The sequence below is a fragment of the Anabrus simplex genome, chromosome 3 (assembly GCF_040414725.1).
Source record: "Anabrus simplex isolate iqAnaSimp1 chromosome 3, ASM4041472v1, whole genome shotgun sequence".
NCBI classification, from domain to species: domain Eukaryota; kingdom Metazoa; phylum Arthropoda; class Insecta; order Orthoptera; family Tettigoniidae; genus Anabrus; species Anabrus simplex.
Genome location: NC_090267.1, coordinates 89,668,951 through 89,957,308, shown reverse-complemented (window position 1 = coordinate 89,957,308; position 288,358 = coordinate 89,668,951). Strand labels below are relative to the sequence as shown.

Sequence of the window (288,358 nt, the reverse complement as noted above, 5' to 3'; positions counted from 1 at the left end):
AGGTGCGGGGGTGAACAGCTCTCAGGCTACGAAATTAAAGTTAATTTAAAATTTAACAATGTTATATTTTCTTTGCAAAATCAGAAATAACAAGCATGGCAGGTACAGAGTAGCAAGGCAACAAAAGTACAATTACAGTATTTACAGGATTTGGGCTTCGAGCCCCGAACTCACAATTCTTGGGCAACTAGCCCAACTTTACCCCAAAACAAGATTTAACAGAGGGGCAGAAAACCCCATTCATGCCCAGGAGCACTTGCTCTAAATTACACAGAAGAGCCTCCTCAAGGCATACAACACTCAATTTTCAAGAAAGAGCCACTCGCTCTCAAACCCTAAGCTTATCAAAGGCCACACCAAATTCCACTTTCAAGTTGTCCTCCACGGACACGAAAACAGGGGTAAAATACCCAACCTACTGAGGCCTATTAAGAGAGAAAAGGTTAACTACATGGCCTCTAAAATACCAATTTGAGAGGAGACGATCTGCACTCCTAATATATTTAGTTTAAAACCTAATCTGGCTCTAGGCCGCTAATGCAAGGGCTAATCCCATACTAAAGAGGTGACTTTAGAAAGAAACCATTTACATTACGTTAAGGAAGAATTGGTTGTGAAAAATAAGTTCACCTCAAAACAATATGAGTGGGAGCTCGAGAGAGTTAAGCACTCTCTATCCCAATATGTAGCTTAAAAGAGAATAGATACTAAGAGGCTTTACATTTTAGGGAATAGTTACATGGTGGAAAAGCTTCGGACCCGCCCCGAGAGTTAAACTGCTGAGCTAGCAAGAAAAGAAGTTATTAAACGGCCATTACCTTATGGATGAACTGCTGCCCGAAGAAAGAGTCGCTTCCCGCCCCCTGCTACGTACTTTACACACAGAAAGATGTTACTGAAGTGGCCGGAGACCCGAAAATCAGCGGTTTATATACTCTCGCGGAAAGTTCGAGGCGTTTCAGGAATGAGATCACCCGCCCACAAAAACTTTATTGGCTAGGGTTAAGCAAGATATTCAAGTCGGAGAAGATACACCTGATTGGACATAAATTAATTAAAGAAATTCGGGATTGGCTAAATTCAAAACAAGGGGAAAGAAAGGGTTATACAGCCAACTTAAACAATAACAGAAAGAAATTTAACAAGGAACAAACTTTTGAAATAAAAATTTCTCCAAAAAACAGTTCTTTCACTTCGCACTAGGGTGCACCATTGTAGTTCTTCAGTAGTGTCCTCTAGAAGAGAAAGTTCACACTTCTTACTACAGGTAAAACAAAAATACATCGAAAACGACCCAGTTCAGAAACTTCAAAATTTCCAAGTAGTGACATCTTCTGAGAAACTTGAAAATTAATACAGATGATAAAGTTCAGACTTCCTCCAGCAGAGGAGTTTCAACTGGCGCAAAGTTTGAATTAGCGGCGTGGAGGTGTACCGCCCGGTACAATTATTATTATTATTAGTAGTAGTAGTAGTAGTAGTAGTAGTAGTAGTAGTAGTAGTAGTATTTAATCTCACTGCAGATGGTAAAAGAATGACCCATAGCATTAGTTCCCACAGTAAGAATGTTGGACGTCTGAATGATTGTATTGTTTAGAACTTCATATCATTAACCACACGTGTCACTGCGACAAATGAATGACTGAGCGTGGCCATGACGATTGCGCAAGAATCACGCATGTCCGCCTGAAACACGTAACGAATACGCTAGACATTTATTTTCCTTTAGATTTCACAAAAAGGAATGAGGAAAATGAAACAGATCAGTTAGTATTACATGGTACCTATGCAACAGCGCCATGCGTCACATGCGGTGTAGCGTACAGGCTGTGTCAGAATTTGGGGCAATTTCCTCCAGGCCCTTCCTTGTAAATTACAGCAACTAGCCTGTAACAGTATCAGGAAAGCAATGTTATGAATCAACAATTTCATAATAGTTTATTACGGGTAACTGAAGTTGGCAAACGTCGACGATCTGTTGACGGCTGTAAGCAGTATGCCGGCCCCGTTGTAAAGGGCTTACGTGCCTATCTCTTACCCGGAGTTCCCGGGTTCGATTCCCGGCCAGCTCGGGGATTTTTACCTGGATCTGAGGGTTGGTTCGAGGTCCACTCAGCCTACGTGATTACAATTGAAGAACTATCTGAAGGTGAGATAGCGGCCCCAGTCTAGAAAGCCAAGAATAACGGCCAAGAGGATTCGCTCTACCGACCACACGACACCTCTTAATCTGTAAGCCTTCGGGCTATTACGCCACAGGGTTGGATTCTTCTTTTTTTTTTGTATTATAACCATTACATATATTTAATGGCCAGACAGAATTAACAACAAAGAAGACCGGGTGAGTTGGCCGTCCGGTTAGGGTCCCACAAATGTGAACTTACGAGAGATAGTGGGTTCGAATCTCACCGTCGGCAGCCCTGACTGCGAGTTTCTGTGGATTCCCATTTTCACACCAGGCAAACGCTGGCAACTACAACTTTACTATTACAGTTTTGTGAGGGGAACGTAATTGTTATCATTCCCGAAATCATCAAACGTTATAAGTCAGTTCTTGACACAACCAAACCCTAAGGCGCATGATCCCCAAGCGACCGCTGCTCAACCCGAAGGCCTGCTGATTATGAGATCGCGTGGTCAGCACAACGAATGTTCTCGGCCGTTTATCTTTGCCTCCTAGACCAGGGCCGCCATTTCACCGTCAGATAGCTCCTGAATTGTAATCACGTAGTCTGAGTAGACCTCAAACCAACCCTCCGATCCAGGTAAAAATCCGTGAACTGACCCTTAATCGAACCCGGGGGCTCGGGTAAGAGGCAAGCACGCTACACCTACACCACGGCGTCAGCAATTTTTGATACAGTGAAATAAATTTCTAGACGTTAAATACTACTTCTAGTCATTATGTTATACCTCAAACGCTAATAAGCAGGAAACAATGATTTCAATGCTACCAACAAAATATGGCGGATGACGAAAGAATTCTGACTTCACTCATGGAATCAGAAGACCAAAATAAACACCGAAAATTATTTATTTATTTATTTATTTATTTATTTATTTATTTATTTATTTATTTATTTATTTATTTATTTATTTATTTAACAAAACCATACTTGATCAGTGTTATCTTTCTTTCTCTTGAACAAGGTTTTCTCTAAACTGAATTGTTCAGAAATGTAGCTTTTACGGCAGAAATAAATCCCGCACCGTTTGGCAATAATGTACCGTATCTATTGTTATCGGTCTCGCGATTCAGTGAAAATAGAACATTCCTGTTGCTAATCAGGCTGAATGGTCTTCAGTTTAATCTTGCCTTAGCGGAAAATCTAAAATTAACCCATTTTAACAATAAAGCAAAAAGTGGAAGTTACAGAAGGAATCGAGAAGGACAAGTAGGCTTGCGTCATAAGATATTGAGTGGTGATTATTGTTTTAAGAGGAAGCACAACCATGAAACCATCCTCTATATGACACTAATCAGCGACAAAAAAAGTGGAAGGGATCAGACACTTCGGAAAACGAAGGTATCGGCCAAATTAAGACGAGGGCCACGAAGGGCGTGAAAATAAAAGACTCCCTCGGCCTCGCAACCCAATACCGACGGGGTCGGAAAAGAACAAGAGTTGACCAAGGGAGGTCGGATAGGATAAATGAAAGTGACGAGCCTGGCACAAATAAGTGGAAGTAATGCCAGACATGGCTAAGGACCCCGTGGTCGCCAACCCACGCTCCCAAGTTCAGAGCCCCTGAGGCCCTTTTTAGTCGCCTCTAACGACAGGCAGAGGATAGCGTGGGTGTTATTCTACCTCTCCCAACCACATTGATAGTCCTACTCATTGGCTAAATGGTCAGCGTTGAGGCTTTCGGTTCAGAGGGTAGCGTGTTCGATTCCCGGCCTGGTCGGTGATTGTAATCGCTTCTGATGTATTAATAATAATTTAAGTGGCTTAAAATTCCACTAACTACTTTTACGGTTTGCGGAGATGCCGAGGTGCCGGAATTTGGTCCCGCAGGAGTTCTTTTACTTTCCAGTAAATCTACCGACACGAGGCTGACGTATTTGAGCACCTTCAAATACCACCGGACTGAGCCAGGACCGAATATGCCAAGTTGGGGTCAGAAGGCCAGCGCCTCAACCGTCTGAACCACTCAGTCCGGCCGTCTGATTAATTCTTCTGGCTTGGGGACTGGGTTTTTGTATTTGTTCCAACACCTTCCTCTTCATATTCAGACAACGTACTACCCTGCCAACCACCACAGAAACACGCAATAGTGATTGCATCCCTCCGTATAGAGTTGGCGTCAGGAAGGGCCTCCGACCATAAAACAGGGCCAAATCCACGTGTGCTATGTAGTTCGCACCACGATCCCACAGATGTGGCAAAAGCGTTAGAAGAAGAAGAAGAAGAAGAAGAAGATGTAGAACACTGATACTGATGAACCTTCAAAATTTAAATGTTTTACATAAGTCTACATATGAGGAATTAGATGTCACACTTTCGTAGTGGTTCAACGAAATGTGGGGCGGAAAATGTTGTGATCACCGGTAGAATGTGAGAGTCAAGTTATTCCATGAATTTTCATTAAATTGGGTTAACCATATTTTTTTTAAAATTTATGTTTATATTCTTCCCTTTATTTGCCTGAATAATCATGAGATTATCGCATTTATGTATTGTATTTTATAATTCTTTTAAGTTACCCGTGCGACACAAACCCAACAGGACACATTTTATCACGTATTCCGAGCCATGAGGTCCTAAACCAAAAGTGACAATATTTATTCTAAGTGCATACGTCTCCCTTATGACACTCGTTACTTCCGTTCACGTGTTAGGTCCTTGGATTCGCCAACATCGTAAACATTCTGATAATTAACAGTCATGAATGGTTGGTTATCCGGTTAGTAAACGGCTGATCACGTTTCTTACACTAATGATCTGAGAGGTACGCGAGTTGTTTGTAGAACCGTGCATCGCCGCGTAGAATTTTAATCCTGTAGCCTATCTATATTTGGTGGCAAAAATACCTTTCAGAAGCTTCATGTTAAAATATTCCCAAGAAGACCTTCATTCTCTATTACATCAAAGTATTACTTGCCAACTTTAAAATACATTGTGCTAGTTAATTTTAACAGCAATTCTATCAGTGGCGGCTGGTGGTATCTGAAGCTGGGAGTAGCACCAAAATTTTCAGTGTCACATTTTTATATATTACAGAAATAACAGGAAACTATTATCGTTAAGTAATGAGAATTGATAACTTGCCAAGGTGTGGAGTAGTGATCCCACGAGGGATATAGTTGATTCTAACGTTCAAAGATCGCATGGTGACCGCTAGCTTGGGTGGGATATTTCCGGGAATTACCTTCTTTTAATAATCAGAAAAAGTTTGTGGTGAAATAATTGTTTCAACTTGTAAAACTCTTATCATCATATCGATCTCCCTTGTTTCTTGCGGCTTAGAGTTTGTACTTAGAATAGTAATGAATAGGGCCCGGATTTTTAGGTTCTTAAAAACCACGTTTTAGTTTTTTAATAGCTCAAAATAGGGTTTTTTTTAGTCCGTAGCTGGCGGCAGTCGACCGTACACAATGAGAGATGCACTAAGGCCCGGTTTCTTCAACGAATGTTAAGCGTTAACACTGCTGTTAAGGAGACTTAACACACAATTTAACAAAATGGTCGTCTCATCAAGAATTGTTAACTCTAACAATTGTTAAATCTTGTGTTAAATTAACCTAGCAGCACCCCTGTGTTAAACCTCTTAACAGTTGCTAAAATTTCAAAATGGAGACATGTAGAAGACGTAAGTTTGAAGCTTTACTGCTGTATGAGGACTATTTATAAACTGAAGACGGCAAAGGACGACCCATACTAAGAAATAACGACCTTTTAGAGTTGTCAGAAGAAAGATTTCTAATTACCGAAGCCATAATGAACAAGGTACCTACTAGACGATATAGGTTAGAGTTTCCAACAGACTGCAACTTACCAATCTCTCCAGTGCAGCAGTTGCTTATAGACTTTACAAGGATGGGTTAGACCCTGCGTCCAATCGATTTCAACTAGCTTAATGTACCTGCTGGGGGATACTCAACAGTAACTCGTGTAGAAGGGTTTGGGTCAATACCGTACAGATTCGTTTTCCAAATAAATGAGGACAAATGTCATGAGGCAGGATCCGCTTCGGACCACGTGGAGGGGATAGAACTAAAATACGAACACATTTAACTTGTACTTGTTAGGTCCGTAACCTAATAATTTCCGAAAAAATTACGAATTCCCGATTGTAAAGCACTGCGTATATACTTGAAAAGTTGCACACTAGTCAAGTGTAGCAGTGGCCGAGTGGTCATCGTACTTGTCTACGAACCACGACGATGAGAGTTCGACTCCCGCGTTAGATCACTTTTTTTAAAATACAAATATAATTAATTATTTCAGGGAATGTGAAGGTAAAAATGCGAATAAAAGTAATGATCAAATTGCAGTGGAACTTTATTTCCTACCTCTAATTAATATAGTCCGCCTCTGTGGTGTAGTGGTTAGCGTGATTAGCTGCCACCCCCCGGAGGTCCGGGTTCGATTCCTGGCTCTGCCACGAAATTTGAAAAGTGGTATGAGGGCTGGAACGGGGTCCACTCAGCCTCGGGAGGTCAACTGAGCAGAGGAGGGTTCGATTCCCACCTCAGCCATCCTCGAAGTGGTTTTCCGTGGGTTCCCACTTCTCATCCAGGCAAATGCCGGGATGGTACCTAACTTAAGGCAACGGCCGTTTCCTTCCCTGTCCCATCCAATCTTCTTTCCATTCCTCCACAAGGCCCCTGTTCACCATAGCAGGTGAGGCCGCCTGGGGGGTACTGATCATTCTCCCCAATTGTATTCCCCGACCCAAAGTCTGAAGCTCCAGGACACTGCCCTTGGGGCGGTAGAGGTGGGATCCCTCGCTGAGTCCGAGGGAAAAACCGACCCTGGAGGATAAACAGATTAAGAAGAGATCCAGCAGTAACTGTGAGAACGCTTAGACCTATATTAATTTCAGGTAGAAAACAAAGTGTACCGGTACTGCAATTTGCGTAATATTTTTGTTCCAATTTTTAAATAACGTTCCCTGAAACGAGACTCGAACTCACGTTTACGACGCTCGCAGACAAGTATGATGGCCACTATGCCACAACTCCTAAATATATACGCCTTGCATTGGAATCGGGGTTTCATCAATTTTTCAGAAGTTATTAGGTTGCGGACCTGACATGTATAAGCAAAATTTGTTCGCCTTTAGTGTTATATCACCTCCACTTCGTCCGAAGCGGAGGTTTGTAATGACATCTGACCTCGAGACACTTTCCATGTAGGCCTAATTGTAGGGGCAAAAGATCTTCATAGGTCGACATCCCGAACAAATAGTATGTATTTCAAAAGAAAAAAGGCCTAATTGTAGGCGACTATGTTCACGAGGGCAAGAAAAGAATGTGTAGAATTCTACAAAGAATTCTTGCTGCCATTGCAGCATTAACAAGGCACAACATTATTTTCCCCGCAATAAAAGAATGCCCGAAAATCATTCAAAACATATCAATTATCACATTTTCCCGGCGATGTAGGAACCTTAGATTGCACTCCTACAAGAATAGGCTATATAGAATGTTGTGATATAACAGTCCGTTATTTCATATTTTAAGCACACTCGCATAATTTTAAATTAAAACTATAACATTTGTCTCGCATTCATCATAATAACGCTGATGTTGCCTCTTACTTGACATGTTTACTTCTTAGCGGTCTCCGCTAACCATAACCTATAATAATGTCAACCATGTGTCTGTGTGACAAAATACTATTTCAACACGCCACTAGGAGCGCTATATGTAAAGAAACAAAAGACGCTCACTGCCAAACGCGTTCAGAAATCTTACGGAAATGTGTTAATTTGTCTTTAACAATTGTTTCGTAACAAATGTTGGAAATATGTTCGTGAAACAGGGTACTTTTAAACGAAGTGTTAAATTAATGACAATTGTTAGTTAACATTTGTTAAGCAAAATTCAACGTAGAGTTGAAGAAACCGGGCCTGAAGCTGGCAAGTTAGGCGGGTGGTTGTCCGCGATTTCCCGTTTTGACACCTGGCAAATGCGCACTTTCCTATCCCATCGTCGGGTACAACGTAAAGCGAAATTTGCAAATTTAGAAAATGGGAATGAAATTACCTTTGCGAGAGGAGAGGAAGTAGGAATGAAGTAATCTCCGCAGAGTGGCGCAATCTAACGGGGACATTTGGAACTGTTTCTCGGCAGGGGACTTGCTTGTCTCGTGCAACTCCCTGAGACCGATACTGGCGAGCATACTACCTAATGCTTAGACCTGGGATTTTAAGGCAAATGCCTATTTTGTCCCTTACGAAATAACATGATTTTTTTTAAAATATGTTGACATTTCATGATAAACCCCTTACATTAATAGAGTTTTATAGTGCCCTAAAATGCCTATTTGGACCTTTAGAGCCTATTTTACTATTTTAGTGCCTAAAAATGCCTATTTTCTACATTTAAGATAAAATTCAACTTCTGTAATTTTTACAATGACACAATGGACATCCCTGGAACGAGCAGAAGAACAGAGGGAGGGTTTTTCACAGAAATGTGCTCTTCCCAGACAACTGTCACCAAAGGAATGCTGAGTGAAGGGTGGAGGTGGAGGATTAGCTCAGAAAAACAATGAGCAGGTAGTAAAGGACGTTCTGTGTCAAGTGACGGGGTGAGGGGGAGGATTATCTAGGAAGAACAAGGAGCAGGTAGTAAGAAGGGACATACTGTGTCAAGTCGCCAGTGAAAGAACATCTGTTTAAGTGAATATAGTTCATCATGCCTAAAATGAAATCATCTAAGAGTGCGCTTATACAACAATGGCTTGTACAATTTCCAGGGATGACTTTTGATGGCAAGATTATTTTCTGCCAGTACTGCAATAAACAGGTATGTGCATATATCTTAAATTTAATATTAATCTAAAACTAAGGTTTTGATATTGGCTCCTCTAATTAATTGTAGAGACCTAGTCCAGGTGACCTGGGTTCGATTTCCAGTACCGGCAGTAATTTAGAAATCTAAGAGGTCTGGAACGGTGTTGATCCAGCATCGTGAGGACAGTTGAGAAGCTACGCTGGGCAGGGGTCACGGAGGCAAGGTAATACGGCTGAGGGATGTATCATGATGACCACACGCCACCCAATATCTGCAGGCCATGAGCTGGGGAGCAACCGTTATTGAAAGCCAAGGCCCTTCGGGTACTTTAGTGTTCTTGTTCTTAATTAACTTTAGAGTAATAATGGCTTAATTTAAATAGTTCAAAATTACAAATTTTATTCAATAGCTCACCTTTTCTATTTCTCATCTTAGCCTCTAATTGACATCACTTTATTGTGTTTTAGATTTCACATGAGAAAAAATGCCACATTCAGCACCATGCAGATACTGCCAGTCACAAAGCGAAAGCAGCCATGAAAAGTAACATTAGACAGACTCTGCTCACAAAAACTAAATCTCCTACAACCCATACTGGTTTCTATGCTGATGTGTGTAGAGCCCTAGTTGCAGCAAATATCCCCTGGAATGCTGTGCATAATCCGGTTTTCAGAGATTTTTTTACAGAAATACACCAAGCAGCACGTCCCATCAGCATCTACATTAAAGAAAAACTACTTAGATATTTGTTACAATGAGGTAATTTTGTCAATCAGGGAGGATATTGGGGAATCTTGCATATGGTTATGTGTGGACGAAACCACCGACTTACATTGGTAACCTTATAGTAGGAAAACTGGAACCCAATCAGGCATCTACTGCTCACCTTCTTTGCTCTAAACAGCTTGAGAAAGTCAATAGTCAAAGCATTGCATACTTCATCAATAAGGGGTTGCAATTGTTGTATCCTGGGAGTGTTGATGATTCTAAAGTCCTTCTTCTTGTCTCCGATGCTGCTTCCTACATGATTGCCACTGCACCTCTCCTCAAAACTTTCTATCCTTCTTTAATTCATGTTACTTGCATGGCCCATGCCTTGCATAGACTCGCAGAAACAGTTAGGGCCGAGATTCCTGCAGTAAATACTCACATTTCAACAATGAAGAAAGTGTTCTGTAAGGCTCCATCAAGAATAGCCATCTTTCGAGAACAACTCCCCTCTATTCCCCTTCCACCACAGCCAATCATCACCCGTTGGGGTTCCTGGGTGGAAGCAGTCCTGTATTGTGCAGAACATCTTGAGGAAATCATGACTGTGATAGACAATTTGCCTTTAACGGACAACTCTGCATGTGTGTCATCTGTCAAAGAGCTGTTAAATTATTGTTCCAGTGTTCAGAGAGACCTTGCGTATATTCAGGCAAATTTTTCATTTCTTCCAGTCACCATTACAAAAATGGAGGAAAAAGGAAACAGTCTCAAACAGCAATTTTCTGTAATTGAGGAAGCTGAGAATAACATACAAAGTGCTAGGGGCAAGGTAGAGGATAAAATAAGAGACAAGTGGTCTAGTATACTGCAGAAAAACCCAGGTTATTCAGTGCTGAAAAGGGTACATCAGGTAATGGATGGGGAAAAGGTAGACTTATCAAGTGAAATTGAATTGAAAAATGTAGGTAAATTTTCCTATGCCCCTCTAACATCTGTGAGTGTGGAGCGCTCTTTTTCTGCTTTCAAAATGATTTTAACAGACAAAAGACACAGCCTGACTGTGGAAAATTTGGAGATTATTGTTATGTACTGTAAGCAAACTACGAATGAAAGTACTGTAGGAATATTCCTCACAAATAATAAACACATACTCCATTCACGTTTACACCGTTATTGGATGCCTACAGTGCTGTAATTGTGTACAGTGATTTTAGTATTAAGGTTTTAGATCAGTACTGATAATGATATATCATATAATCCATAACTTTTTTGACACATGACTTTTTAAATATTGTTTTTGATAAATGTCTTTTTTATTCTGTCTTAATTTTGCAGTTATTTCGGTTAAGAATAGGGATACCACGTTTGTTAAAGTAAAAAAGTATCACGTTACAGTTAATGTGTATATTGTAATATTTTAAAGTCTATTTCCTGCCTATCCACACATTTTTTAAACATATTTTAAGTGCCTACTTTCTCTTTTAAAAAGCCTATTTACTTGTTTTAAAAGCCTATTTTAGGCGCCTAGAACTAATTTTTTTAGAGCCTAAAATCCCAGGTCTACTGATGCTATACAGGCTAGGCTCATCCCTGCAGAGGTACATTGCGCCGCGCTGTCCGCTAGAGAGTTGCTGTAATAAAGCAAACCCCCTGAGTTTGATTCGAAGCCAACAGCATTTATTGGTCCGTTAGGAAGCATTAGTACAGCGAACGACCCAGGATGGTTGATTTTAACATGTTTTCGAATATATGTTAGGTTTATTAAACTAAAACATGAGAAGAAAACACGACAAATGAAGTGAAAAATTATTGGAAGTTGTGCAACGCTGCAACAATACCACGCACCGTCCCTGAATTCAATGCTACCTGACTATATTTAAATAAGCCGATGAATAAAGTAATTCCCTTTCTAATAATTTAGAAAAGGAAATTAAAATGTCCGCCTCTGTGGTGTAGTGGTTAGCGTGATTAGCTGCCACCCCCGGAGGTCCGGGTTCGATTCCCGGCTCTGCCACGAAAATTTGAAAAGTGGTACGAGGGCTGGAACGGGGTCCACTCAGCCTCGGGAGGTCAACTGAGTAGAGGTGGGTTCGATTCCCACCTCAGCCATCCTCGAAGTGGTTTTCCATGGTTTCCCACTTCTCCTCCAGGCGAATGCCGGGATGGTACCTAAGGCCACGGCCGCTTCCTTCCCTCTTCCTTGTCTATCCCTTCCAATCTTCCCATCCCTCCACAAGGCCCCTGTTCAGCATAGCAGGTGAGGCCGCCTGGGCGAGGTACTGGTCATTCTCCCCAGTTATATCCCCCGACCAAGAGTCTGAAGCTCCAGGACACTGCCCTTGAGGTGGTAGAGGTGGGATCCCTCGCTGAGGGAAAAGCCGAACCTGGAGGGTAAACAGATGATGATATATGATGATGAAATTAAAATTCTCATACATTTTTTATATCAACTTGTGTTGTTCAGTTAGTGTTCGCTACGCAACGACCTCGTGTTTTTACCATTCATTGTACTAAATTTACTGAAAAATGTTTCCCCATAATTACAACTTTATTTTTTTCAAATACCGTTAATCGCAACAACTACGTCTTGTCCTACTTCATCCTCATTTATCTCTCACATGATGAATACACAGACACAATTCTCGTCTTAATTCTGCAACTACTAAATCTATGCAAATCATTCGTTCATCGTCCAGTTCAGTGAGTGAGTTATCAGTAATTTTATCTTTGGGCAACGGGTTCAATCCCTGACTTGGTCGTACGACTTTCATCGTAAATGATTAATTCCCTTGCCTCATGGACTGGGTGCATGTACTGTCCCCAATATTCCTGCAAATCACTCACCATACAACAGAACGCTAGCCTCCTACACATAACAGACGCTGCCCGCCCCCATCGGAGTGACTATCTTACAAAGACTGCACTCGGCTATAACAGCCACACGAAATTTAAATTAAAATTATTTTATTTACGGGCCAAACAGAAACAATGTTTCTTGCTATGCTTTCCTAAGGAGTGGTTGTGGTGGTTATGATTGTTTTAAGAGTAAGTACAATTAGGGAACCATCCGCTATTAACACTAATCAGAGGGAAAGGATGGAAGGGTCATACACTTCGAAAAATGAAGGTATCGGCCAAAGATCGACAAGGGCCACGAAGTGCGTGAAAACGAAATAATCCCTAGGCCTCGAATGCTGGCACAAGTAAGCGGAAGCAATGCCAGGACTCAGCTAAGGGCTACGTGGTGACCAACCCACGCTCCAAAGTTCAGAGACCCTGGGGCTCCTTTTAGTCGCCTCTTACGACAGGCAGGGAATACCATGGGTGTTATTCTACCGCCCCCACCCACAGGGGGTATCATCACTGGACAAGCTGATTCTGATGGTTCCGTCAGCTTTCGCTTCGAACGCTAGCGCTATACCGCTTTCGAGGAGTCATCTGGTGACGAATGAACGTACTATTTCCACTTCTATTTTAACGTCTAAATTCAAAGCTCGTTGTTTAAGAAGCCTTTCTCGTGGACAGTCGAGGTTTTCTTCTGACGACGCAAAGCACAGTTCTCTGCGAAAAGTAAAGAATTTCACCTTATTTTCTTGACACGGCATAAGCCCAAAAGCCTATTCATGTCTATAAGTACAGGTCGTTAAAGCATCAATGGCAACATTAATCGGTACAAGTCGTGAAGATGTAAGCTTTCGCGGCCCATCGTCAACAGTCCACAACATACCTTTTTCTGTGATTTACTCATTTTTACACCATGCACATGCAAGACTGTACCTTAAATACTGCCACGACCCTATTTTCTTAACCCAGTGTTGCCGAAAACATTTAAACTATTTTGAACAGGTAACAAAAATGAATTCTATGACAGGCCTTGTTTCTTAATTCTTGAATGATCCTCGCATATAAAGCCTGCTCTCTTGTGCTGGAACAGACAGGGAATCCTCATTAACACAGTTTCCCAATGCTCAGAATCCCAAGTCCTAGAGGATGTTGCCAAGGACGAACTGATCACAGCATGATATCACCATCACGGGACTCTGAGAGGAGAGCATCTTCCTCTTCGCATGGTAGTAATTTCTTGTTTCCTTTAATTGTGAAATGATGCTGCAATAGGCTTCTCTTCTCTGGAAATGTGCGCATCACGATCATCAGCTGTCTACGCTCTTCGTCATATAAAAGTAAATAAAGAAATACACACATCTATATGTATTTGAATTTTGAATTTGAATTTGAATTTATTGATCATTATTTACATGCCACTGAGGCTGAAAAGCCCCTTTATGTAGCGTCTTCTTATAATACAATACAGATTTATGATCACAGTAACTAGATTTTTATAATATTAAAGTATTAAACTAAACATGAAACATAAAAAAATGAAGAAAAAAAGATACCAAATCCAGTAAGGTTAAGACATACAATATATGATAAGTAAGAACTTAAGTCATTAAGTCCTTCTGTTATTTTGGACTACATGGATTTAAAGAATATAAAGCTAAGGCAGAGAAACAATTTTCTTCGAAATATACATATTTTTGATTGTTCGACACAAGAATGCCTGTACTCAGCCTCTTGCGTACTCCTCCAGAAAGATAGATGTTAAGAACTGCTTTAGTTGGGTACAGTTAGTGTTATTTGCGAAACGGTGAAGATTAAAGACGTTAAAGATACGTGATGCAGTGCAAACAAAGGATTTGTTAAATCTAGTGGTACGATGACGGGGAATTTGAAGGGTGGTTTTTGTAAACCTATTACCTCTGTTATGTACCGACTCCATAGGTTTAAATGCATTATAAAGGTAGGATGGTGTCTTCAGTTTGAGAATTTTCTGCGTGGCAACAGCTACTGAGATTTCTCGACGTTCATGGAGTTTCAACCATTGTAGCTGTATGTAATAGGGTGTTATGTGTTCATCACGCCTGGCATTTGTAACGTAACGAACACATGCGTTTTGTACCCTCTGTAGTTTTATGTTCAAAGTTTCAGATAAGTCGTTGTATACGACTGCACCATAGTCAATTATTGGAAATATAAGACTTTGAACAAGTAGTTTTCGCATGAAAGGTGGTGTACATGACACGTTACGTTTCAAAATATGCATGGATGACACAACTTTTCGGATTACATTTAACGTATGATCAGACCAGGATAAGGTTCTGTCGAAAATTAGACCTAGACTGTTAACGGTGTAGAGAGAGAGAAAGAGAAAGAGAGAGGGGTAGAGAGAGAGAAAGAGAAAGAGAGAGGGAGAGAGAGAGAGAGAGAGAGAGAGAGCTTTCTCGGTTTCATTTCTTTATTTTTTATTATTTTATTTACGTCGCACCGACAAAGATAGGTCTTATGGCGACGATGGGATAGGAATGGCCAAACAATGGGAAGGAAGCTTCCGTGGCCTTTATGAAGGTACAGTCTGGAGTAAAAATGGACGAAAGCTCACAGCTGCGCGCCCCTAACCTCACGGCCAACTCGCCCGGTTTTCTCGGCTTCTTCTTCTTCTTCTTCTTCTTCTTCTTCTTCTTCTTCTTCTTCTTCTTCTTCCGTTAACCCTTCAGGGTCGGTTTCTCCCTCGGAATTAGCGAGGGATCCCACTTCTACCGCCTCAAGGGCAGTGTCCTGGAGCTTCAGATTCTGGGTCGGGGATACAACTGGGAAGGATGACCAGTACCTCGCCCAGGCGGACTCACCTGCTATGCTCAACAGGGGCTTTGTGGGGGGATGGTTAGATTCGAAGGTATAGACAAGGAAGAGGGAAGGAAGCGGGCGTGGTCTTAAGTTAGGTACCATCCCGGCATTTGCCTTGAGGAAAAGTGGGAAACCACGGAAAACCACTTCTAGGATGGCTGAGGTGTGAATCGAACCCACCTCTACTCAGTTGACCTCTCGAGGCTGAGTGTACCCCGTTGCAGCCCTCGTACCACTTTTCAAATTTCGTGGCAGAGCCGGGAATCGAACCGGGGGTGGCAGCTAATCACGCTAACCACTAGACTACACCACAGATTTCTCGGTTTCAGTAGAAATGAATTTATAGTAAAATTCGTGTGTTTTTTTACCTTGTAGACCGTAATCCAGAAAGGCTTTGATCAAAGGTATGGATACGCAATGGTCTAGTTCAACTGGAGCATTCCGGGTTCGAATTCTGGCGATTTTCAATTGGACCAGCGTGTGTTGACAGAAAAGGTGGTGGTGGTTATTGTTTTAAGAGGAAGTACAACCTGATAATGAATGTTATAGAGGGGAAAACGGAATAGTTCCAAACCTTCGAAAAATGGAGGTAACAGCAAAAGAAAGGGAAGGACTACGAAAAGGGTGTCACGATGAAAGACTCCCCAGACCTCATAAACCTAATCTCGTCGGTTTCGGAAGAGAACAAGAGTTGAATAAAGAAGATCGGACTAAAACATTTTAAAGTTAGAAGACCGGTGCAAGTAAGTGGAAGGAATACCGGACTCTGCTAGGAGCCCCATGGTCTCCAACCAACGTTCGTGAGTTCAGAGTCACTGGGATCTCTTTTAGTGCCGGGCAGTGTCCAAGGACATGTTCGGCTCGCCAGGTGCAGGTTCTTTGATTTGACGTCTGGAAGCGACCTGCGCATCGTGATGAGAATGAAATGATGACGATGCGAAATTAACCAATGATGGTTAAAATTCCCAACCCTGCCGGGAATCGAACCCTGTGACCAGAGGCCAGCACGCTAACCATTTAGCCATGGAGCCGGACTTGTTTAGAGATACGTGCAGTTACTGTTTTCGTCCAATCAGAAGGTACTTTACTAACATTCCATCCTAATCTTAACATTCTATAAAGCCATTTCATCCCCGTCTTCCCACTTTAATTCAACATTTCAGGTCATATTTCATTTGTTTCTGCTGCTTTATGGAAATGGAGTTTATTTATCATCGATTCCACTTCCTCAAGCGTAGTTTCACGAACGTCACTGCCCTCCTCCCCATGATCTTCGTTGTTCGTGACGTGAACAGAAAGATTTCCTTTAAAGTTGAGAAGATTTTCAAAATTAGTCCTTCCACCTGTCCAGCGATTCCCTGGGATCTACTATGAGTTCACCTGATTTAGCCAAAACACTATTCATTTCATTTTTCCCTCTCTTTCTGTACCACGCGGCTAACTTTATAAAAATTAAGAACACAATTATAAACATACAAAGGGAAAGATAAACAAAATACAGAATACAAGGACAACGAAAGGTAATGAAATGGCGTATGGCTTGTAGTGCCGGGAGTGTCCGAGGACATGTTCGGCTCACCAGGTGTAGGTCTTTTGATTTGAATCCCGTAGGCGACCTGCGCGTCGTAATGAAATGATGATGAAGACGACACATACACCCAGTCCTCCTGCCAGCGAAATTAACCAATGATGGTTAAAATTCTCGACCCTACCGAGAATCGAACGCGGGACCCCTGTGGCCAAAGGCCAGCACGCTTACCATTTAGCCGTGGAGCCGGACACAACGAAAGATGATACGAACAGACGGACAATCGAACGTGGAAGTTGCTGGACGACCCTGCGGGGAACGTGAATTGGTGACACACTATTGAACACAGACAATCATTATTTCGTACAGTTTATTAAGAATAACTTCATAACACTTAGTATAACTATTATCATAAGTTAACTCCGCTTATTAATAAATTTAACTATTAAAAATGGATATAAAAACGTAAAATAGAAACCTCAAACTAATTACGAAGAGATAACTAAAGATCTCTGAAACTTATGATCATACTTAATTACACTGTGATTAATTTTAAAGAAAAGAATAAATTCCAGAGACCTGAAACTACCAAGACTGTAATAGGGCATGTCGCAAATAAACAACTGATAATCTTCATTCTAAAGAAATTTATGAAAGACACATTTGACGCCGACACTCACATTATAATTTAAAGAAATTACAAATTTTTCTTCCTTTTAAAAACCTCTTAGTCTAAAGAGGCAACCTTAACAAACTAACAGCTGTGCTCGCAGGCACGTGGGGGTGATAGCGCCTTTTAATGTCCCGTAATCTTGAAAACAACATATTACAAGGATAGGAAAATAATGGCGTATAGATAAGAACCAACAGGAATTGACGACAAGGTTGAAAATACTTCACAAAACAATGAGCATCTCAAGGTGAGGGGAAATTTAAAAGCGTTACCACGAAGTGCACAATACCTGCTGTAAGGTGGCACCATTTCCTTGATATCACCTAAGTTGGAACATAAGGTTCCTTATTACATCAGCCTAGCCCCATACTACCGGATACAGGCAAACAAGACAATTCAGAGATATACAAAAACAGTTTGCCTACTCCAACCAAATTGTTATCATAGCGCTTTTATTTTGCGAGACCGCGCCGTACAATTCCTGCGAGTGAAATACCCGTTATTCCATCATCCCGCAACTTCAGCCCCAACTCCCCAATGGAGCAAGAGCTCGGACGGTAACTCGTCCGTCCTGACTGGAAACGCAGATTAGAATAGGAGAACGTTTTTTTAAATAGTATCGAGCAGATTGGAGCCCCAGGGCGAAAAATATCCACCTACTCATCGGTGTCCGGGAAGTTTCTGATGAACAGAAAACGCGCTTAATACTAGTACACCGGGCGAGTTGGGCGTGCGGTTAGGAGCGCGCAGCTGTGAGCTCGCATCCGGCAGATAGTGGGTTCGAATCCCACTGTCGGCAGCCCTGAAGATGGTTTTCCGTGGTTTCCCATTTTCACACCAGGCAAATGCTGAGGCTGTACCTTAATTAAGACCACGACCGCTTCCTTCCCATTCCTAGGCCTTTCCTGTCCCATCGTCGCCGTAAGACCTATCTGTGTCGGTGCGACGTAAAGCAAATAGCAAAAAAGAAATACTAGTACACTACACTGGTGGGAGAGAAATCACTCTGTCATACTGGTTGTAAGTCAAAATTGACGCCCCCTCATCGCTGGGCTATTGGTGACTAGTAAGTGGGTTGAGCTTGATCAGAAATTGAATTTGGAAGTGCCAATGATGGTAATTTAATTTAGGCCGAAAAGTTAATTTGGTTGGTATAGGAGCTAAGGGAGCCTCCGTGGCTCAGGCGGCAGCGTGCCGGCCTCTCACCGCTGGATACCAGTGTTCAAATCCCGGTCACTCCATGTGATATTTGTGCTGGACAAAGCGGAGGCGGGACAGGTTTTTCGCCGGGTACTCCGGTTATCCCTGTCATCTTTCATTCCAGCAACACTCTCCAGTATCATTTCAACTGTCAGTCATTAATCATTGCCCCAGGGCAGTGCGACAGACTTCGTCAGCCGGCACAATTCCTACCCTCTTCGCAAGATGGGGGCTTCATTCAATACATCCCTGACCCAGTCGTAGACTGGAAAACAGGTTGTAGGTTTTCTTTTCTCATCGCTGGGTTATTGGCAACTAGTAAGTGGGTTAAGCTTGCTCAGAAATTGAATTGGAAGTGCAAATGATGGTTATTTAATTTAGGTCGAGAAGTTAATTTGGTTGGTATAGGAGCTAAGAGCCACAGTACTTGAAGCGTGGGTTGAACTTCTTCGCCCTGAGAACCCGTTTTAGCAGGGCGATGCCCTCATCTGAGGAGAACGGTAACTTTTGCATCTATGCCCATCCCCGCCCCCAGTTACACGCGCCACCCTTCCAGAACAACGGAACCAATCCACCAATCACATGCAGAATTTCAACAGAGGGCAGATCTCTCATCGTCTTACATGAGGGTGGAAAATTCCTAGACTCTCCGAACACAAAGAATGCACCTTCTAGCTGGCTCCGGAAAGTTAGAATTCCTCGACTGTCGCAAAAAAGTACTAAGAAATAAAGCACTTTGCTCCCTATAGGGGGCTCAAACAGTTCACTTCACAATATTTCTACGCAGGTCTTGAAACAAAGATCCCCTCACCCCCCTCCCCACTTTTTTTTGCACACGGAAGCATAAATTATAATTAATTGTTGCACTTTGTACGATTGGTACATATTCTACGAGTCTTTACTACTATTCAGAAAGTTTTCCCTGTCGCTTGGTCTAGCCTTTCCAGGTTATAATCGAATTATTCCCATGATTGATTGATTGATTGATTGATTGATTGATTGATTGATTGATTGATTGATTGATTGATTGATTGATTGATTGATTGATTGATTGATTGATTGATTGATTGATTGATTGATTGATTGATTGATTGATTGAAGAGGTTTGCTTTTTTTCCACAGCTATTCCAAACCTATATGCAACATAAAGTGGTGCGATATATCCGGCAGCATTTCCACACATCACACATCATTATGGAGATAGGCGTCTTAACATCATTCTCAACCTGGAGTCTGAATCATCCTGTACCGAGCTCGATAGCTGCAGTCGCTTAAGTGCGGCAAGTATCCAGTATTCGGGAGATCGTGGGTTCGAACCCCACTGTCGGCATCCCTGAAGATGGTTTTCCGTGGTTTGCCATTTTCACACCAGACAAATGCTGGGGCTGTACCTTACTTAAGGCCACGGGCGCTTCCTACCCACTCCTAGCCCCTTCCTACCTCATCGTCGCCATAAGACCTATCTGTGTCAGTGCGACGTAAAGCAAATAACAAAAAAAAAAAAATCATCATGTAAATTAGTTTTATCAACATTTCAGACATTTTCGGGGGTAATTCCCTCAATATCCCCCGAATGATTATCCAAATATTCACTAATATTACTATCAAGACTAGCACATGAACGAGAGATACATTGAGCCATTCTAGAACTCAAACAGAGTTTTGTGCCTCTTTAAGAAGATACAAGCACAATGGATGCAGAAACTTTCTCACGGAACTCGAGTGTGTATCGTAGAGAGAGGATAGGAATGGTAGGAGGGGGAGTATTCATTCTGGTGAAAAAAGAATTTGCAAGCTACGAAAAGCTTAAAGATGGCAAATATGAAATTCTACGCGTAAAGCTCATATCTAAAGATAACAGGCAACTTGATGTCTTTAGAGTGTGCAGACCGAGAAAGGGTAGCAGTGATGCTGATTCAGAATTATTTGATAAGATAATCAGATATCTTGAGAAAGATATGGAAAGGAATGTGATTGTAGCGGGTGTTCGCAATTTACCAAATGTCAATTGGGAAAGTAATGTGAACGATAACTAGCATGACCAACAAATGGCAAATAAGTTAATATTGGAAGGACAGCTGATTGAGAAAGTGATGGAATCAACTAGAGGGAAGAATATCCTGGACGTGGTGCTGGTAAAACCAGATGAGCTCTATAGAGAAACCGACGTAATAGATGGTATTAGTAATTACGAAGCTGTTTTATCGTAGTTAAAAATAAATGTGATCGAAAGGAAGGTCTTAAAATTAGAACTAGTACGCAGTACCGTATGGCTGATTAAACAGGAACAGTTTTGTTTAAAATAACTACGATCGGTGGAAAACGGCAAATAAAAATTTAACGGACTCTGGGATGGGTTTAAAGCAATTGTTGAGGAGTGGGAAAACGGGTTTGTACATTTAAGTTGTAAAGAATGGTAAATACCCACTATATTATAACAGAGAAGTAAAGAGACTAAGAATGAAGTGCATGTTGGAAAGAAATAGAGTTAAAATAGAGTTAAAATGGCTGTGGAAGTACGCAGAAATTGAAGGAAATTACTAGGAGATTGAATCTAGCAAAGAACTCAGCTGAAAATAACATGATGGGAAGCATAATTGGCAGTCATACAAATTTTAGTGAAAAATGGAAGTGTATACAATGGTACTTCAAGGCAGAAACAGGTTCCAAGTAGGACATTCCAGGAATCATTCGTGAACAAGAGGAATGTGTATGCGAGGATCTTCAAAAGGCAGAAGTATTCGGTCAGCAGTATGTAAAGATTGTTGGTTACAAGGATAATAGAGGAGGTGATTAATACTAAAGAAGTATTCAGTTTCACCTATGTTAACAACGATATTTGCAATAACGTACAAAAGTTAAAAACTAGAAAAGCAGCTGGAATTGATAAGGTTTCGGCGAGATATACTGAAGATAATGGGTTGGGAAATAGTACCATATCTGAAGTACATATTTGATTATTTTTTGCATGAAGGAGCTATACCAATTGAATGGAGAGTTGCTATACAGGAAAGGAAAGGGTGATAAACATAAAGCTGAAAATTACAGGCTAATCAATTAAGTGGTACCATTTTGATAGCTTTCCAAAGAGACCATAGTATGAGGCGTTGAAGTGTCCACAAGACCCTAAGCTGTCAGTCGAATTGTGTATTAAAGAGATGACGAAACATTTGAAGGCTCAAGCAGAGAGGAGATTACGGCGTCTCCGTAACAAGAGGTACCATCGACCACTTCGTGTAGGTGAACTTTTTCTTGTGAAGCGATCAACCGTATCTGATCCGCCTAACAAATTTTACCACAAATTTGCTGTGAACTGTACATACGACCATACCGGGTGGTACAAAATCTGGACAACAATGCGAATATGGTGCAAAGCATGGATGGGACAACTGACACTATTTACATTGCGGCGAATTTGAAGCTGAACCACACTTCCGGGGGTAATTCAGGTAATGAGGATTCTGCAGATTGACGTCCGACTCGTTGGCTGAACGGTCAGCGTACTGGCCTTCGGTTCAGAGGGTCCTGGGTTCGATTCCCGGTCGGGTCGGGGATTTTAACCTTAATTCCAATGGCACGGGGGCTAGGTGTAGGTGTTGTCTTCATCATCATTTCATCCTCATCACGACGCGCAGGTCACCTACGGGTGTCAAATAGAAAGACCTGCATCTGGCGAGCCGAACCCGTCCTGGGATATCCCGGCACTAAAAGCCATACGACATTTCATTTTTTTTGCAGATTGACTTGAATCAACGGACGAAGAGGAAGCAGAAGAAGATGAGTAGAAGATCGTCACGATGCGTTAGATGATGAACCAGAACCAAACTAAGAAGAAGAAGAAGTAAACAATTTGGGTCAGCTGTTTTCACCAGAGGCGATGGAGTATGAAGGATGTCCAGAATGTCAGTATAGGGAGAGTTGGAGAGACGCGCTGCAACAGTTGATATATTATTTGGAGAGAGAAAATCATGAACTACGCTGAGAACCAGGAGTTTGTAGAAGTCAGAGAGAAAGTCCTCACCAGGTGGGAATAAGACGACGAAATGTGTCCAGTGCCTGTACACATTTCTATCCGGAGAAGGAGGGAATATGTACTCGACAGGGACATGAACCAAGGCCTGGTGATCAAGGGGAGTGTCTGGTAGTGAGCTCACGAGACCTAGAAGCTTGGAACGCCACGGGTGTGGCCGAGCTAGGGAATCCCGGAGCTGAAAATAAGGGAGAAGTCATCCCTACCTCATGTTTTCCGAGTGGGAGATGTACACTTTTTAGCGTCGAAATATGGGAGCCACCTTTAAATCAGCCTGACCAACTTCATCCTCTATAATGTGGTGGTGATGGTGGTGATTATAGTTTTAAGAGGGAGTACAACTAGGCAACCATCCTCCATCCTCTATAATGAAAGAATTATCGAAATTTATAATACTGCACTGCACTATGATTCAAAAGAGCTGTTCGTGATTTCAGAATTTATTTAGATTGTCTGACGTCATTTTTTGTAATAATCCTTTGTTAAAGGAAGGAATATATGATTACGTAACGCCGGAAAGTTACAGGGGCCATGTGTTATATGTCTTCACAATCTCTAGGCAAGGGGAATCCTGTGAGTGAGGGGAAAGTTGAAAAAATATATATTTATTTATTACAGGAGATTCCACGATCAGATTTCGCATGGGTATATCTCATCTCTATTATAAGATTACTGGTCACCTGGTTGTCGCGCTATTGTGCCTCAAATACACCAAGAACAGGGTGTACAGAAATGTTGAGAGATGGAAACTTCTCGGTTAATATAAGGCTTTAGAAGCGTCACCCGAGGGCAGTCGGTGTTTTCTTCTCGCGAGGGACAGATGTCAGATCGAGCTCCGAGTTCTTTTTTCTTGTGTACTTTTAAAACAGAGAATAGGTAAAACAGCTTAATTCTAGTGGAATATGATGTGAACTAAGAAGCGGAATACAATTATGTGCGCAGTTATATTCGGACGAGTTTCGAACAATAAATTTAACCCATCGCCCGAGACAAAGAAGGGAGGTATGTGATAGTATGAGTATTACTACGAGCAATGATACAGAGTTTAACTCAGAGACGAGGAATCAATAAGCTATACGATACGTGTAGAAATACCCTGTATTACTTTTCTTTGATTCCGAGACAATAGAATCAAGGATTTGGTCGATTCGTGCGCGGTGACGCAGACGAACCGAGTGGGTACTAACTGCGTATGTATCTGTGCCTGGATACTGAAGATTTCCAGTGCCAAGGATGATGGAAATTAGCAGTCGCAGCCAGCAAATGAAATGGACAGTCATCAGCGCGGACATGAACCAGCACTAAACCCACAGAATGGACGTCCCGTAGCTGACCAAGGTATTATCTAGGGATGATAAGGCTGAGTAACACCATTCTATTACGCATGATGTAAGGGGTACGGAGAATTTCTTTTGTAATGCTGTAGCTATTAATTTATAGGGATTTTAGTTTATTAAATTGTAAATGTGCAAAGGCATGGCACAGAGTTATTTTAGTAACAAGTCTGAGTGACTTAACTTGTAGATATGGGTAAATTTGTTTGTGGGGAGGTTTGATTTTCTTTCCATTTTGGGGGTTACGTTTCTGTGTTGTTGATTTGAATATAATGGTTAGTTTTAGTAGTTTGGGGATGGATTGTGCAAGAGGGGCTGGTATTCAACCGGCGGAACCATCATGCATGCCGGGTAATATTAGTGTACATTAAGCTGTATGAAAGAAGAACTGTAGCTGTGAAATCGCCCAGAGAGCCCAACCATGACCTCCAATGAAATATTTATCTAGGGCCAATATTCATTTTTCTATCGCGTTCGTTTTTAACATGTGTTTCTGTTGTCATGACGTAAGGGTAAAATGACGAAATAGTAACCATGTAAGTTACGCAGGACCATCAGGTAGAGATTACGCTCATTTTAAAAGATCCGTGATAATAATAATAATAATAATAATAATAATAATAATAATAATAATAATAATAATAGAAACCAGTGTTTAGGCCTTCACATTTCTGTGTTTGGTGGATTACTATCGGACCAGCTGTGTGAAAGATTGTGTGCGTAGATAAGTATATCGTTTGCCGACAAATGCGTCAGGTGACGAAGTTAGGATGGATTTGAAGTCAAGACTCACGGTGTGAAATATTTGAGGTCAGATAGTGTTTGCACACGTGTGGAGGTATATGAATTGAGAAATGAATTATGAATCACCTCCCTGTAATGAGGGAGTTATTTTATGTTGCGATTTGATGTGAAAGTGATATTTTAAAAGGTCGAATTTGTTCTCCCTTGACACGCCCCCACCCAGCCGAGAGGGTGGCAGACCGGGGAACCCGTATTTACGAGCGAGCCTCCTTCTACTCTTTTTTGCCTTTGAACACGCGCCGTGAAATTGTAATCCATCGTGTATTTGACCCTGCGGGGAGTCCTGTTGAGTTACTTCCTCGGCTGATTTAGGTGGACTACTGAAATCAGTGACCCGGTTTTCTTTTTCTTTATTGTGATCTTGCATATAAAATCATTAGGAGTTTCATGATCCCTGGAGACGTCGTGGACCCAGGTTTGACTTTGGGCGTGTAAACAGCAGTCTCACAATGTTGGGATATATGACTAGTGTTTCACCTGTATTGTGTATATAAATTTTGTATTTCTCGTGAATGTTTATGTGTTTATTGTGTTGTGATGTCATTCAGCGTCAACAATGATGTCCCCCATTGTTGCGGCAAGTTTGTGTATACGAGTGGGGTTCGATCCGAACCCAAGAACTCTGAAACTTGTGTTGTTTGTATTATGTTATTATTTGTATTTCCAATGGGAAAACAATTTGTGTTAGATTAGGTGTCACTCAGATTTGTTTACATATTGGTATTATGATTTTGTTTGCCCAGTAAAATTGGGAATAGCTTCCGTGATTAATGCTCAATATTCCGTTCACGCGAAGTCATGATATACAGTAGAGTCTCGATTATCCGACCTAAACGGGACCTGGAGTATGTCGGATCAGCGAAAATGTCGGATAATTCATAATGACTTTGAAAATTAACTAAAACAAACAGGAAGGCCATACTGTATTACTAAAACAATAACATGTTTTACAACACTCTATTTATTGAATTATCAGTTCAATTGTACAGTGCATGCAGTATTGAACGAAAACGTTCCAAGTATCTTACGAAAAGAAACTTGCCAACAATCAAGGATGAAAGGAGTTTCCGCCGATATTTCCTCTTCAGTGTTTCCAGCACACCTTGGTCCACTGGCTGGCATAATGACGTCACGTTAGGAGGGAGGAACATGAATTTGATATCACCACTTCTAAGTTGCTGTTCATTTGGGTGTGATGGAGCGTTGTCTAGTTGAAGAAGAGGTTTTCTAGGGAGAGTGTTTGAAGCTAGAAATTTTTCTACATCTGGAACAAACTGTGTAACAAAACAGTCTTTAAAGATGTCAGCAGACATCCAGGCAGCCTTCTGATTCGTGTAATGGACTGGAAGAGCATTAACAGAAATATTTTTAAATGCCCTAGGCTTCTTTGCTTCACCAATCATAAGCAATTTTCCTTTTAAGTATCCAGTAACATTACTACAGGCAAGAACAGTAAATCTTCCCTTACTACGCTTGTAGCCAGGTGCAGACGTCTCGGCTTGGGCTGCGAGAGTTTTTGATGGCAGCATCTTGAAATTTCGCCCAGTCTCATCACAATTAAAAATCTGATAACCGGTTAATCCTTCAGCAAGTATTATTACTTGATATTCCTTTTTAAATTTTACAACCTCATCGGATTTAGCTGACAGTTTTTCTCCACAGATATTAAGCTGCCTAATGCCGTACCGTTTTTTCCACCGATGAAGCCACCCAGCAGTGGGAGTAAATTTAGGGTCCCCTTCATTAAACTCCTTCTGGAAACTCACCGCCTTTTCTTGCAGAATGGGGCCAGATATTGGCAGGTCCTTTAGTCTCGACCAAAAGTTCAAAATTAAGTCTACCAGTGTCGGATAACACGGAATGTCGGATAAGCGAAGGTCGGTTGAGCGAGACTCTACTGTAGTTCCGTAATGAATTGTAGTATTCGGTCTTATCCCCCAAATATAATATTGATCAACAATCCGAAGCGATGTGAAAATCGATTCATGCACTCACCTTGTATACTTGCATCATTCTTGATCATCATCAGGATTAAATAAAACCCTTTGATTTGTTTAAAATTTTAAAATATTGTTCTCATTCCATCGTAATTATTACACCCGTATTCTCCTACCATTTATGCCGGTAAGTTATTTATATATATTTGATGCCCACCTGATTTCAACCCAGTTAACGACCCTGTAGATGTGTCGTCGGAGACCGTATGGAAAGGGGGGCGGGTGCACCACCAAATGTTCCAATTAAGTCTACCAATGTCGGATAACACGGAATATCGAATAAGCGAAGGTCGGTTGAGCGAGACTCTAATGTACCTGAAACAGATACCTTAGGCTGTCAATTGATGTATAATACAGCTATCATACCTTAGAATTCTTCAGGTTATTGTCGAACAAATGCAGCGTGGACCTGATCACAATTCACTACCGAACAAAATGGATGCAACTGAAGAAGAATTTAGTTGGCTAGTGCGTTCCCAGTAGAAACTAACTTCGCGATACATGCTGCCGTCTGTGATGTTCCATGGAACTACAGTACAAAATTGCAGTAACCATTTGCAATAGGTAAGTCTACAAGAGCCTGTATAAAATGTATCACGAAATAGCCCATATAATGAATATACCTTCCTTTACCCTATTCCATATTCCTCTACCACTTGACGAATGGAAACTTCTTTGTCTTTGATTTCATTCATTGCAGCTTCTAACTGATCACCTGTCCAATTTTGCTAATTTCGTAATACAATCTTCCTTTTAATGTATCCATCCTATAATAGAAAAACAGAAGCTGTAATGAATTGTTAAAAAAGCATTGTCATATTTTTACCTCATAATCTTCTCATGACCGAGCTCAACATCTGCAGTGCTTAAGTGCGGCCAGTGTCCAGTATTGGGGAGATAGTGGGTTCGACCCCCACTGTCGGCAGCACTGAAGATAGTTTTCGGTGGTTTTCCATTTTCACAAAAGACACATGCTGGGGCTGTACCTTAATTAAGGCCACGGCCGCTTCCTTCCCACTCCTAGCACCTGTTTGTCCCATCGTCTCCATAAGACCTAACTGTGTCGGTGCGACGTTAGGCATCTTCCCATGATATATGAATTTATTTGAACTTTAATGAAGACCTACGATAGCAGTGCGGTTACCACTCAGATATGGTCGTGAAAACCATAGGATTCAAAATACCTACTTACTGTTCATTACAGTCAGGGCTAGGAAAGTTTACAAAAGAAAAATAAAGAGGAGTTGACAATAAGCTAAATAAACATTCAGAGACATAATTGTAGACCAACAGATCTGGTGAACCTATTTCCTAAGAAACTCGAAAGTTGGACTTTTGATTGTAAACTGAACTTACCATTCGCTGTAAAACATTTGACCTTGGTCATATTGTTCTGGTTCTGAATTTTAATGTAGGATTTTTAGTGTACTGCAATCTGAATATCATCATAATTCACTTGTATCAGTGTCCTTATAATGACAAGTCTTGAATGAGCGCACCAAACACGCACAAGGAGCTTCGTTGTGTTCTGTCGTCATTTTGTATAATATATACCGTAACCGTATCGGTAATGCGGATATTTATTTGGAAATTAATGAAAGGGGGAAAGGTCCATTTCCCCCCCGCCCCTGATTACAATTCACGGCTCCATGGCTAAATGGTCAGCGTCCTGGCCTTTGGTCACCGGGATTCCGGGTTCTATTCCCGGCAGGGTCGGAAATCTTAACCATCATTGGTTAATTTCACCGGCAAAGGGGCTGGGTGTTTGTGTCGTCTTCATCATCATTTCATCCTCATGACGACGCGCAGGTCACCTACGGCCGTCAAATCAAAATACCTGCATCTGGTGAGTCGAACGTATCCTCGGACACTTCCGGCTCACGACTCCATGGCTAAATGGTTAGCGTGTTGGCCTTTGGTCACAGGCATCCCGGGTTCGATTCTCGGCAGGGTCGGAAATTTTAACCACCATTGGTTAATTTCACTGGCGCAGGAGTTGGGTGTATGTGTCGTCTTCGTCATCATTTCATCCTCATCACGACGCGCAAGTTGTATATGGATGTCAAATCAAAAGACCTGCACCTCTCGAGTCGAACATGTCCTCCGACACTCCCGGCACTAAAAGCCATACGACATTTCATTACGGTGGAAATGATACAGACAATGCACATGTGTACAAAAGAGCGGAAATTTAAAGAATTTTTTAAGAAGCGGGTAGAAAGTCGAGGGTGCCAACCTTCAACTTTAAACAAAGCAGAAGGCAACTGGGAAGGTAGTTAGCTGAAATGACGCCACTGTCACATTTTCACACCACCAGTCACATTCTCGCCCATTTTTGCGGGAACTGAGTCGGCACTGAAAAAGAATGACCTCCTTCTTAACAAAATATCCATAAAAATGATTTTTTCAGGATATACAACCAAGACAGTACCTGCGTAAAGAAATATGCACCTCCATTTCTTAATTATTTGGTCAGTGGCTGTCTATTTTACGTGAATCGTGCTAATAGGAACATATTTTTGAATCGCCCACTTCATGAAATCTACGCAAATGGCAGCCTACAGCAAGAGGAAAATTCCTCTCAGTTATAACCACTGCGGCGAAGGGGTGAAAGTACCTCATGTGCGTTACTGTAAGCACATAGATGTTAATATAAGGAAATGGTTCCATCTGGGTAATTATATTCACGGTATTCTAAATAAAGGGTACAGATCTCTTCAAGTGGTTATGAAGGTATTTAGGGGTTATGATAAGAATGTAAGGGAGAGGGTGTACGTCATTGTTAAGACGCAAGGGTTACATTAAATGGGGCCACCACCAGAAATACTTGATTCAAAAACTGGAAAGGATCCATTGTAAAGCAGCACAATTTGTCCTGGATAATTTGCGACAAAGGAGTGCTACAGTGTTACTTTGGGCTGAGAAGACTTGGGAGTAAGGAGAAGAGCTGCTGGACAAAGTGAAATATTCCGAGCTGTCAGTGAAGAGATAGCGTGGAATGATTTATTAGAAGACGAATAAGCTAAGTTGAGCTCTTGGAGGTAGGAAAGACCACGGCATGAAGATAAAGGTGTAATTCAACAAGACAAACTGGGATAAATACTCGTTTATAGAAAGAGGTATTAGGGATTTTAGTGATTAGAATAATTTTCCAAAGGATATGTTCGATAAATTTCCAACTTATTTGAACTCACTGAAATATACAATTGATAGGGGAACCTACTGCCTAGACGACAGCCCTAACCCAGAACGTTGGTGATAGATGACTGAGTAAGACCACGCTGGAGGGAAATATTGGGTAGTATGAAGATGGTGGACAGATAGAAAATGATATCCGATGAGTTCATATTCTTATACACAGTCGATACCACTGATCTGATGTACTACTAGAGCAACTCTTCATTCATTTGGCACAACTTAGTCGTGCAAACAGTAAATAAATAAGTATTTTAGATATGGTACTATACCATATTGCTTTTCCTTTATCCCCAGAAATATTCTCAATTACAATTGCTTTTCTAGTTTTCAACTTTAGTATATTATTGCAGTAACGTGCACTGAACCACATCTACCCCAGCGCTCCTGGGGTAAAGAACTTTATTAACATTTTCTAATTATTCCTTAGAAAGATTTTTATAATGTTTAAAAAATTGCACACATTTAAGCCAAGCTAAGTACAGCTGTCTCGACAATCCGCTCGCACTACCGCAGTTCAGCTTCTCCAACGAGCCGGGTTTCCTTGCCGGCGCGATAGAGAGCTACCCCCAGCGAAATTTTTAGGTCGCTTGGGTGACGCATGCACTTGAAGCTTCCTCGAGGCGGAGCTGTGCCCCCTCCCCCGACAGCAATTTACGGCGACAGGCCAGCTAGCTTAGGTAAGGGATGTTAGTTTTAATACTTGACACTCGAAATCTTCAGCGCCACACACTAGAGATTGCAAGAAAAACATCACATCTTAACAGTATAGCCACTTGCACATCGTCTTGCTAATAAAGATAGAGCCCGTAAAATCAATTGTAATATAGAAGAATATATTTTAGTCTTGGGTTTCGGCGTGTATACAGTTTTTTCGAGCAATTCATTGATGGCAGGTGTAGAGTTTGTGTTCCGATAGCCGTAGAAAAATATTTAGCTTGCCCAGCATGAACACAGAGTTACGTGTAACCGCGAATGGTTGTCTGAGATGGTGGTATATAGTGATTTTTTGTAGTGTTCCTCTTGGATTCTAGGTGAAGGTGTCGCGAGTTCTATGACATTCGTCATGAATATAACGTGTGTTCTACGTCGTGACTAATAATTTCCCTCGTTTGTCGTTGATGCACGTACACTCAGTATGCGAGTGAAACTATAAAACTTCAACGATGGTAAAATACCAGTTAAATTTTGCTTATTAGTTTAGATTAGGCTTTTATAAGTAAAAAACAAATAGTTAGTCAGAGTGTATTTTTGTGAAAACCATGACTGTACTATCACGAAGCGTCACCGGATGAAACTGTAAGTACATTGTTTAAAATCTGCTATAGATTAAGTTATGATGGTGTCGTCACTGTTGTAAAGTATGTGCGAGCGTGTAGTTGAACATATTCTTGAAAGATCGTTCTCGGGTAGACCTTTCCACGAAAAATACAGCCTTATAAAATGGTAATGTTGACTTTAAAGAGTGAAGTGGGGCTCCAATTGTTTATATTTAAAACACTTGTTTGCAGTTGGGATAATGAATATGTTCACTGCACGCCACTGTATTATTGTAATGCCTTCGTTATAATAGCTAAATTCCATTACTTCGTTTAATAGCTGTCACTGTGCGATGCAGGTCATGGCGTGGGAGATGAAGAAGAAGAAGAAGAAGAAGAAGAAGAAGAAGAAGAAGAAGAAGAAGAAGAAGGAAATGTTTGATCCTCGTTTCAGAGGTTGCTCGGTCGATTCTCAGCCGAAAGAAGGATTCTTTTCTCTTCAATTCTTTGCATTTGCGAAATCCCTTTGAATCCGGAACTGAGTACTTATTTGTGCTTATCCTTCGTCTATCAAAGCGGTCTTGTGAATTTGTCTTATTTGGACAGTTATATGTATACCTCCGATTTTTAGGTGGTAATAGGTCAGAATGCAAAGTAATTTGGTTTGTAGGAGGTGTCATGCAACCCGTTCTACCATAATGTAGGAAGAGTAGAATAAATTCAAGGAGTTCTATAGGCTATACCCCTAATATCTATGCAAATCTCATAGCATAACCGTTGTACAGTGTAGGGTATACTTGTTACTGGCTTAAGTAAGTTTGCATTCTAACCTATCAGTACCTAATAATCCGGACTCTAGTTATATGTTAATAAAGAAAGCAACGGACTTTAATTTTCACTTCGACTGGTCTTGAGTCTGAAGATAACGAGAAATTTAAGAAAAACAGGAAAGCTCCACGTATTTATGTAATCAATACAGAATTATTAACGTATGAAGAACCCGTTCATACAGATAGATTTAAAAATGTCAACAATAACTTCTTATTCTTAATCTGTTTACCCTCCAGGGTCGGTTTCCCCCTCGGACTCAGCGAGGGATCCCACATCTACCGCCTCAAGGGCAGTGTCCTGGAGTTTCAGACTTTGGGTCGGTGGATACAACTGGGGAGAATGACCAGTACCTCGCCCAGGCGTCCTCACCTGCTATGCTGAACAGGGGTATTGTGGGGGGATGGGAAGATTGGATGCGACAGGCAAGGAGGAGGGAAGGAAGCGGCCGTGGCCTTAAGTTAAGTACCATCCCAGCATTTTCCTGGAGGAGAAGTGGGAAACCACGGAAAACCACTTCCAGGATGGCTGAGGCGGGAATCGAACCCACCTCTACTCAGTTGAGCTCCCGAGGCTGAGTGGACCCCGTTTCAGCCCTCGTACCACTTTTCAAATTTCGTGGCAGAGCCGGGAATCGAACCCGGACCTCCGGGGGTGGCAGCTAATCACGCTAACCACTACACCACGGAGGCGGACGTCAACAAAAACTGCTGTAGGAAAAGTTGAAACCGCAGGTCATGTAAAAGTACACGTGTCATATCACTGTTTCTGGAGTCCGCCTCCGTAGCGTAACGGTCAGTGTTATTAGCTGCCGTCCTCGGGGACCCGGGTTCGATCCCTGGTACTGCCAGAATTTTAAGTATGGCAGGAGGGCTGGTATATGGTTGAAATGGTACATGCAGCTCACCTCCAATCGGGGTGTGCCTGAAAAGAGCAGCTGCACTACCTCAGGATGAGGACACGAGTTTACTTTCTTTTACTGTTTTTAGGAGGGTGATAGAAACAATTGCAATAATTATAGGGGGATCAGGATTTTGTATAGCGGTTTCATAATATTCTCGAATATAATCAATGGAAGGCTAAACCACACAGCTGATCCAATTCTTCTCGAACAGCAACATGATTTTTCGGTGAAGAAGATCGACTATAAACAACACGTTAGCCATTTACATATCAGATGTAAGGCTTTTCAGGCGTTTGCTCTATTAACCAGCGTTTCGTCTTAGGTCTGACACTAGACTCGTCAGACTGTGCCTCATATATAGGCTTCTGATAAGCTCACCTGCATACACCCAGTGTCAGTGGGTAGGGTCTGACACATCCCACTCTGACGAGTCTAGTGTCAGACCTAAGACGAAACGCTGGTTAATAGAGCAAACGCCTGAAAATCCTTACATCTGATATGTTTTTGTCGTGCTCTATTGGTGAAAAATATCTAATTCCCTCCATGGGAATTTAGATTGTTCCATTAGCCATTTAGTCAGGATTTCATATTTCAGAAATCATGATCAATTAATTATTAGAAGAGTTTAACCCATCAGATATTAATAGACCACTCTAATTTATAAAATCGTCTAGAATGTCCATTATTCTCGAGACAAGGATAGTACCCGCCAGTTAATTCAAAAGCACTTGATCTCGCGTTGAAACTACTAAATTGGCAACACTGCACTGTACTTATCTTTCGCACAAATCTTGTGGACTTCGAGGCTGGGAATATAACGCTTGTTATTCCGCTTCCTTAGCGCGCCAGTGAAAGTAAGTTTGAATGAAGAGAGAGTGATATTCATGAAGAGTGTGAATAAAGGAATGCGTAAAAAAATTCGCAGATTAAATGAATGCGACGGTTACAAAAGAAAGTCAGTACATACAAGAGGAAATAAACGGAAAAGATAATGTTTGGTAACAGAATAACTTTGTGCTAGCAACTGAGGCTCAGCATCGTAATTTCATGAATGACATCGTCTGTTCTGAAACTGTTACATCACCACGAGAATCATATCTTATCGCAGTCCTCAATGTCAGAATATGTTTGTAACACAAAGGCAAAAAGCAAAGTCATCCCCAAACAGGCCAAGAGGTCACTAAGTTAGCAGGGGTGGAAGGTAAAGGCTCCCACAATACGTAACGTCGGCACTTCGTGAAGTAGACTGGCCTTTGCCCCCAGGAATTAATCTGGTACTCATTTTTGGTGTAGACTGAATGAATCTCAGGGCCATATGCACCTCCGAAAGTGGAAATCTTGTTCTTAAATATTTTAACTTCTCGACAGGGAATTTAACCCACGTCCTTCCGGGTGAACCAACCACACTTTTACCACCTCGAGCAAGCAGCCCCTATGTTTTTTAAACAATTGGCTTTACGTCGCATAGACACAGATACTGTAGGTCATATGGCGACGATGGATTGCAAGCAAGCAGTGGCTATCAATCAGTCACTACTGATCTGCATTTAGGGCAATTGCCCAAGTGGCAGATTCCCTGTGTGTTGAATTCCTAGCCTTTTCTTGAATTATTGCACAGAAATTGGAAATTTATTGAACATCGCCCTTGGTAAGTTATTCCAATCCCTACCTCCCTTTCCTATAAACGAATGTTTCTTCCAAATTGTCCTCTTGGATTTCCGCTTTATATTCTTATTGTGATCTTTCCTACTTCTAAAGACACCACTCAAAATTACTAATCTACTGTCATTCCACGCCTTGTCTCCACTGACAGCTCGGAACATACCTCTTAGTCGAGAAGCTCGTTTCCTTTCTCCCAAGTTTTCCCAGCCCAAACTTTGTAACATTTTCGTAACGCTACTCTTTTGTCGGAAATTACCCAAAACAAATCGAGGTGATTTCCTTTGGATTTTTCAGTTCTTGAATCAAATAATCCTGCTGAGGGTCACATACACTGGAACCATACTCTAGTTGGGATCTTAGCAGAGGCGCATATGCCATCTCCTTTACATCCTTACCACAACCCCTAAACACCCTCATAACCATGTGCAGAGATCTGTACCCTTTATTTACAATCCCATTGATGGATTACCCCAAAGAAGATCTTTCCTTATATTAATACCTAGATACTTACAATGATCCCCAAAAGGAACTTTCACCCCATCAACGCAGTAATTAAAACTGAGAGGACTTTTCCTATTTGTGAAATTCACAACCTGACTTTTAACCCCGTTTATCAACATACTATTGCCTGTTGTCCATCTCACAACATTATCGAGGTCATGTTGCAGTTGCTCACAACCTTGTACCTTATTTATTACTCTATACAGAATAACATCATCCATAAAGAGCCTTACCTCTGATTCCACTTGTTTACTTATATCATTTATATATACAGGCTGTTAGGGGTATACGTGCAGATATTTCTTGCAGCAATAGAGAACGATGTGACGAAGCACTATATATCAAACTTTAAGTAATCCTCGGAAGTTATTTTCGAGAGCAAAGGGATACGATGTTTTTAGAATAGGTAATACGTCTTGTTCTTGTGAATGAATAGCTTTCCTTTGATAACAGGCAAGTTACGCGCCATCCGTGCCAAGCTGGTTTCTGTTTATGTTTAAGAGCAAATGTACTACTGTAACAGTCATCATATGCCTATCGGCACCTTCTGTCCAGTAATAAGCCTTCTATTACAAATACCCGGCGGCAATTCCACAGTAGCTCTTTTACCTTCGAACAATGTTAACGCATGGATGCAACTACGGTTTTTGAAATTTGTTTCATTAATAACAATTTCACTGAATACTTATAGCCTTTTCTTTCAGTGTCCACCGTCCTTTCATTGACCTGAAAATTTTATGAATAAGCACAGACAACTCGCATTGTCTATTGTCAGAAATTCATCGTAAACTGTCGCAATAACAGCACAGAAATGTTGTGCCCATTTTTCATTTACTCATTAACTATTTCCTTTCATTTTGTCAGCTTGGATCACTGAGTATTGCCATTGACGTCTTATAATTCACACACAACTACACAACACTTGATTCGCATGTATGTGCTGGTACGGATCTTCGACGTCACTGTAAGGATTATGTCTAATTTTCACACAGGGTACCCTAGACCGGTATTCGAGTACAGCAAGTGGCCTGGCACGTGAGTCAACCTCCCCTAATTGCCAAGCCTTTAGAGCAAGTGCACCACAACATGTATTGTCCTGCGATATGAAACAGGTTCAACAATCCCTATGCTCCGCTACTGTACCTCCGTTACACGAGGACAGAATGACATAACCGCGTATCCTGCTACGGCCGTTCAAAACATATTAGGTCCTGAAATATTTGGCTTAGTTATTGGAAAACTAATAGGACAATGTAAAAAGTACATAGCATATATTGTGAGATGTATTTTTCTTTGCCGACTAGCAAAATATCTGCACGTATACCCCTAACATCCCGTACATAAGAAAACATAAAGGTCCAATGGGATAGGTAAGGACTATGAATTGGAAGGAAGCGGCAGTGGCCCTAATTAAGGTACAGCCAGAGCATTTGCCTTGTATGAAAAAGGGAAACCACGGAAAACAATCTTCAGGGCTGCCGACAGTGGGGTTCGAACCCACTATCTCCCGGATGCAATCCGGGCGCTCCTAACCACACGGCTAACTCGCTCGATCGCCCCTTTGTTTAACGGCTGACTGCTAATACAGTATTTCGCTCTGATTTCTTATTACTGTGGGGTAGGATCATTTCAAGTACCGTACTTAGAATATGTTTTATTTAAAGAGAGTAGTATAATAAATGAAATTGAATTAAGGAGCAGCAAGGCTAAAGCATGGTGTCCGCATTTCTGATCAACGGTAAGAAAGAAACCAGTTCCCGAATAAAACTATCTTAACACTACACCGCTATGTTTTCAGACCGACTTTACTGTACGGGAGTGAAATCTGGGTGGACTCAGTATATTTTATTCATAAGTTGGAAGCAACGGACCTGAAATTAGCGAAAATGATTTTGGATCCAACCAGATGGGAACAATGGCAGGAAAGTACCAGAAATGAGGAGATAATGGCGAAGTTAGAAATGAACTGTATGGGTGAAACTGAACCTGCTTCGGTGGTGGGATCAAGTGAGGGGAATGGAAGAGGGTAGGTTGCCTGTGAAAATAAAGGGCTCATCCAAGGAGAGTAAGAAAAGTAGAGAGAGAACAACGTGAAAACGATTAGACTGAGTATATTTACTGATAAAAGTTTTGAACTAAACGAGGTGATTCAATTTTAAGAGGAAGTACAACTATGCAATCATCCTCTATTAACCCTAATCAGAGGGAAAACAGGGAAAGGATCCGACACTTCGAAAAATTAAGGCAGATAGTGGCATCTTTTCAAGTACCGTATTTAGAATATTTTTTCTTCAAAGATAGTAGTATACTAAATGGGTTCAAATCCCACTGCCTGCAGCCCTGAAGATGGTTTTCTGTGGTTTCTCATTTTCACACCAGGCAAATGCTGGGGCTTTACCTTAATTAAGGCCTTGAGTGCTCTAATACCGTCGGAGTCGGAAAAGAACAAGAGTTGACCAAGGGAGGTTGGATGAAAGTGAGGAGCTTTGCACAACTAAGTGGAAGCAATGCCAGGACTCAGCTGATGGCCCTGTGGTTGCCGACCCACGCTCCCAAGTTGAGAGCCCCCTGGGACCCCTTTTAGTCGCCTCTTACAACAACAGGAGATACCGCCCCCACCCACAGGGGGATAACTAAACGAGCTCAAAGTGCTAGGTCGAAATAGGGGATTGTGGAGATGCGTCGTGAATTCACAGAGGCTTGCCTACTGAATGCTGAAAGGGATAACGAAAATCAAACCCCACGGCACAACAGCACCGAAGGGTCATGGCCTACCAAGCGACCGCTGCTCAGTGCGGAGGCCTGCAGATTATGAGGTGTCGTGTGGTCAGTACAAATCCTCTCGGCCTTTATTCTTGGCTTCCTAGACCGGGGCCGCCGTCTCACTGTCAGATAACTCCTCAATTGTAATCACGTAGGCTGAGTGGACCTCGAACCATCCCTCAGATCCAGGTAAAAATACCTGACCTGGCCGGGAATCGGACTCGGGGCCTTCGGGTAAGAGGCAGGCATGCTACCGGGAGGTCGGCTGAAAAGCGTAACAGTCTGTAATAAAAACGCGCGCGTGTGTGTGTTTGTTCTTGTTACTATATCATAATTTAGATATAAAATATCCTAAAAGACTTTAACACGGCGAATATTGTAATTAAATACAGTCCAGGAGAGTGAATAACGCTCCTTGTCTGAATGGTCGGATTAGAGATCTTCAAAGATTTTTAATAGTGTAGCTCAGACGGTAGAGCTCAAGTTGGCGGGTCGGATACCGCCTCAGTCTGATTATATTTGAAGGTGATCAAATACGTCAGCCTTTGCCTGTAGATTTACACCTGCGGGATAAAATTCTTCCACTTTGGGCTTTCCTTTAGTTAGTGGGACATAAAACCAATAAGTAAGCATAGAGTTATACTGTACCGTACCCAGGGGAAAATACCCTCTAGGACGATGCCTCCATTCATGTATGAACATCCGACTAACTCAGGGTTGGGCAGAGTGTGGGTTGGTTGTCGATTGGGTCAGGATAAAAGTCGAAGTTCTACACTATAATAGCAATCAATGACAGGAAATGGAGGTATAACACGAATGAGAAGCAATCATAGGGGGTAAGATGGATTTATTAACAAATATCCCCGATCAAATCACTCGAAAATAAATTGAATCAAGAAAAATAAAAAATAAATTTGTAAAAGAAAAATAAACTCAAAGTGTAAAATAATTCGAAATTAGAAACGTTAATTGAATAATTGTACAAATTTGACATTAAAAAGAACAAGTTCAACAAGAATATTAATATAAATCAAGATTGAGTATCTTCTCATAGTCCAATGTTTATGTTGTATGGCAACAAGTGTACGCAAACACTGCCACATGGTATTTCGATATGGAGTTTCACACTATCGCATCCCAACGATACGGTTTCAAAATTAAGTTACTCCCGAGAGTCATCAAACTATTTCCGTAAAATCAAAGTTACATTATAAGAAAATTTACGACGGAAAGAAAAATTAATTAAGACGCACCGGACGCTATGTAAGTAATGCAAAATACTAGGGGCAAATCCTACACTATATTTACAATAATTCAAATAATCAAACTAAACATATATATACATCGGATACCGAGTAAAGTCTTAAATGCTACACTGCTTCTAATGTGAATCCCGGTTCACTACAAAAGATCTAGACAGAACTAGATAAACCAACGATACATCAGCACTCGGGCTGTTCCCTTTAAAAACAACGAGACAAGGTATGCAATCACAAAATAATAAGGTAAAACCATCCTGTAAGAGAAAAACATATAAATAATCCTTGATGTCATGAAGAAAGCAATGGGCAACATTGCCTCCTTCTGCTGCGTTTGAGCGCTCAACAGCGCGGTCATCCGTCATGTACTTCCGGGTAGATTACGAGCTGTAAAGAAATATTGAACTCCACTACGCTAAAGATTGAATTTTGTCTCCCGAGGCCGCCACAAGGAAATACTGTCTCTTTCACACATGCCGATAACACAGGCCAGGAATCAGTTTGCCATGAGATAACGCCCATCATCAACTACACGGAAACTCCCGTATATTAATCGCTTCTTAGCATGCTTGGGCCATTTAACAACATCAGACTCAATATTCTGGAATTAACACTGTCCATTCTGATCACAATATACTCAGAAGACGCTAGGCAGGCGCACACATCTGCACAATTTCTCTCTATCTTGTCAGGCATACAATCGTCCTGCACCAATACATTATAATTAAGCATGCAATTATTATCTCATCATTCCTCATGAATCCTACTGGCCTTTCCACATAACGAGACGCTGTTCGAGTCCTTGGCAGACCATCAGGCAAACAGAATCCAACTTAACTTCAAAGATCTTAATTTTACAACGACGTTCTGCAGCTCCTTCTAGCAGCTTCTGTAAAACCATGCATCATGCAAAATAGCTATACCTGTCTCTCTGAATAACCGAAATAAAATGAATTGATACGTGTTTGACGTAATATAAAAATGAACCTGTCGATCTAGCCCTTCTAGCATATATTTAAGGAAAACTCGGAATATCCTACTCTAAGTACTATATTTACAACAATAACTGATCCTATCAATCCCTCATTTTCCCAAACATCTAATCATAAAGCAAAATAAAAATAAAATAAACATGCATTAATCTCGTATCCGAATCTACCATAGTAACCAAATTAAACAAATACATGCCGTCAGGCTTACTTTAAATGAAAATAAAAATTCTATCTACACTGCCCTAGTACCTTAACATAACTTACATATCATGCCATATATAATACGTGCGTCTTACTTTAGGTGACTCTCGGGGAACCAGGATAGCAGCTTACATCCCCACTAATTTTGGGATCTACACCATGTTGATCACAGCATTAACATGTGGGAATGCACTTCCTTCCTCTGCAAGCGTATCCATCATCTTGCTGGAAAACAATTCACTGGAACACAGAAGACTATAGTTGATAATCTCTTCGCTGCTTAATGCTGCGAGCCGAAATACCCTTTCTTTTACCAGATCAGCTAACACACTGATTCACATATATTTAACACACTTCACTTAAAGGGTAAAATTACAGTTTTAAAAGCAGCCCACGGTTCGGTACGGAAGTTCCACGCGAATACGCGCCCGTCGCGAAATAGTGAAACACTAGCACGTTTCCACAACACTTGTTACTCAGCGGTCACTACACCGTCTTTATCGATTAAAAGTAAACTCTGTCAAAGCACAGTAAATATTACGACTGCACAATTTGAAGTATCAATGAGAACCAATTACTATTTCTGGAATAACGCCACGTTAATTACAATCACCAGTCACAGAGTTGGTACATCCGCACTGTTCAAACTTTTCCTACAGAGTGCCGAGTTAGTACATCCGTACTGCTCAAATTTCAACTACAGAGTGACGCTCTCCAGAGCTTGGGTTACTGAGGAGGCTTTGGTGACGCTAATAATGTTGGGGTTCCCGGGTATCTGAACCAACCACCAATCAGAGAGTTCGTCATTTATGATGATACAATACTTATTGTGATATATTTATAAAACACAGCTCAAACACTAGCAAATCTCTTCCACCAATTTCTATAATACATTTCCAACTATATCTAACTTCAGAAACTGTGGAAAACCGATTGTCTACAGAAACTGACTTTATCCACAGAGCATGTTGGTCATCCTGGAATTAATATATGACGCGGTGTAGCCTCCAGGTTTGCCAAATCCTTAAGTTCCCATTGGCTGAAATATCTTGCTTGGTCAGCATGTAATACACGTGTCGATCCTTGCCAGCGCGTGGGTACGCTTACTTTCTCACGGTCATACGGAAATATGAAGCAATATCCAGCGACTTACAGTCTTGCTCAACATCCGGTATTAACTATCTTGGGATACGATATTTTAACATATTGGACTGTAACTTTTTATAAATAAATTTCACATATTTGGTCAAATAATATTCCAATTATTATCATGGGCCGGTCGGATACGGCTCAATACTCTTTAATTCTCACAGACAAATCACCCTATCTATTTGGCACCAGGTCGTAATTCAAAAATCAACGCAAATGACAATACCTTCTCTTCTTCTCTTTATATGTTTACCCTCCAGGGTCGGGTTTTCCCTCGGACTAAGCGAGGGATTCCACCTCTACCGCCTCAAGGGCAGTGTCCTGGAGCTTCAGATTCTGGGTCGGGGGATACAACTGGGGAAATGACCAGTTCCTCGCCTAGGTGGCCTCACCTGCTATGCTGAACTGGGGCCTTGCGCGGGGATGGGAAGATTGGAAGGGATAGACAAGGAAGAGGGAAGGAAGCGGCCGTGGCCTTAAGTTAGGTACCATCCCGGCATTTGCCTGGAGGAGAAGTGGGAATCCACGGAAAACCACTTCCAGGGTGGCTGAGGTGGGAATCGAACCCACCTCTACTCAGTTGACCTCCCGAGGCTGAGTGGACCCCGTTCCAGCCCTTATACCACTTTTCATATTTCATGGCAGAGCCACAGAGGCGGACACAATTCCTTCTCGATGTTGCAATTTCCTTCTTGTGTAGTGTACATGCACTGCGATTAGATTAAAAAGGTAACCACTATTTTAAACACTGCACTGACAGTGAAATGAAGGAAAAATCGATTCAAGCTGGCGTCGCTAGAATGATATCGCAACGTCAGAACAAGGAAGAATGTAGTTAAGAGAGTGTCCGGGGATAATCTAAATGGCATGGTTTCGTCGATCGCTGATGAGATCCTTAACATGGATGGAATATTAGCGTCGTAACTCGTGTGGCTCTAGGGTACTAACTAGAGAAAGGTGATGTCCAGTTACTGAACAGCGCACATTTCACTTGGAGGACATACCGGAAAAATGAACGTGAATCAATGCACAGGAAACTATACGAAATGTGGCCGGGCAAAGTAAAAAAGGTGTTGGGTCAGAATGATCAACTTACTGTTATTGGCTTTAAATCCCAGTAACTACTTTTACGATTTTCGGAGACGCCGAGGTGCCAGAATTTCTTCCCGCAAGAGTGCCTTTAGGAGTAAATCTACAAGAGGCTGACGTATATGTGCACCTTCAAATACCACCGGACTGATCCAGGATAGAACTTGCCAAGCTGGGGTCAGAGAGCCAGCGCCTCAACCGCCTGGGCCACTCAGCGCAGCAATGATCAACTTTAACGTCCAGTAACATTCAGTTTGATCCTTGAACTGCAGTGTTGAAGTGACAACTGCGTTAATATGAAACAGAGGGAAAGTTTCATAGAAAAGATCGCTGCATAAAGATAAGAACTTTTCTCTAAATAAAGTTTTCATTATAGTGTATGTTCAAGTTTTATAGTTTCGTATGAGATTTCATATGAAAGGTCGCTGCATAGATATAATGTAGAGTTTTCCCCCAGATCAAGTTTTCATTAGCTAAATGCTCAAATTTTAAAGTTTTCATAAAAAGTTCTTTCGTAGGGACAGAACAGACATGAATACGCTTTATGTTTTTAACAATTTGTTTTGCGTCGCCGCCGGCTTCTCCCCGCTGGGTTCCGTGGTTCAAATCAAGGTCACTCCATGTGAGAATTGCGCTGGACAAAGCGGAGACGGACAGTTTTTTCTCCGGGTACTCCGGTTTTCCCTGTCATATTTCATTCCAGCAACACTCTCCAATATCATTTCATTTCATCTGTCATTCATTAATCATTGACCCAGAGGAGTGCGACAGGGTTCGGCAGCCGGCACAATTCCTATCCTCGCCGCTAGATGGGGGCTTCATTCATTCCATTCCTGACCCGGTCGAATGACTGGAAACAGGCTGTGGATTTTTTTCTTTATGTCGCACCGACACAGATAGGTCTTACGGCGACGATGGGATAGGAAGGGTTTAGGAATGGGAAGGAAGCGGCCCCGGCCTTAATTAAGGTACAGTTCCCCCACTTGCCTAAGGTGAAAATGGGAAATCACGGAAAACTATCTTTGGGGATGCCGACAGCGGGGTTCGAACCCAAACTCACAGCTGCGCGACCCTAACGGCATGGCCAACTCGCTCAGTTAAATATGTCTTATGCCTGGGAGTCATCTGAAATTAGCTATACAAGAGGTGTGACGCGATGTTACCAAGCAACCGTGCAGGCTGTGATGTGAAGTATTGATAGATGGCCATGACTGAGACTCATATGGAAGGCTCTTTTATCAAAGAAGCATTACCTCATTATACACTAGAGAACTGATTTTATTTCATTCGTGATCGTTTCATGGATCCTAAGTAAGAGTTCCCCTCTCGATGCACTGAATTCTAAACTTGTCGACTCGAAACTCCTTCCAGACGTCTCTCGAAAATGGTTCGTTAGATAGAAATAAATTAATCGTTATCAATGTCCGACTCGTTGGCTGAACGGTCACCGTACTGGCCTTCGGTTCAGAGGGTCCCGGGTTCGATTCCCGGCCGGGTCGGGGATTTTAACCTTAATTGGTTAATTCCAATGGCACGGGGGCTGGGTGTATGTGTCGTCTTCATCATTTCATCCTCATCACGACGCGTAGGTCGCCTACGGCCGTCAAATAGAAAGACCTGCACCTGGCGAGCCGAACCCGTCCTGGGATATACCGGCACTAAAAGCCATACGACATTTCATTTCATTTTCATCGTTATCATTTCTTGAAAGTCATATTTATGACCATTTGATGTTTCCTAAAGGAAATTAAATGGCGTATGGTTTTTAGTGCCAGAAGTGTCCGAGGACATGTTCGGATCGCCAGATGCAGGTATTTCGATCTGACTCCCGTAGGCGACCTGCATATCGTGATGACGATGAAATAACGATGGAGACGACACGTACACCCAGCCCCAAGCCCTGCGAAATTAACGAATGATAGTTAAAATTCCCGACTCTGCCGGGAATCGAACCCGGGAACCCAGTGATCAAAGACCAAAACGCTGACCAATTAGCCATGGAGCCATTCTATTTTTTTCAAAATGCTCAGAATACTGTGTTTAATCCAATTCCGTGGAAAACAAAGCTGGGTACTTCCGACATTTCGTACTATTTCTTATGAACAGTGAAGTCATTATTCTCAAGCTATTTAACATGATAATGAAAGATGTTACTGTATGTCTTTCAGCGTTCAGTCTCCAAGACTGTGTGAATTTACTAATCGCCGTCACAATCCTCTATCTGTAGATATATCTGTGGCCTCGTTTAGTATTATACCTCTCAAATCGTTAGAAATTGAGCCTAACCATCGTTATCTTAGTCTCCTTCTACTTCTAATACCCTCCATAACAGAGTCCATTATTCTCCTAAGTAACCTATCCTCCTCTTTTCGTCTCACATGACCCCACCACCGAAGGCGGTTTATGAGTACAGCTTCATCCATAGAGTTCATTTCTAACTTATCATTTATCTCCTCATTCCGTGTACCCTCCTGCCATCGTTTTCCTCTGTTGTTACCAGCAAACATTCTCGCTACTTTCATGTCTGTTACTTCTAACTAAGGAATAAGATATCCTGAGTCCACCCAGTTTTCACTCCCGTAAAGCAAAGTTGGTCTGGAAACAGAACGATGTAAAGATAGTTTCGTCCGGGAGCTGTTCTTTCTTACAGAATATTGTTGATCGCAACTGCGAGCTCCCTGCATTATCTTTACTTTACTTGATTCAATCTCACTTACTATACTACCATACTGCGAGAACACACATTTATTTATTTATTTAATTAATTAATTAATTATTAGATAAAACCTATGGAGGGCCATTTTACACTAATAATAATAATAACTTTAAATACGTATAAAAGACTAGCGAATGTACCCGTGCTTCGCTACGGTATTCTACATTGTATTCGAATATCGAAGTAAATAGTGTGCATGCAGTAAATAAGATTGTTTTAAAATTGCATGTCTCTTAGCGTTATCCGAGAAAGAGCATGGGGAGGTCCCCGTACGTTGTTTCCAATGTAAAGTGTTTGTTATGGATTTGTGATATAACGGCAGGCTCACTGCCTACTGCCATTCACAATCGAGTTGGGACGTTTACGTTATAATTGCAGGCCCCATTGCCTACTATGCGGACAGAATCGATTTGGGGAGTTTTCGTTAAAATGGCAGCCCCCCTTTCCTACTTCCAGACAGATTAGAGTTTTTATTATAATGGCATGCAATTACCCTACTACCACTCGAAATTAAGTTGTGCAGTTATCATTATAATGTCAGGCCCATTTTCCTACTTTCAGCCAGCTTACTGCCAGTCACACCAAGTTGGTGAGTTTCCATCAAAATAGCAGGCCACTATGCCTAATGCCAGTCACATTTTAGATGAGGACATTTCTTTATAATGGCGGGCACCCTTGCCTACTGCCAAACACAATCGGGTAGGGGAGTTTTAAACAAAACTGCATGCTCACTTGCCTTCTGCAAGTCAAATCGAGAAGTGAACTATTCATTACAATTGTAGACCTTCCTTACTAATGACAGTTACACAGGAGTTGGAGAAGGAACCCTTTCATACTGCCAGTCAAAGTCGGTGTGGGGAGTACTGATTACAATAGCAGACCCACCCTTTCTCGATCGCTACAAATCGACATCAGTGAATATATATAGATCGACATACGAAACTATATGCGTGTTTACAATACTGAAGACCTTCATTTACAGATTAACTGCTACTAAACGTACGTCATATCGACAAAGGATTATACCATAAGACACGCCGGATTTAGTGGCCTAAATGGCTGGTCCTATGATATGTAATCTATTCTTGGGTCAGATTGAGTTAGAAACGTGGAACAGGGTAACGTTCTTGTAAGATTATCTCACATTACATTACTTTTCGGATAATTATGTGACAGCTATATACATAGCATTTGGCTCATATATGGCTACTGGGTGGGCCAATTTTCGTGAAGAGTTTGATGATTCTGTATTTCATATAAGTAATCGAAGGTGTAAATTATGCATGTGAAAATTCCAAATTGACTTAACATCCATTAATAGAGAAAAATCAAACGTAAAATTGATACAGATACGGCAAAGAGTAATAAGACCAAGGTTGTAGATCATTCCAAATTGAACGGAGATTGTGCAATCTGTTATGCGATAGGAATTTCAGAAGGTCTGCACCATTATTAAAATTGCCTGCATATTTCGATATTCTTCGGGGATAAAAAGTGAAGAATTTAATGATCTTGGATGTTTTCCGTTCGTTACAGGCTAAAACGTATAATTTTGTCAAATTTCAATTATCTTCTTTTTCTTCTGGCAGATTATGCCGCAATCTGGATTTTCGGCGAGGCGGGTAAAAATTAGGACTTTCAGAAACTAAACCAAAAATTATGCAGATGGTCATTATTACCCCTTAAACGGAAAGCTGTACGAAAATTTCGCCAAAATAGTCAGTGTAGAGGCACACAGTCGTTACGATTTGATTTATATAGATAAGGAATCTGCTCCATGTAAAACACCTTTTTGGTTATGGCCGCTGGACTTAACCTGCAAAACTGACCATTCATGATATCTCCCTTATTAATCCTCCTGACGAAAAAATGCACATGAAAAAAAGGTTTAGAGGTGGAATTCCATCACGTTTGGTCGATTTCCAGTCAGGTTGGTCTTGTTCTCTATATATTGTGCAAGAGTAAAATCACCATTTCGGTTCCCTATAAACCGCCAGTCCATTCCGGAATATGAAATGTTATTTACGTTTAAAACCTACCTTTGGACAGGTGGATGCTAAATATGAATTTTGGTTCGAATGTCTTCAGTAGTTTTCAAGTTGTAAGGAATACGCTTTACACGCACCCGCTCGTGAGTTAAGTCCGATGGGACTTGTACAAAAAAACGGTCCGTTAATGATATCTCCCTTATTAATCCTCGTATCGAAATGATGCACATGAGAAAAAAGGTTTAGAAATTAATTTCTACCAAGGCAGGTAGATTTAAATTAACGTTGGTTGTGTATATTTTGTGGAAGTGCAAAATCACTGTTTCGGTTTCGTATAAACCCCCAGTCAGTTCAGGGATTTAGAAACAATATTTGCCCTAAAATCTATCAAGGACAGGTGTATTCTAAATATGAGTATTGGTGGAAATACATCCAGTAGTTTGTAGCACTCGCGTACATACAGCGTAATTAAGGAAGAAAATAATACAGTTAAGATAGTTGAAAGTAATAGAAAATGGATTATAACTGAGGACAGCCGGAAAACGACAAATATGTAAATGCCAAGTTAATGTATTGGAAAAACAAATGCCCCTCCATAAATTATGCTAGTGTGAGTTATGGATATAATAAAACGGTAACAGAGGAGCAATTTAGGTCCATTGATTCCTAGGTAAACAAATAATAAGAAGATGACTAATGGTGTTATTATTTAATCTATTCGAAGGCGGTTATAACATCCAACGATATTCCGCCAATATCCCGCAGATAGGCCGATTGACGCCTTTCTTGCATTCTACCCAAGGAACAACCAAGAATTTAAAAGCATAATGAGGAAAATGGCAATACGTTACTTCCCTGCTGGCATGCAGTCAGAGACGTTGCCATGGTAACCTGTAGGTTCGTTGTCGGTCTGTCGGTCACTCAATGCAGAGCATGGTACCAGCAGAAAATTGTAAATTTCTCCGTCATGTAAAGAGTAAGGTAAATTATAAACATAACGAAAGTTGTTTATAATGAAGAGACGTTTCACGTACGGTAAACGAAGTTTACAGAAAATCAATAGTATAAGAGAAAATGGAGGAAAACCATTCTGGTTTTCCAATAAACACCCCGTCTATTCAAAGATTTTAAAATGATATGCATATCGAAACCTTCACCGGGAGGAGTATACTCTAAATGTGAAGTTTAGTTGAGATCTATCCAGCCGTTTCGACGTGATAGTGGAAAAACCATTCTGGTTTTCCTATAAACCCCCCCGTGTATTAAAGATTTTAAAATGATATGCATATCGAAACCTTCCCCGGGATGAGTATACTCTAAATATGAAATTTGGTTGAGATCCATCCAGCCGTTTCGACGTGATGGTGGAAAAACCATTCTGGTTTTCCTATAAACCCCCCGTGTATTCAAGGATTTTAAAATGATATGCATATCGAAACCTTCCCCGGGATGAGTATACTCTAAATATGAAGTTTGGTTGAGATATATCCAGCCGTTTCGACGTGATGGTGGAAAAACCATTCTAGTTTTCCTATAAACGCCCCGTGTATTCAAAGATTTTAAAATAATATGCATATCGAAACCTTCCCCGGGAGGAGTATACCCTAAATATGAAATTTGGTTGAGATCTATCCAGCCGTTTCGACGTGATGGTGGATAAACTATTCTGGTTTTCCTATAAACCCCCGTGTATTCAAAGATTATAAAATGATATGCATATCGAAACCTTCCCCGGGATGAGTATACTCTAAATATGAAATTTGGTTGAGATCTATCCAGCCGTTTCGACGTGATGGTGGAAAAACCATTCTGGTTTTCTTATAAACCCCCCGTGTACTCAAAGGTTTTAAAATGATATGCATATCGAAACCTTCCCCGGGATGAGTATACTCTAAATATGAAATTTGGTTGAGATCTATCCAGCCGTTTCGACGTGATGGTGGAAAAACCATTCTGGTTTTCCTATAAACCCCCCGTGTATTCAAAGATTTTAAAATGATATGCATATCGAAACCTTCCCCGGGAGGAGTATACTCTAAATATGAAGATTGGTTGAGATATATCCAGCCGTTTCGACGTGATGGTGGAAAAACCATTCTGGTTTTCCTATAAACACCCCGTGTATTCAAATTTTTTAAAATAATATGCATATCGAAACCTTCCCCGGGATGAGTATACTCTAAATATGAAATTTGGTTGAGATCCATCCAGCCGTTTCGACGTGATGGTGGAAAAACCATTCTGGTTTTCCTATAAACCCCCGTGTATTCAAGGATTTTAAAATGATATGCATATCGAAATCTTCCCCGGGAGGAGTATGCTCTAAATATTAAGTTTGGTTGAGATCTATCCAGCTGTTTCGACGTGATGGTAGAAAAACCATACTGGTTTTCTTATAAACCTCCGTGTAATCAAAGATTTTAAAATGATATGCATATCGAAACCTTCCCCGGGATGAGTATACTCTAAATAAAATTTTGTTGAGATCCATCCAGCCGTTTCGACGTGATGGTGGAAAAACCATTCTGGTTTTCCTATAAACCCCCCGTGTATTCAAAGATTTTAAAATGATATGCATATCAAAACCTTCCCCGGGAGGAGTATACTCTACATATGAAGTTTGGTTGAGATCTATCCAGCCGTTTCGACGTGATGGTGGATAAACTATTCTGGTTTTCCTATAAACCCCCGTGTATTCAAAGATTTTAAAATGATATGCATATCGAAACCTTCCCCGGGAGGAGTATACTCTAAATATGAAGTTTGGTTGAGATCTATCCAGCTGTTTCGACGTGATGGTGGAAAAACCATTCTGGTTTTCTTATCAACCCCCGTGTAATCAAAGATTTTAAAATGATATGCATATCGAAACCTTCCCCGGGATGAGTATACTCTAAATATGAAATTTTGTTGAGATCTATCCAGCCGTTTCGACGTGATGGTGGAAAAACCATTCTGGTTTTCCTATAAACCCCCGTGTATTCAATGATTTTAAAATGATATGCGTATCGAAACCTTCCCCGGGAGGAGTATACTCTAAATATGAAGTTTGGTTGAGATCTACCCAGCCGCTTCGACGTGATGGTGGAAAAACCATTCTGGTTTTCCTATAAACCCCCCGTGTATTCAAAGATTTTAAAATAATATGCATATCGAAACCTTCCCCGGGATGAGTATACTCTAAATATGGAGTTTGGTTGAGATCTATCCAGTCGTTTCGACGTGATGGTGGAAAAACCGTTCTGATTTTCCTATAAACCCCCGTGTATTCAATGATTTTAAAATGATATGCATATCGAAACCTTCCCCGGGATGAGTATACTCTAAATATGAAATTTGGTTGAGATCTATCCAGCCGTTTCGACGTGATGGTGGAAAAACCATTCTGGTTTTCCTATAACCCCCCCCCCCCCCCCCGTGTATTCAAAGATTTTAAAATGATATGCATATCTAATCCTTCCCCGGGAGGAGTATACTCTAAGTATGAAGTTTGGTTGAGATCTATCCAGCCGTTTCGACGTGATGGTGGAAAAACCATTCTGGTTTTCCTATAAACCCCCCGTGTATTCAAATATTTTAAAATGATATGCATATCGAAACCTTCCCCGAGAGGAGTATACTCTAAATATGAAATTTGCTTGAGATCTATCCAGCCGTTTCGACGTGATAGTAGAAAAACCATTCTGGTTTTCTTATAAACCCCCCGTGTATTCAAAGATTTTAAAATGATATGCGTATCTAAACCTTCCCCGGGATGAGTATACTCTAAATATGAAGTTTGGTTGAGATCTATCCAGCCGTTTCGACGTGATGGTGGAACAGACAAACAGACAAACAGAAACGAACAGCTTTATTTATAAGATTATTTTTATACCACTCCCCTCGCCCCCTGCCAAAAGGGTGCTAGGGGTGTCTTACCCTCACGCGGTTTGTCTCCTGATACTAATTGATAAGTGTACCACGTTTGGTGAAATTGCTCCAGTGGTTTAGGAGGAGATGTGTCATATACACACCCACACCCACACACCCACGCACTCACATACATCAATTTTTATATATAGTAAGAAGAAGAAGATAATATTTTTATATGTAGTTTTTCGATTAATTTTATATCTCACCCCCTTCGCTCCCCACTTGGATTTGCAAAAAATCCGGAGTAATACTATTCATCTCAGAGACCCTGAAATCTATGGATTCGAAACTGTTTTTAATTATTTCTATATCTTACCCCCCCCCCCACCCTTTGCTCCCAACCTAAAAGGGGGCTGGATTTTAAAAAAATTCTAGAGTATCACTTTTCAACTCAGCGACCCCGAAAACTATGAATTCGACACTATTCTCGATTATTATTGTAACTACCACCCCCCTGACCCTCTCCCTTAAGGGCGCTAGGGATGGCTTACCCCCCACAGTGATCGTCTCCCGATAGTAAGTGATTCGTGTACCAAGTTTGGTTGAAATTGCTCCAGTGGTTTAGTTGGAGATGTGTCATTTACACACACACTTCCATTTCTATATATAGTAAGATTTTTACACTCGTTCTTCACCCCCTTTCCATCCCCGCCCAAAGGAGTCCTATGAGTGCCTTACACAACAGTATATTTTTTCCCAGATATTAAGTCTTATTTGTACCTATTTTGGTTGACAGCTATGCCCAAACGTACATGCATAATCTCACTGCTCTAGAATCCTGGAGCTGACGTTGCCATGGTTACGGCAGTTCATTTCTTTATCCGATTCCTAGAGCAGGGGTAGTGTGGTGCCAATATCTCCGTAACGGTTGGTTTTAGGGCCTTAAAACATGGTTTTCGGGCCCGTAGGGCTTACCGAGTTTTGTTCTTTGCGTCAAGAGGATTAAATTGAGCTTTGTCTCGTCCTTATACGACAAATTCGATATTTTGCCTATAATAGTATAAGAGAAAATGGAGGAAAACCGTTTTTCCTATAAAACCCCCGTCTTTTCAAAGATTTTAAAATGATATGCATATCGAAACCTTCCCCGGGGTCAGTATACTCTAAATATGAAGTTTGGTTGAGATCTATCCAGCCGTTTCGACGTGATGGTGGAACAGACAAACAGACAGACAAACAGACAAACAGAAACAATTTTATTTATATAGATAACAAAGGTATAAACAACAATATTAAGTAACAACAATAAATTAACAATTTTAACAGTAACAATGTAACAACAATGACAACGGTAACTGGCAATTGTCGGTTTCTGAAATTAGGAAGAAGAAAGGTCGAGGGTTGGAGGGACGGAAGAAAATGAAAACTTGGGGAGGACTTAGAGGAATCTTCTAATTTTTTGTTTGAAGGATGCGAAAGGTGTGAATATGTCAATATCGGGTAGTGAGTTACCAAGAGTAGGGAGACAGTGGAAGATAGAACGTTGTTGTAAAGTTAGGCGCGGATGGGACACATGATGAGTGCGCCGGTTGCGTGTAGGGCGGGGAGGAACGTGTATGGGGAAGTACGCTGGAAGAGAATTACATTTGGTGTAGCCGTTGATTATTTTGTGAAGGTAACATAGATCAGAGAACTGTAAACGGCTTCTCAGGTCAAGTATACCCAGATAGTTCATAATGTCATATTTAATTTTGTTCTTAAAAACAGGATTGCGAGTCTTAACAATGAAAGTGAAAAAGTTAAAAATACTATTTAGTTGAGATATGTTTGTGATAGCAGATGAGGACCAAATAGGGGAACAAAAGTCAATAATGGGGAGAACATACGAGGCAAAGTGTAATTTTAAGGCGTTAATATCATTAATTTCAGTAAACCTGTAAAGAATGCCTAGCGTACGCATAGCACGGGATTTTATAGAGTGAATGTGAGCAGAGAAGGTTAGTTTACAACACCTAGGTCTCTTACCTGAGAAGCCGATTGCAATGTATTTCCCTGGATGGTATATGCAGTGTTCATTCTTTGCTTTAGCAATGAAAAGGAGATTGGATTGCACTTCTTAACATTGGGAGAAAGATTCCATTTCTTAAACCAGTCACCACACGAATTGAGAACAGTCTGTAATTCATCACAGTCATCAGGCGTAGACACTTCTCTTAGGATTTTCAGGTCGTCAGCGTACAAGAGGAGGGAACACCGACTATTTTGGGTGTAATGAATTATGTCATCGATATAGAGAACAATGAGTAGGGGTCCCAGAATACTGCCCTGAGATACACCTGATAACACAGGTAACCATGATGAGGCAGATTCAGGGAGTACCACTCTTTGTTTTCTGCCGGAGAGGAAACTTGTTATCAATGACAAGATGGGGCCGTGGATATTAAAACTGGTGGCGAGCTTATGAAGAAGAAGTGCATGATCCACTGAGTCGAATGCCTTGGCCAGATCTATATAGATTACACCTAATTGAGATTTATTTTCCATTGCTGTATTGATATGGTGATTGAGAACAGTGAGGTTAGTGAGGCATGATTTTCCGGGAGTGAATCCGGGTTGTTCTTCAGAGAGGTACGGCTGTGTGAAAAAGAGGAGTCGGCGGTGGATTATTCTCTCAAGGACAGAGGATGCTATTGGAACGATAGATATTGGGCGGAATGATGAGATATCATGTTTGTTGCCAGATTTGAAAATAGATGTGATATCAGCTTGTTTCCAGCTGTCGGGGAATGTACCAGTAGCCATACACAGGTTTAAAATTGTAGATAACTGTGCACAGAGAGATGCAGAAGTATTTTCGAGGAATATAGGGCTAATATCATTGGGGCCGGTGGAGCGATTTGTTGGGAGACTACTGAGAATATTTTGAACTTCGTTAGGGGTCGTTGATATTTGCGACAGAGAGTAACTGCAAACACTATTGATCTGTGGTAGTTCCGTGAGAGGTGCAGGAGGGGTAAAGGTGGAGTGAAAGTACTCATTGAATTTTTTAGACCTTAATTCAGTTGGGACATCATCACTATGTATTTCAAGATTCAGTGGTATCCGGGGTGACTTTCTACGGGATGAAATGAGGGCCCAGAATTTTTTAGGGTTGTTTTTAAGGTTTCCTGTTATAGAAGTGATGTGCCGGTTGTAGTCATTTTTAAGATGCGATTTTGAAATTTTCCTGAGGTGTTTAAAAGTATTATACGTGTGTGAATTGGGGATGGACTTCCAGAGTGACCACGCACGGGTTTTGTTCTTTAGCCCTAGACCGGGCGCGCTGGTTGTTTTTGCGCTATTTTACGCCGTAATTCCTAGAAGTGTCTGTCTTTCATCACCTCGCGTCTAATACCTTTGCTCTCACTCTTGCCCTTCTGTTCAGTCGAGTTTTGACAACAGTGGAAGTGATACGTGTGTAATTATTTCGAGCGAACTCTTGGAACCCGAAGCTGGTTGACAAAGTCAACCGCGCGCCTGGTCATGTAAGTAAAATTTATTTCTTTAAAATATTGTCTTTCCTCTGTACTTTTCGGGTAATTAGGCAAAGTAAGGCGTAATTACACGTAGTATATTTCTACTTAGGTCTTGTTTTGTCAATGATGAAGACATATCTGACATTTTGAGCCAGTTGTCCGATGAAATAGAGGACTCTGCCTCGGATTTTTCGGATGGAGAGGAGGAAATTATAAACGTATCGGATCAGGAACATAACGGTGATACGGAGCAGGAGGCTGATTCGGAACGTGAGATCTATGAAGACGGTAACTAAAGAGAATTTATCTTCGGGAGAGATGGAGGAACAATGTGGTCCACGACGGACTTTTCAAAACTTACTTCGAGGGTAAAAGCAAGGAATAATGCCTGGACCGGAAAGGGAGGCGAGGAAGGTAACAACAGAAATTGACTGTTTCATGCAGTTGATAAACGCTGAGATGGTCGATGAACTATTATACTGGACTAATTTGTACATTTCTAGGAAGCGGGAGGAAGTGAAATAGAGCCGTGAGCGCAATTCTAAATTTGCGAATCGCAGTGAAATTATGGCATTGCTCAGGGATAAGGTGTGAAAGATTTTTTGGACATGGCAACACAGGTTATTTACCATCCGTCATTTTTTGCTATTATATCTGTTCATTTCATTGTATAATTGTGCAAATATTAAACTACTAGCAAGATACCCGTGCTTCGCTACGGTATTATTCTGAAATTTATAATTGAATGCTTATTGTTTTAGATATATAATCCGCCTAAATTCGCGGTCTGACTCGTTTTCTGCGAGAACCCACCAAAATTCCCGATCTGACTCGTTTTCTATTAGATTACGGCATGTTTCCTCCCATTTTTCAATCTTCTTTTCCAGCAATCGATTTCGTACTTCCCGGGCTAGGCTCAGGTATTCCTCCCGGTCAGTTGGGTCCGTAAATCTTTGCCATCTTTTCCTATAATCATTTTTAATATGGATAAAATCCTTCAGGAGATCCGGCGTGGTGTCATATTGGGTGCCGAGAAGGCACTGAACCCGCGGCCGGACTGCATTCTTAGTCATTACCCGTCCAGGAGCCGTTTCCAGCGCGGTCCGCACATTTGACGACGGTCCGGAACATTATTATTATTATTATTATTATTATTATTATTATTATTATTATTATTATTATTATTATGTGTTGCTGGAATGGATGATGACAGGAAAACCGGAGTATCCGGAGAAAAACCTGTCCCGCCTCCGTTTTGTCCAGCACGAATGTCACATGGAGTGAACGGGATTTGAACCACGGAACCCAGCTGTGAGAGGCCGGCGCGCTGCCGAGGATCCTTATAAGTACATTAAGAACAGTAAAATAAATTGGTCTCACCTCCTTCTACACCCCACCGCCGTTAAGTTTATTTACCGGCACCCCCCCCCCCCCGCAATAAATTAAAAGAAGGCTTGTTTCTTATGTTTAAAGAAGATTTCAAACACCAATGTTCACGTCTATTACCTTCAGTTTTGAGATATAAGTATCCCCATAAAAATAATTTACTTTTTTCACTTCATTTCACACTACTCCCCCCCCCCCCCTAAGTGAATTTTCCCGCAAAAAATACTTGTTTCTTTAATAGTAAAGGATCTTCTAAATACCAATTTTCACGACTCTAACTTCTTCAGTTTTTGATTTATGTGTCCTCATGAAAGGAATTCAACTCCTTTACACTCCCGCCCTCCAAGATGGTTTCCCCCCAAAACGCGTTTTTCTTTGTTTTTAAAGGAGATCCAAACACGAATTTTCACGTCTGTAACAACTTTAGTTTTTATTAGATGTATGTATTCTCATTCAATTAATTCAATTAATTTTTTGAATTCTTTCACCCCCCCCCCCCTTCATTGGATTTTCCGAGAATACGTGTTTCTTTATTTTTAAAGCAGATTGCAAATATCAAATTTCACGTCTGTAACATCTTCATTTTTGAGATATCAGTAGCCTAATTAAAAGAATTCAACACCATTTTCAGTCACTTTTACCCCCCCCCCCCCCCTCCACCCAAGTGGTATTTCCGAAAGCTAAAAATACACGTTTCTTTATGTTTAATAGAGATAAAAAACCATTTTTCACTTCTGTAACATGTTAAGTTTTTGAGATAAACTGTAAAAATTCTCATTTTAAAATTTCACCCCTTTTGAGTTCCCCTTAAGTGGAGTTTCCAAACACAAATCACCTATGTTTCTTTAGATTTACAGGAGATTACAAACACCCACTTTTTACGTCTGTAACATTTAACGTTTCCAAGATATTCTGTAGATATAGTCTTTCAAAAATTCACCCAATTTGTCACTCCTGTTTAACCGCCATTAATTGGATTTTCCAAAACTAAAAAATACGTGTTTCTTTATTTTTAAAGGAGATCCCATATACAAATTTTCAGTTCTGTAATATCTTTCGTTTCTGAGATATATGTATCCTCATTAAAGGCATTCAACCCATTTTTCACCCTTTTACACTCCTCCTATTGGGATTTACAGGAAACAAAAAATACGTTTTCCTTTATTTTTAGAGGACATTCTAACTACCAATTTTTACATCTGTAAATTTTAAAGTTTTAAGATGTATACACACTCATTTTAAAAAATTTACCCACCCCCTTTTTACCCCCCAATATTTGGATTTTCCAAAAACGAAAAAATACGTGTGTTTATTTATTTTTAAAGGAGATTCTAAATACCAATTTTCACATATATAACCTTTAAACATTTTGAGATAGATACACTCATTTTAAAATATTACTCCCTTTTCACCCCCCCCTAAATTGGATTTTCCAGAAACAAAAAAAATACGTGTTTCTTTATTTTTAACGGAGATCCCAAACACCAATTTTCAGGTCTGTAATATCTTCAGTTTCTGATATATAAGTAGCCTCATTAAAGGCATTCAACCACTTTTTAGCCCCTTTTCACTCCTCCTATTACGATTTTCCGAAAACAAAAAAATACGTGTTCCTTTATTTTTAATGAAGGTTCTAAATACCAATTTTTACATCTGCAAACTTTAAAGGTTTGGAGATATAGATTCACTCATTTTAAAAATTCACCCCCTTTTCACCCTCCCATTAATTGGATTTTCCAAAAACAAAAAATACGTGTTTCTTTATTTTTAAAAGAGGTCAAAAGTACCAATTTTCAGGTCTGTAATATCTTCAGTTTCTGAGATATAGGTACCGGTATCCTGATTAAAGGCATTCAACCCATTTTTCCCCATTTTCACCCTTTTTCACCCCTCCTATTGGGATTTTCTGAAAACAAAAAAATACGTGTTTCCTTATTTTTAAAGAAGATTCTAAATACCAATTTTTACATCTGTAAACTTTTAAAGTTTTGAGATATAGAGCAACTCATTTTAAAATTTCACCCCCGTTTTCACCCCCTTATCGAAGGAATATCCAAAAATCCTCTCTTAGCGAGCACCTACGTCATAATATGAATATATCCCCAAAATTTCTTCTCTTTATGTCCAGTAGTTTAAGCTCGGCGATGATGAATCAGTCAGTCAGTCAGGACAAGCTACTTTATATATATATATAGATTACAATTAATTTAATTATGTATCTACTGCTTAGCTCGTTTTAAATAGGCGCAGTATTTTTTTTTTTTGCTAGTTGTTTTACGTCGCATCGACACAGATAGGTCTTACGGCGACGATGGGACAGGAAAGGGCTAGGAGTGGGAAGGAAGCGGCCGTGGCCTTAATTAAGGTACAGCCCCAGCATTTGCCTGGTGTGAAAATGGGAAACCACGGAAAACCATTTTCAGGGCTGCCGACAGTGGGGTTCGAACCTACTATCTCCCGAATACTGGATACTGGCCGCACTTAAGCGACTGCAGCTATCGAGCTCGGTAGGCGCAGTATTTATGTCCCTATCAGAATTAGTTCACGTGTACATAATTATCCATTTTGAGTACATTCATATTAGTTACTAATGCAAGTTTTTGATTTTATTTGGAGAACAACATTGAGACAAAAGATAAAACGCCGTTAAATGAAATGTTTATGCGATTGGAAGCCTGTAAACGACTGAAAACGTAACTGGTTGACAAAATCAACCGCGCGCCCGGTAGTGTGACAGAAATTGGCCGCGCCCGGTCTAGGGTTAGTAGCAATTTAGTTTCGGCACTCAGCCAGGGGGGGATATTTGTGTGTTCTGGGTTTGGAGAAAGGTACATGTTGTTTAATGGTAGTAAATATTAAATCCTCAAACAGGGAAACCGCACTGTTGACGTCACGCTCAGCTGATAACCAGCACCAAGGGAGGGATGACAAGTCCTGGTTGACGACTAGCCAGTCCACTTTACTCCACAGAGGAAATGTTTGCCTCGCAGCCGGTGGGAAGTCTTTATGTTGATAAGCAGGTAGGCTGAGGGTAGCTTCGATTGAGTCATGGTCAGCGCTAAGAATGTTTCTGCCAACATATACACTAACACTAGTTACTGTAGAGAAGAGGTGGTCCAATGTTGCCAGATTTCTGGTGGGTTTTAAGCAGAACTGATATAGATGAAGACCGTTTATGAAATTAGACAAAATAAATGAATCCACAGGGTCGGTTACTGTTCCAGTGGTTGTAGATTGCCAGGATATGTGCGAATTGAAATCACCGATTAGCACAATGTCGTTGGATTTATTCACAGCCAAAACCGTTGAATTAAAGCAATTTTCTAACACTGTGATATCACCGGAGGGTAGGCGGTAGAAGCAGCCAACTAACAAGTTTTTAGTTCTGGAGATCGTAATTTCAACCCAGGTTATCTCACATTCAATTTCTAGGTCGGGCCTGTGACGGGCTTTAAGTTTATTACTTACTGCAATCATTACACCACCCCCATGCTTACCGGTACCTCTGTTTTTACGGAACACTGAAAAGTTAGACGAGAATGGAAGTTCACTGTCCGAGACAAAATCAGGTAACCAAGTTTCCGTGAAACATAAGATATCAAACTCGCTAAATTCAGGTTCACTGAGTACACAGTTAGTTAGTTTGTTTTTCAGGCTCTGGGTATTCTGATAATATACATTAAGCGGTCCTGGATTTAAATGAATGTCGCCGGAAAGAAGTAGTAAGATTACGAACACAGCTCGTGAGGAAGCATGGCAACCTTTCGTCCGTTCACTGGAAGAGACAGGGACATGGCGAAGCACAGGGAGATCAGAGACGGACAAAGTAGTGATGGGAAAAATAGTTCTTTCTTGCGATCAGTTCAATGTGAATTAGTTCACTGCCAGGAACAGTTCGAAAAACTAGTTCGTTTAGTTCACTAGTTCACCTCCATTTCCTCCAACTTCGCGCATGCGCATGTATATATAGACATGATAATTATAAGCTTTTGGGCTTTTGCCGTCTCATGTATATTCTTTGTTCGACTGTGCATCTTTATATATACAGCAGTTAAAATTTAACACGAAATCACTGATTAGGTCTAAATACATAATTGTTATTTCACAATATACATCGATGGCTTTCAATGCACATAATAAGATGAACATGTCCATCACGATTTTTCCAACAACCATGGCGGCATATTCTTATTTCTCTATTTCCTAGCTTTCTCGCCAGATAGTTGCACAACAGGGTTGCCAACTAATGTTAGACAAACTTCAGCAAATTCTAAATTAAAAGTCGGTAAGTCGAATTAACCTCCATAATCCAGTTACAGTTTATTTGTATGATATGTAATCATTTAAAAATATATATTCACGTGCCTAGCAGAAAACAATCTTACTTTTACAGCTCCCTCAAATCAGGCGACGAAGGTTGCACAAGATCTGCACCGGGCCGTGTATACGCTGATATGTACCAATTTTACTACCGTAACTTACAAGAATAGACAGACAGACAGATATGACTCATAAATAAACAATACAATCAAAGTAATTTGTACATAACTTACGCAGTCTCATTAGTCGTCTTCGGGCAGTGGCTCGATTCCCTCCATATCCCTGTAAGAGTCGTCGCATTCACTTGATGATTCAGTTACATTTACCGGTCATCACAGAGTCCGTAATCCCGTCTAACTCCCATAGCTTTCCTTTCCCTTCACCACATGATTGAAATACTCCTGCGGTGCCTTTTTCAGCTGCTACATAAGCAAGTCCCTTAACCTAAAAGTTGTGTGTGTTTTCCTACCTAACTTTAACAAGGCCCCAAACTGGTTCTATGGGATGCAACTCGCAGTGATAAGGCTGCAATCTTATGACATAATGTCTAGTCTTCTCTGCTAAGTCATCTATAACACATTTATCATCGTTTTTCAGTAATTTGGCTATTTGAAGAAGTACAACTTTGACTGCCCCAGGCGCTATTCGTAATAAAAGAAAAATGACTATGCTCAGTTAGAGTTGGGTGCAATAATTGCCATACGAAACGATTTCTCATAACAAAATATGATAATTAAGTTTACAACAAAAATATACGTTAATATTCTTCATTGCATTTAAGTTAAAAGATGCCGGCAGTCAATCAGAATGCGACTTTACCACTTGTATTTTTCATAGTGTTAACTAACCTACTTCACTCACCAAATTTATCAAACCATAAATCATAATTCGTCAGAATTGTCTCTAATAAATGTTCCTAAAATCTCCAGAAAAGTCGTTTGTCTCTAACTTCGAAATCCTGTCGCTAAATGACTTCAAAGAGACTTGTCGCTGTTGCTGGAGTTGGCAACACTGATGTACAGGTCGACTATTCTTGCGCTTGTGCAGTTGTCAATTTTATAATAGTTCATTTCATAAACAAGTTCCTACAGTTCATTTAGTTCAACTAGTTGGTGTATTTCCGAGTTTGTGCGAGTATATGTTTCAAGTGATATTATAACTTGGAGAAGAAGCCAAGTGTGGAACCATTTCAGTGAAGTGGAAGGGGGTAAAAGAGCGAAGTGTGTGTATTGTTCACAAATTATAAGTATTGTCTATGGTTCTTTAGGTAATTTACAGAGACACATAAAAGTAAAGCACCCGACCGTTTGTACCTCAAGATATGAACCATATCCACAACAACAAGTTAGTTCTGAAGCATCAGATGTATTTACAGACAATATCACCGAAATGCGACCTCCTGATAAGCCTTCCTCAAGCGGAAATGCTACTCGGTCAAGTATGGGTGACTATATTAGAGTAAATAAATCGGTTACTGTACATAAATCAAAAGTAATTGACGAACAATTAATGAAGCTGGTAGTTAAACGCTACCATCCTTTCAGTATGGTGGAGGAGCCCGAATTTAAAGATTTGTAAATTTACGGTGCCCAGGATATAATCTCCCAACTAGAAAAACTATTTCCTCCAGTTTATTACCACAATAGTACCGCAACACTGTTGAAAAGGTGCAGAAACTCCTAGAAGATGTACAAGCTGTTTGTCTTACAACCGATTCTTGAACATCCATAAATAATCAAAGTTTCTTGGCCGTCACAGCCCATTATATCAATGCTGATTGCCAGCTGAGTACCGTTTTATTAGGATGTGTTGAATTTCGGGACGGACACACTGCTGAAAATTTGTCAGGGCGCTTGAAAGAGACAGTGCGTGAGTGGGGGTTAGAGAATAAAGTTGTTGCTGTCGTCAGTGACAACGCCAGTAACATTGTTGCTGCAATAAGATTATGTAACTGGCGGCACTTGTCATGTTTCGCGCACTCAGTAAACCTTGTGGTGCAGACAGGACTGCGCAGCGGTGAAATAAATATTGTCATACAAAAAGTAAAGGCAATAGTAGAATATTTCAAAAGGAGCTCGCATGCCCTCGCTAAAATGCAGTCTGTTCAAAAACAAATGGGACTACCCGAACTAAAATTGAAGCAAGACGTAGTGACGAGGTGGAAGTCTACGCATGATATGTTGAAGCGGATTGTTCAAGCAAAAAATGCTGTAGTTTCCACATTAGCTATTTTACAAAACAGTGTGGAAGTGTTGACCCAACATGAGTGGAATATGCAACTGAAGTACTTCAGGTATTTGAAGAAATAACAGTTGAGGTAAGCTCGGAAAAGTCTGTATCCAGAGCTAAGGTGATACTGTTTGTTCGGGCAATGAACCGAAGACTTATTGCGTACGAACAGGATAAGAGATTTCCTGTTGAAGTAGTTTCTTTGGTAAAGATTTTAAAAGAACAATTGTTGAAGCGTTTCAAAGACGTTGAAGACAACGAATTGACTGCACATTCGACATTACTGGATCAAAAATTCAAAAAGTATGGCTTCAGCAATGTGTCTAAATTCACCGCAGCTAACGATTCGTTGAAGAAGAAAGTTAGTGCAGTAAATCTGCGGCTGGATCAAGAGCCAGCCATTACGTTATCTGTGGCAGGACCTGCATCTTCTAGCCTCACGTCGTCAACTTTGGGAAGATTTTGACCGCGAGGTAAAAGAAGTGATCGCCCCTCAAAACCCGACTTCACCAGGAATTGTTGAATTAAATAAATACTTGCAGGAACCTCTACTGGACAGAAGGGAAGATCCGTTGAAGTGGTGGAAGGAAAGGAGAGCCGTCTATCCCCGCTTGTACGAGCTTGTAAAAAGAAGACTGTGCGTAGTAGCAACATCTGTCCCCTGTGAAAGGATCTTCTCCAAAATAGGGCAGATTATTACAGAGAAAAGAAATAGACTTACTACAGCAAAGGCATCCCAAATTGTATTTTTGCACCATAATTGGTAACTTTTAGAATGCAGTCAATATTCTCCAAATTAATGGTTCCGGTAATTTCAATTCTTTTTATGAGTATTTTTAAATAATTGAAGTTTCTAATCGCTTAACTTTAAATAAATGTGTATATTGTATATTTCTTTATCAATTTTTCTTAAGTTTATTCATATTTTGCAAATTTGGGCTATACATGTTTGATTTATTTTTAAACTATAATTTTTGTTATATAAAATATAACAAAAAGTGTCTTATAATATTGTGTTCTACATACCGAAGTAAGCATGCTGTTTTGTCTTATAGAAACATACCAACGTATTAATGGTACTATACGTATGTGTTTTAATATTTCTTTGCCATGTTTATCATAAATTTAGTCATATTTTTAATACTTAGGCTTAATTTTGTAAATATTTTCTGTACGGTATGTAATTTTTTAAAACTCTTACAAAGTGAGCTTAATATACTTTTCCAAGTATTTAAAAAACATACTGTTTTATTTTATGGAAACCTATCCGCATGTTAATTGTACTGCATTATTTTATTTTATGAGCCAAAGTAAATAATTTAGGAAACAGGTTGGACGACCTAAACTGCAAACAAAATAGTTCTTTACGAATTCTCATTACAGTTCGTTTACTCTACAGAAGCATCCACATATATTTCTTGAAAGACCTGAACTGCAAACAAGTTCTTTACGAACTGTATCTTTACAGTTCGATTACGTCTCAACTCACGGAATAAACGACCTAAACTGCAGACAAAATAGTTCTTTACGAACTGTATCTTTACAGTTCGATTACGTCTCAACTCACGGAATGAACGACCTAAACTGAGGACAAAATAGTTCTATCTCAACTCACGGAATGAACGACCTAAACTGCAGACAAAATAGTTCTTTACGAACTGTTTCTTTACAGTTCGTATAGGTCTCAACTCATGGAATGTACCGACTGCAGAGCATCCACATGTATTGCAGGTCTTTAGAAAATATATGAGTTTCTGTGTATGTAGCAAACATAATTTGTGGATTCTGGCTTAATTCCTCTTGTCAGGCTGTAGTTGTAGACGCCATATACAAAATAAGATGTAATACAGAATTGTACCATCTGTTATTCTCTTGTTTTTAGGAACGAATTATGTCACGGCCGACTTGATGCGTCGCTCTAGCTAGCTCCTTGAGCAAAGCGAGGGATCCGGTCGACCGTGATTATGTAGACCAAGTCCCGACATCAGCCGCTATTAGGCGCTGCAGTCGCAAAGTGGAATCTCGTTCGGTTATTATTTACAACGACATTTTAAATGTCGTTGATTATTTACGTTCGAGAGAACGAGCAGTCGGCAGGAACTTTAGTTCATTTCGAACTGCTGCCAAATATAATTGTGACCTAGTTCAATAGTTCACTTTAGCGACTAGTTCGATTTGAACTACTCGTTCACGAACTACCCATCTCTAGGACAAAGCAGAGAAAATATAATGCCGTTCAGCGAAGCACCATTGCAGTACTGAATCACACGACACTTCACTTGCTTCAGGGATGGTTGTAGATATGAAAGCACAGTACGACACACTTCTATACACAAGAAAGACTAAGAAAAGAAAGTAATATGTCGGAGGTACAAAAACACGCCCGTTCCCAGTTACCGCTATCTTTCTAATCCTAATACTTGAAATAATCTACCTATTCCAGCTTTGTATCCCCAATCGGATATCCAGTTCTCTTGAATTTCTTACCTACTTACCTCTTAATACGGCGCACACCTTCTCCCTCGGTATCCTGTCATATGTTACCTCTAGATCTACGAAACATAGACCTAACTGTCTATTCCTCTCATAGCATTTTTCAATTACCTGGCGCATATTGAAAATTTGAACCTGACAGCTCTTTCTGGTCTGAAACCACACTGGTTTTCATCCAAGTTCCTCTCAACCACTGACCGCAGCCTTCCCTTCCAAAACCCAGTGAACAACTAGCCTGGTATTCTGTTCAATGAGGTAACTCGATAGTTGTTTCTTTTCATCCTGTTTCCTTGCTTATAGGTGAAATTACTGCTGTTGTCCAATCTGAAGGTACCTTACCAACACTACATACTAATCTTATTACTCTATGAAGCCATTTCATCCCTGCCTTCCCAGTATATTTCACCATTTCGTGTCTAATTCCATCTATTCCTGCTGCTTTATGACCATGGAGTTTATTTACCATCACACTTCTTCATACTTAATTTCACGAACATAATTTTCCTCCTTCCCTTGAGCTCGGTTGTTCGTGACATCACCAGGAAGATTCCCATTTACGCTGAGAGGATTTTCAAAATAATCCTTCCACCTGTCCAGTGATTCCCTGGGATCTTTTATGAGTTCATTTGCTTTTTCCCTCTCTCTATAAGATTATTACTGTTCAGAAATGTTTCCATGCAGCCTGATCTAGCCTTTCCAGGTTATTACCGAAATCTTCCCTCGACTTCCTCTTGGATTCAATAACTATTTGTTTCTCTCCGTTTCTTTCATCTAAGTACAATTCCCTGTCATTGTTTGGAGCCATCACTGATAAGCCTTCTTTTTATGTTTGTATACATTAAATAATAAAAATGAAAATTGTAGTAACAATCATTGTAATCCCAGCCACAACGCATGAACCCACTACTTTTAGTGGGAATGAACCAGGATCAAGGGAAAATGAGCACAAAGTACACAGTCAACCTTTTAAATTAATATGGGATGATGGGAATCAAACCTCCCCTTATCGATAAGTGATTTTTGATAAAATTAAGAAATACTTTTTTTTTTTCATTTGCAAAACTTTATTGAAAAACGACAACTTTAGGGTAACAGGGAAGGTACTAAATTATCAAAAATAAATTGGCACATAAAATGATTCATTGAAGTAACTAGTTTGTCTGAGGATAGCTTTTGCATCCAAGCACACTGGACGAGGTAGTTCTGAAACCAAAATATTTAGTTTACAGCTGATAATATAGCTTGTTCAATAATGCAAAGTTTAAACATTTACAAACTCAAAAAATAATATTCAACAATATGAAGTTTAATATTCAGGTAATTTACAACATTACTTATATACTAAAAATTAACACACAATTTACCCTGAGAAAGAACTGAGAGGCGTTAAAACTTACCATATAACTAAATGGTCCATTTCAGAGACACTCTCTGGGTTGCTTCTTCTACTACTTCAGACTCATCACAAAGTATTGTAGTTCTTAAGTACCTCTCCACTCTTTGCCAAAAAAAAATTCCAACTGTTAGTTTTAATCAATGTCCGTAATCTTGGCTTTCTTTACTGCAATTACATTCACAAACCTATCTGTATACATATGTTTAATTGTTTCAGAAAAGGTTTCCCTACATAAATCAATGTTATGATACATTTCACCCATATCCAAAACATTCCCCATATCATACATAGCCTACTTAAACAGAATCGATCTCTAATACATAGAGAAATTTTAAATGCCACTGATTTGTGGGTTTTATAGTTGTCTGCACACACTATTTGTAATCATAAACTACACCTAAATGTTCCACAGTTCCAAATTTTGAAAAGAGATGTTTTCATATACCTGTAGTATGAAAAAGTTTTCATTTAATGGCCTTCTCAGTTTTCAAAACGCTGCTCCTGGGGGCAGAAAGGAATGCTCAACTATCGGAAACACCACCGCAACTTCAGTCAACGTTGGTGGGGCCTGCGTTTTGAGCCGAATATTTGTTTTGCTTAGGGCATGCATCACAACATAGACTAACATATTCTCACGGAATATTTTCAAGGGCTGAATAACTTATATCTCATGCGTTAAGTCGTTCATTCTGTAGCCAAGAGTAGACTGTTTTGTTATTCTTGTTTCGTGGGGAAGAAGGAAAACCCTTGCAAACAGTGAAATTGTATTGATGGACCATCTGGTGTAGTTCACCGATGTATCTGCAGACTTTGAGAGTACAAATTATTTCTGTCGGTGAAAACTGATAATTGGAGTCCGTCGTAAGCATAGTTCTCTTTCAATGTAATATAAAATGGTCAAGACCATTTATTTCCAACATAAAATCGACAACAATAACACTCATCAGATTTCTCTGTTTCAGCTGTGTCTGTTTTGCCACACTTGTTAAGAAAATAGACAATAGCCTGTCTGCGAATAAGACAAATATTCAGAAGCTGGAATGTTGCGTAAGGTGGTGGTGGTGGTGATTATTGTTTTAAGGAGAATGACCAGTACCTCGCCCAGGCGGCCTCGCCTACTATGCTGAACAGGGGCCTTGCGGGGGGATGGGAAAATTGGAAGGGATAGACAAGGAAGAGGGAAGGAAGCGGCCGTGGCCTTAAGTTAGGTACCATCCTGGCATTTGCCTGGAGGAGAAGTGGGAAACCACGGAAAACCACTTCCAGGATGGCCTCCCGAGGCTCAGTGGACCCCGTTGCAGCCCTCGTACTACTTTCAAAATTTCTTGGCAGAGCCAGGAATCGAACCCGGGCCTCCGGGGGTCGCAGCTAATCACACTAACCACTACACCACAGAGCGGACTGAAGCCAAACTGATAATTTAAACTCGTTTCTCTGCAGGATATAGGCAGTTTTGGCACTATCCGAGCTCATCTTCAGTTGCAGCGATACCAATTTACTTGAAATCCACAAGCAACAAATATTTTTCATTTTTTGGATAAGAATTGATGGTAGAATGAGTTCTTGGTTCAGAGTACTTACAGGGGTTAGACAAGGCTGTAATCTTTCACCTTTGCTGTTCATAGTTTACATGGATCATCTGCTGAAAGGTATAAAATGGCAGGGAGGGATTCAGTTAGGTGGAAATGTAGTAAGCAGTCTGGCCTATGCTGACGACTTGGTCTTAATGGCAGATTGTGCCGAAAGCCTGAAGTCTAATATCTTGGAACTTGAAAATAGGTGCTATGAGTATGATATGAACATTAGCCTCTCGAAGACTAAATTGATGTCAGTAGGTAAGAAATTCAACAGAATTGAATGTCATATTGGTGATACAAAGCTAGAACAGGTCGATAATTTCAAGTATTTAGGTTGTGTGTTCACCCAGGATGGTAATATAGTAAGTGAGATTGAATCAAGGTGTCGTAAAGCTAATGCAGTGAGCTCGCAGTTACGATCAACAGTATTCTGTAAGAAGGAAGTCAGCTCCCAGACGAAACTATCTTTACATCGGTCTGTTTTCAGACCAACTTTGCTTTACGGGAGCGAAAGCTGGGTGGACTCAGGATATCTTATTCATAAGTTAGAAGTAACAGACATGAAAGTAGCAAGAATGATTGTTGGTACAAACAGGTGGGGATAATGGCAGGAGGGTACTCGGAATGAGGAGATAAAGGCTAATTTAGGAATGAACTCGATGGATGAAACTGTACGCATAAACCGGCTTCAGTGGTGGTGTCATGTGAGGCGAATGGAGGATGATAGGTTACCTAGGAGAATAATAGACTCTGCTATGGAGGGTAAGAGAAGTAGAGGTAGACCAAGAAGTAGATGGTTAGACTCGGTTTTCTAACGATTTAAAGATATATAAGAGGTATAGAACTAAATGAGGCCACAACACTAGTTGCAAATCGAGGATTGTGGCGACGTTTAGTAAATTCAGAGAGGCTTGCAGACTGAACGCTGAAAGGCATAACAGTCTATAATGATAATGTATGTATGTATGTTTTGGATAAGGACAACTTTGATTCTCGCCGCCACCTATAAAATATTTATAAAAAAAGTATTGAAATGGGCAAGCACATGCACACGCGCTCTCTTCCGCTGTAAGGAATATTGGCGATCAGTTTTTCGATTTTCCGTTGAGTTTACACTCGTAATAAATGTTCGCACTAACAACGCATATAATGTAATTCACAATCAATCTATCAATCAGTTATCATTGATCTGCATTGTAGTGCTCTCGACCAGGTGGCAGATTCCCTATCATTTGTTTACCTAGTCTTTTCCTCAACGATTTCAAACTACTATGGAAATTTATCGAATATTTTCTTTGATACCTTATCCTATTTCATAATTTCCCTCGCTATAAATGAATATTTGCCCCCATTTTATCCTCTTAATTTTACTAGTGGCTGTAGGCTACGTCGCACCGACACAGATAGGTCTTGTGGCGACGATGGGAGAGGAGAGGCCTGAGAGTTGGAAGGAAGCCGCCGTGGCCTTAATTAAAGTACAGTCTAAGCATTAGCCTGGTGTGAAAGTGGGAAACCACGTAAAACCATCTTGAGGGCTGCCGACAGTGGGATTCGAACCCACCATCTCCCGGATGCATTTATCCTCTTAAATTCCAGTTTTATCTTCATAATGTGATCTTTGCTACCTGTAATAAGGGCTGCCTGGCCGAAGCAGTAAAGCCGTGCTCGGTTCACCCGGAAGGACGTGACTTCGATTCCCCGGCAGGAAGTCGAAACATTTAAAAAACGAGATTCCCATTTCCGAAGGTGTACATGAGTCACTCAGCCTACACCAAAGTGAGTACCAGGTTAATTCCTGGGAGTAAAGACGATCTAACTACCCTAATCTTCCAAGTGAAGAGGTTACGGATAGTGGAAGCCTTTACCTTCCACACCTCCCGTGTCTTTTTTGGCCTGTACGGAGATGATTGCTTTTTAACTTTAAAAGCTCCACTCAAGCTCATTCGTCCACTAATATCATTCCACGCCATCTCTCCACCGACAGCTCGGAGCATACAGCTTAGTCAAGCATCTAGTCTCCTTACTCCCAAGTCTTCCCCGCCCAGCATTTTCGTAACACTACTATTTTGTCGGAATTCACCCAGAACAAATAATCGTGCTGCTTTCCTTCAGATTTCACGTATCAAGTAATTCTGGTGAGCACCCCATGCACTGAGACTATACTCTAATAATTGAGGAGTGTCTGTTCATTTCTTTTTTTGCTATTTGTTTTACGTCGCTCCGACACAGATAGGTCTTATGGCGACGATGGGATAGGAAAGGAGTAGGAGTGGGAAGGAAGCGGTCGTGGCCTTAATTAAGGTACAGCCCCAGCATTTGCCTGGTGTGAAAGTAGGAAACCACGGAAAACCACCTTTAGGGCTGCCGACAGTGGGGTTCGAACCCACTATCTCCCGGATGCAAGCTCACAACTGCGCACCCCTAACCGCACGACCAACGCACCCGGTGAGTGTCTGTTCAAAAGGTGCTATTTCCACCTTAAGAAAGTCGTGGAAAACGTGCATAAAACGTAAATAAAAGGCACGTGGAACGTACGGATGATCTGCTTTGATACAACTGTTCTTAAGGAATTACATCTTTCTGGTCTGGATTGTTCATGTCAATCGATGATATTCAACTACTATGTAGAGTTGGAGACGAAATATTGATTTATTTCTTGAAGTTGAAATAGTACCTTTTGAAAAGACGCTCCTCAATTGTGTTCTTACCAGATTTTTTTTTTTTTTTTTTTTGCACAAATTGTTTTACGTCGCACTGACACAGACAGGTCTTATGGCGACGATGAGATAGGAAAGGAGTGGGAGTGGGAAGGAAGCGGTCGTGGCCTTAATTAAGGTACAGTCCCAGCATTTGCCCGTTGTGAAAATGGGAAACCACGGAAAACCATCTTCAGAACGACCGACAGTGGGGTCCGAACCCACTATCTCCAGAATACTGGATACTGGCCGCACGTAAGCGACTGCAGCTATCGAGCTCGGTGTTCTTACCAGAGACTTTCTGCTCTCTCCTTTACATCCTTCCTACAACCCCTAAATGCATCATAACTAATGAAGAGGTCTGTAACCATTATTCAACCTTGTTAATGTGATTGCCCCAATGAAGGTATTTCCTTATATTAACACCCAGGAACTTGCAGTGTTCACCATAAGGTGCATTCACCGCATCAACACCGTAATTAAAACTGAGGGAACTTTTCCTCTTCGTAAGAACTTACTGTAGAACCTGACTTTTCAGACCCGGTCATAAGCATAGCATTCTGATAGTGACAAGAATAAACGGAAATATGGAAGTTACATGTTTTGAACCACAACCTTTTGTTTTCAGTGTATCGACTTGAGGATTCGAAGGTAGGTTGTAAGGAAAAGAATAAACCAAGCCTGGAAGCAATTGAAACGCAGTTTCGAAAGAGGATAACAAGTTCGGTATATAGAATAAAAAAAGAGCTGTTTTATGAGTGTTAAAAGAGAAAAAAATGAAATGGCGTATGGCTTTTAGTGCCGGGAGTGTCCGAGGACAAGTTCGGCTCGTCAGATGCAGGTCTTTTTTATTTGACTCCCGTAGGCGACCCGCGCGTCGTGATGAGGATGAAAATGATGATGAAGACAACACATACACCCAGCCCCCGTGCCAGCAAAATTAACCAATTAGGGTTAAAATGTCCGACCCTGCCGGGAATCGAACCCGGGACCCCTGTTGCCAAAGGCCAGAACGCTAACCATTTAGCCATGGAGCCGGAATATAAAAGAGGAATTTAGTACAATAGGAGATAAGAATACATTAAGAGACAACTCCAAACTATGACGAAAAATTTCTTCAGACAAGCAACTCAATGTTGGAAACATCCTAGGGATACGAACTACGAATTTTAGATAAATAAAAAATAATGAAGTATGAGAAAACATTCTTTATTTATTCATAAAAATTACAATCCTTCACTTCATCATCATCATCTGTTTACCCTCCAAGTTCGGTTTTTCCCTCGGACTCAGCGAGGGATCCCACCTCTACCGCCTCAAGGGCAGTGTCCTGGAGCTTCAGACTCTTGGTCGGGGGATACAACTGGGGAGAATGACCAGTACCTCGCCCAGGCGGCCTCACCTGCTATGCTGAACAGGGGCCTTGTGGAGGGATGGGAAGATTGGAAGGGATAGACAAGGAAGAGGGAAGGAAGCGGCCGTGGCCTCAAGTTAGGTACCATCCTGGCATTCGCCTGGAGGAGAAGTGGGAAACCACGGAAAACCACTTCCAGGATGGCTGAGGTGGGAATCGAACCCACCTCTACTCAGTTGACCTCCCGAGGTTGAGTGGACCCCGTGCCAGCCCTCGTACCACTTTTCAAATTTCGTGGCAGAGCCGGAAATCGAACCCGGGCCTCCGGGCGTGGCAGCTAATCACGCTAACCATTACACCACAGAGGCGGACATCCTTCACTTAATCATCAATATCTGGTCGATTAGATTAGCAGTTTGCCTTTTCTACCACTACGAGCGCTAACGTGAGACAATGCAGAGTTTCACTTAAGCCCAGGGTATTGAACCACATTACAGAGAAAATTATGTAAAATAAGTTAATTTGGCTAGGATTTGAATAAAAAAGAAAACGAGTAAAGAAACAAGCGAGCTGGAGCTGCATTTAGGCGGAAGTTATTATAGAAATGTGCTTTTCAGTTTGGTAGAGCTATCCAAGACTCACAGTTTGAAACCTTTCCGGGCCATTTAGCCCTTCAACTTTCGGCACAATTGAGAAAATTGTTTAATGTTACGTTTTTCGTAGTACTTTGTCTGTTAAGAAATGTTTTCAACATTGCAATGCTGAGGCAGGAAGGGTGCGGGCGGCCTGAAGACTAACTGATGATATGGGTTTTGATAGTAATACTATTCCCTATGTTTCCTCTGCCACTGCGATAAATGGTTTGAATGTTTGTCTTGCAGGGGCGGTTGGTGAGTATTTCGCTCTGCTTGACGGACTGATATAATATGATAGAAAGTTCTGACTCATCGAAGAATTCAGCAGGAAACTACCTCACTTCTCATTTCTCTAGTATGCATCCTGAGTGAAACCTGTTGGGGTCCAACCAACTTTCTACCTGAGGAGTTCCTATACACATATACTGTTCATATGGAACATATTTTCCAAATCATTAAATTATCCACCACAAATTAAAACAAATATAATACAATGACGAAGGAAAATACATTTATGAAAAATTTCATATAAATATTTAAACAATCTGGCAGTTAAATAGATTTGAAAAACAAATATTTCAGAAAACAGGTGACAAATGCCCCAATGTGTTAAAGAACTTCTACAGCTCTCCTGCAAGTGTTGTCGGTCGAAACTTATAAAATACTACAGATATCAAAGATAAAATTTGACTATAAAATGTTAATGTATAACAAAATAAAATTTGAAAGTTTCATATTTTGACCCTCAAACTTTTGTTTTCAGTTTACTAACTTGAGGATACGAGATGTAGATGAAGGAAAAAAGAATAAATCTAGACTAAAAGCAATTGAATTATGATTTTGGAAGAGTATAACAAGTTGGGAACCGCCCCTATGGTGTAGTGGTTAGTGCGATTAGCTGCCATCCCCGAAGGCCCGGATTCGATTCCCGGCTCTACCACGAAATTTGAAAAGTGATACGAGGACTGGATCGGGGTCCACTCAGCCTCGGAAGGTCATCTGAGCAGAGGGTGTTCATTTCCCACCTCAGCCATCCTTGAAGTATTTTTCTGTGGTTTTCCATTTCTCCTCCAGCCAAATGCCGTGCTGGTACCTAACTTAATTGCACGGCCACTTCCTTCCCTCTTCCTTGTCTATCCCTTCCAATCTTCCAATCCACCCTCACCCCACCACAAGGCCCCTGTTCGGCATAGCAGGTGAGGCTGCCTGGGTGAAGTACTAGTCCTCCTCTCCAGTTGTACAACTCGACCCTAATGCCTATTGCTCACGGTAAAATATTTCGTAAAATTTGTTGTACAATTAATTTTATAAAATTTTGGTAAAAACAAGTTGTGTTGCTCACGGTAAAATTATTTTTAAAAATCCGTCGAAGCACCAGGATGGCCGTCTATGAACTCACTTCTGAACTAAGATTTGTATGTGCTGCCGTCTATCGATAAACTTTTAAACCAAGAATCAGCTGTTCAACTTACAGTGTGTTAAAGAGTATGGCTCCAACAAACAAAGCAAAACTTGCTGCTTTAGCTGCACTTATATGTTGCACAGTGGTAAAAAGGAAGAAAAGAAATGCCAAGAAATGCTGGACTCGGGATTGGATCAAAAGAAGAGAAGAAGGTAGAGGATTGCTGTCCTTGGTGGAAAATTAGTTGACGTTAGAAGACCAGCATTCATATAGGGATTCGGCGATTGTGTTTTCTGCCTCTCTTCTTGCATTTCTGTTGTGGTAAAGTGGTGTTTTAACTTTGTACAAACAAGGATATTTCTGGTATTCGTCAATAAAACACTAACAGCTTCGTTTGTCCACCCGGATCCTGCCATTTTAGAAAGAAGTGTTTGTTTTCAATCGAGCCTCACAATCTTCTCACGATGTAGCGCCAACATCATCGTGATGTCAGGTTCGCTGATTGGTTCGTTTCGTAAAATTAATTTTACGGAATAGAACATGTCCTATTTTATGAAAAGTTTTATCAAATGTTTTATAAAACTTGAATTTGACCGTGAGCAGCAGAAATTTTATAAAATTAAATTACTGTACAATAAATTTGACAGAAAATTTTACCGTGAGCAACAGGCATAAGTCTCACGCTCCAGACTCTGCCCTTGAGGCGGTAGAGGTGGGATCCAACGCTGACTCCGGGGGAAAAACCGACCCTGGAAGCTAAACGTACAATGGAATAAAATGAGATAAGTACGGTATATAGAATAATTAAGAAGATATAATGTGAGTTATAATGGGGAAATTTAGTACAAGTAATATGGGATAAAAATGTATTAAGACACAATTCCAAAGAATGAAGTTTGAGGACAAAATGCCGAAGCAGGAAGTGAGGGGGGCGACCTGAAGATTAAACTGAAGAAATGAGAAGTGACTCAAAAAAGAAAGCAGTACGAAGAAAGCGTTAGCACACAACAGGAAGATGTGACTGCTGTGACAAGCGCTGTCTTTAGTAACTGACAATGATGAGTAGACTATGAATCACAGATCGCATTCAGAACATTGCTATAAAACTACTTATGGTGTTTTATTGTCATTTACCTATGATGAAAAAATGTCCACCACAGGAAGAAGCTACTTCCTGAAAGGATTATATGAAGTTTGCTGGCTAGTTCACTTGACGAATTACTAACATTTCAATTCCATACAGATGCATTATACTAAACACTGAGTTCGAACCCCAGTGTCAATATCCGTGAAGAGGTTTTCCGTGGTTTCCCATTTTCACACCAGGCAAATGCTGGGGCTGTACCTTTATTAAGGCCACGGCCGCTTCCTTCTCATTCGTAGGCCTTTCGTACCCCATCGTCGCCATAAAACATATCCGTGTCGGTGCGAAGTAAAACCAATTATTGTAAAATAATAATAATGCTCGTGGTTTTTACGTCCCACTGAATACTTTTACGGTTTTCGAAGACGCCGAAGTGCCGGAATTATGTCCGTACGAGTTATTTTACGTTCAGTAATTCTACCAACAAGAGCTGACGTATTTGAGCACCTTTAAAAACCTCCGCAGTGGGCCAGGATTGAACCTGCCAAGTTGGGGTCAAAAAGCGAGCGTCTCAACCGTCTGAACCACTCAGCCCGGCCTTGAAATATCATTGTAATCTGATCAGCATGTATCTTGGCAGTCTGCCCAGTAGTTTCTTGAATTTATTTTGGTACAATATCTTTCTTTCTTTCTTTCTTTCTTTCTTTCTTTCTTTCTTTCTTTCTTTCTTTCTTTCTTTCTTTCTGCCGGGCTGACTGGCTCAGACGGTTGAGGCGCTGGCCTTCTGACCTCAACTTGGCAGGTTCGATCGTGGCTAAGTCCGGTGGTATTTGAATGTGCTCAAATACGTCAGCCTCGTGTCGGTAGATTTACTGGCACGTAAACGAACCCTTGCGGGACTAAACTCCAACACCTCGGCGTGTCCGAAAACCGTAGAAGTAGTTAGTGGGACATTAGCAAATAACACATTTATTGTTATCTTTCTTTCTTAATCTGTTTACCCTCCAGTGTTGACCTTTCCCACGGACTCAGCGAGGAATCCTACCTCTACCATCTCAGCCTTTGGGACTTGGGGCTACAACTGGTAAGGAGGACCAGTACCTCGCCCAGATGGCCTCACCTGCCATGCTGAACAGGAGCCTTGGGGTGGGGGGGGGGGGGAAGATTGGAAAGTATAAATAAGGAAGAGGAAAGGAAGCTGCCGTGGCCTCAAGTTAGATACCACCCCGGCATTTGCCTGGAAGAGAAGTGGGAGACCACGGAAAACCACTTTGGGGATGGCTGAAGCTGGAATCAAGCCCCCTCTACTCACTTGACCGCCTGAGGCTGAGTGGACCCAGTGCCAGCCCTCGTCCCACTTTTCAAATTTCGTGGCAGAGCCGAGAATCGAACCCGGGCGTCCGGGGGTGGCAGGTAAAAACACTAACGACTACACCACAGAGGCGGACTTGGTACGATATCACTATTAAAAATGTTGTCCGGTTCCTTGTCTGAATGCTCAGCGTACTTGCCTTCAATTCAGAAGGCCCGGGTTTGATTCCCGACCAGGCCGAAGATTTAAAGTCTGTATTGCCAAGGGGAAAAGTTCTCAACATGTTAGCCGACCAATTCCTTTCTGCTAAGAAATAGCTGTCAATGAGTTCGGTTTTAAAATTAGAAAGAGTTTCTGCGACGAATTCCAAGCTAATAGCTGTTTAATGCACTTTTATGTCTTCAGTCATAAAACGTTTACAACTGTGTTTCTTTCACACCAACTATGTTTAGTTAAAAATAACGACCAACTTCTTATCGAAGTACGAGTAGTTTGGTCAAGGAAACAAGCCATACGTTACGTTCTCCGTCATTAGTAGCAGGCCCATTACAGAGAAATTGAGGGGAGTTTTCACAAAACTTAATATCTACAAAATTATCAATTTTGAGATAATGATGTATCTTTATGTTTTAGCACCAGCTGAATTCATTGGCGTGGTCGAAATTTACATCTGGTGACGTAAAACGTGGATGAAGTTACGGAGTTTTCACAAAACTTAACATCTACTGGCAGCGGGTTTTGACAAAAGTGAATATCTACACTGCGCTTACTGATACTTGATATCTAAGTTAAAACACAAGGCGTATTTCATGTAAGTCGCCAGCATTCCCCCACTGGATGGATTTTTATGAAATGTTAAATTGATGAAAGGCAATAACATGTAATATGTCAGAACTATGTTTTTCTTTGTTTCAACCATTATTAGTATCGTATTTTGCGAAATCATTTCGTTATTCAGAAGAAAAATCATGGCAAGTGCCTAATTCTTGGTAGAGACTGGCAAATATTTGATTTTAAACCTAAATCTCAGGAAATTTTGAAGAAACAGCTTCCATTCAAAATGACTGGCGTCCGTGTGTTGCAATACACTGCAAGAAGAGACAGGTATCCGTGAAAACAACATACGCAGGGTCCAGAATTGATGTCGAAGTTCTTAAGCCGAGAATATATCATGCAAAGGCCATTGATACAGCTGTGAAACTTCCATTCATAAATCACGTTAGTGAAAAAAAAAAAAGAAAAAGAAAGAAAAAGGAGTGCTGACATAAAGAAGTTACTGAAGTACTTCGATGTGTCTTCACAAAAAGCGTTAATATTTTATGAAGACGTGTGTCGGGATTATCAGAAGAATAGAATAACAGCCACGGTATCCCCTGCCTGTTGTAAGAGGAGACTAAGAGGGGCCCCGAGGGCTCTGAACTTTGGAGCGTAGGTTGGAGACCAAGGGGGCCCTTAGCTGAGTCCTGGCATTGCTTCCACTTACTTGTGCCAGGCTCCTCACTTTCATCTATCCTATCCGACCTCCCTTGGTCAACTCTTGTTCTTTTCCGACCCCGACGGTATTACCTATGGAGGCCTAGGGAGTCTTTCATTTTCACGCCCTTCGTGGCCCTTGTCTTCGTTTGACCGATACCTTCATTTTTCGAAGTGTCGGATCCCTTCCATTTCTTCTCTCTGATTAGTATTATATAGAGGATGGTTGCCTACAGTAGTCGTACTTCCTCTTAAAACAGTAACCACCACCACCACCACTATCTGTCAGAAGAATGGCGAGGATAAAGCACCGTCTGTGTATTTTGATGAAGAAACTTCATAGTAGTTGATAATATTGTGCTTACCAGTGAAGTGCCTTGTTATTTGTAGGACTTTATTATTGACAATATTTTTGGACAATCAACCAATAACACATTTGAACAAAGGCCTATAAACTCCTGAGATTTATTATTCTTCCTTTCACTGCACTATACGCTTTAAAGCCTAAGGATAGTGCGGTTTTTTTCTTTAATATATTGATTAAGAAGTTTAGAACCTGATAATAGAACTGCGTAAATGTTGACTTTTGTAAACATTTTCTACTTTCAGGGTTTATTTCCAGACAGTATTTAGTTATAAAAATATGTACAATATCCACTCTCTATTTCATTTATATCCTTTTCTTTAAACTGATATTAGTTACAAAAATACTGTTTCATTCGTGAGTTAATTACAAAAAACATCTTTCCTCAACATTTATATTTTTTTAGATGTCAAATGTTGTACCCCCACCCTCCTCGATTAAATAGATTCGGAAAGGCAACAAATTCCCCCTCTGTTCTCCTGTTTTCTAAGTTTATGAGAGTGAAAGCCGGGTGTACTTAAGCAGGATATCTTATTTTAGGTTGATGCATAATTCCGTAGCGTTTTAGCTGTGATAGGACGTATTATTATTATTATTATTATTATTATTATTATTATTATTATTATTAGGTGCCTTTGCTGGCGGGACCTAGTGTTTACAGTCCACTATGTCTTCTGGTATGGGCTAGAGCAATTTTGTTACTTTCATTGATCTGTCTCAGCTTTATCCTTGGCTTTGACAAAATGAAAGTGACTGAGGTATGAGTGATGCTAGTAATGCCATTTCTTCTGCAGCCAGTCCCTGCTATGAATGGTGTGAAAATATTGCTCATAGGGTCAGTTGGTGCATGCATTTCAGTGGGCTTGGCAGACTGATATGTAATAGCAACTTCTGGCTCAGTGGGGAAAGCAACGGGAAACTACCTCACTTCTCATTTCCCTAGTACGCCTCTTCAGTGATGCCTAGGCCATCTGTGACAGCTGATGGCGGAACTGTTGAGGATCCAACCAGCCTTCGGGCTGAGGACTAAACATACACATACATTATTATTATTATTATTATTATTATTATTATTATTATTATTATTATTATTATTTCGAATGGGCCACCTGAGGACTACGATGTTCAACTTTTCCGCTTAGCGGTGGACTTGATGTCTGCCCAGTACTCGCGCATTCCCTGCCTATGTTTCTCCCTTCTTCCCTTTTTCCAGAGGACACCTGTTTTCTTACAAGATAGTCTGCCCTGGAACCTCTTTTGTTTGATCATTCTTCTGAAAGGTGCCCGGTTTCTGATGTCGTTTTCAGTTACTCCCATTTCCTGTATGTCTTTCTTCACTTCTGTTAGTTATGGTGACCATATCTTCCTGTTCTTCCAGTAGTTGAGAAGCCGGTAAATCATCCTAGTTGGCTTCATCCTCCTGACAGGTCCGTAGATAGACCGACGCCTCTTCCTGGCTACGTCTGTGATGTCTTCAGTATAACTGTATAGCTCCTGGTTTGGACGCCTTCTGTACTCGCCATCTACTTTGGTCGATCCTAATATTCTTCTAAAGATCTTCCTCTCCTGGACCTCCACTTTGTCCATCAATCCTTTCCTACTCAGCATCAATCATTCTGTGGCGCATAGGGCTTTTGGGTATATAACTGTCTGGAAGTGCTACAATTTGGTGTTACGAGAAAGACATTTCTTATTATAAATGTTCTTGGTCAGTCGATATGCTAACTCTAGTTTGTGAATCCGGGTTGTTAGTGCTACCACTTCTGACATATTGGGTTTTACCCATTCTCCTCCTCCTTCTTTTCTTCTTTATCTGTTTGCTCTCCAGGGGTCTATTCCACAAAAGTATGGTCTTGTACATTACAAGTTACTAGTGTGGGTTCTTGTAATGTATGGAGTTGTACATTTCTGTTCCACAAAAGATTGATAGTTTCTTGTATATTACTAGGGAATTGTTACAAGTTTTACAAGTGACAACATATCAATAAACATACTACATCATAGCATGAATCAGCTGGTTATCATCATATTCCATTCGTTGAATTAGGTTATGCTTGCCTCATTAATCTTAATATCGTATTTTAAGTTATGTAGCAATGATTCAAAGAATTTCTCAATGCTACAATGTTATTTTTCAATATATTTCTTTGATGATAGGAAATTACTCCGTTATTATCACCCATTCTGTTCTTCCGCGATCCTCGCATATGTTCCACGATAGTCTGACATACCCACCTTGGTCTGTCATTTGGAATCGAATGACGCTAATAACGACATTCGGCCGCCAAACTTAATTCTTACAAAATTGCACACTCTGCATGAATTGTTAAAATGGTGTCAAGGAAAGGAAGTTATTAATTTTGAAGGAAATAGAAAGAAGGAAACATATTCATTTCGGTGCATTCAGCGAGAGTCTGAAAAAACAAGACAAAATAAAGGGTTGGATGGAAATATTTGATTTGGAAAAGCTCATGGAGCTTTTGAGGGGAAAAGTTGGATTAATGATTGGAATTACTTGGAATTAATGATTCCAGGAATGTCGTCCTTGGAACATGTTTGTTCAGTATTTTCAGCTCAACGAACAATTTGAGGAAGTTTTATATCATTTAGGCTATTGCAGCTACCACAGAATGTATTGATCTACAGACCGAAGATTTTGCCATCCCATGCATATGTGCAATACCATGGTACTGACCACAATTTCCTAGCCAAAGCAGTGTTGTTAGTAGGCCTAACTGTTGTTTAGCAGAGAGAGATTTATTTCTGTTCGTAGGATGTTTCAACCTATGATAAATATCCATCAAAAGTTCTTCCATTTGTATTGTGCTTAACCTAAAACTCTCATTGTATTCAAATAGTGTTAAATTGGAAGTTTATTCTTTCCCTAATCAAACGGTAGTTTTCATTTTCATTACCATCACTATCACTTCTGCTAGACCACATATTTATCAAAATGTATCTGAAATAAGTATATTTAAATAGCACTAGTACATTTATATGTTATTGTCCTTTCACTGGTAGAGAATAGTTCCCAATTCACTAGTAAATTACAAGTACTAGTACTTTTGTGGAACATACCTATAAAAATTCACTGGTAATTTGTAAGTATGGAGTAGTAAAGTACAACTGTAGAAAATTCTTTTGTGGAACAGAAACTCCGGTATTTGTACTAGTTACTAGAGAATTTACTTGTAATGTACAAGACCATACTTTTGTGGAATAGGCCCCAGGTCGGTTTTTCCCCCGGACTCAGCGAGGGATCTCACCTCTACCACCGCAAGGGCTCCTGAAGCTTCAGACTCTGGGTCGGGGCATACAACTGGGGAGGATGACCAGTACCTCGCCCAGGCGGCCTCACCTGCTATGCTGAACAGGGGCCTTGTGCGGGGATGGGAAGACTGGAAGGGTTAGACAAGGAAAAGGGAAGGAAGCGGCCGTGGCCTTAAGTTAGGTACCATTTTACGTTTCTGACCCACAATAATCATACGATAATCACTTTTGCGTACAATTTCTGGGACATTCTTTATGACATTCCTTGATTGGGGAGATGGGCCGTGTTGTGTTCCAGCAACTCCATATTTCAGAAGAAGCGTTTTCGCTAGTTCCCTACGAAACGAAATTGCTATCCATTTGATCCACTCCGCCCATATAACCTTTGTACTGATGAAAACCGAATGGTTGAGGAATGGCAATTCTTTTCTTCTGTGCTGAAGAGTATCTTTTCGTGGGTCGAATAGGATGAACTCCGTACTCGACTGACAGGAGCGTAACAACGTTGTTATCATGCCACCTAATTGCATTGATACCGTGTTTCTTCTTTATCATGGTGGTACATGCTCCTCTAGGCTCCTTGCCCATAACAGCATTTCCCTTTAGTGGACAGTGTCGTGTACCGTCCTTTCTAACAGTTCCTGTTGCCTTTACACCGTTTGTGTGAAGTAATGATAGCAAATGAAGAGAAGTAAAGAAAATGTCACAGTAGACCGAAAATGAAGAATCGGGATACATAGTTTGCACTTTTGAGACCAGATCCATAACAACTGATTCACGTGTCTTTTACCCTGGTATACAGTAACTCTGTTTGCAAGCAGTAACCTAGTTTTGTGGCAATAATCCATGCTTTGAATCCAAAGCGTATAGGTTTCCCGTGGAGGTGGTGCTTGCACCCGTGTCTCCCGAAGTATGGAATCATTCCTTCATCAACACTCAGATTCTTCTCAAAAGGAGCACACAACAAAAATAAGTCATTCAAAGCCTTTACAAGAGGATTGCCTTTAGCATTCTGTCGTTGGGGACCAAATTATCGTTATCGACAACGTGAAAAAAACGCAAAATCTTCTCAACCCTATTGCGTCGTATGGCATTCGCGACCATAACATTATGACAATCGTCACTTAGTTCCCAAAACATGCGTCTCCGGGGAAAAGGTACATATCCACTCAAAATCAGCACTCCGAGAAAGCAATACATATCATCAGAAGACAGATGAGGGGCTAAAATTATTGTTCTGGGAAGCAGCATATTCTACAGCATGCCTAACTATTCTTTCAACAATTTCTTGGTTTGAAAAAGACCTGAAAGAATTCAAGAGGCGAGCTACGCTCATTGAGTTAGAGACCAGTTCGAGGATGTGGTTCGCACCATGCTATCTGAGTGGCTTCCAAGCTCCCAGGTTCCCATTCGAAATATTCTCAGTTCCTTTTGCTCATATTTCTACCACCACGAGAAATGCTGGGTTCTACTTGCATAGAACCCACAACTCCAACAGAGGATGGCCCAGAAGAAGGTTGTATTTCTTCCCCGCTTTCAATTTCGCATACGTCCGACTCGTTGGCTGAATAGTCAGCGTATTGGCCTTCGGTTCAGAGGGTCCCGGGTTCGATTCCCGGCCGGGTTGGGATTTTAACCTTCATTGGATAATTCCAGTGGTCCGGGGGCTGGGTGTTTGTGTTGTCCCCAACATCTCTGCAACTCACACACCACACATAACACAATCCTCCACCACAATAACACGCAGTTACCTAAACAGGGTAGATGCCGCCCACCCTCATCGGAGGGTCTGCCTTACAAGGGCTCCACTCGGCTAGAAATAGCCACACGAAATTATATTCTTTCGCATGTATTTTGAAACACTTCACCGAGATTTACACACTCCTTATTGATAAACAATTCAGCTGGAGCCTCGAGTTGGCAACGGCTGAGACGGTCCGGATCATTACGGCCTTCGTCCCAAATCACCATCAGTTTCATTACCTTCATCAGCGGGAGGTTGTATAGCCACATCAATAGTTGAAACCTCTTGACTGGAAGATAACTTTTCAAGCTATTCTAAAATCTCCAAACTCGTAAGATTGTTTGGGAAACTAGCCCTGAAACATGAGAAGAATAACTCTTAAGTTTCAGTACCGAGACGGTAATAGATTCCCGTGATACTTCCCTCTCCCCCAAATGTAAAAATGTTGCAATAATAAAGGAAAGAAACTAAGCTATTGAAACCGTACAGTGTCCTGTACAGCTCATTGGAATTATAGGTGCCTTTCTACTTCATTAAAATCACTCCTAAAGGTCGCGTCATTGGTAGCAGTATGGGCGATGGGGATCGAGCGGCGTCCGGCCACTATGGAACCCGCGAAAGAGCGCCTGGAAAACAAAGGGAAGACAGAGCAGTAGCCAAGCCCCCGCGGAAATACCCTCTCAACTTGCAGAGAGAGCTAAAAGATGACGCGATGCTGGAGTAGTCAGATATACGCCCCGAGGTGTGGCTTAGCTTCCCAGAGTTCCAAACTAACATAAGGAACTTCCGGTTTTTTATGCACGTGTTACGGGTGCCAACGTCGGATTTTGGCGCGTAAAAATGGGATGATATTTTGATCCAGACATAGGAAAATTATGTGAGACACACCAATGAATAGAGCTGAATTTTTGCGTTTCCCAGACTAAAAATATGTAATAATTTATTCAGGGGAAGAAATGAGGTCACCAGCTGTCCAGATGTAACATATTGCTAACACATGTGAATACAACAGCGTCACCCAAGCTAAGAGTCGCGCTCAAAGATGGCTCCACCCCCCAAGGGACGCTAATGAATTAATCAAAGGCGGGAAGCAAATTGCATAAAAACTGCCGATCGTAGGTCCAGCACGCCTTGCTCAAATGAAAGAGGAGATAGAGGGCCACACGATGCACTATTTAAATGTCTTCAATTCTTGGTATGAAAGGAGCTCTTGTTCTTAATGAACCGTGAACGTTTACGCCCCCAGGCTTCCGGTGGGGTAAATAATATAGGCCGGGCTGGCCATCGCAGAGGACAGTTCTTTGAGGGCCGTTGAGAAGGGACACTGTGTCCCGCGGTGCTCCAGTTTACAGTCCGAACCCATTGACCGCTTACTAAGAGGGTTATTGTGCCCGTCGTGTCGTGAAGTACAAAGCCTCTGTGAAGTGTAACGGGAGGCCAAACGAGCCTAGGTGAATTGTCTCTGTGCCGCGTGTCAAACTAGTTAATCCGCGAGCATAATTTACAAACGTGTAGCGGAAGACGGCTGGGACAGTGCCGGCCTTAATGAGTCAGTGAAATTCATAATTTGGTATCACCCAAAGTGTTACTCTGAATCAGGGTGCTCGAGTCTCGTGAGCCACCCGATCCCTGCTATGAACGCGCCCGCCGTGATTTGAAAGACTGGCTTATTCGTGGTGTAAACTCTGGAAATAGAGGCCGTATGACGAGTGGTGAAGTGTTACCCATTTTGGATTACTGTAAGATTTCAGCTGTGAACGAGTTCCCCAGGATGTCGGACTTGTATGGACCAGGGATGAAGGAATGCACGCCCGCCACCAACCGCGGGGTCATGCAGCACTAAACTCCACCATGGGTCTCCCGTGGAAGGAAAAACAACGGCCACCAAACAGATGAGTGATGTCCAAATCTAATTTCTTATGCATGATAATGTAACCGGGGATAGGATTAGCTTTCTTTTGTAAATATCAAAATGTTGTAAGATAATGCATGTCCAAATATGGAAATTTTATTGATCTTTATAATGTTGAAGTAAATTCAAGGGAGCTAAATTCCCGGACGACTCATTTTTTTCTTAATGATTAGCTTATCGTGAGGGTTATATTTTTAGTAATATGTAGAATGTCCTAGCAAATATGGGAACAAGGTTAGGAGAATATTTGAGTTCCCCTTAGGGGTGGCTGGAACAATAATGCTGGCGAGCAGGGAGAACCATGTCAAAATGTTGTTAGTTACTGTCCCACGTGGCTGTCGTATATGCCGGGGAAACTCATGGGTCAGTCAGGCAATGCATGACTAGCTTACACATATAATCAGTGCATGTACAGCAAGAGAGAAGAAATCCCGACCGAGAGAGGTATATGGTGTGAGGGACCATGTGCAAGTCTCCCGTGATTTTTGATTAATCGGCCAGAATGGTGTGGAGTGTTTTTTTTATCTAGAGCCGGGGTGAGACACAGAGGCAGGAGTCTCTAATCTTTGGTCAGAAGATTTAAACATATGTATATTTCCTGTGCGAGGAACGAGGAGTATCGAAAAAGTGGACTGAGGAGTCATGAGAGCCCTATGCCCAAGGAAAGAAGATACGCGATATGGGACGTAGTGAGAGGGCCGAATGCCCGAGGAATTTACGATGAGATGAGTTAGAAGTGATCGTGCCCACAGTCAGCGTTCAGCGGTAATAATGAGAAGGGAGAGAATAAAAGAGTATTTCATGGGAATTCTACGATAATATGAATAAACAAATGAAGTGGGCCATGGATATATGTCCCCGAGATGAGAAGGGTGGACGTGTGAGGGAGAGAAGAATCTGGCGTGGCCAAGGAATGAGAAATGGTCGTGCGAAGTGAATGGCCGCCCTTCTTTTTTTTGTGTGTGAGTGTCTGGCCCTAGCCCTCCTGACAGAGGGATCCCGCTGTACTATTGTATTAAGACTTGGGGCTCTGGGTCTTCACCGTGCTCTTCTGTTTGGTTTAAATGGCTTAGCGAAGAATACTTATATAATGATATTATCACGCTGATTTTGAAGGTATTTAATAAATGAGTAGGGATCTCCCCCAGATATCCGGTGATATGAGACTGTAGCTAGTCTAGGGATTTTCAGAAATCCACAGTACCTCTCGGTCGGGAGTCGGCCAGTTCGACCCTGGATTATGATGGCGCCCTTGAGCGAGCTGCCCCAAGCTTGCGCCTTGGGCCGGAGACAGTGATAACCATGCTGTTTCTTTCTAGGAATGGCTCTCCTTTATGCATGAAGTGTATATATATCTGTGTATGTTTCGTAATTATGTGCATATATTTTTGAGTTCAAACAGAACCTTTGTGCAGCGTTGCGTGGTCTTTGTGATAGATGGGGGAGTCCGGGGTTTAGCTAAATGGTATGTGTGTTTGTTTGTGTATCATGCAAATGTTTCTTTTAATGTGGTAATTATGTAGCGTAGGCCCCGGTTATTTTCGTGGTAAGAACAGGAAGTAATATGTGAGTAGGGACATCAGATCATCTCACGGTGTGATCGACAGAATAATATAAAAAAATGTCATGAACGGTATGAACTAATGAGGAAAGATGAACGATAGCAATCGCAAAACCTCAATTACACCGTTATGCAGACAACGCCCCTGGGCGATTCATATTTTAAAGTGATAATTATTTTCTTTTCCTCCCATATGTGGAGAGTTCATTGTATAGAGCTGTGTCAATTTCTTTAATATGTCATATTTGAATAAATTAGTATTCGTAACCCCTAGTTTATGATTCTTGTCATTTGTAGCAGTGCTAAGCAGTATCCAGTAGGCATTTGAACCCAGAGATCCTACTTTCATATTATATACATAAGGCTCCATCTTAAGTATTTGTTTCTTTTTTTTTCTTTCTTTCGAACGTACCACTCCCCAAGTGCTCAGGCTGCCGGGCCAGCACAGAAAGTAGGAAGGGGAGCGGTTCGAAGCTCGTTAAGCAATTCGACCCGCTCTTCAATCCAATCTCATCCGTAGGTGTTTACCCCGTTACGTGGAGGCATTCTTATGCGTGGGTCATCCATTCGAGGCCCGGAAGGGTGTACTATATCTTATCATTGAGCAATAATGCAATTATGATCATATTTGATGAAATGCATGAAACAACCCATATCATATATCTCGCTTTATTACATGAGCATATAGTAAAATTAAAATACTTGTGACATGTAGTCGTAAACTATATTCTTTACTCTAAGTAACAGCATAAGAACCAGGCTAAAAAAGTGTCAACATGCATTTTCTGCCACACTGCATCAATGCTATGCTGTAATCTGTTTGTAGTTACAAGGCAAACAATACAGCTACAAATCAACAATCACACATTCACAATAATAGTCAACATGCTCAGAAATACATAATCATGATTTTAAGTCGAAAAAAATGCATGGGGATAAATGATGACAAATTACTATTGTGGCTCGTTTTCGACCCTGTGGGCATATATGGAGGAGTATGAGGGAGGAGTTGGAGAGCTTGAGAGAGTTACAGTAATTAGGATTCTCTCAGAGGACAGGAAGGAAAGAGGCCTCCCTCAAGCAATGTACGGGATACAATAGGTGTAAAAGAGGGATGGGAAGGAAAGGGGGGGGGGAATTGTAGAAGACAGGTAGTCTAATGTTTTAAGGGGGAAGGAGATTGCAGGCCAAGGGCTCCATTCAGGATCAGAATTCTGGACAGGTGTCTGTGAGAAATCGGTACGAGTCACTGCAGGTAGAACAACCGAGGGAAGATGAGGAACAGGGAACAGTTACTGAGAAGTGTGGAAGTAGGAGAAAGGGGAGAGGTAGGAAAAGGAAATGTGGAGTAGTGGTTAGGAAAAGACAGGTGGAACAGGGTCATGCGATGGAGAAAAGGGAGGAGGAAGCAGCATTTGCAGCTATCAGGAAAGATAGGGCTGACCAGGAGGTAAAGGGATCAAATGAGGTGGGTAGGGTTGAGGCTCTGGTCAATGGGGGATACCATCGTTAGACATGTCGGGAAAGTATGTGGAGGAAAGGGTACCAGAGTAGAATGTTATCCAGGAATTCGGTTAAGGCAGATGTTGAGGAAAGTAGAAGAGAAGGAGGAGGGAAAGGAGAGGGTGGTAGTGTTCCACGTTGGTACTAAACAACGTAAGACAAGCAGGTATAAGTACCAACATAGTTGGGGATCTGTGGGATCTGGTAAATGCAGTACGGGTGTAGTTTAAGGAAGCGGAGATAGTTATCAGTGAAATACTGTATAAGAGGGATACTGACTGGAAGGTGATTGGGGATTTAAATGAGACTATGGACTGGGTATGTGGAAAACTGGGAGTGAGAATTCCAGATCCTAATGGGTGGGTTGGAGATAGGAATCTGCGCTCAGATGGCCTTCACTTAAACCGCAGTGGTACACATAAGTTAGGAAATGTGTCTATTTATTTATTTATTTATTTATTTATTTATTCATTTATTTATTTATTTAGTTAGTTAGTTAGTTAGTTAAGGTATTGTAAATATGACATGTCTCTAAGTTTTTGTTTAAATTTGGTTATTATTCTAGGAAATTAGTGTTATTTATTTAAGGTGTATTTGTTGTGTGTGCTGTTTCATTGAATCATCTATAATTAGGCAAATAACCTGTTGATGATAAATCTATCTATCTATCTATCTATCTATCTATCTGTCTATCTATCTATCTATCTATTTATCTATCTATCTATCTATCTATCTATCTATCTATCTATCTATCTATCTATCTATCTATCAAGGCAGCTAATAAACCAGTGAACGATGGGTACGACCACTGGTAATGCTGTAAAATCAAAAATAATAATAATACATGACATCTGTATAGACTTGGTTTTGACCTCATGAGGATTAAATGAATGGGGAGAACGTCATAAATACCCAGTCCCCGAGTCAGGGAAGTTAAGAATACGACAAGGTTGATTATGAGAATTGAACCGGGGTCATTGGACCAAAGGCAAGCTTTTTATCAATTTAGCCACAAAAAAACAAAAGCCCGAGTTTAACTTGCTAAACCTTAGGCTACAATCTCCATTGATCCTATGTTAATTATTATTGACAGTAGCAGAGGCCAGCGTTGTGCTTGTGAAACAGCTTTCACAACACAGCAGGCCGCTGCCGCTCAAAACGCACAAGGCTTGACGTTCAGTAAACCAACTACCGAAAAGGGATAAAGTAAGTCTAGTGGCAGTCCACGTCTTGATGCCAGCATATGATACTGCTCACAAGCTAATACCGTCGGGGTCGGAAAATAACAAGAGTTGACGGAGGGAAGTCAGACAGGATAGCTGAAAGTTAGGAACCTGCAACAAGTAAGTGAAAGCAATGCCAAGACTCATCCAAGGGCCCTGTTGTCGACAACCCACGTTCCCATGTTAAGAGCCCCTCGGGCCCCTTTTGGTCACCTGTTATAACAGGCAAGGGCTACCGTGGAAGTTTTTCTACCGCCTCCACTCTCAGGAGGATAGGAAAGTAGTGCTAATAATTATAATAATTTTATTATAACGAACTACATTTACCGCTATCAGAGACGACGAGGTGCCATCATTTTGTGCCACAGGATTTCCTTTACATTCCGGTGAATCTACCGTCACGAGGCTGACGTATTTGAGCGCTTTTAAAAAGCTCGGGACTGTTCCGGGATCGAACCTACCAACTTGCGCTCAGAAAGCCAGCGCTCTGCCGTTTGAGCTAGTTGTTTTGACATGCGCGAGGATGATTGCTGGTACAAAAATGGGAACAATGGTAGGTAAATACTCGGAATCAGTAGATAAAGGCGAAATTAGAAATGATAAACCGGCATTAGTGATAGGATCATGTGATGCGAATGGAGGAGGATGGGTTACCTTGGAGAATAATGGACGGTAAGAAAAGCAGTGAGAGACAAGGTGACGATGGTTAACCACATACCACATCTCCTGCCATTCTTACATTTTTGGCAGTACCGTGACGGCAGCTAATAGTACAGTACTAACCGATACGCTACTGAGGTGGACTGCAGTGTTGATAAACTCCGTACAATACAAACCACAGTCGCTTATCTTCAAACACGAAACGCTTGGTCCTGGTGATGCGAGTGAAATGACGTGTCGGTGGTGATGTGATGGCATACGCCGACTTCCGCTGATTAATGTTATCATACTTCCGGACTGCAAGTCACTTTTCGCCCATCTCATGATAAAAGAATCTGTCGTGGGCATCCATGGCATCTTCACCTTGTGCCCCGAAAGGATTCGCAACTTTAGCTACAGAAGCGGTACCCCTCTGCTTCGCTAATACATAGAAATTGACAGGATATTCAAGCTAAAAGTTCAAGGATGAATGCACGTTAACGACCGTCTAGATGTAACGTTTTATCGTTAGCCTTGCCAGATGGGTCATGCAAAATGTTATCTGTGGACGACAAATATGATGTTTTGTTCGTGGAGCACGCGATAGCCTAATGGTGATAAATCTATCTTTTACCGCAAGTGAAATCTAAAATTATGGTGACAGGGATAAAAGAAGATAGGTTTTATGGCGACGATGGGATAGGAAAGGCCTAGGAGTTGGAAGGGAGCGACCGTGGTCTTAATTAAGGTACAGCCCCAGCATTTGCCTGGTGTGAAAAAGGGAAACCACGAAAAACTATCTTCAGCGCTGCCGACAGTTGGATTCGAACCCACCATCTTCCGGATGCAAGCTCATAGCCACGCGCCCCTAACCGTACGCCCAACTCGCCCGGTATGTTAATAAGTATGGTCCGACGTTGATGGCCGACGTGACACACCATTTACTTCGGCAAAGTTTATTCATCGAAGAGATGTTAAGTTTCTTATTTATTTATTTATTTATTTATTTATTTATTTATTTATTTATTTATTTATTTATTTATTTATTTATGTATTTATTTATTTATTATCATTATTAACATTATTAGTCTATTATTATCAAATCCACTTACCCTCCAGGTTTCTTTCCCGGACTCAGCTAAAGATCCTACTTCTACCACCTGAAGGGCAGGGTAGTGCAGCGTAAGACATCGGGTCGGCGGGGAAACAACTAGGCAGGAGGACTAGTACTTCGCCCAGGCGGCCTCACGTGCTATCCTGAACAGGGGCCTTGTGGGGGATGGGAAGACTGGGAAGGATAGGCAAGGAAGAGGGAAGGAAGTGGCCGAGGCCTTAAGTTAGGTACGATCCCGGCATCTGCCTGGAGGAGAAACGAGAAACCACGGAAATCTACTTCGAGGATGGCTAAGGTTATTCTCCCGAGGCTGAGTGCACCCAGTTCCAGTTCTCGTACCACTTTTCAAATTTCGTGGCAGAGTCGGGAATTGAACCCTGACATCTGGGCTTGGCAGCTGATCACACTAAACACTACACCGCAGAGGCGAACCGAAGAGATTAGAGCAGATGTAGGATGCAGTATTTATGTAGAAATTAAACTATTAGCACAGGATAGGATGGCATAGAACGCTGCATCAAACCAGTCTATGTAATGATGATTCAAACAACAACAACAACAAAGTTTTCCTTGTGGTCAGCAATTATGATTTATGTTAAAAAGATCATAAAGCAGTTATTTAAATGTTTTAAAGTATCGGTATCCAACTTCTAATGCAGGGCCTCTCAAACGCCCAAAATCTCACGCGTGCAAATCGAGGCGCAAGATCTCCGTGCATCGGTCCCGCTCGGTTCGCCACGGACCAACGCTTCGTCTGTGGGCTACTCGGCTAAGCTCGGCTCAACTCGGCTCGGATGTGGAGCGCTACAGAGCAAGTGAGGAAGAGGGAGACAGGCGGAGCGAGCGAGACAGGCGTGGGGAAAGAGAGAGACAGCGCTATTGCTCCAAATCGAGGAGTGGGGGTCTGCACTCTGGTCAACAAAGCGAAGTCGTCTTTTGCACCATGCACAGTGCAGGCACCTGGTGCATGCACTCTGAGAGGCCCTGCTCTAATGTATACTAAACACAAAGATACCCATAAATGAAAAGCCACAGCCTCTTTCCAGTCATTTGACCGGGTCAGGAATAGAATGAATGAAGCCCCCATCAAACGGCGATGATAGGAAATTTGTCGGCTGCCGAAGCCTGTCGCAGTTCTCTGGGGCAATGATTAATGAAGTGAAATGAAATGATACTGGGGAGTGCTGCTGGAATGAAAGATGACAGGGAAAACTGGAGTACCCGGAGAAAAACTTGTCCTTCCTCCGCTTTGTCCAGGACAAATCTCACATGGAGTGACCGGGATTAGAACCACGGAATCCAGCGGTGAGAGGCCGGCGCGCTGCCGCCTGACCTACGGAGGCTTCTAACCCATAAATATGCAAGTTAGTTGATAAAATGAATTTTTAAAATCTCTAATCTCATGATAAAATTATAATTTACCGGGCGAGTTGGCCGTGCGCGTAGAGGCGTGCGGCTGTGAGCTTGCATCCGGGAGATAGTAGGTTCGAATCCCACTATCGGCAGCCCTGAAGATGGTTTTCCGTGGTTTCCCATTTTCACACCAGGCAAATGCTGGGGCTGTACCTTAATTAAGGGCACGGCCGCTTCCTTCCAACTCCTAGGCCTTTCCTATCCCATCGTCGCCGTAAGACCTATCTGTGTCGGTGCGACGTAAAGCCCCCTAACAAAACAAAATTATAATTTAAAGTTCATGAAATGATTTGTTTAAACTCTTTCTTTCTTTCTTTTTTAATCTGCTTACCCTTCAGGGTTGGCTTTCCCCTCGGACTCAGCGAGAGATCCCAACTCTATCGCCTCAAGGGCAGTGTCCTGGAGCTTCAGAGTCTGGGTCTGGGATACAACTGGGGAGAATGACCAGTACCTCGCCCAGGCGGCCTCACCTGCTATGCTGAACAGGGGCCTTGCGGGGGGTATGGGAAGATTGGAAGGGATAGACAAGGAAGAGGGAAGGAAGCGGGCGTGGCCTTAAGTTAGGTACCATCCCGGCGTTTGCCTGGAGAAGAAGTGTGAAACTACGGAAAACCACTTCCAGGATGGCTGAGGTGGGAATCGAACCCACCTCTACTCAGTTGACCTCCCGAGGCTGAGTGGACCCCGTTCCAGCTCTCGTACCAGTTTTCAAATTTCGTGGCAGAGCCGGGAATCGAACCCGGACTTCCGCGGGTGGCAGCTAATCACACTAACCACTACACCACAGAAGCAGACTTTTAAAAACTCAAGAAATGAAATTCATGGGAACTTACAGCGCCCATTATACATTTTCAGTAAAACAATCCATTTTTAATCATTCGCTATGTTTGTCAAGTCCCGGTCTAGAAAGCCAAGAATAACGGCCGAGAGGATTCGTTGTGCTGACCACACGACACCTCGTAATCTACAGGCCTTCGGGCTGAGCAGCGGTCGCTTGGTAGGCCAAGGCCCTTCAAGGGCTGTAGTGCCATGGGGTTTGGTTTGGTTATGTTTGTAAAGTGAACTAGCTTATATACTGGTATAACATACTTTGTATAACCGAGTATGTAGTTGGCTGTATGATCAACGAGGCCTAAAGCCACTAAATATAAAATTAAACCCGAAGAATGGCCCTCGCAGGTGCGAGAATAAACTTATTGAAAAAGAAGTAACTCATCTGTATACTGATGATATATTCTTTCAACATCAATTAATTCATATTTTTAACAAAATTCGAATTATGAGAAGGCTGTTTTACATAGACTACGAACCAAATAGGGGTGAAATTTCATTTTAAAAATTCCACGTACCTTGGCCGGGATTCAAAACACGATCGCCTTTTTAAGAAGCCAGTAACGATGTCACTCGGCTATCACATTCCATCACAAAACTAGAGTATTGCCGGGCTGAGTGGTTCAGACGGTCGAGGCGCTGGCCTTCTGACCCCAACTTGGCAGGTTCGGTCCTAGCTCAGTCCGGTTGTATTTGAAGGTGCTCAAATACGTCAACCTCATGTGGGTAGATTTACTGGCACGTAAAAGAACTCCTGCGGAACAAAATTACGGCACCGCGGCGTCTCCGAAAACGGTTTTCAGAGACGCCGAGGTGCCGCAATTTTGCCCCGCAGAAGTTATTTAACGTGACAGTAAATCTACCGACACGAGGCTAAAGTATTTCAGCACCTTCAAATATCACCGGACGGAGCTAGGATCGAACCTGATAATTTGGGGTAGACGGCCAGCGCTCTACCGTCTGAGCTGCTAAGTCCGGTTGTCCTTACGTTATGGCACGTTAATATTCCTTCTGTAATTAATTGTAACTATTCGAAACTAGGACGACCCTCATCTGGCCCATTTGTTCCTCAAGCGTAGACAGTAATAGATACCCTCTTGTCTCAAGAAGGAAACTTCGCTGCAGGACGTTTGGACCACGATATTTGACACCAGTGTATTTGCAGCCAGCGGTGGCCAGTCGAAATAGACCAGAGGGCTGCACGGCAGCTGCTTACAATACTACACTACTTCCGAGGTACACAAATCGCTAGAACGGATGCCACAAAGAAACCTCAGCCGATATGTTGAACTACAGCACGGTTCTCTGTTGCAAGTGACTAATCTCATGTTTTACGGTTCTCTGTTCTCCAGACTTAAATCCTCACGGTCTTTTCAGGGTTACGTAGACTGATAGGATCCACTCGTGCAGCACTCACTCGCACGTATGAATGATAATAATAATAATAATAATAATAATAATAATAATAATAATAATAATAATAATAATAATAATATCTGGTAGATAGCGGGTTCGAATCCCACTGTCGGCAGTCCCGAAGATGGTTTCCCGTGGTTTCCTATTTTCACACCAGGCAAATGCTGGGGCTGTACCTTAATTAAGGCCACGGCCGCTTCCTTCTTATTCATAGGCCTTTCCTATCCCATTGTCGCCATAAGGCCTATCTATGTCGGTGCGACGTAAAGGAACTAGCAAAATAATAATAATAATAATAATAATAATAATAATAATAATAATAATAATAATAATAATAATAATAATAATAATAATTGTACCGGGCGGTACACCTCTACGACGCAAGTTCAAATCTTGCGCCAATTGGAACTCCTCTACTGGAGAAACCCGGAACTTAACAAATGAACTAACTCTACTGGTTATCAGAAGATGTCACTGTGTGTTTTTAATTTACTTTTGTCTTTCATTGATCAAGAAGTGTGGACATTCTCTAACAGATGCCTCGACCAAAAACTATGATAATGCGCTCTGGTGTGAAGGAATGAACCTTCTTGGAGAAATTTTGTATTCATAAGTTTTCTCTTTACTAAATTTTGTTCTGTCATTTGTGGGTTGGCAATATTAATCCTTTCTTTCCGCCTGTTTTGAAAGTAGCCAATCAGGAATTTCTGTAATTAATTTTCGGTCAATCGGGGCTTTCTTCTCCAATTCTGTATGTAACTGTGTACTGTAGCCAATAAAAGTTTGAGGATGGGTCGTTATCATTCTTGAAAGGTCTCGAATTTTCCACGAGGGTATAAAAACTGCTGATTTTCTTGTCTTGGGGCCACTAGTATAACATCTAATTGAGTGTGTGAATATGTAGCAGGGGGCGGGAAGCGCCTCGTTCTTCAGACAGCAGTTCTTCTACAAGGTAATGGCCTCTTAACATCTTTATTTCTTGCTAGCTCAGCAGTTTAACTCCCGGGGAAGGTTCGAAACCTTTAATGTGTAAACTATTAAACATGTAAACCCTTTTCCAGGTAAACTTCAGTTTTCTTGAACTTTAATTCGGGGATAGAGAATGCTTTACCCTCTCGAGCTCCCCTTCATTTGAAAGTGAAGTGACTATGTTTTCGTAACCGTTTCTTCTCTTCCTCAATGTATTTAAGTTTTCTCATACGAGTCACCTTCCTAGCTTGGGATTAGCCCCTGTGTATCGGCCTAGAGTCACTTAGGTTTTAAAATGTAGATTCAGGAGTGCAAATTCACGCCTCCATCCTTTTGTTTTGGGCCATTTAAATTAACCTGGTTTTGCACACTAAGGCCCAGTAGATTGGGTACGAGATACCCCTGTTTCTTTATTATGCCTTGATGGCAGTTTGTGTAAAGGTTTGGTATTGCCTTTATAGGCTTGAAAGATCGAGAGCGGGTCAGCTCTTTATGGAGTTGTGGTAAAAGTGCCTTAGAGAGGCTTGAAATGTAAGGTTGGAAGCTAATGCTCCATGTAATTAAGGGTTTTCTGCCCTTTGGTGTTTGTGATTGTGAGCTGAGAGCTCAAGAATTGATGAATTTTCGGCCCGTAGCCCAGAATTTGTAAAGACCTCTTAACTGGTGCCTTCTTGTAAAGCGACATTGTACCTGATTTTCTTTGTTATTTCCCTCTAGTGGAAACTGTTTAAATTCTTCTCTTGGTTGTGTACCTGATTTAACTTCTTGTTATTTGTTGTACGCTCAAAATTCTATGTCACCATTGTTAAGTTTTGAAAATATAACCTTGTTGAAATTTTAATTCATCTTTCGAACTTGTAGTTAGACCCATTCCAGCCCGCACCTTCTTTCACCTCTGACTTCTACGGATAACTCCGTAACAATAATAATAATAATAATAATAATAATTGTACCGGAATATACACCCGCCTCGTTTATTCAAATGAAGCGCCTTGAAGAATGCCATCTTAAAGATAAAACGTGCAACAACTAATGCAAGAAGTTTGGACATTTCCCTACAGATGTCTCTATTTCAATGTTATGCCCTATGGTGTGAAGCTTGAGTGTTAAAATTGTAAAGTAATTTATTGTAAGGTTTACGAAACTGAGTTGATTATTCTTTGTTTTTTGTGTGTTAAAGTTGACAACACTTCTATCTCTTGCCATCAACTTAAGATGTTGGTCAATAAAATTTTTTGTATATTAACTTTTCAGCCAATGAACTGTGTCTTGTATTTATTTAATTACCCAATCAAAATTGGGGGTGTTTCGGGCCTTAGCCCAGAGTTTTCTGGAACTTTCCCCTCGGGTATAAAAGCTGGAGCATTTTAGGACCAGATTGTCTTATTGATCGTTCCAGTCTACAGAGAGTGTGTTACTAAAGGAGGTGAGGGTGCCTCGTCCATCGTCTAAAATTCCATCAGCTCAAGGTAATGGCAGTACTGATTTAACCCAGGAGATTGATTGATTGATTAATTGATTGATTGATTGATTGATTGATTGATTGATTGATTGATTCATTCATTCATTCATCAGTGGCTTATGCTGGGATCAAGACGTGGGCTACCAGTAGACTTAGGTTACCCCTTTTCGATGGTAGGTTTAGTGAACGCCAAGCCTTCAGCGTTTTGAGCTGCAGCCAATAGCCAACGGAGAAGCCTGTTGTGTTATGAAATCTGCTTCACAAGCTACTGCCCTGGCCTCTGCTGCTGCCAATGCTCAACCCCTGATCAGTAGAGATGGTAGCCGAAGGTTTAGCAAATTAAAGTCCGGCTTTGTGGTTAAATGGCTAGAATGCTTGCCTTTGGTCCGATGGCCCCGGATCAATTTTCAAAATCAACCTCCTCACACTGTTCATTCCCCTGGCTTGCTGACTGGATGCCTATGACGTCTTCGCCATTCATTTTATCCTCATTAGAACACCACCAACCCTACACAGATGCCATGCACCATTATTATTATTATTATTATTATTATTATTATTATTATTATTATTATTATTATTATTATTATTCTTTTCCTGCCGCTTGTTCCCACACCTGTGGGGTCGCGGGTGCGAACTGCGTCACACATGTGGATTTGGCCCTGTTTTTACGGCCGGATGCCCTTCCTGACGCCAACCCTCTATGGAGGGATGTAAGCACTATTGCGTGTTTCTGTGGTGGTTGGTAGTGTAGTGTGTTGTCTGAATATGATGAGGAGAGTGTTGGGACGGACATATACACCCAGTCCCCGAGCCAGAAGAATTAATCAGAAGCGATTAAAATCCCCGACCCGGCCGGGAATCGAACCCGGGACCCTCTGAACCGAAGGCCAGTACGCTGACCATTCAGCCAACGAGTCGGACATTATTATTATTATTATTATTATTAAATACAAATGCTGAATATTACAGCGGTCGTACCCATCGTTCACTGGTTTATTAGCTTCCTCGGGAGATCAGTGGTGGTGTTTGACCCATGATCACGGGTTCGATTCCAACCAACAAAAGAGAACCTGAAAGATTGCCTATAAAAATAAAACTATATTGCTCCTAAAACAGCAGCCCTACAGTGTCTTCCTAGAAGGATGTAGAAGGAAACGGGAGTGAAATACCAGCACTCAGTTATCTACATGATTTAAGTCAAGTATGAGATGAGGAAGTATATACGATGAGTATGGTTGATAGTAGTGGCGATCTGACGGACCGAAGCTAAGCACACCTATCCTCCCCGGTCACCGCTCCTATCCGACATACAGCAGCAAGCAGCTATGGGTGAGTAGAGGGGAGAGGGACGAGAGTCTGGGCTGCGATATCAGTCTCCGATGCTTAGCTCTCAGAAATACGTGCGACGTTTTTTCTCACTGCTTTCAAGTTTTGAAAATGGAACAATGTATCAGATGCTTGCATTATAATGTGCTTTAGATTTCCATTGTTCTCAATTGAGGTTTGGGCTTCACCGATAGCCTTGGTAGCCCTCAGTATACGCCACTGGTATCGAACTCTATATATTCGACGAACTCGAACCCAATTGAATCTGTCTCTACATGGTAATATTGCACAATACTAAAGTGGCATACAGCATAATCTATGTAGACGTATGGGGTACCGACGACCTACTGCTTCTCACTAATTCTGGCGTTGTTGGAGAATCCCTGAAGGGCCGATGACCTACGTGTTACGCCCCTTCAATCATCATCATCATCATCAGCAGCAGCAGCAGCAGCAGCAGCAGCAGCAGCAGCAACCAAGCTAGTACGCTGAGCAGCCAATACGTCAGTACATTCACGATAGCACAGGCACAGAGAGTTAATAATAATAATAATAATAATAATAATAATAATAATAATAATAATAATAATTGTACTGGGGTTACACTTTCTCCGTCCAGTTAAACTGCGCGCCTTCCAGAAGGCCATCTATGTAATTTATTTATTTATTTATTTATTTATTTATTTATTTATTTATTTATTTATTTATTTATTTATTTATTTATTTATTTATTTGATACAGCCTATGGAGGGCCATTTTACTCTAATAATAACTTGAACTAATGTTATGCAAGATACTTAGGTTTGCAGCTGTTAGATATCTCTATCATCGGCCTAAGTTTCCCATCTGGCGGGATTAAGGACAATTAATTCTTAAGGGAAAGTGTATTTACACAGTTGGTGAACATTAGTTTTTGAAGATTTTTTTTTTCTAGTGTCAAGGTTGTCAACACTTCTGCCTCCTCCAACTCCTGTATCTGTCAACCAATCAGAAATTTTGTGAATATTTTCTCTAGCCAATTAAATTTGCGGGTGTGTACAGGGGCATCCAGCCTATCTGTAAAGAGTTCTAGAAACTTCCCCTTGAAATACTATAAAAGCTGGACACTTTGTGGCTGTATCGTCATTGTCATCGCCACAGTTTTTTTTTCTTTTTTTTTTTTTTTCTTTTCTTTACGTCGCACCGACACAGATAGGTCTTATGGCGATCGCTCCAGTTCATTGTGTGCGGCGTGTACTAAGAAAGCAGGGGCCACAGGTCGGCGTTAGGAAGGCCCAGCAACTCAAGGTAGGGCCTAATGGCATAATTTTCTGGACATGTTATAGCTCCAGGCAGATAGCTCGAAAGGAAGATTTCAAACTCCTTTTATTCATGTAAAGTTCTAATTTCATGGTTTAAATGTAGATTTTCGGCAAGTCTGAGGGCTCTGTTCAATCCCAACTGGGAAAAATGTAAACTAAGTGAATAAAGAATGATTAGCCTCTGTTGATTCCCATTCAACTTGGTGTGGGGTGACTAAAGTTTCTAATCATCTAAAATTCTTAACACTCTTTTGGAATTTAATGTTCCTCATTTAGTCGCCCCACTGTAGTATAGGCTTAGTCTCTGTATCTTTGGGCCATAAGCCCACTTAGGGTTTTAAAATATTCCGGAAGGAGTTCAAGTGTTTCGCCTCCTAGCGTTTTGTTCAAGTCCGATCATGTGAAACCTTTTCTTTTTACATTAAGGCCATTTATAATGGGCACTCAGTTCCCCTGTTTATTTTGTGATCGTTTATAGACCAGTGTGTAACAAACTGTTGAGCGATAAATAAGCCCACATCAGGGCAAAGATATGAAAATACTCTAGTTAAGAACAACCTACAGGTTGTAACTGCGCTATTAAAAGCTTATCCTCTGAAAGGCCGGACTGTATTAACTTTTGGAGCTTAGACTCCTAGGCTATGTAAGTTAGTGGAGCAAACATGCTATAATGCCCATCTCCTTGTACATTGTCATGTTGATAATTCTCTCCAGATATGTACCTGATGTTTTGGACTTAGAGTCATTGTTGTTGGAGCTATAATTATAATTTCGTCTGGCTATTTCTAGCCTAGTGCAGCCCTTTTAAGGCAGACCCTCCGATGAGGGTGGGCGGCATCTGCCATGTGTAGGGAACTGCGTGTTATTGTGGTGGAGGATAGTGTTATGTGTGGTGTGTGAGTTGCAGGGATGTTGGGGACAGCACAAACACCCAGGCCCCGGGCCATTGGAATTAATCAATGAAGAGAAAAATCCCCGACCCGGCCGGGAAACGAACCCGGGATCCTCTGAACCGGAGGCCAGTACGCTGACTATTCAGCCAACGAGTCGGACGTTGTTGGAGCTGACGAGTTCATTATAAACTTGTTATGGTTTATTCAGATCTTCTGTCTATCAAATTTTAAGAAAGAACGTAAAAAAGGAAAGAAACACAGTTTCGAATTTTGTTGTGTTAAGTTCAACTCTTGTTAATTCCTTGTCCGCCCATTAACCCCAGCACCTTCTTACACCCACAATAATTCCCGTATCAATAATAATAATAATAATAATAATATTAATAATAATAATAATAATAATAATAATAATAATAATAATAATGGTGTGGGTTACTGTAGTCATGTCCTAGTTCGTGAACCATGAGCAACGGCTCAGAGACCTATTAAGTTGTCCTGAGAGTCGGTATACCAGTTGCTATGGAATGGGAGTGGGCATCTCGGACATATTCTGAACCATGGCCCTCCTTGTGCTCAGGCGGCTAGGACTATACAATCCACCGGTGGTCCATAAACCCGTTAGAGGAGAGATCCTCACTTGGACTATGTGTAAGTAGGGTAGCATCTTGCTTCATGAATTTACCGAGCTCAGAACATTTTAAGCAAGCCTCGGACCTATGGGAGTAACGGAGTATCACTCCCATTTGACAGGCGAGGGACTCCTTGGAAACAACCTGGCGAACGAAATGGAATTTGATGGCGAGCTATCATGGGGCTTATGGGAGGAAGAAAGTAGAACTGGCTGAGTCAGCAAAGAGGATACATCTGGATGTGCTGGAGTAAGTGATATTCGGGTAAGGGGAGATAACGAGGAAGAGACAGGAGATTATAAAGTGTACTTGAAGGGTGTTAAAAAGGGAAGGGCAGAGTGTGGGGTAGGACTGTTCATCAGGAATACCATTGCACGCAACATAGTTTCTGTTAGGCACGTAAATGAGCAAGTGATGTGGGTAGATTTGGCAGTTGAAGGGATTAGGACGAGAATTGTCTCAGTGTATTCACCATGTGAGGGAGCAGATGAGGATGAAGTTGACAAGTTTTATGAAGCATTGAGTGACATCGTGGTCAGGGTCAACAGCAAGGATATGATAGTGCTAATGGGCGATTTCAATGCGAGAGTTGGAAATAGAACTGAAGGATACGAAAGGGGGATTGGTAAATATGGGTAAGATATGGAAGCTAATGGGAATGGGAAGCGTTTGCCGGAATTCTGTGCTAGTATGGGTTTAGCAGTTACGAATACATTCTTCAAGCATAAGGCTACTCACCGCTAAACATGGGAGACTTGGGGTACCAGATTCATTTTAGACTATATCTTAACAGACTTCAAATTCAGGAAGTCTGTTAGGAATGTACGGGGTTTTCGGGGATTTTTCGATGATACAGATCACTATCTGATCTGTAGTGAACTAAGTATCTCTAGGCCTAGGGTAGAGAAAGTGAAATCTGTCTGCAAACGAATAAGGGTAGAAAATCTCCAGGACGAGGAAATTAAACAGAAGTACATGGATATGATTAGTGAGAAGTTTCGAACAGTGGACATTAAGCAGGTTCAGGATATAGAAAGTGAATGGGCGACATACAGGGATGTTGTAGTAGAAACAGCAAGGGAATGCCTAGGAATGACTGTGTGTAAAGACGGGAAAAAGCTAATATCTTGGTGGAATGATGAAGTGAGAGCAGCTTGTAAACCTAAAAGGAAGGCTTATCAGAAATGGCTCCAAACAAGGGCCGATGCAGACAGGGAATGGTACGTAGATGAAGAAACAGAGCGAAACGAATAGTTGTTGAATCCAAAAAGAAGTCGGGAAGATTCTGGTAATAACCTGGAAAGGCTAGGTCAAGCAGCAGAGAAACATTTCTGGACAGTAATAAAGAATCTTAGGAAGGGAGGGATAAAGGCAATGAACAGTGCTTTGAGTCATTCAGGTGAACTCATAATAGATCCTAGGGAATCACAGGACAGGTGGGGGGAATATTTTGAAAGTCTTCTCAACGCAAAAGGAAATCTTTCTGGTGGTCTCACGAACAACCAAGCTCAAGCGGAGGAAGAAAATGATGTTGGTAAAATTACGTTTGAGGACGTGGAAAGGATTGTAAATGAATTCCATTGTCATAAAGCAGCAGGAATAGATGAAATTCACCTGAAATGGTGAAGTATAGTAGGAAGGCAGGGATAAAATGGCTTCATAGAGTAGTAAGATTAGCATGGACTGTTGGTAAGGTACCTTCAGATTGGGCAAAAGCAGTAATTGCACCTATCTATAAGCAAGGGAACAGGAAGGATTGCAACAACTATCGAGGTATCTCACTGATTAGTATACCAGGCAAAGTATTCACTGGCATCTTGGAAGGGAGGGTGCGATCAGTCGTTGAGAGGAAGTTGGATGTAAAGCAGTGTGATTTCAGAACCCAGAGGGGCTGTCAAAATCGGATTTTCAGTAAGAGCCAGGTAATTGAAAAAATGTTACGAGAGGAATAGACAGTTGTGTTTATGTTTCATAGATCTAGAGAAAGCATATGGCAGGGTTCCGAGGGAAAATATGTTCACCATACTGGTTGACTATGGAATTAAGGACAGGTTATTAAAATCAATAAAAGGCATTTATGTTGACAATTGAGGTGCAGTGGGGATTAATGGTAGAATAAGCTCTTGGTTCAGGGTACTTATAGGGGTTAGAGAAGGTTATAATCTTTCACCTTTGCTGTTCGTACTTTACATGGATCATCTGCTGAACGGTATAAAGTGGCAGGGAGAGATTCAGTGAGGTGGAAATGTAGTAGGCAGTCTGGCTTATGCTGTCGACTTGGTCTTAATTGCAGATTGTGCCGAAAGCCTGCAGTCTAATACAGGTCCTCTCAAACGCCCAAAATCTTATGCGTGCAAATCGAGGCGCAAGAGCTCCGTGCACTGTGTATCGGTCCGACTCGGCTCAACTCGGCTTGGCTCGGATGGTGTAGTGTGCTCAGGGGAACGAAGCGTTCGGTGACAGACGGCTTGTTTATCAGTGAAATAGATAAGCGCAAGACAACAAATTAATGGAGCAACCTGTTTTGAAGAAAGCAAAGACTTCTGAAAATCCATTTCAATCGAACTGGGAATTTTCGTATTTTTCTCAGTCGTGACGATAAAGCCAAATGCTTAATCTGTGGACAATAATTATGTGATATCAAAAAGATCTATTTTCCAATACAAAGGCTTTGCTCAAATTCTACGAGAATTTGTCGAAGAAAGATTTTCCTAAGCTGCATCGAGAAGCAGCTAAGATTATTTCCATGTTTGATTCCACATGCATATGTGAAAGATATTTTTTCTTGTTTTGACTTGTACGAAAACTAGATTGCGTGCGAGTAGAACTATTTCTGATTGTAATTTAAAGAAAGCTCTCAGAATTGCTGTGAGCCGGTCCCTTGTTCCAGGCATATTGCAAAGGTAAAGGCAAAGAAGAGCTAGAGAAGATAAATTGCCTGCTCAAACCAAATTGAAAGAAGTGTGCTTTAACACCGGTAACGTTGTCCCATACAACAGTGTCACCGCTCACCGCACATAAACATTTGACAGTGAGGTGAGAATCAGCGGGGAAGGTGGAGAAGGCGAAGACAGGCCGAACGGGTGAGACAGGTGTAGGGGAAGTGGAGTAGGGGTTTGCAGTCTTGTCAACCTAGTGAAGTCGTTTCCTGCACCTTGCGCCGTGCAGTGCACGGGCGCATGCACTCTGAGAGGCCCTGATCTAATATCTTGGAACTTGAAAATAGGTGCAATGATTATGGTATGAAAATTAGCCTCTCCAATACTAAATAGATGTCAGTAGGTAAGAAATCCAAAAGAACTGAATGTCAGATTGGTGATACAAAGCTGGAACAGGTAGAAAATTTTAAGTATTTAGGTTGTGTGTTTTCCCAGGATGGTAATATAGTAAGTGAGATTGAATCAATGTGTAGTGAAGCTAATGCAGTGAGCTCGCAGTTGCAATCAACAGTGTTCTGTAAGAAGGAAGTCAGCTCCCGGACGAAACTATCTTTACATCGGTCTGTTTTCAGACTAAATTTGCTTTACGGGAGCGAAAGGTGGGTGGACTCAGGATATCTTATTCATAAGTTAGAAGTAACAGACATGAAAGTAGCAAGAATGATTGCTGGTACAAACAGGTGGGGATAATGGCAGTAGGGTACTCGGAACGAGGAGATAAAGTCTAAGTTCGGAATGAACTCGATGGATGATGCTGTACGCATAAACCGGCTTCGGTGGTGGGGTCATGTGAGACGAAAGGTGGAGGATAGGTTACCTAGGAGAATAATGGACTCTGTTATGGAGGGTAAAAGGAGTCGAGGGAGACCAAGACGACGATGGTTAGACTCACTTTCTAACGATTTAAAGGTAAGAGGTATAGAACTAAATGAGGCCACAGCACTAGTTGCAAACAGAGGATTGTGGTGACGTTTAGTAAATTCACAGAGGCTTGCAGACTGAACGCTGAAAGGTATATGGTCTATAATGATAATGTATTATGCCCTATAATCCTCAAGACTGGCCCCTAAGTACGGGCGACATTATTATATACCCTACAGGGCACATTAATACTGCAGGATGATACCTACCTGCTCTTCTGTTCTTGCATACGGGCACCAGCTCAGCTACCGTCGGCAGAAATGGTCGATAATTTGGGTTCTTATGACGAGAGGATCATGGGGAACTCATATACTACATTAAACTACGAAATGAGGAACACTTTCGCTGTGATCAGAATTTTGAGCATAAGTTTGTATTCACAACACAAGTTAATTACAAGGATTGCACCTGTAGTGCCAAAATAGGTGCGCCAAAGGCTCACCTCTCCAAATTAAAAAGAAAACAAAGCAAATACAATCTGGATGATGACGTTATGCTGAAATTTGTCGATCTGTGAACCAAGAAAAAAAAACCGGATGTGTTCTCCCACATGGAAACTACATCCCTATGTCTGCGACATGAAATGATATAATGGTAGAATTAAGGATACCTGCAGAGATTACCGCTATGATGAAAGTTTCCTCCCATACCGGGATATTTATATACACAAAAATTAGCAGCACAATAGGTAAATGAAAATAAACTAAGATAACCTACTCTAGCGCCCTCAATTACATATTTACACGGACGTGAACCCACGTCCACCAGGCAGAAACATGTGCCAACAGGGCAATCATACCAGTAGCATAGTGCCAAGATCACCTTAGTAGAATACACAACCCTAAGAACGCGAATCCAACAAGAAAGGAAATACAAGGTAAAATGGATAAAAATAAATGACGCACAGGTTTGCAAAAAACTCCCTGCCAAAGGAGAATGACCGACCTCCAGAGCAATTTAAAAATGGCCGAGCTCACCCCAATACTGAGCAGGCGAACATTGACCTGAAGTCGGGTCTGGAGCCCCCTTCCACAACAAAAAAAACTTGTAAACAAACTCCCGCTAGACGTCTTACCCTACATTCTTTCACAAAGGGACTTTCAAGCTTCTACACATAGCAGCCAATGGCATAAAATAAGTGAGGAAAAACGCATCTCACATCACGCTCCTGACTTCAATTAACCACCCACCCGGGTCGCAGTTGAATCACATAAAGTGTTCTACTATTCAATCATATCAAACCATCACCGCCAATATGCGGCACGACAACATTAACCTTGGGAGTCAGAGGTTCAAACCCAACGTTTGGCAGAGTAGCACAGAGTCGAATAGCGTTAAAACCTGCGCCTCCGCTATAGTTTACGCCCATCTAAGGCGCGTAAATAGGGCCCCTTAACTAAATAAATACCATCAGCCTGCATACCTTACATTACGCAGGTATATCTGCCCTTCCCCTGGAATATAGTGGGAATTATACATAGTGCCTAATCCTACAAGTAAAATGCATTTCGCGACCGACCCAAAGGAAAATATCCGGTCTATCATACACAAACAAATATGTATCACTAGGCACACTACCACTTGCCTCGATAACACATATTACCTCATTGTCCGCTTTACATAAAGATGCAAGACACAAATCTAACTACTCTTACCCTTAGATATATCAAACAATCTTAATATGCAGCCTGATGGGCCACCATCAAATCCTATATGAATATTTACATGTTTAATTCTACTATCTCTGCGTGATACCTTAACTCTACCATATGTCTAATAATTCATTGGTCCACTTATCTTAATTAATCTCCTCGTCTCTCCCTCCGGGTAAGGCTAGCATGATTTAGCCCATCATGATAGATGTCTCAGCCAGGTTCGATTCTTGGAGTCCAGTCTTCCATCCCCGCTGGTTCATGGTGCCGCCTTCTTCTTGAGGGATGCCTCGTTCAAGGTAGCGTCTTCGAAGCCACGTTCTGAAGTTCTAGCCGCTCACTCTCCTCGGAATACCTCGACTTCTTACTGCAACGAAATATTCACTTTAAACACAACGCCACATTCTGGACATTTAGTTAGGTTGAGCTAGCACACAGCGCTAACGCTTTGCAATACACACTCCTCGTCCTCCATTCTCGTATAACTGCATACTCGCTAACTTGTGCATTGTGTCACAAACTATTTTCTGCTCTAGAGACTATCCACTCGGTTACTGTGTTTTTATGCCCGCTTAACTTGGATTCAACAGTCTATCAGAGGATGAATATATCCCTCCTTAGCCTATTATTCACACTTCCTCGGCACCTCGGGAGCTTCGCCCCTACCGCTATTTATCCGAGTCTACAAGTACGGCTTTCTATTGTTACTGATACCATTAAGCACACGCGATCTCATTGATAGTTATCTGAACATCGCGCCACTTACAAATCCACCACCTGTAACTCTGTAAGTCACCTATCCACTGGATCAAATTTGTCACACTGTAATAACTACACACTGTCTTTGTTCTGAACAAAAGGTTTCTGGCGCAATCTAGGCAGACGTGCGACGCGTGCCGGCAGCAATATGATAGTCAACTGGATGATCTCCCCCCATATCACTTAGCTTTTATACGGGGCAGCACCCCAAAGGACGCCAGGGGAAGTCCCGAGAAACAACTTGAGTCTGGAATGTGGCCACTACAGAGCTTCCCACGGTGGTTCTACTTGGAACATATTTATCGATCTAGTCATGTTAATAAACCTAGAGGTATCTATAGCTTAGTAAAATTCTGGCCATCATTTCCATCTTTTTATTTTCCTGAAAAGCCTTCAATTACGGGAATTATGACCCAATTTCCGTAATGTGGTGGGCCTGTCTGCTCCCGCTAAAAATCTCTGTTAAGATGGCAGGTCTCTCCCCCAGACAACATCCCATCTCTCTTTCTCTCTTCCTCACATATTCTTTCTTCGTCACACATGACCACGCCTTGCCTCGGGAAATCACCTCCTCGATTCCCGCGCTCTGTATAGCATCACGCCCTCACAAGCGGCGCTCTACTGCAAAATTATTACTGCGTTAAATATCCATACTTGCAGTCAAATACAATGGTACAGTATGTATGTACGTAAAAAATTGAGTCAAAGGAGATACAAACTTCAAATGAACAATTTTAAATATATTATATAGATAGTCCTAATCCTGTTTTCTTGTCTCTGATGTGGTCTAACGGGTTATAAATAGCGAAATAGATTTTCCTACTTCTAGTCGAAACGTGTAGCTTCTTTCGGTCCTGCCCCCTATGGGCGGGGATGGTGGAATTCACCTACGATATCCCTGCCTGTCGTAAGAGGCGACTTGGGAGAGTGAGGTGGACACTAAGGGGCCCTTAACTGAGTCCTGGCATTTCTTCCACTTACTTGTGCCAAGCTCTTCATTTTTATCTATCCTATCCGACTTCACTTGGTCAACTACGTTCTTTTCCGACCCCGTCGGTATTAAGTGTGGAGGCCTTGGGAGTCTTTAATTTTCACGCCCTTCATGTCCATTGTTTTTCTTTGGGCCATACATTCATTTTTTGTAGTGTCGGACCCCTTCAATCTTTCCTCTCTGATTTGTGGAAGGTGATGGTTGCCTAATTGTACTTCATCTTAAAACAATATTCACCACCACCACCTTCTTTCTTTCCAAACAGCAGTAATTACCGGCTTCGCGTCACGAGGATTATATATTTGTATTCCGTTTTTGTTTCTAATCTCACCCAAAGTGGGTTTGCCGAAGTGACGTAGATAATAATAGATTTGTGTTACAAAATAGTACTAGAGTTCGTACTGGTACTAATAAAAAAGGTAGCGATTGCAAAAATAATGGCGTGTGGCCTCTGGAGAGATTTATTGCAGGTCTTTCGAGTTGACTCCTCTAGGCAACCTGCGCGTCTGTGTGGATGGGGCCGTACCTGCGATGAATTCTGATGGCAAACACGGCACACACACCCAGCCCACTAGCCTCGAAATTAACCAATGAAGGTTACAACCCCCGACCCAGACGGAAATCACTAACCATTTAGCCGGACTAAAAGTAATTTCTGCAGCTCTTTGCAGGGAATCGAATCCGGGTCATTAAGGACTGCACCAAGCAAGTGGCTGTGTGGTTTGGGTCACGTAGGTATCAGCTTGCATTTGGGAGATACTGGGTCGAACCCTACTGTCGGCAGACTTGAAGATAGTTTTTCGTGGTTTCCCACTTTCACACCGGACAAATGCTGGGCTGTATCTTAATTAAGGCCATGAACGCTTCTTTTCCGCTCCTATCCCAGGCTTTTCTATTTGTTTTTTGTTTTTTACTATTTGCTTTACGTCGCACCGACACAAATAGGTCTTATGGCGACGATGGGATAGGAAAGGCCTAGGAATGGGAAGGAAGCGGCCGTGGCCATAATTAAGGTACAGCCGCAGCATTTGCCTGGTCTGAAAATGGGAAACCACGGAAAACCACCTTCAGGGCTGCCGACAATGGGGTTCGAACCGACAATCTCCCGGATGCAAGCTTACAGCCGCACGGTCAACTCGCCCGGTAGGGGTTTCTTTACAAATACACTAATTGCTCCACATTTTCTACCTGTACAATTTACTCGTCATGAAGGTATATTATACCTTTTCTTCCTGGCCGTTTCCAGTTACATGAAGTCGGAACGTGTGGATCTGACCCAGTTTTACGGCTGGATGTCCTTCTTGACTCCAGCCCTATGTTGAGTGATGTATTCACTTTTTGTATGTTTCCGTGGTGTTTGATAGCATGGTGTTTTGAGGAAAGATGAAGAGAAGTGTATTGAGACGAACTCAAACCCAGTTAATATCCCCCGCCCGGCCGAGAATCGAACTCAGGGCTCCAAACACTACTACGCTACCATTCAGCCAGTGATCCGACATGACGTACCTTTGAGGAAGTCTTTATAGAGATGAAAGCATGGCATTGATACGCTACGGCTGCATGCGTGGAACTGATTACGCCAATATCACAGTGCTACGTGAGCAGGAGTAAGTGCAGTTTTGGGATGTGTAACTTGTTTATGGCAATGAAGCGGAGAGGTATGTCACAACAAGGAACCACGTGTACACCCCTTGTCGGCTTGTGGGTTTCCCCCTCCCCTCTCCTGCGACCTCCAGAGCCTGCTGAAGTAGAAGTGCTAACGCCAGCTCGAAGCGGACACTTCTCATCGCATGCCTGTGAGGACTATCTGTTCGTAGAGCTGTTTGTCTACGTAGTAGGAGAACACGTGTTCGGCTGGAGACTTACTTTCGGTTTCATCTTCAAGGTAGGAATTTATCGTTAAATAGTGGAAGAAGATTGTGTTAAATATTGATGTTGAAAATGCACACTGTATATTTGTAAAGATCCTATCGTTATAAACATCTGATAAGTACAGCGGTGTGATTCGTATTCAGTGAACACAATTAGGAAGGGAAATCACATTGCATAAATCTGCCGTTTATGAAAAGTATTTGGAAAGATTAGGTGCTGTTTCATTTAAGAGCTTGATTATAATCTCTTCATCAGTCCCCTGTAAACATAGTGTGTGAAAGATGGCTGATAATGTTTGTATTAGGGTGATTACAAGTAATTACCCTCAGTTTGAAATTAAGAAAAGGGTCATGCTACGACAAAGTGGTTAATTGTGTTGGGCAGGTGTCTGGTCGCCCGCTTCCTTTACTAGCAGTTATGAGATCGAATTCTAGGAGGGATTGTCGCCATTTAAGACTGTTCAAAGTGAGAGACCTCTTTCACTGGATTTATTTATCATATTTCTTTTTCATTACAATATTCTAGCACCCTGGTGTCTCATTGCACTCATTGCCGTAAACAATTATTATTATTATTATTATTATTATTATTATTATTATTATTATTATTAGTGGCGATGCACCATCCTAGCATACTTAGCTTGCATGTGTGTTGTTGTGGTTTCATAATAAGATATATGTGGGAGGTTAGAGATTGAATCCATGATATACTGTGCCCCTATAACGCCGATAAACAGGTCAAACCAGCGTAGTGTATGTCCGCTTAATAAATATTAATGAACGTAGCTTAATTGCTTATGGGTTTGCTAATTTCTGTGTGTATCTTCATGCACCATGCGCGTGACGAGGTGACGTAACTCTATAATAGTAAATATTAATTCCTGCGCCATTCATCGTATTAGGAGCCCCCCCCCCCCCAACCACTCCAGTTTTCTCCTCTGTGTATTTATGATCGATGTGATGAATACCTTTAGAATTTTTTGGAATGTCTAAAGAATATTCTTCGATATTCTTACTGAATAGTTACCTTGTATTCTCACGTTTGTTTTGGAATTATGGATATTTCTTTCCAAGATGTATCTGGTGTTAGGTTTCCTCGTGGTTTAACCTGCGTGCTTCTGTAAGCGTGGGGCCTTTCGCTGAATCTTGGCATTGATTTTACTTACTTGTGTCAGGATCCTAACTATCTATCCTGTCCGACCTCGCTTGGTCAACTCTTGCTCTTTTCCGACCCCGAAGGTATTAGGTGTCGAGGCTAGGGGGTCTTTCATTTATATGCCCTTCGTGGTCCTTGTCTTTCTTTCGCCGATATCTTCATTTTTCGAAGTGTCGGACCCCTTCATTTTTCTCCTCCGATTAGCGATAATAGAGGATGGTTACCTAGTTGTACTTCCTCTTAAAACAAGAATAACCACCACCACTGCTTCTGTAAGATCTTTGCAAAAAAAAAGCTCATCGAAGCTAGGAATTTCTTCAGTATAAATCAGATTCATTCCTCTCTAAATTAAATCAGTGTTTGTAGCTGGTCGGGTGAAGATTTCCCCATACCTGTGAAATAATGTCCCTTGGAGCATAAAACCCTAACAGATTGTTCCAACTTGCTTAGAATGTTGTTTTCCTATAAATTGGTGTCAAATATTTTGGAAACATATTCCTAACAACATAGCATTAAAAGAATTGTGTATGAAAATGATCCTCAAAATATTTGGTTTCGTAGTTATGTCTTATGAGACTAAATTACTGACAAAGAAGGTGATAGTATAAGTGATACTATTGAATTAGTTATTACAAAAATTGCTTAAAGTGGTGTCCGCCTGCACCGATGCATTCCTTTAGCCTATATTTAAGCTTTGGCGTACCCTGTATAAAACACCTGTAATGACTGTGTCGTATTTGTTCAGACCCGTCTGGGATACCCTCTCAGAACGTCGTCATTCGGTACAAGAGTAGCTTTCTTTTGTACAATATGATGGATCTTCATCGTTCCTCAAACTCACAGTCCCGTACCTGTCTCGGACCTTCGACATTTAAAAAGACGCTTCTCTAAAATTTCCTCGTCTCTCCCAAACATAAGTGAATTCGTGATAATGGTCTTGAGCAAGTCTGCGGAACCTTTCAGCGTAAAGCTAACATGCTCTTGATGCATTCCCATCTGAGAGATCATAAATGAACTCACCGAATGCCGTTTTGTTACTGTAAACAAACACGCGAACAAAAGATAATTAACCAGAGGAAAACGCATATCGTGGCCTGGTAAAAGAAACAGTTACTACAGAACCAAAGCACTTTAATATGATTGCTCATCCTGGATCAATACAACACAGTAATTAAGCATTTTCAGTACCATCTTCATATGGTAAGGTAAGGGTGTATTCTACACGAAGGCAGGTCCAAACCTCCACAGAGGTGTGCTTGAGCCGGTGTTTACGTACGGTAGTGTGGCCAGTTTCTTTCCGCTCCTCCATTCCCTTACCCTCTACCAACAGTGTGTGACAACCGATCCAAATCTTGACCACGCCCAATGTTGCTTAACTTCGGAGATCTCACGGGATCCGGTGTTTCAACACGGCTACGGCCGTTGGCATCTTCATATCAAAGACTTTTAATATTTTGTTGTTAGGAATATCTTCGTCTACCGCTTTTTGCCACACCTCTACGGTCACGGGTGCGAATGCCCTTCCTGACGCCAACCCTATGTGGAGGGATGTAATCATTATTGCGTTTTTCTGTGGTGGTTGGTAGTGTAGTGTGTTGTCTGAATATGAAGAGGGGAGTGCTGAGACAAACACAAACACCCAGTCCCCGAGCCGGAAGAATTAATCAGGCGTAATTAAAATCCCCGATCCGGCCGGTATTCGAACCCACGACTCTCTGAACGGAAGGCCTCAACGCTGACCATTCACCCAATGAGCCGGACTTTGTGATTAGGAATATTTCCCCGAAATATTTGAACATTCTGTGTATGAAATTACGCGCTTCCAAAAATTTAGGGACAGTTATATTCGGTAAATTCACAGATTTTTTTTTTCGAACGCCCCTTCATCCGTATGACAGCTGTATGTTGGAGTGGTAGTGTACCTGCGCCTGAACCGGAGACCCCAGTTTCGATGCTCCGGCAGTACTGGTATTGTAATTCTGGAGGGGGGGGGGGGTACGGGGGAGACTGGAGATCACTGATAACTGAGCATAACATACAGTCTATTATCATGTTACTCTGCTACACTAGAAGGGGAGGTCGAGTCACTGACAACGCACCAAACATTACAGTGGCTTTTCGTGCTAATTGCAAGAACTATGACACCCAACGTGAGCGCACAGTACGCGTACGAATTCCTCTTCCGGGGAACGTAAGATAACTCTGTGATCTTCCTCCATTCACCCAGCAACCTGTTCGAGGAGTTTGGGAGTGATGGCTACAGTATGATTGACTACCCGGATTTTGGCATCATCCAACATACTTTCACGACCATCACGGAAGGTCAGTTGTGGACAGTTTTCCATGACAATGGTCCCCAATTATCCTCCTATGAATGCTCATACTCGTGTTGCTTTCCGCGATTAAAGACTGAGCCTCAGCACATTGTTCACTACATAAAGAATTTAGTATTTTAAGGGGACGTCGAGATAATAATCCTAACTCCAATCATTGACGAAATATGATCGTGCCTTCTCCTTCGAAGAATTATAATATCGGCAAAGGAAGGAAAGGATCCTAAAAGCTACAAAAGTAAAATCGGAGTATACATACATCTTTCTGTTATGCCTTTCAGAGTTCAGTCTACAAGTCTCAGTGACAATTAACTAGACATCTCCACAATCCTCTGTTTCTAACTAGCATTGTGGCCTCGTCTAGTTCCATACATCTTACTATTAAATAATTAGAAATTGCTATTTGTTTTACGTCGCACCGACACAGGTGGGTCTTATGGCGACGATGGGAGAGGAAAGGCCTAGGAACGGGAAGGAAGCGGTCGTGGTCTTAATTAAGGTACAGCTCCATCATTTGCCTAGTGTGAAAATGGGAAACCACGGAAAACCATCTTCAGGGCTGCCAACAGTGGGCTTCGAACCCACTATCTCCCGGATGCGAGCTCACAGCTGCACGCTCCTAACCGCACGGCCTACTCGCCCGGTAATTAGAAATTGTATCTAACCATCGCCCCCCTTGGTTTCCCTCACTCTACTTCTCTTACCCTCCATGACCGATTCCCCTATGGGTGGGGTCGGTAGAATAACACGCACGGTACCCTCCTTGCTGTCGTAAGAGGCGACTAAAAGAGACCCAAGGGGCTCTGAAATTGCGAGTGCGGGTTGGCAACCGCGAGGCCCTTAGCTGAGTCCTGGCATTGTTCCCACGTACTTGTGCCAGGCTCTTCACTTTCATCTATCCTATCCAACCTCCCTTGGTCAACTCATGTTCCTTTCGAACCCCGACGGTTTTAGAGCATTCGACGTCTAGGTTGTCTCTTTCATTTTCACGCTTTCCCTTCCATTTATTCACTCTGATTATTGTTAGTAGAGGATGGTCGCCTAATTGTACTTCCTCTTAAAACAATAATCCCACCATCACCATCACTTGTGCAGGCTTCTAACCGCGGCTCCTTGGTGGAAGCCAATGACGGTACCATTCTGCTAAGTCGCCCCTCTGCCATGAAAGGGAAGACTCTATAGACCTCGAGACAGAAGAGATATGATCAAAGAAAGAGGGACTGGAACAGTGTCGCCAATCTGTACACGTAGGGATGTTTGGCTTATTTCGATATAAAATAGGAACGGATTTCTAAATATACTGAAAAGCGTAGGGGTTTTTCAGTCAAAATACTGAGGCAAGAAAGGATTTTAAATACTTTTCACTGTAGAAAACAACATTTGTACTGTGTTTGTTTGGGTGAGTTGGTGAGCATGATCTCATCATTTGCAGAGATGTGTACTAGGTGAATCCCCCTCGATTTCTCCCGCCCTCAGTAATTTACATCATATAATCTCAGTTGGCTGTAGGATATTTTTGTTTATTATGTAGTGTGATAAGCAGTTAATATGGCATAGTTTTCAGTTGGCATTTGAGTTTTTAAAATAAAGTACCTACTGGTACGGTAGCGATAATTCGTTTGTCTACGTTAATGCCGTAAAGTAAAATAGAATTACGGGAAGAAGATCACGAAAGAACTGAGAAGCAAAACAGAAAGTAAAAACTTAGGAAAGTGGGGGAAAGCGTAGAAGAAGAAAAACCTTGCATACATCGTCGTTGTGCTCGCGAAACCACTATGTGAAATATTTCAGCTTAGAACTTTGGTTGCTAAGTTTTTGTCATCTAAGGTTCAATACTGTGCGAATATTGTCAAGGAATTCTCGTTCTTTATAATGTACAGTATGTACTGCGGGTCAGTATTTCTCCAAAAATATTATCAGATAGCGGTTTTCGCAGGTACAACGACGATATATCATTGTCTATTAGCTGTGTTTGTTCTGTAATACTTATCGGCATATATTTTGTTTATTTACATACAATTTATTTTCTTTGGACTAGGGACTCTGGGAGTGAATATAGGGATATTTTGAGGGATATGTACGGACATTGTAGAAATGAGTTGGCAACACTGGATAGGAAAGAGATTGGCATAAATAATGTGTAAGTAATGCAAAACTCAAATGAAGTCCCCTTGGTCATCCTCTCAGGTTGAGAGCACTTGTAGTTCGTAATGCGTTGGGTACGCACCTTTTCATATCTAACAATAACAAATACCTTCAGGTAGTTATGAGATGTCACTGTTCACATCGCGGAATCTTTGAAATAGAACCTGGACACTAAACAAGGCCTCCCTTGTACACGCATGCACAGAAATGGTGTCCCGATATAAACAAAGCCTGGCCTCCCCCACCTCCCCGCTTAACGCATTGCTGCAGGTAGACAGCTCGCTAAACGACTGTTGTGATTGAAATAGGCACAGTGGTAGATGTTTGATGACCGAGCTCGATAGCTGCAGTCGCTTAAGTGCGGCCAGTATCCAATATTCGGGAGATAGTAGGTTCGAACCCCACTGTCGGCAGCCCTGAAAATGGTTTTCCGTGGTTTCCCCATTTTCACACCAGGCAAATGCTGGGGCTGTACCTTAATTAAGGCCACGGCCGCTTCCTTCCTACTCCTAGCCCTTTCCTGTCCCATCGTCGCCATAAGACCTATCTGTGTCGGTGCGACGTAGAGCAACTAGCAAAAAATAGACCTGTCTGAGTCGGAGCGACGTAAAGCAACTTGTAAAAAAATCGCAGGAAAGAATTCGGATTTATTTACAGGAAGAGTGAAATGTGGAATCAAAACAAAGTTAAGCATCGTATTATATGAATTTAGCGTTGTTATAAACAAGGACAAGGAACTTATGATACGTTATTAAGGTCTGCTTTAATAATGACTTACCTCATTGTCATTCACAAGGTGTCAGTTACGTTTGAATTATACTTCTAGCATTATTTCACGATACTTATTTCATTCGGCTCACTGCCAATATCCATTTTTGTCTTCTTTCTTTTTCGTACTGAATACAAAAAAGCTTTACACTTAGGATCGCTATAACGTTCAGAATTATAACAGTTCACGACACAACAGTGTCGTGTAGCACAACGAAGACGTTCCATATTGCCTCCATGTGTAACTTACGTGTTACAATATACTATTATACAGAAAAATAACAAATCATTCCGTGAATCTACACCGCAGTCAATTGCAGTTACAGTGACCGTCATACGGACAAGCAGAGTTCCTTTATATTTAACATCAAAAGATAATAACAAACATATATAGTTTAATTTTGCTTACTCCAGAATGAATAGTTACACATATAGATACAAAAATAAATATGCACATCATAATGCACAAAAAATGTGAAACTTATGAATGTAATTACAATAATAAAAATTGCCTTTTCATAAATATTCGGACAAAATGCAAGTACAACAAAAATATGTAGGATGGAATCCATGTAGGAATATTAATACTTCCTGATTCTTCCCTTCCTGCGAATCACTTCAGTCAGGCGTCTCGGCATGCTCTCCACGATTGTTATTGTGGTGGAATGGGACAATTTTTCCCACTCCTCTTGCAGCCGTCTCTTCACATCAGCTTTAAAATGTATAGAAAGTTTCCGGATGTTGTTTACCAGTATATCCCATAAATTCTCTATGGGGCTAATGTCAGGACTTTTTGGGTGATGATTCACAACTTTAGGACAGTTGTACAACAAGTATAGCCGTACATTATAGACCGTATGTTTCGGGTCGTTGTCCTAATAAAATTTAAAACTCTCACATTTTCTGCACTTTTCTTCAGATTGTTTTTTAAGATCTGAATATAATGGCAGTGGTCCATGTTTCCATCTATAAGAACCAGCTCACCTACTCCTTGAGCCGACATACAGCCCCAAACCCTAACATGTCCCATCCATGCTCTACCGTTGCCTTCATATTTCTTTCTTTAAACTCTTTATTGGACTGTATCCAAACTATGATGCCCCCATCTGAGCCAGAAACTTTGAATTTCGATTCATCGCAGAAAATTACAGTCTTTCACCTGTCTTTGCTAAGATGCTCATTAGCAAGTCATTGTCACTTGATCCTACTTATTTTATTGATATAGGGTTTCCTTCTTGCAGTTCGCCCGTGATAAAAAAGCTCCAAATAACACACTGCGGATTGTGCACTGATCTTTCCAAACTCGCTCTCCCCTGCAGCAGTGATAGTGTTTCTAGTTAGACGTGATTTCTTTTCGCTTTTCTTACAACTGACCTCTCTTCTCTCCTTGTAAAGGCTCTCGGGCGACCTGTCTGTGGCAAATTTTCAATTCTCTCTTGAAATTTGTATCGGTAGGTAATATCGTTAACAGTATTTTTCTTTATGTTCAGAAAATCTGCGATTTGTCGACATGTTTTCCCTTTTTAAGGATGGAATATTACTAATTGTCTTTGATGAAATGTACTGTTCTTTCCTTTGAGTCCCATTTCACTCATGAATCGTTGCGTACGCTTTGTGCATGAGGAAGGCACTGACTGGGACCTGCCTGCACAGCTCATAACAAGTGCAAAGCATGCCTTGAGTAGCTAAACATCTCCTGTCCGAAAAATACTGACATGCAAATTTTCGTATCTCAAATAAGTAAAAGGTATTATTACTCTGTAAACTAATCTACAAATCGCAATTGGATTACTACAGCACCAACCTGGGAAGTGCATTAAATTAAGAGTTTAGTAATTTCGAATTTATTAACCTGTTCTTTCTTTAATAACAGGGGTATTGCATATATAGATTACTCTGTCCGAGTATTCGGGAGATAGTAGGTTCGAACCCCACTGTCGGCAGCCCTGAAAATGGTTTTCCGAGGTTTCCCATTTTCAAAACCAGGCAAATGCTGGGGCTGTACCTTAATTAAGGCCACGGCCGCTTCCTTCCCACTCCCAGCCCTTCCCTGTCCCATCGTCGCCATAAGACCTATCTGTGTCGGCGCGACGTAAAGCAACTAGCAACTATTCTGTCCGAGAAATTCTGACTGTCACTATAGTTAAATCAGCATGGGCTGCTTGCTACCTTACTGTTTCGCCACCTTTTTCACTAGTTGTCACTTGCACGCTCCCCATAGAGACGCACATCAAGGGCTTTCATGGCTATGTTTTGCTTTCTTGCTTATATTAGGCAGCGCGAGGAAGGATGTAAGACAGGAAAGGAACCGGACCGCACGATAACTTCTGCTGAGGACACCTGTGCAGTGATCTTCAAGAATCCTAACAAGGTCTGAGTTCACTCATGAAAATTAAAGAGATGGAAAGGGAGTCGACAGAGTGGCACCAGGGAGTAGTTTCCTCCCTGCCATTTGCATGCGAGCCAACGCCTTAAAACATTGGCCAGTAGCAGCAATAGCCAAAAATACAAGAAACAGCTAAGTTCCAGTCTCGGGCATTTATACAGTTAGTTTAGGTTTTCCAGCACATATAATAATAATAATAATAATAATAATAATAATAATAATAATAATAATAATAATAATAATAAAAATAATGTTATTCATTTTACGCCCCACTATGTACTTTTACAGTTTTCGAAGACACCGAGGTATTTTCCTGCAGGAGTTCAATCAATCAATCAATCAATCAATCAATCAATCAATCAATCAATCAATCAATCAATCTATCAGTCAATCAGTCAATCAATCAGTACTGATCTCCATTTAGGGCAGTTACTAGGGTGGCAGCAGTTATTTTACGTACCAGGAAATCTACTAACAGGAGGGTGACATCCCTGTAGTTGAGCACCTTTAAATACCACCGAACTGTGCGAGGATCGAACCCGCAACGTATATTATAAACGCCAGCCCCGTGGCGTTGGAGAGGGTGTATCGTGCTAACATCTTACGCGGTGGCTCCGGATTCGATTCCCGGCAAGAACAGGGATTTGCATTCTAGAGTGGGGACTGGAGCCTGGTGAGACCAAATGAGGAACTCTGATACAAGGGGCAGCCGATTCGATCAAGAAAACCAAACCAAATCATACCCCGTGGCACTACAGCCCTTGAAGGGCCTTGGCCTATCAAGCGACCGCTGCTCACCCCAAAGGCCTGGCAAACAATACAGCTGAGGATGTCACCATCTGGTTGGGTGGCAGCCGTCCTGGCAGGCCAAGTCCCTATTAGGCTTTTACGCCACGATTTCCTAGCGAAGCGCTAATAGCCGGATTAAGCCGAGGCGGTGCTGTAACATAATGCTGCTTTCCTTTCCTCCAAATTCCAACAAAAGGCGGTACCATAATCTACCTGAAATTCGAATGATTTATGCATGCAATTTAAATAACTTGTGCACATGCCAACAATACATTTTAATGGCGTATGCCCTCCATAGAGGCTTGGTGCAGGTATTTCTGGTTGACGCTGAACAGGTGACCTGCGCGTCTATGAAGATGGAGTCCTACCTAAGATGAATTCCAATTTTGAAGATGGTATAAAAATTAACCAACGAAAGTTAAAATCCCCCACCCGTCCGGGAATCAAATCTGGGACCCTTCGTCCAAAGGCCAGGATGATAACCGTTCATCCATAGAGCCGAATAATAATAATAATAATAATAATAATAATAATAATAATAATAATAATAATAATAATAATAATAATGCGTAGTCGCTTTTTAAATTCAGTAGCATTGGGCGTGGTCAGTATTTGGATGGGTGACCGTCCGGGTACACTACACATCGGTGACTGAAATACTACTGTGTTAGTCACGGTAGACGCGCGCGCGTTCCCCACATAGAGCTCCGTTAGCCTTATTTTTCATTGAAATTTAAATGTTTTATAATAAAAACTCACTTCCAAGTTCTCCTATAATAAGGTGCCAACAAAATGAAACAGCCTCTAATGATTCTCTTTCCTCTCTACAAGGATATTTAGACCCCTTCCAAGATTTAAACTTGCTTTCCTTCAATTAAACGAAATTATTCTTTCTTAACCCGTTTACCCTCCAGGGTTGGTTTTTCCCTCGGTTTCAGCGAGAGATCCCACCTCTACCGTCTCAAGAGCAGTGTCCTGGAGAGTGAGACATTGGGTCGGGGGATACAACTGGGGAGAATGACCAGTACCTCGCCCAGGCTGCCTCATCTGCTATGCTGAACAGGGGCCTTGTGGGGGGATGGGAAGATTGGATGGGATAGGCAAGGAAGAGGGAAGGAAGCGGCCATGGCCTTAAGTTAAATACCATCCCGGCATTTGCCTAGAGGAGAAGTGGGAAACCACAGAAAACCACTTCGAGGATGGCTGAAGTGGGAATCCTCTACTCATTTGACCTCACGAGGCTGAGTGGACCACGTTCCAGTCCTCGTATCACGTTTCAAATTTCGTGGCAGAGCAGGGAATCGAACCCGGGTCTCGGGGGGGGGGGGGGGTGGCAGGTAAACACATTAACCACTACACCAGAGAAGCGGTCAGGAAATTATTAAACTTCCTTGATAAAGTATCTGTCCTCATCTGTGGTGTAGTGGTTAGTGTTATTAACTGCCACCCCCCCGAAGGCCCGGCTCTGCCACGAAATTTGAAAAGCGGTACGAGAACTGGAAGCCTCCGTGGCTCAGGCTGCAGCGCGGCGGCCTCTCACCACTGGGTTCCGTGGTTCAAATCCCGGTCACTTCATGTGAGATTTGTGGTGGACAAAGCGGAGGCGGACAGCTTTTTCTCCGGGTATTCCGGTTTTCCCTGTCATATTTCATTCCAGCAACACTCTCCAATATCATTCCATTTCATCTGTCATTCATTAATCATTGCCCTAGAGGAGTGCGACAGGCTTCGGCAGCCGGCACAATTCGTATCCTCGCCGTTAGACGGGGCTTCATTCATTCCATTCCTGACCCTGTCGAATGACTGGAAACAGGCCGTGGATTTTCTTTTACGAGGACAGGAACGAGGTACACTCAGCCTCGGGAGGTCAACTGAGTAGTGGGGGATTCGATTCCCACCTCAGGCATCCTCGAAGTGGTTTTCCGCGGCTTCCCGCTTCTTCTCCAAGCAAATGCCGAGTTAGTACCGGAGTTAAAGCCACGGCCGCTTCCTTCCCTCTTCCTTGTCTATCCCTTAAAATCTCCTTATATCCCCACAAGACCCATGTTCAGCATAACAGGTGAGGCCGCCTCGGTGAGGCACTGGGTCTCCTCCCCATTTGTATCCCAGACATAACGTCTCACGCCCCAAGACACTGCCCTAGAGGCGGTAAAGGTGGGATCCCTCGCTGAATCCGAGAGAAAAACCAGGATTAAGAAAGAAAGAAGAAAGTTCAGACCATTGGGGAGATGGGTGGGAGAAGAGGAAATGTAAATGGAATATAAAATCAAAAGCTACAGTACATCAGTATTCATGTCTACGTAGTAGTAATGTGGGCCGTGAAAATAACAATTTAAACATTTGTATGATGTACCTTGTTCCTCAAAAGCCAGCCTCACTGTCTAGTGGTACCATGTCTATCTCTCACCCGAAGGCTTCGGGTTCGATTCCCGACTAGGCCACGGATTTTTATCTGGACAGACCCAAGGTCCACTCAGCAAACGTGATTACAATTGAGGAGCTATCTGACGGTGAAACGGTGACGGTCTAGAAAACCAAGAATAACGGCCAAGAGGATACGTCACACTGACCATGCATCACCTTGTAATCTGCAGACCATCAGGCTGGGCAGCGGTCATTTGGTAGGCCAGGGCCCACCAGTGCTGCAGTGCCATGAGTTTTGTTTGGTTGGTTTGTCTCTCGAAAACCCCTTTTTATAAGGCCGTGAGTGGAATTTGGAAAGTCCTGCTTGCAGTTTCTGAGTATTATTTTCTGTTCGTTCACTGTCGTGACAAGGTTACGGATAGTGGAAGCCTTTACCTTCTACACCTCCCAGTGACTTCATGGCCTGTACGGATATTACTTTGTTTTACTTTTATTTATAGTGATTTAGTATCGTCCGTCTCTGTGGTGTAGTGGTTAGTGTGATTAGCTGTCACTCCCGGGAGGCCCGGGTTCGATTCCCGGCTCCACCACAAAATTTTGAAAGTGGTACAAGGGCTGAAAGGGGGCCCATTCTGCCTCGGGAGGTCAAGTGAGTAGAGGAGAGTTCGATTCCCACCTCAACCATCCTCGAAGTGGTTTTCCATGGTTCCCCACTTCTCTTCAAAGCAAATACCGGGATGGTACCTTGCTTAAGGCCACGGCCACTTCCTTCCCTCTTCCTTGTCTATCCCTTCCAATCTTCCCATTTATCCACAAGGCCCCTGTTCACCATAGCAGGTGAGACTGCCTGGGCGAGGAACTCCTCCTCCTTCCCAGTTGTATCAGCCCCCGACCCAAAGTCTCACGCTCCAGGACACTGCCCTTGAGACGGTAGAGGTGGGATTCCTGGCTGAGTGCAAGGGAAAACCAAACCTGCAGGGTAAATGGATTAAGAAAGAAAGAAAGGAGTGATTTAGTGTCGTTTCTGATTTACTATGACTTCTGACGCAACAGAAATAGCTTTGTTGTTCTCAGAAGAAATATTTGCCTCGAGGACCCTGTCATAACTATTTACGTTGTTTTTATCTTTGCTAATAACACCAAGTGACGTCACCTTGATGCTCCCTGAGACTGACCCGGTATAGATATGGTTCAGACTGTTGCTATCCAGAGTGAGGACATAAAAATTGTGATTCATATTGAGAGATATCGCAAGTTTTGTAAACCACGTCCATCAGGGTAGGGAGAGAACAAGACCTGGTCGATGGAGATTGATAAGAGGAGCATGGCTCAAGTAATTAAATACCATTCAGACTCAGTTTTGGTCCTGTGGTTGCCACTGAACGTTTCACTACTTGTGCGTTGGACAGTCGAGCGAGGAGTTTTAATTAATATCCATACCACGGCGTTGGACAATTGAACTGAGACTAGACAGATTGAAGCGTACGGGACTGAAAAATATTGGCTTGTAAATATCTCAAGAAATTTAAATTGATGCGAGGTACCCAAGGGGATGCTCACTTCCGTCAACTGTAAGGGTCCACACACCGGGCGAGTTGGCCGTGTGGTTAGGGCCGCGCAGCTGTGAGCTTGCATGCGGGAGATAGTTGGTTCGGACCCCACTGTCGGCAGCTCTGAAGATGGTTTCCGTGGTTTCCCATTTTCACACCAGGCAAATGCTGGGGCTGTTCCATAATTAAGGCCGCGGCCGTTTCCTTACCACTCCTAGACCTTTCCTATCCATCGACGCTATAAGACCTCTCTGTGTCGGTGCGACGTAAAGCAAATTAAAAAAGGGTCCACACCACCTCCTTTCCTGGTTGTCCGTTTGTCAAGGAGGAAATCAGGCAAAACCAAGTAAAAACAACACGAAAATCTCGCCAAATATCCAGTTTACTGGACTTCGGCCACCCACGAAACCTTCAGAAACAAATACGATGGCACTGGCCTTGCAATAGTGCAGGGGCCTCAACGAAGGAAAGTGCGTTATCTAGATTTTCTTAATTAAATTGACCTTTGTTGGAACAACATTTGGTCATCCTACATGTATAAGGAACACTCACAGCTCACATAAAAAAATAGTCAGTGCAAAGTACATATACGAATGAAAACCAAATCGTCCACAGTCTTCAAGTAGAGAACACTACACTGAATCTCTCTTCCGGGAGAAGAGGGGGAGAACAAACAAAACACAAAACACTGGCAGCTATGCGAAGAGCACAAAGTCAAATTCTTATTTCCGCGGTTCTCAAAAAGGCCATCACAGCACTGAGAACTGAATTGTTTTCACCGTGCAACACCAATGCAGTGCTGGTCGGGAACGGCACTTGTAGATCAGATAGTTCAGATAAAAAGTGGCTTCGAGAAGCATCTTAAAGGCCACACTTTAACAAAATGTGGTTGAGATCTCCATCCTCCGCATACTGACATCAACAGCGCGGTGAAGCCAAACTCCTATGCGATGGAGATGTGAAGGAAATGATCCATGATTGAGCCACATACGGGTTACCGAAATCGTTAGACCTCGTGACCGATAAAACTTACAATATCTAGAAATTAAATAGACCTCTGTATCTCAGGTAAATATTGAATTGCGGTGGAATTTATAAGAATGAATAAATACAGAGTCAAATACGTCAGATATCATAATACTTAGAATTCATCAGGAGTTTCTTGTTCAAAGTGGCAATGGCCTGTTTTAATTTTCCATCTGCAACACGCCTATAACTTTACCTACTTAATCCGTCAGAAAGCGCGTTCGGCATTATAATACTGTATACGACCTGATTGCAGCATACCAGCATGGTATAAAAGTTCAAACAAAGCTTTAATTTCCTATTCACCAGCTTCTAAGTCTCTCTCTCTCTCTCTCTCTTCTCTCTCTACCGTAACTGAACTGTACTATACTACCAAACTAACGTCTAAACTGTACGTGTTTTTACATCCTTTGCTCCACCATGCTATACACAGAACTTAGCGACTCTAAGGCCGACTCGATTCACTCCTTTTAATAATTTCATACCTAAATCAGTAATAGGATATATTCATAGTCAAGCAACATTGGCCTAAAATCGACATCATGTGTCATCTCGTAATCTGAAGGCTTTCTTGCCAGGAACTCTCAACTTGGGAGCGTGGGTTGGCGACCAGTTGGCCCTTAGCTGAGTCCTGGCGTTGCTTCCACTTACTTGCGCCAGGCTCCTCACTTTTTTCTATCTTACCTGACCTTCCTTCATCAACTCTTGTTCTTTTTCTACCCCGACGCTATGGATTGTGAGGCCTAGGGAGTCTTTCATTTTCACACCCTTCGTGGCCCTTGTCTTCCTTTGACCGATAGCTTCAGTTTTTGAAGTACGGTGTAGGACACCTTCCATTCTTTCTCTCTGATTAGTGTTATATAGAGGATGGTTGCCCAGTTGTACTTCATCTTAAAACAATAATCATCACCACCACCTGAGCAGTGGTCGCTCGGCAGGACAAGGCTTGTCAGAGCTGTAGTGCCATGAGGGATTGCATCGCACCGAGACAGGTTTTATGGCGACAGAGGGATAGGAAAGGGCTAGGAATGGGAAGGAAACGTCCGTGGCCTTAATTTATGTAACTTACATTTGCCTTGTGTGAAAATGGGAAACAATGGAAAGCCATCTTCAGGGCTGCCGACAGTGGGGTTCGAACCCCCTATCTCCCGAACTCAAGCTCACAGCTATGTGACTCAAACTACAGTACGTAGCCAACTCGTTGTGTTACAGTAATATAATCCAGGTCAGTTATGACATTGCTTACACTTGTGTCAGGCTCTACACTTTCATCTATTCTATCCGACCTTCCTTGGTCATTTCTTGTTCTTGTCCCACCCCGATGGTATTAGACGTGGAGGCCTAGGGAGTCTTTCATTTTCACGCCTTTCGTAGCCCATGTCTTTCTTTAGCTGGTGCGTTCATTTTTCCCCCCTCTGATTAGTGAGCGAGAATGGTTGCCCAGGTGTACTTCCTCTTAAAATAATAATCACCACCACCACCATCCCATTTTCATAATAGGCAAATTGTACCTTAATTAAGGCTATGGTAGCTTCCTTCCTAGTCCTAGCCCTTTCCTATTCCATCGTTGCCGTAAGACCTGCCCGTGTTGGTGCGACGTAAAACAAATAGTTTAAAAAATCTTAGCAAGAACATGGTTATGAGAAATTTCAATAACCAAAATGATCTCGTACTATTCACCAGTGGATAGAGCGGAGAAAACCAGTTAGGGCCGTGCCGAAAATACCCAAAACTCAAAAACTGATAATGTTATTTTACATTTAAACCCATGATATGATATGCACACTGATTAGATGTATCTGAACTCAATCCCTGATCCGATAATCATAAGTAGAGTCCTGCGTGGATATACAAAATATTATCCGCATCAGCTCCGCATCCGCGGTTATTGTAAATATTGAACTATAATTTCACCGAGGGTGTTGAATCGGTTAGATCCCTTAACATAATGCAATAGGCCTGACACCTGGCACCAGACCTCTACAGTTACAGGTTTATTAGGAATTTCCTTTCGCGACTACCAACATATTGAGCTGTTCTTGTTCCTTCCACTAATTGTGGACAGGAGCCAATAGGATTAGATCGGATTTACGGCTTTATATTCTTAAGGCTCTATATACAGAGTGAAGAGAAATTCGCGCACTCGGGCGTCGCAGCGCGACTCCTCACATGCCAGGCAATACAAAAAATGTCTCACAAAAGTTTGTCCTGCGAGTATATCCGGGAGAAAAAGGACGTTGAAGAGTGGCAATCTGGCACTACTGTAACCACATGTAGGGTAACTCAGTACATACTACTCGTGCTGTTCTGGTGCAGTGGATAGAGTTTTGGGTTCGCATGCACGAGGTCGAGGGGGTCGATCCTGGTTTGAGGCGTAAGTTTTTCAGTTTCGTAAATGTAGTCCAGGTGGTATGGTATCTGGCATCTTAATCGTCTACAACGATTGCAGCACGTCCTCTAGAAACCATTTGCACTTACATACTACGATCCTAGAATTGCACGAACATTCGTTTTCATTGGTCAGCTTTGAAAGACGCCCTTTCCACGTCGTGGGCGTGAATTTATTCGCACCACTTCATCTACTAGATGCGTTACAACGTGTTCAGCGTTACTCTATTTTGTAAATGTAGGATACATGTGACCTAAGAAACGGTGTCTTACTGTATTACAATATGTAATGTTCGATGGAAATTAGCAAGTAGAAAAGTGCACCTCAGCCCATGATTGAACCCTCGACCTCGTGCATGCGAACCCAAAACTCTATCCTCTGGGCCAACTGTACAGCACGACTAGTATGTGCTGACAGAGGTAGTTACCCTACATGTGGTTACAGTGTTGCCAGATTGCCACTCTTCAACGTTCTTTTTCTCCCGGATATATTCTCAGGACGAACTTTTGTGAGAGACATTTTTTTATTGCTGGCATGTGAGGAGTCGCGCTGCGATGCCCGAGTGCGCGAATTTAGCTTCATCCTGTATACCACCATCCTCTCATGTCAGTGTCAAGGGTCGCCTAAGCACAGGCTAAAATAAGAGGATACTTGAGTGAAAATAAACTTTATTATTTAGAAATTTTGCCTTTGCTGGCAGGACCTAGTATTTACAGTGTACTATGTCTTCTGGTATGAGCTAGAGTAATTTTGGGCCGATGACCTTCGATGTTAGGCCCCTTTAAACAACAAGCATCATCATAGAGTAATTTTGTTACATTCATTGATCTGTCTCTGTCGGATACTTGGCTTTGGCAATATGAAAGTGACTGAGGTATGAGCGATGTTACTAATGCCATTCCTTCTGCAACCAGTCCCTGCTATGAATTGTGTGAAAATGTTGCTCATAGGGTCGGTTGGTGCATGCATTTCAGTGGGCTTGGCAAACTGATATGTAATAGCAACATCTAGCTCGGTGAGGAAAGCAACGGGAAACTACCTGAATCCTCATTTCCCTAGTACGCCTCTTCAGTAATGCCTAGGCCATCTATGACAGCTGATGGCGGAGCTGTTGAGGATCCAACCAGCCTTAGGGCTGAAGACTGAACATACATACATACACACATACATTTAGAAATTGTCAGCAAAATTATCCGCACTGACATACAGTTTGTATCCGCATCTGTGCAGGGCTCTAATCATAAGTGACCTGTTACTCCCTGCCCAGCAACCAACGAATATCGAAGGAGACAGTAAAATACTGGGGATGAACCTTCATTAAGGCCACGGTCGCTTCCTTCCCAAACCCAGCTCTTTCCATCCTTGCGTTGCCAAAATCCTTCAGTGAGTTAGTACGACGTTAAATTACAACAACAACAACAACAACAACAACAGAGCTAAAATATGAGCTAACTGTCAAAATATGCATTTATAGGCACTTAATGACATAATTTGACAAAAATCGGATGTTCAATTTTACCCTGTATATTTAGCAGTTGTCCGCCTCTGTGGTGTAGTGGTTAGCGTGATTAGCTGCCACCCCCGGAGGCCCGGGTTCGATTCCCGGCTCTGCCACGAAATTTGAAAAGTGGTACGAGGGCTGGAACGGGGTCCACTCAGCCTCGGGAGGTCAACTGAGTAGAGATGGGTTCGATTCCCTCCTCAGCCATCCTGGAAGTGGTTTTTCCGTGGTTTCCCACTTCTCCTCCAGGCGAATGCCGGGATGGTACCTAACTTAAGGCCACGGCCGCTTCCTTCCCTCTTCCTTGCCTATCCCTTCCAATCTTCCCATCCCTCCACAAGGCCCCTGTTCAGCATAGCAGGTGAGGTCGCCTGGGCGAGGTACTGATCATACTCCCCAGTTGTATCCCCGACCAAGAGTCTGAAGCTCCAGGACACTGCCCTTAAGGCTATAGAGGTGGGATCCCTCGCTAAGTCCGAGGGAAAAACCGAACCTGGAGGGTAAACAGATGATGATGATGATATTTAGCAGTTACAAGGAACGAGTAGGCAGCTTTGTTGTTACTCAGCACCATCCATACCTCAGCAGCTTTCATAGTCCCAGCCGTAACTGTTTATATTTCAGCTTAGAACCCTGTCATCTAAGGTTCAGTATTGCATGATCTATATCAATGAATTTTCGTTCCAAGTGACAATTATGCTGCGGGTCAGCATTTCTCCCGAAAACATTGTCGCATAGCGGTATTTCGAGGCGCAACAACGATACTGTTCTGACCTATGCCAAGACAGATGTAAAATACACCAACAAATAATGTATGTATGTATGTATGTATGTATGTATGTATGTATGTATGTATGTATGTATGTATGCACACACACACACACACACACACACACACACACACACACACACACACACACACACCTGCAACACGTAACTTAATCTTATGATCATTTGCCACTGGATCAAGGATGTGCTTTTTTTTTTTACCAAACCCCATGGCGCAACAGCCCCAAAGGGCTTTGGCCTACCAAGTAAGCGCTGCTCGGCCCGAAAACATGCAGATTATAGGGTGTTGTATGGTCGAAACGACGAATCCTCTCGGCCGTTATTCTTGGCTTTCTAGATAGGGGCCGCTATCTAACCGTCAGATAGCTCCTCAATTGACTTGGCCGAGAATCGAAACCGGGCCCTCTGGGTAAGAGGCACACACGCTACCCCTACACCGCGGGGCCAGCCACTTAAGGACGTGTTTCAATATAAAAATCACCGTCTCGGTGACAAGCCAGTGGTGATGTTACTCAGTTATCATGCCCTACTCCGAAGGACTTCTCTCGTTCTGTGGACGCGGTGTACTTTGCCTCAAAAATGAAGCAACAGACCCTTACAGTCTTACTAATAAACGGTGTATAACTGTTATACAATAGTTGATGTTACTTCTGGATTGGAAAGATCAGCCGGTGTTAACACCTCACCGTTGCCCAACACCTAAATATCTAGGTGTAACATTGGATCGTGCTCTCACCTACAAACAACACTGCATGAACATCAAGCAGAAAGTGTCGGCTAGAAACAACATTCTTCGCAAGTTGTCTGGAACCAATTGGGGTACACATCCAAAGACGTTGAGAACTACAGCCCTGGCTCTGCGTTACTCCGCAGCAGAGTACGCTTGTCCTGTTTGGTACAGATCAAGTCATGCTAAACCAGTTGACATTTCTCTAAATGAAACATGTCGACTCATTACTGGCTGCTTGAGACCAACTCCACGAGATAGAATCTACTGTTTGGCTGGAATCGCCCCACCAGATATAAGAAGAGAAGTTGCATCCATGAATGAGAGAACTAAAGCACTTGCCTCATGTGCACACCCATTGAATGGATATGAACCTGCCCACCGAAGATTGAGGTCTAGGAGGAGTTTCCTGAATACAACCGAAGATTTAAACGAATCTGCTCAATCCACAAGGTTGAGATTATGGAGAACTAGAAATCCTCAACTTGCTGATTGGATGCTACCAATTGAACATCTCCCCCCAGGACACGAGGAACATTGGTCTACGTGGAAATCGTTGAACAGGCTTCGCACTGGGGTTGGTAGATCAAGAACCAATATGGTAAAGTGGGGCTTTCCTGGCACATCCAGGCAATGCGAATGTGGTGAAGACCAAACCACAGCCCATTTCATGAACTGTAGTAAGTGTCCTTTAAGTTGCACAATATAGGACTTGATGGCTGCAACACCTAATGCCCGTGATTTGGCGAAATTCTGGGCAGACACTATATGATATGTATGTCATTAAGTACAATTATGCTATGTAAAATGTATGCTTCTGATACGAATAAATAAATAAAATACTGTTATACAAGGTTTATACACCGGTTATGTACAATTTGTTACTAATCAACCGTGTATACGCCTCCTGTGTGTCGCACATTATAACTATGAAGAGTACTACTAATAAACTGTGTATACCAATCCTATACACCTCTTCAGCACAAAACGTTACTAATAAACTGCAATTAGGCTCTATCGTGTATGAGATTGTTATAAGCAGTAATGGCAATTGTTATACACCGGTTATGCGGTCGCGGGACGTAGTATAAGAAGTGTATAAGACAATCCATTGCATTTAACAGTATTTCCTCGCACTCATATGAATACCATTGGTGGTGTAATATGATGAATTGTATTAATTACGAGTTCAGTGATTGAAGTGGATTGAAATAATGAACAACTATGACGATTTAGTGCACGATATTTTAGATATCGAGGCGATCGCCTCTTTAGGTTATGCACAACAGGCAAGGAAAATGAAGATTTTTAAAGAACGTGGTGATCCCTTTTTATTAAATGACCAGGACTTCAAACAGAAGTACAGGTTCAGCAAGAATTATGTACGTCGAATAGTAGATATTGTGCGAAACTACATCGTACAGGACCCAAAGAGCGGATCCATATCTTGTGAACTGCAGGTTCTAACAGCTCTTCGGACGTGGGCACGAAATGAGGTATGTGCGGTAATGTAAAGTATGATGTTATTATTGTAAAACCTAATTTAAGGTCAAAATAGTAATTGCCCATTCTGTGCAATAGGCTCAAGGTGATTCTGCGGACATTAATGGGGTCAGTCAACAGGTACTGGTGTTCCTTCCCAGATATCTCCGACCCAAAGCCTCACGCTCCAGGACACTGCCGTTAAGGCGGCAGAGGTGTGATCCTTGGTGTCCGAACATTCCGTACCACTTGATGTTTGAGGACATTTCACACCACATAGGCGATTATCTACCTGTGGCCGGTTTTCCCGAAATACCCAAATATTTACACCTGGACAATCCGTACCACTCAGTGATGAATCACACACTCTAAATAAATTCTCCAATTACGACCAGCTCCTTTGGATCAAATTGCAATGCAGTAAGATAAATTTAATTAATTCTTTCATCTAGAGGATCAAGTTGTCATGCTGATTTAAAGATGGCTCCCATATTGCTATGCGAAAAAGTGTACTTCTTCCACTCGGCAACAACATGAGGTGGGGGTGATTTCTCCTAATATTCAGCTTGGTGATTCCTTGGCTCGACCACACCCGTGGCGTCACAAGCTTCGAGTTACCGCGAGCTCGCTGCTATATAAATAAATGCTTGCCACACTTGATCATTATAAAGAGAGATTTTGAAATATAAATAGGATCTTTTTATTTCTTACCAGGATGTTGAGAGTTATTTATTTTAAGTTCGTGTTCCTAAATAACAGTACCACTGTGACTTAGATTATTAAACTTGACCATTAGTCCCCGGTTCATGTCCCTGGGGTACAGTATCTTTACTCCTATTTTAAACGCATCTTATGCAAAAGAAGAAAGCTGTAACAGAGCCCATATGAGGTCGGTAGATGCAGAATGGGTTTCGGCCCTTGGGTTTTGTCCCTTAAGAGGCCACGGCTGGTCCGTGGTCCAACAGCTCTGTACTCTGACCGACCAACTGAGCAGAGGAGGGGTGGCCACGCCTCTACCGTTGCTCAACGCTTCTGCATTCGGGAGACGGAACAGGGCTGGACCTCACGGCTTGCCCCAATCGTCGGCTGTCCTGAGAATGGTTTTCCGTGGTTTTCCATTCTCCTGCACTAAGGCGAATGCCGGGACAGTTCGTAGTGTAGACCACGGCCGCCCACCCCCTCACCTTCTCCGCACATCTCCTTCACCGTAACAAATCTCCCGGCCTGAGAGACGGCGTCACCGTCCAGAGGCCCGCCTCCCCCTTCAGGGGAGGAATGAAAACGTTTAGTAGTAGTAGTAGTAGTAGTAGTAGCAGCAGCAGCCCATATACGTAAACAGTTGAAAACTAGAAAAGCGGCTGGATGTGACAAGATTTCTGGGGATATACTAAAAACAATGGGTTGGGATATAGTACCATATCAGACGTACTTATTTGATTATTGTTTGCTAGAAGGAGCTATACCAAATGAATGGAGAGTTGCTATAGTAGCCCCTGTGTATAAAGGAAAGGGTGAAGGACATAAAGCTGAAAATTACAGGCCAGTCATTTTGACATGCATTGCATGTAAAATTTGGGAAAGCATTCTTTGTGATCATATTAGACATGTTTGTGAAATGAATAACTGGTTTGGCAGAAGGCAGTTCGGTTTTAGGAAAGGTTATTCCACAGAAGGTCAACTTGTAGGATTCCAGCAAGATATAGCAGATATCTTGGATTCAGGAGGTCAAATGGACTGTATCGCGATTGACCTGTCTACAGCATTTGATAGGATGGATCATGGGAGACTACTGGTAAAAATGAGTGCAGTTGGACTAGACAAAAGAGTGACTGAATGGGTGGCTATATTTACAGAAAGTAGATCTCAGAGAATTAGAGTAGGCGAAGCTTTATCTGACCCTGTAATAATAAAGAGGGGAATTCCTCCGGGCAGTATTATTGGACTTTTATGTTTTCTTATATATGTAAATGATATGAGTAAAGAAGTGGAATCAGAGGTGAGGCTGTTTGCAGATGATGTTATTCTGTATAGAGTAATAAATAAGTTACAAGATTGTGAGCTACTGCAACGTGACCTCGAAAATGTTGTGAGATGGACAGCAGGCAATGGTATGTTAATAAACGTGGTTAAAAGTCAGGTTGTGAGTTTCACAAATAGGAAAAGTCCTCTCACTTTTAATTACTGCCTTGATGAGGTGAAAGTTCCTGTTGGGGATCATTGTAAGTATCTGGGTGTTAATATAAGGAAAGATCTTCATTGGGGTAATCACATAAATGGGACTGTAAATGAAAGGTACAGATCTCTGCACATTGTAATGAGGTTGTTTAGGGGTTGTAGTAAGGATGTAAAGGAGAGGGCATGTAATTCTCTGGTAAGACCCCAACTAGAGTATGGCTTCAGTATATGGGACCCTCACCAGGATTACCTGATCCAAGAACTGGAAAAATCCAAAGGAAAGCAGCTCGATTTGTTCTGGGTGATTTCCGACAAAAGAGTAGCGTTATAAAAATGTTGCAAAGTTTGAGGTGGGAAGAATTGGGAGAAATAAGACGAGCTGCCCGACTAAGTGGTATGTTCCGAGCTGTCAGCGCAGAGATGGCGTGGAATTACATTAGTAGACGAATAATTTTGAGTGGCGTCTTTAAAAGTAGGAAAGATCACAATATGAAGATAAAGTTGGAATTCAAGAGGACAAATTGGGGCAAATATTCATTTATAGGAAGGGGAGTTAGGGATTGGAATAACTTACCAAGGGAGATGTTCAGTAAATTTCCACTTTCTTCGCAATCATTTAAGAAAAGTCTAGGGAAACAACAGATAGGGAATCTGCCACCTGGGCGACAGCCCTAAATGCAGATCAGTATTGATTGCTTGATTGATTGATTGATTGATTGATTGATTGATTGATTGATTGATTGATTGATTGATTGATTGATTGATTGACACCAGAAATACTGTTGAGGGGTGTTTTGGTGTATGGTAACAAAGATTTCGGTGTTTATTAAGAAGATTTAACACTAGTTTGGAGAACACAAAAACTTAACTTGTTGCCCTAGTCGTCTTACATAACATAGCCGTCGATATGGGTGAAGATAATATATTGGATCAATCTTTGCCTCCCAAAGTAGAAAAAGAAGAAGAAGAAATCGTAATTGTAGTCCAGCCTCCCAATTTGCTTGATCGAGTTGCCAGAATTGCTTTCATCAATAATTACTTTTGAGGTGACGGAAAATGAAGAGCAGATATTATATGACTACAGATTTACAAATTCACCTTAATTTATATTTATTAATTTACATACAATAAATGGTGCCGATGAAACAACTATAACAAATATAATAATAATAATGAATGTAGAATCACATGCTTCGCTGCTTTGTAAGAAGGAAGTTTTTTTTTTTAATTTAAATTTCCCATTTAGGGGCCCTTTTCCTTTTTTGTAACTGTCTCCATTATTCGCAATTCTCTCAACAATCCCGCGGAAATTTGCTATTCACATCACGTTGATTGTCACCTGTTTCACACCCGACGTCACGAATATTTGTCGATTGCCAGCTGTTCATCACCACGTGTTGCCACAGCCTTTCCAATATGCAAAGTTTAATCGTCTTACGACACGGCTTTTCGAAAGGTTTTTCTCCCAGATAAGCACAAAGAGCGATCATGAAGGCAGTGTACGTGGCGAAATACGTCAGTGAAATACAGGAAGAGATTCCTACGGCTTGCAACGAGTGTATACGTGTGGTATAGTAATACAATGCTTATACAAATTTCAATAGTATGAAAAATCTGCTTCGCTTATACAGGGTTTATTCAGTGTATAGCTATTCTTTATTTCTTTCTTCGTTTTTCTTTCTTTCTTTCTTTCTTTCTTTCTTTCTTTCTTTCTTTCTTTCTTTCTTTCTTTCTTTCTTAATGTGTTTACCCTCCAGAGTTGGCTTTTCCCTCGGACTCAGCGAGGGATCCCACCTCTACCGCCTCAAGGGCAGTGTCCTGGAGCTTCAGACTCCGGGTTGGGGCTACATCTGGGGAGGATGACCAGTACCTCGCCCAGGTGGCCTCAGTTGCTATGCTGAACAGGGGCCTTGCGGGGCATGGGAAGATTGGAAGGGATAGACAAGGAAGAGGGAAGGAAGCGGCCGTGGCCTTTACATTTGCCTGGAGGAGAAGTGGGAAACCACGGAAAACCACTTCCAGGATGGCTGAGGTCGGAATCGAACTCACCTCTACTCAGTTGACCTCCCGAGGCTGAGTGGACACCGTTCCAGCCGTCGTACCACTGTTCAAATTTCGTGGCAGAGCCGGGAATCGAACCCGGTCCTCCGGGGTTGGCAGCTAATCTCACTAACCACTAGAACACAGAGGCGGACCAGTGTATAGCTATACAAGTGTTAAACAGTTGTATAGCGACTTTTTATTAGTAAGGCTGTTAGTCTACTGAAGCCGCAGTTTCTGGCGAGTAACTCGCAGAGTGACATCCATTTTTTGCGGTTCACCGCGATAAGATAACGAAAAAGCGAGAACATGGAAAGTCATTCCCGAAGTATCCATTACTGAGATAACTGTTGTCAACTTGGCTGTGATGGATGAATCATTAGCCAATCTTGTCGATTAGTGTCTCCGTTGGTTTCGCTTCGCTACGCATACAAATCCCTCAGGCAGGTGAAATTCCCTCACCCGGTCAGAAAAGTACATCAATAATCATGCACATTACAAAAAAAAAAAAAAAAAAAAAAAAAAAAAACCGGACTTATTAAAAAGAGAAAGGTGAAGCAGATGCATCGCATTCTTCCAATTAAGGCTCTGTCAAACAAGAAGCGGACTGTCCGCGCAGACGAAATGACCGCAGCCGCCGCGGACTGGGGTAGTCCAACAGAATACGGACAAGTCAGGGCGACCCAGTATGAAACCAGTCGCATCAAGTACGTATGGACTCATTTTTTCTGAACTGGTGTTATCATTTTGTTGTTTTAATCAAATGTTCAGCATCCCATGTCGGTAGGGGACGCAGACGAATAATACACCCACTGTATCCCCTGCCTGTCGTAAAAGGCGACTAAAAGAGGCGTCCAAAGAATGATATTAGAACCATGAGTCTACTTGTGATCTTTGTAATCGACGTGCCGTATGTCGTACAGGTGTTCATGACCACGCATTACATCAGTTAATTCCTCCGTACCTTATGAACTGTGAAAATTTACAACTGCCCGCCAGTCCTGTAATCGCTTGACCTTGGGAGCTAAAATTCCTTTGTCATTCCATTTTCGTACGTAGTGGACGGGCCCCCGCGGCCAAGACCAAATGGTCCGAGAATGAAGTGAGAGTTGATCAATCTAATTACCAGCACAGTTAGGGGTGTACAGTTCTAGAGCCGTGCTGTAGGCACTCGATGTGATGGCCTAGGTGGGATATGGCATTCTTCCTGACAACTAACACTGTAGTTATATTACACTCCATGTAAGGGAATATGTTAATTATTTTCTGTAAATACGGTGCACATTCCTCCGTGGTTGCTTTTAATTATTGCTACACTAGTCGTAAGCACTTTTAATTGTCATTTTTTTTTTGTTTCTTGCTTTAAATTTAAAATTGAACTGCGTATATTATTTCACGCTAGTACCTTTGCACTTTTGTTTTTGTTTTTCAATCCATTTACCGCCCGGGGTTGGCCTTTTCCTCGGACTCAGCGAAGGTTCACGGTTCTAGGACATTTCGTACCACCGGACATTTCTGATTACCTGGGAAGTGTCAGCTAATGACTAAAATATTTAGGAGAGTACATTCCGTACCACTTGAAAGAGCGGGAAGTATTGCGAAGTAAAAACGATGTCCTAATTCATGTATTAATGTATTGTGTATCTATTGTCCGCTACCCGACGCAGAAGCTTCCATACATTGTGACTACTACTGATGTTGTTAACCTACCGTCGGTCGCAACTGATCTGACTAATTAAAGGTAATCGCCCACTGTAGGGAACCGCGCCGCGCCGCGCGGAACAAGCTTGTGGAACATTCCACGGGCCATTTTCCGAGACTTCGCCCATACAGCACACCTCACCGCGCCGCCTCTCTCCAGTTGGGGAAGTGCAGCTCACACAGAAATATGAGTTCCAGTTCCGAGGAGGACATATTATTTGCGGTTGCGATATTTGCAAATGAGGAAGAAGAAAAACGCGAAAGAAAAGTTTGGTTCCACAACATTTATGAGAAAAGGGAAACGTACGGAGAGTTTCACCATTTATTTCCTGATCTAATAAAGGACCGAAGTAAATTTTCCCACTGCTTTCGTATGTCCCAAGAAAAATTCTATGAACTATTGAACCTAGTTAAGCCGCGTGTTCCGAGTTCGACAGCTGCAGTCGCTTAAGTGCGGCCAGTATCTAGTGTTCGGGAGATAGTAGGTTCGAACCCCACTGTCGGCAGCCCTGAAAATGGTTTTCCGTGGTTTCCCATTTTCACACCAGGCAAATGCTGGGGCTGTACCTTAATTAAGGCCACGACCGCTTCCTTCCCACTCCTAGCCCTTTCCTGTCCCATCGTCGCCATAAGACCTATCTGTGTCGGTGCGACGTGAAGCAACTAGCAAATAAAAAAGCCGTGTGTAGAGCGAGAAAATAATATCACCTTTCGCCGAGAAAAGCGTACAGTGCACAATACCACTAACCGCGTGAAGGTACGAGCGTGCTGGCACTAGTCGAGGACTCACGAAGACTGTCGAAACGCCACGAAACCACATTCTTTCCGTTATTCCTTCCTTCTACCCTCGCCCATACAAGCGCGCCGAAAGGAAAAAGTTCCGTTCCAGAAACCTGGGGGCTTCTGGTGCGGAAATTCCACAAGCTTGTTCCGCGCGGCGCGGCGCGGCTCCCTGCAGTGGGCGTTAAGCCATTTCATTTCACAAGAAGCAGACCACGGAAATTTCTTCTCGGCTGCGCTGCGCGGCGCGGCGCGGTGTAGTGGGCGATTACCTCATATTCGTCGTTCATGGGGACGTATTAATAGCTACTTTCACCTTGCAGTAGTTTCCTGTTTCCGCGTAACCTTCAAGCCCATATCGGCCAGTTCATCAGAATCTTTTATTTTACTAACCCGATAATGAAATAACGCAGTAGTTCATACATATTCACACTAATAGTAATATTTTTTTCTTTCTTTCTTTCTTTCTTTCTTTCTTTCTTTCTTTCTTTCTTAATCTGCTTACCCTGCAGGTTCGGTTTTTCCCTCGGACTCAGCGAGGGATCACACCTCTGCCGCCTCAAGGGCAGTGTCCTGGAGCTTCAGACTCTTGGTCGGGGATACAACTGGGGAGGTTGACCAGTACCTCGCCCAGGCGGCCTCACTGCTATGCTGAACAGGGGCCCTGTGGAGAGAGGGGATGAGAAGATTGGAAAGGATAGGTACGGAAGAGGGAAGGAAGCGGCCGTGGCCTTAAGTTAAGTGTTAAGTGCCATCCCGACATTTTCCTGGAGGAGAAGTGGGAAACAACGGAAAACCACTTTTAGGATAGCAGAGGTGGGGATCCCACTCCCTCACCACCCCTGCCCTATGCTTCCAGTGATAAAATCGGCTATTTGTATTGTACTTTTTCTCTGAAACCACTGAAGGTAGACACTTCAAATTTTTGCAGCTTATAGTTGAATATCTTGGTCTTCTACTGAAACAAGCATAATTTTTATAAGGACCTACTTAAGGAAGTTATTTTTATTTTGAAACTAGATATTTTTGGTATTTTTAGAATATATTTTTGCTAATAAAATTTGTAATACACAGGCAAATAAAAAACTGTTATTTCAGCAGTAGAAGGAGGTATTTATAAGTATGTCCTACAAATTCGAAGTTCATATAATCAAAACTGGCTGAGAAAATGCACCTTAAGTATTAAAAAAGTAAACTTACGGAAAACGTGCTTCAGAGTTAACACATCAATGCATGCCAGGTCCGTAGCTTGGATTATCTGGATCTTCTTCAAATTCCTCTTGTAGTCTCTTCTTGGCACCTCTCCTGTCCTTTCTGGCTTGAAGGGCTACTTTTAATGGCATTTTCATCAGACCTTAGTCTTAGCAGGTCTCTATGCAACATTGCATCAACAGTATGACACCCAACATTTAACCCTAACACTTGCAGAACTTCGCACTTTGTGATGTTTCCCTGGTTAAAACATGAAACAGCATCATATACACCAAAATGAAGTGTGCTGATACCCACAAACACTGTTTTGGGTAGGCGGTCCCAGATGACACTATTGACACATTCGTTTGGGTTTTGTGTCCTATCGTGCAGGTATTTTCTCAGGAGATTATTGTCAGAAAGATCCTTGAAAATTGGTTTGATTTCATCCATAATGGCTGGTGGCAAACTATGAGGATGGTTATATTTCTCCCCTGTTACTCACCTCCTGTTATATTTGCACCAGCTGTCTGTCCCTGAAGGACACAAGCCATGTACAGGATTTTCATTATTGGAATAAATGTGGAAATATGATGCCCTGACAGCTTTCCTCATTGCTTCCACATTATCAGTATTCTGTCTGATGGCCAGACCATACTAATTCTGGAGAGTATCAATGACTGAATCAGTCAATCTGTTCTTACCCTCTAATGTCTGCCATCACTAAGTTTCTTTCCCTTCATGCTTGATTTTAGTCGTCTCAATCTTGTCCCCATACGTTTCTGAACATGACCAACACATTCCAATTTGGTTATATTTACATCATTTCCATAGGGTTTAGATTCCTGAACCACTTTGAAAACCCTAGAGTCACCATCCCCTAAGTAACATAAATATCTACCATTGTACCACTGAATAGAACGTTGGTCAAGTGACTTGCAAGAGACCGTCATGTCTACTCACAGCAGAAATCTAGCGTGCATCATCATATAAATTATTTTAAAAAGTACACTTGTAGTTATCATATCATCATAATTCATACACCATTTTAAAGAGGACATTTGACATATTAAGAAACTAGCAAATGTACCCGTGCTTCGCTACGGTATTCTGCATTGTATACGAATATTGAAGTAAATACTGTACATGCAGTAAATAAGATTGTTTTAAAATTGCATGTGCCTTAGCGTTATCCGGGAAACAGCATGGAGAGGTCCCCATACGTTGTTTCCAATGTAAAGTGTTTGTTACGGATTTGTGATGATAACGGCAGGCTCACTTGCCTACTGCCATTCAAAATTTTACATTACAATTGCAGGCCCCATTGCTTACTGCGCGGTTACAATCGATTTGGGGAGTTTTCGTTACAATGGCAGACCCCCTTTCTTACATCCAGACATATTACAGTTGAGGAGTTTTTATTATAATGGCAGGGAACTTCCCTACAATCAGTCAAAATTGAGTTGCGCAGTTATTATAATGACAGGCCCATTTTCCCACTGCCAGCCAGCTTACTGCCAGTCATACCAAGCTGGTGAATTTCCATCAAAATATCAGGCCACTATGCCTAATGCCAGTCACATTTTAGATGGGTACATTTGTTTATAATTGCGGGCACGCTTGCCTACAGCCAAACACAATCGGGTAAGGGAAGTTTTGAACAAAACTGCATGCTCCCCTGCCTTCTGCAAGTCAAATCGAGAAGTGATTTATTCATTACAATGGCAGGCCTTCATTATTTATGCCAGTTACACAGGAATTGGAGAAGGACCCCATTCCTACTGCCAGTCAAAGTCGGTGTGGGGAGTACTGGTTACAATAGCAGACACACCCTTTCTCGATCGCTATATAATCGACATCAGTGAATATATATACATCGACATACTAAAGTATGTGCTTGTTTACAGTATTGAAGACCTTCATTTACAGATTAACTGCTGCTAAACGGTACATCATATCGAGAAAGGATTGTACCATAAGACGCCGGATTTAGCGGCCTAAATTGCTGGTCTTGTGATATCTCATCTATTCATGGGTCAGATTGAATTAGAAACGTTGAATAGGGTAAAATTTGTGTCAGATTATCTCACATTGCATTTCTTCTATGATCATTAAGAGCATCTAGTATTCGGGAGATAGTAGGTTCGAACCCCACTATCGGCAGCCCTGAAGATGGTTTTCCGTGGTTTCCCATTTTCATACCAGGCAAATGCTGGGGCTGTACCTCAATTAAGGTCACGGCCGCTTCCTTCCCACTCCTAGCCCTTTCCTGTCCCATAGTCGCCATAAGATCTATCTGGGTCGGCGCGACGTAAAGCAACTAGCAAAGGATAATTAAGTGACAGCATTTGGCTCACATATGGCTACTGGGTGGGCCAATTTCCATATAGAGTTTGATGATTCTATCTTTCCTATAAGTGATGGAAAGTATGAATTATCTATGTGAAAAGTCCAAATTTACTTAACATCGAGAAATAGAGAAAAATCAAACGTAAACGGGATACAGATACGACAAAAAGTCACAAGACCAAGCTTGTAGATCACTCCAAATTGAACGGGGATTGTGCCGTCTGTTATGTGATAAGGCTTCCCGAAGGTCTGGACCATCATTAAAATTGCCTCCATATTTCGATATTCTTCGGGGATAAAAAGGGGAAAATTTAAATATCTTGGAAGTTTTCCATCCGTTAGAGTCTAAAACGTATAATTTTGCCAAATTTCAATATCCTTCTTCGACTGGCAGATTATGCCGCAATCTGAATTTTCGGTGAGGAGGGTAAAAATTAGGACTTTCAAGAAACTAAACCAAAAAATATGCAGATGGTCATTATTACCCTTAAACGTGTAGCTGTACGAAAACTTCGCCAAAATAGTCAATGTACAAGCACACAGTCCTTACGATTTTATTTACATAGATAGATAAGGAATCTGCTCCACGTGCAACACTTTTGGGCTATATCCGCTGGACTTAACCTGAAGAACGGACCGTTTATGATATCTCCCTTATTTATCCTCCTGTCGAAAAAGTGCACATGAAAAAAAAGTTTTAGAAAAGGATTTCCATCAAGTTTGGTCGATTTCCAGTCAGGTTGGTCTTGTACTGTATAAATTGTGTAAGAGTAAAATCACCATTTCGGTTCCCTATAAACCGTCAGTCCATTCCTGGAACATGAAATGTTATTGACCGTTAACACCTACCATTGGACAGGTGGATGCTAAATATAAAGTTTGACTCAAATATCTTCATTAGTTTTCAAGTTGTAAGAAATACGCTTTACACGCACCCGCTCTTGAGTTAAGTCCGGTGGGACTTGTACCAGAAAACGGTCCGTTAATGATATCTCCCTTATTAATCCTCGTATTGAAATTATGCACATGAAATTAATTTCCATTAAGGCAAGCAAATTTACATTAACTTTGGTTGTGTATATTTTGTGGGAATGCAAAATCACGGTTTTGGTTACGTATAAACCCCCACTCAGTTCAGGGATTTAGAAACAATCATCATCTGTTTACCCTCCAGGTTCGGTTTTTTCCTCGGACTCAGCGAGGGATCCCACCTCTATCGCCTCAGGGGCAGTGTCCTGAAGCTTCAGACTCTTGGTCGGGAGATACAACTGGGAAGAATGACCAGTACCTCGCCCAGGCTGCCTCACCTGCTATGCTGAACAGGGGCCTTGTGGGGGGATGGGAAGATTGGATGGGATAGGCAAGGAAGAGGGAAGGAAGCGGCCATGGCCTTAAGTTAGGTACCATCCCGGCACTTGCCTGGAGGAGAAGTGGGAAACCACGGAAAACCACTTCCAGGATGGCTGTGGTGGGAATCGAACCCACATCTACTCAGTTGACCTCCCGAGGCTGAGTGGACCCCGTTCAAGCCCGCGTACCACTTTTCAAATTTCGTGGCAGAGCCGGGAATCGAACCTGGACGTTCGGGGGTGGCAGCTAATCACGCTAACCACTCCACCACAGAGGCGGACTTTAGAAACAATATTTGCCCTAAATCCTACCCAAGGACAGCTGGATTCTAAATATCAAGTTTGGTGGAAATATATCCAGTAGTTTCCAAGTTATAGACAGACAAACATACAAACAGACAAACAAACAAACAAACAAACAAACAAACAAACAAACAAACATACACCAAAACTCAATATATGCAGATGGTCACTATTACACCTGAAACGGATAACTGTACGGAAATTTCGCCAAAATAATTTATGTACAGACACACTCTAGAAGTGCAGACCTTTATTTCGAGAGTTACTGCTTTGAAACTGTACGACATATCTACAAACGGACTTCACCATCAAACGCCTCTTTCAGTGCTCTACATGGTTGGTCCTATGACATCTTCTCGTATCTCCTATATTTATGAGGTAGATTGAGTTAGAGTCATTGAATAGGGTGAAGTTTTGTACAGTTTTCACATACTACTTTATGATACCCTAGTAACAGCTAGAATAGCTGCCTCTGTGGATCAGTGGTAGAGTGTCGGCCTCCGGATCCCAAGATAGCGGGTTCAAACCCGGCAGAGGTAGTCGGATTATTGAAGGGCGGACAAAAGGCCATTCGACACTCCATGTCGTACGATGTCGGCATGTAAAAGATCTCTGGTGACACATTTGGCGTTTACCCGACAAAATTCATTAAATCTTAGCCATAGACGCCAAAGAGAGTTTCGGTTTACTCGGTCTGCCATCTAGTGGGCGTAGAGTAAAACGGAACGTCGAAATTGACGAGCAGACAGCCAAATGGCGTCAAATTGAAATGTCTGCACACGGTAGCTGAGGCCATACGATTATTATTATTATTATTATTATTATTATTATTATTATTATTATTATTATTATTATTATTATTATTATTATTATTTAACAGCTAGAATCATAAAATTTGGCTATCACATGGCCACTGGTCATGTCAATGTGCGTGCCGAATGTCATGATTCTACCTTTCCTATAAGTGTGCCAAATGATATCAAATGATATATACGTGTAAAAGTACAAAATCAATTTGAAATCGAGAAATACAGCTCTATTTAACGTATTATGGATAGAAATACGACGAAAAGTCATAGGACTAAAGTTGCAGATCTCTCCAATGAAACGCCATTTGCGTTCTGACTTGTGATACGACTTAACGATCAGCCACCAATTACCCCGAAACGAAGGTCTGCAACGTCGTTAAAATTGCATCTATATTTCGGAATTTTCCTGGGCCAAAAGTTATACATTTGCATAGCTTAGAATATTTCCTCAAAGAAAAGAGTGACCAGCTCTCGGGATTAGCACTCGCACAAGAAAATAATACAGTTTAGTAAGTTGAAGTTAATAGAAAATGGATTATAACTGAGGACAGCCGGATGACGACAAATATGTAAATACCAAGTGAATGTATTGGAAAAACAAATGCCCCTCAATAAATTACGCCGGTGTGGGTTATGGATATAAGAAAGCGGTAATAGGAGAGAAATTTAGGCGCAGGGATTCTTAGGTAATCAGATAAGAATATGAATATTTGTGTTATTACTTATGCTATTCGAGGACGGTTATAACCTCCAATGATATTCCGCAATATCCCGCAGAATGGCCGATTGACGACTCTCATATTTTCTACCCAAGGACAAAGACAAAGTCACCTCCGTACAGGCCATGAAGGCCCTTGGAGGAGTGGAAGGTAAAGGCTTCCACCATTGTTAACCGCGGCACGTGATGGGGTAGAGTGGTTAGCTCTACGCCCGGCCGCCTTTGCCCCCAGGAATTAACCTGGTACTCATTTTTGGTGTAGGCTGAGTGAACCTCAGGGCCATATGCACCTCCGGAATTCCACCCAAGGAACAACCACGAATTTGAAGGAATGGTGAGGAAAATGGCAATACGTTACTTCCCTGCCGGCAAGCAGTCAGAGACGTTGCCATGGTAACCTATATATTCGTTGTCGGTCTGTCAGTCAATGCAGAGCATGGTATCGGCAGAAAATAGTAAATTTCTCCGTCATTTGAAGAGTAAGGTAAATTATGAACATAACAAAAGTTGTTTATAATGAAGAGACGTTTCACATACGGTCCACAGAGTTTACAGAAAATCAATAGTATAAGAAAAAATGGAGGAAAACCACTAAAACCCCCGTCTATTCAAAGATTTTAAGGGTAAGGTAAGGGTTATTCTGCCCAAAGGCAGGTCCGAACCTCCGCAGAGGTGTTCCTGAGCCGGAGTTTACGTGTGGTAGGGTGGCCAGTTCCTTTCCGCTCCCCCATTCCCTTATCCCCACCAACAGCGCGTGGCAACCCATCCAACTCCTGACCACGCCCAATGTTGCTTAACTTCGGAGTTCTCACGGGATCCGGTGTTTCAACACGGCTACAGCCGTTGGCTAAAGATTTTAAAATAATATGCATATCGGAACCTTCCCCGGGATGAGTATACTCTAATGGCGGATAGTGTATAGTCACGAAATACGAGGCTCGTGGTTTGTGCGGCATTAGGAGGTGAATTTTAGCAGTTTGTCAGTCGCAAGTGTGATACATTACTCTAACTTGTACAGTTATTCACGTCAGAGTGTTCGTGAAGTGTTCAGTGAAACCTGAAGCGAAATATCTACAAAAACAACCATGCCACCCAAAGTTAAAGAGGTGCCAATGGAAGCCATTGTGAAGCAAGCAGTGCAGGAAGCGCTGAGCAGTAAGGAGACTCTCAACACGCTTGCCAACCTCATCCAAGATCAGGTGACGAAGACAGTTGTAGAGCAACTGAAAGAAACCATAAATTTCAATACGAGCGTGATCGAGGAACTAAAGCGTACGCTGGAAGAAAGAGACGCGACCATAAGGGAATTAAAAAGGGAGCTGCAAATTAAAACAGACAGTTTAGAGCAGTACCAAAGAAGACAGTGCTTGCGTGTGTTTGGTGTGGAAGAAACTGCAGGAGAAAACACGGACAATATTGTCATTGATATTGCTCGTGAAATTGGGGTGGAACTCTCAGTGGACGAAATAGACAGATCGCACAGGGTTGGGAAAAGTCAAACTGGCCGTCCAAGACCCATAATTGTGAAGTTTGTTTCGTACCGGAAAAGAAATGCGATGTTTATAAACAAAAAGAAACTCAAGGGTACAAATAAAGCAATTAGAGAGGACCTAACCCCAGAGAGACTGCGGCTTCTACAGGACGCTATAAGTAAGTTCAGTGTGCGGAACGTGTGGTCGAAGGATGGCATAATCTATGTTAAGCAGGGAACTCGTAAAATACCTGTGTCAAACCGCGAAGATCTCGATTGTATTCGCTAACCATGAGCCGACATTCTGTAAACTAAATACCGCTGTATAGAATTTTAATCATAATTTCAACTCTAGCTATAGCCTACATTTTTATCATTAATTTCAATTTTTAGTTTCTTAATTTTATCTAGTGTAGTTTTTCCTTTTATAACCACAGTTAAATTTTAAGTTGGCAGCAACAAGTAACCAGGAAACAAATGCCTCTAGTTTCAGCCTCTCCAACCCACAGTCCCAAGCAGGTCACTACCTGTATCTCCCAGCCCCCACCCTAAGTACCGCTAATCACCTTCAAGACATTCTTTCGCCTTACCCTACCTCCTTACAAATAGCTCATGTAAACACTCAGAGCATTCTCCCGCATTTCTCGGAATTCTCTGAAATATTCTCAACCTGCAACTTGCATGCCATACTATTCTCCGAGTCGTGGTTGCGTCAGTCTATCCCTTCATCTCTTGTTAGTATGAATGGTTATTCATTAGTTAGGAATGACAGGGGCGGTAAGCTCGGTGGAGGAGTCGGTATGTACATACGGGATGATGTGAAGTATAAGGTGATATTAAAATCCCCCAGTGAGTTCTCCAGTAGCCCCGAATTCTTGTTCGTTGAGCTCATAGTTCGCGGTACGAAGTGCTTGCTTGGTGTGGTGTATCGTCCACCGAAGACTGGTAACATCACAAATCTGGAGGAAGCCCTACATGATCTAACACCCAGGTATGAGCATTTGATTTTAATGGGAGATTTTAATACAGATTTGACAAACAAATCTACTGAAACAAAACGATTGACTGAGATGTTTTCATCCATTAATTTGACAATACTACCCCTAAACCCTACACACCATGTTTCCAACTCACGCACGCTCCTCGATCTGATAATTACTAATAATACCAACCGAATCCTAACTCATGGACAAATGCCCGTTCCCGGTCTCTCCCGACATGACATGGTTTACGCTGCATATTCCTTGAAGTGCCCTAAATTCAAGCCGAAATTAATTACATATAGAAATTTTAAACACTTTAATGAAGATGCATTTTTTGAAGATGCTCTTAACACACCATGGCACAACATTCAATTCATAAATGACATTGAGAGAAAAGTAAATCATTTTAACGAACTACTTCTGACTCTATATGACAGACATGCACCACTACGCACTGTTAGGGTAAAGAGACCTTCAAACCCATGGTTGTCCCAAGAAATACGCGACCAGATGAAAATAAGAGACGCAGCCTATAATCATTACGTGAAATATCCTACATCTGACAATTTCGGAAAGTATAAAAAACTCCGAAACAGAACAACACAGTTAATTAGAAATGCTAAAATACGTCACTCTTATGATATTTTGAACACTCAAAATTCTAGTCAGATTTGGAAATCTCTTCGCGAAATGGGATTATGCAAAAACAAGACAAATGACAACTGTAATGTACCACTAGCTGACTTAAACTCATATTTTAGCTCACGATCCTCTCAGATTTACGAACAGACCAAAGCAGCAGTAATTAACAGAATATCCTCAAAAACAAGACATAATGGCGAATAGTTCTACTTTTCTCATGTGACCCCCAGTGACGTTAGGGAAGTCTTCAGTGAAATAAAGTCAGGGTCCACTGGCCATGATGGAATCAACCTGTCTCTTTTAAAAAGAATCATAGACATCATACTTCCAGCGGTCACGCATATCATTAATAACTCACTCATGACTGGAGTATTTCCTTCGAATTGGAAACATGCAATCATCCGACCTTTCCCTAAAAACAACAATCCCAACAGTCCCGAAGATTATCGTCCTGTAAGTATCCTTCCTATATTAGGAAAATTGTTTGAGAAAATAGTACATAAACAAATGACTGAATATCTTATACAGTACAACTTACTTGACAATTATCAATCGGGATTCAGACAAAACCACAGTACTGCCACTGCATTAGTTAAAGTGACAAATGACATGCAACTAGCGATAGATAAAGGACAAATGACTATACTTGTTCTCTTGGACTTAAGCAAAGCCTTCGATTGTGTAGATAGAGACATATTACTCGCTAAACTTAAGGCGCTGAAATTTTCTTACAGCACTTTAACCTGGGTACACTCCTATCTTAGTGATCGTCAGCAGCGCGTATCAGTGGGAAACGATACATCTTCGTGGCAAACCACTAAGATGGGCGTGGCTCAGGGAGGAGTATTGTCACCACTTTTGTTCTCATTGTACATGAACGACTTATCTGAGACGCTGACCAATTGTAAATATCACCTGTATGCAGATGATATTCAGTTATATATTCAAACAAAGCCTAATGACTTAAAAACAATTCAATCACTAAGTTAAACGAAGACCTAGCAAATGTTAATGACTGGACTAGCAGACATGGCCTGAATGTGAACCCATCAAAATCACAGGCCATCATAATTGGCACGTATAAATCTCATGCTAAAATACAAAACACGTATATACCCAGTGTTATGCTCAGTGGAATACCAGTAACACTTAGCGATCATGTAAAGAACCTTGGAGTAGTATTCGATAAATATTTAAGTTGGTCGGAACACGTCACAAAAATTTGTCAAAGAGTATTCTACTCATTACATTCTGCAAAAAGGATAAGGGACTTCCTTCCAAGAAACACAAGAAAATTATTAGTACAGAGTCTAATATTTCCAATATTTGACTACGGAGATGTAGTTTATAATAGTATGAGCAAAACACTTTCATGTCGACTACAGCGAGCCTACAATGCTTGTGCTCGATTCGTATTAAATATCCCAATACAAACTCATATTAGCCCTTTCCTCTCTCAGCTGTCTTGGCTAAGATTGACTGAACGACGTAAATACCACGCTGTTTCCCTTCTCCACAGTATTCTGCAAACGAGCAAACCAGACTATCTTAGAACAGACTTTAAATACCTCTCCCCTTCCGATAGAGCTCCCTCAAGGTCATCCACACGTTCCCTCTTGTCCATTCCCATTCACCACAGTAACTCGTACAACAACTCATTCATACCTGCTACCATACGTTCCTGGAACTCAATCCCAGTTGAAATTAGAGGCATAGGCAATCCGAGGCTATTTAAAAGGAAATGTTTAATGTGGTACTCAAATATGTAAAAAGTAGATTTCACCAACGTAAAAATTTAATAATTAGCTCTTAATTATCAATAAGTAAATTACTTTTAGTGATTTTTAGAAATATATGTAAAAATGATTTTATAAAGCTATTGTATAATATGGTTTGGCATAATAGCAGGCTTCATAGCCTGAGCCCCGCCATATAAGAAAGGCAATAAACTAAACTAAACTAAACTAAACTAAATATGAAGTTTGGTTGAGATCTATCCAGCCGTTTCGACGTGATGGTGGAACAGACAAATAGACAGACAGGCAAGAAAAGTAAAAACCACCCATTCGGTTTTGAGTTGACCTAAAACGGATAAATATCTGAAAAATTGGCAAAACAAAAGAAATTACAGAAGCGGACCCCCTACAACTTTATTTGTATAGATAACAACAATATAAAATTGACAAATTTTTGTCAAAATACTCATTTCGTATCCCCTCAACATCCGAGGCTTAGTGGACCCCGTGCCAGTCCTAGTACTACGTTTCGAATTTCGTGGCAGAGCCGCGAATCGAATCCCGGCCTCTGGCGTTGGCATTTAATCACGCTAACCGTACTCCATAGAGGAATATTATCGTTATTTATTTATTTATTTATTCACTTATTTTAAAGTGTATTTCATTGGAAGTCGCCAAGTGATAATTGCATTCAATTATAGTGTTCGGCTCCATGGCTAAATGGTTAGTGTGCTGGTCTTTGGTCACAGGGCTGGCAGGTTCGATTCCCGGCAGGGTCGGGAATTTTAACCATAATTGGTTAATTCCGCTGGCACCGGAGCTGGGTTGTATGTGTCGTCTTCATCATCATTTCATCCTCATTACGATGCACGGATCGCCTACAGGCGTCAAATCAAAACACGTGCATCTGGCGAGCCGAACATGTCCTCGGACACTCCCGGCGCTAAAAGCCATACTTCATTTTATTTTTTCATAAAATTATGATACGAAAATTAATACTTTTATTAATATATTTTGTTAAATGTTACAATTAACGCCCAAGCATGAGGGAAAGCACTTAAGTGGATTACAATATACGTCCAACAGTAGAGTATATTTATTTAAATTTTATATTGATATTACATACGTAATCTGATTTAGCTGCGTTCAGTGGAGTTTTCTCTATAAATGGTCGACAAAAAGTAATCATTAATATGTTACAAACGTGATTGTCCCATCAACGGTAAGTACGCTGTAGTAAATACACCATATAAACCAAGAAGCAATTATCTGAATAGTTTTTTTCAATGTGTTCGCACTAACACGACGGATATTTCACTCATAATGACAGACAGGGACAAGCCACATGATGACAGTCAGTGGTGAGTTTTAAAAGGTGGTAGTAATTTTCTCTTTATCTGTCTCATGCGTTGTCATCATTTCCTTCCGGTCTAAACCTAGTGTTGTGTCATTGTTTACCTCGTGTATTATCTCTGATGACCTTGGCGGTGTCTGTACATCATGTTCTGGTGCGGATACGCTTACTTTTGTTTCTGAGACTCATAAAACTGCGGGTGAGTTAAAACTTTGCACACAGAATAGCGAACGTATCGCAATAACAAGACCTGGTGTTTACAATGCACTCTGTCTTCTGGTATGGTCTAGAGCAATTTTGTCATTTTCATTGATCTGTCTAAGGTAAGCCTTATCCTTGACTTTGCCAATATGAAAGTGACTGAAGTATGAGCATTGCTAGTAACGCCATTCCTTATGCAGGCAGTCCCTGGTATGAATTGTGTGAAAATGTTGTTCGTAGGGTTGGTTGGTGCATGTTTTTCAGTGGGCTTGGCAAACTGATATGTAATAGCAACTTCAATCAATCAATCAATCAATCAATCAATCAATCAATCAATCAATCAATCAATCAATCAATCAATCAATCAATCAATCAATCAATCAATCAAATTTGATCTGAATTTAGGGTAGTCGCCCAGATGGCAGAATCCATATCTGTTGTTTTCCTAGCCTTTTCTTAAATGGTTGCAAAGAATTTGGAAATTTATTGAACATCTCCCTTGGTAAATTATTCCAGTCCCTAACTCTCCTGCCTATAAACGAATATTTGCCCCAATTTATTCTCTTGAATTCCAACTTTATCTTCATACTGTGATCTTTCCTGCTTTTAAAAACACCACTCAAACTTATTTGTCTACTAATGCCACTGGCAACTCGGAACATACACTCGTTAGTCGAGCAGCTCGTCTTTCTTCTCCCAAGTCTTCCCAGCCCATACTTTGCAAAATTTTCGTAACGCTACTCTTTTGTCGGAAATCGTCCCGAACAAAACGAGCTGTTTTTCTTTGGATCTTTCCTGTTCTCGAATCAAGTAATCCTGGCGAGGATTCCATACGCTGGAACCATATTCTAGTTGGAATCTTATCAGAGATTTATATACCCTCTGTATGATATCCTTACTATCCCTAAATATCCTCACAATCATGTGCACAGATCTGTACCGTTTATTAACAGTCCCATTTATGTGACGACCAAAATGGAGATCTTTCCTTATGTTGACGTCTAGGTACTTACATTGATCGCCAAAAGGAACTTTCACCCCATCATAGCAGTAATTGAAACTGAGAGGAATTTTCGTATTAGTGAAACACAATTTGGCTCAGTGAGGAAAGCAACAGGAAACACCTCACGCCTTGTTTCCCTAACACGCCTCTTCAGTGATGCCTAGGCCATCTATGACAGGTAATGGCGGAACTGTTGAGGATCCAACCAGCCTTTGGGCTGAGGACTGAACAAATAAATATATATATAACGCAATCGTTTTCTTTTTCCGGTCAGTTTTCCTGCATCGTCCTGAGTATACAATATATCACTGCGTCATTTCTCATCTCTCACATAGGGTAACGAGACCTGATGTAGAATTCTTTATTGTTCGGAATTTTTCTTGGCCTTTTTCTCAGTGTACTGGGGCCGATACTTCATTTGGATTTGGCTCAGTTTTACAGACGATCGCCTTCCTTACGCCATGTTGTGTGTGTCCTCCGCGCTCAAGCACCGCGCCTACAAGTTCCGCAACCCGCCGCATCAACGATGTTTCCAGAGCTTACGAGATGACTGCACCGCGCCTGGCATGCTCGTCTATGACGTCAGCCAGCGCTATATAACGAACGACGTTCCTCGCCTTACAGAGGACTACCCCAGTGTCCAACGACCAGACCACACCGCAAGTCAAACACGGAGGCATTCCTCTTAAAAATGTGTCTTGAACAGGTGGACTGATTGCTGGTCGTGAGGTCTCACCTCCGGATATTGCCTCATCTTCCCTGATTCCCGTAGCCACGTCGAGCCCAGAGTCAAGCATTCTGCTACACTCTCAAGTCCTCACCAGTGCTCCGACGATTATCTTAGCATTCTGCGAATTAAAATATTGATGCAAGTTTCTTGCAAGTCTAAGTCCAATACTAGCATTATACTAACGCGACTCTCTCTACAAGTTACACTTGTTATCATGGGCACCCCCCTGGAATTCTAAAGATGTTGATGTTCAATTGTTTAATATCATACTAGATTATTTCATAAACTGAAATTACTGACAGTCAGCTAGCATATGTTATAACTGGAAGTTTCTGTAAACAATTTAATGTTGCTGACGTTATATTGGGTTTTATATTCAAGAAAATTGTTAATGTGCCCCCCCCCTGGAAAATATCCTGCGGGCGCCCATGCTTGTTATCCCGCAGCAGATGGTTTTCGACTATCCAAGGACATTTCCCAGTGGAATAGACTATCTTCTCAAGATAGGTGTGAATGTGTATATGTGACTCTCTCTTTGTAAATATATATTTGTGCCACAGACTTTCAGTCTATCATTTAATAACAGCATTAACTGCGTGCAATCAATCAAGCTTCAAGACAAGTTTCATTATATTTCTTGTAAATACTGTATAAAACTATTGAAGCAATAAACTTTATGTTGTGTTACTGTATACCAAGTTCCTTGTATACAACACGCCAACCCTATATGAATTCGTTATTGCCTGTTTCTGTTGTGTTTGTTACTGCGGTGTTTGTTGTATGTAGATGAAGAGAAACGTATTAAGACAAACATAAACACCTAGTCTCTGAGACACAAGAATTAACCATACGCAGTCGAACTCCTTGGCCCGAGCAAGAATCGAATAGGGACCTCTAATTTGAAGGCCAGGACGCTTCTGCATTGTTTGTAAATCTCAGGTCCGAACTCCATTACTCACAGCAGCATTCCTATTTGCTCAACTGCAACCCTCTTTCTCCTCTTTCCCGACATGTATGTATACCTGATTCCAGGAAAATACATATTTCTAGTATAACTCGTAAAGTTCCAGTGCACACTTCTAAACAGAAAGCAAACAAAATCTACCTTCTTGTTGTTTGAGTCATCATTTCATAGACTGGTTTGATGCAGCTCTACATGCCACCCTATCCTGTGCTAACCTTTTCATTTCTACGTAACTATTGCATCCTACATCTGCTCTAATCTGCTTGCCATATTCATACCTTGGTCTACCCTTACCGTTCTTACCGCATATACTTCCTTCAAAAACCAACTGAACAAGTCCTGAGTGTCTTAAGATGTGTCGTATCATTCTATCCCGTCTTGTCGTCAAATTTAGCCAAATCGATCTCCTCCCACCAATTCGATTCAGTATCTCTTCATTCGTGATTCGATCTATCCATCTTGCCTTCAACATTCTTCTGTAACACCACATTTCAAAACCTTCTATTCTCTTCCATTCTGAGCTAGTTATCGTCCATGTTTCACCCCCAAACTGCCACGCTCCAGATGAAAGTCTTCAGAGACATCTTTCTAATTCCTATATCAATATTTCAAGTGAGCAAATATCTATTCTTAAGAAAGCTCTTCCTTGCTTGTGCTAGTCTGTATTTTATGCCCTCCTTACTTCTGCCATCGTTAGTTATTTTACTATCCAAGTAACAATATTCATCTACTTCCTTTAATACTTCATTTCCTAATCTAATATTTCCTGCATCACCTGTCTTCGATCGACTGCACTCCATTACTTTTGTTTTGGACTTATTTATTTTCATCTTGTACTCTTTACCCAAGACTTTATCCATACCATTCAGCAACTTCTTGAGATCTTCTGCAGTCTCAGATAAAATAACAATATCATCGGCGAATCTCAAGGTTTTGATTTCCTCTCCTTGGATTGCGATTCACTTTCAAAATTCCCCTTTGATTTCCTTTACTGCCTGTTCTATGTAAACATTGAAAAGGGGGGGGGGGAAACAAACTGCAGCCTTGCCTCACTCCTTTCTGGATTGCTGCTTCTTTTTCAAAGCCCTCGATTCTTATCTCTGCCGACTGATTTTATACAGATTGTAGATAATTCTTCGTTCTCGGTATCTGATCCCAGTCACCTTCAGAATCTTAAATAGTTTGGTCCATTCAACATTATCGAATGCCTTTTCTGAACCTATGAACGCCATGTACATGGGCTTGTCCTTCTTAATTCGATCCTCTAAGATCAGACGTATCGTCAAGATTGCTTCACGTATTCCTACATTTCTTCTGAAACCAAATTGATTCCCTCCCAACTCAGCTTCAACTTGTCTTTCCATTCTTTCGTAAATAATAGTGTTAAAATTTTGCAGGCATGATATACTAAACTAATGGTGCAGTAGTTTTCACACCTGTCAGAACCGGCTTTCTTGGTAATAGGTATAACAACATTCTTCCGAAAATCGGATGGCACTTCTCCTGTCTCATACATCTTACACACTAAATGGAATAACCTTGCTATGCTGGTTTCTCCTAAGACAGTCCGTAATTCAGAGGGAATGCCATTAATCCCAGGTACCTTGTTCCTATTTAGGTCTCTCACAGCTCTGTCAAATTCTGACCTCAAAATTGGGTCCCCCATTTCATCAGCATCAACAGCCTCTTCTTGTTCCAGAACCAAATCATCTACATCTTTACCTTGATACAACTGTTGGATATGTTCCTGCCATCTTTCTGTTTTGTCTTCTTTCCGTAGAAGTGGCTCTCCATCTGAGATCTTAATATTCATACACCTAGATTTCCCTTCTCCAAAGGTTGGCTTAATTTTCCTGTCTGCAGCATCTACCTTTCCTAGGACAATACAACCTTCGACATCCTTGCACTTCTTGCCATTCTTCCTTAGCTACTGTATCTTGAACTTTATATCCACTTCATTCTTTAATCACCTGTATTCTTTTCTGCCCTCTTCATTTCTAGCATTCTTGTATTTTCGTCGTTGATCAATCAAGTCTAGTATACCCTGAGTTATCCACTGATTCTTAGTTGATCTTTTCTTCCTTCCTAACATTTCTTCAGCAGCCCTACCGACTTCATTTTTCATGACAATCCACACTTCCTCTATTATGTTTCCTTCAGCCTTTTCATTTAGTCCTTGTACAACATGTTCCTCGAAACCATCCCTCACACTCTTTTCTTTCAACTTGTCTAGATCCCATCTCCCTGCATTTCTTCCTTTCTTCAATTTCTTTAACTTCAGATGACAATTCATGACCAACAAGTTGTGGTCAGAGCCCACGTATGCTCCTGGGAATGTTTTGCAATCCAACACCTGGTTCTGCCTAATCATAATGAAGTCTATTTGATACCTTCGAGTGTCTCCAGGTCTCATCCACGTATACAGCTGTCGTTTGTGGTGTTTGAACCAAGTATTGGCAAGGACTAATTTATGATCTGTGCAGAATTCAACCAGCCGACTTCCTCTTTCGTTCCTTTGCCCCAATCCGAATTCTCCTACTGTATTACCTTCTCTTCCTTGGCCTACCACTGCATTCCAGTCTCCCATCAAAATTAGATTATTTTCACCTTTTACATATTGTATTAAATCTTCTATCTCTTCATACATTCTTTCGATTTCCTCATCATCCGCTGAACTAGTAGGCGTATAGACCCATACTATTGTGGTGGGCCTTCTTCTTCTTTATCTGCTTACCCTCCAGGGTCGGTTTTTCCCTCGGACTCAGCGAGGGATCCCACCTCTACCCCCTCAAGAGCAGTGTCCTGGAGCATAAGATATTTTTGTCGAGAATACGACTGGGATAACCTCCGTGGCTCAGGCGGCAGCGTGCCGGCCTCTCACCGCTGGTTCCATGGGTTCAAATCCCGCTCACTCCATGTGAGATTTGTGCTGGACAAAGCCATGCGAGGCAGGTTTTTCTCCAGGTACCCCGGTTATTCCCTGTCTTCTTTCTTTCCAGCAACAAACTCCAAAATAATTTCATTCCATTTGTCATTCATTATTAATTGCCACAGAGGAGTTCGACAGGCTTCGGCAGCCGGCACAATTCCTGTCCTCGCCGTTAGGTAGGGGCTTCATTCATTCCATTCCTGACTCTGTCGAATGACTGGAAACAGGCTGTGGATTTTCATTTCATCCAACTGGGAAGGGGACCAGTACCCAGCCCAGGCAGCCTTACCAGCTATGCTGAGCAGGGGCCTTGTTGGTGAGGGGAAGATTGGAACGGATTGGAAGGAATAGTTAAGGAAGAAGTAAGGAAGTGGCCGTGGCCTTAAGTTACGTACCATCCCAGCATTTACCTGGAGAAGAAGTGGGAAACCACGGAAAAATAATTCGAGGATGACTAAGCTAGGATTCGGAACCCCCTCTATTCATTTGACCTTCCGAGGCTGAGTGGACTCCGTTCCAGTCCTCGTACAACTTTTCAGATTTCGTGGCAGAGCCGGGAATCAAATCCGGGCCTGCGTGGGTGGCAGCTAATCACACTAACCACTACATCACTCAGGCGGACATTGTTAAAATTTGCAGTACTTTTATTATAACAACACGCAATAAACAACATGATTGTGGAATGATCCTTTCATCTTGGTACTAAGATTGCATGTAGTCGCTCCTGTCTGTGCAAGATTGGCTCGTTCTACGTTGGTGACATGTCGGGCTCGTTCTGCGTTGCTGACTTGTTGGTAGTAAGCAGAGAGATTTCGACCTTAAGGATTAGCAGTGTTAAATGGGTTGCGTTCTTCATGCATTTTAAGGGGCTGGTGGAGAAGAGACTGTGTGAAGAAACCAGCTCTTGTACCCGTCGTCACGAGTTAGTGTTGGTACAAATACAGGAAAGGTATCTTCTTTCCTATCATACCTCACATGAACTACTGGACTTTATTTAATTTGTGAACACCAGACAGTCTTTCATTTTTCTACCTTTCTCGGCTTTCCTCTTCCACTAACCGATATCCTGATCCTTGAAGGGACCGTGACTCCTGCACTTATTGAAATTGTTAGGAGGGTTTTAATTCAATTGTCAGTGTTGGAACAAAAATGTGTTTCGTCATACTGTCCATTAACTTCTTTGTTGTCTTGTTAACACACTCCAGAGCCGCAATGTTTAAGGGTCTTACGTCACTGTTATAAGCAGCAGCAATTTACGTCGTACTACATGTCTCAAGGTGCGCCGAAGAAACCACGGCATGTCTACGATACCGTAGGTGTGTAATGTCCTTGGTATATAACTCTTCCTAAGCATGCATGTCATTATACGGTCTCCTATTAACGGAACCTACTGGTATACCTCCGATAATAAAATTGTCAGATTAGAAAGCTGAAGTTCTCCTCTGTGGTGTAGTGCTTAGTGTGATTACCTGCCACCGTCGAAAGTCCGGGTTCGATTTCCGGCTCTGCCACGAAATTTAAGTGGTACGAGGGCTGGAACGGAGTTCAATAATAATGTTATTTGCTTTACGTCCCACTAACTACTTTTACGGTCTTCGGAGACGCCGAGGTGCCGGAATTTAGTCCCGCAGGAGTTCTTTTACGTGCCAGTAAATCTACCGACACGAGGCTGTCGTATTTGAGCACCTTCAAATACCACCGGACTGAGCCAGGATCGAACCTGCCAAGTTGGGGTTAGAAGGCCAGCGCCTCAACCGTCTGAGCCACTCAGCCCGGCGAACGGAGTTCACTCAGCCTCGGGAGGTCAACTGAGTAGATGGGGTTTCGGTTCCCATCAGAGCAATCCTCGAAGTGGTTTTCCGTGGCTTCTCACTTCTCTTCCATCCAAATACCGGGATGGCACCTAACTTATAGCCACGGCTGCTTCCTTTCCTCTCCCTTGTCTATCCCTTCCAATCTTCCCATCCCCCCACAAGGCCCCTGTTCAGCATAGCAGGTGAGGCCACCTGGGCGAGGAACTGCTCCTCCTTCCCAGTTGCATCTCCCGACGCAAAGTCTCACTCTCTAAGACACTGCCCTTGAGGCGGTGGAGGACGTGGGATCCCTCACTGAGTCCGAGGGAAGAACCAGCTCAGGAGGGTAAACGGATTAAGAAAATTAAACGAGATGACACAATTTTTAATTTAAAAAAATACTTACCTAGATATGTAGGCCTACAAAAATGGTAGAATAATCACATTATATGTAAAAATATGTAATATTTCTAAGATTATGTAAAAATATGTCAAATGAAACACAGGTATGACCATACCTGTTCCATCCCATGCCCGAGTTAACTCGGATTTCGAGCAATGCGCTCTTGTCTACTACTAGAATGTTTTCATTCCTCCCCTGAAGGGGGAAGCTGGCCTTTGCCTGGAGAAGTGGAAAACTACGGAAAATCACTTCGAGGATGGCTGAGGAGGGAATCGAACACTCCTCTACTCAGATGATCACCCGAGGCTGAGTAGACCCCGTGCCAGCCCTCGTACCACTTCTCAAATTTCGTGGCAGAGCCAAGAATCGAACCCTGGCCTCCAAAGGTGGCAGCTAATCACAGTACACCGCAGAGGCGGATAATTACTTTCTTTTAATTTCACTTTGTTTCTTTACGCTTCTTCTATACACACACACACCAATCTGATGGCTGTGTAAGATATAATTCTCAATCAATAGCCACCGGAAACACATCCTTAAAGAAACAAGCCTGAACGATAATTGCAGAAGGCATGTGGCATTCAAATTGAACAATTGGTTAAGTAATTGGGCGTAACTGCGTGACTGAACAGTAGTTGTAACGGCCTCGGGACAACAACGACTAACCAAGCATGCAGAAAATTGGCCTACGCCCAACCTTGACCTAGCGAGCAACTTCTACAAATTACGTTCTTTATACATTTTGTGTGAGTATGAAAGAAAAACCACCTCCAATATCGCAAATTCAGATTATTGTAGTGGTGTTTCAATGCGTGATAAATAGAAAGGTAAACTACAGACAATCTTGTAAGTCCATTCCATCAATTCGAACACCAGATAACTCGAATTATTCTTCATATCCTTCCTCAGTATCAATGGTTAATCTCCACAATATTTCCTCGCGAGTTCTAAAAACAAGCATGTTTGGAATTTGACATGATTGTTGATATCATGATCGGGACCTCCACTTTTACATGGAATTCCAACCACAAACATGTGATTTTTCATTTCGAAAATTCCACGTCCCGGGTTGAGCAGGTATGAACTTTCCGTACGTGCGATGGCAGCTGCCTGCACTGGCGGCCAGACGGAATCGTGAGTCAAAGCTTTACCTAATCACAGCGAGTTTCACTCATCGGTTGGCGGGCAGGCACGTCCAGCTTATCTGCCTCCCGTTGACTCATCACTCCCCTCTCCGCGGCATAGCAACAATGACAGCATTTTGCTCACTTTATCCGTGCATGACATGAGATAACAATTAAAATTTAGAAAATAAGAATTTAAAAAATACGCATTAAAACTTAGTAATTAAGAATTAAGAAAATAAGCTCATACCTTACGCCATGAGATGTTGAAAATGTCCTCCTCATGCATCCACATATTTCTGGTATCGTCTCAGAAAACTCCGATTTCCACGCATACGATCGTCTTCCGTAATTGTGGCTATTTCCCTCCGGATGTGTCCAATTTTAACATGTTCGGAGCCAGCCATGCTGAACACTTCGAAACCCCGGCTACTTGTCCAAGTGTTACAAATCGCCTAAAGACTTCCTGCAAGAATCTGTTTTCACATAATTATCGTACATAATTACACTTTCCTCTACCGTGTACATATGTGGAGGCATTATGAGATTTATACCCCGAAGTAACACTTCACAACTCGAGAACAGTTGGAGCGACAGATCAACACTTAACACACGGACCTGAACTGTGAAGTGCGGGCATTCCCGTGCTATCGCTGCGCTGTGTAAGTCAAGTGATGATTCAACGGGAGGCAGATCAGCTGGGCGCACCTGCCGGCCAACCGATGAGAGAAACACACTGTACAACTTCTATGCTAGAGTCACTGGCTAATAATACTAGGACGAATCGAAATAACAATAATAATCGTAGAGGCAAATCGAAGTACAGGCACCGTTCTCAGTACTTATGACGATCCTTTGACATAGTCACTGGTACAGGCATTTGTTTGGAGATGCCGCTATTGAAGAATTCGGTCGGTTGATCACGGCGCCACTTTGCGTCGTCGGAAATGAACTTCTGGCCTGCCAGGAACCTCTTTAGTGGACTCACGCGGGCAACGTCCGGCGTGAGTGAGGTGTGAGGCCGCCCCGAACGCTCATTATCATTGATTCTCGGTCATGTAGGGCCAGGATTTTTATGTAGTATGAAAGTGCGACATATGTACATAAAAATGTAGTAAATATCAATAAAATGAATAATTAAGTATGTAATATTCATAAAATGTCCGCCTCTGTGGTGTAGTGGTTAGCTTGATTAGCTGCCATCCCAGACGCCCGGGTTTGATTCCCGGCTCTGTAACGAAATTTGAAAAGTGGTACGAGGGCTGTAACGACGAGGTCTACTCAGCCTAAGGAAGTCAACTGAGTAGAGGTGGGTTCAGTTCCCTCCTCAGCCATCCTGGAAGTGGTTTTCCGTGGTTTTCCGTGGTTTTCCACTTCTCCTCAAGCCAAATGCTGGGATCGTACCTAACTTAAGGTCACGGCCGTTTCCTTCCCTCTTCCTTCCAATCTTCCCATCCCCCCACAAGGCTCCTGATCAGCATAGCAGGTGAGGCCGCCTGGGCGAGTTACTGCTCCTCCTTCCCAGTTGTATCTCCCGACCCAAATTCTCACGCTCCAAGACACTGCCCTTTAGTCGGTGGAGGAGGTGCGATCCCTCGCTGAGTCCGAGGGAAGGACCAGCTCTGGAGGGTAAAGGGATTAAGAAAATTAAACGAGATGACACAATTTTTAATTTTTTAAAGTACTTACCTAGATATGTAGGCCTACAAAAATGGTAGAATAATCACATTATATGTAAAGATATGTAATATTTCTAAGATTATGTAAAAATATGTCAAATGAAACACAGGTATGACCATACCTGTTCCATCCCATGCCCGAGTTAACTCGGATTTCAACATGTCTCCTGCTGTCCCAAACACGAGTTAAGTCGAATTTCGAGCAATGCGCTCTTCTCTACTACTACTAGAATGTTTTCATTCCTCCCCTGAAGGGGGAGGCGGGCCTCTCAGACGGTGACGCCATCTCTCAGGCCGGGAGATTTGCTACGGTGAAGGAGATGCACGGAGAAAGTGAGGGGGTTCCGGCCGTGGCTTATACTAGGAACTGTCCCGGCATTCGCCTTAGTGCAGGAGAATGGAAAATCACGGAAAACCATTCTCAGGACAGCCGAGAGTGAGGACCAGCCGCGGGGTCCAGCCCTGTCTCCCCTCCCGAATGTTGGGGCGTAGAGCCGTGGCCACGGCTCTTCCAAACTCGGAATACGATCTATGCCAGTTTTTACTACGGCTAGGGAACACTCCAGTCTCCACTTCGTACCCTAGCCGTGACAACAAAGCACAATCAGGCCAAGACACCAAACTGGAAGTCGGCCTCCCACCACTATGCCCAACTGCATCCTACCTGGCGTAGATCTTGCCTACACAGACGATGTTCTGTTCCGATACCTGAAAAATGAAGGAATCCCGATTATAAACCTCCGGAGAATACATCAGAACTACATGCCTACTGACCGGGTACTCCTCCAACTTTCTTCAGAACGAGCTGTCCAGACTGCAATAAGATATGGAATCTTCATCAACGCTAAGCCGCACTACGCCGAGCCCTGCCCACCCCAACTGGAAAACGAGTTCGGACCGGACCCGGGAACCAAGCCACCTTGCCGGCCACCTCCAGTAAGGACACCCCCATACATCCCACCACCCCAGCCATCAACCCATCACCTCACTACCCTAGTCACTACCATCACCACCACCATGGCTACTACTCCTGCCCGCAGCTCTCCCTACACCCCTACAACCACTACCACCATGACCCACTCCTCCCCTATTATGATGTCCCCAGTTTCCCTACCCAACCCAACCCGACCAGCGACAGAAGAAGCAGCCCACAATACCACCATGGACACAGAAAGGCCACCGTCACCGCCACCAGCTCCCGAGTCCGAGTCCGAGCCCAATAGAACAACCCTGCATCCACCAGCTCCAGAACTTCGTACCAGCTGTGTCATTAGAGGAGTGAATCCAGCCATCCCACCGGAACTAATAAACCAAGAACTTCAACGAGCAGGACTACAACCGAAGAAAGTAAGCAGACTCTACAACGCAACAGGACCCACCTACATGATAAGAGTTCAACTCCAGCTCCCCGAAGAAACCCACCGCCTGACCGAAAACGGAATCCAGCTCTTCGGGAAGCACCATCGGGTGGAAGCATCACGTTCCCCTCCGCAAAAACCCACCCACCCCAATCGCAACCCTTCCCAGAACCATACCCGTCTCGCTCCCCCTACCAACTCACACAACAACTCCCAGCTCCTTCTACTACTCCTAACCTCACTAGCAAACATCACCTCCTTCTACCATCAAATCATCCCACTATTCCACCCAAACAATCGCAACCTCATTAGAATTTAAGTCTATCTCTGTAACCAGCCAATGTATGTAAACCGTAAAATAATTCCAATTAATGTATGTAACCACAAAGATATCAATAAAAAGCAAAAGAACGGATACTGCACCTTAGCCAAGAGGCCAATCCCTCACTCCAACAAATCCAAAGCTCCTTCCTTTTAACATCAAACCTCTCCAAATCCCCGAACCCCGCCAAATCTCCTGGCCAGAGAGAAGGCGTAACCTTCTAGGTGGCCCGCCCCTTCCCGGGAAGGGGAATGAAAACTTCCCCCTTGGTCCTTGGCCGTGGCCACCCCTCCCCTACTCGTTTGGCCGGTAAGAGTGCAAAGCTGTCTGACCACTGCCCAGCCGTGGCCATTTATGAGCCGAGGCCCATTCTGCATCTACCGACCCCGCTCTTCTCTACTTCCGAGTTCAGTCTTACTTTGTCTTCCTTCCTTTATCTACGAGTAAGTGCACTGTACAGTCATTGTAACTGTAACATACTAATTAAGAATGTTTTGTTGTTCATTAAAAACAACTTCACTTCTACCAATGTACAGTATCTAATAACTTTTCTGAATGTTGCGTCGGTATTTTTTTCCAAACTGGGATGACGTTTACATAGAAGTTAGTGGTAGCTGGTACCCGCAAATTCTAAATTATCTCGCAAACTGCTCGTTTGCGGACCCATGTTTACTAAGATATTTTTGCTTCTAGTATCTTGTACTTACAGATGTTTCAATTTGCGCTATCAGTTATGATACACCCTGTATTCATTGTCTTCCATATTTCACGGATATGTATCTGTCTCACACGCACTCGTTTCACTATATATTCCCATACCTCAGGAAAGGTCATTAGGTGCCTGTACGATTTTTTCTTTTACTTTGGTTTTCTGGGAATTTATATTCAGTTTTTAGCATTACAGTAGTGTTTCATTGAAGATGATCGACTTCGTTTCGTCAGATTTTGGAGTTACACTAGAATTCAGTGGCGTGCGGTGAACATATTCATTACCCCACCTGCAAAAATAGTTTTTAAAAAATATAAACAATCCTAGCCCCACTTCACTCTCTAAAGTCAACATTACCATTTTATAAGGCTGCATTTTTCGTGGAAAGGTCTACCTGAGAAAGATCTTTCAAGAATATTTTTAACCACACGCTCGCACATACTTCCAAATTGATATCCACGGCAGTGACGACACCATCATAACTTAATCTATAGCAGATTTTAAACAATGTACTTGCTTACAGTTTCATCCGGTGACGCTTCGTGATAGTATAGTCATGGTTTTCACAAAAATACACTGGGACTAACTATTTGCTTTTTACTTAAAAAGCCTATCTAAATTAATCAGCAAAATTTAACTGGCATTTTACCGTGTTGAAGTTTTTTTTATGCCTTTGCTGGCAGGACCTAGTGTTTGCAGTGCACTATGTCTTCTGGTATAGGCTAGAGCAATTTTGTTACTTTCATTGATCTGTCTCTGTCTCATCCTTGGCTTTGACCATATCAAAGTGACTGAGGTATGAGCGATGCTAGTAATGCCATTCCTTACGCAGCCAGTCCCTGCCATGAATGGTGTGAAAATGTTGCTCATAGGGTCAGACGGTGCATGCATTTCAGTGGGCTTGGCAGACTGATATGTAAGAGCAACTCTGGCTCAGTGAGGAAAGCAACGGGAAACTACCTCACTCCTCATTTCCCTAGTATGCCTCTTCAGTGATGCCTAGGCCATCTATGACAGCTGATGGCAGAGCTGTTGAGGATCCAACCAGCCTTAGGGCTGAGGACTCAACATACATACGAAGTTTTCTTATAGTTTCACTCGCATACTGAGTGTACATGCATCAACCACAAACGAACCGAAACACTTGCAGGAACAGTGCAGCAAGCAAGAATTCAAGAATGGCGCGTTAGGAGTCAACATACGAGGATCAGTCAATGGATGACCCCAAAAGAGGAACTCCCTCTTGGCCATGTCACAGATTGGGTGAATTGGAGAGCACTGAACAGACTGCGCTCTGGTGTTACGCGGTGCAGGGTAAACCAGAAGAAATGGGGTTTCGAAGTGGACAGTACCTTGTGTGTATGTGGAGAAGAGCAGACCACAGCCCATTTGCTGCAATGCAGTTCATGCCCATTCAGCTGCACAACAGAAGACCTGGTTAAAGCGAAGCCAAATGCACTTGATGTTGCAAGGTTTTGGGTTCACATAGTTTAATGTGGCTCTTCGCCATTGGAGTATTTATATTATGTTTTATGTTTTTCCTTATCTGTAATTTTAAACTTATGTATGTTTGTGACACGATATAAATAAATAAACCACAAACGAGGGAAATTATTTGTCATGATATATAACACACGCTATATTAATGAAGAATGCCACAGTTCTCGTGAAACCTTCACCTACAATCCAAGAGGAACACTACAAAAATTCACTATATACGACAATCACAGACAACCATTCGCGCTTACACGTAACTGGGTTCATGCTGGGCGAGCTAAATATTTTTTCTACGGCTATCGGATCACAACACTGTACACGTGCCATCAATGAATTGCTCGAAAAAACTATATACATGCCGAAACCAATATATTTTCTTCTATATTACAATTGATTTCATATACGGACTCTATTCTTATTAGCAATAATGGCTATACTGTTAAGATGTTGATGTTTTTCTTTCAGTCTCTAGTGTGTGGCGCTGAAGACTTCGAGTGTCAAGTATTAAAACTAACATCCCTTACCTAAGCTAGCTCGCCTGTCACCGTAAATTCCTGTCGGGGGAGGGGGCACAGCTCCGCCTCGAGGAAGCTTCAAGTGCATGCGTCACCCAAGAGACCTTAAATTTCGCTGGGGTTAGCTCTATCGCGCCGGCAAGGAAACCCTGCTCGCTGGAGAAGTTGAACTGCGGTAGTGCGAGCGGATTGTTGAGACAGCTGTACTTGGCTTGGCTTAGATGTTCGCAATTTTTTAAACATTATAAAAAACGTTCTAAGGAATAATTAGAAAATGTTAATACAAAATTCTTTACCCCAGCAGCGCTGGAGTAGGTGGGATTCAGTGCACGCCACTGCTAGAATCTCACTCTCAATTAATTCAATTTTTTTTTTTTTGTTTGCTAGTTGCTTTACACAGATATGTCTTATGGCGACGATAGGACAGGGAAGGGCTAGGGGTGGGAAGGAAGCGGCCGTGGCCTTCATTAAGGTACAGCCCCAGCATTTGCCTGGTGTGGAAATGGGAAACCACGGAAAACCATTTTCAGGGCTGCCGACAGTGGGGTTCGAACCTACTATCTCCCGAATACTGGATACTGGCTGCACTTAAGCGACTACGCTATCGAGCTCGGTATATTCAATTAAATAATGAGCAGTTTAGGTCCAAGGACAAAGCCTTGTTGTATATCTTTTTTCAACCTTCGTTGGAGTTGATAGGAATGCAGGACATCTCTCACTAATGCTAATTTCTGTTTTGTTGACACCTGTTAAACAAATGTGGTATAATTTTCCTAGTGATGAAGAAGTTATATCATAGCATGGCGTGGAGAGCTACATCAAACTATATAGTCCATGATCTTCGATGCGGTTAGAGATTTCCTCGAGCTCTTCTAACACACGTGGACTAGTTGATAAACAGAGATCACTTGCTGCTCTTGAATGAATTACTCATCCTGCTGTAGTATTTACGCTGTGCTATCTTTACTATACAGACGAGACAATGCAGCTACGAGGAAATTAAATACAATTCTAAGAAATATGCCGCGAGTTCTTTGAAGACCTCAACAAGGAAGTGTTTATTTTACCATGTCAGCTGTTAGTCTTCAGATAAACATGCCAGTACGTGGGAAGTAATTTAGACACTTCCGAAAAAGCATACCGCAAATTATGACGTGTCTTAATAGACTATGCAATGTATGGAGTTCGCCGGAAGTGAGTAGATAGGCCTATTCAGCGTTTTTGTCTGCCTCTGACGAAAAAAACTACATTTCAGAGCATTCTGGCTGTACCAGCACGTGATATGTACTCACGATTTTTTAGATTTATGGTGGTGGGTGATTTACATCTTTACTCTTGTTTTATTTTATCTTCTCTACTCACGAAAAGCGCGTTTGCTGGCGAGACCAAGTGTGTAGAGTGCACTATGCCTTTCTAGTATTTTTGAAAAATCCTACTGCTCAGCCTGAAGGTCTGCCAGATTACGAGGTGTAATCGGCACGACGAATCGTCTCGGCCGTTATCTCACCGTCAGATAGCTCCTCAATTGTAATCACGCAGGCTGAGTGGACCTCGATCCAGCCCTCAGATCGAGGTATAACTCCTTGACCTGTTCGGGAATCGAAACCGGGGCCTCCGGTATAGGCTAGATCAATTTTTCTATTTCCATGTTTCTTATCCTTGGCTTTGACAATATAAAAGTGACTGAGGCATGAACGATGCTAGTAATACCATATTTAAGCAGTGCTGCTTTTCAGTGGGCGTGGGTTGGTGACCACATGGCCCGTAGCTAGTCGTGGAACTGTTTCCACTTACTTGTGCCAGGCTCCTCACTTTCTTCTATCCTATCTGACCTTCCTTGGTCAACTCTTGTTCTTTTCCAACCCCGAAGGGTAGGTGTCGAGGTCTGGAAAGCCCTTCATTTTCACGCCCTTCGCGCGAACACTGAGTGACCTACTATGCAGCTGCATCGGCAGGTTTGGCGGCAGCAGCTCACAGCCACCTGCCACACTTTGCCATCCCTCTTTAGGCCTCTTTCAGACGGCGCGTTTTCGACCCGCTTCCGCGCTTAGCCGCGGATCCACCTAAACTAAGAACCGATTGTTTTAGTAGAATCTTTCAGATGACGCCAAGGCGGAGGGAGAGTAACCGCGCGCGGAAGAAATGTTTGAGCGAGCGATCCGTAGTGAGATGCGGTCCCGCACCCGCATCGTCAGTATTGTTGGGAGATCAGAAGAATGCACATGCCCGATGAGGCACGGGGCGAAGGGGATTTCACCAGCAGAGCCAGTGACGCAATGGTTACCATAGCAACTCCGCTACTACCCAGGCGACTTTATATTATCTTCTACTGGCAGCTCTTCGCCCTTGACAGCTGTAATCCACCAAACTGTAAAGTGTGAGTCAATGCTTTCGTGTAGCAGATAAGAGCAGATAAGAGCCGATCTGTCTGGGAAGAACAGGAAGTTCGTGCTTGCAGGCCACATTCCTCATTCTTGCATTCTTCTCATCTCTACACAGTAGATCTGCACCCACTCATCGGAAGCGTTACTAAATTTGGAAATTTGGCATATTTATTTACGTACTTATTTTCAGTTTGTCAATTTATTCGTGTGCTTTTGTCCGTGTGATTTACTGCGGTTGTTATGGAGTTCTAAATAAACATTGAGAACTTGGACAACTTCAGTGTCGAAAAGACGAGTGGTGTGGAATCAATCTTTGGAAGAATACAAATCCAGTACAAACACAACAGAGTCATGGCGACGGATTTGTCTCGAATTCTCCAGTGATTTACAGAATATGTTTGTGTAAGTTATGCAGAAGTTCATCAAAGAAGGATATTGGTATCCGAAAGTAGTTTAAAAACTTACCATTGTCCATTCTCAAGTCATGAAACAGTGTGGCAAATGTTTCGACCTGACTTCTCTGCCCATCACTGGGTGCACATTCTGTATCCGCTAAAAATTGCGGGGAGTTTGCGCGGCTCTAATTCACCCGTTGTGTGTGAAAGTCAGCGGAAGCGGGTGCACAAGCGCATACACGCGGGCGCGGTTTATTCCCGCGCCTTCTGAAAGAGGCCTTAAGCATGTCTCATCGTCCAGTGGTGTGTTTGTTTACTGGAGACAAAACTTGTAGCTGTGTAGTGAGAGAAATCACTTGTTCTTTTACTAGTTATAACCAAAAACGCGTATATTCTTGTGACTTTTGTAAAATTACAGTGGAGCTTGAGAGATCTACTTCAGAACAACTTATTGCGCCTACTGTATGACTGTTTTGTAAAAATTAGCTTGGAACGCTCGATGATATTTCGGTCTAAATTACCAGATATTCGAGCTCCATACAGGAAAGCAATTCATAATCTGGTAAAAAACGCAGAGAAAACTGGGCATTGTTATGGCAAGAAACCGCAACTTCACTGAATTCTTACAGAGAAGTTAGACGCTGAACGTTTACATCGAAAATCTATCCGGCATATGGCTAATCGTACGGCGTAAGCTCATCGTCTGTGCATGGTGGTGGTGATTATTGCTTCAACTGGGCAACCACCATCTCTTAAAACTATTCAGAGAAAAATTATCGGATATCGAGGATATCGGCAAAAGAAAGGGGTGGCCATGAAGGACGTTAAAATGAATGTTACCACAGGCCGTGTAAACATCTATGGTTCGAAAAATTATAACTGATCAGGGCAGGTCGGATAGGAAAAATGGAAGTGAGGAGCCTAGCACAATTATCTATATGTAATGCTAGACTCAGCTAGAGACCCCAGGGGATACCGTAGATGTATTATATCGCCTCCACCTACGGGATACTATTGGCTGTTGGAACCGCCACAAAATTGTTTAAAGACTGCAACCGGAGGTGTCAAGAACGCTGTTAGACGAGGGACAGCACATCCAATGGGACGGACACGAACTCCGCAATTCAGAAAAGGTAAAGGAAGTGTCCACTAATCCCGCTACACGAATTCCGCAACTTGCCCTCCAGGTAGAAAAACAGGGGCGTTCAGCTAGCTTATACCTGGTAGCAGAGAAGGTTTTTTGTTTGTTTTGCTAGTGGCTTTACGTCACACCGACACAGATGGGTCTTATGTTGACGATACGATAGGAAAGACCTAGAAGTTGGAAGGAAGCGGTAGTGGCCTTAATTAAGGTACAGCCCCAGCATTTACCTGATATAAAAATGGGAAACCACGGAAAACAATCTCAGGGCTACCGACAGTGGGATTCGAACCCACTATCTCCCGGATGCACGCTCATAGCCGCGCGCCCCTAACCGCACGGCCAACTCGCCCGGCAGGCAGAGAAGAGCATAGCAGTGGTGAACCTAGCGCCGAGAAAGTAAGGTACTGAAAAGTGCTGCTAGACGTTAATAATCATTTCGTGTGGCTATTTCTAGCCGAGTGCAGCCCTTGTAAGGCAGACCCTCCGATGAGGGTGGGCGGCATCTGCCATTTGTAGGACACTGCGTGTTATTGTGGTGGAGGATAGTGTTATGTGTGGTGTGTGAGTTGCAGGGATGTTGGGGACAGCACGAACACCCAGCCCCGAGCCATTGGAATTAATCAATGGAGGTTAAAATCCCCGACCCGGCCGGGAATCGAACCCGGAACCCTCTGAACTGAAGGCCAGTACGCTGACCATTCAGCCAACGAGTCGGACTGCTAGACGTTCAGGATAGTGATAATGAAGGTGGAGAACAGTGTAAAAATAATGTATGGTGAAAGGGATCAGACACTCCAACTTTTAAAAAACTTTACATTCAGATTGTATAGGAAGGTGAAATCTGCTGGTGAGAAAGGGCTGGAAATATTCGAAGGAGAACTGTAATGCCAAAATTTTACTATTAGGGAGTTATCGTGTTCTGTCATTTTTTTTTAACAATTTGTTTTACGTCGCATCGACACAGTTAGGTTTTATGGCGACGATGGGATAGGAAAGGGTTGGGAGAGGAAAGGAAGCGGCCGTGGCCTTAATTAAGGTACAGCCCCAGCATTTGCCTGGTGTGAAAATGGAAAACCACGGAAAACCATCTTCAGGGCTGCCGACATGGGGTTCGAACCCACTATCTCCCGGATGCAAGCTCACAGCTGTGCGCCCCTAACCGCACTCCCAATTCGCCCGGTCGTGTTTCGTCTAGGCGCGTGGGAAATCACACGCATGATCCATCTTCAGAAGAGTACAAACAGAGTACATTCAGCTAAATAGTGTCGGCTCTGGTTCCGTACCAAAAACTGACAAGAAAACTAAAGAATGACATACAGAAGAAAATTGTGCAATAGCAAAATGGTAAAATGTGTTTCGCACAAAGTATAAATGTTATTCATCATCATCATCATCATCTGTTTACCCTCCAGGTTCGGTTTTTCCCTCGGACTTAGCGAGGGATCCCACCTCTACCGCCTCAAGGGCAGTGTCCTGGAGCTTCAGACTCTTGGTCGGGGGATACAACTGGGGAGTATGACCAGTACCTCGCCCAGGCGGCCTCACCTGCTATGCTGAACAGGGGCCTTGTGGAGGGATGGGAAGATTGGAAGGGATAGGCAAGGAAGAGGGAAGGAAGCGGCCGTGGCCTTAAGTTAGGTACCATCCCGGCATTCGCCTGGAGGAGAAGTGGGAAACCACGGAAAACCACTTCCAGGATGGCTGAGGTGGGAATCGAACCCACCTCTACTCAGTTGACCTCCCGAGGCTGAGTGGACCCCGTTCCAGCCCTCGTACCACTTTTCAAATTTCGTGGCAGAGCCGGGAATCGAACCCGGGCCTCCGGGGGTGGCAGCTAATCACGCTAACCACTACACCACAGAGGCGGACTATAAATGTTATTGCTAGCCTAAAAATATCTTCTGAATAGCAGTACGTGCAATTGAGTTTCGTTACTATAAAATTTCTTGCCTTTAAACACTTTTTTTTTTTTTTTTTTTTTTTTTTTTCGTGATCCTGGCTTAAAAATATCTTCTGAATAGCAGTACTTGCAATTGAGTTTCGTTACTATAAAATTTCTTGCCTTTAAACACTTTTTTTTTTTCGTGATCCTGGCTTAAAAATATCTTCTGAACAGCAGTACGTGCAATTGAAGCTCGTTATTATTTGGCTTATTGATGTGTTGTGGGAAGTGGCCAAAAGGAAATCACAGGTCTGCTGCTAGTTGCGGAGTTCGTGTTCTGGCGGTAAGGGCAGTTTTGGGCAAGTTGTGGAGTTCGGATGTTGACCAGGTAAAAGTTGCGTAGTTCGTGAGAGCCGTTCCAATCTTCTTTCGTAACAAGGAAGTGCCGTATACCAACGACCACAGAAATACAACATTTTTCCTTTCCCATCGACCCGCTCACAGCTGGCAAACCGTGGCAAGTAGCTGGGCTATAATGGCTTCGACGGCTAGTTGGCGGGCCCCGTATACAACTCGCAGAGGATGTTTATATTCGCCTGATATCCTCTTAACATTATTTCACAAACACAGTATTGAGGTGGAAATTGGAAGCCTTTAGTATATGAATTCAATATGGCGAAGTTACACTACAGAGTCATTTATATGCAAAACTGTTTACGAGTTGAATGACTCAGATCGTAGACCGCTGGCTTTCTGAGGCCAAGTTAGCGGGTTGATCTCGACTCACGTCAGTCCGGTGGGATTTGAAGGTGCTGAAATAGGCCAGCTTCATGTCGATACGTTTACCGGCACGAAAATAATTCTTGCGGAACAAAATTCTGTCATCGTGGTCACTCTGAAAACTGTTAAAGTAGTTAGTGGGACGGAAGACCAATAAAAAAGAAAAAGAAACTGTTTAGAAGCAAGTAGATGAGAAGAGAGCAATTCGGTGAAATTTTACTTGAAGAAGAGTGTGCGATGGGATGAATCGTGAGACGTTCAGGATTAACTCAGTATTGAATCAGACATTTTGAAAATGGGTTGTCATAAAATGCAGGATTTTAAGTGAAAACTGACCTGAACTAAGGATTAAAGAGAATGCGCTTAAAGAAGCGAGTAGAATGTATGAAGTCCTATTGAGTGCTGTATCTACTCTCAATACATGTTTTAACTTAAAGTACAAGCAATATACTTAATGTATTCTGCATAATTATGACTGTTTGCACATCATCATTCGAATTATTAAGTTACATCAAAGATAAAAGGCCTAGAAGTTTTACTAAATGTTGGCAATAACTTTAACAAACTTTCTAGACAATAGAATCAAAATGTTTCATGCTATTTACTCAGTTTATAAGCTCATCGGACAAAATGTATTTACCCCTGGATAAATCATTACAAGGATCATTTAATATCGTGCGACTTCGCCTCTAGACTTGATAATCGCCTGGATTCGGTTAGAAAGTGAGTCCACAAGATTGTGCAGGTATGTAGCATCTATGTTAATCCACTCGCCGAGGATTTGATCGCGCAATTTCACCGAATTGCGGGCATGCTGATGTCAGTGTTTTACCCGCTGTTCCAACATGTCTCACAGATTTTCAATGGGGTTCAAGTTAGGTGATTTTGCAGGCCAATCGGAATGTAATAGGGTGGGAAAATGTTCATAAAACCAGACACATATGCGTCCACCCCGATAAACTTTACTGTTGTCATCTTGAAAAATGGGGGTATCAATAGCATACTCATCATGCAGACGTTTACTGAAAGTCAACACCACCGAGCTCGATAGCTGCAGTCGCTTAAGTGCGGCCAGTATCCAGTATTCGGGAGATAGTAGGTTCGAACCCCACTGTCGACAGCCCTGAAAATGGTTTTCCGTGGTTTCCCATTTTCACACCAGGCAAATGGTGGGGCTGTACCTTAATTAAGGCCACGGCCGCTTCCCTCCCACTCCTAGCCCTTTCCTGTCCCATCGTCGCCATAAGACCTATCTGTGTCGGTGCGACGTAAAGCAGCTAGCAAAAAAAATAAAAGTCAACACCTGATCACTCAGAATGTTTAAATAAACATGCTGGTTCATGTTAATCATCACTTCAGTGAGCGATTCCAATCTATCATACGAAAAACATCACCAAACATCACAAACCCACCTGCGGCTTGATCCTGACCTTGCACACATCCAAGATGAAAATGCTTCATTTGGCCTTCGGCGCTCTCGATGACGTACGTCGTTGGAATACAGGCAAAAACGTGATTCGTCAGACCACATTACGTTCCGCCGGTCAACTACTGTGCACGTTCGATGATTTCTAGCCCATTGAAGACGCGCAGATTGATGTGCCTGTGTGAGCAATGGCCTCTTGGGAGGTGACCGACTCCAAAAATAATGGTTATTACATCCAGTTCCCGTCGCAGTGTTCTCTCGCTAACAGATTGGGATGGACCTTTATTCACTGACAGCACCAATTCCTGTCGTGTTTGGAAGCGACTTTGATTCACAAGCCGTGAAACGCGTCACCGGTCTCTCTCAGTCAGGATATTTTTCCGATCTCAATTCTGACGTCGTATTTCGTGGCCACATGTAGTACACCACTGCTTGTAGATACACTGCACAGTCCGCTGCGAAACATCAACAAATCCACCAACTTCCTTACTTTACTCGTTTTCATTCCCCACCCTGAAGGGGTGGGGCGGGCCCCCTAGAGGGTGACGCCCTCGCTCTGGCCAAGAGTTGCGGGTGGGTTGGGGAGGTTTGATGAATGAGGGAGGTGGGTAGGATGATGTGAGAAATAGAGGAGATGGGAGGGGGTTGGGCCTCTTTACTGAGCTTTATTGAATGTGCATTTCCAAAAGTTACAGAGAAGAATTTATAAACATAAACAATATTCTCATTATTAGATAATTTTAAAGAGTATAAGGGGTGTTTTTTAATTATTTTTTAATTATTTTCTATTTTTTAATTTTTATTTTCTTTTGTTTCCTTTTTTCATCCTACGCCTGATGCTATACAAAATATTGTGCTATAAATACATCTAAGAATAAGGACGTTTGCAATACAAGAATTCGGTGGTTCGAATAGCATTCCGTTCTGAAGTGATTCTGGATCTTGTGCATTACAATGCGTCATTAAGATGTGATGCTATTGTCCATTTCTTGATGCTGAGAGGAGGTTGAGGGAATTTATACGAGAGTTTCTAAGGGTGTGAAATTAAAATGAGTATTTAAGCCTGAATGGGTAGTGAGAAAATGGAGATTGAGGGTCTGATTAGCTGCAGCCTGAAGGTGTGTGAGAACCAGGTGTTTATTGTATGGATGGATATTTAGCAAGGAGATTGTAATAAATCTGACAAGATCTTCAGTTGTAGGGTGGGGAAAAAGTGAACGGGTGGGCGTGGTTTCCACCAACTTAACGCACCGTATGGCCATAGGCACAGCTAAATACGATTGCCCCTTTTTGCCACTCATCACATCCTTACATCTACCCATGTTGACGAACAATGTCCGCTTGAAACATCAATGTCTCACTGACCGCTACTGCCTTATGCTCGCGTAGAGGCAATGCGCGTGCGGTTGAGCACTGGGCTCGTTCACTGTACCATCTGTACTGACTTAACGATCCATCTGTGTATGAGCACTAGGATAACTAATTTATTTTGTACGATTAGCTTATGATTCTATAGTTTTCCACTCAATAATAACATATTAAAACTCACTGTTATCATCAGCGACTTACTGTAGGATTTTATTGAGATTCTAAAACTTATTTATATTCATCGCAATAGTTTTTCAATTAGCAATGATGGTGTTCTGCTGTAGAAGTAAATCTGAAGAAACTCTCGTCCTTTCCAACACCTTGTACTGAACTGTCATACTCAACCTTAATTGTTGGAGATAGCGATACCTTCATTTCTTTAGGAGCTACCTTTCCGAGGGATTGAATACTCTTTTACAGCGCTTAGGTCGCCTCTTCTTGTAATCTGTATAGTAGATAGAAGTAGAAAAAACTGAAGTAAATAATTTCAGCGGGAACAAGAAATGCATTGTACTATTAAGGACTAAAAATCCCATCCACACGATGGAATCATGATCGCAAGGTAGCTGCTAATGCTATGTCTTGTCAAATCCTTGTAATCAATGCCAGCAAGCAAACTACAATTGTGTGATGAAATGAAATGGCGTATGGCTTTTAGTGCCGGAATATCCCAGGACGGGTTCGGCTCGCCAGGTGCAGGTCTTTCTACTTGACACCCGTAGGCGACCTGCGCGTCGTGATGAGGATGAAATGATGAAGACAACACATACACCCAGTCCTCGTGCCGTAGGAATTAACCAATTAAGGTTAAAATCCCCGACCCGGCCGGGAATCGAACCCGGGACCGTCTGAACCGAAGGCCATTACACTGACCGTTCAGTCAACGAGTTGGACACTGTGTGATTATGGTCCTGTCCATCACTTCATAAAGAAAATATATGGTGCTCCTTAAAACATTAAGGACCGGGCGAGTTGGCCGTGCGGTCAGGGGCACGCGGCAGTGAGCTTGCATCCGGGAGATAGTGGGTTTGAATCCCACTGTCGGCAGCCCTGAAGATGGTTTTCCGTGGTTTCCCATTTTCATACCAGGCAAATGCTGGGGCTGTATCTTATTTCAGGCCACGGCCGCTTCCTTCCAACTCCTAGGCCTTTCTTATCCCATCGTTGCCATAAGACCTATCTGTGTCGGTGCGACGTAAAGCAACTAGCAAGAAGTAGAAAACATTAAGGAAAAGTATTTAGATTTATTCGCTGAGCAGAGGCCATACTTAAGTTGCGCCTTTCGTCCAATGCCTTCGTGACACAAATGGAAACTGACATTTCCAGTTTACATATCGTAACCACCAAATCAGTAATATTTCAGGAGAGAGGATAATTACTTTTGAGGTTAGTAATAATAATAATAATAATAATAATAATAATAATAATAATAATAATACTAATAATCGTATGGCCTCACCTACCGCGTGCAGACATTTCAAGTTGACGCCATCTGGCTGTCTGCTCGTCAATTTCGACGTTCCGTTTTACTCTAGGCCCACTAGATGGCAGACAGAGTAAACCAGATCTCTCTTGGGCGTCTATGGCTGAAATTTAATTAATTTTGTCGCGTAAACACCAAATGTGTCACCAGAGATCTTTTACATGCCGACATCGTACGACATGGAGTATCGAATGGACTTTTTTCTGCCCTTCAAAAATCCCACTACCTCTGCCGGGTTTGAATCCGCTATCTTGGGATCCGGAGGCCGACACTCTACCACGGATCCACAGAGGCAGCTACTTTTGAGGTTTATTTCATGGTATACACTGCTTGAACTAATTGTATGTGTAAGTGTACACATGAGTTCATCTATTAAAAATAGATTTTAGTTTCATTTCAGTTCTTCACACTCACCGAACATATGTTCTGGTGGCCTGTACAATCTTTAATTATAGTTTACTTTAAAATAGTTGCAACAAAATGAGCATAACATTTTGGATTCTGGGTGTTCTCATTTCAATACCGTGTGCACAGGTTTTTCATATTTATTTCAGCTTTCAAAAAGACAAAGACAAAGTCACATCCATACAGGCCATGAAGGCCCTTGGAGGAGTGGAAGGTAAAGGCTTCCACCATTGTTAACCTCGGCACGTGATGGAGTAGAGTGGTTAGCTCTACGCCCGGCCGCCTTTGCCCCCAGGAATTAACCTGGTACTCATTTTTGGTGTAGGCTGAGTGAACCTCAGGGCCATATGCACCTCCGGAAGTGGAAATCTCGTTTCTTAAATTTTACGACTTCCTGACGGGGATTCGAACACACGTCTTTCCGGGCGAACCGAGCACGCCTTTACCGCCTCGGCCAGGCAGCCCCTATTTCAGCTTTCAAGAAACGGAAAGATTCAATTTACTGAGCAACTTGTTTACGAGAAGGCATAGTTCTGCTGTAGATGTAGGCTGTAGTTAACATTTTTCATAATAAAATTATATATTGCTTCTTCCACCTTTAGGTGACTTTTCAGTTTTCAACTAACAAGGAGAGATCAGACCCTGAGGCCAACCGATATCAACAAGCTTCAGTGTACCTGTGGGGGAACACTCGACAGTCAACCGAGCTCGACAGCTGCAGTCGCTTAATTGCGGCCAGTATTCGGGAGATAGTGGGTTCGAACTCCACTGTCGTCAGCCCTGAAGATTGTTTTTCGTGGTTTCCCATTTCCACGCCAGGCAAATGGTGGGGCTGTACATAATTAAGGCCAGGACCGCTTCCTTCGCACTCCTAGCTTCTTCCTGTCCCATCGTCGCCATAAGACCTGTCTGTGTCGGTGCGACGTAAAGCAACTTGCAAAAAAAAAAAAAAAAAAAAAATATATATATATATATATACATATACTGACAGAGCAAATGCAACACCAAGGAAGAGTGGTTCGAAAGGGATGAAAGTTGGGGAAAAAACAGAGTCGGCACGGAAGAATAATTGATGTTTATTTCAAACCGATATGCAGGTTACACAATGCGCACGGCATCGACTCAGTAGGATGTAGGACCACCGCGAGCGGCGATGCACGCAGAAACACGTCGAGGTACAGAGTCAATAAGAGTGCGGATGGTGTCCTGAGGGATGGTTCTCCATTCTCTGTCAACCATTTGCCACAGTTGGTCGTCCGTACGAGGCTGGGGCAGAGTTTGCAAACGGCGTCCAATGAGATCCCACACGTGTTCGATTGGTGAGAGATCCGGAGAGTACGCTGGCCACGGAAGCATCTGTACACCTCGTAGAACCTGTTGGGAGATGCGAGCAGTGTGTGGGCGGGCATTATCCTGCTGAAACAGAGCATTGGGCAGCCCCTGAAGGTACGGGAGTGCCACCGGCCGCAGCACATGCTGCACGTAGCGGTGGGCATTTAACGTGCCTTGAATACGCACTAGAGGTGACGTGGAATCATACGCAATAGCGCCCCAAACCATGATGCCGCGTTGTCTAGCGGTAGAGCGCTCCACAGTTACTGCCGGATTTGACCTTTCTCCACGCCGACGCCACACTCGTCTGCGGTGACTATCACTGACAGAACAGAAGCGTGACTCATCGGAGAACACGACGTTCCGCCATTCCCTCATCCAAGTCGCTCTAGCCCGGCACCATGCCAGGCGTGCACGTCTATGCTGTGGAGTCAATGGTAGTCTTCTGAGCGGACGCCGGGAGTGCAGGCCTCCTTCTACCAATCGACGGGAAATTGTTCTGGTCGATATTGGAACAGCCAGGGTGTCTTGCACATGCTGAAGAATGGCGGTTGACGTGGCGTGCGGGGCTGCCACCGCTTGGCGTGCTGACGTCACTCGGGCTGCGCCTGGACCCCTCGCACGTGCCACATGTCCCTGCGCCAACCATCTTCGCCACAGGCGCTGCACCGTGGACACATCCCTATGGGTATCGGCTGCGATATGACGAAGCGACCAACCTGCCCTTCTCAGTCCGATCACCATACCCCTCGTAAAGTCGTCTGTCTGCTGGAAATGCCTCCGTTGACGGCGGCCTGGCATTCTTAGCTATACACGTGTCCTGTGGCACACGACAACACGTTCTACAGTGACTGTCGGCTGAGAAATCACGGTACGAAGTGGGCCATTCGCCAACGCCGTGTCCCATTTATCGTTCGCTACGTGCGCAGCACAACGGCGCATTTCACATCATGAGCATACCTCATGCCTTTGCTGGCGAGATGTAGTGTTTACAGTGCACTATGTCTTCTGGTATGGGCTATATCAAATTTGTTACTTTCATTGACCTGTCACAGTCTCATCCTTGGCTTTGACAATATGAAAGTGACTGAGGTATGAGTGATGCTAGTAATACCATTCCTTATGCAGCCAGTCCCTGTTATGAATGGTGTGAAAATATCGCTCATAGGGTCAGTTGGTGCATACTTTCAGTGGGCTTGGCAGACTGATATGTAAGAGCAACTGCTGGCTCGGTGAGGAAAGCAACGGGAAACTACCTCACTCCTCGTTTCCCTAGTACGCCTCTTCAGTGACGCCTAGGCTATTTATGTACAGCTGTTGGCGAAGCTGCAGAGGATCAAACCAGCCTTCGGGCTGATTACCCAACATACATACGAGCATACCTCAGTGACGTCAGTCTACCCTGCAATTGGCATAAAGTTCTGACCACTCCTTCTTGGTGTTGCATTTGTTCTGTCAGTCAGTGTATATTGACAGTAAAACGTGTATAATGTTTTTCGAAAAAATGAGGTCAAATATCATCCCCTTCGGACAAAGTGGAGATGAATGAACAGTAAAAGGCGAGGTTTTTTACTTAAACATGTCAGGTCCGCAACCTAATAATTTCCGAAAAAAATTATCTGAGAACCTCTAAGATGTGAGTGGGAAGCGATCGGCCGTAGCCTTAATTAAGGTACAGTTTCATCATTTTCCTAGTGTCGAAATGGGAAACCACGGAAAACCACCTTCAGGGCTGTGAACAGTGCGGTTTGAACCCACTATCTCCCGAATGCAAGCTCACATCTGCACGACCCTAACTACACGGCCACTTGCTCGGCCCTAAATACTCTCACAGTTACTGTGGATCTCTCTATCTATTTATATATATTGAAACCGTTCACGACATCGTCAGGAGCATGCCGTAATATCCTGTGAATATAATCTGCCTTTTTTCGCTCCATTCTATGATAAATAGTGTCATAACTAGCATGTTTTACTCAGTATGGGACACGAGTGGATCTTTGTTGGCTAGCGAGACTAGGGTCTGATTACGCGCGCTTAGAGAACAGGGCTTGCGACAGCCAGTACTTGAAAAACGCGCTCTTTCTGTGTGGGAGAGGAAAGAAGAGGCAAGCGGCACGTGATCCGAGATTCCGCTGAAAGGGAGGTGCTTACCAAGTTGTGTCAACCAGTGAAACAATAAATCTCCGTGAGTTTCCCTGCAAATCCATTGATGCCAACCATTAGCCTTCAGTTGTTAATATTAATAATAATAATAATAATAATAATAATAATAATAATAATAATTATTATTATTATTATAATTACAATAATAAAAATAAAAGAGACGACCGATATTTACGAATAAGGACTCATGTGAACCAGGAAAGTTTATGCTGATGTATGATATCGAGATTTGTACTACATAATTATTGTATCATCAACTACGCATTGTATAAGAGTGCAGCAAATTGCAAACAGATGTCAAGGGTCTGGCCACGCGACATAATGCCAGGATTCCCCACGGCATATCGTCTCTTACAGAAAAATATCTGATGATGCTTTGAAGTTTGTGATTAAACCTACGATGCTATCTGAATGAAATTTGATTATTGGAAAGAAGAATATTTGAGCTATCATTTGATACCTCAACCAACGTTGAGTATCACGTATTAGCGGACCAATGTTTAAGAAATGGGCGTGGCCTGCCCCCTTCTACCAGCGCCAGGTCACTTCTTGTATAAAAGAAATCGCTTTTGAAGCCAGTTATCCAGTCTTACCCAGTGTTTATCCAATCTTCATGCAGTCTTATCCAGTTTCTACTCAGTGTTTATCCGTTTCTTGGCGCAGTCTTTGTTAAGTGTTATGCGCAGTCTGTATTCAGTGCAGTCTTAATGCAGTGTATACGTCATACTGTGTGGTGTGCAGATATTTGTACACAGTGATCTATGAGACACGGTGTTAATATTATCGACTCGCGTGAATTAGTCAGTTGCTACGGAGTTATGAATTATTCACTCATTGTGAAGTTTAATGGCATGCATAAAGCCACACAAGCCTAGTGAAACAGGTGTTACTTGCCTACATTGAGCCGCGTGGCAAGTCGGCGACGTTTATTCAGGCATGGGTAGATGAAGGTGTACATGACGTATTTAGGGCATGGTCAGACAGAGAAAGTGAAGTGCCGTAGAGATACGTATAACGTCACGACAATAAGGTCGGGAAGTAAACTTGATAAAAGAAATAGCGGCTTATGTATGATAATAATAATAATAATAATAATAATAATAAAACGGGCAGCGTCTGCTGAATACCTTAAAACACAGTGAGCAACATGACTTGCGTGTAGTATGTGCCGTGAATTAGGCAAATATAAGATCATTAACACGCAGAGTGTTATACTAGCTAAACTTTGAGTATCCAGAGACAGTGCAGGAGAACGTGTGATGCTTCGGTATCTAGCTGAGTGTTAACAATTGCATATGCTAATGAGAGGAAAGTGGTAACGAGCTACAGGACAATATCGATACAGGGCTAGTACACTCGAGCCTATGAGTGGTTCTAGTCGCATCGAGTTATAGCATGTGACATATAATTAACATAGCTGTAACAAAGTCATTTCCTCATTTGCATATGTGAACGAGCGAGATCGTCAGGTCCAGGAAGAATCTACAAGCTGTTTGCCTGTTTCCATCCCAGCGCGTCAGGGAACTTCTAGACCATCCGACGCCTGGTGAAGAACCGGACAGCATGAAAGTGTTCCAGAAGCAGACGAACCCAGGATCCCACTCTATTGAAGACATCGTGATGGCAAATTAAATTACTATGGATGTACCTGGCTGAGGACGACTGGTCACAATACTGAAGCGATAACTACACTTCAAAATTTTACTCGAAATTTATATTACCCCTTAAATGTAAATAGATAAATTTATGCATGTAAATCAGTTACAGTATAAGTAGCTGTCACAAGCCATTTCAAAGGGATTTTAGTTTCCTAGTTTATTATTGTATAGGGAATTTTTCTTTTCTGGTTAGAAAACCAGTAATTTTATTTGACCCTGGGAAAATTAATGCATGACGTAGTTATAAGATCCTAGAATTTATTAAGTGTGAAATATCGTAATGAAAGAGGTTATTTTATTCATCAGAATGTTCTCAGCTACCAACAATTTACATATTGTTATGAATCGTCAGAATGTTCTTAAATTCTCTTTATACTTCGCACGTAATATAGCAGATTCCCCCAAATTATAGTTTAAGGCTACTGATCAAGATGTTGGAGACATGACAACGGGGTGCGAACCGTGAGATATTTAGATCGCGAGTGTTCCGGTTAATTTTGAATTTCCCGAAGGATAGGTTCTTCTATATAAATGTGCGTGTGTTTGAGATATCGGAATGGGAGCAGTAGTCGGCCTGCGTTTCAAAGTCTGGTAGGCTGAATCGTAAATAGTAATGTGAATCTCCAGAGTGAATTTATGTTGTGCGAAGTGTCATTCCGCACCAATGATAATGGTAATGAGGCTGAATAAAAGCCAGATTATGATATTGAGGCTGATAAAAGCAGGATGAATAAAGGAAGAGAGATATCCTTCCGTGAGAATAATAATAATAATAATAATAATAATAATAATAATAATAATAATAATAATAATAATAGCAGTATGGAAACTGCCGTTGTATTCAGGGAATGACAGTGAAAGTGCCCACCATCTGGTTTTATGGCCTAATGTCTGAGAAAGGGGCGACTGGTAGAAGTTTGCCTTACTGCTATGTTGAACATTTGCGGGCTGTTCTTTCTGACTGATCACGATATAACATTCACATGCAAAATCATAAATTACCGCCGTCGTGATAGAATCGATATTTCAAGAGATGAATGAATTCCTACCAAATTTTCTCTTTATTTCATTAAATCGGTGCAGGGATTTTCAGGACATGCACCCCGAATGTTTGAGGAGCGTGGGTTCGATCCCACTCGACAGTGACGACCACAGTCATTGTTACTGACCATGGAGGGATCATACCTTCCATACGCCTTTGTATATATAAAATGTAGTATTCCCTGTGTTTCTCTTTCAGATGAGTGTTCTTGTCCATGTACAATGTGTTCTGGTATTGTTTGTCGAATGTGTTGTCCCACAGGAAACAACGTTGTTTGGATTTTGTCTTGTCAAATAGTGTTTATTAATATCCTGGTGAAACAAGTGTGTGCGACAGTTTGATGATTTGTAAATAATATTCAAATAGGGTTTAATAGGCTGATGTTGTGATATGACTTTGAAGTGTTTCGGAAGTGTGCTTATTATAGCTTAGTTTAACGCCTCAATCACAATGATATCATGACACCATGAATTACAAATTTGCAAATATTAATTCATGATACAAAATAATGTACAGTTGCGAAATGTGCCTTTTATTATGTGTATTTGTTCATTAATTAATGGGTAGTTATATGATGAGTGTCAGCGAGTGTTAATTAACTATAAGAGGGTCGCCTCTTCAGTGTTGTAAGGTTATAAGATACAAAATGCGATTCAGAAAGGCCTGATAACATTGAATTACCGACCTTAAATCCAACACATATTTTTTCAGTGTAAATCTCTATGGCACATATTTTCATATAGGCCTAACATTTTATTCGTGTTTTCTCAGTTTCATTAAAGATTGTATTTGGAAGTATGGAACACCATTCTTCTAATTTAGTAGTGAAATTGTATTCCTTCTATATTTAGACTTCCCTACTTTGTCTGTCTGTTAGGTCAACAGCCCAGAGGCTGGTTGGATCCTCAAATAGCACCACCAAAGGTTATGCGGTTATAAGGAAACCCCAAAAAACAATGGCAGCACCAAAATGAGGCGTACTAGGCAAGATGAGGAGTGAGGTAGTTTGCCATTGCTTTCCTCACTGGGTCAGAAAGTACTATTGCAGCACAACTGACCCTGTGAGCAGCACCTTTCATAACACTCAGATGTACTAGTCGTGCTCTGAAAGTCATTACTCAGCACTACCCATACCCCAGCAGCTTCCATATTGTCACAGCCATGAATGTTGACTGGGACTTCGGTGGAAGCTACACTTTACTCTGGCCTGTGCCAAGAGATGGATGCAAAAGTACTGTACCCATCAAGAAACGACAGCAGGCAGTTTCCTACTTTATACATATTTAATTTAGTGCCCACTTATACGGACAGACCATCGACCCGTTTGCTCTCGAGCTCAGTCGCGGATACTAAGTAGGGATGATGGGACTTCGATGGCGGGGTTGTTTCCGAAGATCTCATCTAATACATTCCATTCAGCCACCGTTCTTATGAATTTGAATTATTAGCTACACACTAGAGCCCTGGACAGGTGCAATATATATATTAATTTAAGATGGAAAGTAAAGTTCACTGCAGTGTGCATTTCTTTCTTTCTTTCTTTCTTTCTTTCTTTCTTTCTTTCTTTCTTAATCTGTTTACCCTAGAGGGTTGGTTTTTCCCTCCTACTCAGCGAGAGATCGCACCTCTACCGCCTCAAGGGCAGTGTCCTGGAGGGTGAGACTTTGGGTCGGGGGAATACAGCTGGGAGGAGGATCGGTACCTCGCCCAGGCTGCCTCACCAGCTATGCAGAACAGGGGCCTTGTACCGGGGTGGGGAGATCGGAAGGGAGAGGAAGGAAACGGCCGTGGCCGTAATTTAGGTAGTGTACCATTACACTATTCCAGGAATTAAAGTTCAATCAAGTCGGAGCAAACGCAATTACCCGTAGCGAAATTAAGTAGAACGAATAACTTCATAGTATGTCACAGAAGTTCAGATTGACGCAGTATCGAAATATATAATCGTGATGGCAGTGTAAAAAAGACAAAAAACAGGGGATTTGGATTGTTGAGAAGACCCAACACTGTGAAAAGAAAATGACACAAAATAGCTGACACGTGTATAGCTAAGAATGCCAGGCCGCCGTCAACGGAGGCATTTTCAGCAGACAGACGGCTTTACGAGGGGTATGGTAATCGGGCTGAGAAGGGCAGGTTGGTCGCTTCGTCAAATCGCAGCCGATACCCATAGGGATGTGTCCACGGTGCAGCGCCTGTGGCGAAGATGGTTGGCGCAGGGACATGTGGCACGTGCGAGGGGTCCAGGCGCAGCCCGAGTGACGTCAGCACGCGAGGATCGGCGCATCCGCCGCCAAGCGGTGGCAGCCCCGCACGCCACGTCAACCGCCATTCTTCAGCATGTGCAAGACACCCTGGCTGTTCCAATATCGACCAGAACAATTTCCCGTCGATTGTTTGAAGGAGGCCTGCACTCCCGGCGTCCGCTCAGAAGACTACCATTGACTCCACAGCATAGACGTGCACGCCTGGCATGGTGCCGGGCTAGAGCGACTTGGATGAGGGAATGGTGGAACGTCGTGTTCTCCGATGAGTCACGCTTCTGTTCTGTCAGTGATAGTCACCGCAGACGAGTGTGGCGTCGGCGTGGAGAAAGGTCAAATCCGGCAGTAACTGTGGAGCGCCCTACCGCTAGACAACGCGGCATCATGGTTTGGGGCGCTATTGCGTATGATTCCACGTCACCTCTAGTGCGTATTCAAGGCACGTTAAATGCCCACCGCTACGTGCAGCATGTGCTGCGGCCGGTTGCACTCCCGTACCTTCAGGGGCTGCCCAATGCTCTGTTTCAGCAGGATAATGCCCGCCCACACACTGCTCGCATCTCCCAACAGGCTCTACGAGGTGTACAGATGCTTCCGTGGCCAGCGTACTCTCCGGATCTCTCACCAATCGAACACGTGTGGGATCTCATTGGACGCCGTTTGCAAACTCTGCCCCAGCCTCGTACGGACGACCAACTGTGGCAAATGGTTGACAGAGAATGGAGAACCATCCCTCAGGACACCATCCGCACTCTTATTGACTCTGTACCTCGACGTGTTTCTGCGTGCATCGCCGCTCGCGGTGGTCCTACATCCTACTGAGTCGATGCCGTGCGCATTGTGTAACCTGCATATCGGTTTGAAATGAACATCAATTATTCTTCCGTGCCGACTCTGTTTTTTCCCCAACTTTCATCGCTTTCGAACCACTCCTCCTTGGTGTTGCACTGTCACTGTCAGTCAGTGTAGATTTTGGGGAGTATTACGGACATTTTGGAGGTCTGATAATAAAAGTTAGAGACCAAACCAAGAAGTTATAAAAGAAAGATAATTTTAAATTAGAAGTCTTTGATAATATTATCATGTATCAGCTGATCTCATATATGTCTTCTGTTTCCATAAACGAGCATCTCAGGGTGATAGCTCTTTAAGAAGATGGGCGACAGGCTACCTGGGTTTACCTGAGCTGAACAATTGAACTGACATCGCAGATGACAACCACATAGCCAACCATGAACCACGAGGGTCCGCCTCTGTGGTGTAGTGGTTAGCGTGATTAGCTGCCACACCCGGAGGCCCAGGTTCGATTCCCGGCTCTGCCACAACATTTGAAAAGTGGTACGAGGGCTGGAACTGGGTCCACTCAGCCTCGGGAGGTCAACTGAGTAGAGATGGGTTCGATTCCCACCTCAGCCATCCTAGAAGTGGTTTTCCGTGGTTTCCCCACATCTCCTCCAGGTAAATGCTGGGATGGTGCCTAACTTAAGGCCACGGCCGCTTCCTTCCCTCTTCTTGTCTATCCCTTCCAAACTTCCCATCCCCCCACAAGGCCCCTGTTCAGCATAGCAGGTGAGGCCGCCTGGGCGAGGTACTGGGCATCCTCCTCAGTTGTATCCCCGATCCATAGTCTGAAGCTCCAGGACACTGCCCTTGATGCGGTAGGGGTGGGATCCCTCGCTGAGTCCGAGGGTAAACCGACCCTGGAGGGTAAACAGAAGAAGAAGGAGGAGAAGAAGAAGAAGTTCCCTCAATTAATAACTTATTTTGTACAAAAAAGAAATGTAGCTACGACAAGACTCGAACTCACGACGTCGAAGCTCATATACAAGTACAGTGACCACCCGGCCACCGCTCTGCTTGATTGTGTTGTAACTTTCCAATTATATATGGCTTGCCTTTGCTGGCAGGACCTAGTGTTTACAGTGCACTATGTCTTCTGGTATAGGCTAGAGCAATTTTGTTACTTTCATAGATCTGTCTCTGTCTTATCCTTGGCTTTGACAATATGAAAGTGACTGAGGTATGAGCGATGCTAGTAATGCCAATCCTTATGCAGCCAGTCCCCGCTATGAATGGTGTGAAAATGTTGCTCATAGGGTCGGCTGGTGCTTGCATTTCAGTGGGCTTGGCAGACTGATATGTAATAGCATCTTCTGGCGCAGTGAGGAAAGCAACGGGAAACTACCTCACTCCTCATTTCCCTAGTACGCCTAGGCCATCTATGACAGCCGATGGCAGAGCTGTTGAGGATCCAACCAGCCTTAGGACTGAAGACTGAACGTACGAACATACTGTACATGTGTTGCATTGGAATCAGGGATTCATCATTTTTTCAGAAATGATTAGGTTGTGGACCTGACATGTTTTAGTAAAATTTGTTCGCCTTTTAATGTTCTATCACTTCCACTTGGTCCGAAGCGGATCCGGCGTCATGACATTTGTCCTCAATTTTTTCGAAATCGAAAGCGTATTGACCTAAACCTGTATACACAAGTTACTGTTGAGTGTCGTCGTCGAAGTCCTGCCCCGCCCCTCCCCCTCCAATCGACGGGCACATTGAAGCTTGTTGAAATCGGTTGGTCGCAGGGTCTTGCCTCTCCTTGTAAGATTATATCGTCCCTGTATTGGTTCGAGATCATATTTTGAATTGCAAGGGAAGCTTTCTTACGTTCCTGAACCTTTACACCCTCTTTCTCAGCATGGTAAATTATGTTCCAATTAATCCTTGAAGATAAATACCTTAAGGTTCTTAATTTTCAGTTAATTAGCGTAAGAGTTTTATTACATAAGCATCTAAATTAAAAATTACATAACATTTATGACGACATCCATATTTACCACTCGGAACTCAGGGTAGGGATGTTTTTCCCGTGAACAGATAACGTGCGGTTCACCGCAGTCATGGGCGCTTCTTTTTGAACTGTTTATTTGTGTTTATACGCCTCGCTTTCTTTTGTTGGACGAATCATTACCGGTAATAGATTTACTGGAAGACACATCAACACTCTATTCACTGGAAGACATCTGTGTTGAAACCACAACACAAAATAACCATGAACTGAGCATCGGAACATAACCTGAAAAATTACAGTCATTCTCATTCGGAAGTTTTGGGTTACCACGACATCCATAGCTACGTTATCTACCGCCAGAAGGATGTAATGTGTTCTTAGTTTAAAATGGTTGTTAGCCAGTGGTTTCTCAAAGTAAGTAGGAAATAGAACCAAACAGAAACAGAAAATAACTGCTGTGCAGACTTCATCCATTAAAGATTTTAAAGTGAACGACTTGCTCTCTTTTCAAAACCTATTCAACTAGTGATCAAGCCCTCTTGACTTAGGATATCTTTAGTCAATTAAAATCCAAAATGCTCCATTTTGCGAATATCTCCAAGATATGGATCTTATTCTGAAATGTATTTCTGGTACTAATTAAGGGCAAGATTACTGCAGACAACAGAAATAAATGGTACACGAACATTTTTCAAGTTCTTTATGAATTCCACCAATGACAAGTACCAAGACTAACGAAACATTATCTTCGACGTACGCGTTACTACTTTACGTGTTTTACTTCAGCAGTGACCTACGACTCCCACAGGTACCATCACACACGCCACTCCACCGGACCATGAGGCATTACTTTACGGAATTATTGGCCTTCACCCCTTTTAGAAGATTAGTCACCATATAATAATACGGTCCGGATTTGATAGTAGTATTAGGATGAACACCTAAACAAGGAACATTGATTCATACCATTAGAATTTCGAGAATATATATCGGAAGACTTAAGCAATACTTCGCTATTCCCTTCATAGATTGAACGACCTAAGTCAATGACTGATTTTAACAAACCATGTCTTTTAGCAACAGAACTGTAAAGAACTTTTGTAAGGAATAATGTTATCAATTCATTATATTAATAATTCATCTGATGTTTTAATATCTGAACTATAGTCACTGAACACTATATAATTCTCCATAGGAGCTTTTATCTTAATCAAGTTGTTTATAATGTTATTGCCCCAAAAGGGTCAAAACATGTGTGCAATGTTAATGTGACTTTTATCAGTCTCATAGATTGAAATGTATATACCGTAGTATTGAATCGGTGGATAAACAAAGTTTTTCTCAGTTGTGAACTACTGTCAATACGGACTAATAAGATGATTTTCATCTCATGCAATACGCTTTACTAGGGTAAATCTTGGTTGAATTCTATGTCCTACGCTGGCACTTTAGGACAAATATTTAATATATGGGGATAGATTATAGAAAATGGTGTGTAAATGTTCAATGTGAAGGGTTTCTTTCATCATATTACTACATCAATAAGCAGAATATCGTCTACTTTACTGGCTGACACGCTGTGGTTGCAAAACTAGAGACAGGATTCTGTACGTGTGGTGGGAACAGTTCCTATGCCTCTACATATACTCGTGCTACATGATATTGCAATGTGACGAGCCGACAGGGTGACAAACACGTAAGTTTCGCAGTTTATGCTCTCTGTTACTTAAACTCTAACAGTCACACTACTTTCACAGTTTACATTCTCTATTACTTATGCACTAACAAAGACACACCAGTATCACAATAATAAACTACACAGTTTCATAATATACATGCCGTGCATTTGTCTGTCGCAACAAGTCACTATACTTGTGCGTGGGTAGCACACTCCATTATTCTTCAGTGCCACTCGCCGGTCTTCGTCAGATTCCTGCGATAGACTCTAAATAGTCTATAGTAGGGCCCACGAGAGTTAGAAGTCTTGACGTTTAGCGCCACCGGCGAGAAAAAGGTGACTAACGCTGCCCGAAAATGTTCTGTTGCTATGGCAACAATAACAGAGATGCCACATTTAAGAACACTATCGCCACGTGGGTTGGCGTTCTCTCAATCGCTTTTCGGAGTAGTACTGTGTTAGCTGCGTTAGTTGTTGCTGCTTTATGTAATCATTGACATGTTTGTTTCCTTAATATTATTTTCGTTGTTATTTTTTTTAAAGTTAATCAGTGGCTAGTTGTACAGTTCTATTCTCTATTTTATATGTACATTTGTTGAGGTTATTGTCAGGTTAGTGAATATGAAATCTCGTATTCATCGGCAATGGCGTGTTCTGTCATAAATGCCGGAATTATTAACACGAGCTCAGGAACGTGTCAAAGTTTATTGAGTTGCATTAAGCCAACATAGTTGATTAAATATTCAGCCTGTATGAAAGAGCGATATGCCGCAGATTGGGGTAACTATGACAACGCTGCGTACTTCGTAATTACTGCTTTCGCCGCTCAAATGTCAGACTTCAACTCTCGTGGGCCCAGCTGTAGATTCAAGACTTGACTTGGCGACAGAATTCACTCTAGGACGGAACTGAACCCACGATGGAATTCCCCGCGCTGACCTCGTGTCCGATTTACAGTATATACAGTAGGCTGGCCAGAAACTGGAGATTATTCCAGAAAGGGCCTACGTTCAAAAGAGCCGCGGTCCGAACCCACTAGCGGTCCTTAACTATTTTCAGTGCTTAACACTACGCTTTACAATACTATAGGTTGAGCTTACTACTAGCTTAACACTACAAGTGATAATAAAGTAAAGTTAAAACATAACTACCCAACAATAACAACAAGAAGAAAAGACGGCTATGGGGATGTCGTCTGCTAATACTTTCTACCTAACATTTTCGTAATACTTATTCTATTCTTATACTTTTCGTGCTACTTCCCCGTGGATGTGAATCAAGTGATTCTAGTGAGGGTCCCATACACTGGATGGAGCCATACTCTAACAGTAACTTATATGCCGTCTCCTTTACATCCTGAATACAGTGCCTAAATACCCACATAACTATATGATTTAGATAAAATTACTACATCATCAACAAATCTGAGAGTGTAATTTTTTCTCCCGGAACAGCGACTCCTCCTCAACATTCCTCCACAATACCACAACTGAATATACAAACGCGATGATCAATTTCCGGCCGGATTGGGAATTTTAACCATTTCTGGTGAACTCCTGCTCGGGGACTTGCCGTTTGTGTTTGTCCCTGTACAAACCTCTTCCTCTACCGTACACACAACATACCACACCATCAACCACCAACCACCACAGAAGCACGCAATAGTGAACACATCCCTCCACATAGATTGGATGTCAGGAAGGGCACCCGGCCGTAAAACAGGGTTAAGGTCGCTTTCTCGGCACAGAACTCGCACCCACCAGAGAGTAGGGAAAGCTGTGGAAGAAGAAGAAGAAGTGAAACACTCGATGATCATTTTGAAGGTGTCCGATAATCAGAGTTGAATCCAACCCTCCATACCTAGCATATCGGTACACCGAGTTAATCTAGTCGGTTGCTTCCAGATAATGAACCAAATAATCTGGGTTAAGAACTTTACTATAACAAGAAGAATAGTTTAAGGAATGAATTTATTAGTGAAAGTAATGTCACATTTTGCTCTTCTATGTAGGCGATACAATAGACTGTCGATTATCCGAATACCGATCAACCGAAACATCGGTTAATCGAAAGCGTTGCAGTCTGCATATTCAAATTTGCGCGCCGTGTAGAAGTTCTGGTAGTTGTTGTGCCGTTCGCAATGGCGACTTAACGTAAATTATGCGTTGTTTTTGGTTCCGATAAAATTAAAATAATAGATCAGGTGAATAATGGTGGTAGTGTTGATCAAGCTTAACTCAGGAATATGGAGTTGGATATGCGACAATATCGGACGTCAAAAAGAACTGTGATGTCACACAAAATCTGTGAGTGTACTTGACAGTGAAGATGTAAGCTTGTCATCCAGTGAGAAAGCTTTCCACTGCCTTGAGACGGCTATCAAGTGATTCGAACAAGAAGAAGAATGCGATGTCTTTAAAACGTTTGCGAGATCTAGCGGTAAAAAAAGTCTCAGGTGTAAAGCAAAATAAAATCTTGGACATCTGCTCCTAAACTGTAGGTCTAAGCTAGTAGTAAGGTTATTTGGTTTTGTGTATAACATTTTTCTTTTTCGTAAATGATCGGTTTATTATCGGAAAAATAATTTATTCGAGCACCCCAGTCCCCAATTGTATTAGATAATTAATGCTCTGCTGTAATTACATCTAGGACCTGCCTACGCGAGGTAGGAGAGATGTGCTATGCTCATCTGAAAGAACGTGGATTCGATTCCCCGTCAGGAATCCAAATTTAGAAAGGTGATTTTAACTTTTAGAGAGGCATATGGCCTTGAGGTTCACTCCAAACGAAACTCCATGACGCAACAACCCCGAAGGGCCTTGGCCTACCAAGAGACCGCCTATACAGAACCAGGTTCATTCAGGGTGAAAATACACTCAACATTCTATTCCACTAGCAGAAGCCTTTGCCCACCACTGCTACAAGAGCGTTCATGTCCTGTCTGATGATTGCTTGTTGTTTTTTTTTTATTTTTTTTTTTTATCTGTTACTTCCGTATTAACCTAGGAAAACGTGCATGTATCTATTAGATACGTCTACATTCCAAATGACGTTTTTGCGCGAGAGACTGCTGAAGATTGAACACTTATTGGAGACTTCCCCGGAATAAGGATGTGGTAGACACTACTTGAACCAATTCCATATTGGGGGTTCACACCTAAGTGAACCAAGTCCGTTTGGGATAGTTTAGAGAAACTGAGTCCTAAAGTTTCTGGCTCATAATTAATTCCTAGAAATTTAAATTCATTTTAGAAAATGCTTTACCGAGCTCGATAGCTGCAGTCGCTTAAGTGCGGCCAGTATCCAGTATTCGGGAGATAGTAGGTTCGAACCCCACTGTCGGCAGCCCTGAAAATGGTTTTCCGTGGTTTCCCATTTTCACACCAGGAAAATGCTGCGGCTGTACCTTAATTAAGGCCACGGCCGCTTCCTTCCCACTCCTAGGCCTTTCCTGTCCCATCGTCGCCATAAGACATATCAGTGTCGGTGCGACGTAAAGCAAGTAGCAAAAAAATGCTTAATCTAGATAGGGTATTTTCTAACTTAAATTTTGGCATACATATGAAAAGACAAGTTATTAATCCTCGTGAACAATTTTATTTTATTAAAAAGCAAATGGACTAGGTTCACTCTGACTGTGAATTTTAATTTGTTGGATGAAACAAAAATTACAGATTAAGCTGTGTATTAACATGTTCAATGCTGCCTCTGTGGATCCGTGGTAGAGTGTCGGCCTCCGAATCCCAAGATAGCGGGTTCAAACCCGGCAGAGGTAGTCGGATTTTTGAAGGGCGGAAAAAAGTCCATTCGACACTCCATGTCGTACGATGTCGGCATGTAAAAGATCTCTGGTGATACATTTGGTGTTTCATCATCATCATCATCTGTTTACCCTCCAGGTTCGGCTTTTCCCTCGGACTCGGCGAGGGATCCCACCTCTACCGCCTCAAGGGCAGTGTCCCGGAGCTTCAGACTCTTGGTCGGGGGATACAACTGGGGAGAATGACCAGTACCTCGCCCAGGCGGCCTCACCTGCTAAGCTGAACAGGGGCCTTGTGGAGGGATGGGAATATTGGAAGGGATAGGCAAGGAGGAGGGAAGGAAGCGGCCGTGGCCTTAACTTAGGTACCATCTCGGCATTCGCCTGGAGGAGAAGTGGGAAACCACGGAAAACCACTTCCAGGATGGCTGAGGTGGGAATCGAACCCACCTCTACTCAGTTGACCTCACGAGGCTGAGTGAACCCCGTTCCAGCCCTCGTACCACTTTTCAAATTTCGTGGCAGAGCCGGGACCTCCGGGGGTGGCAGCTAATCACGCTAACCACTACACCACAGAGGCGGACTACATTTGGTGTTTACCCGACAAAATTAATTAAATCTCAGCCATAGACGCCCAAGAGAGATCCGGTTTACTCTGTCTGCCATCTAGCGGACCTAGAGTAAAACGGAACGTCGAAATTGACGAGTAGACAGCCAGATGGCGTCAAATCGAAATGTCTGCACACGGTAGCTGAGGCCATACGATTATTATTATTATTTAACATGTTCAATTTACTTTGTAATAGACATGACAGTCAGACCATTATTTGTGGTTGTAATATAATTGAATACAAACATAGAGATACTCGTATTTGACATTTTTTCCACATAACCACGTCAGCACTATTCAACTCAATCAGTGTACACAAATTCGTCATTGTGATCTGCGTTGTTTACGATATGAGTTGACCTAGTTGACCTAGAAGTGGCGATGAATTAGAGGTAGTGGGGTAAGAGGTCCATCATGTTGTTCTTCTTAGCTGCGGAGTCCTTCGTTGAGTACCATTTAGCGGCTCTTGAATGACAGGTGACAATGATAATAATAATAACAACCGTCCTGCACTTTTGTTTTACGCAAGAATTACCTCCAAGAAAGACATATGTTCATTCAGAGTTTCCTCGAAAGATATTTTCAAAGGGGGAAACTTTCACCACTCTTAACCACCTTATTTGTAGTTAATTTAAGGCCTGGCCATCAGCAGTCTTTTTTATATCGGTGATTGCTTTCTCCAAAGCTGTTGTGGATAAGAATCCCTCTCTCTCCATCTTGATCACTTAACAACGTGATCTTCCAGTTTGATGATTTGATAATTAGCACCCAGTCTTCTGGGATAAATGTGTCAGATGGTGAATTATGAAGATAATCTTCACCGTTAGATATGTTGTTGACCAAATAAAACACAAACAGTCACAAATAACAATGATGGTCTGTAGATTAATGGGTTTGGTTGACTATGGCAATGACAAATTCTTAGTAACCTTCACCTTGCATGGGAAGTGCTGCCCTCTGTGAAGTAACAAATGAGTTACGGACTTAGTTTGCTATTATCAGTGAATAAATCGAAGTCTTGTGAGTCCTGGATTGCATTCATTCCCAAAATAACCACTGGTGGACTCGGTCCACTTTGGTTGTGAACCCCCCCACCATATGCATGTGTACAAAAGAGTTCGTCTATTAAAAACAGTTCAGTGTTTTATTGAACATTATAATTTAATAACTTAAGGTTTTAAAAATAATGCATGAATTGAAAATGAAATGGTGTATGGCTTTTAGTGCGGGAGATCCCAGGACGGGTTCGGCTCGCCAGGTACAGGTCTTTTGATTTGACTCCCGTAAGCGGCCTGCGCGTCTTGATGAGGATGAAATGATGATGAAGACAACACATACACCCAGCCCCCGCGCCAGGGAAATTAACCAATGATGGTTAAAATTTCCAACCCTGCCGGGAATCGAACCCGGGACCCCTGTAACCAAAGGCCAGCACGCTAACTATTTTGCCATGGAGCGACATGAATTAGAAGTGATACAATGGAAAATAGTCCGAAAGTATGTCTTACGTGTCTTTATTCAAGACAAAAACAAAGACACCTCCGTACAGGCCATGAAGACCCGTGGAGGAGTGGAAGGTAAAGGCTTCCACCATTGCTAACCGCGGCACGTGATGGGGTAGAGTAGTTAGCTCTACGCCCGGCCGCCTTTACCCCCAGGAATTAACCTGGTACTCATTTTTGGTGTAGGCTGAGCGAACCTCAGGGCCATATGCACCTCCGGAAGTGGAAATCTCGTTTCTTAAATCTTACGACTTCCTGACGGGGATTCGAACCCACGTCCTTCCGGGCGAACCGAGCGCGCCTTCACCGCCTCGGCCAGGCAGCCCCTTACGTGTCTTTATAATACAAGAGAAATTCTGTACATGCACTTGGAACAGTAAGTAAGTAAACTCGTGTCCTCATCCTGAGGTTGTGCAGCTCTTTTCCGGCACACCCCCATTGGAGGTGAGCTGCATGTACCATATCAACCACATACCAGCCCTCCTGCCAGTTTTAAATTCCTGGCAGTACCGGGAAGCGAACCCGGGCCCCCGAGGACAGCAGCTAATAACACTAACCGTTACGCTACGGAGGCGGACACTTGCAACAGTAATGATAAGCAAATAATATTAGGGTAATAATAAAAATAACACTTTATTTTTTCTATTTGCTTTACGTCACACCGACACAGATAGGTCTTATGGCGACGATATGATCGGAAAGGCCTAGGAGTGTGAAGGAAGTGGCCATGGCCTTAATTAAGGTACATTTGCCTGGTGTGAAAATGGGAAACCACGGGAAACCATCTCAGGGCTGCCGACAGTGGGGTTCGAACACACTATCACCCTGAAGCAAACAAAAAAAAATAGCACTAAAAATATAAAATTCAAGAAAATAGTTCAAAATATAGATGTGATTTTGCCTATGGCCTTTATTTCCCTCTTTCCACTGAAATCTCACTTTTCAAAAATTTGTTGGTCACATCCTTACTCGGGGGGTGGGGTGGGGGTGGGGGAGGTCTTCAATTATTCGCTCCTTCTTTTCGAGTACCGTATGGATGTGTGGAAACCGCCGGTTTACGTGTGAGATTTTAGCGTTTGTAAAAGTTTAAGTAACTACATAATTGATGGCCAGTTTACATAATTGATGGCCAGTTTTTCTCTATGCTTTCATTTACCACTTCAGTCATGTTCAGAATTGTTCTTACGAGTACCACACACACACCAGATTATACAATTTTACCATATTTGTCAGGACCAGGGAGTTGATTAACAAATTGTACATTATATCAGGGTAGAGGTGGGTTCGATTCCCTCCTCAGCCATACTGGAAGTGGTTTTCCGTGGTTTCCCACTTCTCCTCGAGGCGAATGCCGGGATGGTACGTAACTTAAGGCCACGGCCGCTTCCTTCCCTCCTCCTTCCCTATCCCTTCCAATCTTCCCATCCCTCCACAAGGCCCCTGTTCAGCATAGCAGGTGAGGGCCGCCTGGGCGAGGTATTGGCCATACTCCCCAGTTGTATCCCCCGACCAAAAAGTCTGAAGCTCCAGGACACTGCCCTTGAGGCGGTAGAGGTGGGATCCCTCGCTAAGTCCGAGGGAAAAACCGAACCTGGAGGGTAAACAGATGATGATGATGATGATGATGATGATATTATATCAGGTCTCTGACCTCTCGATTCTCAATCCTGAACTCCTCAAATACATCCCTAACATTCACGAAATGTAATGGGTATATGGTGCAATGAAATAATGAATATTAGCATCCGTTTTTCCTCCTGGTCTACATGTACCTGGAATGCATTAGTCATGTCTTTACGAACTATATTTCACGGATATGGTCGTCAACCACAAACGGGAATTCCTGCTGTGTTAAATAATACTCGTTCCTCACGATTCACGCGAGTAAAATTGAAAGTAGCGTTACGTTTCTCACAATGAAGTTAGATTTGATACTTCAACACACGTCCTTCTCGCCATAAATTAATTTGTTCAGTTTACTCTTTTCCCACTTATCGACTGCGATCACTGGTTGCAACCTTCAGCTGGTAATTAACGTCATAGACAGTGTAGTTTACGCGAATAATAATAATAATAATAATAATAATAATAATAATAATAATAATAATAATAATAATAATAATAATAATAATACCGATTGAGTTAGCCGTGCGATTAGCGTCGTGTGTAGCTGGGAGCTTGCATTCGGAAGATGGTGGGTTCGAATCACACCGTCGGCAGCTGGAGCTGTACCTTAATTAAAGCCGTGACCACTACCTTCCTAATCCTGGCCCTGTCCCATTACTGCATCGCCAAAAACCTTCGATGTGTTAGAGCGACGTTAAACCACCAGGAAAAAATAAAAATACAAAATACAGTCCTATGTGTCAATTCTGATTAGCAGGTGGTAGTGAAATATTGTTAAGTTTTCCTTTCCATGAAATCTATTTTTCTCAGTCTCATTGTGGTAATCACTACTTCAGCTATTGTACAACGTAATAATGTTCCGGTATTCCCCTGACAGCTCGGTTACTCCTTAACGTTCAAGGTAAACGTCAACTACTGTATTTCACCATGCCGACAAAACACTTGTGTTTAAAACCAAATTTCTCTTTCTCTCCCACCATTAGACATATAAAAAATTCCTTCTCTCCATTTTTATATTTCGCTCCCAACTATTTATTGCCTACCTTGTATTAAGTAAAGTTTATCACAAGCAACTGCCCCCCTCTGCCCAGTTCAAATAGCTTAAAAAAGTACATTGATATGAATGCATACTGAAGTGTGCACAGAATGGGCCACATTTCGACATCATTATAGAGGCGGTGATTACAATTACACTATCCCATTGAGCTCATTGTTATTATAATTCGCATTTTAGGCAAATGTCTCTTTAGTTCCTTTAAGGGGAAATGGGTAGCCTCCGTGGCTCAGACGGCAGCGCGTCGGCCCTTTAGCGCTGGATACCGTGGTTCAAACCCCGGTCACTCCATGTGAGATTTGCGCTGGATAAAGCGGTGGCGGGACAGGCTTTTCTCCGGGTACTCCGGTTTTCCCTGTCATCTTTCATTCCAGCAACACTCTCCATTCTCATTTCATAGCATCTATCATTCATTAACAAAACACTTTGGGAGTAGCGACCCCATCGTACTAATACCCTATATCTGCTTCATTCATTCCATCCCTGACCCGGTCAATGACTGGAAAACAGGTTGTAGGTTTTCACTTTCAAAGGGAAATGGAAAATATCATAGGTTCACGATCCATATAAAAGAAGGTGTAAGAAGCATTGTATACTGACTACAGTGATCAAAAATTGGGGGGTTAAAGGCCTATTTTTACATTATTGCCTAAAGATGCCTAAAAGTGACCATTTTAAAACTTATCTCTAGCTCAGAAGAGTTAAACTGCCACTCTTTTTTAATATAAGCTGAGTAAACCTCAGCCCCATATGCCTCTCGGAAGTAGAATTCGCGTTTCTGAGGGGGGCTACCAAATTTCCGGTGTCTACAAAAATAGAAATGCAGCTGGAGTGACGTAAATCGGTATTACTGTATTATTATTATTATTATTATTATTATTATTATTATTAAGCTGGCTTAGTTGGTGAAATGGAGGCGAATGGAGGAGCATAGGTTACCTAACAGAACAATGGACTCGGATATGGAGGGTAGGGATGGGACAAACGGTTACTTTCCTGTATCAGTTCCACTGTATCCGTTACAGTGTAGTATTAGGTTGCAGTATTAGGATATAAATGTAACCTAATACAAGGTACAGGGCAGCTTTTGGGATGAATAGTCGTTAACCCCCTGCTGCCTCTTGCAGCTCCTAACCAGTACGTAAATAGCGGTACTCTATCTCCCTCTCGCTTTCTCCACTACCTCCATCCCTTTCACTTGGTCGTCACTTACTATTCCAAGAAATGTTTGCAGTGACCCATTTACATTCCTAGAAATACTACTACGTAGTCAAAACAGGAATCAGTTAAATGACTTTTTAACATCATACACATTATTACATTTATACAGCGTAGTGATAGACAAGCAAAGAATACCCGAGCAATTGATATTAATTCATGATTATTATTTCATTTATAAAACTATACAAAATAAAACCCAACATGAGCTGCAATACTTTAGGAGAAGATTAGTCTATACTCTACGCAATAGGTAGGAATTCATGTTTAAAAACAAAATCCTGCCCAAGTTCTTTGAGCTTAAGCGTGTTCGGCGATCGTTTATCACTTGCCCTGCTTTAGAGAATAATCTTTCGCAGGGCACAGAGGTAGCAAGAATGTTGAAGTTCAGTCTGACCAAGTTCGATAAAGTTGGATAGATGTAACAGTTCTCCTTCCACCATTGTAGTGGGTCCCGACTTCGGTGCAGCAATTCGTCATCCAAGTAACGGTTAATTTCAATGGCAGCAGCTGACAATGGTGTACCTAATAAAGAAAAGAACGATTATAACACTATGTCTCATAGGTGTTCATTGTTATTATTATTATTATTATTATTATTATTATTATTATTATTATTTATCACCATCATATCAACCTACCTGTGGGTTTTCTCGAAGATGTCACCTTATCAAAATCAGTCCAAATAGAGAATTCACTCCTGTTGTCATCTCTTTCCAGAACTTGTTCACCATCATCTGCGTTAGCTATAGCCTGCTCTTGTTTGTTTAATTTTGATAGCAGTTCGATTGTACGCTTCTTTGCTAGTTCTCCTGCAGTCTTGTCTGTGAATGCCAGTAACTTGAACCTTGGATCCAGAAACGTACATAAGGCAATCGCTTCGTTGTACTCTAGATTTTTGAATCTTGTAGTGAGTCCCTCATATAATTTGTTTACAACGCCGATTACTGTTTCACTGAAGGGCTCAATTAACAGTTTTCGGCAAACATTTGTGAGGCCATTTGTCAAAATAAGTACTTGGCTGCCTGTGACATACTTATGGCCACTCATTATGAGTGTAACCTCTTCAAATGGCTTGAGAACAGTACAAAGTTCCTTACAAAATGTCCATTCCTCTTGCGAAAGGACCGGGATACCTCTATTTATGAGAGCTACTGAAGTTTTTATTGCGTCCTCTAGTTCACAAAACCTTTGTAACATATGGTAGGTGGAATTCCACCTCGTGGGGACTTCCTGAATGAGTTTCTTGGGATGAAAAGAACCCATGTTCTTTTGCGCTGTCAGTAGCTTCTCCATGCTCGTCGTGCTTCTTTTAAAATACGTCACTACATGTTTTACTTTCTCCAGTAATAACTGTATCTGTTTCAATGCATCCTGGACGATTAAATTTAAAGTGTGCGCATAACAGGGAAAGTGCTTTCATTGAAGTTCATTTACAACAGCATTTTTCATATTAGATGCGTTGTCCGTTACAACGGCTACAATTTTTTCGGACAAATGAAATTTGTCTGAAATACACCTAATTTCAGCAGCTAAATTAACACTTGTGTGGCTATGAGGCAAAATTGAACATTCCAGCAAAACTGACTCTAGTTCGAAATTTTCATTTATGAAGTGTGCAGTGACAGCTAGGTAGCTCTCTGAATTCCTAGACGTCCAGGAGTCTGTAGTTAAACAGACGCTGGAAGCCGACATTAAATGTTCACGAACAACTGTCATACACTGTTCATATGCTGCTGGAACAAGTGATGATGAAATAGTCTTCCTATCAGGCAAAACGTAGGCAGGGTTTAATCCAGTACAAAAAGCTGCAAAACCTTCATCTTCCACTATAGAAAAAGGCTGAAAATCCACGGTAAACAACCGTAATAGTAGCTTGTCCAGCTTCTTTTTCTGAACATCACTCATTTTCCTTTGCACTGGCAAAAATGATGACAGCGACTGTTGCTTCACTGCCCCACGGGCTGCAGGTGATGATGAAGATTCAGGAGGAGGGATAGGTACACGAGGTGGCACTTGCGATGGCTGTCCAGGACCTGATATTTGAGTACTATGAACATTATCAGACCCACATGCACTGGTAGAGTTTTGAGAGTTTAACACGGAAATATTTATTGTTGGGTGCCTTCTTTCAATATGTTTCTTCAAGTTAGAAACCGTTCCCCTGTAACTAAATTTTTGCCCACATAAATCACATCGGGCAGATTTATTTACATCGTCTGTGACAGTGAAATAAGACCACAGAGGACTCGTCTTCTGTCGTTTACTCATCTCGTACAGCACAATGTAAAACACGAAATATTAACTGGAAAGACCACGCGGAACTGTTTCGAGAAACTACACAACTGTATGTATTCCCTCTTGTAAACCTAATACAACGCTCTTGAGACAACTAATGAATATCTGTAATTCTGTAACCGGCTGACAAGTAACAGTGTAGGAATGTCAGTACTGCCTCTAAGCGGTTACAAATGTATCGCTCACGCATGCGCAGGAGTGCGCGCTTAAGTCTAGCTGCCATGCTTGCTTGCAGTCTAACATCCGTTAACCAATCAGGAGCTCCCTTGGTTTCGCTGAGACAGTTACTTTTGTATTAGGGTCTCGGATGGAACATAATATATATGGAACAGCTTACTGCGATGGAACAGAATACAGTATCATAATACGATATGTAACTCCCATCTCTAATGGAGGGCAAGAGAAGTACAGTAGAGTGAGAGCAAGCAGAAGATATGTAGACTCATTAGTAATAGTTTAATGAGTAGACGGTCACAGAGCTAGTTGCAAATAGAAGATTGTGGGGGTGCTTAGTTAATTCCCAGATGCTGGCTCACTCAACGCTGGCAGGCATAACAGTCCACACTGCCGTTCTAAGCGAATCCTTCTTCTTCTTCTTCTTCTTCTTCTTCTTCTTCTTCTTCTTCTTCTTCTTCTTCTTCTTCTTCTTCTTAAGAAACGCGTAACATTCCAGAAATTCACGCCAAGTGGAATAACATTGGACGGACAGGTACAGGCAGGTCGAAGTGTACAGGTTTTTTTTTACCAAAGGTTTGTCAAGATTGGACAGAACGCTACCTAGAGCCGTGTCCGACTCCATAGCTAAATGGTTAGCGTGCTGGCCTTTGGTCGAAAGAGTCCCGGGTTCGATTCCCGAACGGACATGGGATTTTAACTTCCTTTGTTAATTCCGATGTCTTGGGGGCTGGGGGGTGTGTGGTCGTCTTCGTCATTAGAAATCATCATAGGTAGGGCCCCATCCTCACAGTCGCGCAGGTCGCCTATGTGGCGTCAACTCGAAAGACTTACACCAGGCCTCTTTGAAGGCCACACGCCATTTATTATTATTTGACGTAATTTTTATCACTTCATTACGAGTTAAAGGTAACATGGATAATGCATATATTTACTAATTTGGGTCAGTATATATTTTCCTGCTGCCACCCCCGGAGGCCCGGGTTTCGATTCCCGGCTCTGCCACGAAATTTGAAAAGTGGTACGAGGGATGGAATGGGGTCCGCTCATCCTCCGGAGGTGAACCGAGTAGAGGGGGGTTCGATTCCTACCTCAGCCATCCTCGAAGTGGTTTTCCGTGGTTTCCTCACTTCTCTCCCAGGCAAATGCCGGGGTAGTACCTAACTTAAGACTACGGCCGCTTCCTTCCCTCTTCCTTGTCTATCCCTACCAATCTTCTATCCCCTCACAAGGCCCCTGTTCAGTATAGCAGGTGAGGCCGTCTGGGCGAGGTACTGGTCCTCCTCTCCAGTTGTATTTTCCTTCATATTTTTGGGCAGTTTTCTCGGGTCATTTATTGAGGATTATTTTATATGATTTTATAGGTCATTTGTCGGTATTTATTAGGTCATCAAAATCCGGACCCTGGTGATGAGACATAATGGACAGTCCCGTAGGCTCATTTATTCAATGAAGTTCAGCGAGTTCTTTCACTCATTGATTAGACTAGACCTACTTGAGCAGGAAGCTTTGAACGAGTTTGGAGTTCGAAGTGTTGACCGAGACCCAGCTTTTATAAATGAGTTTGAACAAGGGATGACTCTAACGCTCCCTGCTTTATTTAAGGTGGATGACTTGAAGTCCTGTGAAAAATGTATGGGAATTTATAATACCTCTCGAAAATGCAAACATAACTAGGTTTGAGAGCGCAGGTGTTCGTGCAGCCCACCGAAGGTCAAAGCTGGAGTACAAACAAAACCAAACACAATAATGCACGACAAGCAACGTGCAGTTTTATATAACGTAGAATTCTTGCAAGGAGCTCATAGATTTGCGAGGAATACGACCTCTAGATACGTTCTTTCTAATTCGAAGAAGTCAAGGTACATTAATCGGCCTTCTAGCCACACTTACCTTACTCTGAATGTTATCGCCACTTAATGTTATTTCAGAACTACTGCATGTTTCTTACTCGTAAAGTATAAATTAATACTCCACTTTGGCTTTTTGTCTACATTTACGTGTCTTATTTCAAATATTATATTTTTTCAAACGTGGATATCTTTTATAATCGGTCTCTGATAACCAGCCACTTCGGAAATTAGAGCAATGCGCAATTGTAAGATTAGCCAAAATCTGATGACTGCATTCAAAATTGTGATGATGAAAGATTGTAAGAATAGCTACTTCTAAGTCTCATGAATGCGCGAGAAAGGCGAATAAAAGAACGACTGGGCTACTGAGGGCAGACAGTATCAGCGATCTGATAATAAAATTAACTATAACATCAAAGGAAGAGCATAAAGTGCAGAAAATCCAAATAAAAACCCCTTTCTCTTCTTCATTGTCCTTAAAATAAAAAGTACATTCCAATGATTCGTAAATAGGACTCGGATGTTTAAGACCTAAAAATCGTCCAAACATGTAAGCAAATATGACCTTAAAAATGACCAAATAAGATCCAAGATTGACTATAAATGGCCTTTTCTAAGTTAAAATCACAATAGCGAAATTAAATATGATAAATTCTGGCCTAAACATTTATTATCATTTTCATATCAGGTTTCCAAATACATGTGTGCCAGGTATTCAGCCCGAAGGCTGGTTTGATCATCCACAGTTCCGCCAACAGCTATCATAGATAGCCTAGGCGTCACTGGAGAGGCGTACTAGGGAAATGAGGAGTGAGGTAGTTCCCCGTCGCTTTCATCACTGAGCCAGAAGTTGCTATTACATATCAGTTTGCTAAGCCCACTGAAATAAACCGATCCTGTGAGCTATATTTTCACACCATTCATAACAGTGACTGACTTCATAAGGAATGATATTACTTGCATCGCTCATACCTCGGTCACTTTCATATTGTCAAAGCCAAGGACGAGACTGAGACAGGTCAGTGAATGTACCTAACATATTTATTCTAACCCATACCAGAAGACGTACTGCACCGTGAACGCTACATCTCACCAGGAAGGGCATTCCAAATATACTGTATACATTTAAATACACTGACTGACAGTGACAATGCAACACCAAGGAGGAGTGGTTCGAAAGGGATGAAAGTTGGGGAAAAAACAGAGACGGCACGGATGAATAATTGATGTTTATTTCAAACCGATATGCAGGTTACACAATGCGCACGGCATCGACTCAGTAGGATGTAGGACCACCGCGAGCGGCGATGCACGCAGAAACACGTCGAGGTACAGAGTCAATAAGAGTGCGGATGGTGTCCTGAGGGATGGTTCTCCATTCTCTGTCAACCATTTGCCACAGTTGGTCGTCCGTACGAGGTTGGGGCAGAGTTTGCAAACGGCGTCCAATGAGATCCCACACGTGTTCGATTGGTGAGAGATCCGGAGAGTACGCTGGCCACGGAAGCATCTGTACACCTCGTAGAGCCTGTTGGGAGATGCGAGCAGTGTGTGGGCGGGCATTATCCTGCTGAAACAGAGCATTGGGCAGCCCCTGAAGGTACGGGAGTGCCACCGGCCGCAGCACATGCTGCACGTAGCGGTGGGCATTTAACGTGCCTTGAATACGCACTAGAGGTGACGTGGAATCATACGCAATAGCGCCCCAAACCATGATGCCGCGTTGTCTAGCGGTAGGGTGCTCCACAGTTACTGCCGGAGTTGACCTTTCTCCACGCCGACGCCACACTCGTCTGCGGTGACTATCACTGACAGAACAGAAGCGTGACTCATCGGAGAACACAACGTTCCGCCATTCCCTCATCCAAGTCGCTCTAGCCCGGCACCATGCCAGGCGTGCACGTCTATGCTGTGGAGTCAATGGTAGTCTTCTGAGCGGACGCCGGGAGTGCAGGCCTCCTTCAACCAATCGACGGGAAATTGTTCTGGTCGATATTGGAACAGCCAGGGTGTCTTGCACATGCTGAAGAATGGCGGTTGACGTGGCGTGCGGGGCTGCCACCGCTTGGCGGCGGATGCGCCGATCCTCGCGTGCTGACGTCACTCGGGCTGCGCCTGGACCCCTCGCACGTGCCACATGACCCTGCGCCAACCATCTTCGCCACAGGCGCTGCACCGTGGACACATCCCTATGGGTATCGGCTGCGATTTGACGAAGCGACCAACCTGCCCTTCTCAGCCCGATCACCATACCCCTCGTAAAGTCGTCTGTCTGCTGGAAATGCCTCCCTTGACGGCGGCCTGGCATTCTTAGCTATACACGTGTCCTGTGGCACACGACAACACGTTCTACAATGACTGTCGGCTGAGAAATCACGGTACGAAGTGGGCCATTCGCCAACGCCGTGTCCCATTCATCGTTCGCTACGTGCGCAGCACAGCGGCGCATTTCACATCATGAGCATACCTCAGTGACGTCAGTCTACCCTGCAATTGGCATAAAGTTCTGACCACTCCTTCTTGGTGTTGCATTTGCTCTGTCAGTCAGTGTATATCCCATTTCGTTGGGTCAGTTATTAAAGAGATTATTATGTGACACTGTGTACGGTAGGGTTACTTTTAAAGTAAGTACAGTAAGAAAACTATGTAACATGTTTAAAAGTCGGAATATACAGAGTGTAACAATAAGACACGGCAAACTTTCAAGACACTTCCCTTACATGTAGACAAGGGTCCGGAAACGCTTTATTTCCACGTTTTATTTTCATAGGAAATAAAACGTTTCTAGGTCCATGTCCATATAATGTTTCTTCTTCTTCTACGTGTGAGGAATTTGCCCTGAAAGTTACAGCCAGTATTTACATACAACAGTGCAAATTTGGTATTGAGGAACAACAGAATTGAGGAAAACTATACATCAATGATAAAGATATGAACAAAAATGTTGAAATTTAAACTGAACACGAAACATTACATTTCTAAGCGATTTACCAACCATTCAATACACAGTGATAAAAGTCCAAATGCATTTAAGCTTATCTTCTTTATTCTCCTCCACGAGTATCATTGAACTACAAGTGTGTTACGTTAATCATCGCCTCATGAATAAAGGAATAACTTTTTCGGGCGTGACATATAGAATAATTTTAAATTACATTCTTTTAGATGAAAGCAAACGACTCAGTTTCCTCCTTTTCTAGTTCCTACTGCAAAAACACAGCTAGAACTGTCATCAAACCGTCCAAAAATGGCTAAAATATGACGAAAATGCTCAGAACATTACCTAATATCAAAATAAGGACGAAATATGCACTTTTATGACAAGTAGAATCTACTTATTTGTGATAAACGCCGTTGCATACAAAAATAATCGCAGGAAATAAAATCATACTTTTCATAAACATGTGCTCTTCAGAGTGTCTTGTCCTAAATTTTTAAAAAGTGGGAGAGCATTTCCATTACAAGATATTAGAATCGTTCCGTATTGACAGTTTTCACTTTTTAAAGGTGACAGTTTTTATTTTTTCACTTTTGTAAAGAGGAGCTGCAAGAATTCGAAAAGAAGGAAAAGGAGATTCTGATGAAAATTCTGGGACTGCAGAAGACAACTGATGGGTCTTGGAAGAAAAGGAGAATTGAGGACCTCTACAAGTTCACTTAAAAGATCACGGACACAATGCAGAAACGAAGGCTGAAATTTTAAGGACACTTAGTAAGAATGGCTGACAAACGACTGACCAAAAAGACCTTTAGATACATCATGGGGTTAAAGGCCACTTCTAAGTGGATAGAAGAGGTCAGGAGGGATGCGGAAAAGTTGTGATTACACCGCAATAGAAGATAGTTCAGATTCGACAGTCTAAAATCATTTGAAGGGAAAACTCTAAACCGGGCGAGTTGGCCGTGCGCGTAGAGGCGCGCGGCTGTGAGCTTGCATCCGGGAGATAGTAGGTTCGAATCCCACTATCGGCAGCCCTGAAGATGGTTTTCCGTGGTTTCCCATTTTCACACCAGGCAAATGCTGGGGCCGTACCTTAATTAAGGCCACGGCCGCTTCCTTCCAACTCCTAGGCCTTTCCTATCCCATCGTCGCCATAAGACCTATCTGTGTCGGTGCGACGTAAAGCCCCTAGCAAAAAAAATCTCTAAAAAGACCCAAACGGATCATTTCCGAAGAGGTGAGAAAGATAAAAAGCGAAAGAATGAAGAGGTTTTGGGAAGAGAAGAGAAGGAAGGCCAAAAAGCCTCATACGGTCCATAGTTGGCCGAATTCGCAAAAAAGAAAAACATCTGCGCCCTACTTGTAAAAATATTAAGCAAGACCGGGAATCAAAACTGACACCGCCGTCCATAGGAGCCATAGCTCAAGGGACATTTAAAATAATGTCAGCTTACTTCGAGCGTACCTCAGACTCGCTAATTGATGTCCGAAATAGGAAACAGCATGGTGGGCGGACGGCTATTACTGTACCATGTGCCAGGAGCTGCTATGCTCTTGTGACGGTCAGAGTTAGCTCGGCCCACTGATTAAGTTTCCGCTCAGAAGACACGTGACCTGACACGACCTTGTTAGTCTACAGTGGGCCGCGTGCCCCCTGCGGGTGTCCAGTCTGCGATTATCATGTGCAGCGACGTACTTTCTTCACATTAGCAAGAAAGGTAGGAAACTATAAACACTTCCTGGCGCAATAACAGCGCATTTTTTGTATCATTATAAAAAAAATCATTGTAAACAGTGCTGATGGCGTGATATACTTCTTCAAAATAAAATGTCTACAGGGTCTCTCTTATAAATCCAGATCGAACGCACAGTGTTGTACTCCGCGCTACGGCAACTGCAGTACGGGAGGCGCGCGCATAGTTCTTGACCTTGCAAGCTGCCTGCATGTGTTCGACCTGGCAAGCATGAGTCGCCAGTCTGAATCTCAGCTGTTAACATGGTGGGACAGTTATCGTTGCAACACCTTATTTTCGTATGTAAAAGTTCTGGTTTCATCTTAATAAACAGACATAATCCTCAGTATTCGTGTGCAGAAAATCCTAATGGTGTCCCTCATTATGATAGGAAGATTGGTGTTTGGTGTGCTGTTAGTGCAAGACGAAAATTAGGCCTATTTTTGTCGAGACGACAATAAATGCAGAGAAGTACCAGTATGGCATTTTGACGTCGTTCTTATATAATTTCAAGGAAGAAGAAAAATCGCGTGGGAGGTTTCAACAAGATTCAGCCCCCTGCTTATACAGCAGAAGATTCCCTTCTTATATTCTCAGCAGTGTTTGCAGACAGAGTGATCAGTGCTGGTCTATTTTCCCCTCGTTCTTCATATCTAATAGTGTGTGATTTTTACTTGTGGGGTAAACTGGAAAAATGCTTTTGCTGGCGGGACCTAGTGTTTACAGTGCACTATGTCTTCTGGTATGGGCTAGAGGAATCTTGTTACTTTCATTGATCTGTCTCAGCTTTATCCTTAGCTTTGACAAAAATGAAAGTGACTGAGGTATGAGTGATGCTAGTAATTCCATTCCTTCTGCAGCCAATCCCTGTTATGAATGGTGTGAAAATATTGCTCATAGGGTCGGTTGGTGCATGCATTTCAGTGGGCTTGGCAGACTGATATGTAATAGCAACTTCTGGCTTGGTGAAGAAAGCAACGGGAAACTATCTCACTCCTCATTTCCCTAGTACGCCTCTTCAGTGATGCCTAGGCCATCTATGACAGCTGATGGCGGAGCTGTTGAGGATCCAACCAGCCTTCGGGCTGAGGACTAAACATACATACAAACTGGAAAAAAGGAGTATCGAACAAATCCTCACACATTGCAAGAACTGAAAGAAAACACTAGCCGGGCTCAGTGGCTCAGACGGATGAGACGTTGTCTTTCTGACCCCAACGTGGCAGGTTCGATCCTGGCTCAGTCCGGTGATATTTAAAGGTGCTCAAATACGTCAGCCTCGTGTCGGTAGATTTACTGGCACGTAAAATAACTCCTGCGCGACAAAATTCCGGCACCTCAGCCTCGACGAAAACCGTTATAGTTAGTCGGACGTAAAAGCATAATGATAATAATAATAATAATAATAATAATAATAATAATAATAATAATAATAATAATAATAATAATAATCATAATTCCCTGTCATTTGCTGTAAAATTTTAACGAGAAGAAATGTTATCCGTTCAAACACAAACTCGTGCGAAGGTTAAGCAGTCATTATTATTATTATTATTATTATTATTATTATTATTATTATTATTATTATTATTATTATTGTGATTATTATTATGATTATTATTATTATTATTAAAAAGTCCTGCTCAGTTTAGGGTTAGTAGGAGGCCAACTGCCAACAAAATATCAGTTCTACTGTATCTTGAGTGGCACATTTTCTGGATAACTGCCTTACTGTGAATTTGATACTCTTCCAGCGCCTATGTTCTGAAGCTCTCTCACTTTATCTTTTCGTGAGTGTATGTCTGTCTGTCTTTCTATCTGTCTACCTGTCTGTCTGTCTGTCTGTCTCTCTGAGTCGAAAGACTTAAATAAATAATATAAAAGACGAGAAGACCTTTATGGCATGCCTTCGTCAGTGAACTTTGAGTGTATAAATAAGTACCGCTAAAACGCCTGTGTCCGCGGCCAAATATAACAGTCAGTTTATTTGTGACTGCTTAACCTTCGTACGAGTTAGTGTTTGAACGAACAACATTTCTTCTCGTTAAAATTGTACAGCAAATGACAGCTGTTACGAGTCCAATGTTGTTGAAGTTCTGTAACAGCGGGCCAGCTGCTTGATGAAAGACCTAAGAAGTTTACAGAGAATGCTCCAAATTTACAGAATGTTTCACGAGTATTTACCGTCCAGCTAATTTCTGGTGACATTAAAAAGTACATATTTTTCGTTTTTGGTCTTTTCGTTAAAATATTATTTATTTCGATTGCAATGCGGTCGTGAAAATTCAATAATCATTGACTTGGCCCACAACGGGCGACTTGCACGCACTTGCACGTGATGGCAGTAGTGCCAGATCTGTAGCTTAGATGCTTTTCAACAGAACAAACATGGCCTAGGCTACCATAGCTCAGTGGTAGAGCAACCGATGAGAAATCGGGAGGTTGTGGTTTCGGATCCCACCGGTGTCCGGTTGGCCATTTTTGTTCTGTACTTAACACCTCCTCGATATGTACTATATGTACTGAACACGACGTAATAGGTTGATGAAAGTTTATTTCGATTAAAATAAAAAGAGTCCGCCTCTGTGGTGAAGTGGTTAGAGTGATTAGCTGCCACCCCTGGAGGCCCGGATTCGATTCTCGGCCCTGTCACGAAATTTGAAACGTGGTACGAGGACTGGAACCGGGTCCACTCAGCTTCAGGAGGTTAACTGAATAGAGGTGGGTTCGATTCCCACCTCAGCCATCCTCGAGGTGGTTTTCTGTGGCTTCCCACTTCTCCTCCAGGCAAATGGCGGAATGGTACCTAACGTAAAGCCACGGCCGCTTTCTTCCCTCTTCCTTGTCTATCCCTTCCAATCTTCCCATCCCCTTCCAAGGCCCCTGATCAACATAGCAGGCGAGGCCGCTTGGGTGAGGTACTGATCCTTCTTCCCCGTAGGGGTGGGATCCCTCGCTGAGTCCGAGGGAAAAGCCAACCCAAGGGCAGTGTTTTGGAGCGTGTGACTTTGGGTCGGGGGATACAAATAGGTAGTTGTTGCGTAACCCAAGAATGGCTTTACCTGTTGGAAGGGGTGGGGAGGGGATTGAATCAGCTCATAAGAGAATAGCGATACTCGTCTTATAAGATTTGTGATATGTGAAGCCATACATTTTCAGTCTCGACTCAGTCAATTTATAGCATAACTGTTAGCTTCTTCAGTCTGCCGAAACTAATTTTGAATAAATGCATTTATAAACCACCTGAAAAAGAAAACATTAAAGCTCAAAAAGAAACACCTTAATTCAACTAGAATGACACGTTTCCTTCTTGAAAGAACATCATCAGATTCTATTAAATCACACTCAAATATATTTAGAAATGTATAAATATTTATGTTTATTTCTATTTAAATATCGTACTTTTTTAAAAAATTGAATTTTTGGAACTTATCTTAACGAGGCTCCCTATGTCTTCTATGCTAGAGTGAAGAACAGACAAATACAGTAGAGTTAATACACGACACTGAGTGAGATATCGAGGGACAGCTATTGGAGCTCACTCTAGCGGATAGACCTGAAAAGTAATGATTCTCTCATAAGAGTACATGTATTTTTGTGTAAAGTTATTGGTGTTATTTATGCGTTTTCAGTGAGTTGACGTAATTAAATAGTAGCGTGTGTCATTCCTTGATATCTCCTCTCAACATGAGGGGAAAGGTATGTGCTGTGTTTGGCTGCAGTAATTACGAAGTAGAGAAAAATGCGCGGTCGTTCTTCAGGTTCCCTCGTGACAAGAACATGTAAGTAATATTGTGTTTGCATATATATTCTTCCAGTGACAGATATTTTTATAGTACTTCATAATCTTCTGACCTGCTCGACCCATGTTTTAACTGGCATAAAATGTAATACGCATATTTTATTGTATAGTGCAGCAGTTAACCTTCAATACCGATGTGTTGTTGTAGGTGTGATCTGTGGGTTTTGAAATGTCACAGAAGCGATTTGGATAAGGTGTACAAGAAAGAAGGGACGTTACGCTTATATAAGAATTATAAGATCTGTTCAGATCATTTCCAGGTCAGCGACTTTGGAAATCCTCGACAATAAGCCAAGGGTATGTTAAATTTTTCCTCTAATTGTACGTAAATATTCCTTAAAGCATCACTATCGACAACATTTTCATACTTTTCTTTCTTTTATCCCTCTTCTCAGATTAAAGCCGGGATTTTATAGATTTTCTTTCTGTTAGTAGGCTTCATAATAAGAGGAAAATTGTCCAGATTTTAATTGTTAATTCATTGCATCATGTGTGCAATGATTGTGCTGATATTTTTATTGACAAGTGTCTTAATGTGATGATAAAATGTTTTTTTAAATGAGAAAAAAGACAAATCCAACCGTAAAAGTTCAGGCAGGAATGCTAAAGCTAAAAAAGTAATGCATAAATGACAGATCAAGCCATTTCACAGCAGCCCATTTCATATCTTGTTTATGTGTCTAATTTCAGTCTTTGAATAATAACCTTTTAAGTAATTCTTCATTCATTTATCCAGAATTGCTTTAGGAACTTCGAAGTTAATATCTCAATAACACTTTCTTTCTAGATGTAATTTATTTATCCATTTCCGTATATACATTTCCATTGATATTTGAATTTAGCGCGATTTGTTCAGGTCAAGTCACTAGGAGCGCCACCGTCGAATTGTCTCCCATTTTAGCAAGGCGAAATCCGCAAGTGTCGCGTATTGTCTCTACTGTATTTGGAACAGATCACTTACTAGACATTTATTTGTTCATTGCAACCAAATGAATAACGCTGGAGCTGTCAGAATGTCGTTAACATTTGAGGAATGTGGATTTCCGGCGTGAAACATGTCCGTGCCTGTGGTTTCAAAATCCAAATGAAAGCAATCATTTGAGCAAGGAAGATATGAAGAAACTGTGACGCCATCTATTATCAACTCGAAACACCCTGTATGGACAAAAGCAGACATTAAATGCGAGAGGGTAACCAGCTGCTAACTAGTGCTTGAGATCAGTTGGAACACGTTGGATGTGTCGGCAAGAAGTTCTTCTAGAAACCATTTGACCATGGCGGGTAACTGATTTACAAATTTAGTGTGTGTATTATGATACCTTAAAGGCGTATTGAATTGTTAGCAGAGGTATAAAAATACAAGATTAAGTACCTACGTAACCTTGGGCGAACGTGGAATATTAATTCGTGTAGGTATGAAGCCTGGTTGCTCCATGATAAGGTATATTAGCAGTAAAACTTCGTATACTCGGGTGCACACGAAGTGTTATCGAATACCTTGGCCATACGGTTATTAAGGACAGTTTTATATTTAAACAAAGTTCTGTTATATTTAACAAAACGCAGTCCATTGTACATTTCCTGCTAAATACAAAGGAAGGGTTTAACTCCTTCCCGATTCAATTTTTGGTAACAATTGTTTATTTCTCCACCTTGCATTTTCTATTCAGCCGATTTACTATAATGATCTGGACGTCTGTTTTAGGATGCTTACGAAGTTCTGTAGGTTACGTATATTACTTCGAGACAACATCAGAACATACAGGCATGGAAATAATTATTCATACACTGCAGTGTAGAGAAGTAAACTTTACTTTTGTCGCTATGAAAACAAAAATAATCATTGGATTTGAAACATTGTTCATCCACAACTATAGCTCTACTGGTAGAAAAACAAGCATTAAAAAAACATGATATAGAAACAAACTGCCAAGTGCTCTTTTGCACTGGCTTTTAGTGCCGGGAATGTCCGAGGACATGTTCGGCTCACGAGGTGCAGGTCTTTTGATTTGACTCCCGTAGGCGACCTGCACGTCGTGATAAGGATGAAATGATGATCAGGACGAAACATACACCCAGCCACCGTGCCAGCGAAATTAACGAATGGTGGTTAAAATTCCCGACCTTGCCGGGAATCGAACCCGGGACCCCTCTGACCAAAGGCCAGCACGCTAACCATTTAGCCTTGTTGCCGGACTCTTTTGCACTGCAAAATAAGCATTAATACACTGACTGAAAATAGAACGTACAACAAACCACAACTGGTTTAATATTTCGTATGCATATCGCTCCTACGTATCACCCCTTTCAATCTCTTTGGCATGGAATGGACCAATATTCTTGTAGTCTCTCACGTAATACTTTGCCACTCTCCTAACGGACATTCTTTCAAAGCTATGTACTATGTACTATGGAGTTGGATGAGCGGTTGTTTGGTTGCAACTAGTTTGTTGTTTGGTTACAACTACTGTAGTCTGGTGTATGAATACTTTGTTCCCGGTTGAATGCCGTACGAAATGCAAAATGATATTTCCATACAACATTTCTGTGGCACATGAAATGATGTACAACCAATGACTTTGTTATATCGTGCTACATCATGGTGCCTATCAGCTTGGATGTAGGATTAAAAACACGCACTCGGTCCTATAACGTGTAATACATGAATACTTTTTTTTCGTGACTATAACGCATTGAAGTTGCTGTTGTTGGTTGTTGAAGACACAAGCCTGTATTCCAGATATTCGACACACTATTTTTTTATTCTTTTACTAGCTGATGTATCCGTGCTTCGCTATGGAATTCTACATTGTATACAGAATTGTAGGTTAGGTAGAGTACACGTAGTGAGCAAGACTGTATTAAATTGCAAAGCTCTTAACGTTACCCTAGAAACGTGACGGAGAAATCACCAAACGTCTTTTCTCATATGAAGACTGCGTTAGGAAATTTTCATTGTAATGGTAGGCCCGCTTGCATACCTTCATTCACAGTCAGGTTGGGGAATTGTATTTTAATGGCAGACACTCACTCTCCACCTGCCTTTTTACATCCTCAGAAAGACTGTCTCAGTGGTTTTTCTAACTGAAATGAACATAGGTAATTACAATGACGTCAGTAGGAATGGCGCGAGTAAAAGCATTGATTTCACATGAAATACTCGATCAAATGAAAAACCGCATTTTTTCTCACTTTTAACGAACACTACTGCACTGCCGATCTAACAGTCCAAAGTTCCAGAGCTGGAATGACCAAGCCGCAGGCAGCCGTGATCACTCTATTATTTTTCAGGGGGTGGGGGTTCGAACAGTGGAGAGTCCCAAGACAAAAACTATGCCCTTTTACTAATGTGTTTCCTAGGAGTACCCGATGAGTCGGAAAATCTCAATTCACTACACGGCGGCGGAAAAATCTATCTGACTTGCAGGCAATTTTTTCCTCCAAGAAGGACATTCCAGGAATAATTAATGAACGAAGAGAGTGTGTATGTGAGGATCTTCAAAAGGCAGAAGTATTCAGTCAGCAGTACGTAAAGATTCTTGGTTACAAGGAAAATGTCCATATAGAGGAGGTGACTAATGCTAAAGAAGTATTAAAATGTACATATGATAACAATGATATTTACAATAAGGTACAAAAGTTGAAAAAAAGCGGCTGGAATTGATAAGATTTCTGGGGATATACTAAAGACAATGGGTTGGGATATAGTACCATATCTGAAGTACTTATTTGATTATTGTTTGGTCGAAGGAGCTATATCAAGTAATGGAGAGCCCCTATGTATAAAGGAAAGGGTGATAGACATAAAGCTGAAAATTACAGGCCAGTAAGTTTGACATGCGTTGCATGTAAGCTTTGGGAAGGCATTCTTTCTGATTATATTAGACATGTTTGCGAAATTAATAACTATAGAAGGCAATTCGGTTTTAGGAAAGGTTATTACACTGAAGCTCAACTTGTAGGATTCCAGCAAGATATAGCAGATATTTTAGATTCTGGAGGTCAAATGGACCGGGCCCGTGGTGTAGGGGTAGCGTGCTAGCCTCTTACCCAGAGGCCCCGGGTTCGATTCCCGGCCAGGTCAGGGATTTTTACCTGGATCTGAGGGCTGGTTCGAGGTCCACTCAGCCTACGTGGTTAGAATTGAGGAGCTATCTGACAGTGAGATAGCAGCCCCGGTCTAGAAAACCAAGAATAACGGCCGAGGGATTCGTGTTGACCACACGACACCTCGTAATCTGCAGGCCTTCGGGCTGAGCAGCGGTCGCTTGGTAGGCCAAGGCCTTCAAGGGCTGTAGAGCCATGGGGTTCGGGTGGGAGGTCAAATGGACTGTATCGCGATTGACCTGTCAAAAGCATTTGATAGGGTGGATCATGGGAGACTACTGGCATAAATGAATGCAATTGGACTAGACAAAAGAGTGACTGAATGGGTGGCTTTATTTCTAGAAAATAGATTTCAAAGAATTAGAGTAGGCAAAGCTTTATCTGACCCTGTAATAATTCCTCAAGGCAGTATTATTGGACCTTTATGTTTTCTTATGTATATAAATGATATGAGTAAAGGAGTGGAATCAGAGGTAAGGCTTTTTGCGGATGATGTTATTCTCTATAGAGTAATAAATAAGTTACAAGATTGTGAGCAACTGTAAAATGACCTCGATAATGTTGTGAGATGGACAGTATGCAATGGTATGTTGATAAACGGGGTTAAAAGTCAGGTTGTTAGTTTTACAAATAGGAAAAGTCCTCTTGAGTTTTAATTACTGCATTGATGGGGTGAAAGTTCCTTTTGGGGATCGTTGTAAGTATCTGGGTGTTAATATGAGGAAAGATCTTCATTGGGGTAATCACATAAATGGGATTGTAAATAAAGGATACAGATCTCTGCACATGGTTATGAGTGTGTTTAGGGGTTGTAGTAAGAATTTAAAGGAGAGGGCTTATAAGTCTCTGGTAAGACCCCAACTAGAGTATGGTTCCAGTGTATGGGACCCTCGCCAGGATTACTTGATTCAAGAACTGGAAAAAATCCAAAGAAAAGCAGCTTGATTTGTTCTGGGTGATTTCCGAAAAAAGAGTACCGTTACAAAGATGTTGCGTAGTTTGGGCTGGGAAAAACTGGGAGAAAGGAGACGAGTTGCTCGACTAAGTGGTATGTTCCGAGCTGTCAGCGGAGAAATGGCGTGGAATGACATTGGTAGACGAATAAGTTTGAATGGCGTATTTAAAAGTAGGAACGTTCACAATATGAAGATACATTTGGAATACAAAAGGACAAATTGGGGCAAATATTCATTTATAGGAAGGGGAGTTAGGGATTGGAATAACTTACCAAGGGAGATGTTCAGTAAATTTCCAATGTCATTGAAATCATTTAAGAAAAGGCTAGGAAAACAACAGATAGGGAATCTGCCACTTGGGCGACTGCCCTAAATGCAGATCAGTATTGATTGATTTAAGAGTGCACACTGATCATTCAAAACAGCGCGTCAGAGCTGAAATACTATGATGAACCAGTGAGTTACATACCGGCAGTACGGTATCAGAAAATGTATGAACCAGAGGAATGACGTGCTAAAGAAAGTTTTCTAATTCCCCAGCTCTTTCATGCCGATATTCAGTCAGGCTGTTATACTCGGTACACAGCAGTAATCGCACCTATCGGAGTTGAGCGGCAGCATAAGAAACAAGGAACATCACCACAGACAATGGTCAATGTAATGTTATTGTTGATCAGTGTTATGCGCTTTCAATATTGTAGGCCTTTTCTCTTACATGATCCTTGGGCCTTCACATTTAGTTTCCTTCCGACTCTGAAATACCATAGTCAGTACGGTAACATTGAATAAAACAAATGGTCGGAAATTCTATTCTCTGTAACTGTTCTAATGTATTACTTTTCGATAGGACCAATGTCCGGCTCCATGGTTAAATGGTTAGCGTGCTGGCCTTTGGTCACAGGGGTCGCGGGTTCCATTCCCGGTAGGGTCGGGAATTTAACCTTAATTGATTAATTTCACCGGCATGGGGTCTGGATGTATGTGTCGTCTTCAACATCATTTCACCCTCATCACGACGCGCAGGTCGCCTACGAGAGTCAAATCAAAAAGACCTGCATCTGGCGAGCCGAACTTGTCCGCGGACACTCCCGGCACTAAAAGCCATACGCCATTTCATTTCATAGGACCAATAACATAGGTATTTAAAAATTAAATTGTAGTCGCCTTCCCCTGAACTACAATTTCATGCAGGGCGAATAAAATTATTTATAGCTTAGCCTGTAGTTTATTATTCCCCGACTCTATATACCGACTTTCATTAAATTCTGATAAACCATTTTCTCGTGGCTCGGCGTTCATGTGGACTTGGCAACAAAAAGGCAAATTCATGAATATCTGTGTAATCAAAGTCGGTACGGTAACAATGTATGGCATAAATGATCGGAAATTTAATTCTGTATAACTTTCATTATGTAGTATTTATCGATAGGACCACTAATAGCATAAATATTTGAGAATTAAATTTTAGTCCTTCCCTTAAACTACCATTTCACTCAGTGTGAGTAAAATGATTTTTAGCCTAGATTGTAGTGGCTCATCCCGCGACTTCACATACCGGTTTTCATTAAATTCTCTTCAGCCGTTTTCTCGTGATGCATGTACATACATAGGCTACATACATAAAGACAGACAGACAGAAATTACGGAAAAGTAAAAAATGCATTTCCTTGTTACTATGGACATGACCGATACAGAAAGTAGAATATTAGTTAACGGACCCCCAGGAACAGCTTTGGGGACGCCTCAATTAATCAATCAATCAATCAATCAATCAATCAAGCACAAGTAACCCTGTTGAGGGTCCCATACACTGGAACCATACTCTAGTTGGGGTCTTACCAAAGACTTACATGCCCTCTCGTTTACATCCTTACTACATGATGATGTAGATGTTGATTCCCATAGGGAAACAAATATTTGTCTCGAATGAGTAAATTTATAATACCAATATAAATGGTCCGTTGTTGGACATTATACATTTTCCAGCTAACTCATTCCTGGTTGCCAGCGTTTCGCCCCTGTGTGCTAGACTGGGCTCATCAGTTGGTACCTAGCACACCTACCAAGACGCATGGCTAGTGCATACCGTGGAGCCCACTGCGTAGGCTAAATGGAGCTACCGGCAGTGCCAATGCACTTGAGACTTTGTCTCATTACCTAAAATTGATGCCTGCTTGGCCATCAGATGATGTAGATGTTGATTCCCTATTTGTCCCGAATGAGTAAATTTATGATACCAATATAAATGGTCCGTTATTGGACATTATAAATTTTCCAGCTAACTCATTCCTGGTTGCCAGCGTTTCGCTCCCGTGTGCTAGGCTGGGCTCGTCAGTTGGTACCTAGCACACCTACCAAACCGCATGACTAGTGCATACCGTGCATTGGCACTGCAAGTGGCTCCAATTAGCCTACGCAGTGGCCTCCACGGTATGCACTAGCCATGCGTCTTGGTAGGTGTGCTAGGTACCAATTGATGGGCCTAGCCTAGCACACGGGGGCGAAACGCTGGCAACCAGGAATGTGTTAGCTGGAAAATGTCTAATGTCCAATAACGGACCATTTATATTGGTATTATAAATTTACTCATTCGGGACAAATATTTGATTCCCTATGGGAATCAACATCTACATCATCTGATGGTCAAGCAGGCATCAACTTTAGGTAATGAGACAAAGTCTCAAGTGCATTGGCACTGCCGGCGGCTCCAATCCTACGCAGTGGCCTCCACGGTATGCACTAGCCATGTGTCTTTGTAGGTGTGCTAGGTACCAACTGATGAGCCCAGCCTAGCACACGGGGGCGAAACGCTGGCAACCAGGAATGAGTTAGCTGGAAAATTGATAATGTCCCATAACGGACCATTTATGTTGGTATCCTTACTACAACTCGTAAATATCCTCATAACCATGTGTAGAAATCCGTACCCCTTATTTACAGTCCCATTTATATGATTACCCCAATGAAGAAGGTACTTACAATGACCCCCAAAAGGAACTTTCACCCCATCAAAGCAGTAATTAAAACGGAGAGGACTTTTCTTATTTGTGAAACGTACAACCTGACTTTTAACCCCGTTTATCACCATACCATTGCCTACTGTCCATCTCACAACATTATCGAGGTCATTTTGCAGTTGCTCACACTTTGAGAACCATCACCTTAGACTAATCATGCTCATCGCAGACAGGTTATGTTGTGCCATCTTATCAGTAAATCGCTTTAGCTCCAGACGATCACAGATTCTACTTTTCAGAGAGGCGTGATAATCGACTTAGGGCCTCTCACCAAGGTGATCGTGGCTCAAATCGCTGTCATTGCATAGGCTCTGCAGGAATTTTTAATGAAAAATTACGTTTGTGGATGGGATTCAACGTAAAATTAATTGGTGATCTCATGGTTAACATCTCGATATTAAGTCACGTGAAAATTACATGCATGCACTCGGTTTTCGGTTTTCCGGAAATTTAAAAATGTTGTTGGTTTTACGGCACATTAAAGTACTTTTACGATTTTCGGAGACGCTGAGGTGACGAAAATTGTCTTCTGCAGTAGTTCTTTTAAGTGCCGTAAAATCTACGCATGCGAGGGTGGAATATTTGAGCACCTTCAAATACCACCGAAATGAGCCGGGATCAAACCCACCAATTTGACTTATCGAAAGACAAGGGTGCAACTGAGCCTGTATTTGACTACTGAATGCCTAATTCGAGATAAGAATAAAACACGGGACAAAATCAAAAATCACATGCGAAGGACAATTTTATATTTGTTGAATAAATCTATGTCCGCCTCTGTGGTGTAGTGGTTAGTGTGATTAGGGGCCCAGGCCCGGGTTGGATTCCCAGCTCTGGCACGAAATCTGAAATGTGGTACGAGGGCTGGAATGGGGTTCACTCAGCCTCGGAAGGTCAGTTGAGTATAGGGGGGTTCGATTCCCTCCTCAGTCATCCTGGAAGTGGTTTTCCGTGGTTTCTCACTTCTACTCCAGGCAAATGCCGGGATGGTACCTAACTTGAGGCCACGGCCGCTTCCTTCCCTCTTCCTTGTCTATCCCTTCCAATCTTCCCATCCCCCCGCAAGGCCCCTGTTCAGCATAGCAGGTGAGGCCGCCTGGGCGAGGTACTGGTCATCCTCCACAGTTGTATCCCCGACCGAGAGCCTGAAGCACCAGGACACTGCCCTTGAGGTGATAGAGGTGGGATCCCTCTGAGTCCGAGGGAAAAACCGATCCTGGAGGGTAAACAGATGATGATGATGGATAAATCTATAAAATATAGGAAGAAGCAAATACGGATGGATGATCATGGGGGATGTAAAATCGTAAGTATAATTGTTATCACTCTTGGTTTGAAAAATTAATATTAGTTTAACAGACCTGGAAAAACTCCAAGAATTTCGTCCGGGAATCGAACTCAGGACTCTCTGAGCTGAAATCCTCAATGCTAACCATTCATCCAAGCAGCTGGACCGGGTTCCTAATGGTCAGCTATCACAACATCGCCGCACTTGGTTTCTTAAGAAGTCCCGAAACAACTATCAGTCCACTGAGAATATTAACACGCGGTAGAATGATGCAGAAAACTATACACTAACGATACCTAGCAGCATTATCAATAACTAGATAGCAGACAGCACGCCCGAATTGATGCATCGCTCTAGCTATTATCAATAACTAGATAGCAGACAGCACGCCCGAATTGATGCATCGCTCTATACTGAGAGTCAACTTAAGACCTTAGCGGTCCCTTTGATGTTAGTCAGACTTCTGGTCGGTGAAAAGGCTTCCGCAGCGCCAAATAGTTCCCTAGGTTTGTTACTTGTTCCTGAAGTCAGGAGCTTCCTTCAGTTTGGTTAGATATTCTGGTGAACTGACTTGATGAATTAAAATTTTTGCCCTGTATAAATATGGAAAATATATCACAGGTTGTATGTAATTCGGGTTCGTTACCAACTCTTATATTTCATACGTAGATGGCTGTGAATAGTTACTGTTCTCAGTGGTGTATGTAGCAGAAATAATAATAATTTAATATGATATTGATATCTTATTGCACTGTGTACTTAGTAAGTTTGTTCGAGTTCATTCCACTGTTGATAAGTTCGCATAATAGGTGGGACGTTGAAGATGGATCCAAGAAAACTGTTGGCAATACTGGCTGCAACAGCGTGTTCACTGTTCAGTATTCATAATGGCTGCCAGCTGTGAGCAAAACGTGTGTGATGCTGTGACGCTTGAGTTCCCTGTGAAATACTTTAAAGCTAACAAAAGTAGAGGAAAATAAAGTAGAAAATCTAAACCAATTTTTTTTAAACGTTTACAGTAGCCTACGAGATTAGAATCCACTGTGGACTGTGGAAGACGTGAAAAAGTCCGCGCAGCTGATCGGCGTTTCTGTGTACAGTGTTTACGCCGCTCGCTTGGAATGGAAAATCCAAGTCTCCAGGGAAAGAACGATGTGTCAGCTCAGCACTCACCGTAAATAAAACAGGAAGGGCCTTAACACGGTATGGGAATAGGATCTTTGGCGTATTCGATGATAATAATAATAATAATAATAATAATAATAATGTGTACTTTACTTTATATTCGCAACCGCACTCTACCTACAGAAATGTTGTCATGAGAGGATCATGAGTTCGTTTTTACCTTCCGAATGGCGAGACTACAATATTTACAACATTCCTGGAAGCATTGTATTTTGCAATCCCACTCACCGGTGGGTTTTTCAGCTTTTTTAACTATGAGAAACTGCCACTGACAGTCGTTGCAAGAGAGCGGAATCGTATACGTATGTTGTAAGTCTCCATGTGCCTCACACAAATCGCATTATGAAACAAAAATAATTCTTGCTTCTCTTGCCTCGGAATTCGTCAGTAATCTGTAGGTTTTATATGGTCAATGAAGGAATAAATAGGTATGGTACGTAATCAAAGTACAGCTATGTGAAAGGCAGTGATTTCGTTTGATGCTTCACTATTTCAGAATGAAGTACTGTACTTGTCAGATGGACGCACGGCGTTAATGATAAGCTGGTTGTGGCGGAGATGGAGAATGGCGACGAGACGGGAAGGGGGAACAGGGCACGTGCTCACATGCGGAAGGATACTTTTCCTAAGCTCTTAACTTGAATTTCAGTATAGCTAGCACCCAGGAGCGCAATACAGACATGTCTGTGGAGCGCAGCTAAGGATCCAGTCGGCCGTGGACACAGGCGCCATATTTAACGCCCGACATGCTTTTCGACAGTTCAGATAGCAGAGTTGACAATTTTTTAAAAGAATGTAATATCACGATATAATATGGGAGATTGTGAATTTCTGATTTGTGACAGGCGCGGATACTGACCACTATACTACCGAGGATCCTATTTGTTATCTGGTCATATTTGTGTGTTGTAGTAAGACGCCATGATAGATCACACTGGCGTGAAGATGTAGAATCCTGTGTCGCTGTGATAAATAAATATAACTAACAAATGTATAGTTGTTACTGTACTAACAGTAGAAGGATATAATATTCCTAATAATTCAATAAATAAATAACCTCTCCCACTACATCCGTTTATTCGTTTTTGGTTAGTGGTACTGTACTTAAATCAAACCAGTGCTTGGACGTAATGCGCAAAGCAAAGTCCAAATAAATAGGAATAATAATAATAATAATAATAATAATAATAATAATAATAATAATAATAAGTCCACATTGCGATCCACGTGGACTCGCTCACTTACGAGGCAAGCATGTTATTGATCAACAGTCGAGTCACCTCCCAGAGAGCCGTATATAAATCAACTGTTATTGGTCAACAGTCGAGCATCCTACTCCTAAAACAGGTCGTAAGAAGACGAGAGGTAAATACCGGTTCTCAGCCAGGTCGTTTTTCCCCCACCAGTGTAGAACCAGAGATTTTGCGACTCATCGGCATTTCTCGAAAACAGATGTGTAAAGGGGAGACTCCGGTACTCGCCCTCAACAACAACAACAACAACAACAACAACAACAACAGCAATAAAAAGAAAGAAAAGACACCAGTCGAGCCGGTGGATGACCTGCTTAACGTTTGAGTCGTCGATCGTTGACGTGGAAATTGCGAGGACTGTAACATCCTCATCCGAGTTCACGAGAAGAAATATACAACTTCTTTGCATTAGCCATTTTTCTCTGAAATATTCTGCGTTGTATTTCAGTGGTAGTATGACTATACTGCTAATAATAAGAGATGGCTTGTGACATTTCGTAGAGGGAGGTCCGTTTACTGCCTGCCGAGGCGGGATAAAGGGAGTGGCTGTGTGGTTGCCATGGAAACGAGGGTGGGGCGACTGCGGTTGCCATGGAGATAAAACTTCTGGGAGGCTCGTCTTGCTGGGAGTTGCCAAACCTGTCACTATCACTGATAAGAACCTGATTGTTTGTATAAGAGTGATCGCAAATGGGACGACACCGCCTGGCCAGGCAGTCTACAACAGATCACAGCGGTCAGAATGAAGGAGGGAACAAGTGAGCCGGAAGCGAGGGGTAAGAGCATGTAGAAAGGAATGCTGGAATGTGGCAACATCGTGAAATGGCACGTGCAATGCTCCTCCCTCCAACCTTACCTGTCAGACGCCAACTTTAGTTAAGTCTAGTATAGGGTTCGGATGTTTATGACATGTCATAATTTATCTTCTTCTTCTTAACCTGTTTACCCTCCAGAGTTGGCTTCTCCCTCTGACTCAGCGAGGGATCCCTCCTCTACCGCCTCAAGGGCAGTGTCCTGGAGCGTGAGACATTGGGTCGGGGGATACAACTGGGGAGGATGGCCAGTACCTCGCCCAGGCGGCCTCACCTGCTATGCTGAACAGGGGCCTTGCGGGGGGATGGAGGAGAAGTGGGAAACCACGGAAAACCACTTCCAGGATGGCTGAGGTGGGAATCGAACCAACCTCTACTCAGTTGACCCCACGAGGCTGAGTGGGCCCCGCTCCGTCCCTCGTACCACTTTTCAAATTTCGTGGCAGAGCAGGGAATCGAACCCGGGCTTCCGGGGTTGGCAGCTAATTACACTAACCACTACACTACAGAGACGTCATAATTTATTTCCATGGAAAATACAAGTTAAGCATGGTTTTATGTACGGTGAGTAAAATTATGCAATTTTCTCGAGTCATATAAAGTCATATTTTGACTCGTTTTACGTTTTTGTCATTTTTCGGTAATTTTTCATATTATGGTCATATTTCCCCGTGAATTTTCGTGGTTTTTTCATATTTTTATCTTTATATTCCATTTTCGAATACCTGCTTTCAGTCATCTCAAATACGGATTTTTCACATCTCTTAATTAATATCTGTAATTTCTAACAGTATCTTTCTTATAAATATATATTTATGTGAATCAGGAGAGTAAGCTGTTTAGAAAGAGACAGATGCGTATAACGCGACGGAATAGTGAGCCTCAACTGAAATCTAATGATTTGACGCATTTCATGGCCCAATAATATCCTGCAATGTTGAGCTGTCTTTTTGCCCTTACAAGTCAATGTTGCGCGAAAATTGAAGATCGTTCCTATTTGAAAACTTAACAATATATGTAATTTGCCACTGTAATTTCTTTCTGATCGCCCATCAAATTGTGACATTTATTTCATTTTCTGCAGAGTCGAGAGTTACCTCTAAAATGAGTAATTAAATAAATTCAAAATATAATAATAAAATTAATATTATTAATTATTTATTATTACTGAATGTTCTAGATTTTAAAAATATATTTTCAATATAATGGTAATTTAAACAGCGGCAAAATTTTGAAGATTTCGAAAATGTGACCAAAAAATTTTAAGTCATATTTATTGTCATATTTTAATACATTTTTAGGTCATAAACATCCGGGCCGTAGTAATGACGTACGGCCTCTGCAGAGGTCTGGTGCAGGTCCTTTCCTAGTACACCTGCATGTTTGTGAGGATGAGGCCCTACCTAAGCCGGTTTCTAATGATGAAGGCGGCAGCCCTCCCCCCCCCCCCCCCCCCGAGCCTTCGAACCAGACGAATTGACCAATTACGGTTAAAATCCCCGAAACGGCCGAGAATCGAACTCTGGACCTCTTGGACCAAATACCAGGACGCTAACCAATTAGCCATGCAGCCGGACTGTATTTCAGTAATAAAATTAATATATTCATGCCTCTTAACGGATATAACTTCATGTAATCAGTTTGAATAAAGAATGGTGTCAAATATCCCTTCGGGAAAATCAAATGACCATAAATTGTGTCTTAAGTCTCCCGGTCATGGTCGGTTGCTAGATAATATAGCGTCACACACTGACCGCCAGCCGTAAGACAACCTGCACGGGTGCTAGGTAGCAATGCCTTGCTATCCATCCATACTTTACATTACAGCCTGCACGGTTGCTAGGTCACGGACTACCGTTACACATTTTGTGACGGTAATTTTTCAGATGACCCTCAGCCATTAAGACTGAAATTTGCAACTTCTACAATTTGCCACTTATCACAATCTAACTTAAAATACACACATCAAAAAAAGTTTTGCATCACCTTGGTGTTAAGATGTCCTGAACCTTTACAAACAAATGGAATACAGATATACACAAGCAGCAGTTGAGCTCTGTTTGTTGCTCATGAAAACTACAAATTGCAAGTTGTACAATCATACAGATAGCCTTTCTGAAATTGTGGTCCAGATGGCAGCATACACCGGTATCTCTAATACCCAGTAGCACGTCCTCATGCTCTGATGCTTGCCTGTATTCGGCGTGGCATACTGTCCACTAGTTCGTCAAAGCACTGTTGATCCAGACTGACCCACTTCTCAACGGCGATTCGGCGTACATCTCTCAGATTGGCTGGTGGGTCATCCCGTCCAAAAACAGCCCTTTTAAATGTATCCCAGGCATGTTTCATAGGGTTCATGTCTGAAGAATATGTTGACTACTCTAGTCGAGCGATGTCGTTATCATGAAGGAACTCATTCACAAGATGTGCAGAATGAGGGCGAGAATTGTCGTCCATGAAGTTGAATGCCTCTCCGAAATGTTGCCGAAATGGTTGCACTATAGGTCGGAGGATGTCACTTCTGTATCGTGTAGCTGTTTCGGGGCTTTTCATGACCACCTGTGGCGTACGTCGGCCTCACATGATGCCACCCCAAAACGTCAGGAACCACCACCTTGTTGCACTCGCTGGGCATTGTGTCTAAGACGTTCAACCTGACCAGACTACCTCCAAACACGTCTCCGACGGTTGCCTGGTTGAAGGCACATGTGACACTCATCCGTGAAGAGAACGTGATGCCAATTCTGACGGGTCCATTCAGCATGTTGTTGGGCCCATCTGCACGGCGCTGCATGGTGTCTAGGTTGCAAAGGTGGCCTTCGCGATGGATGTCCGAAGTGAAGGTGCACATCATGCATTATATTCCGTACAGGAGTGGAAACACGACGTCCTGTGACTGTATGAAACGCAATATTCAGCGTGGTGGAGTTGCGTTCAGGGTTCCTCCAAGCTGAAATCCATAAGTGGAGGTCATCCACTGCAGTCGTGGCTCTTGGGCGGCCCAAGCGAGGCATGTCATCGACAGTTCCTGTATCTCTGTACCTCCTCCATGTCCGAACAACATCGCTTTGGTTCACTCCGAGACGTCTGGAAACTTCCTCTGATGAGAGCCCCTCCTGACACAACAAACCAATGCGGATACGATCAAACTGCGGTATTGACCTTCTAAGCATGGCAGAAATCAGAATTACAGACAACACGAGCAGTTTACCTCCCTCCTGGTGCAATGACTGGAACTGATCGGCTGTCGTACGCACTCCGTGTAATAGGCCCTAATCATGCATGGTTGTTTACACCTTTTGACAGATTTAGTGACATCTAGGAACAGTCCAAGGGGCCGTGTTCCTGATGCAATATAAACATTCAGCGTCAGTGTTCCGGCGATCTTGGAAATGAGGTGATACAACACTTTCTTTGTGTATGTAGAAACGTATATTAATAAGATAGCTTGCCACACAAAATTTGGAGTTGATTAGAGCATTTATTGCAAAGTTACCAACAATTAATTTTTTTGTGTGTTGCATGGAAAATGCTCTTTGCAGCTCAGTATTATAATTTGGCAGAATTGTAAAACATGCTCATATACTATCTGCGCACTTTTTATCGATAGATTTGTGTACGGGTTTGAGGAGTAAGGAGGGAGCAATTCCGGTTCCAGTAGTACTGCCAACTGAATGGAAATTAAATCTGAATTGAATCGATAATATGATCGATCGATATGAATTTTGCTAAACCTTTGTTATCTTAAGCCAACAACTGTGTCACACACACATTATATATCATTTCTCGATGCGAATCTTATTCCTAGAGTGAATTCTATAGTTTGGCTTTGCTGTGTAAATAACAACAGTACTAGTACGTAAAGTGTACGCCAGATATCGCACAGCGGTGCATAAGCGATTCATAGTTTGTTTCAAAGGTTGCCAGTACGAATCTCGAAGATTGCCTAGGTCGACCAATTCAGCACTAGGGTGTAAATCTATCCAGAAAAGGTGCGCAGATAGTAATAATAACTCTTGGTTTTGCAGTCAGGTAAAAACTACTGGAGATATAAGTTTGTCCATTTTTCGTTATTCATACAATAGGCAAAAATCTAGTATGGTGCTATTTTAGGATCAAAAATATGAAGGCAATATTCAAACGATAATAAAATATACAACTACTTTTAGTTCCTGTACATATTGAAACATTATCAGAAGATTTTATGTGAATCTGTTAAGAACTCTGTCGCAAGAAGCATTTTACACATAGCAATGAGCTGAAAATATTTTAAGTTAGAAAAATACACTGACTGACAGTGACAATGCAACACCAAGGAGGAGTGGTTCGAAAGGGATGATAGTTGGGGAAAAAACAGAGACGGCACGGATGAATAATTGATGTTTATTTCAAACCGATATGCAGGTTACACAATGCGCACGGCATCGACTCAGTAGGATGTAGGACCACCGCGAGGGGCGATGCACGCAGAAACACGTCGAGGTACAGAGTCAATAAGAGTGCGGATGGTGTCCTGAGGGATGGTTCTCCATTCTCTGTCAACCATTTGCCACAGTTGGTCGTCCGTACGAGGCTGGGGCAGAGTTTGCAAACGGCGTCCAATGAGATCCCACACGTGTTCGATTGGTGAGAGATCCGGAGAGTACGCTGGCCACGGAAGCATCTATACACCTCGTAGAGCCTGTTGGGAGGTGCGAGCAGTGTGTGGGCGGGCATTATCCTGCTGAAACAGAGCATTGGGCAGCCCCTGAAGGTACGGGAGTGCCACCGGCCGCAGCACATGCTGCACGTAGCGGTGGGCATTTAACGTGCCTTGAATACGCACTAGAGGTGACGTGGAATCATACGCAATAGCGCCCCAAACCATGATGCCGCGTTGTCTAGCGGTAGGGCGCTCCACAGTTACTGCCGGATTTGACCTTTCTCCACGCCGACGCCACACTCGTCTGCGGTGACTATCACTGACAGAACAGAAGCGTGACTCATCGGAGAACACGACGTTCCGCCATTCCCTCATCCAAGTCGCTCTAGCCCGGCACCATGCCAGGCGTGCACGTCTATGCTGTGGAGTCAATGGTAGTCTTCTGAGCGGACGCCGGGAGTGCAGGCCTCCTTCAACCAATCGACGGGAAATTGTTCTGGTCGATATTGGAACAGCCAGGGTGTCTTGCACATGCTGAAGAATGGCGGTTGACGTGGCGTGCGGGGCTGCCACCGCTTGGCGGCGGATGCGCCGATCCTCGCGTGCTGACGTCACTCGGGCTGCGCCTGGACCCCTCGCACGTGCCACATGTCCCTGCGCCAACCATCTTCGCCACAGGCGCTGCACCGTGGACACATCCCTATGGGTATCGGCTGCGATTTGACGAAGCGACCAACCTGCCCTTTTCAGCCCGATCACCATACCCCTCGTAAAGTCGTCTGTCTGCTGGAAATGCCTCCGTTGACGGCGGCCTGGCATTCTTAGCTATACACGTGTCCTGTGGCACACGACAACACGTTCTACAATGACTGTCGGCTGAGAAATCACGGTACGCAGTGGGCCATTCGCCAACGCCGTGTCCCATTTATCGTTCGCTACGTGCGCAGCACAGCGGCGCATTTCACATCATGAGCATACCTCAGTGACGTCAGTCTACCCTGCAATTGGCATAAAGTTCTGACCACTCCTTCTTGGTGTTGCATTTGCTCTGTCAGTCAGTGTACAATTGAAAGTTGTAAGAAACATACTTGCTTTAAAACCGCTCTGGATTGTAAGTTACTCCCTCAGACTTTTTTCCCCTCTTATGCACAGTGTAGGCCTGCTACAAGGTAAATATATTCCAGCGGGATTATCGAAATGGTAACCCAAAGGATCTTTGAATCCAATGTTGTGTAGCAGCGCGACCGAAAGGGGCGTGGTCTTGTTCTATATAAACAGTGCTGCCACCCTTTAAATCTCGCATTTAGAGCTTTGAAAATGGCGTTAGGGCAAAACTGATAACGGGATTTAAAACAGGAAGAATAGCGTGATTTTTAAGCTTCAAATTGAAATTTTTGTAAAAAACGTAACATTTCAGTCATGTTTCCCCTTAAGACATTTATGTCAAAATAGTTTAGGACATAAGGTATTGGCGATTACTTTTATATTTCCTTCGTTATATAAATTTATTCGACAGCATTAAACAAGATATTAGAAATTGTATTTTTAAAATTTACTCTAAGCTACTATAGTACCGGCCCCGCGGTGTAGGAGTAGCGTGCGTGCCTCTTGCCCGGAGGCCCCGGTTTCGTTTCCCGGCCAAGTCAGGGATTTTCACCTGGATATGAGGGCTGGTTCGAGGTCCACTCAGCCTACGTGATTACAATTGAGGAGCTATCTGACGTTGAGATGGCGGTCCTGGTCTAGAAAACCAAGAATGACGGCCGAGAGGATTTGTCGTGCTGACCACGCGACACCTCATAATCTGCAGGCCTTCGGGCTGAGCAGCGGTCGCTTGGTAGGCCATGGCCCTTCGGGGCTGTTGCTCCATGGGGTTTGGTTTGGTTTTCTAAGCTACAATTTAACCATTCACTAACCAACTATTTTATAGCCTAAGTTACAATCACAGACATAGAGTAAATCTATATGTCTGTGGTTACTATCCCCTTTACAAGTATGAAGGATGAGTTCTCCACTTAATCAATACTTTATATTACATAGTGTCAATAATTTACATAAAAACAGTACCGGTTTCGACCCGTAAATAGGTCATCTTCAGCTGTTAGAGAACTACTTAATAGCGACTGTACAGAATAAACAGTACTAAAATTAAACCGAAACAAGAATGCCATTAAATAAACATGATTCCACTATTCTAAAATTACTTAATATTAGCATATATACATATGGTACAGTTTTGGGGTTAAGGGTGTTATTTTTAAATATTACATACATTGAGGCTGGAATCGGATACAGTTCTTGGAGTTGATCAAGAATCACTGGTATTCAGATGTCAGGTTATCTATGTTAAAGCCACTATTATGTCCAACGGTTTATGAGATCTTTGAAGTGCATTGTTGTGCCGAAATATTCGGGGGTGTCGTGTTCCTTAGAATAAGAGGTTCAGGGACCAGTTCACGGACACATAGCTTATACCCAGTCTATATCACTGCTGAAAAATACGTTAGTGAGTGCCACTATTCTAAAAAATACTTAAAATATAGTACATTTATGGGGTTGAAGGGTTTTACACTGGCCCCATGATTACGACATATTACAAAAGTTCCGTTTGCTGAGGTTGAAGTTGGATACAATTCTTAGGGTTTATGGAGAATCATTGACATTACTGGTGTTAGGCTCAGATATCCAATGTTAAATGCCAGTTAATTTTAGTACTGTTTACTCTGTACAGTCGCTTTAAGTAGATCTCTAACAGCTGAAGATGACCTATTTACGGGTCGAAACCGGTACTGTTTTTATGTAAATTATTGACACTATGTAATATAAAGTATTGATTAGGTGGAGAACTCATCCTTCATACTTGTACTTGAACTATCAATACGGACCATTCAAAATGACCAAAATAACAACGACAACAAAAATGCAGCTAATGTGATTTTTGTATGTCTAATGTTATACGAGACAAGAACAATAGAGTTTGATTTCAAAAAACACGGACAAAAATACTGCTTTATGTAAGGAAATGGGAGCCATAAAGAGTAAGAAGGAGGTACAGTAGTATGGAATTCCTGTGCAAAAATAATAGCTTGAGTTCCTAAAATTATGACTGTAGATGGTAAACCCCATCGTAACGATCTCTTACTCACATTTGTCCGGTTAGAAAAAGGTACTACGTTGTCACGCTATTTGAATTACAAGTTAACTCAGTAGGTAATTGATCGTGTTAACTACTGAGGAAGTCATGAAGTCTTGGCCTTAAGCAGGAGAGACGCAAGCACTGACTCACGTGTCGGGACTCCCTAAACCGCAACACGCGATGCAATCTTTTCTGCAGCTTACTCTACGTTCCAAACGGTTGTAATTTCTAGGAAATCTTTACGTCACACAATGACATGCACATGCCACTATCACGTATGGCGTTAACAGCTCACCGCCCTGTATTCATCCAGTTATCAATGAATTGCACAAACATAACGCGTATTGTTGAGATAACTCGTGTTATCTTGTAGACGCGCTATTCCGCAATCGAAAAAGGACCACGTTTTCAATGTACACCTGCCCAGCAAGTTCTCGGAAATTAATGAATACTATCGGCTGAATACGAAGGTAACTATTTATTCCATGTAAGCATCTCCCATACACAGCACTCTTCCTGAGAATATTGATGAAAATATACTGCACCCTCCCTTCCTCATCCATCTGTACGTCCGCCCGTCCATCCATACTGTATAGCACAACCTAAGCTCATGTTCGCGGGTTCGATAGCGCCTCGGTCCGGTGGTATTTGAAGGTGCTCAAATATATCAGCTTGAATTCAGTAAGTTGGTGCCTGGTAAAAGAACTCCTGAGAGATAAAATTATTATTATTATTATTATTATTATTATTATTATTATTATTATTATTATTATTATTATTATTATTATTATTATTATTGGTGTTTCGCCCTACTGACTCCTTCTGTCCCCAAGATAGTTGGACAGCAGACAATGGTATGATGATAAACTGGATGCAAAGCATGGTTGTAAGTTTCTTCCTTTCTTTGTCCTCTACCGCCTCAAGTGTCCTGGAGCGTGAGACTTTGAGTCGGGGATACAACTGAGGAGAAGGACCAGTATCTCGCCCAGGCGGCCTCACCTGCTATGCTGAACAGGGGCTTTGTTGGGGGGGGGGGGGGTGATTGGAAGGGATAGACAAGGAAGAGGGAACGGAGCGGCCGTGGCCTTAAGTTAGGTACCATCCCGGTATTTGCCTGGAGGAGAAGTGGGTGGGCACCCTCCGGGGTTGGCAGCTAGTCAAACTAAACACTATACCACAGAGGTGGACCTGTTGTAAGTTTCACCAAGATAAAAAGTTCTCTCAGTTTTAATTACTGCGTTGAAATGTCGTATGGCTTTTCGTGCCGGGATATCCCAGGACGGGTTCGGCTCACCAGGTGCAGGTCTTTCTATTTGACGCCCGTAGGCGATCTGCGCGTCGTGATGAGGATGAAATGATGATGAAGACAACACATAGCCTACACCCAGCCCCCGTGCCATTGGAATTAACCAATTAAGGTAAAAATCCCCGACCCGGCCGGGAATCGAACCGGGGACCCTCTGAACCGAAGGCCAGGACGCTGACCGTTCAGCCAACGAGTCGGACAAATTTCACTAAGTAAACTCGTGTCGTCATCCCGAGGTGGTGCAGCTCTTTTCAGGCACACCCCCCAATTGAGGTGAGCTGCTTGTACCATTTCAACCACATACCAGCCCTCCTGCCATTCTTAAATTTCTGGCAGTACCGGGAATCAAAGCCGGGCCCCCGAGGACGGCAGCTAATAACACTAACCGTTACACTACGCAGGCGGACATTACTGCGTTGATGGGATAAAAGGAAATATTTTCACTGGGGTAATCACCTAAACGAGGTTGTGAATAAAGGTCACAGATCTCTTCATATTCTTATGGGGGTACTTAGGGTTTGTAATAAGGATGTCAAGCAGGCGGCGTATTAGTCTTTGGCAAGAAACCAGTTAGAGTATGGTTCCAGTGTTCAGGATCCACACGACGATTATTTGATGCGAGAACTGGGAATGATCCGAAGGAAAGCTGCACGATTTTTTTTTTTTGGGCGATTTCCGACAAAAGGGTAGTGTTACGAAAATGTAGCAAACTTTGGACCGGGAAGAATAGGGAGTAAGGAGATGAGCTGCTCGACTAAGTGGTATGTTCTGAGTTGTCAGTGAAGAAATGTGGAAATGCGTTAGTAGATGAATAAGCTTGAGTGGAACTTTTAAATCTAAGAAAGATATGAAGATAAAGTTGGAATTCAAGAGGACATATTGGGGTAAATATTCATTCATAGAAAGAGGAATTAGGAGCTTGGAACAATTTATCAAGGTAAATCTTTCTTTCTTTCTTTCTTAATCCGTTTACCGTCCAGGGTTGGCTTTTCCCTCGGACTCAGCGAGGCATCCCATCTCTACCGTCTCAAGGGCAGTGTCCTGGAACGTGAGATTTTGGGTCGGGGATATAACTGGGAAGCAGGACCAGTACCTCGATCAGGTTGCCTCACCTGTTATACTGAAAAGGGGCCTTGTGGATGATAGGTCGATTGGGAGGGATAGACAAGGAAGAGGGAAGGAAGTGGCCGTGGCCTTAAGTTATGTACCATCCCGGCATTTGCCTGGAGGAAAAGTGGTAAAGCACGGAAAACCACTTCAAGGATGGCTGCAATGGGAATCAAACCCCCTCTACTCCGTTGACCTCCCGAGGCTGAGTTGACCCCGTTCCAGTCCTCGTACCAAGTTTTAAATTTCGTGGAAGAACCGGGAATCAAACCCGGACCTCCGGGGGGTGACAGCTAATCACACTAACCAGTACACCACAGAGGCGGATATCAAGGGAAATGTTCGATAAATTTCCAAGTTTTTGAAAAAGCATGTATGAACAACTAAGTAAACAATTGATTAAGGAATCTGCCACGTGTACGACAGCCCTAAATGCTGATCTATGTTGACTGATATCGAAGTTCGATCCCGACACCAGAGGTATGCGAGTCCCCTCCCCCCCCTCTCTCTCTCTCACTCACTTACTCTTCGCCATCCGAAGGATCCCTAAATCTGTCTTATCCCGTCGCAAAGCACGTGCTGTATTCGCGGCAAGTGAACAAAACTACCGTTGACAGCGGCGCGTCTATTACACTCTATTAGAATAAAGTGTTTACAAAAGAGCCGGTTTTTAAGTAAACAGATAAGACCAACTGATCATAAATAACCAGAAGGAGAATTTAATAAGGACAGATGATAAAACGGGAACGTCCACTAATCGCATCCAGCCAATTGGTTGGCAGGACACAAGTGTCGTGGTGGCCAGTTCTCTCTACACAAAACTCATCCTTTGTTGCAAGAAGCACTGGCGTCCGGGGTCAGGAAACTGGTCAGCGTGTTCAGGGGCGTGTTGTGTTCTTTGCGAACTGTTCACTAATAATGTGAAGTTCTCCACTGATAGCTCCATATTTTCTTAATAATCATTTTAATATTTCAAAGGAAGATATGTTTATTTTTCTTCACAATGATGCGCCACTGGCAATCTCCAATCGAAACGGCCATTAAAAAGTCATTGGACCTTCATATCTGTAAATTGCGTCATTTTTGGCTCGTGTAAGGTTCACGGCTCCGCATGACGTCAGTTGCTCGGCTCTCAGAATGAAGTTCGCATAGGTTAGTGTAGATTAGAAACAGGTTTCTCTTGCAGCGGGAGTGTGTCAACTCAGACTTAGGCAGTTCTTTCTCGGGATAGAAACCATTCTTGTTTCCTGTAATATTACTCAGAGGTTGTGTGAATATAATTCGTAGTTTCTCCAGTGTGAGCACAGTGTTATTTGAACAGTGCAGTGCAGTGTGGTGTAGGAAACAGAGAGTTATTATCCTCTAACTGTGAAGGTAAACATTTCTCAACTTATGATAATAATTTGTTTTAATTAAGAAGTAGGCTACATCAGGAAGCCATCCTGTGTTTATTACTTTGGTAGTGCAGATCCAATTATCCGCTAACAATAAACCTTGACATTGACATCAGTATAAAAACGACTGTGTTACTACGGATACAACCATCCTACTACTACAACCAACGACGCTACTTCCCCTTACTACTACTACTACTACTACTACTACTACTACTAGGCCTACTACCAAATACAGTAGAGACAATACGCGACAATTACGGATTTAGCCTTGTTAAAATGGGAGACAGTTCGACGGTGGCGCTCCTAGTGACTTGACCTGAAAAGTCGCGCTATATTCAAATATCAATGGAAATGCATATACGAAAATGGATAAATAAATTACGTCTAGAAAGAAAGTATTATTGAGATATTAACTTCGAAGTTGCTAAAGCAATTCTGGATAAATGAATGAAGAATTATTTAAAAGATTATTATTTAAAGACTGAAATTAGACATATAAATCTTTCATTTATGCATTACTATTTTTGCTTTAGCATTCCTGCCTGAGCTTTTACGGTTAGATTTGTCTTTTTTCTCATTTAAAAACATTGTATCATCACATTAAGACACTTGTCAATAAAAATATCGACATATTCCTTACACACATGGTGCAGTGAATTAACATTTAAAAGCTGGACAATTTTCCTCGTAACATGAAGCCTACTAACAGAAAGAAAATCTATAAAATCCCGGCTTTAATCTGAGAAGAGGGATAAAAGAAAGAAAAGTATGAAAATGTTGTCGATAGTGATGCTTCGAGGAATATTTACGTACAATTAGAGTAAAAATGTAACGTACCCTTGGCTGTATAGTCGAGGATTTTTAAAGTCGCTGGCCTGAAATGATCTGAACAGATCTTATAATTATTGTACACCTTATCCAAATCACTTCTGTGAGATTTCAAAACCCACACATCACACCTACAACAACACATCGGTATTGAAGGTTAACTGCTGCACTATACAATAAAATATGCGTATTATATTTTAAGCCAGTTAAAATATGGGTCGAGCAGGTCAGAAGAATTATGAAGTACTATGAAAATCTCTTTGTCACTGGAAGAATATATATGCAAACACAATATTACTTACATTTTCTTGTCACGAGGGTAGCGAAAGAAAGACCGCGCATTCTTCTCTACTTCACAGTTACTGCAGCCAAACACAGCACATATCTTTCCCCTCATGTTGAGAGGAGATATCAAGAAATGACACACGCTACTATTTAATTATGTCAACTCACTGAAAACGCATAAATAACACCAATAACTTCACACACAAATACACGTGCTCTTATGGCAGAATCAGTAGTTCTCAGGTCTACCCGCTAGAGAGAGCTCTAATAGCTGTCCCTCGATATCTCGCCGAGTGTGGCGTATTGTCTCTACTTTATTTACTACTACTACTACTACTACTACTACTACTACTACTACTACTAACACCATAGTTGCCAACTGTCAAAATATTTTGCTGCAAGATCAGAGTCTAAAACCAGAAAGAAGTCACCAAATTCTTTTAATGACTTATTAAAGCACTGGTATTTCAGACTTGCTTTATAGTGATAGTAAGGCAGATGCAGATGTAGGTGAAGCCGAAAATCCTGAGGTACCCGTAGACGATTAAGACTATTCTTTTCCAATCTTCTTGAAAATAGTTCCGGACCCTTTCATTCCCTGATTACGAGTCTTCTTTTTTTTTCGAATTTAGCTAACCTAGCTATCAGCTTGCATTCGGGAGATAGTGGGTTCGAGCCCCACTGTTGGCACCCCTGAAGATGATTTTCCGTGATTTCCCATTTTCACACCAGGAAAATGCTGGGACTGTACCTTAATTAAGGCCACGAAAGCTTGCTTCCCACTCCTAGCCCTTTCCTATCCCATCGTCGTCATAAGACCTATCTATGTCGATGCGTCATAAAACAAAATTCTAAGGCTAACCTATCTCCAGATTCCTTTTTGTAATATTTACAAAATGCCTGCATGCAGCATTCCCCGTACTTCCATCAGCGGTTTCAGAATAAATTCTTCAAGGGCGTGATAGATGAGGGGCACTCTCGCTGACTTCTCACTAATGTGGTCGCGGTTTGAATCCTAGCTAATGAATGTGGGACTTCTGAAAGGGAAAATCACGTCCATGTGGTTCGAATTCCACGCAAAACTGGCTCTGACCACGATATTAACAATCACTTAAAACTGCAAGCTTGTTCATTCTTCAAATTTCAAAATGGGGTTATCTCAGTTTTCGTTTGCTCTACGAATATGTCAACAGTGATAGAAGTAGTTTTTATTCTTAGAAAGTTTGAAATACATAGCTAACACACAAAGCGATGAGATCATGGTTATATCATGTGTAGTGCAGTACAATACCGGTACTTGAATTCACAAGCTTCCGTGACCGTAACTACAACATGCGTTGCGACACAGAAACATTGGTAACTTATCAGATCACCTAAACAGCTCACTGGTCTTTAAGAGCAAGAACGCTGTGACTTAACTGAAATAAGAATAAAATCACTGTATGTATGAATGTTCAATCCGTCAGCGCTAACGCTCGTGGGATCCTCAACAGCTCTGCCATCAGCTGTCATAGATGGCCTAGGCATCTCTGTAGTGATGGGACATTCGATTCATTTTACTGAATCGATTCATTTGATTCCGTCAAGACCAACTACAATATATCAGACCTTAACCGACCTATCGAAACTGTCCATAATGGCGGCAGCTGGAGTGCTAGCATGCGTTTGTTTTGATTTGTGTAAGCCGTGTTGTTACCAAATATTTACGGAAATTTGAATATTATTAATCGTATATTATATTTATTTATAGTCTTAAGAAGGTTACAGATCCTCTTTCAGTGCCGTAAGAAGCTATTTGTTCTCAAAGAGCTTATTTATTCCAACAATATAAGGTTAATGTTGATTCTCGTGTTCTTCTCTGAAAGTTTTTTCCTTAATTTTTAATTACCTATGCAATATGTTTATAGTTTAATGTGCTGTGTGCCTGGATGTAAGTAAGAGCTTAAGTGTTCCCGTTTCCAAAAGACCTAGTATTAAAACAAAATTGGGTTAAGAGCATTCGTAAGGAAAACTTCGAACCGAATCATAGGACTAACAATGTTGTGTGGATTAATCATTTTATCATTTTTGAAATCAAACGTATTGTTAGGGAACACATTATATACCCATAGAAGATGGTGATCTAATTCGAGTGCCGCGCAAACTTCCGAATTTTAAACTAATGATGCCTATCCTAGCATTTGCCTTATCAGCCAACGTACTACAAAGAACATTAAATCAGTCCCAGAAATCATGACTAATATTTATGATAAATCTTAAACGGTGGCGCAAGAATGATGTAATAAATTTTCAACGTTTTACAATGAACATGCGTAAACTAAACCTAACCCCCTTTCCCGTGGAGTGAACATTAAGATTGTGTTCTTTTATATAAAATACAATTATGCCATAAATTCTGGTGAGTTTTAAGCTGACGAGTGCTTTAGATGGTCAAGTGTATCATACAAATATCGCTTGTACCTACTCAACAATATAGGTGAATTTTGGAGGGTTGAAATTTTGTTGGAGAAATTTATTTGCGTGTTTTACGTAATGGGCTGTGGTTAATGGTGGTGTGAAATCTATATATCGTATTTGCTGACCGGAGATTTTTATGTGAAATATTTTTATACTCTCTGTCCGTTCCAACCTGACGTTGATACAATAATTCTTCCTTCGTTATTTTCCCCTCTGAAATTTCATTTAGACTTACAATACGCTATAACGCTACTTTTGGTGTTTAATTATTCATATTTTGAGTTAGTGAGTTGCATTTCATGACGTTCGACTTGTGGTATTTTCTGTAGGTGACTCGAAATAAACATGCATAATCTTTCCCTCAACCTCTCATATCGCACGCCGATGTCCGCCATGTTTATTCTGGATTACGGTCTGATGTAATTGTAGTTGGTCTTGATTCCGTTCACGTTACTGAATCGATACAGTGATCCGATTCACGGCTCATTGGTCACCGCTCCTACTGCATCTGTGTAGTATGTGCTGGTAAGACAGCAGCACAGCATTCAGTGCTCGCAGCTGCCATCTGGTCTTCATACTATGAACTTCTTTCTTAGAAAAAATGCTAGTTACTCTAATACATCGAAGGTTTCCGGCGACGCAGGGTGGGAAAGGTTAGGAAGGTAGCAGCCATGGCCTGAATTAAGGTACAGTCCCAGCATTTCCTGGTGTGAAAATGGGGAAACTACGGAAAAACCATCTTAACGGCTGCCGACGGTGGGATTCAAACCCACCATCCCCCGAATGCAAGCGCATAGCCACGCGATATTAACCGCACGACAACTCGCTCAGTCTTTTTTTAAAAGTATTTTTCTATCAGCTGAGGATTTTTTTAAATCGTCATATTTTGTATAGGCTACCCGAGATGTACAGTAGCCCGCTGGTTTTCTGATTCAACATACTGTTATTGCGTCTGTCCACATATGATTGAAGTCTTGTGCAACGATGTGACATATGAACTGAGAGAATACTGAGCCATTCTTCCCAATATAAAACAGGTACTTTTGAGTGGCCATGACTCATGAGCATGACTCATAGTCATAGGGCAGGCTAGAGTGGAGTTTAACTGTCAAATGTCAACTAAGTTATAATACTAAGATTCATTAAACTAATAAATAGTATAACCTAATATCCTACCTACTTACTAACTACTTCAGAATTATGTTGTGACTACCTTTTTAACACTGCAAATAAATCCATCTATTATTTAAACCTCCCTGTAAGAAGAGGACAGTGAATGCAAATGGGTATTATTTTCAAATGAGCTGAGCTCGAGAGTCCATTATAGCATACGATTCTTTCAGTCTAGCATGGCTCACTGTAGCGGAAGCTCGGTTCTCCGCGTGTCCAGTGAGCCGATAAGGAGCCGTGTGTATCATGTGTCTCACTGAGCCGCGCTCGTTCACGATTCTTTCGATGTGCCATGATTCACTGTATGCCTCGCTGCAGCGGAAGCTCGGCTCTCCGCGTGTCTAGTGAGCCGATAAGGAGCCGTGTGTATCATGTGTCTCACTGAGCCGCGCTCGTTCACGATTCTTTCGATGTGCCATGATTCACTGTATGCCTCGCTGCAGCGGAAGCTCGGCTCTCCGCGTGTCCAGTGAGCCGATAAGGAGCCGTGTGTATCATGTGTCTCACTGAGCCGCGCTCGTTCACGATTCTTTCGATGTGCCATGATACACTGTCTCGCAGCAGCGGAAGCTCGGCTCCCCGTCAACGTCCAGTGAGTGCGCCACTCAGCACTGTCCGCTGGGAGTAAGCTGAATCGTGTGCCATGAGCTCGCCTTTCCTGTGAATCGATTCACTCGGACACTTGAATGAATCGATACACTGCTTCGAATCATGCATTCAGTAGCCAACACTACATCTCTGAAGAGGCGTACTAGGGAAATGAGGAGTGAGGTAGTTTCCCGTTGCTTTCCTCACCGAGCCAGAGTTGCTATTACATATCAGTCTGCCAAGCCCACTGAACTGGATACACCAACCGACCCTATGAGCAACATTTTCACACCATTCATTGCAGGGACTGGCTGCAAATAAAATCACTATTCTTCAGAAATGTCTAAAATTAGTACTTGTCACCAACCAGGTTGTAGAACTACCAGACCTGGTGAAGAAATTACTAAATTAGCTACGGGCCGAATTCATAGACAGCACTTATACATAAGTGCCCCTCATAAGCCAGGTTTTATTTCATGTTACCTACTTAAGTGTCTCACTTATGTTGCAGCAAGATGGAGGATGATTTTGCTGAATATGTTGCATTTCATTCACAGAATACTTTCCGTGCACACAGCAGAGATGGAAAATTCTGTCGAAATGTAATGTGACCAACAATTTAAAGAAGATTTCGTTTTAGTAAAGTGAGAGTTATGAATATTCTTGTTCCTTTCATTGAGAGAGTGAACATAACCTCTAGAGGACTCACTATCTCACCATTAATGAAGATATTGTTTTGAGATTTTATGGCACCTCTTACTTTCAGGGCATTATTATTATTATTATTATTATTATTATTATTATTATTATTATTATTATTATTATTATTATTATTATTATTATCATAACCAGTATTTCGCTTAATTGGAAACGTGTTACAAGTTTGTAAGTTCTCAAGACTGTAAGCCTATGGAATAGTAAAGAATTATACTGAGTTATAAGAAAAATGAAGGTGTTGCACTACTACCATTTATTTTAAGGTTGATTTGTGCTCATTATATCAGGTTAGTCAACCAATCGTTTGCCGGATTATATCAGAAGTTTCTGAAATTATGGCATCGCACATCAAAACATAACTATTTACAATTTATTGGGGAAGTAATTAGGCCTATTACAACGTAACGGCTACGGATATATTTGTTAAATCATTAAAAGCGTTGTAAGGCTAGATATTCAACAGTTGGATGAATAGTTGTATAGGTTCGAGTACCTGGATAACTATAAACATATATTAAGAAGGAAATTAGACTGGGCATTTTCGTAGTTTGCATTATCCACAACAAGTTTTCTCCACGTCATTCATATTCTGATGAGAAACTGCGTCGGTCTACTTGTTCTATATTATGTGCATGTACTTCGACACAAGTTCTTGCAGGTGCCGTTTCAGCTCGCTGTTTTCTTATCAATTCTGATTACCAAATACAATATAGACGATATTTTAACCTCAAAAATTTCGCGCGATTGGCATAATATACAGCATTGCCACATCTCCAGTGATACTGTATCAGTGAGTGTGCTCTTTAAGTGCTGTCTATGAAATGTAAACTCATATAAGTGAATAATTATAAGTGATCCCTTATTACTTAAGGCTTCCACTTATGTATAAGTGCTGACTATGAATTCGGCCCGCATTTCGTACTAACAACAACAGCAATAACAACAACAAGAACACGCGAGCGGTCTGATTAGGTCTATTTTTTATAGCTGGGCTGCGCGGTCTGTTTAGTAGGAATTTTCTCAGTACATCGCTGCTTGCGGAATTCATTGACAATTGAGAAGGAAGGTAAGACAATAGTTTTTCAGCTAATTTTTATTCAGTGTTGATGTCGTCTGTATAAATAAAGGTGGGAAGCTAGGTTTTAACATTCCTACATAATGGTGAGAGAACATACAGTAGAAGGATTCATTGTGTAATACCAGTTAGATCTGACTCTGCTTGATGAATACCTGGAGGCGGTGTCAGAACTGGTAGGCCAGTGAAGGTGAGATGGGAATCTTCAGAACATCTTTAAGTCCATCGTCCGCGAAAGATCCCATTCAGGTCATTAAGCGTGGGCAACGCAAAGTGCGACGGTGTTCCGTCCTGCCGTAAGTCAACAGTTTCTTTGATAGGTACACTGTACCGTTAGCGTAGCCAGGATCGACCGATAGGGGATGATAGAACATCATGAAGGTGCTTATGAGTGCGTGGTGCGCTCATGCATGGGTGTCTTTATAAGAACACTGATACAAGCGAATTAAGGTGGTAGCAGTGTTCAGATTGCAGTCCCTGTCAGATTGCAGTACAGGACAAAATCATACATTAAAATACAGAACAAGAACAATATAGTCAAGGTCAACAGTTTTACAGCGAATGGTATGTTCAGACTACAATCTAAAATCAAACTTTCGAGGCTTCATAGAACATACATTCAAGATATATGTTGGTTTTGCAATTATATATCTGTGGATGTTCGAAAAATCCAACACACTGAGTCGACTTTCACTTGTTTATTGCCAGTTTCTGTTTATTTTCTTTTGGAAAAACCAATGGGGATCTAAACCCCAGTAACCCCCCCCCCCTCCCTTGGCTAAGCCACTGTATTGTACCAGCCATTTACTAGACGTCTCCATGGTAAGCCTGTCCAGTGATATAATCAAATACAGTAGAGACAATACGCGACACTTACGGATTTAGCCTTGCTAAAATGGGAGACAATTCGACGGTGGCGCTCCTAGTGACTTGACCTGAAAAAATCGCGCTAAATTCAAATATCAATGGAAATGTATATACGGAAATGGATAAATAAATTAAGTCTCGAAAGAAAGTGTTATTGAGATATTAACTTCGAAGTTGCTAAAGCAATTCTGGATAAATGAATGAAGAATTATTTAAAAGGTTATTATTCAAAGACTGAAATTAGTCATATAAACAAGATGTGAAATGGACTGCTGTGAAATGGCTTGATCTTTCATTTATGCATTACTTTTTTAGCTTTAGCATTCCTGCCTGAACTCTTACGGTTGGATTTGTCTTTTTTCTCATTTAAAAACATTGTATCATCACATTAAGACACTTGTTAATAAAAATATCGGCACATTCCTTACACATATAATGCAATGAATTAACATGTAATAGCTGGACAATTTTCCTCTTAACACGAAGCCTACTAACAGAAAGAAAATCTATAAAATCCCGGCTTTAATCTGATAAGAGGGATAAAAGAAAGAAAAGTATGAAAATGTTGTCGATATTGTTGCTTTGAGGAATATTTACGTACAATTAGAGTAAAAATGTAACATACCCTTGGCTGTATAGTCGAGGATTTTTAAAGTCGCTGGTTTGGAAATGATCTGAACAGACCTTATAATTCTTATATAAGCGTAACGTCCCTTCTTTCTTGTACACCTTATCCAAATCACTTCTGTGAGATTTCAAAACCACAGATCACACCTACAACAACACATCGGTATTGAAGGTTAACTGCTGCACTATACAATAAAATATGCGTATTACATTTTAAGCCAGTTAAAACATGGATCGAGCAGGTCAGAAGATTATGAAGTACTATAAAAATCTCTGTCACTGGAAGAATATATATGCAAACACAATATTACGTACATTTTCTTGTCACGAGGGAGCCTGAAGAACGACCGCGCATTCTTCTCTACTTCATAGTTACTGCAGCCAAACGCGGCACATATCTTTCCCCTCATGTTGAGAGGAGATATCAAGGAATGACACACGCTACTATTTAATTATGTCAACTCACTGAAAACGCATAAATAACACCAAAAACTTCACACAAAAATACACGTGCTCTTATGACAGAATCAGTAGTTTTCAGGTCTACTCGCTAGAGAGAGCTCCAATAGCTGTCCCTCGATATCTCGCTCAGTGTCGCGTATTGTCTCTACTGTATTTGGTATAGTCCTGGAAAAAGGGAGCAAAATTGTGTGTTCCACCTTCACGTGCGGTGGATATCTCACCAGCCAGCTCTTCATAAACATAGGGGCGTCACTGACGCCTGTCCAACGGGCCATGATGATCATAATGAAATACAAGTAAAATACAAATGGAAGAATATTACCCAAAGCATAAATAGAACACAATACATAATAGATACACAATGAAGTAACTATTGTTAATATAACATTATTTGTTTGTGTTTTAATGGTGATGAACCAATCTCTTTACAATTCATTCTTATCAACGTCAAGAGCTTCCGTGACTCAGGCGGCAACGCACCGGCATCTCAGCTCTGGGTTCCGTGGTTCAATCAATCAATCAATCAATCAATCAATCAATCAATCAATCAATCAATCAATCAATCAATCAATCAATCAATCAATACTTATCTGCATTTAGGACAGTCGCCCAGGTGGCAGATTCTCTATCTGTTGTTTTCCTAGCCTTTTCTTAAATGATTTCAAAGAAATTGGAAATTTATTGAACATCTCCATTGGTAAGTTATTCCCGTCCCTAACTCCCCTTCCTATAAATGAATATTAGCCTCAATTTGTCCTCTTGAATTCCATTTTTATCTTCATACTGTGATCTTTCCTACTTTTAAAGACGCCACTCAAACTTATTCGTCTACTAATGTCATACCACGCCGTCTCCCCGCAGACAGCTCGGAACATACCACTTAGTCGAGCAGCTCGTCTCTTTTCTCCCAAGTCTTCCCAGACCAAACTTGCAACATTTTTGTAACGCTACTCTTTTGTCGGAAATCATTCAGAACAAATCGACTTGCTTTTCTTTGGATTTTTTCCAGTTCTTGAATCAAGTAATCCTGGTAAGGGTCCCATACACTGGAACTTATCTTACCAGAGACTTATATGCCATCTCCTTTACATCCTTACTACAAACCCTAAACAGCTTCATAACCATGTGCAGAGTTCTGTACCCTTTATTTACAGTCCCATTTATGTGATTATCCCAATGAAGATCTTTCCTCATATTAACACCTAGGGGCAAAAGATGCACATGGGTCGACGCCCCAAACAAATAGTATTAAAATAAATTTTAACACCTAGATACTTACACAATGATCCCCAAAAGGAAATTTCACCCCATCAACGCAGTAATTAAAACTGAGAGGACTTTTCCTATGTGTGAAACTCACAACCTGACTTTTAACCCCGTTCAAATCCCGGCCACTCCATGTGAGGTTTGTGCTCGACAAAGCGGAGACGGGACTGGTTTTTCCCCAGGTACTCCGGTTTTCCCTCTCATCTTTCATTCCAACAACACTCACCAATGTAATTTCTTCTTTCAGTCATTAATCGATGCCTCAGAGGAGTGCGATAGACTTCGGCAGCTGACACAATTCCCATCCTCGCCGCTAGATGGGAGCTTCATTCATTCCGTTCCAGACCCAGTCGATTGACTGGAAAGAGGTTGTGGATTTTTTTTTCTTATCATAGTCGAACAACTTAACTTACAAAATGTAAGCGTTTCCTTGTTCTATCTCATATTATTGTTACGTTCGTAGAATCATAAAACAACTGAATTGGTATACAAATATTACAGTATTAGTTTTTTCCAAATATAACTTCTTTATTACTTGCAAGCACAATAGAAAATAATAATAATAATTAAATGTAAATTTTAAGTTAAACGTTTTGAACTACAACGTAGAGCGTATTGACGCGTGGTTCAAATGGGAACGGAAAATGAATCGGCACTTGAAGCTTCGTAGGTACATTCTCAAGGTACAAAACTCTTCTTCTCATCATACAATATCGTGTAAATTTCAATTGTTTGGGGTTACCAGGGTGTTCAAGTAATCATGTGATGCTTAACACGAGACTCGCCTAGTTCATTTCTTCATACAGATGGATTGATGGCTAGCACAGGGCCTGCTGACAAAGGCATCCAATGTAACATCAATTACCGAGGAGTGTGGAAGCATTCATGTTATGTCCCTAATCTTGTATGATTTAAGATGGAAAGACTTGATAATATGTTTTGCTCATAATATAATAAGATGCTTTCATTGGAAACGGTCCAGGGTTTCATTCATATGACAGGGTACTTACTGAATCTCCTGGTGATCATAACATGACTGATTTAGTAAAAATGTTAACACAAAGGAACGTGAATTTGTAATCATTGCATCAATGGACCAGCCCTCTTCCAGATGAAATTCAACTTAAGTTTTCCCCACCGTTCATGGTGTTAAAATTTTCATTGTTAGTAATGTATTTTAAGCCAATAATGGTATTGTAAAGTCTTAGGTACAAGATGCTCTGCTTACTGGCAGAATATTTATTTCCCGTTCTCCAGTTTGCTACATAGGGTTGTGATTCAAGGACCACCAAATTTATCTGTCTCTCCATCACTCCCTTCTTTTCTCCAATATTTCTTCTACTTTTATTCCTCTTCTCTATACTCTCCTTCATCATATCAATCCACCTCTTTCTAGACCTTCCCCGACTGTCTTCTTCCTATTATTTGTCTTTTGTAAATATTTCTGACAATCTATTCATAGCACTTTATTTGTTACAGTTATGGGTGTCATCCTAAGCTACTTGTGGGGAGGAGTAGACGAGGCATCACTGGATGTGCCAGACCCAGCCACTGGACTTACACCACGCCATAAACGATATATTACAGATTCCTGGGCGTTAGTGAGAAAAGACTTAAGGAATCACGGCATAGGTTTACTTCTAGCGTAAGTATTTCTTCTTCTACTACTACCCTTTATCAGGAATCTCAGTGGATCTCCATCCATATCCCACACCTGATCAATTTTGGCACTTCATATAAACTCTTATTATGGTGGGTTTGTCACATCCAAAATAAATTTTAACTTAACTGCTAAGTTTCAATGAGGCTGACCATAAACTGGAAAACAGATGCTGTCTGCTGAATTTCAGTGACATGGTTAGTGAAGATGACGAGGGCTCACCCCTAACTTATATGCAATCTGTTGATGAGGTGGAATGAATGAATGAATGAATGAATGAATCAATCAATCAATCAATCAATCAATCAATCAATCAATCAATCAATCAATCAATCAATCAATCAATCAATCAATCAATCAATCAATCAATCAATCAATCAATCAATCAATCAATCCCACTTGTCTGCATTTAGAATAGTCACCGAGGTAACAGATTCTCTGCCTGTTGTTTAAGTAGTCTTTCTGTAAATAACTGCAAAGAATTTGGACATTAATTGAACATCTTCCTTGATATCTTATTCCAATTTCTATCTACTCTTCTTATAAACGAATATTTGCTCCAATTTTGCCCCTTGAATTCCAACTTTATCTTCATATTGTGATCTTTCCTATTTTTAAAAACAACACTGAAACTTGTTTGTCTACTAATGGCATTCCTCGCCATCTCTCCACTGACAATTTGGAATATACCACTTAGTCGAGTAGCTCATCTCCTTACATCCAAGTCTTCCCAACCCAAACTTTGCAAAAATTTCGTAACACTGCTCTTCTGTCTGAAATCACGCAGAACAAATCAAGGTGCTTTTCTTTGGATTTTTGTTCCAGTTCTCGAACCAAGTAATCCTGGTGAGGGTCCCATACATTGGAACCATACTCTAGTTGAGGTCTTACCAGAGACTTATATGCCCTCTACTTTACATCGTTATACAACTTCTAAATACCCTCATAACCATGTGCAAAGATCTGTACCCCTTATTTACAATTCTATTTATGTGATTACTCCAACACCTAGGTACTTACAATGATCCCCATAAGGAACTTTCATCACATCAATGCAGTAATTAAAGCGAGAGGATTTTTCCTATTAGTGAAATTTACAACCTGACTGTTAATCCCATTTATCATCATACCATTGCCTGCTGTCCATCTCACAGTGTCAATGTCTTTTTTGCAATTGCTCACAATCTTGTAACTTAAAGAACTGTCTACAGAATAACATCATCCGCAAAAAGTTAACGTATCCACAAAGACGCACACGAGATGCTGTCAGTAGGTACAATTATTTTATTCACATGTATGTACAAAACACACACATAACCTTAATCACTGTTGTCAAAACCAAAACATTCACATCACACACCGCCATTTAAAGACAACTGCCAATTGTTGCACATCGAGATGTCAACATTGAAACACAAATAAAACAGTTGACTGCTGAAAAGAATGTCGTCCACGCGGTCACAATTATAACCATGACTCTTCAACCCATAACTTCCAAATCATAACTGAGTAGTAGTAGTAGTAGTGTTTAAGAACCTTGACTCAGCAGTAACTGACTTCACCGTCAAGATCGCCTCTTTATATAGCTGCCTGGCCAAGCTTTTAGAAAGTTACATTACAAAATATATCTTCGTGAAAATTCTAGAGTGCGTAATACACAGTTTACATTGGATGGCATCAAATACAGTAGAGACGGCATATTCTCAATCGTTCTCGTGCCTATACCATTCTGGAAGTTACAGTACAGTGTGTTTCACCAGTATACATTACAATTTATATATAGGCCTAAAGGAAAGAATACATTATAATATTATTTTACAGGTATTTACATTAACGGAACTGATTTATAAATGTCTTTGTACATGATATAACCTCACACACAATACGATCATTCAACTACGTGAATAATAATAATAATAATAATAATAATAATAATAATATCAATAATAATAATAATAATAATAATAATAATAACAATGATTGTACCGGGAGGTACACCCCAACGCCGCGCATTTAAATCTAGCGCCTGAAAGAACTCCTCTACTGGTGAAACAGTGAAATTGAAACTAGGCCAACTTATAAATTTACTCAGAAGATGTCACCACTAAAATATGATGTAATTTTGTTATTGTGAAGTTTGGTGAACTGAATGTATTTCTACTTGTTTTGTTTGCCATTCATCAAGAAGTTTGGACATTCTTCCATAGATGTCACTGCTAAAAACTATGATCATGTACCCTGGTGTGAAGTGAAAGAACTTTTGATTTAAAGAATTTTTGTATTCATAAGTTGTTTTTTTTTACTAATTGATGTTCATTTATTTTTGGGTTGGCAATATTTATCTTTTCCTTCCGCCAGTTTTGAATCCAGCCAATCCATAATTTCTGTAATTCAGTCTGCGCTGTGCTACAAACCAGTTCGGTTGTACAGTATGCAAGTTATTTACTTGGTGGTCGTGAGGAGTTCGTTCGTGCTTTGTGTATTGTGAAGTTAGCGTGTGATGGCTGCCACCAGTGATGGGAGGCCCCTTCTGGATATCTCACAGTTACCAGTTGAAAGCCCGCCTCTGTAGCGTAACGGTTAGTGTGATTAGCTGCCGTCCTCGGGGGCCCGGGTTCGATTCCCGGTACTGCCAGAAATTCAAGAATGGCAGGAGGGCTGGCATGTGGTTGAAATGGTACATGCAGCTCACCTCCAATGGGGGTGTGCCTGAAAAGTGCTGCATCACCTCGGGATGTGGACACGAGTTTAAAAGTCCGACTTGTTGGCTGAATGGTCAGCGTACTGGCCTTCGGTTCAGAGGGTCCCGGGTTCGATTCCCGGCAGGGTCGGGGATTTTAACCTTCTTTGGTTAATTCCAATGGCCCGGGGTCTGGGTGTTTGTGCTGTCCCCACCATCCCTGCAACTCACATACCACACATAACACTATCCTCCACCACAATAACACGCAGTTACCTACACACGGCAGATGCCGCCCACCCTCATCGGAGGGTCTGCCATACAAGGGCTGCACTCGGCTAGAAATAGCCACACGAAATTATTATACCAGTTGAAAAGGAGATTGAGGTGGAAATGGACGATATTTCTCTAAATAGTCACTCTAATAATCAAAGTTCTCAAGAACAAATACCTAACAAACAAACCACTCAGAATACTCAAAAGTCAACATCTCCGGTTAGTTCGGAAGAATACACTCGAGAACATTCTGGACCTTACATTGTTCTAGTAGAATCTGTGACGGACAAAAATGTTGGAGAGCTACATCCTATGACCTTAGGTCGTCTATTTTATGATCGAAATTTACCAGTAAAATCCATCATACGTAAAGGCAGAAATCGCCTCCAGGTTGAATTCGAGCATGCTGCCCAAGCAAATAAATTTTTGGGTCATCCTTTATTAGAATCTATTCGTGCCCGGGCATATATACCAAGCACAAGCACATTCCGTGTTGGTATTATAAGAGGGGTTGATAAAAATTTGACTGAGGAATCTATCCTCCAGCATTTAAAATCTGACTACATTGTTAAATCTGTCCAAAGATTAAAACGTAAAGCTGTTGTTAATGAGGCTATCGAATACCTTCCTACTGGATCAGTAAAAGTAGTTTTCCGATCCCAGCAGTTGCCACGATATGTATCTCTATACAGTGTCTTTCTATAGGTGGAACCGTTTATTTTTAATCCCATAATTTGTAAAAAAATGCCAGCGCTACGGCCATACAGTTCGACAGTGTCGTTCGCAAACGTTCCGATGAGGCAAATGCACCTTGTCGCACGCTGCGGATAAGTGTACAGAGCAATATACCAAATGTGCTCATTGTAATGGGGATCATCCCACGGGACATGATTCATGCCCTGAGCACAAACAGCAACAGCTTATTAAGAAAATAATGAGCACTGAGCATGTATCCTTTCTTGAGGCCAAGTCCAAGATTTCACTACCTAGCTACTGCCCTGCGCAACACCCACAACAATTTCCTCCCCTTGCTGTTGAACAGTCCCCTCCCCCTATTACAAATCCGAGAAAACGAAAGTTTACTCAGATTATTACTCAATCACCCAGACCGCAACCCGCTCAGGGGTATGATCGAGCTGCACACATGGCTATCATTCGGGATACCCCTAATTCACTTAATGTGCTTGTGAACATTAATGCTCCCCCCCACCCCTTTCAGAGCCGCAATTCCCGACTCCTTTAGCTAATGTCATTTCCCCCCTTCCATCTTCTGAACATCCACAACGTCCCGTTTATCTCCAAAAAGCCGACCTACAACAGGACATCCATAACATTCTTATCCTTCTACTGCAAACAGTAGGTGGTCACAATTCTATACAGCATGTTATTTACCAATTACGTGACCGACTAAGTGGTATTTTTTCTTTATATGATCAATATCGTCCAATGGAATGCTTGGAGTGTCCTTAATAAGAAGAGTGACATTCAGTTAATTATTAATGAAACTCATGCACATATTTTTGCGTTACAGGAAACATGGTTTTCCGAACAAACAAATTTTCTGATTCCAGGATACGATCTAGTACGGCATGATGACCCAGGGTATGGAGGGGCGGCCTTTCTTATTCATTCTACTATCTCATATCAGTCATTACCTATACAGTATTACATCCCACATACTTTTATTGTCGCCATTTCTTATCGGCAACTCCACCTTATTAATCCTTATTGCCCCCCTGATATTTATATTTCGGGTTCGAGTTGGTCTCGCTTTTTCCAACAATTTCATCATTTATCACATATTATCATCTTCGGGGACTTCAATCTGCACCATACAGCATGGGGTGGCACTAGTGATACCCCACGCGGCTCATTTCTCCTCTCAGCTTCACAACAGTATGACCTAACCCTTCTCAATGACGGCTCCCCCACTCGCCTCACTTTACCTGGATCCACATCTAGTGCGGTTGATTTAACATTCTGTCGTTCAATCTTGACCCCTATAATTACGTGGTCAAGACTCTCTGATACATATACCAGCGACCATTATCCTATATGGATTACGTATGGGGTTAGTAGACCCCTACAATCCCAGCCCACTTCGCTATCAGCCAGCAATGTACGCTCCATACGATCATTCGATGAACAGACATATACATCTTATCTGAAATATCGTTTACGTCATAGCTCAGAGCACACCAGCACTTAAGACTACTCCAACCAACGCATTATTAGTGGAAACGAGTAAAGTCCCACTTGTGATAAGGCGTTTACTACTCGCACAAAAATATCTGATTAAAAGGCTTGCCTTTTCATCTTCCCCTATAATTCCAAAGTTACAGTTATTACGAGGATACTATCAACAATGTCCGCCTAGATCGTGACGCGTTCCAGCTATATATACGGCATATATCATTATAAACAGATCCTGCACTTCGATTCTCAGGACTCCTTCCATGCCCATGTATTCTACTCCATTTTCAAGCTTACACTACACACCCACAATTATTTTCTCTCATAACTCTTTATTATCAGGATCGTCATCTATCGCTGATTGCTCCTTCCCCATGTCAAAAAATGCGCATATCTCCCTCTGTTATCGGTGTCGACTTTTACACAGACGGGGCAAAACACCCCCAAGGAGTCGGTGCTGCTTTTGTTATTAGAGACTCCAACACAATTGAACGTTTTCATCTTCCGACTACTTTCTCTATCTTTTCTGCAGAGCTATTTGCCATCCAACAGGCATTAATTTACATACAACATTCCTTGCCAAAAGCTACCATTTATACTGACGCTAAAAGTGTATTACAGGCATTATCATCAGTTACTCCCTCCTTAAATTTAGATATATATACACTGTCAAATCCCTACTTTATCAACTTGAACAAAATGGCATATATATTACACTTGTATGGATACCGGGACATTCCAACATTCTTGGTAATGATCTAGCTGACAGTGCTGCTAAAGAAGCTAGCCGTCTCCCAACGCCCTCTCTCACAGTAGCTGTACCACCTCTTGACTTCTATCCCAGTCTTAAGGACACTGCCTACAGATCTTGGCAAGATGACTGGAATCAATCTGCGCGTTATAAAGGCACGTATTATTATCAACTCCAACCACACATTACCACAAAACCCTGGTTTGCCAGGGGCGTATACACACGTCGACATGTCACTAACATAATTCGATTACGTTTCAATCATTCCCTTACTCCGCAATACAAGTTTCGTTTAATCAGCCTAACTGTGTATGTGGCACCGCCGTCTCGATCCTCCTATAAGAGGATCGAGACGGCGGTGGTATGTGGTGAATTAGAAGGGGATAGTAACCATCTATTTTTTCAATGTCCTGTCTATTCTGCACCCAGGCGTAAGCTACTCACTAGCCTGACACGAATGAAAACTCCCTTTTCTACAAGTCTTACTTGTTTATTAATTGATCTCTCACCTGACATCATTGCAGTTCTTAATCAATTTATTGACGATGCTTAATTGATCCTATAATCATTCCACGCTCATGGTCATTTACTTACGTATTTCACTGGTATATACATTTATTCACTCCTTTTCATTTGATCTTAGTTTTCTTTTGGCTCCCGTTATACTTCACTTTAGTTGCTACTGTTTTTCTCGCTACTATCCACAGCTACAGTATTTTGTTACTCCCGTTCCTCGTGCTTCAAACATTATCATACGTAATTCCGGTACATTCGTCTTTCGCCAACTAAATCAGAACTTCGCGCATTACTGTTTTTAGGTTAGTACTCTCATCTCTGCACTAAATTCTCTGGTATATACCTCAACTCCTCCATATTCCTTCAATTAATACTCCTATAACTTTTTCCTTCCTCCCTACTACACTTTTCCTAAGTGTTTGTTTATCCCAATTGTAGGCCCGGTGTTGTTTTGAGTCGTAGACAAGTCGCCAAGACGGACCACTTCGGCGTGAAGTTTAGTACCTTTGTGTCCCTGTGCTTTTTTCTGTGTCACACTCCCTTATTTCCCCCCTCCTCACCTGCTTCAAATTATTACGTTCCATACGAGAATTTACATGACATTTCCGCAGCTCGATCATATTTACTGGTGCTCAATATATTTTGTTCTCTCCACAAGTTTATACCTATCATTAGACGTTCTGTTCTGGCTTCCATCTTTGAATCCAGTGCAAGTTTTGGTTGTATGTGAACAGTGAACCCTTCGACTGCTTTCAAAGACATTAGTTTTCCAACCCTCTATAATATGTGCAAAATGCACTTATCCTATGATTTTTAGACTCTATCTGGCGTGTGATTTCCTTTTTTATACGCACAGTGGCTGGACGACAGTAAAAAAGTCCATAAGTATCAAGAAGAAGAAGAATTTCTGTAATTAATTTTCTACCAATCACAGTCTTCTTCTTCTTCTTCTTCTTCTTCTTCTTCTTCTTCTTCTTCGATTTTGAGTGTAACTTTTAAGTTAACCAATAAAATTATGAGGATGTGGCTAGTTTTATCTGGAATGGTCTCGAACTTTCCCCGAGGGTTTATAAACTGCGGATTTTCACGTTTCTTGGCCAATTGATCGTCAGCTTACTAAGTGTGTGTGTCAAAGCAGGAGGCGGGAGGCCTCTTTCATCAGGCAGCAGTACATCGACAAGGTAATGGCCATATAACATCTTTATTTCTTGCTAGCTCCACAGTTTAACCTGAGGGAAAGGTCCGAATCATTAACTATGTAGCCTAGTTTTCCTAAAAAATGTAACTTTCAGCCGGCTAATGTAAAAACTTCATAAAACTTTAACTGTAAGTCGGGGATAGAGAGTGATGTACCCTTTTGAGCTCCCCTTCATCTTAGTTTGAGGTGCCACGTTTTGTAACCTTTTGTTTCTGCAATGTACTCAAGTTATTTCCATTCGTGCTACCTCAGTAGGTTGGGAACAGCCCCTGTTTCGTCGGCCAAGCGCCCTATAGGTTTTTATATTTTTTTGGGGGGGAGTCCAGTCTTCAACTCCATTCAAATTGTACTTGGGCCGTTTATTTAACCTGTTCTTTTTCACTAAGGCCCTGTAGGTTGGGTACTAGCTACCTCTATGTAATGTGATTTCTATTTGTAAAGAGTGCCTTGTAAGGCCAGAAATTTTTATATTTTCATGCAATGTTGCCTTGAGTAGGCTTGGAAAACTGAGAGCCTGTTAGGTCTTTTTTCAATTTTGTGATTGTAATGAGTGCCTCTGGAAGGCTAGATATTGTATTATGGGAGCAAGTGCTCCATGAATTAGTGGGATTTCTGCCCTTGAGTAAGATTGTGATTTTTGTAAACTTGAGCATGTAACTCAGGAAATGGAAAGCTAGGGGCTTGAAGCCCAAGGTGTTCAGATTCTGAATCTTGAATTTTTTACCAATCTTATTTAATGTTTGCTACTTGCTAGGTAAACTATCCTCTTCCATTCGCCTCACATGACCCCACCACCGAAGCTGGATTATGCGTACAGCTTCATCCATTGAGTTCATTTAAAAAAATATACATATAAGAAAACATCAAAGTCCAATGATACTGCCTTACGGATTCCCCTCTTAATGATTACAGGATCAGATAATGTTTCACCTACTCTAATTCTCTGAGTTCTATTTTTTTAGAACTGTAGCCTCCCATTCAGTCACTCTCACAATCTTGTATCTTATTTATAGCTCTATAAATTGTGGCCGAGTATACTTGGAGAAGCAGTTCAAAAGCCACAATGAGTGATCTGTGCACCCTGGACCCTACTTCGACCAATCTCCTTGCATTATAGGGGATTGTGCAGTGGCTCCCTTAGATACTTACGTAGTCCATATCATGTCACGTCACTGTCATCATCAGGGCAAAAGGGGGTGCTACACACTACTAACCAGGTGTATCTAATTCAATTGCTTCTCAGTGTTCATCGAGTCCTTCCAGGGCACTACAAAGGCCCATTTCCACATTGTCAAAGTTTGCATTCTGGGAGGCCAGTATACTTATGTAGTTTCATCTGTTATATGATTGACAGTACAGTTTCCCCTCACTAAACTATTATGGGTTGGGCCCAGTAAAAGAGCTCACTGGAATATTTTATATTCTGTTACCAACTTTCAAAGATTTAATTTTCAAGTGTTTGTCTTCAACGTGACTGTTGTCTTTTATTTCTGTCTCAACTGTAACTGTGCTGCATTATTTACTACTATAGTCATGCTCCAGTGTTATTCTCATTTATTATTTGGAAAATTTATGAGAAAAATTCTGCCATTTGTTTGTATTAATAAGTAATGAAGAAATGTTTTGTTGTTCCAGATTTTTTACGGCCAACCCAAATTACATTAAAAACTTCAAAGCATTCCAGGATGCACAGCCGAGTGAACTGCCAGGAAACAAGAAGTTCCATGCACATGCCAATGCAGTTATATATGCTTTGACAAGTGTTGTAGACAACTTGGATGAAACAGAGGTCTTGGTGGAGATGTTGCACAAACTTGGACAGAATCATGGCCGGAGAAATATCACACAAGTTGAATTCAATGTGAGTAATAAACACACCAAATGACTATAGAATTTATTGAAAGTGGTGGTGGTGGTGAGGTGGGTGCTATAATATTTGGACGGTTAGAAAGCACTGTTTTTATTTTTTAAAATTTTCTTTATGTTGCACCGACACAGATAGGTCTTATGGTGATGATAGGATAGGAAAAGGCTAGGAGTGGGTGGGAAGTGAATGTGGCTTTAATTGAGGTACAGTGCTTAGTGTGAAAATGGGGAAACAATGGAAAACCACTTTCAGGTCTACCAACACCAGGGTTCACACCTACTATCTCCTGAATGAAAGCTCATAGCTGTGCAACCCTAACCGCACAGTCAACTGTTTCAACGTAACATTTTAATTAGATTAAATTTTAATATTTTGCTGTTAAAAGGGACTTGGTCTTTAAATACTAAAGTGAATACTTTGGAATGTGGATTGGAATTTTCTCTGCCCTTCAAAACTCCAACTACTTATACTGGCTTTGAACCCGCTATCATGTGATACAGAGGCCGACACTATTTGACTGATCCACAGGGTGAACTAACAACAACAAACAGTACAACATTCCATCAGAAAACTTTCTTTATTAAATACTAGCTGTACCAACCATCGTTGATGGGACATTAGCACGTGCACAGTTTCACTTTTGTCCAACCTCAAATTGCTCCTGAGATTCTGAGACAGGTAGGTGGACATGTGGCTGTCCATGACCTGTCGTGACATAAGCCACTCACTTTCTGGCTCTCTGTGGCCCATTGCAGTTTCATCCTTATCCTAAAATTAAGTACCAAGTTTCATGAACATCCACCAATTCAATCTCTGTTTACAAAAGATGAAAATTAGAAAAGTAGGTGGAATTAATAAGATCTTTGGGGATATATATACAAAAGGCAGTGATTTGGGATATGATGAAGTATTTATTTGATTACTGTTCGCATGAAGGATCTATACTAAGTGAATGCAGTGTTGCTATAGTAGCCTTGTGTATAATGGCAAGGGTGGTAAACATATAGCCGATAATTATAGACTAGTCAGTTTGGCATGTGTTGCATGCAAACTTTGGGAAAGCATTCTTTCTGATTATATTAGACATGGTGGCAAAATTAGTAACTGGTTTGATAGAAGGCATTTTGGGTTTAGGAAAGGTTATTCCATTGAAGCTCAACTTTTAGAATTCCAACAAGATATAGCAGATATTTTAGATTCAGGAGGTCAAATGGACTGTATCATGATTGACCTTTCTAAGAATTGATTATTTTAACCATGTTGGTTAATCCTGTCCATTTTGACTTCTATTAAATTTCTATAAAACACTTTTCCACCCTGTCAAAACTTTACATATTTTATTATACTTAATTACCGTACATATTTCAAGAGCTAACTACTCTTTTCCTCGGCGGTGCCAAAACATCAAAACTAAATCTTTGGACTTGATATATTTATACAAATACAGTTATTAACAGAACAATTATATATAAATATGAAATTGTTAAAATATTTCTTTGTGTCTCAACTGTTTACTTAGTTACTTACAAAGAAATATTTTAACAGTTTCATATTTATATATAATTGTTCTCTTGATAACTGTATTTTTACAAATGTATCAAATGCAAAGATATAGTTTTGATGTTTTAGCACCGCTGAGGAAGAGAAGAGTTAGCTCTGGAAACATGTATGGTAATTAAATATAATAAAAAATGTAAAGCATTGACAAGGCGAAATATTGTTTAATAGAAATTGACCCTTTTAAGGCGCTTGATAAGGTAGATCATAGGAAACCTCTGGAAAAAATGAGTGCAATTGGACTAGACAAAGAGTGACTGCATGGGTGGCTATATTTTTAGATAATAGAACTCAGAGAATTAAAGTAGGTGAAGCATTATCTGATCCTGTAATCATCAAGAAGGGAATTCTTCAACAATGTATTATTGGACCTTTATGTTTCCTTACATATACAGTGTGATTCAGCTACCCCTTCCAATATAGTTTTATGCAACCAACAATATTCATTCTGTCCTGCCAGTGTGCTCAGACAACACAACCGGATATCTTGGTATTTATCGCTTCACCATGATAGGACACCGTAATGTTATACTCATATTAAACACTGGAAGACATGCATGTGCCTTCTAGATCATATAAACCTGTCACACAGGAGAAATACTAAATTGAAATTGTAACCGCAATAAACGTAATACTTACTATAAGCTGCCCAGTGTGCCATACGGAACCATAGTGTAGTTGGTAAAGGCGTGGCAGAGCGGGCTAGCATGACAGGTGAGAGGTTCGAGTCCGGGGCGAATATTACAAATTTTTGAAATATTTTTTTAAAACATATCATATGCAATGTAAGTTCAATACCTGCTTTCATGCAAATTGTGTGTGAATGAATGTGTTTTAGGCTCTAAGAAAGGCCGATTAGTTAGCAGGCTGGACACATACAGACCGGAAATAATAGGAACACAACTGCCCTGACAATGTACAGCAAATGCTCGATGTTATGACCGTATTGGTTTATACACATTTGGGCCCGGTGTCCAATAGATCGTCATGCGCGCTTAAGCATTCCAGGTACAATTGCTTGGCAAGCGTCCGTGCTGAGTTGTCGGAGCTGGTCGAGATTTTCCAGTGCTTGAGTGTAAATGATGTTCTTCAAATGTCCCCACAAAAAGAAGTCTAATGGCATTAAATCTTGTGATCTGGTGGGTCAAGAAACAAGGCCTCCTCGTCCTATCCATTTTCCTGGCAGTTCCTTGTTCAGATGGTTACAAATGGGCAAAGTTGAATGTGGTGGAGCTCCATCCTGTTCCAGCCATATCCTAAAACAATCGTGCAAGGGCACATCCTCCAGCATCAGTGGGAGTTCCTGACGCAGAAAGTGCAGCTAGCGAGGTCCTGTCCAATGGCCCCCAAAGAAATAAGATCCAGTCAGGCAATCCCCCAAGATTCTTCGCCAAACACTCACTCCACATCGTACTTGATGGACTGCCTGTCGCACCCAGTGCGGATTGTCTGGACTCCAATAGTGCACGTTGTGGCAATTGACGTTCGCATTAATGTGGAAGCGCAATTTGTACGAGAACAAGATATGCAATATGAATGTTGCATCATTGTCCAGCCTGCCTAACAGCCGAAATTCCTCCCATGTAGCTCTTGGTGTAGCTCAAGATGGTATGAGTGAAATTTTTGTTCATGCAGTATTTGCCAGATGGATGGCTGGCTGGTGTTCACCTGTTCTGCAATCGCCCTTGTACTGATGTGTAGGTTATTAAGAGCTGCCTCCAGAATGGCCTCTTCTGTTTCACTCGATGTAATGGGCCTATCATGGACAGGTGGTTGGTTGGAATTCATGCCTATTGTCCTTAGGAGTCTTTCAACATGGCGGAATGTCATAGCACCCGGGTGTCGCCTGTCGGGATACCGTTCCTGGTACAGACATAGTGCCTTGCACATGTTTTGTCTTGCTTCCCCATACATGAGGAGTGTGCCAATGTATTCTTTTGTGGAAAAAATGCCGAATGACAGCAGAGATTACAGTACAGTCAGGCCCTAACCAGTGGAGTATGCACAGAGCACAAGATGAATAACAGCGTCATTCTACTGTTTGAATGTGGCAAACGTGGGCCTGTGTTTATGTATTCAAACATCATACCGATGCGAAAATATTTTAACGATGCAGGATTCGAACCGCCGCTGGCACATTCCGTCAATTGCTAGGCGAATGGCTAACAACATCTGCTTCGCTACACTGCTGGAAACATGCTGGTAGCACAACGAGAGCAGAGTACATATGCCATCCAGTTCGGTGTTTAAGACATTAATTACTGCACTGTTACCTAGTTTTATACATTGATTCCCCTCTTCGTTACACCCGGTCACGAGGCACGACGCGTTAACCTAGTTACATGATAAAAAGACGTTGCAAGATGATTTTGAGGCATCATGTTTTGCGAACGGATGATATAAAATTTTGCTAGGGTTCAGAATCATGTGCAAAATGTGCTCACTGAACATTAGTACCATACAGTATGCCTATAGGGGAATAGCACCCCTATAACCATGTGCACGTTAGTTGGGCTGCAACAAATGGTATTGGAAGAGGCTGCTGGATCACACTGTATAAATGATATGAGTAACGAACTGTAATCAGAGATAAGGCTTTTTGCAAATGATGTTATACTCTATAGAGTAATAAACGAGTAAAACGATTGTGAACTCGGAGTATTAGAATAGGTGAAGCTTTATCTGATCCTGTAATCATTAAGAGGGGAATTGCTAATGGCTATATTAGTGGACCTCGACAATGTTGTGAGATGGACAGCAGACAATGATATGATGATAAACGGAGTGAAAAGTCAGGTTGTGAATTTCACAAAGAGGAAAAATCCTCTCAGCAGACACGGCTCCATAATACAATCTGAAGAGCTGCAGAGCCGCCAAAATGAAAGATATACAGTAATATATGGCGACTAGCGTTCCCATCCTTCATACTGAGTGTTATATCGAGCCAAAGATTGATACCCATACAGCTGCTGGTGATCTGGCAACCCTGTTAAGATCTGTGAATGACAGAACATTAGGAGAGCACACTTAACTACAGCTTTCTTCCGATAGTCACCCATAAGGTTCTGTATGAACTGCACGCCTTGCAGTATGTCTGACCTATTCCCGTGACCATAGAGTTAGTAAATAATACACTAGAGGTAGCACCAGTGCCACCATCCTTGAGAGAATCGCTGCAGCGAGTGAGCATGTTGAAATCTCAGCTGTTTGGGAAAAGCTCCCTCCATTGTACTCATCAGTGTAAATAGAGACCTTTTAAAACTGTGTGAATATTGATATGGTTTAAAATTCTTACATGTCAACATTCTCAGATACTACAGTAGGCTATAGTTGTGATGCTTCTGTTTAGAAAGAAAGCCCAAACAGCTTAAATACAGGAGAAATTCATGATAAAAGTTGATGACTGTTCATGTTAAGTCTTAAAACAATGTACCTTAAGATTGGGGGTATGTATACTTCTCTATCTTTTGTGTAAATGACCTGGACTTCAGCATAATTCTATCCAACGACTGAAAACATTCTCTCTCGTACGTGGCGAATGAGTGAGTTCTTAGGCCTACAAGTAATCAAGACTATGTTTCTCAGTAATGGTAATGAATTCTTCCGAGTTAGGTAGGCATGAAATTGAAAACAGAAACGCTAGTACCATCAGATGATGTTCCCCTCCATTAAGAAAGCGGGCTCCCAAAGATGTATGCAGGTTTCGGAACCTTTGTAAACATGAATGTGTCGATAAGTCAACTTTTTTCGATATGCGGAAGGGGGGGCTTTTATTTTTTGTAACGTTTTAATTGTTGTTTTTTGTACAAGCCAGTTATTTATGTTGTCGATGTCCCTCGAATCGGGGTCTTACAAATTGAGATGAACGTCTACCTGTATTATTTCGGTACATTTTCAAGAACTTCACAATGATAGGACATGGAGTAAAGCATTTCCGCAGAGTTGGAGGATGTATTCACCCAAGCTCAGCGGACACTTTCTGTATGCAATACAAATTTAGATTTACACTTACTGCAATGGACCGGGTGTCACAGAGCAAACTACCAACACTATTTAGCATGAGCCGCCACTGCCTCTCAGTTTTAATTACTACATTGATGGGGTGAAAGTTATTTATGGAGAACCTAGGTGTAAATATAAGGAAATATCTTCTTTGGGGTAACCATATAAACAGGATTGTAAATAAGTATTACAGATCTCTTCATGGGGTTATGAGAGTATTCAGGGTTTGTAGGAAGGTATAAAGGAGAGGGCATATAAATCTCTGGTAAGACCCCAATTAGAATATGGTTCCACTGTATGGGACCCTTCCCAGGATTACTTGATTCGAGATCTGGAAAGATTCCAAAGAAAAGCAGCTCGATTTGTTCAGGGTTATATCCAACAAAGCAACTGAATTACAAAAATGTTGCAAAGTTTGGGCTAAGTAGACTTGGGAGAAAGGAGATGAGCTACTTGACTGTGTGGTATGCTCTGTGCTGTCAGTGGAGAGATGGTGTGGAATGACATTTGTAGATGAATAAGTTTGAGTGGTGTTTTCAAACATAGGAAAGATCACAATATGAAGATAAAGTTGGAATTCAAGAGGACAAATGAGTGCAAATATATGTTTATATGAAGAGGACTTAAGAATTGGACTAATTTACCAAGTGAGATGTTCGATAACTTTCCAAATTCTCTGAAAGTATCTAAGAAAATATTAGATAAACAACAGATAGGGATTCTGCTGTCTTAGTTCCTACATAGATGAAGTGAATAAATGTCATTATCATATCTTTCACTTACTTCCAATGTTTTTCAATATTATCTCATACTGAAAATTAAGCCCCACCAATAACCTGCTTCCGAAACAAATTTGTTATTCTAGAAAGTGAATATCCACCATTTCTCTAATCCTTTCTAATATTATTTCCATGAATTCAGCAACGGTGGATACAGTTGCCATCGGAACCCCATCTACCAAATTAACGTTCACATACCAGTCGTTACAAAACAAGTTCCCCTAATTCTTTTGAACTGTGTATCTATATAAATAAAATTGGATGTTGGTATATTTGACGTTAATAGACTCAAAAACTACTGGACCGATTTTGCTGAAATTTTCACAATTTGTTCTTATTACATCTGAAAGGGATTATGAAGTGGTTTGAACGAAATCAGTAAGGTAGTTTTATTATTATGAGTAATTTTATTAAATTGCAAAGCCGCACCGAGATCGGATCAACTTGATGGACAGATTGTCGCTAGGCGACAGCAGCTTACGCTATACCATGATAGTCCGCTAAATGAAATGGCATATGGTTTTTAGTGCCGGGAGTGCCCGAGGACATGTTCGGCTCGCCACGTGCAGGTCTTGTGATTTGATGCCCGTAGATGACCTGCGCATCATGTTGAGGATAATATTTGCTGTATAGAGGAGGATGAAAACACGCCGCATTGACTTACAAAGTACCTTTCTTGATAGGAGGTGCATTCTTATGCCTATTATTTTGAAATAGCAATCCAACATGCCGTGATCGAGATGTACTTTCATGTCATAGTACCAACATTCATAGGTCTGCCCATTTTGAAGAATGTAGCTGTGTATTAGACGTGTAAAATATTTAAGAAACTATTAAAAATATAGGATATCAACAGTGGAATGACAAGAGTTATCACCCCCCCTCCTAACGAAGAGCAACTGGGGGTTCCCAACGAACAAAGGCGAGTCTATGTAATCTATAGCTCTATAGGTGGGTATGTAGGTACGTATGTATTGCATATCCTCCTATACCACTCGAGCGATTTCAACCAAACTTGGTACACTTATGACTTAGTATCAGGAAACAAACCTCGTGGGGGAAAGACACCACAAGCACCCTTAAAGGGGGGGCCTTGGGGGACGAGTTACAAAAATAATCAAAAATAGTGTTGAATTCATAGTTTTCGGGGTCGCTGAGATAAATAGTGACACTCCGGATTTTAAAGTCCAACTTCAGTCCCCTTCTGGGCGGGAGCGAGGGGGAGTGAGAAATAATAATAAGAAGAAGAAGAAGAATAGAAAATAGAGCCGAATTCATCATTTTCAGGGTGGCTGAGATGAATAGTGACACTCCAGAATTTGTTGAAGTCCAAGTTCATCACCCTTTGGGGTGGTAGGGACTAGGGGGGAATAATATATAAAAATAATCGGAAATAGTGTCGAATCCATAGTTTTCGGGGTCGCTGAGATGAATAGTGACACTCGGGATTTTTTTAAGTCCATATTCAGCACCCTTAGAGAAAGGTGGGGGGGGGGGGGTGAGGGGGAGTGAGATATAAACATATTAATAATAGAAAATAGAAGTCGAATCCATAGTTTCTTGGTCGCTGAGATGAATAGTGACACTCCGGAATTTTTTAAAGTCCAAGTTCATCACCCTTTAAGTGGGGGGCAAGGGGGAATGAGATATAAACATAATCGGAAGTGACGAATCCATAGTTTTCGAGGTCGCTGAGATGAATAGTGACACCCGCGATTTTTTTAAAGTCCTTTGGGATAGCGGACGAGGGGAGAGCAAGATATAAAAATAATCTGTAATAGTACCAAATTCACAATTTTTGGGGTCGCTGAAATGTATAGTGACACTCTGAATTTTTTAAAGTCGAAGTTCATCACCCTTTGGGGTGAGGGACGAGGGGAGAGTGAGATATAAAAATAATTGGAAATAGTATCGAATCCATAGTTTTCGGGGTCTCTGAGATGTATAGTGACACTCCAGATTTTTAAAAGTCCATGTTCAGCATTAAGAGATTAGAATTTCTTAGTGTTCCCTATCGAAGTGAGTTCAGCGACCTGGGGGGGGGGGGGGGGAGGGAGGGAGGGAGACATAAAATTAATCGAAAATAGTGTCGAATCCATACTTTCCGGGATGGCTGAAATGAATAGTGACACTCCGGATGTCGTTTAAGTCCATGTTGAGCCCCAGTAAGCAGGGTTGTGAGAAGGGGTGAAGAAAAGAAAATGTGCAAATGACCGAGAGTTTGGATGTTTGTATGCATGTTCCAGCATAGGTGTCAACTAAACTTAGTACAATACTAAATTTAATAAATTCACACTATCTGTAAAAAATACTGCAGGGGCAAGACACCCCGAGAAGCCCTACGGAAGGGGGAGAAATATAATTATAACTAAAAATGACCAATATTAGTGTTGATTCCATAGTTTTCTGGACTATGGAAGAGATTTCAGTCAAACTTGGTACACTTATGAGTTACTGTCGTGAGACAAACTGCGAGGAGGTATGGTAGACCTAGCACACTAGGTGTGGGGTGGGAAGGGCTGAGATGTAAAAATAATCGAACATAGTGTGGAGTAGTGAGACGAATATTGATACTCCGGGCGTTGTTCTGTGTATGTTTCTTCCAACATAGCCCTCATACAAAATTGGTACACATATGACTTACTATCTTAAAAAAATACTATTGGGTAAAACACCAGTAGCACTCCTCGTGGAGGTGGTGAAATATAAAAATAAACGAAAATGACTGATATTAATGTTTACGAGTTTGCTGAGTTGAACTGTGACACACTGGATGGATAAGTCATACTTCACCGCAATTGGTATGGAGGTTGAGAAGGGGTGAAAATGAATGTAAAAATAACCGTCAAAAATGGGTGTATGCGGGTATATTCCAAAATAGCTCTCAACAAAACTTGGTACATATATGACTTACCATCTGGGTAAAAAGATACTGTGGAGATAAAACACCAATCCCCGCTGGGGGTGGGGAATGAGAGGGCGTGACATTTTCCATTATTTAAAAATAATAGAAAATAACTGATATTAATGTCGAATTCATTGTTGTGACTCCCTGAATATCGCTTAAGTTGACGTTCAGTCTCCATTGGAACGGTACACTGAAAGGGGTTTTATAGTGAATAGTATAAAATGACCGAGATTAGTGTTGAATCCACTGCGTTTAGGGTCTCAAGGCTGATTGGTTAGAGTATCAATGACAGTTGAAATCGTGTAGATCATATCTATACCGTGACTGATAAATACATGAAGTTATCACTTATTACCTTTTTGAAACTATCAAATACTTCCCAATCAATTCGAGCTTCCACAAGGATAAAATTTTACTCATAAATGAAATCATTTAAAACTTGAAATCAAACACATCCAAATAACTCTAACACTATATAATAGATGGTAAAAATCCATATCCCAGAATGGAATTCTATAAAAATTCACTTTAACATAACTAACTGGTGATACTAATCTTAAAAATAAACATTCTAAACCAATCGGGCTACGCCGGGTAGTACAGCTAGTATTAATAAAAGGACAATTTTGGGCAAATATTCATTTATCGGAAGGGGAATTAGGGATTGGAATAATTTACCAAGGGAAATGTTTGATGAATGAATGAGTTCTTTGAAATCACTTAAGAAAGGACTAATTAAAATCTGTCACCTTAATGCAGGTCAGTGATGATAATTTATTGATTGACCATTTATTTCAATTTTTTCAGGCACTGAGGTCTGTGCTTATGGAGTACCTGAACAAAAATCTTGGCAAGAGTGTTATGACACCTGAGACCGAAGAAGCTTGGGTTAAAGTCCTGGATGTTGCCTACTCTCTTATCTTTGAAGGAATTGAAGAGGGGAAGAAAGAGAAGCACATAATTTCCTGAAAAATTCAGAGATCAGCAAACTTGCTTACAGCTGGTGAACAGTACTCTTGTGGTTCATGATTGTCAGTGCAACAGTGACATGAACTACTTCAATACGGTATCTTAATATCTAGTCGTGAACTTAAAAAATAACTTTTCATATCAACAGATGACTAATGAACAAAGTGTTCTGAGATCTTGCAGTTATGATGGTATAGTGTACAAATGACTGATATATTTATTTTTATGTTATTTTTATATTGTGATTCTGAAAGTTCATTTCAATGTATAGACAATTCCATTTTATAAGCCTGTACAGTTATACCCTAGCTCACATGAATTTTTAAAACACCTAACTGGTGTTATTTATGGAAGAGCTTCGGTTGTTTTAACCAACCACACAAAGTTAAGAATTTATATGGATACTCTATAATGCTCTATAACAAGTGCATTATAATGTAGAATCTTCTGGTGATTATAGATTCAAGAATATATTTGTAATTTTAAATTTGCTATATGTTCTTATTGATTACCTCGTACCCGTAAGTATCAATTAATAAGTGTCTATTCAAAAGGTGCTATTTTCATCTTAAAGTTGGGGAAAAGTGCAAGAAACATAATAAAAGGCACATGGGACGTACCTATGATCGGGTTTGGTACAACTTTTAAGGAATTACATCTTCCCTGGTCTGGATCGCTCATGATAATCGATAATAATCAACTACTGTAATTCATGTAGACGAAATACTGATTTATATTTTGGAAGTGGAAATAGCACTTTTTGAACAGACACTCCTTGATGCCAGTTCAAATCCTTACCAAACTTACATTAACAATATTTTGATTTTAATGGCAGTCGAGTAGCTATCTTAGGATATAAACTTCATGGTTTTGATCCGTATTGAATTGTGATCACAATAATAATTATTAAACTAATGTCGTAATGGTCCACCTTTTCAACACCGGTACTATAATGTGCAATCTAATAACTAATAACTAAAACAAATGTATGAACACACAACTGGCATTAAAACAAATGTACAAACACACAATTGACATTAAAAATCTCGGATGAACTATGTGTAAAATATGACATAATTAAATTAGGCTCAAAATTCTTAGCATCATGTTAAAATGTTGAGGCACACAACAATAGGCCACGAACCACATGCCGCAATGAGAGATTAACTTCATGGACGCCACAATGAATTGCGAATTTACACCAGCCACAAATTAAGAATGTGTCAGTTTTAACCATATCTTCGTGTGCCGCCTTGACAATATCCAACAGCATTTCAGCATGATTTTAACAACAAGCACTATGGGAGCATTTTATCATGATGCTATGAATTTAGAGCCTAATTTAATTTTGTCATATTTTACACATAGTTCACCCCAGATTTTTAATGTCAATTGTGTGCTTGTACAGTTGTTTTAGTTATTAAATGTACTACATTAAGGCTGATGATGGCCAGGCAAGGCCGAAACTAGTCCCTAGTTTAGAAATGTAATTAAAAGATTGCATATTATAGTACCGGTATTGAAAAGGTGGACAATTATGACATTAGTTTAGTAATTATTATTGTAATCAAGTAGCTCGTACAAAAGAAAAAGATGGAGCATATGACATAGGCCATTAAGGCCCTTGGTTGTCAAGATGACTGCTGCCCAGCCAGACAGACTGCAGATATCAGAGAGTCGCATGGTCTGTGTTATGATATACTCAGCTGTATTGCTTAAATTCCGTGACAAGGTTCGCTGCTCCTCAGTTGGTCTCACAATGTTGATTGAATGCCGTTCCAGCCTACAGTCCAGAACTGAAATTCTTGGACAGCCTGGAATCAAACCCGTGCCCTCTACACCACTGGGCTGACTGCTCTCAATAACATTTCCTATTATAAAGGGAGTTCTGTAAAGAAGTTTGCCAGTGGTTTCTCCTCGATGTCTTTAACCAACTGCAGACTTTACCCTTTGAGTGAATTCCAGTTTTAGTATTATTGTACATAAAGATCTGATTGCAAACTGAGTAGATGATCTTGTATCCATCAAAATTCACAAATCAACAAGGCTATGAAAGTTGCTCCTCCACAACCGTATGTTTTAACCCTTTCCACTCGTATGGTGAGAAATTTTATCTTCAGCCGATTCGCATGCATTTGTGTCAAAAACTCATCTACTGATACATTTTTGCCAGATACAAAAAATTTGCGTAATTATTATTATTATTATTATTATCATTAATGTACCGGGAGGTACAAATCAATGCTGTGCATTCAAATCTAGCACCTAAATGAACTCCTCTATTGGTAAAACAGTGAAACTGAAACTACACCAACTTGGAACTTTAATCAGAAGAAGTCACCACTAAAATATTGAGTAATTTTGTTATTGTACTGTTTCCTAACCTGAGTGAATTTCCACTTGTTTTGTTTGACATTCATCAAGAAGATTGGACATTCTTCCACAGAGGACACCACTAAAAACTATGTTCATGCACCCTGGTGTGAGGTATAAGAAGTTATAATTCAAAGAAGTTTTGAATTTTTTTTTTTCCGACTGATGTTCATTTATTTTCGGGTTGGCAAATTTCCTTTTTATTTCTGCGAGTTTTGAATCTAGCCAATCCTAAATTTCTGTAATTAATTTTCAACCTATCACAGTCTTCTTCTTCTTCTTATTCTTCTTCTTCGATTTTGAGTGTAACTTTTAAATTGACCAATAAAATTGTGAGGGTGTGGCAGGTTTATTCATGAAAGATCTCGAACCTTCCCTGAGGGTTTATAAACTGCGGCTTTGCACGTCTCTTGGCCACTTGATCGTTATCTTATTGAGTGTGTGTGTCAAAGCAGGAGGCGGGCGGGCTCTTTCATCGGTCAGCAGTACATCCACAAGGTAAATGGCCACATAACATCTTTCTTTCTTGCTACCTCTGGAGTTTAACCCGAGGGAAATGTCCGAATCTTTAACTATGTAACCAACTTTCCTAAAATGTAGATCTTCTTTTGGCTAATGTAAAAACTTCGTAAACTCTTTAACTGTAAATCAGGGATAGAGAGTGAATTACCCTCTCGAGCTCCCCTTCATCTTGGTTTGAGGTGACTATGTTTATAACTGTTTTTCATTCTGTAATGTGGTAAATTACTTCCTATACGTCACCTTAGTAGTTTGGGAATAGCCCCTGTTTCACCGGCCTAGTGCCCTTTAGGTTTTTAAGTTTTTACTATCTTGGCGCACTGTATGCCTCCATTCAATTTGTGTTTCGGGCCATTTACTTAATCTGTTCTTTTCCTCAAAGGCCCTGTAGGTTGGGTACTAGATACCCCTGTATAACATTACCTTTCAATTTGTAAGTTGTGCCTTGATGGCGACTGATGGTAATTTTCTGATATTCCCTTGAATAGGCTAGAAGAAACTGAGAGCCTGTTGGCTCTTTTTCAATTTTGTGATTGTAACGAGTGCCTCTGGAAGATTCACAATTAAGTATTTATTTTCCACCTAGTCGATACAATGATTGCTTAAGGCAATTTTTAATGGTCAAAAGTGGTACATGTTTCGTATATTATCAACATCTTCAGCCACATAACACTGTTTAGATGAAAAATGTATAAAATTGACAAAGTAATGCTTTAGAGGAAGTGTCCTTAAAATTAACATAAGATTGACAAGATTAAAACAAACAAATAACTCAAGAGAAAATATATAAATTATTTCTACAATAGAAAGCAGTCGTCAAGGAAACACTTGTACAATATTCCATAGAGAAATTGTCCTAATAAATATTCTTTTCTTAATAATTCATGAAAAAAGATCAATTTATAAATTAAAAATTATACAATTTATAAGTAATTATCGAAATGAAGAAATCCTGATATCACAGTGCGGCTCTTATTATTAATGTAGATGAAGATATAACTAATTCCTAGTTGTCAAATCTTATTAAGCCTGCTTTCCTTTGGAACAGTAACTCCTGTCATTCTTTCACAGTTTTGCGCCGGGTGTAATATTGATGATGCGTTCTTCCTTGCTCTTGCACCTGAGGAGGTGGAGGAGCGGGGGATATAGGTGTGTCAAGAACTTCCTTGCTGTCACCTATAGCTTCAACTGAGGAGGAATAAGTTGTAGGGCTATCTGTAGGAGGAGAAATTCCAATTCTTTTTTCGTGATCCTTCTCAAGCATTTTCAAATATACTAGAATTTGATAATATAGGTCTTGTTCTATGTATCGACTAGGTGGAAAATAAATACTTAATTGTGAATCTATTGAAGTGCGATACGGACCATGAAGCTGATTTTATGTAATGCCTCTGGAAGGCTAGACATTGTATGTTGGGAGCAAGTGCTCCATGAATTAGGGGGATTTCTGCCTTTGAGTAAATTTGTGCTCTTTGTAAATTTGAGCTTGTAGCTCAGGAAATGTAAAGCTAGGGGCTTAAAGCCCAAGGTGTTAAGGTTCTGAATCTTGGATCTTTTCCCCCCAATCTTGTTTGATGTTTGCTACTTGTACCTGTAAAAATTGTTAAATTTTGAGTTATGAAAATATAACCTTCAGTTTAAGCTTTTAATTAATTTTGACATTGTAGTTAGACCTATTCACCCCAGCACCTTCTTTAACCTCTTTCTGGTCCATGGGTAACCCATTATTATTATTATTATTATTATTATTATTATTATTATTATTATTATTATTATTATTATTATTATTATACGGTAATATTCTGGCTTGTTGGCTGAATGGTCAGCATAGTCGCTTTCGGTTCAGAGCGCCCCGGGTTCGATTCCTGGCCATGTCGGAGATTTTGCCAGGTACAAAAATTTGTAGAATAGTGATTCTAGGTATTTCAGATGTTATCTGATTTTCTGTGTCCTAATAATGTTATAGTCACTTTAAAAATCTCCTGGATTAGAACCCATATGCACCATCTTCATAAGTCTACGTTGCATAAAAGTATCGTGAAGAAATGGCACATGTGTTATCCGTTTCTGTGAGAAAGTCTTATAAATTAGATAAATTGGCAAGTCTCATTTTTAGAAAGTGCTAATAAATACTAAAATTTCAGTAAATGTCACTTTTGTCCATTTCCTCCATGTAGACCGAGGCTTCATTTTAGGTGTCAGTTTACGAATTTTCTCCTCAGCGTATTTATTAGTTTCATTTGCTATACCCTCAACAACATTTTTGTTAAGCTGAAATATTCCACTGGTCTTGCATCAACTGGTAGATTAATGTCTCATAACCCAGTTCATTTGGAGAAAGGATATACAATTGGCCTTCCATCATCACTCAAAACATCTCCCATAACACAGCACTTGCAGCAATATTTATATTGGTATTACTTTCATCCTCTGAGGATTGTTCAATGTTTGATTCACCAGCACTGAACTCGGAGATGTCTGATAAATCACTGTCATTGTTTAGTACTGTATCCTGAATGTTGCGTTGCTATCGGGAATACAAGTACTTTTATCCTTCCACAACTGGCACAATGTAGGGGAAAGTGGAGCAAAACGGGGTATTTAATGTTTGAACCTGGTTATTTGTCATCAAATAACCTAAAAGAATTATTTCTACTGCATATATGCATTTATTACACTGTCATCTAGCTCTTTCAACTCTTAAAATAAATACATTATCAAAAAAGTGTCTTTTGCCCCGTTCTGCCCCTTATGTGGGGCAAAATGGGGTATGTTTATCTTTTATGAGTTCAGTATCAAATATACCTTACAAGAAAATATAAATTGAATACACAGTTCTATTCACATAATACAGAAATGTGTGTGGCATCCTCGTCGTCTGCATCAACACTTGCACATGAATTATGGGCCCATTTCTTGCACAGAGCCATTCACAACAGCCTGAGCGGCTTCTTCCATAAAACACTACACCACTGTTGCCTTTCTGTCTTCCTTTTATATGTTCTTATCATTCCGAAACATAGAACCGAAAGAGGAATCCATAAGAATAAATAAAATGTGATCAAAGACGAAGTGGGACAGAATGGGGTATTATCCCATTATACCCCACCCTGTTTTGCCCCACAAGCACATTTTTACAGTTACGAGATCTAGACAGCAAAAGTAATTCAAATATTTTAAGTAATTTAATGGAATAAGAAGCTCATAAGGCACACTTCCAAATAATAGTATAACATGTTACCTGAATGTATATCATTTCTACTTACTTGAGATGAAAGAATGCTGACCAGTTGCAAAGCAATGGCAGAATACTAGACAGTGGCCAAAAGAGCACAGACACTCGCAAGGAATGGTGGTGAACTGCCACGTGGTAGCAGGTAGCCACGTGATGTCAATGTTCTGAAAGATTCCGACAGATTGCACTACTTACCGCGTAGATAAGAGCTATACCCCATTCTGCCCCTCTTCCCCATTTGCCCCACATTCCCCTACTTGTTGCCATGACAGCTGGACTGGTGCATAGCAACAACTAGGCTACACTCCATGGAATATCTAGCTGTGTATTGGGAGAACGATTTCTCATAGATGTTCTGAGGTTTGACGAAAGAGTGCAGTATACGTGTAGCTACGTTTCTGCCTAGGCATATGTCAAAATGGCTCTCAACATTCGAGTTTTCAAATGGACAGAAATCCCATGTCTATCAGACCTTGACATTCAAATAGAAAGAGTTAAAAGTAAGAAAACTGTCCAACATGACACCTACAGATTTTAGAGTGAAGCAACTTTGAAGAGGGGGTATTCCAAGAAACTTCTTACTTGGCTTGATGACTCCCTATTCCTGAGGTGAAAAGCACAGAGTTGTGTTTTTTATGGATTAGGTTTCAGGTGATAAGCCTTATAATATACACTGATGAGAAATTCAATTAGAGATAGCTGCTGTTTTGGCAAAATGGTGATGTGCTGAGCCCAGTAAATGTATTAGTATGACATAGCATATGACTGTGATGTCATCAGACCTCCTACTGGCCGTGTGAGTAACAGATGGCCAAGACAAGAGATCTTTGAACATTTAATTGTGGCCAGTTTATCGGTGCCAGGTGTATGGGGTCATTCCATCTCTGAAGTCATGCAGGCACTGGGCTTTTTCACGTGCCACCATGTCGAGAGTGTTTTATGAGCATATGGATTAGGGAAATCCAGGGTTAACTGCTGTGGACTACAATATGATAAAGGTCACTGTAAGCTAGCTCAGTAGCGGTGATTGGGAATTAGAAGTGGGAGTGGGGGCAAAAACATGTACAGATAACAAAAAGCACCCGGGTGTCTGGGATATAGCGGGAGAGGGTATATACATCAGAACTAAAAAAAAGCTGTAAAAAAAAGTACGTTTTTTATGTTCTCCGAGCAAATTTAGACACAGCTAAAGATTGGCAGTTTACCAACTTAACTGTGGCAATAATAGGTTTTTGAGATTTTGATTCAATACCATACAATAAAACTTTCACCAAAGGAGCAATATTACACATGTATTGCAATTAAATAGAAGTACAGTATGATTATACAATTTAAAATCATTTAGTATTTGACTACTGTAACGCAATTTTGAAACATCAATTTATTTTGGCATAGTATATTTGTATCGGCGCTGTTAAAAAATAGGACGATTCCAAAGCAATGGTGATAATATATCACCATTTCTTCTAACAAGGTTGATGAGACCAAGATTTTACGTGAACAAACCAGCAACGAGCAGAGTGATAGGAAGCAACACTTGGGGGGGGGGGGGGGGGGGGGGGGGTAGGAGAGGTTTCCGTGGTAGGTACCAGAATAAAGAAAAGGACCATCATTCGACAACTCGGATAATGAAATATATTAGACAATTGATTTTGTATTACACACACAGATTAACATGGGATTTGAAAAAGTCCAAGAGATAACATAGATGAAGACCACTAATGCATTTTCCTACATTCATTAAAGACCACAAAGTTCGAACAATTAGAAAATTTTCTTACAAATATTGGAACAATTTACACATATCGTAGACGTATAACATTCCGTTTTAGGATAACAAGGATGAACTTTTCATAAAGCAATATTTTTGCATGACAACCATAATTATTGGCCACAATTTTAAACCTAACTCCTCCAGGGTGTTTTACAAAACCCTAATACTCCAAGTAAAAGAGGGATGGGAGGGAAAGGAGGAAGATGAAAAATAACAAGGATAAGAGAGGAAAGAAAGAAAGGAATCCGACAGCGCAAGCTTTGAGAGAGTTCATTCACCCGTTACCGTCCTTATTAAAAGTTTGAACATATCATGTTGACGGTGGTCACCCTTAGTCCAAATTAAAGATTTTCATCTTCATTTCATGACGTGAAAATTTTAAGTCCGGAGCAAATCAAAACAGTTATGGCACTAAATAAGGCCTTCAATAGATAGAATGAATAGACAGCCAGGTTGCCTGAAAGGGCAAATTTAGTTTCTGCAAAATAAGAAGCAAAGTGTTAGCTCACCCAGTGTCCGACGATACAATGTTTCCATTTGGACGGAAAAGACTTGCGCTTCGTACGGCAAGCCGCACAAGGTCAGCGGTCCCTCACACTGTATACAATTCGATGCCAGGTTGGTGAGACGAGCAAGGCAGTGCATTATATATACGCAAGGAAGCAAAGCCTAGTAACTTAGAGAAGTTTTAGGTGACGTGGAAGATGATGTAGGCCGTAGAATGTAGACACAAGAGTGACAGTCAGTATGCAGTGAGGCACGGGAGGGAAGAGACGAGTGAGCACAAAATATGATTAAACCATTAATATATAGAAATGTAGATGACAAAAGCAGGTCATAACAATTAAAGTAGAAAACAGATGATGCAGTAGAAGCGTAGATATTGCCAGAGTATGTAGAGACGTAGATGCGAAGATTATTCCAGGATGTCGTGGAAACATAGATACAGAGGTTATGGCAGGAGCACGTTACACTACTGTGCCCTTTACAAGGCACCCTATGCGGTGGTCTTCTGTCTTGACATGTGCGCCGGCTACTCCTGCAAATAATGTCATTTAAAAATACCTACCGCCTCATGTAGACCTTCTCCTCAGGGGTGATGCGTTCTTGGATCCCTCGGGTTGATGGGCCACACGTCGATCGGGGGTGAGGAAATGAAAGATGGGTAAACTAAACTATTAAATGACGGTACCCAAAGACTGAATTAAAATTTAAATAAATAAAATGATTTATTTAACAAAATTTGCAAAGTGTAAAATGAAAGTAGAATGGTGTAAAATAAAATAGTATGAAATGAAATTGAAATTTAAAACAATTAAAAGATCTGCATTAGAATAAGTTAATTATCTGCCTTACTAAATTTCGACTGAAGGTCGCTTAAATTTAAATATTCTGGATTACATCGAACCACTGTCTCCATGACGACGACATGACCACATTCAAAACACTGGTCAAAAATACAGCCTCATTTGAACAAATGATTTACAATACCTTGGAAAATGTCCTCTCAAATAAATTTGAGTAATTAATTAGTTAATTTGTTAATTCGTCAAATTGACATTGACTTTGAGGTGTCTATCAAATATTTAACCCATATTCAAATTCAGTTGGGAAACACCCAACTCTAAAATAATAATAGAGTGCACTAACCATGTGTAACAATAAAAAGAAGAGAGGAAAACCATGAACATGGTACTTTATCCATTATATAACCTTTGCCACATACTTAAGCTACTCGTGGCTGAAAACAAGAAAATTCATTGAACCAAAAACCTGAGTGCTACCATCACTCATTTTATTAGTTAAACCTTACTTATTTAACTGTGATAGTCTGGACGCTTAGAGTACTTAAATTAATTAGGCCAAGTGCCTCAAGTTTACTTCTTAAATGAAAGAGATCCCTTTACATCGTTAACTTTACCTAGTTTGCCGCTGCCTGCATTTTCATTGTGAATGCATATTTGTGTGGTACCAACTCTAGATGTAGGCAGATTCCATCTTATTTATGTAACTCACTTGTGATACAACTGCTTATTAGATATCGCTTCATTTGCCTAACTGAAATGTAGTGGATTTCTAAGACTTGGTGATTACTAACTGTCTTCTGGTGTGAGCATACCACTACTATGGTTTTGACTATGAACTAATCGATGATCTATTACCCTAACACATGAAATCTTATTTACATAAATGAACATGTCAATGGAGAAACATTGTTCCCAAGAAATAATGAAATTAATTTAACCTGACTACACCTATTTTATTTACATAAATTAAATACAAACACTATTCATGTATCATCAGATTCTAAAATAATACGGTGACAAAATATATGCAAAGAAAGGATATTGTAACAAAAATCCAGATTCCAAAAATCGCTGCCTAATAAGATTTAAAATAAAAATGTGCAATATCGAAATATAAAATATTACCCCCACGCTGATTCAAGTAGCAAAATTATGTGAATTTGATGGCAATCTTCTAACATCAGACGAAAAATGTCTGGACATGACACTATTCAATCTTTATGGACAATAATTCTTGGTGTTACATGTCATCAATGATTATACATGACTGTCGAAATACACATTGATCGGTCGCTCTGTTCACAATTCACTTCAGACTCTAACTTGCATATTTTCCGAGCATCTATTTTCCCTGGAAACTATTTGAAACAATACAGGTTTTTCACCTACAACCATCACACATGTCGTCGCATATTTAACACTCTCGGTTAAATTATTCATCTCTCAATTCTATTTATTCATCAATATTCTCGACGTAGTAACTCATAGTACGGCCTCGCTCGTATCAGGCGGGCGAAATAACTATGTCGTTCACATATCCATTTTTACGACATTATTTATGACATGGTCCAAATACCACATTTTCCATTTTTCAACGCAGATCATCAGGGATATTACTATTACTTTGCTCGTTATTTTGATCATCTACCGTTCCACATATTATGAAATATCAGAGCTAACTTATCAATGGCTTCCTGTCACTAATTATTTAACTGAAATAACGAGATTGCCTCTCAAAAACATGGCTATCGAAATGTGTAACCACGTTTACATAAAGAAATTAAATTTTGCGTATCAACCATATCGACGTGAAATACAAAGTATGAGAGCTACCGGAAACGGTCATCTGAATAATAATTACATAACATGAAATAATAAACTGGATGCCCTATTAGCAAAAGTAAATATTTAAACTAACATGGCGGCATCTGCAAAATCAAAATGTCAACAAAATAACACTCATTACCTTTGTTATTATTATTATTATTATTATCATCACTTTAAAATCCGCACTACACTGTATGTAAATTTCTTAGTAAAATGGGATTCTCATATGTCAAAATGACTTACTTCAAAATGATCCAGAAATAATATGAAAAACATTTACTTAAGGAAACTACGCAAATAACACTCGCTAACACTTATTTATTATTATTATTATTATTATTATTATTATTATTATTATTATTATTATTATTACAATCCTAATTTTTATAATTACTATTATTGTGACACTATGGCATTTATATTTCGAGTCATCAAATATAATTGTCGTAGTCTCACGTTTAACTCAAAAATGAAAATGATATCAAACTGTAATTAATACCATCCGACACGTGAATTGTTTACAATCCTATCTAAAATTCTAAACTACATTTTGATCATCGATTGTTCATAGTCCTACATATTTACATATTTATATTCTGCTCATTTACCTTATTTGTGCTGGAGGCAGGTCAGATCACCCTCCGGCCTCCGTCATGATGAATTTAGTACTCCATCTTCAAGCTGATGTGGTTATCCGAGATGTCACATGCACAGACTTGATGCATTTTTACGATAGCGTTGCACACGTCCACATTTATATTAGCACTCGCATTTTAACACTCCTATGAAGATTATTCAATGACACTGCATTGAGCATCTGACGTGAAGTTGAAAGTCTGGACTCCGCTACCTGCCTAGCCTCCTACTGTCGTCTCTCTCACCCCTCTCAGTTTGTTTGTGTAAAGGATTATTGGTTATTCACCTTCTCTGACCATAACACTGGACTCAAGGTCTTAGTGCCGCAGCATTCCACTAGCGAAAACAAAGTCCTTCTCCCTGTAACTGGCTTGACTAATTCTGCTCTCAAATATCTCACTTACAATAGTAGTTCTACGAGAGTGTGGAAAAATTTAAATGTAATGTTCCCGATGATATGTGGAGAATTTTTATAATAATCGTCCTCCAAAATATGACTTTTCCACGAAATATACAAGCTACACATGAACTAGGGAAAATGTTATGCAGCTACGTGTTACGAAGAGATTCATTGTTCATCTCGGTCCTAGCACGTTATAAGTTCACTCAAGGCAAGTGTTGAGAATATAACTACAATTGTCATTTGTTAATTTAATTGCCTGACTATCCCTGCATAAACTAAAGTTGAATAAAAGTTTGTCAAAGTGTTCATTTCGGCTAAGATATTACTCACACAAGTAAATACATTACTCACTCGGATGCCAACAACTGTCTCTTATCGCGTTCCGTAGAGTCGCCTCCGTACATTTAAGTTCTCACGCAAGACTGTCGGTTCGGACAAGAGCAAATTCTCAAACAAGACCGGAGATTTTTCCAAGACTAAGGATTCACCACACTGGTGTCGTTGGTTTTGTAAACTGTCCTCCCCCCACTTCGAAAATAGTTATGTGGAAGGGATGTGGCGTAATAATCCTGCACTTGGGACCGATTTACCATACGTACGTAGGTTAGAATTTTAGGAAATGTGTTCTAAACATTCCTAATTTTGGTCCGATTTACGTGTTACACTGTGTTATGAGAAACGATCACAGATTAATTTATATGATGGCGCGCGTCACTGGCTCTATTTTCTGCAAGAGTATGGCACCTTCGCGCCATGACTGTTCATTTCCTGGGCGATACCACTCTTCCATGTAAAATTGAAAATTTCTTATTTAACCACTGATTAACCACACATTTGCACTGATAAATCCTCAAATATTGTTTGGAAGTCAGGACACAATCTTTCACAGCTACTTCGGGCACCAAATCGCGAAATACTAGCTGTAGATTCCCGCTATGACAAGACATTAAAATTTGCAATTTTGTGATTGGCTGAGACGTTCGCGCTCTTAGTAGCTTGGATTCTTCCACTTTCTGCTAAGGGATGATGGGCATTATTTGTTTCTCTCTCGCACATCTAGGTAGGGCAGATTCCGATGTGCGGATTCACGTGGGAACTGGATAGAAAGTTTCCACCTCTCGTTGGCATCATAAACATAATTGGACGTACCACTCAGGCCAGCTACTTCCTGTTCGTGCCTTAAGACGTATTCTGTGGATATATTTTCAGTCTGAACGGCGCCTGAATGTTGCTTTGTGAGACTGCAAGCTTTTCCCAGCCTTCTGCAGTATTCCCATATGCAAATTATTAAACATTTAATTTATGCATCTATTATGCACATTCGCTTATGGGTGCACTACACACTAAGAAACTAACAGACACTAAAGAGACTGCCAGACTGACAAATGCATGTGGCAAGTGGGTGAATCATACCTCACTGTCCATGACCTTTGCATAAACATATACCCCTGCTACCCTTCCTCATAGCACATGAAAAGTCTCTACTAGATGCTGCTGAGCTACACAAATCTGTTAGCCCCGACGAACAACATTTTGTGTGTATTTCTGCAAATAATTTTGTTAATACTTTAAGGAAAGATGCTTGTTGTTTAATGGGGCCTAACATTTAGGTCATTGTCCCTCAAAGGAAAGAATTAGTTGATAAGACAACAGAGCTTGTACAAATTGCTCTTTTAAATAATTCCTGGTTTCAGCTGGCTAGGGAATAAAAATGTAACGCTTTCTCCACAAAGTGGGAGGGGGCCAATTGCCTAATCATTGCTACTGAGCTAGCTCACATAGTGAGATGTGATAGATGGGCCTAGAGTTCAGCAGATCAATAATGAATATCAACGAAGTGCGAGCAGCTTCGTCATCCAGAACCATATCCTTGCAATACGGTACAACAGTCACCATCCCACAGGGATACCTCTGTTCACCGCACATAGGAAGGCACAATGACTGACATCGGCAAAGGAACACTGTCTTTGAACTTTGGAAAAAGATTGGCTGGTCAGATGAGTCGAGGTACCAGTGGGTACATGACAGCGACTGGGTACGAGTGTGTCACCCAGCACATGAGACAATGGATCCCTCTTGCCAGTAAGTTACAGCTCAGCTGTTGATGGTGGTATCCTCGTATGAGGACTGTTCACATGGGATGAAATGGGGAGCCCTGGTATATCTGCCAATGTCCCTCACCAGTCAACACTACAGGAACCTGCTGTCTGACTGTGTCCACCCATTTGTTTGCCAGCAAGAAACCTTTCCTGTAGCACAACAAGGCACCAGTCCAATGCTTCTGAATTGTGGCTGATTCTCTCAATGAACCCTCCACAGACATGAGGGGATGCTTGCCTAATCCCAAAGGTCGTATCAACTCAATTCTAGTGAGTGTACCTGAGATTTCATTGAGAGGGATCGGTGCACCTTGGATCCTATTCTGACCAATCTCTGTGAATTGTGGGAGGTTGTGTGGTGGCTCCCTAATGCCTTTGGTACTTTGTAGATTCCATGTCATGCCATGATACTGTAATCATCAGAGGTAAAGGGGGCACTATCCACTACTAACGAGGTACCTCTAATTCAATTGCTGTTCAATGAACACAGAGTTCTTCCAGGGCACTACAAAGCCCCATTTCCACATTGTCAAAGGTTGCATTCCAGGAAGCCAGGGTGAGGTCATTAGCTGAAATAAAGCTTCTTGTGTTGTGAGGAAGCGGCAGGCGAAACACCAGGAACACAGGACAAACACAAAAGGGGAAAAGGAACACAGGGTGGTCGTAAACAATGTGAACCATATAGCAATTGAGGCTTTCACGGACGGTGTTACCACCACATGCTCCTGGACCACAGCCTACGAACCTGGAAAACACTGATGAAATGTGAACCATGTATATGAGCTCCAGAGGGTTGTTCATGATATCATGCTGTTGTCATATTATCAGCTGCTGAAATTAGCCGAGATGGTGCTGCTAAATTTGCAAGTGGCTTACACTGGTTTGAGAGCCATACCAAGAAATCAGCATCAAATACAAATACACCGAGGGTTTCAGCTGGTATCACCATAACAAACTTGCTATGGCATGATCCTGTCACCTCAATGGTCTGTGTTTATATCACTTCCCTAACAAAGTTATTCTTATTCAATGGGTGCTCTAAACCTTCTACTGTTCATATACCCTGTTGGCGTTGTTTCTAACCACCCTGTACAAGTAATGGAGAGAACTGAATGAGTAACAAATCATGTCATACATGGCATGATAGGAATGTGAGTAGCAATCTTTTCTCTCCCTTGCAATGTTTACCCTATAATATAAAAACACAGGAGACAAAGAAAATCCCCACACCTTCATATACTGTTCTGCTGTCTAGAAATACGACGACTCCCTCCTCACCAGCCTCAGTTCTTCTACATCTATTTCTTTTCAGCTCCTGATGGGCTTGTTCTCTCCTCTTACACTTACCTACCAAATATTGTGGCATGGCACAGTTTGCTGATAAATGCATAATTTACAGAGTCTTTAGAATTAATGTAATGTTAAAAATTACAGAAATTTTTAACTGGGTTTGCCAAACTTTTCAAGGCAAAGAGCTACCTTCCAAATTTCAAAATATTTGGAAAAATAAAAAATAAATGAAATGGCGTATGGCTTTTAGTGTCGGGAGTGTCCGAGGACAAGTTCGGCTCGCAAGATGCAGGTCTTTTTTGAGTTGACATCCGTAGGCGACCTGCGTGTCGTGATGAGGATGAAATGATGATGAAGACGACACATACACCCAGCCCCCGTGCCAGCGAAATTAACCAATTAAGGTTAAAATTCCCGACCCTGCTGGGAATCGAACCCGGGACCCCTGTGGCCAAAGGCCAGCACGCTAACCATTTAGCCATGGAGCCGGACAAAATATTTGGTAATCTACTGGGAATATTTTATCAAAATAGTGATGAAATAGATTTCATTTTCTTACAACATATGCAGTCATTTTATTATAATTTTAACAATTGAAATGAATTTATAAGAAATGTAAAAATTCAAATGAGATGAGATTCACCCACAATTGCTTTAATATTGTTTCTCAGTGAGAGGGAAGACAATTTTCTTTGAAATATTGAGTGACAAAAGCCAAAAGTTCCTCATAGTCAATGAATACAAAAGGCACAGCAGTTAACTGCACCAAGAGCTTCATTTTCTTAAAATCTCGAATGAAGTGAACCCTGTTTCATAAGCATCACCATTCCAATAATCTGAGTGAATAAGAATATTATTCATGTGAGATATAAAATCCATTTTTCCAGAGGGGAAAGCACCTATTATGACCATTTTGAGGTAGCCTAAAATGTTTTAAAGAAAGAAAAGACATTTACATGCATGTCAGCAAAAAGATCCCGCACTGGAATTCCTATCTCAGCAGCAAAAAAGATGCTACTTAAACACCACTTTGGGGATTTGTGGGGCCTTGATTTGTCATATTACAATGGTACGGTGGCTGGAAAGGTAAGAAATTTACAAGACAAACTTCCTGATGCTGTTCATGAACAATGATCCAGAGAAGGGCCCTAACATAAGTATACAGTTTGTGTGAAGTGATCTGCAGTACAAAGCTGATTGTATTAAAATAACACGTAGTTGAACTAAAACAGTTTGCAAACAGTATCCAAAAACTGTGAAGTGCTGTGTTTATTGTGTATCTATTACTAGTAGTAAATTTGAAATAATGTAGGCAGATATTAAACCCAAACCAGTATTTGAAGATTGAATTCCATAGCAAAATCTGGAATAGGAAAACTTAAAACGGTCCACCTTTTCAATACAAAAATGTTATAGTTTATTTATAACATGTATTTGCACTTGGAACTAGTTTCAACGCTGTTTTGCGTCATCATCAGCCAAAATGTGGGAAATAGGCCAGCATGTAGGCATTTATATTACACAAGGCGTTACATTAAACAATACACATCTTACAAGGAGATAAAAACAGGGACGAATATAGAAACAAATGAATCGTTGAGAAAGCAAAAGTTATACATAATAAAAATAACTTAAACCACACATCTTGCAGTGCGAAAGTGTTCTTCTTGAATGATTCCTGAATATAAAACACCCGCGCACACATTTCTTCATTAGTTAGTCGGAACATAGAAAAAATGATGAACTCTTCTCAGAAGAACTCTTAAGGTTTCACTTCACTTTGTCCTGCCTGCTGGCTCTTCAGAAATGTGTGCGCGGGTGTTTTATATTCAGGAATCATTCAAGAAGAACACTTTCGCACTGCAAGATGTGTGGTTTAAGTTATTTTTATTATGTATAACTTTTGCTTTCTCAACGATTCATTTGTTTCTATATTCGTCCCTGTTTTTATCTCCTTGTAAGATGTGTATTGTTTAATGTAATGCCTTGTGTAATATAAATGCCTACATGCTGGCCTATTTCCCACATTTTGGCTGATGATGACGCAAAACAGCGTTGAAACTAGTTCCAAGTGCAAATACATGTTATAAATAAACTATAACATTTTTGTATTGAAAAGGTGGACCGTTTTAAGTTTTCCTATTCCATTCTCAGTTCAATACGGACCAAAATGAAATTCCTAGGTTTAAATAGCAAAATCTGCCTAATGTAAAATCAAAATATAAATTTATATTGACTCATTACAAGTAATCATATGAAACATACCATGAATATAGAATGAAAATGATATAAATAAAAAGAAAAAGATAAAACAATTTTATTATAAACAGTTATTCTGCTATCCATTTTCCTCACTTTTCTCAAAACTGTAAATTATTCATTTGGCAGATTTTGCACTGGAGCCCCTCACTTCTTTTACTCATCTGCTAGAGTCTGAAGTTATGCCTCCCAAGCTACCTCAATGCTATAACCAGCGGGTAGAGTTTTGGACTTCAGAAGTTGGCTCGATAGAGGGTTGGCAAATCATTCATCCTGATTGGCAAAGTTACAGCAGCCGTACAGCAGAGTTGAATATTTTGTGTATCGTAATATGATATACATATTGCAGGCAGTCTTCTGTACCTAACGACTACTGCAGTGTACAGAAGGCAAGTGTGAAGGTTCATCTACAACACAGTTTTGTTCACATAGCTGTTAGCTTGCATTTGGGAGATGGTGGGTTTGAACTCCACTGTTGGTAGCCCTGAAGATGGTTTGCCATGGTTTCCCATTTTCACACCAGAAAAATGCTGGAAATATACCTTAGTTCAGGTCATAGTTGCTTCCTTCCTATTCCAACTTTATCTTCATATTATGATCTTACGGCGACGATGGGATAGGAAAGCCCTAGGAATGGGAAGGAAGCAGCCGTGGCCTTAATAAAGGTACAGCCCCAGCATTTGCCTGGTGTGAAAATGGGAAACCATGGAAAACCATCTTCAAGGCTGCCGACAGTGGGGTTCGAACCCACTATCTCCCAGATGTGAGCTCACAGGTGAGCGCTCCTAACCGCACGGCCAACTCACCCGGTCTGCACCAATTTAGAAAGCTACAGCACCAGTCCGACCTTTATAGATGGAAGT

At 41.6% G+C, this 288,358-nt stretch overlaps 1 protein-coding gene across 3 annotated transcripts; it reads left to right on the top strand.

Annotated features, from left to right (window-relative positions):
• Positions 1 to 110,729: 110,729 nt before the first annotated feature.
• LOC136867046 (globin) lies at positions 110,730 to 270,263 on the top strand. 3 transcript variants are annotated; one of them, XM_067144151.2, is made up of 4 exons: positions 110,730 to 110,877; positions 249,897 to 250,062; positions 259,327 to 259,552; positions 269,612 to 270,263. In XM_067144151.2, the coding sequence occupies exons 2-4, from the start codon at positions 249,899 to 249,901 to the stop codon at positions 269,771 to 269,773; spliced, it is 552 nt and encodes a 183-aa protein (XP_067000252.1). In that variant the 5' UTR covers positions 110,730 to 110,877; positions 249,897 to 249,898; the 3' UTR covers positions 269,774 to 270,263. The 3 variants fall into 3 exon arrangements, with proteins under 3 accessions (XP_067000252.1, XP_067000250.1, XP_067000251.1); XM_067144149.2 differs by lacking the exon at positions 110,730 to 110,877 and adding an exon at positions 215,126 to 215,147; XM_067144150.2 differs by lacking the exon at positions 110,730 to 110,877 and adding an exon at positions 237,823 to 238,052.
• The last annotated feature ends 18,095 nt before the right edge of the window (positions 270,264 to 288,358 follow it).

Excerpts from the sequence above, each read along its gene's own strand:
- LOC136867046 (XM_067144149.2), top strand. Across the intron at positions 250,063-259,326 it reads GGCATAGGTTTACTTCTAGC|ATTTTTTACGGCCAACCCAA; the intron begins GTAAGTATTTCT and ends TTGTTGTTCCAG. Across the intron at positions 259,553-269,611 it reads TCACACAAGTTGAATTCAAT|GCACTGAGGTCTGTGCTTAT; the intron begins GTGAGTAATAAA and ends CAATTTTTTCAG.